Source organism: Microcaecilia unicolor, chromosome 6 (assembly GCF_901765095.1).
Source record: "Microcaecilia unicolor chromosome 6, aMicUni1.1, whole genome shotgun sequence".
Lineage (NCBI taxonomy): Eukaryota > Metazoa > Chordata > Amphibia > Gymnophiona > Siphonopidae > Microcaecilia > Microcaecilia unicolor.
In genome coordinates, this window is record NC_044036.1 from 333340051 (window position 1) to 333576607 (window position 236557).

The window sequence follows — 236557 nt, forward strand, 5'->3', positions numbered from 1 at the left end:
GTCCTTGACTGGTTATGTGCTTAATATCAGCATTTAACCGACCAAGCACTGACTTCATCCACGGACCACTCCCAAAATAGACGGTTTTGACATAGGTGCTAACTGGACATTTTCAGTCGTAGTAAGCAGTGATGTGTCGCTGTAAATGATCAGTTAGCCCTGAAGCAGTGATTTAACCAGCCGGGAGCTATATCTGGCCAGTAAAATCGCTTCGAGTATTGACCTGAAAGTTAAGAGCCATAAGAAAGTTGCAATGTGAGATTTCATGATGGAAAGCCCGGCAATGGAGTACAGGAAGAAAGTGCCTGAACGCAGAGGGTTTCGTTCAGGGATGGCGTCTTTCCATGGCCCTTATTTTAAGTGTTTACCGAGCAGCATCTGGTCGTCCTGAATTTACTCTGCTGCACAAACACTTCTCTTAATTTGACTGACTCCAGCTGTGATTAGTTTGGTCCTGGGCCTAAGTGGTGAGGTTTCCATGAAATATGTGACCCCTGCCTTTGTGGTTTGAGCAGCTGCAGAGCCAGTACAAAGGAAGCATCACCTTTTTCCTGAAACTCATTCCAATCTAATATAGATATCCATGTTATATAATTCCCCTGGTAAGTAAATATAAAAAGACAAGACAAAGAGCTTTTCTCATATGTTTTTAAATTTGGTTGCTTCCAAATTCTCTCTTTAATCCAGCGGTTGTGGTCAACCATTGAAAAAAAAAGTAGTATCCGTTTTCTCTACTTTTAATTTGTCTGTGTTTATTTTCATAGCTGTTTCACTTCCGTTATGGGCTGGTTTCTAATTAAATAGAGTTGTATATGTCTGTGGTGGTGGGGGATTACGGGCGAGTGTGCTTTGGGGGAGGGGTCACTCATTACCCTACATTGCAAAAGTATGGTCAATGTTCGTGGCTGTTAACGTGATTTGTACAGCGCATTCCAGATGTAAAAGAACCGCTCGTCAAAAGCACATATGGGCCAATTCTGTGACCTGGGCGCTCACATGTATGTGCACGGTACACATGTGTACGTTTAGAATCCTGGCATTTATGAACGTATCTGCCACATTCCCGAGCAGATTCTAGCACTGAGGATAGTGCAGCAGGTTGCGGACCTGGGGAACCGGGTTTGATTCCCGCTCCTGCCTGGCGGTCGGCAGTGAGTTGAGATCCTGGGGAACCAAGTTCAATTCTGTCTGCAGCTCCGTGTGACCCTGAGCAAATCACTTAGCCCTCCTTTGCCCCAGGTACAATATATAACTTAGACTGTGAGCCCATTAGGGACGGTGCAAAGTACCCGTAATAGAAATTGTAAACCGCGTGGAAGGGCATAATCGAACGCGAACGCCCATCTCCATGGGCATCTGTCTCCGAGAACGGGTATGTGAAGGGACGGGACAAACCGTATTTTCGATAAAAAATGGCCGCCCATCTTTTTTCCGATAATACGGGTTGTGCCAGCCAAATGCATCGGATTTGTGCGGATTTGAGCTGGGTGGTTTCGTTTTTCAGCGATAATGGAAAACGAAGGCGCCCAGCTCAAAAATGAACAACTCCAGGCATTGGGTCATGGGAGGGGCCAGGATTCGTAGTGCACTGGTCCCCCTCACATGCCAGGACACCAACCGGGGCAACTAGGGGGCACTTTTATAAATTAACAAAAAACAGTAAAAGAGCTCCCAGGTGTATAGCACCCTTCCCTTGTGTGCTGAGCCCCCCAAATCCCCCCAAAACCCACTGCCCACAAGTCTACACCATTACCATAGCCCTAAGGGGTGAAGGGGGGCACCTACATGTGGGTACAGTGGGTTTTGGGGGGGTTTGGAGGGCTCAGCATTAACCAGCACAAGTGTAACAGGTGGGGGGGGGGATGGGCCTGGGTCTGCCTGCCTGAAGTCCACTACACCCAGTAACAACTGCTCCAGGGACCTGCATACTGCTGTGATGGAGCTGGGTATGACATTTGAGGTTGGCATACAGGCTGGGAAAAAAGTTTTTAAAGTTGTTTTTTTTTGGTGGGAGGGGGTTAGTGACCACTGGGGGAGTCAGGGGAGGTCATCCCCAATTCCCTCTGGTGGTCATCTGGTCATTTAGGGCACTTTTTTGGGACTTGTTCGTGAAAAAAAAGGGTCCAAAAAAAAGTGACCTAAATTCTCGCTAAAAATGGCTATTTTTTTCCATTATCGGCGAAAGCCGCCCATTTCTGTTCGGCCGATAACCACTCCCCAGTCCCGCCTTCACCACGCCTCCGACATGCCCCCGTAAACTTTGGCCGTTTCCGCGACGGAGTGCAGTTGAAGACGCCCAAAATCAGCTTTCGATTATACCGATTTGGGCTCCCACGGGAGAAAGACGCCCATCTCCCGATTTGGGTCGAAATATGGGCGTTTTTCTCTTTCGAAAATAAGGCGGATTGTCATCTGAGGGATCACTTGAGGTGTATCAAGTGCTGAAAATAAATAATTGTGCCTAGCTGCTATTTTGCAAATATCTTATTTATTGCATTTGTATCCCACATTTTCCCACCTCTTTGCAGGCTCAATGTGGCTTACAATACATCATGAATAGTGGAATTATATAGGAAAATAGGCATTTAGTATTACAGAAGGATCCTGGGTAACATTATAGTGATAAAACACGTGTCCTGAAAATGGGGCTAGTTCTGGGCAAGACTTCTACGGTCTGTGTCCTGAAAATGGCAGATACAAATCAAGGTAAGGTATACACAAAAAGTAGCACATATGAGTTTATCTTGTTGGGCAGACTGGATGGACCGTGCAGGTCTTTTTCTGCCGTCATCTACTATGTTACTATGTATGATAGTAGTATAACAAGCGGTAAGGTTTCACGCGTTAACCGGGCAGTAATTGTCAGTGTGCGTACACTGCCGATTTCCGCCCGGTTAGCGCCATGCAGTAGAAAATAGAAATGATTTTCTGCTGCGCGTTTTGGTTGCGCGTGAAAATTAGAATTACTTCCCAGAGTACGTGGTAGCCAGGTGGTAGTTCTAATTTGATGCGCGTTTATGCGCGTAGGCCTTAGTAAAAGGGATCCTTAGGTACTCGTACTTACACCTGCTCTATGGCCGGCGTAAATGTGAGCACCTAAATGTTAGGAACGTTAATATCCAGTTACGCTAGTATTCTGTAAAGGAAAGTAGGCACCTACTTGAATGTCCCCTTAAAGGTAAGGCGTCTACCATATGCCCAGCGATAGAATTGCTCCCATAATGGAGTTCACAATCTAATAAGGACAGAGGGGCCCTTTTACTAAGCCCCGTAGGCGCGTACACGCATCCTACGTGCGCCGATTTTGAACTACTGCCCGGCTACCGTGCGGCCTGGGCGGTAATTTCATTTTTTTACCTACATCCGCTATGCACGCTGGAAAATTTTCCAGCTGCGCAGCACTAACCAGGCGGTAATCGGCATTGTACGCGCGCTGACAATTACCGCCCAGTTAACACGTGAAACCTTACCGCTAAGGCCCAAAATGGACGTGCGCTAATTGTCATTTTCAATTCAACGTGACCATTCTTTGTTCATTTTCACAGGAAACATCTCATCATCTTTTTTACTATATGAAGAAATAAATGTGTGAGGGAAGAAGAGCAGAGAAGGCCAGAGAAAGGGAAACATAAATCTCATGTGCGTTACGTGAGAGAGAGGCACTAGCATCAGTCCGCACCTGGAGAATATGCAGAAATATATAGTGGTTCCACAATCAGTCTCTAACTCACAATACTGTATATTAATTCTCATATATAAACATTCTTATCGTAGCAGACCTCAGAGGTATTGTTGATGTTGAGCTTTCACTTTGATGTTATCAAACATCTAGTGATCAAACTTGTATGCCTCTCATCATTGGTCAATATATTTATATATTTTTTCTTTTTATATCCAATCTTTCTCAATCATCGCAAAATAAAAAGGAAGAATCCCTTGTACTTAGCTTTGTATCAACTAAAGCTTCAAGTCTTTAAGACTTCTACCACTCGTCATCTAGGGCTCCACACCAACACGTGTCTCGCCAACTAGGCTTTGTCAAGGCTGTATGCCCCTAGAGAAATAACAATCATGATATTATCTCTATGATTATCTTAATAATATCGGTTTTAATAAATACATCTTAACCATTCAACAACAGGTCTATTACCTTACTGTCTCATATCTGAGTAGTTTTTCCTTGATCGCCAGCCTCCAATATGGCCGCGGCGTTTGTTTTGCTACTTAAAGACTATCAGGTGACTCAGCCAACCAATCACAGTTACTTTCAATGATATTACTATCACAATAATGTTTGCCATTCGATTTCCCTATTTAATCCGTAAGGCTCAATGGATTTTAATTTAAATATCCAATTCTGTTCTTTATAGTTTAAAATGGATTCGATGTTACCTCCTAATTCATTAGGGATAACTGCATCGATAATTCTCCATCGCAAATCCATACAAGTATGTTGTTTTTCCAACCAATGTTGGACGATATATAGTGGTACCAGCCTAAGAAGAGTAGGCTGGAGTTTAAAGTTGGAGAAATAGAGAGGATAAGGTTAGATAGAAAGTAATACGAGCAAAACAGCGCACGTTGAAACCTTCTGCTCAGTGTGCTGCTGCGGCTAAGAAAGCAAATAGAATGTTAGATATTATTAGGAAAGGAATGGAAAACAAAAAATGAGGACGTTATAATGCCTTTGTATTGCTCCGTGGTGCGACCGCACCTCGAATATTATGTTCAGTTCTGGTCGTCGCATCTCAAAAAAGATATAGTGGAATTAGAAAAGGTGCAGAGAAGGGCGACGAAAATGATAAAGGGGATGGGACAACTTCCCTATGAGGAAAGGCTAAAGCGGCTAGGGCTCTTCAGCTTGGAGAAAAGGCGGCTGAGGGGAGATATGATAGAGGTCTATAAAATAATGAGTGGAGTTGAACGGGTAGATGTGAAGCGTCTGTTCACGCTTTCCAAAAATACTAGCACTAGGGGGCATGCGATAAAGCTACAATGTAGTAAATTTAAAATGAATCGGAAAAATGTTTCTTCACTCAACGTGTAATTAAACTCTGGAATTCATTGCCAGAGAATGTGGTAAAGGCAGTTAGCTTAGCGGAGTTTAAAAAAGGTTTGGGCGGCTTCCTAAAGGAACAGTCCATAGACCGTTATTAAATGGACTTGGGGAAAATCCACTATTTCTGGGATAAGCAGTATAAATGTTTTATACTTTTTGGGATCTTGCCAGGTATTTGTGACCTGGATTTGCCACTGTTGGAAACAGGATGCTGGGCTTGATGGACCTTTGGTCTTTCCCAGTATGGCAATTCTTATGTACTTATGTACCACTAGGGAAAAAATGTGCCAAAATATACAACACTGGAAAGCAACACTACACAATGTTCTATATTCAGTGACATATTCCCCTCATCTCAAACCTTGCAGAGGATGTGGTTACAATGTATTAGTGTATCTGAGTTTAAAAAAGGTTTGGACAAGTTCCTAGAGGAAAGTCCATAATCTGCAATTAAGGTAGACATGGGAAAACCCATTACTTATCCTTGGGGTTGGTACTATGAAATCTTGCTCCTCTTTGGGATTCCAGAATCTTGCTCATCTTTGGGGTTCCAGAATCTTGTTCCTCTTTGGGGTTCCGGAATCTCGCTACTCTTTGGGGTTCCGGAATCTCGCTACTCTTTGGGGTTTCCGGAGTCTTGCTCCTCTTTGGGATTCTGCCAGGTACTTGTGACCTGCATTGGCCCCTTGGAAGCAGGATTCTGAGTAAGATAGACCTTTGGTCTGACTCAGTATGACAATTCTTACATCCTTAGGATGCAATATTCAGCCAGTGGCAGTCAGCATTTCTTTAAACACTGGCTGCCAATAGCTGAATCAGACCTGGATATTCATTGACAACCCTTTGGGGTCGGGAGTGGCAGCTGGGAGTTACCAGAGCATCATCAATATTCGGGTGGCAGATAGCTTCCTGGTTATCGGATAATTATCCCGGTACTGATCAATATGAGCAGTGCCCGAGTAACTCCTGGCACCACCCTGACTGTCCAGGGAGGTGCCACTGAATATATAGATTTGGCCCAGAGCGTGATTTAACCAGGCAGAAGCCTGATTAAATTGATGTTGAATATCAACCTCATAGTTCATAAAAATACAAAATACAAAAAAAAAATGCTCCATTGCACGTCTCCCATCCCTGAGGTTTTATTTAGATGCGCTCTCAATTGTTTCTTTGTGCATTTGACTATGGCTGGAAAATCCAACAAAAGCATTGATTCACGCTCTCCTCATTCTGTGCCAAAGTAATTAGAGAAAAGGCTGGTAACTTGTTACAGTACTCAGCTGGAGCAGATTCTAGATATGCAAATGAGACCTATCCACCACGTGAGGAAAGCTCTGTTCTAACAGAAAAGCCCTTGTACCCACTGCAAATCTTGAAATAGTTTCCTGGCTCCTTTAGAAAAAAAATAAACATTCTCAGATGGAATTATTTGGATCTGTTTACTTCTCCTTGCGGAACACAGGCCTCTTTTTTGCGTTCTGTTTGCCTCTAGACCACCTCTGTTCCTTCGAAAGCAGCACAATATCGCTTGGCTTTCCTTTACTTCTAGTGCCCGTTTCATTCTTACATCAACTACCAGCAAATTAATTGAGTTTCACTTATTTCTGGTAATCAATAGGTCTTAAGTACAAACTAACGCATGCGTCACCTTTTCCTACCTGAGCACACAATTCTGGAATGCGCTGCCGCGCAACTAAAAACGATCTATGAACTAGCTAACTTCCGAATTCTACTGAAGACCCATCTCTTTAACAAGGCATACAACAATGAGCAACAAATATGAACTCATGCACACATCCAGAACTGCCTCTACAATACTTACTTGCCAAACTAGTATCATGTTTTTGCGCTATCATGTTACCCAAGATCCTTCTGCTATTACTAAATGTATATTTTCTTATATAATTCTTAGATATTTCTTAAATATTTCTTACTATGTTTGCTTGTTAAAATACTATCATGTTTTATCATTATCATTTCACCCAAAATCCTTCTGCTATTACTACATATATATTTTCTCATGTATTTCCACTATTCATGATGTATTGTAAGCCACATTGCGCCTGCAAAGAGGTGGGAAAATGTGGTATACAAATGCAACAAATAAATAAATAAACAAAATAAAACTTGGAAAAGAAAATGATACCGTTTTTATTGGACATTCTGGGAATCCGTTTGTTTCTGGGCTCGCTCTATTGCCTGTTTCATGTTTGCGTGTCCTGGGTACAGCAGCCCATATCTTTATCGTGATCTTTATTTAAAATCCATGTGGAAGACAATTCTCTAAAGGGACAGTGTGGTAACCTGAACGAGGGCAGGCTCGGAGCCTCTCACAGCAGAGCCACACAGCGGGTTAAAGTGAACAGAAAATAATACCTTGTAAAAATGCTTAGGGTGGGGGGGGGGGGGGGGGGAGGAAGGGGGCAAAGGAAAGGAGGAAAATAACATAAACTAGCCCCTAGATATAAGAATATTCCTGCCTCTAGTTACTACTACTACTACTATTTAACATTTCTAGAGCGCTACTAGGGTTACGTAGCGCTGTACAGTTTAACAAAGAAGGACAGTCCCTGCTCAAAGGAGCTTACAATCTAAAGGACGAAATGTCAAGTTGGGGCAGTCAAGATTTCCTGAATAGAGGTGTAGTGGTTAGGTGCCGAAGGCGACATTGAAGAGGTGGGCTTTGAGCAAGGATTTGAAGATGGGCAGGGAGGGGCCTGACATGTGGGCTCAGGTAGGGAGTTTATTCCAAGCATGGGTGAGGCGAGGCGTTGGCGGTGGTGGAGAAGGGTACTGAAAGGAGGGATTTGTCTTGAGAGCGGAGCATTGCTAAGTAGTAGTAGTAGTAGTAGGTTACGAGTAGGAAGGTAAGGGGAGATGAGGGTAGAGAGGTAAGGAGGGGCTGCAGATCGAGTGCATTTGTAGGTTAATAGGAGAAGCTTGAACTGTATGCGGTACCTGATCGGAAGCTAGTGAAGTGACTTGAGGAGAGGGGTGATATATATATATTTTTTTGTTTATGTTACATTTGTACCCTGCGCTTTCCCACTCATGGCAGGCTCAATGCGGCTTACATGGGGCAATGGAGGGTTAAGTGACTTGCCCAGACTCACAAGGAGCTGCCTGTGCCTGAAGTGGGAATTGAACTCAGTTCCTCAGTTCTCCAGGACCAAAGTCCACCACCCTAACCACTAGGCCACTCCTCCACTGTTGCTACTATTGAGATTCTACATGGAATGTTGCTATTCCACTAGAAGTCGGCCCTTGCAGATCACCAATGTGGCCGTGTAGGCTTCTGCTTCTGTGAGTCTGACGTCCTGCACGTATGTGCAGGACGTCAGACTCACAGAAACAGAAGCCTGTGCAACCTTTTACATGGAATAGCAACATTCCATGTAGAATCTCCAATAGTAGCAACATTCCACGTAGACTCTCCAATAGTATCTATTTATTTTGTTACATTTGTACCCTGCGCTTTCCCACTCATGGCAGGCTCAATGCGGCTTACATGGGGCAATGGAGGGTTAAGTGACTTGGCCAGAGTCACAAGGAGCTGCCTGTGCCTGAAGTGGGAATCAAACTCAGTTCCTCAGTTCCCCAGGACCAAAGTCCACCACCCCTAACCACCCGGCCACTCCTCCACTGTTGCTACTATACTATTTGAGATTCTACATGGAATGTTGCTATTCCACTAGAAGTCGGCCCTTGCAGATCACCAATGTGGCCGCGCAGGCTTCTGCTTCTGTGAGTCTGACGTCCTGCACGTACGTGCAGGAAGTCAGACTCACAGAAACAGAAGCCTGCGCAGCCTTCTACATGGAATGTTGCTAGTGGAATAGCAACATTCCACGTAGAATCTCCAATAGTAGCAACATTCCATGTAGAATCTCCAATAGTAGCTATTTATATTTGTTACATTTGTACCCTGCGCTTTCCCACTCATGGCAGGCTCAATGCGGCTTACATGGGGCAATGGAGGTTTAAGTGACTTGCCCAAAGGAGCTGCCTGTGCCTGAAGTGGAATCGAACTCAGTTCCTCAGTTCCCCAGGACCAAAGTCCACCACCCTAACCACTAGGCCACTCCTCCACTCCATATGAGTATATCGTTCCAGGCGGAAGATAAGACGTGCAGCCGAGTTCTGAACGGACTGAAGGGGGGATAGATGGCTAAGTGGGAGGCCAGTGAGGAGTAGGTTGCAGTAGTCAAGGCGAGAGGTAATGAGAGAGTGGACGAGAGTTCGGGTGGTGTGCTCAGAGAGGAAAGATGCGAATTTTGCTAATGTTATAGAGGAAGAAGCAACATTCACCAGCCGGCCTCTGGCTGGGTCAAGAATTCAAGGTCCCAAGTTGAGCTTGGCCTACCTGTCGTGGTTACAGTTCACAGATACGGTGGAGACCTGCGCAGTTGGATGTGCTGATCCCCTCTGGGCCTTCTGAACCTGAGCTTTCATCTTCCTGCACCACAAACACCCTCTTGGCTCCTTCTCTCTCTCTCTCTCACTGTTTGCTGCCAGCTTAATTTCTGTTGGCAACATGTTCCAAATCTTTGCAGATTGGTAAGGGATGTTAGAAAATAGACACGTTTGTAGCTAATACTATCAACAGATGGGTCATTTAGCTTTAACTGACCATTTGAACAATGACTTTTCCCAAAATGACAGAATCGATGTGAATGGCGTGGAGGGGCCATAATGTTCACCGGGTTTGAGATCGCCGGTTTTGATTTTCAGCAATAATGGAAAAAAATGCCGGCCATCTCAAACCCGGCGAAATCCAAGGCATTTGGTCGTGGGAGGAGCCAGCATTTGTAGTGCACTGGTCTCCCTGACATGCCAGGACACCAACCGGGCACCCTAGGGGGCACTTCTAAAAATTAAAAAATATATATACAAATACCTCCCAGGTGCATAGCTCCTTACCTTGGGTGCTGAGCCCCCCAAATCCCCCCCAAAACCCACTCCCCACAACTCTACACAACTACCATAGTCCTTATGGGTGAAGGGGGACACTTACATGTGGGTAGAGTGGGTTTTGGGGGGGGGGGGGGTTTGGAGAGCTCAACACTTACCATCACAAGTGTAAGAGGTAGGGGGGGATGGGCCTGGGTCCGCCTGGTTGAAGTCCACTGCAACCAACAAAAACTGTTCCAGGGACCTGCATACTGCTGTTAGGGAGCTGGGTATGACATTTGAGGCTGGCATACAGGCTGGCAAAAATGTCCAGGGCTAAAAGTTTTGGTCTAGACCTATTTCAGTAGGTGACTAAGTAATAAAACGTGCCCTAAATGGCCAGATGACATAAGTACAGGGGCGTAGCCAGACCTCACAGTGGGAGGGGGCCAGAGCCCGAGGTTGGGAGCACATTTTGAGTGTTGCCCCACCCCCCACCGTCACGCCTCGCCTCCCTCGCCCCCACACCGCCTCGCTCCTCCTCACAAACAAATACCTTTGCTGGTGGGGGTCCCAAACCCCGCCAGCCGAAGCCTTCTTCAGCGTGGTCTCTGGCGCAGCCGCGTTCGCTGCCTGCCCCCTGCTCTTCTTTCTTCTTGCTCCTCAGTGCACAAGAGGAGCAAGAAGAAAGAAGAGCAGGGGGCAGGCAGCGAACGTGGGCTGCGCCGGAGACCACGCTGAAGAAGGCTTCGGTTAGCGGGGGTTGGGGACCCCCGCCAGCCAAACCAGGGGCTCGGACAAAATTTGCGGGGGCCCAGGCCCCGTGGCCCCTCGTAGCTATGCCCCTGAAGTACATAAGTATTGCCATACTGGGCCAGACCGAAGGTCCATCAAGCCCAGCATCCTGTTTCCAACAGTGGCCAATCCAGGTCACAAGTACCTGGCATAAACCCAAAGAGTAGCAACATTCCATGTAGAACCCCAAGAGTAGCAAGATTCTAGAATTCTAAGAATAACAAGATTCCAAGCAGAATTTCAAAGTGTAGCAACATTCCATGTAGATCCCCAAAGAGTAGCAAGATTCCATTCAGAATCCCAAGCACATAAGTACATAAGTGTTACCATACTGGGACAGACCGAAGGCCCATCAAGCCCTGCATCCTGATTCCAACAGTGGCCAATCCAGGTAACAATCACATGTACCTGGCAAGGGATCCAGCCAGACAGTTCCCACCCACCAATTCCCCTGGGACAGTTCTCAACTAGGGCGATTCCCTCCTGGATAATTCCCACTGTAGGGGGACAATTCCACAACCAAGACTTCCCACCCCAGACAGTTCCCACCCGCCGGTGACCCTCTCGCTTTTTTTTGTGACCCTCTCTGTGTTTTTTTTTTTTTTACCAGTGTTGTGGTGCTGCAGACCTGCTGTGAAGTCACAGTTGTGGCGCTGATGGTTGGTGAGGACCGGCGTGCTATATGAGGACCTGCGCTGCTGTGAAGTCCTGGTGTTGTGGTGCTGCCCAGCCGCAATACCAGCAGGCCAACAAGGGACGGGCACTGTTGCAGCCACCCATGCGGTGACATCGCTGGGGGCTTCAAGCTTTCTAAACCAAGCCCCTGCTGTGGAATGTGGCCCATGGGTACATGCCTGAAGGGGTGTGACCAAGGGGCTAGCCATTGCCCCTTTGGAACCTGAAGGAGCAAGGAGCAGGAGATATTTTCAACCAATATGGGAAAGAAAGGAAAGTTCAAGGCTCCGGTGGAGGAAAGTCAGTTGCGCCGTCTATATGCAATCCAATGGATCAGCACGTGAATGCACTCACTCTCTTCAACAGTAACATCTGGAACTGTGTGTACCTCATCCCCAAGTGCTGCTTCCTTTTCCTCCATTGAACGTACTCTGCCTCCTTAACCCGGTAAAACTTTCCTTAAAGGAGGTAGTACTCCGGCAGAAGGAACTTAAACCTCCTCTACAGATTTAAATATTGCAATGGGTGGAGCTCGGGACTTACAGATGAGGTTAAGGGAGGAGCTACCTATAAGATTATAAGACAGGAACCTGAAATATACTTCCCTATTTAATCCTTCCCTAAATTTCATCCCTCTTCCTACTACTACTACTTATCATTTCTATAGCGCTACCGGACGTACGCAGCGCTTCACAATTGAACATGGAGAGACAGTCCCTGCTCCATAGAGCTTACAATCTAATTATGACATACAGACAGGACAAGTAAGGGATAAGGGTTAGGACAGACAGGACATATCAGGGATAGGGGACAGTTGAAGGTTTAGGTTTAGGAGTTAAAAGCAGCATCGAAGAGGTGGGTTTTTAGCCTAGATTTGAAGATGGCCAGAGATGAGGCTTGGCGTACTGGCTCAGGAAGTTATTCCAGGCATACGGTTGCAGCAAGATAGAAGGAACGGAGTCAGGAGGTTAGCGGTGGAGGAGAAGGGTGCAGATAAGAGAGATTTACCAGTGAGCGGGAGTTCCCGGGGAGGAGTGTAGGGAGAGATGAGAGTGGAGAGGTACTGAGGAGCTGCAGAGTGAATGCATTTGTAAGTCAGTAAGAGGAGTTTGAACTGAATGCGGAAACGGATAGGAAGCCAATGAAGTGACTTGAGGAGAGGGCTAATATGAGCATAACGACACCGGCGGAATATTAGTCGTGCAGCAGAATTTGAACAGATTGAAGAGGAGAGAGATGGCTAAGTGGGAGACCTGTGAGAAGCAAGTTGCAACAGTCTAAGCGAGAGGTGATAAGAGCGTGGATGAGGGTTCTGGTGGTGTGCTCAGAAAGGAAAGGGCGAATTTTGCTGATATTATAGAGAAAGAAACGACAGGTTTTAGCAGTCCTGTTGAATATGTGAAGCGAAGGAGAGGGAGGAGTCGAAGATGACCCCAAGGTTACCTGCTGGTGAGACGGGAAACTATACAATTCTTCCTTAATTAACAACACACTATCCCAATACACACCCTCCTCCCACTTCCCTACCATCTACCACCCTCCTTGCCCATCTTACTTACCCACATCTAATTGTCCACCTCATTATACACTATATTACAGCTGTCATCCATTCTATGTTACACTCTGTAACCTGTTATACTATGTAAGTCGCATTGAACCTGCTAATAAGTGGGAAAGCGCGGGGTGTAAGTGTACAATAAATAAATACCCACTATGGTCCACATGGTTTCTGATTTGGCTAACGAAGAGGGAACTACTTCTAAAGATAAATCGATCTCCTTACAAGATATATGCTAGTAGTTAAAAGGACTGAGCATTCCGGGCGACTATTCCCCTATTACGCAATTCTCTCAAGAAGGGAGCTGCTCAGCTTTCTGAACATGAGAAAAGTCTTTCCGATATTGAAAAAAACGGTCACCCAAACCTGAAACAGCTTTTGCCACTATGCATTCAACAGCTGTTTCTGCGGTTTAAAGAGAGTTGCTTGGCGCAATTCTCAGTTGGAATGAAAGGAGAATCATTTTAGAATTAGAAACCTCAGATAACCGACTTTCCCAATGACTCATATTTGGCCTCTGCTTGAACTTGTGAAAGTTTTACAATATCCCCAGGCTGAGTTATTAACAATTGACAATGGGGGCTTCATTTTCCAAAGAGAGAAAAGTCCAAAAGTGTCATAAAGCACCATTTTGGAGGCTTTCGCAGATGTTTATCTGTGCAATTCATCTGCAGTGCATCTAAATTCGGAAGGGGGAGGGTTGGGAGCGTTTCAAAGGTGGGATTAGGACGTACCTAACACTTAGATGTTTTACAGCCATAATGGAACAAAATCAAAACATTTAGAGCTAAAACTTCATCGTTTTAGTCTAGACCTCCTGTTTTCAGAATGAATAAGGCACAAAAAGGTGCCATAATGACCAGATGACCACTGGAGGGGATCAGGGGTGACCCCTCCAATACCCTCCAGTGGTCACTGACCCCCTTCCACCCCCCCCCCCCCAAAAGTGAATATGACTTACCAGCCTTTATGACAGCCTCAGATGTTTAAAAGTCAGGTCGATGTTAAAGTCAGGTCTAATAGAGCAGCATGCAGGTCCCTGGAGTAGTGGAGTGGAGGACTCAGGCCCAGATCTCCCTCTACCTGTCACATAAGTTACATAAGTATTGCCATTACTGGGAAAGACCAAAGGTCCATTGAGCCCAGCATCCTGTTTCCAAAGTGGCCAATCCAGGTCACAAATACCCGGCAAGATCCCAAAAAAGTACAAAACATTTTATGCTGCTTATCCCAGAAATAGTGGATTTTCCTCAAGTCCATTAATAACAGTCTATGGACTTTTCCTTTAGGAAGCCGTCCAAACTTTTTTTAAAACTCCGCTAAGCTAACCGCCTTTACCACATACTCTGGCAACGAATTCCAGAGTTTAATACACGTTGAGTGAAGAAACATTTTCTCCGATTCGTTTTAAATTTCCTATATTGCAGCTTCATCGCATGCCCTCTAGTCCTAGTACTTTTTGGAAATCGTAAACAGATGCTTCACATCCACCCCATTCATTATTTTATAGACCTCTATCATATCTCCCCTCAGCCGCCTTTTCTCCAAGCTGAAGAGCCCTAGCCGCTTTAGTCTTTCCTCATAGGGAAGTCATCCCCCTTTATCATTTTCATCGCCCTTCTCTGCACCTTTTCTAATTCCACTATATCTTTTTTGAGATGCGGCGACCAGAATTGAACGCAATATTCGAGGTGCAGTCGCACTTGTGGTGGAAACAGTAACCCCTCCCAAAGTCACCAAAACCCTACTGTACCCAGATATAGGTTCCCCCTTCACCCATAAGGGCAATTGTAGTGGTGTACAGTGGGGGTCAGTGTGTTTGGGTGGGCGTTGGAGAGCTCAGGGACAAGATAAGGGAGCAAAGGTGAGATGTGTATAGGGGAGCATTTTATTAAGTGCATAGAAGTGCCCTCTAGGGTGTCCCATTGCTCTCCTGGGACGTCTGGGGGACCAATCTACTAAAAATGCTGGTTCCTCCTACATCCCAATGGTATGATTCTCTACGTTTTGCACTTTTTTTTTTCTTTTTGAAAATGGAGCAAAATCCCCCTCCCTCGATATTCAAAGGAAAATGGCTGCTAAAATCAGGGGCGTATCTGCGTGGGGCCACAGGGGCCTGGGCCCCCGCAGATTTCGCCCTGGCCCCCCTCCCCGCCGTCAACCCTCCCCCGCTGCTTACTTTTGCTGGCGGGGTCCGACCCGCAATCTCCATATTTCGGCTTCCTCCGTGGCCATGTGCTTCCAGGAAGTAACGCTGCAGCGCTGATTCATTGAATCCAGTTCGGCGTCTGACGTCCCAGCACGTCAGACGCCGAACTAGATTCAACGAATCAGCGCTGCAGCGTTACTTCCTGGAAGCACATGGCCACGGAGGAAGCCGAAATATGGAGATTGCGGGTCGGACCCCGCCAGCAAAAGTAAGCAGCGGGGGAGGGTTGACGGCGGGGAGGGGGTGGAGAGAGGCGGGTGGCGGCGGCGGCGGGGGGGGGGGAGGCAAAAATGTGCCCCCCTCTCTGGCTCTGGCCCCCCCTACCGCCGGATTCCAGATACGCCCCTGGCTAAAATGGACACTTAAGTGGCTGTCTAACAATGTTCAGTGCCACACAGCTGGCTCTCCGGCACTGAATATCGCCACCTAGTGGCTGAAAGATAGCTGGTTACATCGGGCGATATAACCGGCTATCTGTTGAATTTTAAAGTGAGAGCGGCCAAGTTTGGGTGGAACAACTTTGGACGGTCTCACTTTAAGCGTGCAGCGCTGAATTCAGCGTGGCCGGTAAAGTCGGACCGGCCAAAATTAAACCGGATACTCAGTGCTGGTCACCGGAAATGGACCAGCACTGAATATCTGGGTTTAGCGCCCACCGCAGGAGACAGCCTGGCTATATCCTGCGGTCTGAATATCGGGGCCAAAATGTCCAAAGCCATAGGCGCCCCGTATAAGAGGCTTAGCCCAATCGTGCACTTCCCTTGGCTGATGCAGCCCGCCCCCCCCCCCGCACATGCGTTTTAACCTTTTACTTCCCGTGGCTGCGACGTCAATGAAGAAAAAGGCACTACAGGCTCGCCTCCAGCTTCTCCCTTCTCTCTTCACACAATGTCCTGCCTTCTGCGATGATGCATTTCCTGTTTCCGTGAGGGCGGGACACTGTGCGAAGAGAGAAGGGAGAAGCTGGAGGCGAGCCTGTAGTGCCTTTTTCTTCATTGATGTCGCTGCCACAGAGAGTATGGAGGTAAGCTCCGCCCCCTTAGCCTCCCCAAACAGTTGGGCCACCGACCGCTTATGTCCAAAGCACAAAACCTTCTTCAAAATAGTAGTTTCGAAAAAAAAAAAAAAAAGACAAGACCGTTTTCCTTTTTCACAAATGACCTTCTTCCCTATTCGGATTTCGGACATTTTGTGCCAAAACTTCCAAAGTCGGACTTTGGCGTCATATCAAAAAATGCCCCTCCATATATTTTATATTAAAAGAAGCTCTAGTGTGTTCTAAGAAGAGGGTGGTTAGATCAGATAATCTCTGCTGATATTCTAGATCTATCCCGATTTTTGGAATCATTTTAGGACTTAATTACCAAATGTGCTACTTTATTTGTAGAATTTCATTCTGAAGTAGAGAAAAAATATATATTCATACATTTTTTAGTTCAATGAGTTTTATTAATTTTCATTAATATATACAAAACATTGAATAGTATAATACAATGTAATTAACATGTACAAAGAATATTATTTTGAAGTTCTATTTCCTTAAGAACATGTGATTCAGTAAGTACCTTTATATATTAAAAATAGCTTGAGTTGACATAATTTGTTTAAATTCAGGTTACACAGTTCGTCGTATTATGATAATTGCAACTGTTTCTGATAGATACTGGTGTTTAATAATTCTCAAATAGAGGACGTCCAGGTTTTAAATGTCTTCTTGCTGAAGCTGTTTCCAGTCAAATGTCGTATCCAAGCCAGGTCAAATCATCTCTCTCCTGTTCTTTTGTGAGTTCTAGGAAGGACCTGCCAGAGAAAAGGCGTAAGTCCATTAATAGGCCAAACGTTCACACTCAAGTACAGCTAAAATACGAGAAAATAATGTCTATCCAGTGACTACAGGGGAGAAAGTCCTTGGATTTATTCAGTGCTGAAGTAGGGATGCATTTCTGAAATTCTGAGTTAGATTTATTTATCAAAGTCAATCATCAAACATATAAATTGCAAGTGACTGTTATCCATGTTCAATAGGGGCCCTTTTACTAAGCTGCGGTAAATGGGGTCCTGCACTAGCGGAAATGGCCATTTTTGCCATGAACCAGGGCCCTTTTTACTGCAGTGGGTGAAATTAACCAAAAATAAAATGGCTGTGCGGTAAGTTTGCACACTGCCATTTTGGGGGAGGGGGTTGCACTTACAGTAAGGGCTCGCATGCTAACCCAGTGGTGACCTGGCAGCACACGACGCTGCCCGATAACCACTGGGTAACCCTCTACAGAAATATTTTTTTCAATATTTCCGCTAGTGCCCGAAATGGGCTGCGTGTTGGCCCAGTGGTAGTTCTGGATTGCCGCACTGTGACCCTTTACTAAAAACGGTCCCATAATTAGTTGCTCTTTCTTCCACATAAACGTTTCTGTACTTATACACTTGTGAAGTAACGCACTGTACCTGTTGCAGCGTGGACTGGGAAAAGCTGTATTCTTCTAGGTTAAACCTGCGTTTTGCTGTAAAGAATGAACAGATGATAAGGTGGCTCCCAGTCTTTCCTCACATCTTTTCTTCTTCCCTCTTCCCCAAACCTTTTCCTATGGTTGCAGCTCGTAAACTGAGATTGGCTGAAAGAAGGGAATGAAATCCTGTTCCTTCCAGCCACTGCTTCCCAGGCAGCTCAGGGCTGGTGATCTCTTCGGATCTTAAGGGCCTCATCATCGTGTCATACTAGAATCTGGGTCTCTGTGTGATTTCCAGAATGAGGAGCAACCTCAAAGCAGTGGCGTACCTAGGGTAGTTGACACCCGGGGCCGGTCATTTTTTAACACCCCCCCCCCCCCCCCCAAATCCAGTACTAGGCATACCGAGAATACAAAACATTCAGGACCTATAGAGTGATTCTACCATACCATAAGCAGTCATTTCTACGAGTCACACAAGGAAAAGGAAAGCATCTTAAACACTACAGTGAGCACTAGAACATCAATTCACCTATTGTAAACGAAACCAGACAGATTAGTACAGATCGTCGATCCTGCACAGTCAATGCCAACTGAAAGCCATGTCTTTTTCACAAACACAGATACACCCTAATCCACTATAGAATAAGTAATCATAAACTTTCTATTTAGACAAAAATTAAACTGAACCCCCAAGATGCCAGACTCTGCATACAATGCAACACCACAGAAACAGAAAATGTCCCCTAGTACTGTGCAAAATATAAAGACAGCAGATGTAAATTTGAAAAAACTAACAAATACCAATCACCACTTTACAAATTAACAAATAGAAATAAAACAAATAATATCATTTTATTGGACTAATACATTTAGCTTTCAGAGGCCAAATCTCCTTCCTCAGGTCAATACAGTATAGTGCTGTTACAGTATCCTATCCTGATCTGAGGAAGGGGGTTTTGTTCTCTGAAAGTTAAGTCAAAATATATTAAAATTAGTCCAATAAAAAGATTACCTTATTTACATGTTCTATTTATAAACATTTATTAACCACAGCTACAATACTATATCCTAAAGCAAAATAATTAAAATATATATTTACAGTTTGTTGTCTCTGGTTTCTGCTTTCCTCATCTTCTTTTCACTGTCTTCCTTCCATCCAGCATCTGTCTTCGCTCTCTCTCTGCCATCCAGTGTCTGCCCTCTCTATTGTCCCTTCCATCCAGTGTCTGCCCTCTCTCTCTGCCCCTTCCATCCACTGGCTGCCCTCTCTCTCCCTTCCATCCACATCTGCCCTCTATCTCTGCTCCTTCCATCCACCATTTACCCCAGTCTGCCCTCTTTCTCTCTCCCCCTTCCACCCACCATCTGCCTTTCTCTCTGTCCCTTCAATCCATCTGCCCTCCCTCTCCCATCCATCCAAGGTCTGCCCTCCCTCACGCTCCCCACTTCCATCCAGGGTCTGTCCCCCTCTCTCTCTGCCCCCTCTTTTCAGCCCCCTTATTCCACCTGCCCCTAGTTCCAGCCCCAGCCCACATCTCCCATCTGCCCCCCTTTTCAGCCCCACTATCCCACCAGTCCCCAGCCCTTTTCTCCCATCAGTCCCGAGCTTCAGCCCCAGCCAGTTCTCCCTGTCCCCTTTAAAGCCCCCCAGTTTCAGCCCCTGCCCCATTTCAGCCCCCAGTTCCAGTACTAGCCCCCTTATCCAAAATACCCTCCTTTTCAGCCCCCAGTTCCAGCCCCCTTCATCCACCACATGCCTTGCATCCCCCCTTTTCAGCCCCAGACCCATTCTCCCACCTGCCCCAGGCATGGACCCATTTTCCCTCCTGCCCCCTTGTCAGACCCCAGACCCCTTCTCCCATCTGAGCAGAACCCTCCCCAGTCCCCTTCTCCCCTCTGAGCTCCCCCACCCTCCCCAATCCCCTTCTCCCCTATGAGCACCCCCACCCTCCCCAGTCCCCTTCTCCCCTATGACTACCCCCACCCTCCCCAATCCCCTTCTTCCCTCTGAGCACCCTCACCCCTCCCCAATCCCCTTCTCCCCTCTAAGCACCCTCCCCAATCCCCTTCTCCCCTCTGAGCACCCTCCCCAATACCCTTCTCCCCTCTGAGCACCCTCACCCTCCCAATCCCCTTCTTCCCTCTGAGCACCCTCACCCTCCCCAATCCCCTTCTCCCCTCTAAGCACCCTCCCCAATCCCCTTCTCCCCTATGAGCACCCCCACCCTCCCCAATCCCCTTCTCCCCTCTGAGCACCCTCATCCTCCCCAATCCCCTTCTCCTCTATGAGCACCCCCACCTTCCCCAATCCCCTTCTTCCCTCTGAGCACCCTCACCCTCCCCAGTCCCCTTCTCCCCTCTAAGCACCCTCACCAATCCCCTTCTCCCCTCTGAGCCCCCCCCCCTCCCATCTGAGCCCACCCTCCATCGAGAGCCCTGAGCCCTCTTCACCCTAAAGTCACCACCCTGCTTTTTTTTTTTAAATCCGTGCAGCGATGCAGGCAGCGCCTTGCGTCTGCCCTGCATGAACTGAAAAGAGAAAATCGCTTTGCTGGCGTCGGGCCTTCCCTCGCTTGTTGTCCCGCCCTCTTTTGAGGTAACTTCCTATTTCCTCGAGGGCGGGACAACAAGCGAGGGAAGGCCCGACGCCAGCAAAGCGATTTTCTCTTTTCAGTTCATGCAGGGCAGACGCGAGGCGCTGCCTGCATCGGCGATCGCTGCAAGGATTAAAAAAAAAAGCTGTCGGCTCTCGCGGAGCACCCCCCACCCGCTGACACCTGGGGCGGACCGCCCCACCACCCCTCCTTGGTACGCCACTGCCTCAAAGGCAGGCTTTTACACGAAAAATGAATGCCCTCCCGCGGGAGGTGGTGGAGAGGAAAACGGTAACGGAATTCAAACATGCGTGGGATAAACATAAAGGAATCCTTCTCAGAAGGAAGGGATCTCCAGAAGCTTAGCCGGCGGTGGGAGGCAGGGCTGGTGGTTGGGAGGTGGGGATAGTGCTGGGCAGACTTATACGGTCTATGCCAGAGCCGGTGGTGGGTGGCGGGGCGGGTGGTTGGGAGGTGGGGATAGTGCTGGGCAGACTTATACAGTCTGTGCCCTGAAAAAGACAGGTACAAATCAAGGTAAGGTATACACAAAAAATGACACATGTGAGTTTATCTTGTTGGGCAGACTGGGTGGACCGTGCAGGTCTTTTTCTGCCGTCATCTACTATGTTACTATGTATCAAAACTTATATAAAAATGCAAGAAGGATTATAACGGAACAATGACTATAGAAACATTAATTCCATCTCTCTTAAAGGTTTGTTAGTCACTTATAATGAATGCAAACTCCGCATCTGAAGGAAATAGTGGAAAGCAAAATGAACAGAAAAATGAAGGCCTCCGCCGAGTATTTTATGGGGGAAAAATAGATAAGTGATCTTTGAAAACTGATCATTATTAGTGACGTTGTTATATATAGTTTTGCTACAGTAGAATGCACGGAAAGGGGGTTTTGAGGACTGGGGCCTATATATTCAACCAGAACGCTGTTGAGCTATAGGTCTGCATTTCTCAGGTCCTTTTCTCATTTTATTATTCTTCAGTGGAAAGTACTCTATGTTGGAAACAATTAACTCCCAATATACAGCCAGTGGCGGTCAGTGTTTTTTTTTAAACACATCGTCGCCGGCTAAATTATGCCCCAATATTCAGTGCCAGGCCATGTTTGGGCACCGGCACTGAATATCAGGGCAGAATTTTGGGCGGGAAGGCCGCTGGAGCTCATGCGGACCCGGCCGATATTCAGCCGAGCCCACGTAAGAAAGTTATACGAGCCCCAACTGAATACTGGGCCGGGAACCTCCAAATAAAAAAAAAGTGTATTTTCTCCCTCCCACGGTAGCACGGCCCAACAACATCGCCCTCACCCCCCCCCCCCCCCCGGGCAGCTCCGCTGTGTACCGCCTTCCCCGGGTAGCTCCAGTCCACCCCACCCCCACCTCCCGGTCAGGATAGCTAGGGCCGCCGAGAGAGGGGGCAGGGGGGACAAAATTCCTTGGCCCTGGGCCTCCAAGGGGGCCCGGCGCCCCAGTCCCACCCGCCCCCACCCTCCGTCGTCAACCGTCTGGGCCGGGCCCCCTGCATTGAAATCACAGGGCCTCTCATCTCCGTGTGAAAGCGATGCAGGCAGCAGATCGCCTCCCTTAAGGCCTCCTTCCCTCCCTATGTCCCGCTTTCATCTGATGTAACTTCCGTGAGGGTGGGACACAGGGAGGGAAGGAGGCCCAAAGGGAAGCGACCTCGGGGGGGGGGGGGGGGGGGCCCGGTGGCAGCCTTGCCCCGGGCCCGGCACAGTCTCTCGGCGGCCCTGAGGATAGCACCCTCCCCCTGGGGCTTATCTGACCTCTTTGGTGGTCCAGTGGGGTGTTGGGGGCAGGAGCAAAATTTTCTCGCTTCTGCCCCTAGCGGCAGCTTTCCGAAAATGGCTGCCGCAACCTCTCGCAAGGTACACTTTTTAAAATGCAGGTCCCAGCCTGATATTCAGCCAGGGCCCACATAAAATAAGCAGGTAAATTTAGGCCACCCCCTTGCAGTGGAGACGGGCGGGGATGGGTTAGATTCCCCAAGGGGACAGAAGAGAACAGGTTAGATTCCGGCAGGGATGAGTAATCAGGGGCGTAGCCAGACAACAGATTTTGGGTGGGCCTAGGCAAGAATTGGGTGGGCACCAAGTGTTCTTCCCCCCCCCCCCCACCACCAAAACAGCTGGCGGGAAAACGCTTCTTTCCACCTTGGCAATCTGCAGCACGAATACGCTGAAAACTGAGCATGCACAGGTGCCAGTACTGTGGACAGTAACGTTTTTGTTACCATCAGGGGGAAGTCTTCAGCTGGCAGAGCTTGGGATCCTCACCAGCTACTGCTAAATGTCTGCTACTGTTGGGTGGGCCTGAGCCCTAAGTGCGTGGGCCCTGGCCCACTCAGGCCCACCTGTGGATATGCCACTGGATGAGTTAGATTTATGTTCCCGTGCAACTCTCTAACACAGATTGCTTTGTAACATTCCATGTGCTGGACCTCAACCAAACTTCTGCTAAGTGTTTTCTGATATTTTATTCTTAATTTCTCAACTTTCTGGCTACAGGTTTAGGTACCTATTCTCTATTGTTATTGCTTAATTAATTTGTCCTGTGAATCTGTATTATGGTGTTATTTCTCTGTCTTCTAACTCAGACCCCCAAAAGACCAAAACAACAATAACAACAACAACAACAACAAAACCCTTTCCCTCCCTTTCTGCCTAGCTCTGATAGTAGAGAGGATAGGCTTTTCAAACTGTGTCTTGTCCTTCCCTACTACTACTACTACTACTTAGCATTTCTATAGCGCTGCCAGGGTTACGCAGCGCTGTACAAGTTTAACATGGGGAAGGATGGTCCCTGCTCAAGAGAGCTTACAATCTAAAGGTAACAAGCTATGTAGTCAGTGTAGGTATCATGAATGGGGAAGGTGGTTAGGCGCCAAAAGCAAGGGAGAAGAGATGGGCTTTGAGTAAGGACTTGAAGATAGGCAGGGAGGGCGCATGGCGTATGGGCTCGGGGAGTCTGTTCCAGGCATAAGGTGATGCGAGGCAGAAGGGGCGGAGTCTGGAGTTAGCGGTGGTAGAGAAGGCTACGGATAGGAGTGATTTGTCCTGAGAGCGGAGGTTACGGGTGGGAACATACGGGGAGAGGAGGGTAGAGAGGTAATGGGGGGCTGCAGATTGAGTGCACTTGAAGGTCAATAGGAGAAGCTTGAACTGTATACGGTAACGGATCGGGAGCCAGTGAACCGACTTGAGGAGAGGGGTGATATGAGAGTATCGGTTCACGCGGTAGATAAGACGTGCGGCGGAATTTTGGACAGATTGAAGGAGGGATAGGTGGCTAAGCGGGAGGCCAGCGAGGAGAAGGTTGCAATAGTCAAGACGAGAGGTAACGAGCGAGTGGACGAGGGTTCGGGTAGTCTGTTCAGAGAGGAATGGGCGAATTTTGCTAATATTATAGAGGAAGAAGCGACAGGTCTTAGCTGTCTGTTGGATATGGGCAGAGAAGGAGAGGGAGGAGTCGAAGATGACTCCGAGATTGCGGGCTGAGGAGATGGGGAGGATGAGGGCATTGCTAACTCTTGCTGTAGCACTCTAAGGGGTCCTTTTTACTAAGGTGCGATGAAAAATGGCCTGTGCTGGTGTAGACACGTGTATTGGACGCACGCAGGTCCATTTTTCAGTGCACCTGCAAAAAAAAGGCCCTTTTTTTGGCCCAAAATGGATGTGCGGCAAAATAAAAATTGGCACGTGTCCATTCTAGGCCTGAGACCTTACCGCCACCCATTGACTTAGCGGTAAGGTCCCACGCATTAACCGGGTGGTAATCATCAGCGCGCGTACACTGCTGATTACCGCCCGGTTAGCACCAGGTACCAGAACTTTTCCGACGCGTGTACTGGACGTGCGTAAAAAATGAAATTACTGTCCAGGTCATGCAGAGGCCGGGCGGTAATTCCAAATTGGTTGCGCGTTGGGTATGCGTAGGCGCCTACGTGACGTAGTAAAAGGGCCCCTAACTGTGGCCTGCTGTATTGTGGACATGTCTGCCAGGTTTATTTTCCATTGCCAGTCCTAGATAAAAAAAAGCAGCTTTAGTCTTACAACTGGTTTAATTGGCATTTACAATGATTAATCTGCTATAATTATTGGCTATACCTAGATTTAAAGGAGAAAAGTCAGTTTCTAGCTAAATTTGTTGTATCAAACTGAATTTGATAGTCTTATCAAACTGTAACCAGCACAATCTATTTTTGCTCAAGATAGTAACGACAGAGGATTTGCAAGCTTATTGATACAAATTAACAAACGAAACCTCAACTGCCAGGGAAGCCTATCAAGATGGTCTTCCGATACTCAAGCTTTTTATCATGGGTTTCCTAAGATGCTCCGAAAAAAGCCGCACTAGAAAACAACTCCCAATAGGGAGAGAAACGTATTGTAGCCAAAAGCAGAGCAATCCTACGATTATGAAAATATAGCTCAAGCAATATTCCATTCAGTTAATATCATCTAATCACTGAAAAATATGTAACTAAATACAGAGAACAATGAAAAATTGAAAAATAGACTTAACGTATCAAAACCCAAGTCCCAAATCAATCATGACGTTTGTCCGTTTAAATAATTGCCAAAAACAGCGAAGATGACACAATCCGTAATCCCCTGGGAATGTGTTGAATACGGAGGTATTGTAGGATGGTGAGATGATGTAAATCATTCTGTATTATATTCTTGTCGAGGTGAATAGTTTCCATCCATTTCTCCTCCAAACTCTGTAAATTTGATGTATCACCATTGTCTAAAAAATTTTCTTCTTGTAAAAGTCTCTGTAACCTTTCCTCATTAAAACTCAACACATTAGCCCATGGATCAAAGGACATGGTCGTTCTTCAATCAACACTGTCCACAACACAGAAGAAACCAGTCTTCGCAGAAGAACAACAATTGCCAAAAACAGAGAAGATCTTCGCTGTTTTTGGCAATTGTTGTTTTTCTGCGAAGACTGGTTTCTTCTGTGTTGTGGACAGTGTCCATTTAAATAAACATTTAGAGTATTCCCAGCTCACTGTAACACAGATCAGTCATCATTCCTCGACAAGGGACCCCCCCCTTATTTCATTGTCTGCATCAGGAGGAGTCCATCAAACATGTTTCTTATCAAACTGTGTCACTTCTGGCCCCTCCTAGAGAAATTTTTTTTTGCTAGAGGAATTGGCCGACTCATTGGGACTTATACTCCCACCCACCCTCCCCAGGGTGTTCTACTCATATATAGACACCCAAAAATCATTAACATTACTCCTCAGTCATAGATAGGCAATCATTCAGACTGTTGACCCAATCCTAGTATAACTGTTCATACCCGTTCCAACCAATCAAAATGACTTTTATTCTGTGTAATAATTGTGGTGCTTTAGTTCCAAAGCACACCATCTGGAAACTTAAGCCTTGTCTTATCTGTCTTCAGCTTGCTAGTGAAAAACAGGAGCTCAGCAAACTAAAGCAGGAATTGGATGCAATTAAAACAGCTAATATCACTGCACAGAATCATACCGATTTCTCACCACTGCACCAGTGATTTCACAGTAAGAATCCTGAAAGGTAACTTTAAAACAATACAGGAACGTAAGACCTTTGAAGTCAGAATAATTGAATATTTTGACACCCAACAGACAGGACTTAACAAGGATCTGGGTTTTCTAGCCCATTACAAACCATAAAGTTGAATTTCTCTGTTTATCACCTCTCAACTACCCAAACCCATCCTGTTAGACTATCAATGAAATGCTTTGATGTCCCCATGCATACCTCCACCCTCCCACTCTGTCAGACAGTCAAAGTAATGCTTTGATGTTTCTCTTATATATACTATCTGCTAACACATTTGCTTATTTCCGGTCTGAGGAAGAAGGGCAACCTTCGAAAGCTAATCAAGAAATGTATTAAGTTATGTCCAATAAAAAAGGTATCATCTTATTTTCTTTTCCATGTTTTATTTTATTTGATTTCTATAGATTCTACATGGAATGTTGCTATTCCACTAGCAACATTCCATGTAGAAGTCGGCCCTTGTAGATCACCAATGTAGCCGCGCAGGCTTCTGCTTCTGTGAGTCTGACGTCCTGCACGTACGTGCAGGACGTCAGACTCACAGAAACAGAAGCCTGCGCAGCCTTCTACATGGAATGTTGCTAGTGGAATAGCAACATTCCATGTAGAATCTCCAATGGTATCTATTTTACTGTCATAGTAATGCTTGAATGTTTTCACTTATATACACTGTCAGCTAGCACATTTGCTTATTTCCGATCTGAGGAAGAAGGGCAACCTTCGAAAGCTAATCAAGAAATGTATTAAGTTATGTCCAATAAAAAAAGGTATCAACTTATTTTCTTTTCCATGTTTTATTTTGTTTGATTTCTATTGATAACCTTTAAGTGGACTAACACGGCTACCACACCTCTCTACTCACCACTGCCTCAAAGAATAAAACCAACTAAGAATAAATGGCTCACTGTAGGCTCAGGTAGACTACGACATGTGACACAAAAGCATCCACCCTCACAATTGTTGCCCCTACAGAATTCTTTTGCTCCATTACAGCCCTGTGATGCTCCAGAAAATAGAACTGAGGTGGAACAAAAAGCAAAGAAGGCGTTCTAAGAGAAAAGACACCCTCAAAGCTCTAATAAAGAATCTCATACCAGAAAACTGTTGCTGCTAGGGGATTCCATTATCACTTTGGAACACAGTTCAAGGGGCCCAGCAAAGTGAAATGCCTTCCAGACTCCTCAGCTACCAGGAGTACCAGGCAAATACTGACTATAATCAGAGAAGAAACTAAGGAGTCACCACACTTGACGCAGAGGACATCATCTCGGCAGACATCAGATGTTCCGCCTCCCCTTTTTCTACAGGCTCTGTGGTTCACTCAGCACTTCAGCAATGGCCCCGGATGCCTTGGTCTCCTGCATGTTGGTTCGCTCCCTGAGGGACACTTCTTCTGCCTGCTACCTGACCTGACCCTTGCCTGGTATCTGACTTCTTCTGCCTGCTGCCTGACCTGACCCTCATCTGGTATCTGTCTTCCCCTGCTGCTCGTCGGCTGACTCTTGTGGCCTGCCTGCTTCTAACGCTGCCTTCTGACCGTCCCACCTACAGATCCCCTTCAGGACCCGTCCCGCCTACAGGACTTGGGCTGCCTGAACTTGAGTGCTCAACTATTGGGGAACGGCGGTTGGCCAGGTGAAGACCGGGGGTTACATCGGCTGCCAGTCACCAACTCCTGGCAACGGCACAAGGGCTCACCACTACTCCACTGACCCAAAGTTGCTACACCGTGTTAGCATGCACTATTTACTGAGACAGGTTTAGTAATTTAGAAATATAGTTACAGAATAATGCTTGCATGAGAATGACTGCAAGTACTAGGCAGTATATAATCTGTTATGCTGAAATGATTAATACCCCGAATGAGTACTACCAGTACATGCCTACAGTACAGTGAGGGAATGTGAACCCCAATTCTGCTACGCATCTTTGTCTTACCATCCTGTAACATTCGAAATGCCATGGCCAAGGAAGTCACATCTTCTACTGGTATCTTATAGACCAGCAACAGGGAGAACCTGAGGGAAAAAAATATTTTTTCTTACAGTTTGGTCCACTGTTACAACAAAGCACAATCAAAGAATTCTTGAAGTTAAAATGTGCAGGCTTATTCCAAATTTTCAACTCCCCCCCCCCCCCCCAAATTTTGTCATTGGAAGCCTAAGCTCAGACTTGGAGGCACTGAGGAGATATGGCTTGCCAGAGCCACATAGTTGGCAACTGTGGAGAGACTCAATCTTGAATGTCAAGACTTCTTGATTCATGTTTCTGTGACTGAACCAATAGGTCACTCTTTCTTTTGTAAGGGCTATGAATATGAACTGAAGTGAACCAGCGAGCAGTCACTTGGCAAAGTGGAGGCTTGACATTCTTTGTAAGAATAAATTATTATAAAAATGGGTTTCTTAGACTTCCACATTCAAATGTTCATAGAGATGCACAAACTACAACTTTTCAAACTAAAATGGCCTCGATGTACTATTTTCTTCCAACTTGCATGATTTTAGTAGGAAGACATCCAGCTGTTTCCCTTCGGCTACAGGTTGTCTTAGAAAGGCTAAGAGTTATTGCCCCAAAAGAATAAGCAAGATGAAAACCAGGTTCTTTCAGAGGGGCCAGTCCTTTTGAGGGGGCTGTAGAGGTAGAAGAAGGGGTAGCTGCTCCTGGCCAAGCCCTTGGGTCTCCTTGAGGATTTGGGGTCATGTTATTAAATGAGCTTTTGTAATTTTGTACCTTTCCTGTCGGGCAGCACCTGGGAAGATCCGCAGAATTTCTTGATGGATGGGATCCACTTTCTGGGATTCCTTTACTTTTATTTCCAGCAAATAACCTTTACCAAATTTTTTTTTCAGATGCTGAATGGACCCGATGCACCTGAAAGTTAACACCCAGCAGTTAGAATGAAGAAGAAAAAGCCTCAATGAGATAAAAACAGAAGTTATTTTCTTTGAATCTCAACGTTGCTAATCATCTCTGAGTAGTGATAGAGGGTCCTCAAAATTCCACTTAACCACTTTCTTTCTTCAAAAAGTTCTCTGACTTCAAGGAATTTCAGTGGGAAGTTGACATTGCCTCCTCCGCCTCTGCCTCTATCTACCACTTGAATTTCTGTTGGACATCTCAAGTGTAAATAAATGATGTCAGAAATAGTCGTCAAAGTTAAAAACAAAGAAATTACTTCACATCAGAGTAACCTACTGTGTCCCTTCAAGCCCCACAATATATAAAATGCCACGTGTCTATTACATTTTGGAGCTGTGGTCAGCAGAGGGCTTCTAAAGTTCAAACTGCTCCAACTACACCAGTCTTACCTGCATAGACGAGTTTCACAGAGCATCAGTGCTACATAATGTAAATTAACAATATCAAACTCGTCAACCAAATCTTTGCTGAGTGGAATCACTGGGACCTTCTGCTTTAGATTTATCATGTTTATGAAGCTGCCATGGACTATTTCAGACGTTAATTCTTATTCTACTCGTGTGGTGATCATTTCTTCCTAATGATCTGCTGTTCATCGAAAGAGGATGGACACAGGGCCAGCGAGAGGGAGGGGGCAGGGGGGACAAAATTCCCTGGGCCCAGGCCTCCAAGGGGGGCCTGGCGCCGCAGTCCCACCCGCCCTCCGTCGTCGACCGTCTGCCACCGGGCCGGGCCCCCTGCATTGAAATCACAGCGCCTCTCACCTCCTTGCGAAAGCGCTGCAGGCAGCAGGGCAGCAGATCGCCTCCCTTCGGGCCTTCTTCCCTCCCTGTGTCCCGCCCTCGTCTGACGTAACTTCCACGAGGGCGGGACACAAGGAGGGCTGAAGGGAGGCAATCTGCTGCCCTGCTGCCTGCAGTGCTTTCACACGGAGGTGAGAGGCGCTGTGATTTCAATGCAGGGGGCTCGGCCCAGTGGCGGACGGAGGGGGGAGCGGCGACCTCGAGGGGGGGTGGCGGCGGGGGCGGCCTTGCCCTGGGCCCGGCCCAGTCTCTCGGCGGCCCTGGATGGACATGTGACAATCATGTGCCGCAGCTTACCGGAGCTTTCCAGAGACCATAATGGCCACTCGGTCACACACCGCCTCAGCCTCCTCCATGTAATGGGTGGTGAGAATGGCTCCTCGCTCCTTGTTCTTAAACGCAGCCCGGATTGCTCTCCTGTAACCGAGAAATCACTGGAGGAAAAGCAGCAGGCTTCCTGTTGTTACCCTTTCAAGCACCATCTTTTCCCAAACACAGAAGCACTAAACAGAAGAAAAAGGTACGAGCAGGACTTCTTTCCCCCATCCCTAGGGCCGCTGATTGTTGCCTCTGCTGAATCCCCGACCCAGTGAACGGAAAAAAGGCAACATTTTCACAGTTAGAAGGGAACGTGTTGTACAGTAATTTCTTCTAAGAAAATAACATTTGTTGCCATAGCGATTCCTCCCCCCCCCCCCCAAAAAAACAAAAAAACAATGGGGACAATTCTATGAAGTGGCACCTAAATGTAGGTGCAACAAAGAAGACCAGTTCTATAAGGTTCGCTTAATGAGTTTTACAATTTATTTATTTATTTATTTGTTGCATTTGTATCCCCCATTTTCCCCACCTACTGTATTTGCAGGCTCAATGTGGCTTTGTTACATATCTGCCGAGTAGAGTGATAGACATACCTGAGCCCCGATTACTATTAAGTGAAAGTCATTTCTTACCACACTTGCTGTTGGCCTTTAGGGTCCAGTCCAGTTGACGGCTCATCTAGAAATACAACTGTTGGGTTCCCCAGCATGCTCAGTGCAAAACTTACCTACACGGAGGAGAAACCAGACTCACCGTATTTGATTTTAGGGTTAACATTGACATCAGAGAGGAGGCCGGGAACAATGGGTGCGATATTTAAAATGATTTAAATGGCCGGGAGAGGCTTCTGCCCTTTTAAATTGCCGGTCCAGGGGTTGGGTGAAGCTGCAACACCGAGTAGGGATTTCATCTTGGTGCCAACTTTACACCCAATGTGCAAGGCACAAGTTTTACAAATTGCCCCTATATTAGTGTAACTCTGTATTAAACCAGGGATATTCAAACTAATACAGTATAGTTCAATATCAAAAACAGTTTGAAAAATACGTTATGTAGATGTCTCTCTTTGTTATTAGAGAATTAAGTCAACAAATTCCTTACTTATAAATTAATCAACAAGGAACCCTATATTAGTGTATAAATTCTGAAGGAAAAGTATTTGCTTGGCCGCATAAGGTGAAGGGAAAACTCACTTTTCTAGTTATTCCCGCAGATAATTTTTTGGCTGGTTTGTCAAGGTGCTCCTTCAGGTCCAAAGCGTTCACTATGCTGGAAAAATGAAAAAAAGAAAGGCAGTGGGTTGTTCTTGTTTGCATCTTTCTTGAAACTTCCAGGTGCTCACGTTTAAACGCCCACTTTGCACATACATGTTTAGAATAATGGCATTTGCATGTTTACATGTGCACCTTCGTACATAAAAAATGGCTAAACTGAAAAATTGACGGATGAGCAAAGGGGAAGGAATGGAGCCAACTTACCTTGTTAATGGCCATAAGGGGGTGGGTGGGGGTGGGGGGGTTATGGGCTATGAAGAGGAAGAGTGAATGGGTGGGCTACAGGAGCCTGAAGAAACCACAGGCCCATTTCGGTAGGCAATGAAACGGGGGCTAGCAAGGTAATCCACCCTCCCTCCAGACCCCCCTCCCTCCCTCCCTTCCGAGTGCCAGACCCCCCTCCCTCTCTCCCGAGTTCCAGACCCCCCTCCCTCCGCTTCAAGTTCCAGACCCCCCTCCCCAGACCTCTCCCTCCCTTCCGTCTGAGTTCCAGACCCCCCTCCCTCCCTCTGTCCCAGTTCAAGGCCCCCTCATGCCCCTCCCACCGAGTTCCAGACTCCCCCTCCCTCCGATTTCAACCCCCCCCCTCCGCGTTACTGACCCCTGGACCCCCGTGCCGCGACCCTCTCGACCCCCACTTCCCGTAGAAAACCCTCCCCTGCCGGCGTCGCGTACCTGTGCTGAAGACAGCCAAAGTTCTCTTCTCGTCTGTGCCGGTGATGCTTGTTGAATGATCATCTGTTGAAGTTCCTGTGCGTGCATCTGACGTCAGACGCACGCACAGAAACTCGGCGTGAGGGGGCCTTGAAGGGGGTGGGACGTGTGTGTGGGGGGGGGGGGGGCCGGGGTGTTGATGTTCTTCGGGTGTGGGGGGTGCTTTGGTGATGCGCCGGGGAGGGGGTTCTGTGTTGCAGGAAGCGGCGCACTGACAGCTGATTCCCAGGCAGGGGGAGGAGTAGGGAAACACGCGGAGCGTGTTTCCCTACTCCTCCCCTTGCCTTGGAATCAGCTGTCAGTGATGTTACTGACGTCAGTGTGTTCTAAGCTGCCTAGCAGACCACCTCCGAGGGATCCACGGTCCCAGGCAGGTTAGAACGTTGGAGGTGAGTATTATTATATAGGATATTTGTGAGAAACACTACCTTCCTATAAATAAAGTAGAAAAAGTGTATTCAATGCTGGAATTTATTATTTTTTTAATAACAATAAAGCCTGTAATAATTATACAGATGAAAGCCTTTTAGGTGGAGGGGCTCAAAATCAGAAGGAGAGCTGCAATGCCCAAATGTGTCACTTCCCCTTTTTTCAAAAGCACGCAAGGTTAAAAAAAAAAAAACAACACGACAACACTCGAAAGTCAATCGTAAACACAGATACTTATCCGAAGAATGGGCCATGTAAACCCTCATGTATGATATTGTTCTTGCAGATAAGTGTCTGTGTTTAGGATTGACTTCGGACTGTGTTTATTTTTTTCAACCTTACTTACTTTCAAAAAAAAGTGATAGTGACAATATTTGCACTGTGATTAAATACGAGAAATGTAGTTTATTTATTTATTTGTAGCATTTACACCCCGCTCTTTCCCGCTCAGTAGCAGGTTCGGTGCGGCTTACAATGTACAGTACAAAGTTATCACAGAGATGATGGCTTGCAACGTATGGTATAAAATATTGCAAAGATAACACAATTGTATAGAGTGGGGCAAGAGGAAGAGATGTGGGGGGAAGGGATTACGGTAAAGGGTAGTGTTAGTGGTGTGCGTTGGTTCGTGAGTTATGTTGGGTGATTTGGATAGGCTTGTTTGAAGAGGTAAGTTTTCAGCAGCTTTCGGAAGGGTAGGTGTTCATTGGTTGTTTGGATGTGTCTTGGTATTGCGTTCCAGAGTTGACTGCCCGCAACGGAGAAGTTGGATGCGTAATAGGTTTTGTATTTAAGACCTGTGCAGTTGGGAAGGTGAAGGTTGAGGTATGTTCGAGAAGATTTTCCTTTGTCGATTTTAAGGCCAACCCCCTAAAATATATAAGGGTTTCAACATATAATTCTCACAGGCTTTATTATATATAAAACATTTTTCCAGCATTGACATTTTTTCCACTTTATATATGTTATTACTAGCCATTGAGCCCGTGAAAACGGGCTACGTTTGGAATGGGGGGGGGGAGGGGTTCCGAGCCCCCCCTCCCCCCCCGGAGTCGCTGCCGCCGCCCCTCCACCCGGCCCAAGCAGCACTGTAAACTTACATCAGCACGCAGCAGCAGGCACATCAGCAAAGCTGCCGTCGGGGCGGGCTTCCTTCTCTGCCTATGTCCCGCCCTTGTGTGACGTAACGTTGGCGAGGGCGGGACAAAGACAGAGAAGGAAGCCCGACGGCAGCTTTGCTGATGTGCCTGCTGCTGCGTGGTGATGTAAGTTCACAGTGCTCGGGCATGCCAGTAGAGACTTCCCTCTCTGTCCCGCCCCCATCATCACGTATTGAAGCGGAGGCGGGGCAGAGAGGGAAGTCTCTACTGCGCATTTGCGACTGAGTACGGTCACTCGCCGTTTGTGTGTTTGATTTGTGTGGGAAATACTAAAGAACCGTGCATAGCAATATTTGGACTTGTTTTGGCAGGAAAGCTTTGTACATTTTAAGACTGTCTAGAAACCTTTTGATAGCTCACAACACATATGCAACACTTGATGTCATTCTGTGGGGCCTCCTTGGTTCGTAAACATTTTATTTAGAGAACTTCAAGAAGTAGGTGGGTGGAGAACACAGACTACAGGTAAGTAACTTTTTCTCTGAGCACCAGCAAGACTGCAAGTCCTCACAAGTCAAACTCCCCAGCTATAGGTTGCCTTCAACGAAAAAAGAGAAAAAGTGAACGGCACTGCCAACAGACAGATACCATATACTGTTTTTGTTGGCAATAAGCCTTTTTAAGTGTTGCCGTTGTTCTTTTTTATTTTATTTTTTAGTGGAGATATCCTGGAAATCCAAGAAAATTGGCTCTAAATCTCAAGCAGATTCTGGAGAATAGACTGTTCAAACCTACTGTTGCATTATGAATCTCTTGCGAAACAATAGATAGATGGGAATGTATGAACTGAAGTCCATATCACAGCTCTGCAAATATCTATAGAAGTCAATTTCTGGCCCCAGTTCTTGGAGGCTGTTCACCCTTCTAACGTTGAGGAAGATGAATGATCCTTTGTCCAAGGATGCTTAGAAGGAATGGCAGCAGCCAGTACTTCAGAAACCTTGACACCATGCTCCAACAAGGGCCAATGTCATAAGTACATAAGTAATGCCACACTAGGAAAAGACCAATGGTCCATCGAGCCCAGCATCCTGTCCACGACAGCGGCCAATCCAGGCCAAGGGCACCTGGCAAGCTTCCCAAACGTACAAACATTCTATACATGTTATTCCTGGAATTGTGGATTTTTCCCAAGTCCATTTAGTAGCGGTCTATGGACTTGTCCTTTAGGAAACCGTCTAACCCCTTTTTAAACTCTGCCAAGCTAACCGCCTTCACCACGTTCTCCGGCAACGAATTCCAGAGTTTAATTACGCGTTGGGTGAAGAAAAAGTTTCTCCGATTTGTTTTTAATTTACTACACTGTAGTTTCATCACATGCCCCCTAGTCCTAGTATTTTTGGAAAGCGTGAACAGACGCTTCACATCCACCTGTTCCACTCCACTCATTATTTTATATACCTCTATCATGTCTCCCCTCAGCCGACTCTTCTCCAAGCTGAATAGCCCTAGCCTCCTTAGTCTTTCTTCATAGGGAAGTCGTCCCATCCCGGCTATCATTTTAGTCGCCCTTCGCTGCACCTTTTCCAATTCCACTATATCTTTCTTGAGATGCGGTGACCAGAATTGAACACAATACTCAGCATTAGTATTCTCTGAGGTTGATTAATGAACTAAATCAAAAAGACAATGATTGGCGCTCAGTGCTGAGAGAGGCTGAAGGCATGCTACTGGTGCAACTCCTGGATTGCTCTGGATTGATGTCTCCAATGCCAATGACACTGGGTTAGACTTAGAAGCACTGGAGATCTTTCCCCTTTATTCTTCACTTCTCTCAGTAATCTGCAAATACAGAGGGCACCGAGAAGGTTTGTTATTATCAGGCCTAAGGCACCACAAGCCTCAGGCATCAACTCCAAATATGGTCTCACCCAGTGGCGTAGCCAGACAGCCAATTTTGGGTGGGCCTGAGCACAAAGTGGGTGGGCACAAAATTTTCTCTCTCCCCCCTCTCCCCAAAATTGGCTGTCTGGCTACCCATTGCCCCAACCCCCCCCACGCCACCGCTGCAGGTTTCTCCGGCACCACCTACTGGCTCCCAATGGGCCTTCTTTCCCCTCCCTCCGTCGGGCAGTGCCAGCCTAACTATACAACAAAGCTACACAACACCGGGTCCGTCAGCATGCTGCCGCTAGCTCCTACCTTGTCATCTTTCGGCAGAGGTGTTAGTTCTGCTGCTAAATCTGCAGCGGATCCACACCGTGCCAGGGCTGTCTCTCTGTACGCTGCTGCGACTGCTTCCTCTGTGCTAGCCCCGCCTCACCTCCGATACTCTTTCTGAAGAGGCGGGCTAGCGCAGAGGAAGCAGTCGCAGCAGCGTACAGAGAGACAGCCCTGGCACCGCATGGATCCGCCGCAGATTTAGCAGCAGAACTAACACCTCTGCCAAAAGATGACAAGGTAGGAGCTAGCGGCAGCATGCTGACGGACCCGGTGCTGTGCAGCTTTGTTGTACAGTTAGGCTGGCGCTGCCTGACGGAGGGAGGGGAAAGAAGGCCCACTGGGTGCTCCGTTGCTGGGTGGGTCTGAGCCCAAACTGGGTGGGCCCAGGCCCACCCGTGGCTACGCCCCTGGTCTCACCACTTCATGCATTTCATAATGCATGCTGAGAGCTTTAATCTGGAAGGTGTTGCCAAAAAGTATAGCTGCAGAAAAATCAAATAACTCTCAAAACCAGAAGGTCCAGCTGGAATGGCAAGCGTCATAAAATGGTGACAAGATGTGAATTCAGAAAAGTGGAAAAAGAAGCGGTCAAAAATCTTAACTGAGGATAATAAAAGGGATGAAGGCTTCACATGTGACCTAGATAAAGTGAAACAAGTGGCGAGATATTACAATGAGAAGCGTAACTATCTAGCACTGTGGAAAAGTGAAGGCTGAAAAGGCCCCATCAATGACAAGTACTGCATATGTGTGGTGAGCTATCCAAAAGCTTCCAGAAGGTATCTCATGCTGTAGACAATTTTATTCCTGTCCGTACTCTGTCATAAGTACATAAGTAATGCCATACTGGGAAAAGACCAAAGGTTCATCGAGCCCAGCATCCTGTCCCCGACTGCAGCCAATCCAGGTCAAGCGCACCTGGCAAGCTACCTAAACGTACAAACATTTTATACATGTTATTCCCAAAATTGTGAAATTTCCCCAAGTCCATTTAGTAGTGGTCTATGGACTTGTCCTTTAGGAAACCGTCCAACCCCTTTTTAAACTCTGCCAAGCTAACCGCCTTCACCACGTTCTCCGGCAACGAACTCCAGAGTTTAATTATGCGTTGGGTGAAGAAAAAACTTTCTCCGATTTGTTTTAAATTTACTACACTGTAGTTTCATCGCATGCCCCCTAGTCCTAGTATTTTTGGAAAGTGTGAACAGACGCTTCGCATCCACCTGTTCCACTCCACTCATTATTTTATATACCTCTATCATGTCTCCCCTCAGCCGTCTCATCTCCAAGCTGATAAGCCCTAGCCTCCCTTAGTCTTTCTTCATAGAGAAGTCGTCCCATCCCCGCTATCATTTTCATTGCCCTTCGGTGCACCTTTTCCAGTTCTACTATATCTTTCTTGAGATGCGGCGACCAGAATTGAACACATTGACATCATCCATTTGTGAGGCAATTCTGCTTCTTCTTGGAGAACCATATTAATTAGTCACACCTTCTTCGTTACCTCAAAAAATGGGAGTGAAGGAAACCCCTAGACCAGTGCTTCTCAAACCTCTCCTGGAGGCATAACTAACCGGTCGGGTTTTCAGAATTTCTGCAATGAATTTCGTGAGATAGATTTGCACAAAATGGATTTCCATTATGTGCAAGTCTATCGCAAGCATATTCATTGCGGAGAGCCTGAAAAACCGACTGGCTAGGTGTGCCTCCAGGAGAAGGTTGAGAAGCACTGGTCTAGAACCTGATCCTGGAGGCACCCCAGCCAGTCAGGCTTTCAGGATAGCCACAATGAATATTCATGAGATAGATCTGCATGCAGTGGAAGCACTGAATGCAGATCTCTCTCATGGACATTCATTGTGGATATCCTGAAAACATAGTAACATAGTAGATGACGGCAGAAAAAGACCTGCACGGTCCATCCAGTCTGCCCAACAAGACAACTCAGGTGTGCTACTTTTTGTGTATACCCTACTTTGATTTGTACCTGTGCTCTTCAGGGCACAGACTGTATAAGTCTGCCCAGCACTATCCCCGCCTCCCAACCACCGGCCCCGCCTCCCAACCACCGGCTCTGGCACAGACCGTACAAGTCTGCCCAGCACTATCCCCGCCTCCCAACCACCAGTCCTGCTTCCCACCACCAGCTCTGGCACAGACCGTATAAGTCTGCCCAGCACTAACCCTGCCTCCCAACCTCCAGTCCCGCCTCCCACCACTGGCTCTGGCACAGACCGTATAAGTCTGCCCAGCACTAACCCTGCCTCCCAACCTCCAGTCCCGCCTCCCACCACTGGCTCTGGCACAGATCGTATAAGTCTGCCCAGCACTATCCCCGCCTCCCAACCACCAGCCCCGCCTCCCACCACTGGCTCTGGCACAGACCGTATAAGTCTGCCCAGCACTAACCCTGCCTCCCAACCTCCAGCCCCGCCTCCCACTACCGGCTCTGCTATCCAATCTCGGTTAAGCTCCTGAGGTTGGATAACCTGACTGGCTAGGGTGTCTCCAGGGGCAGGTTTGGGAACCACTGGTCTACATCATCAGCTATGCTTTACAGTCTTGATAAATCTGAATAGTCCATTGCTCGGTCACTTGTTCAACTTGGATCATTTATTTACCGTTTGATGACAACATCTGTATCCTCTTTCTTTATCCCTCTGACAGCGGCGTAAATCTCCAGATGTGCTTTCACAGTAATGTGGGGCCAGAGGCAGTTGTCCTGGGCACAGTATCCAAGGAACCCAGTTGAGCCTTCATCGGTGTCTTTCTTCCTGATAAACACCTGCAGAATCAGCCTATTAGTTGGGTTTTACAGAACAGGCACCAACAGAGACACATGGTTTTAACGCGCTTTTTTAGCCTGCTAATTTCCTATCGCTCCTTTGGGCTTCCAGATCAACTGGAAATTCCCACAGCTAGTTTTGGTGTCATGAGTCTTCATTTGCATCTCATTTTCCCTATTTTATATACCCCCTCCCCCATATTTTCAACACACTTAAAACTCTACCCACCAGTGGCGTAGCCAGAATGTAATTTTTGGGTGGGCCAGTGGGTAGGTTGGGTGGGCATGCATTTCTTCTTCCCTTCTCTACCCCCCCCCCATGAACTTTAAAAGTTAAATACTATAAATTTGAACCCCTCCCCACCCCGACAATCCATCCGAGCCCCCCTGCACGACCCAGTCCCCACCTGCCTACCAGCTCCACGATCGACGAGCAGACGACCCTCGTCTTCCATCCGGCATCGAGTCTTAAAAAAAAAAAAAAAAAAAGCCCGGAGAAACGCCTCGCGTCTGCTGTGCACTGCTGTAAAGCAAGCAGCAAATCGTCTCGTCGGTCCTTCCTTCACTGTGTCCCGCCCTCTGATGTAACTTCCTATTTCCGCAAGGGCGGGCACAGTGAAGGAAGGACCGACGAGACGATTTGCTGCTTGCTTTACAGCAGTGCACAGCAGACGCGAGGCGTTTCTCCGGGCTTTTTTTTTTTTTTAAGACTCGATGCCGGATGGAAGACGAGGGTCGTCTGCTCGTCGATCGTGGAGCTGGTAGGCAGGTGGGGACTGCAGCGCCAGCAGAGCACCCCCCTCCCCACCTGCTGACACCCGGGGCTGGGCGGGCCTGGAGGAAACTGGCTGGGCCTGGGCCCGTCCAGGCCCACCCGTGGCTACGCCCCTGCTACCCACAGATAAAATTGTTATACCCGAATGTTTCTTACTATTGTCCTATCGCCCAATGATATTTTGACTTTGTCTTCCCATAACCCTTCCCAATGTAACCCATAATCGAATTGTAACAAATTGTATTTCCATCATTCACAATGTATTGTAAGCCACACTGAGCCCGCAAATAGGTGGGAAAATGTGGGATACAAATGCAATAAATAAATAAACAAACAAACAAACAAACCCTCAGTTCAATCCCTGGAGTGACAGATGCAGTCAGTATAAGGGGATCATGCACCAGGGCTCCTTTCAGACATATGCCCTAAGTCTGGCCACTAGGTGTCACTGTTGTTCAACGACTGGGACTTATCTCACCCAGGGCTGTGAAATATACTCCCCATGATGTTACTAGACTGACTGTCTTCCGTCCTGGCACCCTGAGCACCAGAGGAAGATCTGATCCAGGAATAAAACACTGAACTACCGAGTTGGCCCTGGTTTTAGACCAAGTATGTTGTCAAGTTACAGGAGAAAGGAAAAAAATAACAGTGGTGAGTAAAATCGGGTACTCAAATCACACTGTCATGAAAGAAAATAAAAATCTATTTACTTATGTATTTATTGATAACAATTTTTATATACCATCTTCCTGAACAAGATCATTCAAGACGGTTTACAAAAGACACAAAAAAAAACCAGACTTAATAGAAAAAAACAATACTAAAATCACAGGCAATAATCAATTAAATGTATCATCTACAATAAATCAGAATAGGCAAAAGAAGAATCCTAACTAAAAGGAAAATGTAACATTTATCAATGCAATCATACTTGCAGTTCTGTCAGCTCGTGTAACATCACGAAAGATTCTAGTTCCTCATTCTTAGGAAGGGTTTACTTCTAAGCTGTGGTGTTTCTTGGTTGGCTGCCACCCAGGGCGGATTGCATTCCCCCCCTCTGGATGCAGCATCTCTCCCCCAGTGCATCACCTCCAAGCCCCCCCCCCCCCGGGGTGTATTCTTGTTACTTGCTGGGGTGCAGGGAGCAGCCGCTCAGCTGTCGGCTCCGCCGGTTCCCTGCTTCCTCTGCCCCCGGAACAGGAAGTAACAGCAGAGGGAGCAGAGAACTGGCGGAGCCGACAGCCGCGTGGCTGCTCCCTGCACCCCTCCTGCAGCGTGTACCCGGGGCGCACCGCCCCCCCACCGCTGCTTCTAAGTCCCTAGGAGGTTTATACTGTACACCAGTGATATCTCTCGCTACTTTTTGGGATTCTGTCAAAAATAAAGAAGGGATGGAAAACCACCGAGACCAAATACTATGACACAGTATCTAACGTAGCTTATACTCAGTGGCGTTCCTAGGGGGGGGGGGGGGCTGACACCCGGGGCGGATCGCCGATGCGCCCGCCCCCCGGATGCAGCACGACCCCCCCCCCCCGGCGAAAGGACACCCCCCGCAAAAGAACCCCCCCCGGGTGCACGCCGCTGGGGGGGGGGGTGCCGCACGCGCCTGTCCTTCGTTCGTTCCATGCTCCCTCTGCCCCGGAACAGGAAGTAACCTGTTCCGGGTCAGAGGGAGCATGGAACGGACAAAGGACAGGTGCGCGCGGCATCCCCCCCCCCCCAGCAGCGAGCATGGAACGGACAAAGGACAGGTGCGTGCGTGCGCGCGCGCGGCATCCCCCCCCCAGCAGCGTGCACCCGGGACGGACGGACCACACCCACCCCACCCCCCCCCCCCCCCAGGAACGCCACTGCTTATACTGAATGTAGTAGTAATCTTAAAAGGGTAACAGGGAGGCATTAGGCATAAATAGAGGCCATTGGACGTCTTACAGCCCCAGCTGTTTCAAGTCCCAGCCTATAAGTAATTAGTCAGTCATAGTAACATAGTAACATAGTAGATGACGGCAGAAAAAGACCTCCACGGTCCATCCAGTCTGCCCAACAAGATAAACTCATATGTGCTACTTTTTGTGTATACCTGACCTTGATTTGTACCCGTCCCCTTCAGGGCACAGACCGTACAAGTCTGCCCAGCACTATCTCCACCTCCCAACCACCAGTCCCGCCTCCCACCACCGGCTCTGGCACAGACCGTATAAAGTCTGCCCAGCACTATCCCCGCCTCCCAACCACCAGTCCCGCCTCCCACCACCGGCTCTGGCACAGACTGTATAAGTCTGTCTAGCACTTGCTTCCGCCGTGCCCAAACTAAAATAACATACATATTTTTATTTGGCAAAACCTTATTTTACAATTTTCAATGTAAAGCTAAATACTTAATCAAACAACTAAAATGTAAACATAAAGAAAATTTGCTTATCCTGCTTAAAAAAGAGCCAGCACTGAAATACCGAACACGCCCGACGCCCACACTGGAATCAAATGGCGTTTGAGTCAATCAGACCTGCTTCCGGGGTAGTTGGACGTTGCCGTCTTGTAAGGCTAGGCTCAGGGCCTTGAGATTAGCCTTACAAGATGGCGTAATGCCAGTCAATATAGTTTTGAGCAATGCCCAACTACCCCAGAAGGGGTGAAACGCTATTTGATTCCAGTGTGGGCGTCGGGCGTATTCAGTGTTTTTCTTCTATATTGTCTGTGCATTTTCTTTAGGAATGTACCGACCCAGAGCTAGTGGGTGAGGTGGAGGTGTTTGGGGGGGGGGGCATGCTGCACAGAGCGTGCTTCCAGCTTGCAACGTTCCTGGACCTACCTGTCCTGCAGATGGCGTTGTTTCTCCGGTCAGCATAAATACTGTCGTAGTTTTACCAGCTCCATTGGGCCCTAATAACCCCAAGACTTCCCCTAAAACAAACCAGATCTTTTTAGTCAATATTGTCCCACACAGCAGCAGCATCATCTCAAGAAGCACAGCAATCAGTCTAAAAACAGTTCGAATCAGTGGCGTTCCTAGGGGGGCTGACACCCGGGGCGAATCGCCGATGCGCCCCGCCCACTGGGTGCAGCGCCCCCTCCCCAGAACAGCGTGACACCCCTCCCCCCCCGGTGAAAGAACCCCCGATCCCCCGGCGAAAGAACCCCCCCCCCTGGGTGCACGTCACTGGGGGGGGGGGGGGGTGCCGCGCGCCTGCCGGCTCTTCGTTTTCATGCTCCCTCTGCCCCGGAACAGGAAGTAACCTGTTCCGGGGCAGAGGGAGCATGAAACGAAGAGCCGACAGGCACGCGGCACCCCCCCAGCGGCGGGCACCCGGGGCGGGCCGCCCTCACCGCCCCTCCCCTTGGTACGCCACTGGTTAGAATACTTGGGTTGTATTGGTAGTTAGGCCAAAGGCGACAGACATGGGAAACTTAACCATTTAAGAGTAGCTCTGTTGGTCTCAAAAGCAAAAAAACAACATTCATTGCATCCCCCTATGTATTTAATCCACATCCCCTGACTCTGGGCAAGTCACTTAACCCTCCATTGCCCCAGGTACAAATTAGTACCTGTATATAATCATTTATTAAAAGTTTACTATCCTCATCCAGCGTCTGTTTTGAACAGCCTGACTCCGTTCCCACGCCTTCTTTTTCTCGTATAATAAGCAAACCGCTTTGATTGTAACCACAGAAAGGCAGTACATCAAGCAGGGGCGTAGCTAGGTGAGGCCACGGGGGCATGGCCCCCTGCTTTCACCCCCCTGCCGCCGACCCTCCTCCGCCACATTCGAACCCCCCTCCCCCCGCTGCCAACCCTCCCCAGGTACCTTTGCTGGCGGGGGTCCCCAAACCCCACCAGTCGAAGTCCTCTTCAGCGCCGGTCTCGGCACGTTGCTGATCTGGATTCTGTTTCTGTGAGTCCTGACAGAATCCAGGTTGGCAAACGCACCGGACTTGGAGACTGGCACTGAAGGGGACTTCGGCTGGTGGGGGTTGGTGACCCCTGCCAGCAAAGGTACCTGGCAGTGGCGGGGGAGGGTTGGCGGCGGCAGGAGGGGGGGGGGGTCGAAAGGGATGGGCGGAGGGGCAGTGCCACGGGGGGGAGGGGGGGGTCAAAAGTGGCATGGTGGTTGGCGGCACCGGGGGGTGGGGGGGGGATAAAATGTGCCCCTTCACCTCAGGCTCTGGACTCCCCTCCCACCGGTCTGGCTACGCCCCTGATATCAAGTCCCATCCTCTTTCCCTTTTTGGACTTCATGCTTCAATAAACTAGTTAGTCTATAATGTGCCACCAGCCTCTTCGTTGTTTTAACTATTACATAGCAATTTAGTAGGTGACGGCAGAAAAAGACCTGTACGGTCCATCCAGTCTGCCCAACAAGATAAACTCATATGCGCTACTTTATATGTATACCTGACCTTGATTTGTATCTGCCATTTTCAGGGCACAGACCGTAGAAGTCTGCCCGGCACTAGCCCCGCCTCCCAACCACTAGCCCCGCCTCCCAACCACCGGTGCTGCCACCCAATCTCCGCTAAGCTTCTGAGGATCCCTTCCTATTGCTGTATCATATCTCTGGATCCCCACCAGGAAAGAGCTGAGATTCTACCAAGTACTGTCCACCTTCAGGGCAGGTTATTCTTTCCATCTGATTTTCTATGTTATTTCATAGGTAATAAAAATTGCTCGTGAGGGGTTCCCTAAACTTTTCTAGTGACAGATGGGAGCAATAAAAGGCGCACGTCCGACAAAAAATGAAAGTGCCTCGCACACATCTGTAACTATTGCTCTGCACATACCGTGTTTCCCCGAAAATAGGACCTACCGGGGTTTTCCTGCAAATTTAAAATGTAAGACATCCCCCCAAAAGTAAGACCTACCAAACTTTTTTTTTTAAGCAGGGCCGCCGAGAGCCACCTGAGGTCGCCCCCACCCCACCCGAGGTCGGTCGCCCCCCCCTCCGTCGCTCCCGGAACTAACCTGAAGCTCCTTTCACCTTCGCAAGTTCGGATTCGAAGCAGGGCAGACCTCTCCTTCCTTCCGTGTCCCGCTCTCGCCTGTCGTAACGTAACGTCAGGCGAGGGCGGGACATGGAAGGAAGGAGAGGTCTGCCCTGCTGCGCTGCTGCTTGCTGCTCCGAATCCGAACTTGTGAAGGTGAAAGGAGCTTCAGGTTAGTTCCGGGAGCGATGGAGGGGGGGCCCGGCGACCTCGGGTGGGGGGGGGCGACCGATGTTTCCCAGAAAATAAGACATCCCCCGAAAATAAGACCTAGCGCGTTTTGGGGAGGAAAAATAAATATAAGACAGTGTCTTATTTTCGGGGAAACACGGTAGATATCAGCTTGACAAAAGGCACTTTTGTTTTCTTTTGACATGTGCAAAAAAAAAGCCGCAGTTACCGCTGAACCAGCAGGCTCCTCCCCATTACCTCGTAAGTTCTGCATGCATGAAATTTGCATCTATTTAGCTCTCCACTTTAACTGTCAATGACCCACCTATGAGCAGAAAATTCTACTGTCCATCACTTTCCGATCACTCACAGTGAAAATGGAAGGAAAGAGTTAATTTTGGGCAGGACGTTTCGGGGAGGAAGTCCCAGAACAGGCCGCAGGCAGCCTATGAGCAGTGACGATCCTAGGTTGGCTGCCACCCGGGGCGGATCGCCGATGCGCACCCCCCCCAGCGCATCAACTCCCTCCCCCTCCCGGGTGCATTCTTAGCTGCTGGGAGCAGCCGCGCGGCTCTGGCTCCGCTGGCTCCCTCTGCCCCGAAAGTAACCTGTTCCAGGGCAGAGGGAGCAGGGAATCAGCGGAGCCGACAGGCACGCGGTTGCTCTCTGCGCCCCTCCAGCGGCGTGCACCTGGGGTGGACCGCCCCCACCGCCCCGCCCTTGGTACGCCGCTGCCTATGAGTGCCGCTGCCAGGTGAAGACGCTGAGAGGATTTTAAGGGGTGGCCGGGTCTGACGGGGGTGCATACACCACAACACACTTACCCTATACACGCCACCGACATAAGGGCCGACTCTGCCCCTAGACTGCCCACACATAGCTGGTTTTGGCTTAGGTGGTTGGAGGGTATATTCAGCACTGCTATCTGATTAACTGGCACTGGAGATCAGTGGATAGTCACGCACAGGTGATTTAACCAGGCAAGAGCCCAATCGCTTTTCTCCACCACCGCCAACTCCAGGCTCCGCCCTTTCTGCCTCGCCTCACCTCATGCTTGGAATAAACTCCCTGAGCCCAAACGCCAGGCCCCCTCCCTGCCCATCTTCAAATCATTGCTCAAAGCCCACCTCTTCAATGTCGCCTTCGGCACCTAATCACTACACCTCTACTCAGGAAATCTAGACTGCCCCAACTTGACATTTCGTCCTTTAGATTGTAAGCTCCTTTGAGCAGGGACCGTCCTTCTTTGTTAATTTGTACAGTGCTGCGTAACCCTAGTAGCGCTCTAGAAATGTTAAGTAGTAGTAGCTTTGAATGTCGACCCTAAAGAGATCAGGAAACAAATGCAATATTTACCTTTTTTGACGCAGAAAGAGACATTTTTGGTGGCTGCCTTCTTCTTCTTTTTGAAAATGGAACTGGCCCTTTGATCCTTGTACTCCTTTCGCAGGCTGCTGGCTACAATGACTGCGTTCTGAGAAGGTCAGAAACGAGAGACATTGAAAAGGAATGAGAGCTGCAGCTCACCACAGTGGCGTAGCGAGGGGGGCTGCCACCCGGGGGGGTTCGCCGTTGCACCCCCCTGGGTGACATACCCCCCCCCCCTTGGCGCATCAACACCCCCCCCCCCGACCCAGTGCCCACCCTCTTCCGTCCAACCAGCTCCCTATCTTTAAAAAAATATCGGAATGCTCGCGCCTGCATGTAAAAGAAATGTGCAGCGTCTCATTGGGCCTTCCCTCGCTCTGTCTGTCCCGCCCTCTGCTGACGCAACTTCCTATTTCTGCAAGGGCGGGACAGCCAGAGCGAGAGAAGGCCCAATGAGACGCTGCACATTTCTTTTACATGCAGGCGCGAGGATTCCAATATTTTTTTAAAGGTAGGGGGAGCTGGTTGGACGGAGGAGGGTGGGCACTGGGGGGGGGTGTCAATGCGCCAAGGGGGGGACAGCTGGCAGGGAGCACCCCCCCCCCGAGCTGACACCCGGGGTGGACCGCCCCTCCTGCCCCCCCCCCTTGCTATGCCACTGGCTCACCTGTCTTTGCTTGAATATTATTCAGTACAGCGACGCTAGTTTCATCCGTTACAATATCGGTGCTCCTGTTTCCTGGGTCTGTTTTTTTTTTTTTTTTAAGTTACAGTTCTCCAGAATAATAATAATAGGGAAATGACCTTCTCCTTATTTTGCTCGGCTAGAGGGTCAATGGAGCACAATGTTAGGGTTGGAGGCAGGGGCGTAGCCAGACTTCGGCAGGAGGGGGGTCCAGAGCCTGAGGTGAGGGGGCACATTTTAGCCCGCCCCCGGCGGCGCCGACTCCCCCCACCATTATCGACCCCCCCCCCGGCGCCTCCGACCCCCCCGCCGTCGCCAACTTTGTCGACCCCTGCCGCCAACCCTCTCGATCCCCCGCCGTCGCCTACCTTTGCTGGTGGGGGACCCCAATCCCCGCCAGCCGAGGAGGTCCTCTTCTTCCCGCGAAGGCTTCGTTCTGTTTCTGACGTCCTGCACGTTGTATGTGCAGGACGTCAGACTCACAGAAACAGAACGAAGTCTTGCGCCGGAAGAAGAGGACCTCGCTGGCTGATCTGCAAGGCTTCGCGATCCAGCCTCATTTTACCACAAAGGTCTTTTTTAAGACCATCACAATTGCATGTCGTTACTTCTGGCTTTTCATTTTTCAATTAAGTTTTAAAGACTCCTGATGTAGGCCATCTGGCCGAAACACAACGTTGTGTTGATTTACCACTCCTGCGGTCCTGTCTTTGGATAGCCTGGTTCTCACTCCCACTTCCCTTTAAATTGGGGAGTGAACAGAAGACTGAGTATAGACCTCCTCAATTAAGTTCCCATCATTCAGTGACAGGCCTTTCTGCTAATTAGGATTATAACCATGGCATGTCCAAGTCATTCCTAGCACTTATCTCTTCTTCGTCCTACTATATCTATATATCACACTTTTGCAAAAATACAATAAAAGGTATTCATTCTTTTATTACGCTCGCATAACCTATTATAAGATTTTCCTCCACTAAGGAGTGAAGTTATCAACATGGGCTACTGTTAAGATGGGTTATTTTGCCACTAACTGGTGCTATTTTAGCCCAGGCCTCGTTTTATGCAATAAGATCGGGGGGGCCGATACGCAAAAGTCCCCATAATGCACCGCTCGCTATTTCCACCTTGGTAAAAATGACTGAGGTGGACATAGTAAGCGAAGCGAAAAAGAAACTACATGCAAATGAGCTGCACGGTAAAAGTCTGTGCAATCCATTTGCATGTGATTTGTATTTTGAGCCAGGGCATGCACATAGCAGTCAATCGGTAAGCGTGGTTGCTATGCACATGTATCGAAGAGCTAAGCGTGACTCCATGGCGAGGACAGTAAAGCCACTGCTGGTGTGGGCTACCCAGATTCATCATTCTGCTTTCGCTGGGCAAGTCTGTGCCCACTCACCCTCTGGCCAGCTCCACAGCAAGCTGAGGTTGAAGGTGGTGTGTGGGGGACAGCAGACAATGGGGGATCCAACGCCGCTGGTGTGTGGGGGTGCTCTGAGTTCCTGCCAGAGGTCTTTGCTCTGCTGGCAGTGGAGGGTTTTCCTGCAGAGGATGTCGACGCTACTGGCCTGTGGAGGGGGGGGGGGGGGTGCTCTGATTTCCTGTGTGGGTCATAAGTGGGCTCAATCTTCCATCCCACCCCATTCCTCAGCCCCGCACACAAAGCTCTCGCAGCCGACAGCTCCAGGAACACATCAGAGGACCACTACCAACAGCTCCTGACCTCCCATTAAAATTTTCTCAGACAAGGTAGGCGTTCATTTCTCTGTATCGGTCAGAAATGAATATGATTCGCATGGAATGCACATTTGAATAGTAACGAGCTCATTATCATAGTTTTACATTCTGGTTGGCTGCCACCGCGAACGGAAAAAAGCCCGCAGGGCTCCTTTGTGCATGTCTCGCAGAATACCGTCCTTGCTAAACCAGCTTCAACCGGTCTAAATCACACGTGGCTGCCCTGGTAAGTTTTTTGTATCAGGACCCTAGTTACTGATAACCAGGGTTAACAGGAAAATAACACATCTTTATGGCGGGTCCATGTTGATAACCCTCCTTAGTATGCTCTTGAGTTGCAAACTCTGTACTTCTTTGTCTCTGTCATGAAAGAAAATCATTTGCATAAATAACTGATTAAGTAATTGGTTTACCTCTTCATTGGTTTCCGATGCCATGAGGCTACTAACCCGCTCCCTTTCAGCACGGACATCCTCATCTTCTCCTACTGGATCCTCAGGGTTCTGCAAGACTTTGTGTTTTCTGGGGAGAATCCTGACAAGAGGAAAAGGCTCCGGTCATTCACTGCCATTTTAGCGCTGATGGAACTTCAGGTTCTGCCAGGTACTTGTCACCATAGCCACCGAGAAGGGGGACAAGGGGGGGGGGCCCGGTGCAGGGGTCTCTCTCGCTCTCTCTCCTGCTCCTGACGGGACCCGGGTGATCGCGTCCCGACAGCAGCAGGAGAGAGAAAACTCCGGCGACAGGCCCCTCCCTTGCATTGCCTGCCTAGCAGCTGCTGGGCCCTCAGGCCGCGCATGCTCAGTTTTGAGACTGAGCGTGTGTGACCTGAGGAAAGCAGCCACAGGGGAAGGCAATGCTGGACAGAAGAAGGAGCCACGCTGCTTGCAGCTGGCGGGGCCAGCCAAGGTACTTCAGGCGGGTGAGCGGGTGGGGGGGGGGGGGGGGGGGCGGTGGCGATGATGATTTGGGGGGGGGGGGTGGTGGCAGTGGCGATGACGATTCTGCCCCAGGCCCAGCGGCGGTGGTTCTGCCCTGGGCCTGGCGGCCCTGCTTGTCACATGGATTGGCCCCTGTTGGAAGCAGGATACTGGGCTGGATGGACCATCGGTCTAACCCAGTATAAATACTTTGGCAAGACTAAGGGGCCGTGTACGGTACAGTAGGTTTTGCAATTAACTGCATATTAACAGCAAAGATTAACATGCAGTAAGTGCAAAGTCCATGCGGTAAATGTGATGGTGGGGTGGGGGGGGGGGGGGGGGCTGCCCTGCATTTACCGCAAAGGGCACTCATTTAGTGCAGGTTCAGGTTGCATTTATCCGCTATGGAAAACCAACATCATAGTGGTTTACAGTTATCAGGTATGGTTGAGCCAATGAGCGCTGACTACCGACTGCTACAGGAGAGGCCGCGGGATAGTGTACCGCGGTTGAGGAGGCTTTTTGATCATCAGTTGTTCTATTCTGCGCCCCTACGTCTTGCCCCATCCTTGGCCACCTTTAAATCTAGACTGAAAGCCCACCTCTTTAACATTGCTTTTGACTCGTAACCACTCGCCTCCACCTACCCTCCTCCTTCCTGTACACATTAATTGATTTGATTACTTTATTTTTTTGTCTATTAGATTGTAAGCTCTTTGAGCAGGGACTGTCTTTCTTCTATGTTTGTGCAGCGCTGCGTACGCCTTGTAGCGCTATAGAAATGCTAAATAGTAGTAGTAGTAGTAGTACTTGTGACCTGGATTGGCCACTGTTGGAAACAGGATGCTGGGCTTGATGGACCTTCGGTCTGTCCCAGTGTGGCAACACTTATATACTTATGTACTTGGGATTCTGAATGGAATCTTGCTAGTCTTTGGGATTCTATATAGAATGTTGCTACACTTTGAAATTCTGCATGGAATCTTGTTATTCTTTAGAATTCTAGAATCTTGCTACTCTTTGGGGTTCTACATGGAATGTTGCTACTATTTGGGTTTCTGCCAGGTACTTGCCCCATCCTTGGCCACCTTTAAATCTAGACTGAAAGCCCACCTCTTTAACATTGCTTTTGACTCGTAACCACTTGTACCCACTCGCCTCCACCTACCCTCCTCTCCTCCTTCCTGTACACATTAATTGATTTGATTTGCTTTATTTCTTGTCTATTAGATTGTAAGCTCTTTGAGCAGGGACTGTCTTTCTTCTATGTTTGTGCAGCGCTGCGTACGCTTTGTAGCGCTATAGAAATGCTAAATAGTAGTAGTAGTAGTAGATTTTCAACAGTAAGTGTCAGACCCCTGAAGCAGACGGATATTCCGTCGAAACACGGCCCTGTGTGCTGCTGAATAAAGTTTGTTTTATGTACCTCAGGCTGCGAAGATTTTTTGGTCCACCCCTACTCTTTGGATTTCTGTTTTGACTGCACGTAGGGTGTTTTATTTATTTTTTTTTTTTTACCTTAACCTCTGGGTTTTGTTTGGAGTGCAGTATCAGCATTAGGAGAGGCTTAAGGAAAGAGCTACAAATATTGATAGGAAAACAGGGAGCCTATTTTAATTTTTATAGATTTACATTGTCTAACTTACCATCACAGTTCATATGTGAAAATGTTTTTAGTACATAACTTCTCAGCAAAGCTTCAAGGTCTCCCCAACGTTGGCCACCGTTCTGCGGTATACAGGGGATAGCGACCGAACAACAATTCCAGTTGTGCTCACGGAGCAGTGGCGTACCAAGGGGAGGGGGGGGGGGGCGGTGGGGGCGGTCCGCCCCGGGTGCATGCCGCTGGGGGGTGCCGCGGCGCGTGCCTGCTCTGAGTTCGCTGACTTCGTGCGTTCGCTGCAGCTCCCTCTGCTCTGCCCTGGAACAGGTTACTTCCTGTTCCGGGTCAGAGGGAGCTGCAGCGAACGCGTGAAGTCAGGGAACTCTGAGCAGGCACGCGCTGCGGCACCCCCCCCCCAGCGGTGTGCACCCGGGGGGGTCCGCGCTGCATCGGGGGGGGGGTGCTGCACCCGGGGGGGGGGGTCCGCGCTGCATTGGGGGGGGGGTGCTGCACCCGGGGGGGGTCTGTGCTGCATCAGGGGGGGGGTGCTGCACCCGGGGGGGGGTCCGCGCTGCATTGGGGGGAGGGGGGGTGCTGCACCCGGGGGGGGGTCCGCGCTGCATCAGGGGGGGGTGCTGCACCCGGGGGGGGGGGGTCCGCGCTGCATCGGGGGGGGGGGTGCTGCACCCGGGGGGGAGGGGTTCGCGCTGCATTTGGGGGGGGGGTGGCTGCACCCGGTGGGGGGGGGGGTCCGCGCTGCATCGGGGGGGGGGTGCTGCACCCGGGGGGGGGTCCGCGCTGCATCGGGGGGGGGTGCTGCACCCGGGGGGGGGGGGGTCCGCGCTGCATTGGGGGGGGCGGGGCGCCGCCCCGGGTGTCTGCCCCCCTAGGAACGCCACTGTCACGGAGTCATCCTCTCTTGACTGAAAATATGGTTTCTCTGATGCAGCGGTTAGTACACTGCTAAATGGCGGCCAATGTCGGGAAGATCTTGAAGTTTTGCTAAGTACAAAAAAACATTTTTCATATGAACTGTGATTGAAAGTTATAAAATATAAACATATGGAAATTAAAATAGTCAATTTAATAAAGAGAGGATGGGAGGTTTTTATGCCAATGATTGATATTTAAATGGATATTGGAAATTAAAGGCTTTTCCTTCTTTTTTTAAAGATATACATGGACATGCTTTTGGAAACGAATGAACTGACCGTATTGATTTGAGTGAAGTCATTTCTAAATTAAGAACAGTAAAGTGGTTACCAGATGTCTTACGGAAGTATAATTGAAGACAGTAGCATTTCTAGGTTTGTATTATTCTTGGACAGACCTGAAGACAGGATCTTTGCTTATCATCATCTTTCCATATTTCATTTCCAGACAGCGCAGAAGGAAAAGGAAGATCACGAAGTGCACAGTGGACTGGAAAAGAAGAAAAATGAAGGCAGATAAAGAGCATATGGCCTCTCTAATCCACCCACCCTTCCCTCTCCCTATCAGGGCCGTGCTTAGGGTCTCCGGCATCCCCCTGCAGTTGGCCCCGCCCCCCCCCCCAAAACGATCGCTACACTAACCGCCCTCTTCTCCCCAGATCCTTTCCCTTTTTTTTTTGCTTAAATTTACCTCTGTCAGGCGGCAGCGTAGCGTTAGTGAGAAGGAGGCGGTGCTCCCCCGCCCCGACGTGTCAGTCTTCCCTTCGCTCAGTGTCCCGCCTTCTTCTGATGTCAGAAGAAGGCGGAACTGAGCGAAGGGAAGACTGACACGTCGGGGCGGGGGAGCGCCGCCTCCTCACTAACGCTACGCTGCCGCCGGACAGAGGTAAATTTAAACAAAAAAGGAAAAGGATCTGGGGAGAAGAGGGCGAGGTAAGCATGGTACGGCGGGGCGCCCCCCAGAGGATGGCGCCCTCCTGCCATGCTTACCTCGCTTACCGTGTTGGCATGGCCCTGCTCCCTATGTACTTGTCCCGAGCTTTCTTGAATTCAGATAGTCTTCATCCCCACCACCTCCACTGACAGGCCGCTCCACACATTCACCGACCTTGCCATGAACAAGTATTTCCTCAGGTTACTCCTGAGTCTGTCTCCTTTCACCTTCATCCTATGTTCCCTCATTCCAGAGCTTTCTTTCTGCTTCTCATGCATTTATACCATGGAGGTATTTAAATGCTCTAGGGTGGGGCAGTCTGCCCGAGGTGCCGGCAGCGACGGGGCGCATGCAGGAGGCACGCGCTGTTGGCTCTGCCGGTCCCCTGCCCCGGAACAGGAAGTTGACATCCAAGGGGGCAGGGGAGCGGCAGAGCCGACAGCGCGTGCCTGCTCCGCACACCCCCTTGCGTGGAGGAGGGGGATGGGTGTGCACGTGCTCCACCTCAGGTGCCATATAAGGCAGGTAAGCTGCTGTTTAAATGTCTCTATCATCTTTAAATCTGTCCCTATACTCTTTGAGAGGAAGACCACTGTCTATTTTAGTAGCTGAAAGGGTCTTTTACAAAGGATGTGCTCTTACTAGTATAAGACTACTCGGTGATAAATCTGAGGTCACAATTTGATGGGGTGGAGGGGGAGAGACGCCACAGACCGTGAGTTTCTGCGGAGCAAAGGTTTGCAATTCTGTCCTACTAGTCAGACATCTAATTGAGTTTTTGGGAATCCATAGCTAGTATGCATAAGATATATCAAAGATACACTGAAGATCCAATATATGGAAATACATCTCTTTGTACTTTTAAGGACGGGCTCGAGTATCAGCATTAATGCTCGTTATATATTCAAGCAGAATGCCGTGGCATCCGACTACGTACAACATTCAGAGTCTTGTTACAACTTTGGAGTGACTCAACGGATAGATACCGACAGCGACTCAATTGACAGATATATTGATTGTGGAGTTTCCTTTGCACTCGTAACGGTTGCGCCGCCGCGTCAGTTTGGTGCGGAGCAACATGAATTTCTCCTCATCAGCTGTTGGAGGACTGTCAAGATAAGTACATCGTTTCTTGTTAAGACTCTTACTTTTCGTTGAGTGGGAGGGTGCAGTCTGTTCTTCTTGTGAAGGGTTGTTGATGTTATATGTGTATTGATGTGTACTGATGACATGATAGAGGTCTATAAAATAATGAGTGGAGTGGAACAGGTGGATGTGAAGCGTCTGTTCACGCTTTCCAAAAATACTAGGACTAGGGGGCATGCGATGAAGCTACAGTGTAGTAAATTTAAAACAAATCGGAGAAAGATTTTCTTCACCCAACGCATAATTAAACTCTGGAATTTGTTGCTGGAGAACGTGGTGAAGGCGGTTAGCTTGGCAGAGTTTAAAAAGGGGTTAGACGGTTTCCTAAAGGACAAGTCCATAGACCGCTACTAAATGGACTTGGGAAAAATCCACAATTCCGGGAATAACATGTATAGAATGTTTGTACGTTTGGGAAGCTCGCCAGGTGCCCTTGGCCTGGATTGGCCACTGTCGTGGACAGGATGCTGGGCTCAATGGACCCTTGGTCTTTTCCCAGTGTGGCATTACTTATGTACTTATGTTTATGAAGTGTGGGTAACAGCACTATACACATGTGATTTTATATGTACATAAGATTTTAATGTAAAATTTGTGGTATGGAATGAAGATTGTGTAAGAAGTCATAGTTGTGGTAATAGATTGTTTCATTCTGTTTTATTCTGTCACTAGTAAAAAAGGCCAGTTTCTGACACAATTGAAATGGGCGCTAGCAAGGTTTTCCTCAGTGTGTGTATGTTTGAGAGAGTGTATGTGAGAGTGACTGTGTGTGAGAGAGAGAGAGTGAATGTGCGAGTATGTGTGTGTGAGAGAGAGAGAGAGAGTGAGTCTGGGTGCGAGTGTGTCTGTGAGAGAGAGTGTGAGTGTGTGAGAATGAGAGTGTCTGCAAGTGCGTATGTGAGACACAGTGTGTGAGAGAGAGTGTGTTTCACACAGATACAGTGTGTGCGAGAGAGAGTGTGAGACAGAATCTCTGTGAGACTGAGTGTATGAGACCAAGAGAGTGTGTGAGTGACTGTGTGACACATAGAGAGTGAATGTGACACAGTGTGAGACATAGAGTGTGTGAGAGACAGTGTGAGAGTGAGAAAGACATTGACTGTGTGAGAGAGTGTGTGTGTGACAGAGATACCTCCCCCCCCCCCCCCCCCATCTCTGGTGTCAGGCCCCCCCCCTCCTGCCCTCTCTCTGGTGTCAGCCCGCCACTCTCTCTCTCTCTCTCTGGTGTCTGAGCGTTACTGTGCAGGATGCTGAGCTCTGGCTGTGCTTCAAGGAACTGACCAATCCTATTTAATAGAATGCACCTCCAACATTCTGAAGCCGAGAAAGCTCGTGTGGTTGGTTACTTCTGCTTGTGACGAACCCGGAAGTACGTGATGTCAATTCAGGAGATGGATACAGAGAGCAGGAATGCCTCAGCCATGCAGTCAGCTTCAGAATGTTGGAGGTGCCTTTTATTATGTAGGATATGCACGACTGGAAAACAACAATGTAAATTCTCTGCACATCACACTTTTTATTAAGTGGGCCTTTTGCAAAGGTGCACTAGCGTTTTTAGCTTGCACTAAATGCTAGAGATGACCATCAAGCTTATTTTCGAAAGAGAGACGCCCATATTTTGACCCAAATCGGGAGATGGGCGCCTTTCTCCCGTGGGCGCCCAAATCGGTATAATCGAAAGCCGATCTTGGGCGCCTCCAACTGCAGTCTGTCGCGGGAATGAACAAAGTTGACGGGGGTGTGTTGGAGGCTTGGTGAAGGCGGGACTGGGGCGTGTTTATCGGCCGAGGAGAGATGGGCGCCCTCAGCTGATAATCAAAAAAAAGAAGGGCGCCAGAAGCGAGAATTTGGGTCACTTTTTCTGGACCCTTTTTTATCACGAACAAGTCCCCCAAAAGTGGCCCAAGTGCCCAGATGACCACCGGAGGGAATCGGGGATGACCTCCCCTGCCTCCCCAAGTGGTCACTAACCCTCTCCCACCAAAAAAAAAAAGAACTTTAAAAACTTTTTTTTCCAGCCTGTATGCCAGCTTCAAATGTCATACCCAGCTCCATCACAGCAGTATGCAGGTCCCTGGAGCAGTTGTTAGTGGGTGCAGTGGACTTCAGGCAGGTAGACCCAGGCCCATCCCCCCCCCCCCACCTGTTACACTTGTGCTGGTAAATGGGAGCCCTCCAAACCGCCCCCAAAACCCACTGTACCCACATCTAGGTGCCCCCCTTCAGCTATAAGTGCTATGATAATGGTGTAGAGTTGTGGGCAGTGGGTTTTGGGGGGGATTTGGGGGGCTCAGCACCCAAGGGAAAGGAGCTATGGACTTGGGAGGTATTTAAATTTTTTTTTTTTTAACTTTTTAGAAGTGCCCTCTAGGGTGCCCGGTTGGTGTCCTGACATATGAGGGGGACCAGTGCACTACGAATCCTGGCCCCTCCCAAGACCAAATGCCTTGGATGTGTTTGTTTTTGAGCTGGGCAGCTTCGGTTTCCATTATTGCTGAAAACCGATAGTGCTCAGCTCAAATCCGCACAAATCCGATGCATTTGCCCGGCACCAACCGTATTATCGAAACAAAAGATGGATGCCCATCTTTTTCGAAAATACGGTCTGTCCCGCTCCTTCGCGTACCCGTCCTCGGAGATAGTCGCCCATGGAGATGGGCGTTTGCGATCGATTATGCTCCTCCACGTATTCCTATGGGTGTCTCTAGCATTAAGTGCGCACTAAAAATGCTAGCGGGCCTTTGTAAAAGATCCCCTAAATTAGATGCTGGGAAAAATAATCCAAATTAACGACACATTTCTTCCCTTTGTCTGCACTGTATTTTATTTATTTGTTGCATTTGTACCCCACATTTTCCCACCTATTTGCAGGCTCAATGTGGCTTACATAGTACCGTCAGAGGCGTTTGCCCAGTCGGTGGATAACAAATACAAAGTTGTATAGTGATCGTATGAGGTATAAATAGAGGGTCGGAATGGATGAAGATTGCGTGTTGTCCTGTTCAATCATAGTCGTGCTGTGTTGGTACGTGAAGAGGGTTACGTGGGGTCGTTGGGGTTAGAATGGATGAAGATTGCGTGTTGTCCTGTTCAATCATAGTCGTGCTGTGTTGGTAGGTGAAGAGGGTTACGTGGGGTCGTTGGGATCAGAATGGATGAAGATTGCGTGTTGTCCTGTTCGATCATAGTCATGCTGTGTTGGTAGGTGAAGAGGGTTACGTGGGGTTGTTGGGGTAGGCCTTTTCGAAGAGGTAGGTTTTTAGTGATTTCCTGACGTTCAAGTGGTCGTGGATTGTTTTCACAGCTTTTGGGAGCCCATTCCATAGTTGTGCGCTTATGTAGGAGAAGCCGGCTGTGTAAGTTGTTTTGTATTTCAGTCCTTTGCAATTTGGGTAGTGTAGGTTTAGGTAGGATCTTGATGATCTGACTTTGTTTCTTATTGGTAAGTCTATAAGGTCTGTCATGTATCCTGGGACTACGCCGTACATGATTGTGTATATTCTGTACAACCTCTTAATTGATCTCACTGGAGACACAGCATAAAAAGTGAGTCTGTGCACGAACGGACATATTGCTGCTGTGGTGATAACCAGAATTCAACAGGCCCACCCAGATGCAGCACCACACTGCTCTCATCCCCCTTCTCCTCCACGGCGGCCCAGCATCTGCATTCTGGTCTCTGAACCCAGCGACTCATTCTCACTGCTTACGCTGGCCCCGCTGGTTTCCGTGTGCCGTGTTCCGCCAGACAGGAAACAGGCAATGATGTCAGTGAGGGCGGGACGTGGCAGATGGAAGCCTGTGGGGCCGGCGCAAGCAGAATGAATCGCTGCAGGTGCTGAGGACGCCTGTACCAACATCAGGGAGGGACGGAGTTCAGAGACAGGAACGCAGATGCAGGGACGCCGCAGAGGAGAGGGAGAAAATGTGGGCTAGGTGAAAAAAACCCCCTCATGTTCTTAAAATATTTGTCCGGGATGATATTTGTGGTGTGTGGTTGAGGAGGGGGGCATGTGCGCATGGAAGGGCCCATCCGATTTACCTCTGGGCCAGGGGCGTAGCAAGGTGGACTAAGTGGACACCATAAACCTACACAATTAAATGCTGAATATTGTACTTAATCACGTAAGAGAAAACCAGATGCACAAACCTGGATTTTCAATGCCAGGGCCCAGACATGAATACTGGAGCATACAGCTAGTGCTAGCTAAAAACACAATGCCCACCGGTTGAATATTTACCCCCTACGTTTCTAGATTTAGCCAGAGTGGCCCCAGGGGTGGTCTTTGACTAATGCAGACTTTCAGCACTAGCCGGCAAACACTGCAAGTGAAAGCCTAAATCTAGCCAGCCACGTCATAAAATTTTCAACTGCAAACCTAGCTGGCCACAATTTGGCCGTTTAATTGAGGTGTTTAGTTGTGACTAGGGGCTGCAAGTTAACTCTGGGATTAATGCATTAATTATTAATTGTGATTAAAAACAAAAACAAAAAAAGAATCATTTTTGCAGCAGGCATCTCCCGTCTCCTCCAAACATCTCGTCTGTTCTCTTTCACTCCCAATCTGTCCTTGGCGTGATACGGCATCCTTACCCCCCACCTGTGATTCAACATCATCCTTCCACGTGCCAGTCTACTTCAAAGGTGGTCTTCTCTTGGTCCATGGCAGCGGCACTGTTGCATATATGCTGTCTGTGGCCTGGTCTAAAGTTTTCCCTGTGACCCGTCCAGAAACAGGAAGTGATGTCAGAGGAAGTACAGCAGGACGGGCCAGAAGGAAATCTGAACAGGCTGAAGACAGCGTATGTGCAATGCCACCACTGCCAGTGACCAACAGAAGACCACTGTTAAGGCAGACTGGCAGACTGGCGAGGAGAGGGGATCGATAGGGGGGAAGATGCTGAACCTCGGATGGGGGGGGGGGGGAGGTGAGTGAGCTGCAGACATGCAAGCAGAACTGGAGGGGCCACCAGTGGAAGCTATGACTGAGGCAGTGAGCTCCGGCAGCCATAAGTAAAGCTTGGACCTGCTTATCACCAAGTTTGCGTCGCTGATCATGGGGGTGGAGAAGAGGGAGGGAGGGAGGGAGGGAGAGAGGGAGAGAGGGAGAGAGAGAGAGAGAGAGAGAGAGAGAGAGAGAGAGAGAGATAATGGACCCAAGGAAAGAAAGAGAGATAATGGACCTGGAGGAAGAAGGACAGGGAGGAAAGGCTGAAGGGAGTGATGCTGGATCTGGGAGTGGGAGGGAGGGAGATTATCAGCCCTTTAAGGAAGAAAATGGGGATAGATTTTGATAAACCGCCTTTCTGTGATTACAATCAAAGCACTTTATATATTATATAATACTTATTTTATACCTGGGGCAATGGACTGACTTGCCTAGAGTTACAAGGAGCTGCAGTGGAGGAGTGGCCTAGTGGTTAGGGTGGTGGTCCTGGGGAACTGAGGAACTGAGTTCGATTCCCACTTCAGGCACAGGCAGCTCCTTGTGACTCTGGGCAAGTCACTTAACCCTCCATTGCCCCATGTAAGCCGCATTGAGCCTGCCATGAGTGGGAAAGCGCGGGGTACAAATGTAACAAAAATAAAATAGATACTATTGGAGATTCTACATGGAATGTTGCTACTATTGGAGATTCTACATGGAATGTTGCTATTCCACTAGCAACATTCCATGTAGAAGGCTGCGCAGGCTTCTGTTTCTGTGAGTCTGACATCTTGCACGTAAGTGCAGGACGTCAGACTCACAGAAGCAGAAGCCTGCGCGGCCACATTGGTGATCTGCAAGGGCCGACTTCTACATGGAATGTTGCTAGTGGAATAGCAACATTCCATGTAGAATCTCAAATAGTAGCAACAGTGGAGGAGTGGCCTAGTGGTTAGGGTGGTGGACTTTGGTTCTGGGGAACTGAGGAACTGAGTTTGATTCCCACTTCAGGCACAGGCTTCTCCTTGTGACTCTGGGCAAGTCACTTAACCGTCCATTGCCCCATGTAAGCCGCATTGAACCTGCCATGAGTGGGAAAGCGCAGGGTACAAACGTAACAAATAAATGTATATATAAATTAAAAATAAGTAAAATACATTTAAGTGTGCGATTAACTGCAATTGACATTTTAAACTACACGATTAATCGCTATTCGAAATTTTAATCAAAAGGCAGCTGTAGTTGTGACCAAAGTTGTTAAATTTGTAACAAGCCATTACAACCACAGAACAAAACTTAAATTTTTAAATCTTTTCTTACCAAAAGAAGAATGATACTCATCAACAGGAAAGAGCCAAGCGAATGTAATAAAAGGCCAATAGAGTCCCTGACGTTCTGCGGAAGGGAAAAATGTAACATTAATAAAGAAACCTCTGCGTTGTGCAGTACGAGGGGTTCACTGTCCTGCTGAACTTTGGGGCTCTTTATCTACGTAGCGCTAAAAAGCAGCCTGCACTGTCCACAGCACAGGTCTTTCCTTCGCACTAAGGGGCCCTTTTACTAAGCCACGTATGCGCCTACGCGTGCCAAACGTGCGCCAAATTGGAGTTACCGCCTGGTTACCGCATGGCCCTTTTGGTATTTTCAATTTTGACGTGCGTCTGCTACGCGCACCGGAAAAATATTTTTGTATTTTCTGGCGTGCGTAACGGACGTGTGCCAAGTGGCATTTGATGCATGTCGGTCATTACCGCCCAGATTCTTTACCGCTAGGTCAATGGCTGGCTGGAAGGTCTCAGACCCAAAATGAACGGGCGGCAATTTTGATTTTGCCGCACGTCCATTTTCAGCAAAAAAAAGAGGCCTTTTTTAAAGGTGCATTAAAATGGATTGGCGCGCGCCCAAAACCCGTGCCTACACTACCGCAAGCCATTTTTCAGTGTGCCTTTGTAAAAGGACCCCCCCCCCTAAGGCTACATTTAGGGCTGCTGGTAAATGGCTGATTTTGACATTTCCGCAATACTGCATGACTGTTAGTGCGTGAGCAGTTACCGACACGTGGGGCCATGGGGGCACGGGCCCCGTAGATTTGGCCCTGCTCCCCCCCCCCGCTGCCAACCCCTTCGACCCCCCTCCTGCCGCCAACCACCCCCGGCGCCGTCGGGTACTTTTGCTGGCGGGGGTCCCCAACCCCCGCCAGCCGAAGTCCTCTTCTCCGGCGCGGCCACATTGCTGATGTGCAAGGGCAGGCTTCTGTTTCTGTGAGTCTGATGTCCTGCCCTAGCTTTAGAACCTCACTTAACCAGTTAGCAATCTGAATATGGCTGTTAATCAGTTAAGTCCTGACTCCTCCAAGGCTCCGTCCACAGACTAACTCGACGCTAATCGGACAGGTGCAGGGGTGGTCTGCAGTAATATTCAGCGGCACTCTCTGGTTAAGCGGTGCTGAAGATCACCACTTAAGCAGTCAAAAATGATTTAACTAGGCAGGAGCCTCTCCTGCTCAGCAGTGGCGTAGCTACGTGGGGCCACGGGGGCCTGGACCCCCCCCCCCCAAATTTCATACAGGCCCTGGGGGTCCCCAACCCCCACCAGCTGAAGCCTTGTTCAGCGCCGCCACGTTGCTTGCCCTGCTCTCTCTTCCTCCTTACGTCACGCACGCTTCTTTAAGTGAAACTGAGCATGCTGCTGTGGGGTGCGGCAGGGCGGAAGGGGGAGTGACAAGGCGGTGGAGGGGGGCAGCAGACTAAAATGTGCCCCCCCCCCACCTCGGGCTCTGGCCCCCTCCCACCGTGAGATCTGGCTACGCCCCTGCTGCCCGGTTAAATTGCTTTGAGTTTCAGCGTGCTTGTCTGACATTGCTGTCTGGATGTCTCAACGCCACCTGAAATTAAATATGACCAAAACCGAGCTTCTCATTTTCCCCCCCAAACCCACCTCCCCGCTCCCCCCGTTTTCTATTTCTGTTGATGGCTCTCTCATTCTCCCTGTCTCCTTAGCTCGAAACCTTGGGGTCATCTTTGACTCTTCTCTCTCCTTCTCTGCTCATATCCAGCAGATTGCCAAGACCTGTCGTTTCTTTCTTTACAACATCCGTAAAATTCGCCCCTTTCTTTCCGAGCACTCTACCAAAACCCTCATCCACACCCTTGTCACCTCTCGTTTAGACTACTGCAATCTGCTTCTTGCTGGCCTCCCACTTAGTCACCTCTCCCCTCTCCAGTCGGTTCAAAACTCTGCTGCCCGTCTCGTCTTCCGCCAGGGTCGCTTTACTCATACTACCCCTCTCCTCAAGACCCTTCACTGGCTCCCTATCCGTTTTCGCATCCTGTTCAAACTTCTTCTACTAACCTATAAATGTACTCACTCTGCTGCTCCCCAGTATCTCTCCACACTCGTCCTTCCCTACACCCCTTCCCGTGCACTCTGCTCCATGGATAAATCCTTATCATCTGTTCCCTTCTCCACTACTGCCAAATCCAGACTTCGCACCTTCTGTCTCGCTGCACCCTATGCCTGGAATAAACTTCCTGAGCCCCTACGTCTTGCCCCATCCTTGGCCACCTTTAAATCTAGACTGAAAGCCCACCTCTTTAACATTGCTTTTGACTCGTAACCACTTGAAACCACTCGCCTCCACCTACCCTCCTCTCTTCCTTCCCGTTCACATTAATTGATTTGATTTGTTTACTTTATTTATTTTTTGTCTATTAGATTGTAAGCTCCTTGAGCAGGGACTGTCTTTCTTCTATGTTTGTGCAGTGCTGCGTACACCTTGTAGCGCTATAGAAATGCTAAATAGTAGTAGTAGCAGAGTATCGGGCAGATATATAATAACATGCTCCTGTATCAATAAAATACAAATATAACGCCCTGTTTACAAAGGTTTGCTAGTGTTTTTAGTGCGCAGTAACCGTGTAGATGTCCATAGGAATATTATGGGCATCTACAAGGTTAGTGTGCTAATTTTTAGCATGCGCTAAAAACGCTAGCGTGCCATTGGGGTCCTTTTTACTAAGCTGCATAGGCACGTATGCCCATCCTACGCATGTCAGTTTTGAACTATCGCCTGGCTCCCGTGTGGCCTGGACAGCAATGTCAGTTCTTACGCGTGTCCACTAAGCGTGCTGGAAAATTTCCGGTGCGTGGCGCTAACCGGGCGGTAATCAGCATTGTACGCGCGTAGACCATTACCACCCGGTTAACGCACGAGAGCTTACCACTAGGTCAATAGGCGGCGGTAAGGTCTGAGACGAAAATGGATGCGCGCCAATTTTTATTTTGCCGCATGTCCATTTTCGGCCCCACCCCCCCAAAAAGACCTTTTTTGCAGGCGCGCTGAAAACTGGACTTGCGAGTGTCCGATACACGCGTCTACGCCAGCGCAGGCCATTTTTCGGCGCACCTTAGTAAAAGGACCCCTTTTTCTGCAACCAGAGCCCATAGTATCAAATCCAGTCATCATATCAGTGGCGTAGCTGCGTGGGGCCTGAGGGGGCCTGGGCCCCCCATAGATTTGGCCCTGGCCCCCCTGACGACCATCCCCTTGAACCCCCCTCCTGCCACCAACACTCCCCCACCGTCGCCGCCGCATCAGATACCTTGTTTGCTGGCGGGGGTCCCCGAAGCCCGCCAGCCGAAGAGAGTCTTCTTCAGCGCCGGAGTAGCGCCTTCGTTCAACGAAGTTCCTGGTGCGATCAGCTGTTTCTGACGTCTTACGTCCTGCACCGTACATGTAGCCCCGTGCAGGACGTAAGGCGTCAGAAACAGCTGATCGCACCAGGAACTTTGTTGAACGAAGGCGCTACTCCGGCGCTGAAGAAGACTCTCTTTGGCTGGCGGGGTTCGGGGACCCCTGCCAGCAAACAAGGTATCTGATGCAGCGGCGGGGCGGGCGGCGGCGACGCAAGGTTGGTGGCGGGAGGGGGGTTCAAGGGGGTCGTCGGCAGGAGGGTCCAATGTGGAGGCTGCGGCGGCTGGGGGGGGCGGCGAAACAGTGCCCCCCCACCTCGGGCTCTGGCCCCCCCCTTCCAGCGAGGTCTGGCTACGCCCCTGCATCATATACTCTTGCATTTACCGAAATGCAAGTGCAATACCAAAGCTACAGATGATCCTGTCTCTATGGAGAAAAAGATTAATAATTCAGGTGCTACAGAAATATCTTTGTATTCAAAGTATGAGCTACAAATAAAACTCTTTTTTTTTAATTTATATTTTTATTGCATTTAAATTACATTTAGTCAAACAACTTAAATGTCAAGAAAAGGAAACATAAATTTCAATCAATTATATAGAACAAAGGAAATAGTACAACACTTTTAGACCACAAATTCTAGGTTCTGGATGAGAAACAAGGAATAAAGTTAAAAAAAAAAAAAAAGGAAAAACTTTAAATCTAAAAGTGGATACTGTGCAAAACGCTCACAGCCGAATACAGTGGCTTTCCTAGGCTGGCTGACACCCGGGGCGGATCGCCGATGCGCCCCCCCCCCCCCCCGGCGAAATTACACCCCCCCCGGGTGCAGCGCGACCCCCCCGGTGCATTTTTACCTGCTGGGGGGGGGGGGGTGCTGCGCGCCTGTCGGTTCCGAGTCCGCTCGTTCCCTGCTGCTCCCTCTGCCCTGGAACAGCAAGTAACCTGTTCCGCGCAGAGGGAGCAGCAGGGAGGGAACGAGCGACTCGGCCAACAGGCGTGCACCCAGGGCGGACCGCCCCCACCGCCCCCCCCTCTTGGTACGCCACTGGCCGAATATCAGCGTTACCAACCTATTGAACTTTCTGGTTTTGAGTTCGACTACTTTCTCTAGCGCTAATAAAAGCTTTAATTTTTTTGAGGGTCAACAAACATATATGTAACAGAATCTAAAGATACAATGCATCGACATGGAAGTTTTAACACAAATAGACCCCCTAAAGCAAGGGTTCTAGGCCTAAGACTCATAAATTCTTGTCTCCGCACTTGAGCACCTTTGTTTAAATTGGGATAAATGCGAGCTTGTTCCCCTAGAAATTTTTCATTTAAATGTTTGAAATATAATTTGAAAACCTTATTTCTATCCAACTCTAACGCAAGCGATACCAAAAGGGTTGTCCTTTCTGTTACAGTGTCCAAAGAGTTCTCCCAAAAATCTGTTAAATTTAATTCAGGTTGATTCTGGGCATCCAGGGGGATAAAACTCTTTTTTTTTTTTTAAAGGCGATCCTGTTTATCAGAAAGTTTTACCACTGAAAATATTATACCCTGTACCTGCAATTTTGAAATAGTGGACTTCTACTTTATCTGGTCCATGGACATGTGTACAATATTGAAGTAAATATGAAACAGCTTACCATGACAACATTGTCCAGGAATGCAATTAATGCATAGACAGGGATGAAAGCCACAACGATAAGGACATATTTGTCCCACATGAAAATTGTTCGGCCAATTAAGTGGGGAATGAAGGATGCCTGGATTGATGGAATAAAAAGACAAAACCATTAAGAATAGGGACATTATAAAATGTGCATTCAAAAACGTTTGTTCAAGGCTTATTTCATCTCTGCATGAATAGAATCTCTATCTAATACAGTGCTTCTCAACCTAGTGGGGCAGACCGAAGGTCAGTATCCCGTTTCCAGCAGTGGCCACTCCAGGTCACAAGTACCTGGTAAGATCCCAAAACAGTACAATACATTTTATGCTGCTTATCCTAGAAATAAGCAGTGGATTTTCCCAAGTCCTTTTTAATAATGGCTCATGGACATTTCTCTTAAGAAGACAGCCAAACCTTTTTAAAACCCTGCTAAGCTAACTGCTTTTACCACATTTTCTGGCAATGAATTCCAGAATTACACGTTGAGTAAAGAAATATTTTCTCCGATTTCCTTTAAATTTACTACTTTGTAGCTTCACTGCATGCCCCCTAGTCCTTGTATTTTTGGAAAGCGTAAAAAAGCGATTCACGTCTACCCTTTCCACTCCACTCATTTTTTTTTATAGACCTTTATCGTATCTCCCCTCAGCCATATTTTCTTCAAGCTGTAGAGCTCAAGCCGCTTCAGCCTTTCCTCATAGGGAAGTCATTTTTGTCGCCCTTCTCTGTATCTTTTCTAATTCCACTAATTCCTCGGCACACACCTAGCCAGTCAGGATTTTAGGATATCCACAATGAATACACATGAGAGAGATTTGTACATAGTGAAGATAAGGCATGTAAATTTATGTCATGCATATTCATTACAGATATCCTGAAAACCTGACTGGCTGGGTGTGGCCCGAGGAGTGGGTTAAGAACAGAAATAGACCATTTTTCTGCAGCTTTTACAGATTTCCTACAATAGGTGCTCATTCAGAATTGAAAATGATTTTCACTAGCTGTGCATGACTTTGCTTATGTTCTTTCACAATCTAGGCAAGAACATTTACACCAGCATTCTATCAAGAAAGGTAGGGGGGTCTACGTTTTACACAAGGGGTTCTCAACTCAGTCCCTTGAAGCACATCTAGTCCTATCAGGTTTTCAGGATATCCACAATGAATATGCATGAGATAGATTTACATATCATAGAAGCAGTGCATGCAAATCTATCTCATGCATATTCATTGTGGATATCCTGAAAACCTGATGGGACTAGATGTGCCTCAAGGACCTGGTCGAGAAGCCCTGCTTTAAAGAATAGGCTCAAACTAGATGCGTTCCTGGTGCCTGCAATTAACATTACGCTCCACGCGGGGAATTTTAAAAAGCTATTTTTTTTTGCACGTAGGTGGCTGCATATACATGTAAATGGCGCCTTACAAACTTCTGACCAGTATAAAAATTGTAAGCTCATTGAGCGGGGACTGTCTCTCTATGTCAAATGTACAGCGCTGCGTGCGTCTGGTAGCGCTATATAAATGCTATTAGTAGTAGTAGTATAAAAATATATGCAATGAGAAGACGGAGCTTACTTTGCCGACAGGCGTGTGTACAAGCACTGTTCCCCCTAAGCTGAGTGGCAGTCCTCCCACTGCATTGCTGCCAGTAATGCCCCTCTGGTTTTGCTGGCGAGGGTCCCCAACCCCCACCACCTGAAGCCTTGTCCAGCGCCGGTCTCCGGTGCCCCCCCGTATTGCCTGCTCCGCTGTCTCTTCCCCTCACATCCAGCACGTTCCTTTTAGTGAAACTGAGCAGGCACAATTTCACTAAAAGGAGCGTGCAGGACGTGAGGGGAAGAGAGAGCAGGGCAGGCAACGCGGCGGCGCTGGAAACCGGCGCTGGACAAGGCTTCAGCTGGCAGGGGTCGGGGATCCCTGCCAGTCAAGTTATTTGCTGTGGCAGTGGGTGGGAAGCGGCAGGGCGGCATGACGGCGGGGCGGCAGACCAAAATGTGACGCCCCCCCCCCCCCACCTCAGGCTGTGGCTCCCTCCTACTGCAAGGCCTGGCTACACCCCTGGCGTGCGTTAATTTTTACCTTATTAAACAGAGCCCTTATTTTCTTACGTTCAAATACATTGATATCCTGAAAATTGCTCTCTGTCTCAACGCTGCTTAAAATTTGTGTGGTCTTTCATTGCATTCATACTTTTAGCCAGACTGGTGGGGGGGGGGGGGGGGGGGAATAAGATGTTTCAATTATATTTACAAATCTATGTATGCTTTTATTTCCTCGTTGAAATTTCATCTGTAGACAAAGCAGCTGCAAAGCCCGTGGCTGCTTCGGACACTTTTCAAAGATGCCTAAAGCAGGTTTGAGAACTGTCCCCTCTGTATGTGGGGAAATGGGACTGTTCACCATGAAAGAACTAGAAAATCCAAAATAGAGGGTTGTAGGGTTTACTCTTGTGAACGTACTTCAGAGATGTTGATATGGTCCCCTGCAGTGATCAGCCCTAGCTGTGCCTGAGTTCATCTCGTTTTCCAAGCGTGAGATCTCCTTCCCCTTCCACTTACCATCATGAAGAGAAATGACCAGCAGTCGGGACTTCTCACACACTTGCGAAATACGAAGGAAATTACATATGTCACTAGAACGCTAACTAGTCCATAAATGGCTAAAAAGACAATCTAGAAGGAAAACAAAAAGAGACAGCACTTAGCATCCCGAAGGGCTGAAATTAACAATACTGGTGGGGTCTTTGTCAGACACTTTCATATTGGTATTTCGTACTGGCTTTAATCCTATAGATATTTACATATGTGGCCTTGAAAATGATACAAATGGAACCCCCCCTAAAAATGCATAAATTCCTTCGTATTTTACTGACATTTATTTGCATATCTGTCATTTGATTTGTTTCGAAAACTGCCTAGGTTTGGAAGTGGAGTGGAGGAGTGGCCTAGTGGTTAGGGTGGTGGACTTTGGTCCTGGGGAACTGAGGAACTGAGTTCGAGTCCCACTTCAGGCACAGGCAGCTCCTTGTGACTCTGGGCAAGTCACTTAACCCTCCATTGCCCCATGTAAGCTGCATTGAGCCTGCCATGAGTGGGAAACGCAGGATACAAATGTAACAAAAATAAAATAGATACTATTGGAGATTCTACATGGAATGTTGCTACTATTGGAGATTCTACATGGAATGTTGCTATTCCACTAGCAACATTCCATGTAGAAGGCTGCGCAGGCTTCTGTTTCTGTGAGTCTGACGTCCTGCACGTACGTGCAGGACGTCAGACTCACAGAACCTGCGCGGCCACATTGGTGATCTGCAAGGGCCGACTTCTACATGGAATGTTGCTAGTGGAATAGCAACATTCCATGTAGAATCTCCAATAGTAGCAACAGTGGAGGAGTGGCCTAGTGGTTAGGGTGGTGGACTTTGGTCCTGAGGAACTGAGTTGGATTCCCACTTCAGGCACAGGCAGCTCCTTGTGACTCTGGGCAAGTCACTTAACCCTCCATTGCCCCATGTAAGCCGCATTGAGCCTGCCATGAGTGGGAAAGCGCAGGGTACAAATGTAACAAAAATAAATAAATAAAACATTAACACCACTGGTTCTCACCCTCTTCTGGAAGCAGACCTGGTCAGTCACGTTTCACGATATCCACAATGAACACATATGAGATACATTTGCATACACTGGCTCTCCAAAGCATGGAAATGTATCTCATGCATATTCGTTGTGTCAATCCTGAAAACTTGACCGGCAAGGTGTGTCTCTGGGACTGGCTTGGAAAACACTGAGTTAGTTAGTGACTTGTAAGTCCCAAACTCAAAAAAGGTTAAAGAGCAATTGGGTACTTGGGGTAGTGGAAGATAAAGGGGTCAATTTTTAAAGTGATTTAAATGGCCAGAAAAGACTCCTGGCCATTTAAATCGCTTGTCCAGGGAGAACTGGATATACTCAATGGCCCTATACCAGGGGCGTAGCCAGTCATCGGCAGGAGGGGTGTCCAAAGCCTGAGGTGAGGGGGCACATTTTAGCCCCCCCCCCGTGCCGCCGACACCCCCCTGCTGCCACCACCACCACCACCAACAACTTTGACCCCCCCTGCCGATGCCCCTCTCGACCCCCCCCCTCCCGCCACCAACCCTCCATCACCGTCGCCTACCTTTGCTGGCGGGGGGACCCCAACCCCTGCCAGCCGAGGTCCTCTTCTTCCTTCGTTCTGTTTCTGAGTCTGACGTCCTCAGAAACAGAACGAAGGAAGAAGAGGACCTCGGCTGGGATCCCCCGCCAGCAAAGGTAGCAGATGGCGACGGCAGATTGATGGGGGGTTGGCGGCGGGACAGTTGTCGAGAGAGTCGTCAGCAGGGGGGGGTCCAGGGCCAAATCCACAGGGGCCCAGGCCTCTGTGGCACCACGTAGCTACGCCCCTGCCCTATACTGGATAGTGCAACCAAAAATATCCGGGCTCCTTTTCCTAAGCGGCAGTAAGCCCAATGCGGGTTACTGCTCGCTATACAGAAGTACCACTGGGCTACCGCCGCAGCCCGGCAGTACTTCTTTCCCCTAGCGCGTCGTCATTTCCAGCGCTACAAAAATGTATTTAATTTTGTAGCACTGGAGCGTACCTGGCCATAATCGGGCAGCGGTTACTGCCGGGTTAACACGGGAGCCCTTACTGCCACCTCAATGGGTAGCGGTAAGCGTTCCCCCCTGAAATGGCCACACAGCAAGTGCTTGACTTGCTGCACAGCCATTTCCTGCAGGAAGGCGAGATTTCCTTTTTACCAGCTACGGTAAAGAGGGCCTCGATGCACATGTAAAACACGCGCTGACTCCAGTGCCAGGCCCCCTTTTGCTGCAGCTTGGTAAAAGGGGCCTTAAGTACATAAGTATTGCTATACTGGGAAAGACCAAAGGGCCATCGAGCCCAGCATCCTGTTTCCAACAGTGGCCAATCCAGATCACCAAATACCCGGCAAGATCCCCAAAAAGTACAAAACATTTTATACTGCTTATCCCAGAAATAGTGGATTTTCCCCAAGTCCATTTAATAACGGTCTATGGACTTTTCCTTTAGGAAGCTGTCCAAACCTTTTTTAAACTCCGCTAAGCTAACCGCCTTTACCACATTCTCTGGCAACGAATTCCAGAGTTTAATTACACGTTGAGTGAAGAAAAAGTTTCTCTGATTTGTTTTAAATTTACTACATGTAGCTTCATCGCATGCCCCCTAGTCCTAGTATTTTGGAAAGCGTGAACAGATGCTTCACATCTACCCGTTCAACTCCACTCATTATTTTATAGACCTCTATCATATCTCCCCTCAGCCGCCTTTTCTCCAAGCTGAAGAGCCCTAGCCGCTTTAGCCACTTAACTGGCTATGATTTTGTTTTTTAATCATTAAGGGGTATTTTTACAAAGCTGCGATAAAAAGTGGCCTGCCGTAAGTATGGGTGCGTGAAAATTGCCATGCGCTAATAAAAAATACTGGCGTGCAGCGATTTACTGCCTCAGCCCTTACCACCTCCTATTTAAGGGCTCGTGCGCTAACCCGGTGGTAATCGGACAGCGTGCGCCAATGACCGCCGGGCATGCCTACTCCCCGCCCTTCGCGCAAAAAAATAGAAAAATATTTTCTAGCGCAGGAAATGCTGCACAGCAAACACAGGAACTCCCGCAGGGTGCCACAGTGCGCCACGCGGTGGCGCTGTTTTGCCACGCGCTAACTGCACGGTAACCCTACCATGTCTTTGTAAAAAGGGTCCCAAAGTTTTTAGTGATATTTTGCAAACAAACAAATTTGTCATACAACAGAATCATGCCACTTTGTAATTCCTAACCACAACCTTATGGAGTACGTTTACTAAGGTGAGTTAGCTTTTCTAATGCACCTTTAAATTTAAGGCGTGTTAAACACTAATGTGCCTGTACATTTCTATGAGCACGCTAGTGTTCAATGCACATAAACCATAATGCACCTTAGTAAACATAGGAGATAGTTTCTAAGCTGCGTCAAACTTTTTATTTATCGATTGTGTTCCCCCCGACCCTATACAAAACCTTCCTCCTCCTTCCTCCTCGTAACGTATTCAGTAAGTAACATATGACCTGGGTTTGCTTGCTGGTGTTAACCGCCTATGTTTAATCGGCTGTGTATGCCTGGACATTCAATGTCGATGTCCAGACGGTTCTACTGTTTTTTGTTGAAAACTCCAACCGTTGTTCTTTTTGCCAGAATCAGTGGCGTTCCTACGGGGGCTGACACCTGGGGCGGATCGCCGATGCGCCCCGCCCCCAGGGTGCAGCGCCTCCCCCGGATGCAGCGCGGACCCCCCCGGCGAAAGGACACCCCCCCGCCAAGGAACCCCCCCGGGTGCACACCGCTGGAGGGTGCCGCGTGTGCCTGTCCTCCGTTGTTCCATGCTTCGTCTGTTTCCCACGAAGCATGGAACAACGGAGGACAGGCACGCACGGCCCCCCCCCCCCCCCCAAGCGGCGTGCACCCGGGGCGGACCGCACCCTACCGCCCCCCCCCCCCCCCCCCCAGGAATGCCACTGGCCAGAATTTCTTCTTAATATTTGCTCCAACTATAGCTACAGCGCTCTTGAAAGGAGCATTTATTCTGTTTAGAATTACCAGGCTTGGAAGCTTTGAGGTCTGTGGTTGATAAAGCATCTGTTTTATCACAAACTATGAGAGAAACATCCAAGTGTTATAAGGCTATTTCTATATGCGCCGTCAATGGCCTCATAATTAGTGCGTGGCCATTACTGCCAGAGTCCTTACCGCCACCTATTTAGAAGCTGGTAAGGGCTCTGTGCTACTTGTGCGGTAACCGGGCAGTGTGCGTCAATGTGCCCACGCTGCCCAATTACAGCTGGACCCGCCTACTCCCTGCACTTGCGCTAGAAAATAAAAATGATTTTCTAGGATGGGTAATGGTCCGCGGCAACAAAACTACCACAGGGCGCCTGGATGTGCCATGCACTACCCGCACGGTAATCTTACCTTGCCTTCATAAAAGGACGCCATAATTTCCTTTCCTCAAAGTGAGTTCTTTTTTAATCATTTATTTATAATTTTTCATTTTACAAGGGTCACTTGCAAACAGTAATACAGAGATGACTGTACATTAATACAATATTAGAGGAAAACAATCTCAACTTGATAAATGGATTATATACAATCTTTCTCTTTCTTAGACCACAAATAAATAGGGAGAGTGAAACAAGACAAGGAGATCAATTAAACAACAGTAAACCAAGAAAACATGGTATTAACCTGATTATCCCCAGTTATTATTTATCTGAATCATTATTCCACATTACATAAGTACATAAGTAATGCCACACTGGGAAAAGACCAAGGGTCCATCGAGCCCAGCATCCTGTCCACGACACAGCGACCCAACGTACAAAACATTCTATTACATGTTATTCCTGGAATTGTGGATTTTTCCCAAGTCCATTAGTAGCGGTTTATGGACTGTACTTTAGGAAAACCGTCTAACCCCTTTTAAACGTCTTCAAACCCAAGATGGTGTATAGTCAATTAATTTCGTTGGAACCATACTTATTGTCCAATATTAGTGGAAATAATACACCTGATTTCATTTTTTCCCCCTTTTAAAACCAGAAATTATTTAACAATACAAACACTTGAATCTCTAATCCAATTCCCACTGATTAAAGTAATCCCAGTTTCATAGGCTTCACTCCTTTTGAATTAACATACTAAGAGGAATCATTTCAGAGGAAAAACTTTAGGAGTCATACCCGGAACTCTGGGAAAAACAACAATCTCGATATTAATCATCTGTAATAATATTCATTTTGTTCAACATTTTCTGGTCTATTATCATTTTCAAAATCTTAACCGTTTCCTACTCCTGTAGAACTTCATTTGCTGTATCAATTTTTCATTCTCAAAGGATTCAATTTGATTATCCATGTGGCTCACTAATAAGATTATATCTGAAGCAAAATTATTTACTACCACTGTTAGGTCCTGGAGCGCCTTCCAGATGATATTCAATGTAACCTCCACGGGAGCCAAAAACTCAACCTGCTAGCTCTTACGGGTTTAGGAGTGGCATCGCCGACTCGGGTTCAACTGTAAACGACTTTCCGTTTCAGCATGGACTCCTAACTCACTCTCCACTCCTTTGGACATGGTGGTTAAATGATTAGAGAGTGATGAAGTTGTTTCCAGGTCCAAGAGCGTCGACGCTCCTTCACGGCGCTAATCAAAGGAACTCACCAACCCAGTCATCTGTGGGCAGCTCGTCGTGCAGCAGTCCCACACTTGCCTGCACAGAGGACAAAACTTTGGCCACCGGCGACTGACCCCAATTATCCCCTTCCTCTCAGTTAAGGTAACTGCAGTTGCAGAGAGGAATTCAAGTAAACAAAGACAAAAATTCAGAGGACAGCTGGGCCGTTGAGCGTACGAGCTTCAGGTCGCCTCTTTCCATTCTCCCTAGTTTGGGACATCTTTGTCTGGTTTCTCCTCAGAGGCCTGTCTGATATGAGTAAACCCTTCAGCATAGCCTCTGAGTCATCGAAACACAGAAGTCCCTCCACCACTGCAAGGTGGTGTCCCCTTCGGAGGGGCTCAAAGTGAGTTCTAAACGGAGCCAATATTACTTCTTGAGGGGCCCTTCTACTAAGCTGCGCCGGTATAGACGTGCGTATTGGACACGCGCAGGTCCATTTTTCAGCGCACCTGCAAAAAGGCCTTTATTTTTTGGGGGGCTGAAAATGGACGTGCGGCAAAATAAAAATTGGCGCGCGTCCATTTTTGGGGCCTGAGACATTACTGCACCCACTGACTAGCGGTTAAGGTCTCACCCATTAACTGGATGGTAATGGACAGGCGTTATAAAAAATGAAATTATCGCCCCGAACCCACACGGTAGTGGGCGGTCTGGTAGTCAAAATTGACCGTGTAGGACACACATAGGCACCTGCACAGTTTGGTAAAAGGGCTCCTTATTCTGTTACTAATGCCTTTACATACTTACCAGTAAGACGAGGGAAGAAGATTCTATAGAAACTGGTAACAGAAACACGCTGACAGCCACAATCATTAAATACAAAAGAGAGGCAGTTTAGGGCACAGTCTATCAAAGCCTGTCTCAAACCAATAAGCGGATGAGAAGAGACCTGAAAGCCTCAGCAGGGAGCGAGATTCGTAATCTGCAGAAGAAGCAGAATGTCGTTTTAACCTTTAAACGTTAGGAAATGCATTCATTTCAAATTATTTGTTTCATGTTATTTTCACCTGAATTCTCATTAGTTTTATTTTCTGTATCACCAATAAACACATGCTACTGTCAGTAATGTCCAATAGTTATCAACAGGGCTGCGAGAAGAGACTAGGCGGGCCGGGGCAAGGCCGCCCCCTCCGCCCCTCCCGCCCCCCCCCCCCCCCCCGCCGTGCTGCCTGCGCGCCCGTCGCTCCCCCGCCACTGCAGTCCCCCGGTCTCACCCTGCCTGCCTCCACGGCTCCGGGCCCCCTTAGTTCAACGCGGCAGTCACAGATCGCGTATCTTCTGGCTCTCCCTCCGTGTGTCCTGCCCTCGTCTGATGTAACTTCTGGTTTCCGCAAGGGCGGGACACAGGGAGGGAAGGCCAGAAGAGACGCGATCTGCGACTGCCGCTTTGAATGAAGGGGGCCCGGAGCCAAGGAGGCAGGCAGGTGAGACCAGGGACTGCAGCGCCGGCGGCCTGACCCCGGCACCGGGTCCCCCCTTGGAGGCCCGGGCCCGGGGAATATTGCCCCCCCCCCCTCTCGGCGGCCCCTGTTATCAAAAGACATCCTAGTTAAAAATAATGAGCTAGATTCTATATATGGCACCTGAAAAATCGACGCCAAAAAAATTACGCCTAGGTGTATTCTACAAGAATAAGCCTAAATTCTGTGCAGATTATAGAATACACCGAGTGCCCGTTCACATGACTAAATTTAGTCGCGGGCAGTTATGCCAAGTAAAACTTGGTGTCAGTGCCGACGCCTAAATTAGGCGCAACGACCGGGTGTATTCCAGAACAACGCGCATAGATTTTAGAAATGCCCATGACCTGCCCATTCCACACCCATGGCCACACCCTTTTTCAACAATGCGACTTCATATTACGTTTAAGAATACGCTTAGACAGCTGTGCATGTAATATTCTAATTAATGCAATTAGTTGTGAATAATTTATTTATTTGTTGCATTTGTATCCCTTCATTTTCCCACCTATTTGCAGGGGCTCAATGTGGCTTTCAAGGTTCAGTCATGACATTCGTCATTAAAGTAAAAGATACAATTGGTATTACATAAAGAACCTGGATAACATAATAGAATTAAGCAATCAGGTACAGAGGGGAAACATTCAGAATTAGGTAAGCAGTGATGCGTTGCAGTTCCTAATGCTTGTTAAGTGGCAATATCAGTGATGATTGGCTTGTTAACTAAATTGTGTGCGCAGATCTGAAATGCGCCCTGTTTTGCACACAGATCTTAAGTCACTGGTATATAGACTCGGGGAGGAAACGTGTGCTATTTTGAGCAAATAGGGTACCTTTATGGAAACAACAGTGGACGGTACTGACAACAAGGGGCTGAAACTGACTGATCGGGTCCTGGGGCAATAAGGGTCAATCTCCCATCTGAGAGAGATTACTTGTTCTGTCTCTCTTGTAATATTTCTAAAGATCACTCCTGTGTGATCAGAGTCAACGTTCAAAAAGTACAAAGACTAGGGGACACTCAATAAAATTACATGGAATACTTTAAAATAAATAGGAGGAAATATTTTTTCACTCAAAGAATAGTTAAGCTCTGGAACTCGTTGCCAGAGGATGTGGTAACGTGGTTAGCATATCTGGGTTTAAAAAGGTTTGGGCAAGTTCCTGAGGAAAAGTCAATAATCTGTTATTGAGATGGACATGGGGGAAGCCACTGTTTGCCTTGGGATTGGTAGCATGGAATGTTGCTACTCTTTGAGATTCTGAATGGAATCTTGCTACTCATTGGGATTCTGAATGGAATCTTGCTACTCTTTGGGGTTCTACATGGAATGTTGCTACTATTTGGGATTCTGAATGCAACCTTGTTACTCTTTGGGATTCTGCATGTAATGTTGCTACTAACTGGGTTTCTGTCAGGTACTTGTGACCTAGATTGGGCACTGTTGGAAGCAGCATACTGGGTTGGAAGGACCAGTGGTCTGACCCAGTATGGTTATTCATATGTCTTGTTAATCACTCTTCACAAGCTCAATCACAACTCACACCAGATTAATGCCCATTAAGGACACACTGTTAGATCAATCTGTTTATGGATCAGTACACATTCATTTAGTCGTTTTTGGACCTCCAAAACGTATTGTTTCAGTATGTTCTATTAAAATCAACAGGGGAAGCACCTTTTGGACTCTAAAAGTGGGGGATTCCATCCCTGTTTTATGAAACTTAATGGCAGAGGCAAGTGCAGCCCAAGGACACCATGAACATCCCCTGGCCCAGACACTCCGAAGTGTTCGTATCACTTGTAGTGTCCTGGAGTTCTGTTCCTTCTGCTGATGACGTCTGCCAGCAATTTCAAGCAAAAAAATGTTGAGTTGCCGTTGACTTCAATGGAAGTCAACAGCAAGTTAAAAAATCAGCATAGGATGTTCAGGTTGGAACCTGTGGAGATGAAATTCTCACCCTTGGATTCCAGCACAGGAGGGCCCGGGGATGCCCTGGGCCACAGGGCCACCAGGGCACAACTTACGGTTAGATAGGATGGGCCATGCTGGTCCTTATTGGCTTGTCACGTACTATGTTACCTCCTTCACTTTCCTAGAACATAAGAACATGACCATTGCCATACTGCGACAGACCGAAGGTCTATCAAGCCCACTATCCTCTTTCCAACAGTGGCCAATCCAGGTTACAAGTACCTGGCAAAGATCCCAGAACAGTAAAAACAGATTTTAAGCTGCTTATCCTAGAAAAATAACAGAGGATTTTCCCAAGTCTATCTTAATAATGGCTTTCTTTTAGGAGTCATCCAAACCTTTTAAACCCTGCTAAGCTAACTGCTTTTACCACATTTTCTGGCAATGAATTCCAGAGCTGAATTACACATTGTGTGAAGAAATATTTTCTCCGGTTTGTTTTCCATTCATTTCCTAATAATTCCTAACATTCTATTTGCTTTCTTAACCGCTGCTGCACACTGAGCAGAAAGTTTCAATGTATCATCAACGATAACCCCTAGATCAACGTATCATCAACGATAACTCCTAGATCCTTTTCATTGGCAGTGGAGTGGAGGAGTGGCCTAATGGTTTGTGCAGTGGGCTTTGATCCTGGCAACCTGGGTTCAGTTCAATTCCCACTGCAGCTCCTAGTGACATTGGGCAAGTCACTTAACCCTCTGTTGCCCCAGGTACTAAAACTTAGATTGTGAGCCCTCAAGGGACAGAGAAGGTACCTGCATGTAATGTGTACAGCACTGGATACATCTAGTAGAAATGATTAGTAGTAGTAGTAGTGATTCCTAATGTGGAACCTTGCATCACATAACTATGGTTTAAGTTCCTCTTTTCCACATGCATCACTTTGCACCTGCTCACGTTAAATGTCATCTGCTATTTGGATGCCCAGTGTGATAAAGTCACATCCAGGATAGTGGGGTAAGGCAGTGTCAGTTTGAAATAACAAGTCCCAAAGGCATTGCAGGCAAGGAGCCAGGGGGTGAGATGAGGACCCCGGACTGGACTCCTAGCTGCAATCGGGTAAGACATGGGTGTAAGCTGGCAGGATGTGTAGAGTGGCTGCCACTAGGGGGAAAGAGAGAAGGGAAACCCTGTATGCAGGAGCTCCTCATTAGTCTAATGCTTAACTCAGCTGGTATGGGTGTGGGGGAAGCTAGTGGAAGGAGAATGATTGGTTGTGAGAGCAGAAGCCAGGGATTGATTAGGCAGGTGGGAAGGAGTCCCAGAGGAGTTCAGTTCAGGAGGAGAGAAGAAGTGAGAGAGAAGCAGTTGCAGGGAAAATCCCTTGGGTGTAAGAAGTTCCCTAAAGTATTGAACCTCCTGAAGGTAAAGGCTGCTTTGTGATTTAACTGGGATGATGAACTGAATGAACTGTTTGTCTTGGGAATTGAACTAGTGTTTACTGTGCACTGGATAAGAGCCCAGACTGAAGCTGACTGTGAGCTTGTATTGATCCCTGGTAGGTGCTGGCAGCCTACTGCTTAAAGGGGACTATTTGCCACACACTTTCAGGTGGCTTTCATGTGTTTAAGATTGAAGGTGAATGCTGCGTTGGAACCATGTACCAGGTCTACTAGAGACCTGCATGGAATAAAAGCCTTAAGACTGAAGTTGCTGGTGGACATTTGTTTCTTGATTTGTACCGGGGTGACACCAGTCTCATAAGATCCTTTGCACTTTCATAATCCTCTTGCGATTTAACAACTTTGAATAACTTTGTATCATCTTTAAATTTAATTACCTCAATATTTATTCCCATGTCTAGATCATTTACAAATATGTTAAAGAGCAGCGGTCCCAGCACAGACCCCTGCGGAACCCCACTATCAACCCTTCTCCATTGAGAATACTGACCATTTAACCCTACTCTCTGTTTTCTATCTTTTAACCAGTTTTTAATCCACAATAGAACACTACCTCCTATCCCATGACTCTCCAATTTCCTCTGGGTCTTCACGAGGCCTGGACTTGTCAAACACCTTTTTGAAAATCCAGATACACCAATATCAACGGCTCACCTTTATCCAAGTTTGTTTACCCCTTCAAAGAAATGTAATAGATTGGTGAAGCAAGATTTCCCTTCACTAAATCCTAGTTGGGTTGTCTCATTAATCCATGCTTTTGAATATGCGCTATAATTTTGTTCTTTAAAATAGTCTCTACCATTTTGCCCGACACTGACATCTGGCGCACGGTCTATAATTTCCTGGATCACCTCTGGAACCCTTTTTAAAGATTGGCGTTCCATTGGCCACCCTCCAATCTTCCCGTACCATGCTTGATTTTAAAGATAATTACATATTACTAACAATAGCTCTGCAAATTCAATTTTTCAATTTATCAGTACTCTGGGATTATACCGTTGGTCCAGGCAATTTTCTACTCTTCAGTTTGTCAAATTGCCCTATTACATCTTCCAGATTTACAGAGATTTGTTTCTCTGGTACTACGTAAGCCGCACTGAGCCTACAAATAGGTGGGGGAATGTGGGATACAATGTAACAAATAAATAAATAAATTAAATTAAATACTCAACACTGAACACCATATCTGGCACTGGTATGGCTCCCATATCTTCCTCGGTGATGTACTAGGATATAACAGGTCCCCGTTTGGGGATTCCATTTTCAAGAGTCCCAACTTCAGGATTCCTTGCTGATTTTTTTTTAACTTCCAACTGACTTCAGTGTCTATATAATTTACACATAATTGTGAGCTACCCAGGAATTATGGATAGATGGATTATAATTCAGATGAAATTTTCGTTTTATACAGATCTGATGGAAATCGGTATATTCACCATGTTTTACCAGCTCTTTTAAAACGCATGCATGTTTCTAATACCTATCCTGCAATGCTAAATGAGTACCTTGTAATCCTTGATGTTGCTCATTGCAAAGTAAGGAGGGAGCCCAGTAGCAAGTACCATTAAGATAACATAAAAGAGGAAAATATATACCCAGGTATATACGGAATCTTCCTGAAATAGCACAAAAGAAAACAGAGTGTATTTCAGATCACATATGAAATAAGGAGAATGAAACCTGTATTAGATGTGAACAGAACGATCATAATTCATTTAACCCCCTAATTGTACAATTATTCAATTTCTCAGTTCCATTCTAATTGTTATTATATATGGATTACTATAAATTGTTACCTTTTTGCATCTAGTATTCGTTTCCATATTACATCCTATATAATAACTTGCACCTCCAACGTTCCATGTCTGGCTGCCTGGGTTCGTAACATCTCCTGATGTCAGCCAGCCTCCAACGTTCCATTCCCCCTCACTGTCCCGCCCTGGCGTCAAGACGTAATGACGTCAGAGGGCGGAACAGTGAGAGGGAAGGGAACACAGGAGGCGAGCTGACGTGTCAGGAGGGATGTTACGAACGGAACGGAAGCCAGCGCCAGCCGGCCAGAGAACGTTCAGATACAAATCGAGGGGAGGAGAGAATCGCGGGACATCGAGGGGAGGGAGGGAGGAGGGGAAGGCAGGGTAGAGGAGAATTGACGGGACATGGATGGGATGGGAGGACAGTAGAGGAGAGAATCATCAGACACTGCGATGGGAGGGCAGGGAAGAGGAGAATCGCTGGAACATGGAGGGGAGGGCAGGGGAGATGAGAAAAAAAAGCTTACATGACAGCCTTCCTAGGGCCCGTTTCATTGGTGAGGGAAACGGGTGTGGTTCCACTAGTATTGTAATAATCATTTACTTTACGACCCTTTCCACTAAGCTGCGTAGGCGCCTGCGCACACCCAACGTGCGCCACATTGGAGTTACCACCCAGTTACCGCGTGGCCCTTGCGGTAATTTCAATTTTGGCGCACGTCTGTGATGCGTATCCAAAAAATATTGTTTATTTTCTGGCGCACGGCAGCTACGCGCATAGACCATTACCGCCTGGTTACCATGTGACACTTACCGCTAGGTCAATGGCTTGCGGTAAGGTCTCAGACCCAAAATGGACGGGCGGCAATTTTCATTTTGCCGCATGCCCATTTTCGGCAAAAAAGTTTTTAAAAAGGCATTTTTTTTTGTAGGGTGCACTGAAAAATAATTCTGAGCGCGCCCCAAAACACGCGTCTACACTACCGCAGGCCATTTTTCAGCGCATCTTAGTAAAAGGGACCCCCTTTGTTATTACTGCTTAATGTAAGCTATCCTGCATCATTTTTTGTACTGTTAATCAAAATAAGTTGTTAGCCACATTGAACCTGATCTATTGGATAATGTGGGATATAAATGAAATAAAAATAAATATGTGATGACTAGAATGTACAGAGTTTTAGGTGTTCCAGGTGTAGCGTTGTTCTGGGGTGGGTTTTGGGTGGAGTCATAATTTATGTATGTACCGACTGGTATTCAAAGCGATTTAACCAGCCGGCAACCCAGCCAGTCAGGGTTTCAGGATATCCACAATAAATATTCATGAGAGAGATTTTGCACGCAGTGGGAAGCGGTGCGTGCACTCATGAATTATTCATTGTGGATATCCTGGAAAACCTGACTGGCTGGGGTGCCTCCAGGACCAGGTTGGGAACCACTGGGCTAACCACTAATTTTCAGTGGCCCATAACGCTTAGTGCCACTGAAAAAAAAGCCAGAGAGTGCCAACTGAAAACCAGCTATTTTGGGGACGTTCCAGGGTGGAATCAGCACTTGGCTGGTTACGTTTCGATATTCAGCGCTGAACTTGCCAGGTTAACCGCCGTAAAATCACATCGCACAAAAGTCAGTCCTGTCCTTTCTGTGGTAACCCATAGACAGTTAGGTGCTGAATATCAAAACTTAACTGCCTATGCGTTAGATAGCCAGTTCCCCAAACCTGGAATTCAATACCGGGTGCCTGGACATAGCCCGGCATTGAATGTCTGGGTTTAACACTGCTGGTCAGCACAACGCTGATCCAGGGGAGACTGAGAGTGGTCTGGGCCCCCCCCCCGGGCACTGAGAGTGGTCTGGGGCCTCCGCCCGGCCCCTGCCCTCCTACCGCAGCACTGCTGCCGCCCCTACGGTCACACCCGACACCCCCATCCTACCTGAAGGGCCATGGTGATCTAGTGGCCTCTGCGGGGGTGGGGTGGAGGGAGCATGTTCTTTTCTGCCCGTTGAGCTGCCACTATTCCCCCGCATGGCGGCTGAGAGTTCCACGGTACTCTCGCGGGTCTCGACAGACTTCCGCAGGGAATCTCGGTAGCCATTTTTAAAACACAGTGGTGAAGGGCAATGGGAATAGCAGCAGCACAGTGGGCAGGAAAGAACATGTCCCCCCCACGTCCTCAGAGGCCACTAGATCACCGGTGGCACGCCTTTCAAGGTAAGACCGGGGAAGGCTGTAGTGTGTGGCGGACATGCGGGCAGAGAGCCTCTGGACCCTCGGGCACTGATTGCTACCACATAAATATTGGATCCATATTTTATAAACTGTGCACAAACATTTACATCTGCTCTCGAGCCTTAATGTAGGTGTGATCTGTGCTAGTATTTTATAGACACTTACCGTGCACTTACCCTGTGTCAGGTGCAAAAGCTAATGCATGGTAACGTGCAGACTGTGCAGAAAATGCAAGGGTGTGTGCAGCAGGGGCGTAGCCAGGGGAGCCAACTTTTCAAAATTATTGGGGGTGCTAAACCGAATAGAAATGACCTCTCCTTGGACACAATCAAGGAATTTGCTCAATATTGGGGGTGCTCAAGCACCCACAGCACCCACAGAGCTGGCTCCAGTGGGCGTAGCCAGACCTCGATGGGGGAGGGCCAGAGCCCAAGGTGGAGGGGCACATTTTGGCCTGCCTCCCCATCACTGCTGTCACTCCCCCCCCCCCCCCCGCCCTCCTGCCGCCGCTTCTGCCCCCTGCTGCTGCTCCCACCCCTCCGCAACTGCAAAGGTACCTTGACTGGCGGGGGTTCCCAACCCCCACCAGCTAAAGCATTTGTCCTGCACTGGTCTCACATTGCCTAGCACCCTGGTCTGTTTTCAGTCGCTGTGCACACTCGTTTTAATGAAATTGAGCATGCACAAGCAATGTGAGACCAGCGCGGGACAAACACTTTAGCTAGTGGGGTTGGGGACCCCCACCAGCCAAACCGGGGGCCCCAGGCCCCTGTGCCCCCCCCCATAGCAATGCCACTGATGTCCAGCATTTGCCCCCCCCCCCCCCCCAATTTGCAGCACAGGGCAGGCAGTTACCACTCAGCACCATATTACATACAGATTACTGCCACATTTTATGTAGTAGTATAATGACAAGAAAGAGAAACCTACATTTTTAATGCCATTGAAGATTATTTATTTTATTTTATTTTATTTGTTTCATTTGCATCCCACACATTTTCCCACCTATTTGCAGGCTCAATGTGGCTTACATAATACCGGAGAGGCATTCGCTGACTCTGGTGTGAACAAATACAAAGTGTTGATGTGGTAAAATAAGATTCATGTGGAACGGTCACATTAAGGAATCGTAAAGCGTAAGAACTGCGGTATTTATTTATTTATTTATTACATTTGTATCCCACATTTTCCCACCTATTTGCGGGCTCAGTGTGGCTTACATTACATTGTGAGTGATGTAAATACAATTTGTTACAATACGATTATGGGTTACGTTGTGAAGAGTTATGGGAAGACAAAGTCAAAATATCATTTGGGGAATAGAACAATGGAGTGAAACAATGAGGCGATAGAACAATAGCAAGAGAACATTAGGGTATTACAATTTTATCTGAAGGTAGAGTTTTAATGTGGTGAAAGTACGGGGGAAGAGAATTCAGAAGTGAGCGTGTTGATGCGTAGATCGTCTTCAGGTTGCGTGGTAGTGTATTCCAGAGTTGCGTGCTCATATAAGAGAAGGTTGATGCATGCAGTACTTTGTATTTTATGCCTTTGCAATTAGGGAAGTGGAGATTGAGGAAAGTTCGGGATGATCTTTTAGCGTTTCTGGGTGGCAGGTCTATTAAATCAGACATGTATGCAAGAGCTACGTACTACTTTAGTTTTGCAGTGTTGCAGAGTTCAGGCATTTACGTTGGGTCAGTAGGATAAGCCTTTGGAAACAGGTTAGTTTTTAGTGATTTCCGTAAGTTTAAGTGTCCGTATGTTCTTTTCACAGCTTTTGGTAGTGCGTTCCACAGTTGTGTGCATATGTAGGAGAAGCTGGATGCGTAAGTTGATTTGTATTTAAGTCCTTTGCAGCTTGGGTAGTGGAGATTTAAATACGTTCGTGATGATTTGGATATATTTCTGGTTGGTAGGTCTATGAGGTCTGCCATGTATCCCGTGGCTTCGCCGAAAATGATTTTATGGAAATGGAATGGTTATGGAAATGAATGACATGTTTATGAAATTTATATCACCGAGGGGTCCTTTTACTAAAGCTGCGGTGAAAGGGGGCCTGCGCTAGCGTCAGCGCGTTTTTTTTTGACACGCGCCGAGGCTCCCTTTTACCACAGCGGGTAAAAGACTGTCTTTTTCTGGACAAGAAACGGTTGTGCGGTAAGTGAACCATTTGCCGTGTGGCCATTTCGGGGAGGGGGGGAGCACTTAAGGGCTCCCGTGCTAACCTGGCGGTAACCGGATTACCACCAAGTAGGCAACGACGCTACAAAAATAGAAACTTTTTTTGTAGCACCAGAAATGGCGCGCGCTGGGGTGGGAAGTACCCACACTGGAGTCAGTTCATTTCTTACGTTTAATTATCTTTAGTACTTATCTTTTACGATAGTCAGACTGGGGGTTTAGGCTTGTCCGACATGCACGTTTCGCCTAATCACTAGGTTGTATCAAGGACTTCCCCCTCAGCCGTCTTCAGCGCCAGCCTTGCTGTTGTTTTAGGGATCAACCCTCGCAAAGTACGAAAGATAATTAAACTTAAGAAATGAACTAAAACATATAAATGAAAAATAAGGCTTTAAGAGAAGCCGATGAGGAGGTAGGTGCTAATTCCATTGCCATTATAAATTATTGGTGATGAGCACCGCTGAGGCTATAAGTAAAGGAAAAACAATATAAATGTTCCAAAAAATTCTTGATAGGTTTGAAAGGAGCAAGAGGGAGAATTAAGTTGGATATCTAGAACCTGGTATATTGAAGAGTTGAGTATTCAGGGTTCTATTGAATTATACTTTAAGAAGATTGCCTTGAAGAACGTGGCTTTACTCTATAAACAGCGCCCCCCCCCCCCCCCCCCCCCCCCCCCCCCCATATTCAAAGCTATTTAACCGACCAGGAACGGTTCCTGGCCAGTTAAATAGTGTTTTAGCACTTAACTGTAACATTCAACAGGAGATAACCAGTTTTCTCCCTTTGAATATTGCTGGTTGGCGCCTAACTCATAACCAGCTATACTGTACATCTTATCCGGTTAGGTGCCGATATTCAGTGCCTAACTGGATAAGTTTGGCGGTCAAAGAGGACCGTATAATAGCAGTCCTATCCAGTGCGTTTTTTTTCTAGTGAAAAAGGTGCCGGTACTCAAATGCCAGGCCACCCTTCAGGGGTGGGGTGATCACTGAGGGAACCCACTCCACAATAGCTAGGTGTCAGACTTGTGAGTTCTTGTACCAAGTAGAGCGCTGCTGAGCCCGGTACTCGGACCAGATTCTGCTTGGCGGCTGGACAACCCCGGGTTTCACCTGCGCTGACCGCCGTTCCCCCAGTTGTAGAGCCCCTAATTGCAGGCGGCCTGCAGGACTTACAGGATGGAGCTGGAAGCGGGGTGATGAATGTATCGTCCGGGCAGACAGCAGGTCAAGAGAGTAATCCAGGTACAGGTGAAAATCAGTAGGCAGGCGGCAGGCAAGAGAGTAGTCCAGTACAGGCGAAAGTCAGTAGGCAGACAGAAGGGTAATCCAGGTACAGGCAAAGTCAGCAACGAGGGCCAGTAGATAAGAAGCAGACTACAGAGTTAGAAACACCTACCAAAGTAGAAGCTGAAGCATGGAGTCCAGGGAGAACTCAGCTGATAAAGTGCTGGTGTCTGACATCAGCAGGGAAAAGGGGCACAGCCATAGGACAAGAGCAGGGGAAGGAGGAACCGGAAGACCAATAGGAGAGAAGCCAGGGAAGCCAGGCAAAGGAAGAGCAGACCCAGGTGGGTGGAAGCAAAGCAATCAAGGAGCCTGGAAGCCAGGCAGAGAGAGAGAGCAGAAACAGGTGCATGGAAGCAAAGCAATTAAGGAGCCTGCAACCACCGCTCTCTGAACAAACCCAGAGAGGACTACATACACACGGCTCAGGCAGTGCCAGTCAAGTGTGCGTGTCGACGGGACCCCGCGCAGTCTGAGGATGCCGCTTGCGTTGAGGTAGGGGACATGACACCAGGCCCCCTGCAACCAGTCACAGAATCTATGACAAGGCAGAATTGGTGTGTAGAACCTGAGCTCTTTCAATTAAAACTTGGGGTCCATGGGTCAATTTTAGCAGACAATGGAAAAGGTGTCGGTACTCAGTATCCCCAAGTACCCCTCAAAAAAAGCACTGGTCCTATTTTTAACCGCTAAAACGTTAACAGCTTAGTGCTCAATATCAGTGAATTGGTGAACTTCGTAGTGCAAATTCCAGAAATGCCCGTGACCCACCCATGCCCCTCCCATGGCCACACCCCCTTTTGACATCTTTGCGTAACAGTGACCATAAAGATGCACATGTAAATATTTATTGCCAATTAGTGCCCATAATTGATTATTAGCACCCAATTATTGGCGCTAACTGGCATGCAAATTGGGCATCTGCCTAAATTTCCTTGTGCAATTTTGAGCACCATAAATAGAATTAGGGGGTTAATGCACAACTGTAAGGGGGTGTACATGTAGGTGGAGCATAGGCATGTCCACCATCTGCTGCGGGGCATTGCCGACACAGCCCATTCAAAGTGAATGGACTGTGTCGGCAGTACAGCACCACCAGCTGCTAGCGCGGCTTTGTAAACTTAGGAACATTCACTTACTCCAGCCATTGACCTGTTGTAAGTAAGTGCGTCTACCTTTTGGCACACCAATGCGCTTTGCACTAATATTCCATAATGGCTTAGTCATGCCCGTAAGTCATTTAGCGAATCAGTCCTTAAGTCTGCCCCACTGCAACACCCACTGCAACACCTAAATAGTCTTAGGAGCTTGTTACATAGTAACAAAGTAGATGCTTTTTGTGTATACCCTACTTTGATTTGTACCTGTGCTCTTCAGGGCACAGACCGTATAAGTCTGCCCAGCACTATCCCCGCCTCCCAACCACCAGTCTCTCCTCCCAACCACCGGCTCTGGCACAGACCGTATAAGTCTGCCCAGCACTATCCCCACCTCCCAACCACCAGCCCCGCTTCCCACCACCGGCTCTGGCACAGACCGTATAAGTCTGCCCAGCACTATCCCCACCTCCCAACCACCAGCCCCCGCCTACTGTGTTTGGAAAAAAGATACCCATTGGAGGATTTTTAAAACTGGAAATGAGCCACCAAGGTGCCTCAGTTAAACGAAGAGCAGAAATGTGATACGTACTCTTGCGAAGGGGTAGTTCCAGGTGCGAATCTTCTCAGTTGAATTGAAACTCTCAAGAAGTCCGTTGCTGATGATATTCACCAACACTGGGAAACCATTGATGGCCTTGAAGCTACTCACAATTGCAAATCTGTAACTCTGAGATAAAATAAAAAGGAAAGATGAGGAACATTCATGACAAAAAGGTTCGGTTTCTTTTCAAAACTTTTCCCCTGATCTGTGGCCGTTTTTTCAGGTTAGTGCATAAGTATTGCCATACTGGAAAGGTCCATCAAGCATAGGCGCCAACTCCGTGGGTGCTCAAGCACCCCAAATATTTTGACCCGCCGGAAGTTCCCTTCCCAGCCAGCCTGACATGCCCGGTGCCCGCCCTCTTCTCCCTCAACAGTCCTCCGCCCTCGCCTTCCTGCATGCCGCCCAGAATTTAAAACTTACCTTACCTCAGGGTCCCGGTGGCAGCAGTGAAAGGCAAGAAGGCTCGGCACTTCAGCCTTCCCTTCTCTCTCAGCTCTGGTCCCGCCCTTGCAGAAATAGGAAATGAGGGCGGGACCAGCGCTGAGAGAGAAGGGAAGGCTGAGCCTTTCACTGCTGCCGCCTGGACTCCGAGGTAAGATGAGTTTTAAATTCTGGGCAGCACGCAGGAAGGCGAGGGCAGAGGACTGTTGTGGGAGAAGAGGTCGGGCTGGGGTTGGGACTGGCACTCGAGTCGGAGGAGATGGGGGGCCTGGAACTTGGAGGAGAGGGAGGGGGCCTGGAACTCGGAGGAGAGGGAGGGGGGCCTGGAACGGAGGGGAGGGGGGCTGAAAAGGGGCAGGTGGTGTTTGGGGCGAGTTACTTGACATAGAGGGGAGGAGAGGGAGGAGAAATCGTTGGACATGAAAGAGCGGGCAGGGGAGAGATGAGACTTGTTGGACATGGATGGAGGGAGGGGAGGGCAGGGGAGAGAGGAGAATTCGCTGGACATGGTTGAGAGGGGGGGTAGGGAAGAGAGGAAAATTGCTGGATATGAACGGGAGGAGAGGGCAGGGGAGAGAGGAAAATTGCTGGATATGAACGGGAGGAGAGGGCAGGGGAGAGAGGAAAATTGCTGGATATGAGAGGAGGGGGGATGGGGAGAGGAGGGGAAGAGGAGGAGAGAGGAGGGGGAGAGGGGGAGGAGGAGGGGGGAATGCAACATCCTGTTAAAAAAAATTTTTCAGCACCCCCAATCATTTTGAAAAGTTGGCTCCTATGCCATCAAGCCCAGCATCCTGTTTCCAACAGTGGCCAATCCAGGTCACAAATACCTGGCAAGTTCCCCAAAAACAACAAAACATTTTATGCTGATTATCCCAGATATATAAGCAGTGGATTTTCCCCAAGTCCATTTAATAATGGTCTATGGACTTTTCCTTTAGGAAGCTGTCCAAACCTTTTTAAAACTCTGCTAAGCTAACCGCCTTTACCACATTCTCTGGTTATCAATAGAAATCAAACAAAATAAAACATGGAAAAGAAAATAAGATGATACCTTTTTTATTGGACATAACTTAATACATTTCTTGATTAGCTTTCGAAATGTATTAAGTTATGTCCAATGAAAAAGGTATCATCTTATTTTCTTTTCCATGTTTTATTTTGTTTGATTTCTATTGATAACCTTTACGAGTGGACTAACACGGCTACCACACCTCTCCACATTTTCTGGTAATGAATTCCAGAGTATAATTACACGCTGAGTGAAGAAACAATTTCTCCAATTCATTTTAAATTTACTACTTTGTAGCTTCATTGCATTCCCCCAAGACCTAGTATTTTTGGAAAGCGTAAACAGATGCTTCACATCTACCTGTTCCACTCCACTCATTATTTTATAGACCTCTATCATGTCTCCCCTCAGCCATATTTTCTCCTAATTCTGCTAATAAAAATATTAATGCATTAGACCTTCTTAATGTGTGTTAATTGACTTTATGTGCATTAATTCATAGGTTAAGGTGTGTTCAATTGATTTAGCAAGCGCTAGATTTAAGGAATTCCAACAAACTGCACCCTTACCTAGAAAATATGAACAGTCCAAACGCTATCTTAAGCTACAAGTGTCAAATCTATGATCCTGTTCTGTGGTATAGAATGGGACGCACAATAACACAAATTTAAAACCATTTTCAAATGGGCTTATATAAAGATTTATAGGTCAGAATTCAGCCCACAGGAGTTAGTGGTTTGAAAAGCTGCTGACAGCCATGGGCTGAACGTAATCCGGATATTCAATGCCAGGTTATGTCCAGTCACCAGCATTAAATATCGGGGTCACTGGCAGACCTGGAAGTTATTTGGGTACCGGTATCTGCATATCTAACCAAAGATATAGGACTGCTTTTGATATGATCCTATATGTCTAGTTAGGTACGTGAGCATCGGTACTGAATATTCCGAAAATCACTAAAGACCTACCTTTTAAACAAGACTAACCATAATAATCAATCGTGAGTAGAGTGGTGTGGTAGCCGTGTTAGTCCACTTTTAAAGGTAATCAATAGAAATCAAACAAAATAAAACATGGAAAAGAAAATAAGATGATACCTTTTTTATTGGACATAACTGAATACATTTCTTGATTAGCTTTCGAAGGTTGCCCTTCTTCGTCAGATCGGAAATACCTATCCACCCCAATCCTGTTAGACTGTCACTGGAATGCTTTGATGTTTCACTTATATATACTGTTATCTACCACATTTGCTTATTTCCGATCTGACGAAGAAGGGCAACCTTCGAAAGCTAATCAAGAAATGTATTAAGTTATGTCCAATAAAAAAGGTATCATCTTATTTTCTTTTCCATGTTTTATTTTGTTTGATTTCTATAGATTCTACATGGAATGTTGCTATTCCACTAGCAACATTCCATGTAGAAGTCGGCCCTTGTAGATCACCAATGTGGCCACGCAGGCTTCTGCTTCTGTGAGTCTGACGTCCAGCATGTACGTGCAGGACGTCAGACTCACAGAAACAGAAGCCTGCGCAGCCTTCTACATGGAATGTTGCTAGTGGAATAGCAACATTCCATGTAGAATCTCCAATAGTAGCAACATTCCATGTAGAATCTCCAATGGTATCTATTTTACTGTCATAGTAATGCTTGAATGTTTTCACTTATATACACTGTCAGCTAGCACATTTGCTTATTTCCGATCTGAGGAAGAAGGGCAACCTTCGAAAGCTAATCAAGAAATGTATTAAGTTATGTCCAATAAAAAAGGTATCATCTTATTTTCTTTTCCATGTTTTATTTTGTTTGATTTCTATAGATTCTACATGGAATGTTGCTATTCCACTAGCAACATTCCATGTAGAAGTCGGCCCTTGTAGATCACCAATGTGGCCACGCAGGCTTCTGCTTCTGTGAGTCTGACGTCCAGCATGTACGTGCAGGACGTCAGACTCACAGAAACAGAAGCCTGCGCAGCCTTCTACATGGAATGTTGCTAGTGGAATAGCAACATTCCATGTAGAATCTCCAAGAGTAGCAACATTCCATGTAGAATCTCCAATGGTATCTATTTTACTGTCATAGTAATGCTTGAATGTTTTCACTTATATACACTGTCAGCTAGCACATTTGCTTATTTCCGATCTGAGGAAGAAGGGCAACCTTCGAAAGCTAATCAAGAAATGTATTAAGTTATGTCCAATAAAAAAGGTATCATCTTATTTTCTTTTCCATGTTTTATTTTGTTTGATTTCTATTGATTACATAATAATCAATAACAGGAACTCCAACACATCATTACTTACTAGAGAATCCGTCTGTTTTTTGATTTATCGAATTGTTTAATGTCTGTTTTCTGATTTATTGAATTGATTTTATCCATTATGTTACACTTGTTCTTTATGTAACCAATGGTTTTATCTAATCTTGATTGACGATTTTTAGGATGTATTATTGTAAGCCACATTGAATCTGCAAATAGGTGGGGAAAATGTGGGATACAAATGCAACAAATAAATAAATAAATAAATATCACTGGTACCCACATAACTCTACCCATACACTGGCTCTGCTCTAACTGGATAATGCTGCGGTGAAAATGCCAGATTTTCAGCAAAACTGTGCAGTTAAGTCATGTTGAAAATCCAAGGACGGTCTGTTCAGCATAATTTAAGTGGGCAGGAGCCACCTGAAAATGCACTGGAATGCCCGTGGGAGGTGGTGGAAACGAAAACAGTAACGGAATTCAAACATGCGTGGGATAAACATAAAGGAATCCTGGTCAGAAGGAATGGATCCTAAGGAGCTTAGCCGAGATTGGGTGGCAGAGCCGGTGGCGGGAGGCGGGGATGGTGCTGGGCAGACTTATACGGTCTGTGCCAGAGCCTGTGGTGGGAGGCGGGACTGGTGGTTGGGAGGCGGGGATAGAGGTGGGCAGACTTATACGGTCTGTGCCGGAGACGGGACTGGTGGTTGGGAGGTGGGGATAGTGCTGGGCAGACTTATACGTTCTGTGCCAGAGCCGGTGGTTGGGAGGGGGGGATAGTGCTGGGCAGACTTATACGGTCTGTGCCAGAGCCGGTGGTGGGAGGTGGGGCTGGTGGTTGGGAGGCGGGGATAGTGCTGGGCAGACTTATACGGTCTGTGCCCTGAAAAGGACAGGTACAAATCAAGGTAAGGTACACACAAAAAGTAGCACATATGAATTTATCTTGTTGGGCAGACTGGATGGACCGTGCAGGTCTTTTTCTGCCGTCATCTACTATGTTAAATTGCATAAGCACGTTATTTACCAAGAACATCTTAAATGGAATGAGTGCACTAAACTGAGCTTGCTGTATCCTCTTCTTAACTCCTTCTGTTGGCTTCTAAGGGGTTTACAGTGAAGCCTTGTACATGGGGGAGAAGTTGGAGAGCTAACCAGCACAGTCCAGCTGACAAGGTCAAAGGGCCGCCGAGAATCCCAGATGAGCGGATAATGGATATGATGGCACGTTTAGAAACATTGCTCTTCTGGGTCAGTAACATCTTCAAACAGCGGTTGTCACGGTCGTCATCGCCCGTGCCTTGCTCGTCAGTGCCCTGTTCCATCTAGACCCGTTAGTTTTACCTGCAGTTCTAGCCAGTGACCTGTGGGGGTCACTGTAGAGTGGTGGAAGCCAAGCTGGTGATGCCATCAGGTGCTGAGCCCTTCTTAAGCTGGCTTTTCTGTGCACTCAGTGTTCTGGCAACACTTCCTGATTGAGCTCAGGCCTGCCTGAGGCACTGCCGGTTCCATCTGCTGTTTCCTTGTCAGGCTGTGGCCTGGAGCATTGCTGCAGCTTTCTTCTTCTTGCTTTTTTCCAGTGAAGCCTGCCTCCAAGCCTTGAAGTCCTGTGAGCTTCTTCTACTTTAGCTGAGACCCCGGTCGTCCGCAGTAATTCCTTGGTCGCTGGTTGCAGTGAGTAGGCTCTGTGCTGAGTTTTGGACTGTGTGTGCTGGGACGACGTGGAATGCTGTAGGTACTGAGGCCGTGGCCACATCTAGAAGTATCCCTGGACGAGGTGGCTGTGCTTGGAGTGCGGAGGGATCCGTGTGGGCTGTTCCTGGTTCCTGTTTGCTGTGCTGTGCCTGTGTGTCGTTTGCCCTGGGAGCACTGGCTCAGGCATTGCTTTGATAAATCTTTTGCCCTGGGAGCACTGGCTCGGGCGCCTCTGTGTTTTTCTTCTTTGCCTTCAGCGAGCGGAGTGGACCGCTCAAGTTCCATACCCGCGGTGCAGGTCTACAAGAGACTATTTTAGTTCCTTTGCTCTGCTGCTGCTCATCTCTCTTGCTTCTGAGAGAGCTTGCTGCTGAGGTCCCGCCAGGGGCGTATCTGGACTCCGGCGGTAGGGGGGGCCAGAGCCAGAGGGAGGGGGCACATTTTAGCCCCCCCACTGCTACCGTCACTGCCCCCCTGCTATTGCCAGACCCCTCCTGCTGCTGCCAGACCCCCCCGCCACCAACGACTCTCTCCACCCCCCCGCTGCCAACCCTCCCCCGCTGCTGTTGCTTACCTTTGCTGGCGGGGGACCCCAACCCCCGCCGGCCCGAGGTTCCGCTTCCACCTGCCAGTGCCGCTGCCTTTAAAATATTTCTTCAGCTGGCGGGGGACCCCAACCCCCGCCAGCCGACCGAGGTCTGTAAAGTTCTTCGTCCTCCGTGGCCAGCCCATGCTGTATAACTGTTGAATCCGGGCTGGCCACGGAGGACGAAGAACTTTACAGACCTCGAGTCGGCTGGCGGGGGTTGGGGTCCCCCGCCAGCTGAAGAATATTTTTAAAGGCAGCGGCACTGGCAGGTGACCTGGCCGTGTAGGGGTTGGGGTCCCCCGCCAGCAAAAGTAAGCAACGGCAGCGGGGGAGGGTTGATGGTGGTAGGGGGGGGTCCAGGGCAAAATCTGCGGGGGACCAGGCCCCTGTGGCCCCACGCAGATATGCCCCTAGGTCCCGCGGCGTACATGAGGGTACTGACCGCCAGCGGTCTTATCGCTTCCAGTTAAGTGCCCTTTGCTTTTCGTTGTCCCGCCGGGGCGGGCCTTTGCCTAGTCTCTTGTGCTCTTGACTGTCTTACTATTTGCCATTATTGTATGCTTTGTTTTGCTTTAGCTAGTGTTAGGATGTGCAGCTTGGCTGGTTATTGTCCTTTCTCCTCTTACATTATTGCTGAGCCGTTTGTTTGCCTTTTGCCTTGTGTATCTTTTGGTGCCATTAAAGCTACCTTAGTTCACCCTCCACTTGTAATCCAGTCAAGTTCTTTGGGATACTCTTGTCTCCTTAGGACTCCATCTACCCAGAGGTGGTTGAGTGATCCTCATGCAGCCACCTCCGGGCCAAGGGCTCACAAACATTGCAGCAGTAGGGTCAGAAGGGCATGCAAGCGGGACACCCAGAAAGGAATATGGCTACCGTGTTATAGAAGGGCAATGACCATTTTCCGATCTATGACCATCCTGTAATCAGTGGCGTTCCTAGGGGGGCTGACACCCGGGGCGGATCGCCGATGCGCCCCGCCCCCCGGGTGCAGCACCCCCCCCCTGGCGAAAGAACCCCCGATCCCCCCAGCGAAAGACCCCCCCCCCCCACCGGGTGCACGCCGCTGGGGGGGGGGGGGCGTGCGCCTGCCGGCTCTTCGTTTTCATGCTCCCTCTGCCCAAGAACAGGAAGTAACCTGTTCCGGGGCAGAGGGAGCATGAAAACGAAGGAGCCGACAGTGCGCGCGGCACCCCCCCCCCCCCTTCAGCGTGCACCCGGGGCGGACTGCCCCCACTGCCCCCCCCCCCCTTGGTATGCCACTGCCTGTAATGTAGGCTCTGCCCTAAACAATATTCTATTGCTGAATCACTCACAGAACTGAGCTCAGCTTGCATAACAATTGGTTAACTGAAAACGATTTTAGGCCTCACATTTCTTTTTAGCCTCTGAATGACTGCAGTAGTCTTTACCCTTAGTGATAGTGTAAGGAATAGTAAAGCTCTTTGTTCTCTGGAAATACATAAAACCTCTCTGTGCTAGTCTCTTCCTCCCCTTCACAGCTCCTCTGTTCTGTGTATGGCCTGTGAAAGCCTTCTTTATATATTTGGAAGGAGAAGGGACTGGGGGGCCTACTAGCTAGTCAAGTACATCTGATGAAGCTCTCCTGGAAGTAGGCCCCCTCTCTTGCTTTTGTGTTTAACCAGGAATTGGGACTAGGCCCCCAACAAAAAGGGGGGCATAGTGGAGGAGTGGCCTAGTGTTTAGGGTGGTGGACTTTGGTCCTGGGGAACTGAGGAACTGAGTTCGATTCCCACTTCAGGCACAGGCAGCTCCTTGTGACTCTGGGCAAGTCACTTAACCCTCCATTGCCCCATGTAAGCCGCATTGAGCCTGCCATGAGTGGGAAAGCGCAGGGTACAAATGTAACAAAAATAAAATAGATACTATTGGAGATTCTACATGGAATGTTGCTATTCCACTAGCAACATTCCATGTAGAAGCCTGCGTGGCAGCCACATTGGTGATCTGCAAGCGCCAACTTCTACATGGAATATTGCTAGTGGAATAGCAACATTCCATGTAGAACCTCAAACAGTAGCAACAGTGGAGGAGTGGCCTAGTGGTTAGGGTGGTGGACTTTGGTCCTGAGGAACTGAGTTCGATTCCCACTTCAGGCACAGGCACCTCCTTGTGACTCTGGGCAAGTCACTTAACCCTCCATTGCCCCATGTAAGCCGCATTGAGCCTGCCATGAGTGGGAAAGCGCAGGGTACAAATGTAACAAAAATAAAATAGATACTATTGGAGATTCTACATGGAATGTTGCTACTACTGGAGATTCTACATGGAATGTTGCTATTCCACTAGCAACATTCCATATAGAAGCCTGCGCGGCCACATTAGTGATGTGCAAGGGCCGACTTCTACGTGGAATGTTGCTAGTGGAATAGCAACATTCCATGTAGAATCTCAAATAGTAGCAACAGTGGAGGAGTGGCCTAGTGGTTAGGGTGGTGGACTTGGTCCTGAGGAACTGAGTTTGATTCCCAGCACAGGCAGCTCCTTGTGACTCTGGGCAAGTCACTTAACCCTCCATTGCCCCATGTAAGCCGCATTGAGCCTGCCATGAGTGGGAAAGTGCAGGGTACAAATGTAACAAAAATAAAATAGATACTATTGGAGATTCTACATGGAATGTTGCTACTATTGGAGATTCTACATGGAATGTTGCTATTCCAGTAGCAACATTCCACGTAGAAGGCTGCGCAGGCTTCTGTTTCTGTGAGTCTGACGTCCTGCACGTACGTGCAGGGCGTCAGACTCACAGAAGCAGAAGCCTGCGCGGCCACATTGGTGATGTGCAAGGGCCGACTTCTACGTGGAATGTTGCTAGTGGAATAGCAACATTCCATGTAGAATCTCAAATAGTAGCAACAGTGGAGGAGTGGCCTAGTGGTTAGGGTGGTGGACTTTGGTCCTGAGGAACTGAGTTTGATTCCCAGCACAGGCAGCTCCTTGTGACTCTGGGCAAGTCACTTAACCCTCCATTGCCCCATGTAAGCCGCATTGAGCCTGCCATGAGTGGGAAAGTGCAGGGTACAAATGTAACAAAAATAAAATAGATACTATTGGAGATTCTACGTGGAATGTTGCTACTATTGGAGATTCTACATGGAATGTTGCTATTCCACTAGCAACATTCCATGTAGAAGCCTGCGCGGCCACATTGGTGATCTGCAAGGGCCGACTTCTACATGGAATGTTGCTAGTGGAATAGCAACATTCCATGTAGAATCTCAAATAGTAGCAACAGTGGAGGAGTGGCCTAGTGGTTAGGGTGGTGGACTTTGGTCCTGAGGAACTGAGTTCAATTCCCACTTCAGGCACAGGCAGCCCCTTGTGACTCTGGGCAAGTCATTTAAACCCTCCATTGCCCCATGTAAGCCGCATTGAGCCTGCCATGAGTGGGAAAGCGCAGGGTACAAATGTAACAAAAAAAAATGCAGCTGGTGTTCTTAGAAGCAGGAACAGTCAGAGGGTTCATCCTATAAGCATGCGCCTATACTTAAGCAGCAAGATGACGCCTATTTGATGAAGAAAAGTGTGAGTCTGCTTTCTTTTAAAACACTAAATTGTTGAAATACATAAGTAAATTATAGGTGTCGATATTGAAAGGAGGTAACCAGTAAAGGCTCTTATTCGGTTAACTCCTGCTGACCAGGCCCTGATGGTAGCAGTTACTCAGATAGGGCTGGTGAATATCCACTCCAACTACTAAAACCAAAACCAGCTATTGTGTGGGTGGTCCGGGACAGAGTTGGCACTTGACCGAATAAGTGTCGATATTCAGCCCTTAACTGGTTAAGGGCTCCTTTTACTAAGTGGCAGTAACCCCAACGCTTACCGCTCGCTATACAGGAAGTACTGCCAGGCTACTGCAGCAGCCCGGTGGTACTTCCCACCCTTAGCACGGCGTCGTTTTTGTAGTGCCGGAGTGTACCCAGCGGTAATCGGGCAGTGCCGCGCGCTGCCTGGTTACTGTCAGGTTAATGCGGGAGCCTGTACCGCCACCTCAATGGGTGGCAGTAAGGGCACCCCCTGAAATGGCGGCGCTGCCATTTCCTGCAGGAAGGCGAGACTTCCCTTTTACCAGCTGTGGAAAAAGGGGGCCTCGGCGCACATGTAAAACACACGCCGAAACCAGCGCTAGCCCCCTTTTGCCGCAGCCTGGTAAAACAGACCCTCAGTTAACCTGGCAAACAGGACCACAAAAATAGAAGTCATCTTTGTCCGGTTTAACTTATCCGGTTAAGGGCCATCCATCCGCACATACCCAGATTTTCAATGCCGGCACCCGGCCCAGCATTGAATATCTGGGCAAAATTTCAGCATTTAAAAATCACCGGACCACCTCTGGCTGAATGGTTTTACCAAAGGTAAATCGTGCCAAACGGATCTCATTGAATTCTTTTACTGGGTGACCGGAGAATTGAATCAGGGACGTGCTATAGACGTAATCTACTTAGATTTCAGCAAAACGTTTGACACGGTTCCCCACAGGAGGCTCTTGAATAAACTTGACAGGCTGAAGATAGGACCCGACGTGGTGAACTGGATTAGGAACTGGGTGACGGACAGACGCCAGAGGGTGGTGGTTAATGGAATTCACTCTGATGAGGGAAAGGTGAGTAGTGGAGTGCCTCAGGGATTGGTGCTGGGGCCGATTCTGTTCAATATATTTGTGAGTGACATTGCCGAAGGGTTAGAAGGTAAAGTTTGCCTTTTTGTGGATGATACCAAGATTTGTAACCGAGTGGACACCCCGGAGAGAGTGGAAAACATGAAAAAGGATCTGCAGAAGCTAGAAGAATGGTCTAAGGTTTGGCAATTACAAATTTTTTTTTTTGTTACAGTTGTACCCTGCGCTTTCCCACTCATGGCAGGCTCAATGTGGCTTACATGGGGCAATGGAAGGTTAAGTGACTTGCCCAGAGTCACAAGGAGCTGCCTGTGCCTGAGGTGGGAATCAAACTCAGTTCCTCAGGACCAAAGTCCACCACCCTAACCACTAGGCCACTCCTCCACTGTTGCTACTATTTGAGATTCTACATGGAATGTTGCTATTCCACTAGAAGTCGGCCCTTGCAGATCACCAATGTGGCTGCGCAGGCTTCTGCTTCTGTGAGTCTGACGTCCTGCAGACTCACAGAAACAGAAGCCTGCGCAGCCTTCTACATGGAATGTTGCTAGTGGAATAGCAACATTCCATGTAGAATCTCCAATAGTAGCAACATTCCATGTAGAATCTCCAATAGTATCTATTTTATTTTTGTTACATTTGTACCCTGCGCTTTCCCACTCATGGCAGGCTCAATGTGGCTTACATGGGGCAATGGAGGGTTAAGTGACTTGGCCAGAGTCACAAGGAGCTGCCTGTGCCTGAAGTGGGAATTGAACTCAGTTCCCCAGGACCAAAGTCCACCACCCTAACCACTAGGCCACTCCTCCACTCTTTTCTGGGTAGCTGAGTACCGTCCGGTTTCCACCCATTTATTTCTAAGTCCTAAATTGGGAAACCATTACCTTACTGTTTAAAACCTGCCAATATCTATTCCCCATGCTCCTGTGCAAAACTGATTTTTTTATCCTATATAATAAAACTCACCCTCAACGTTCTGAGGACAGTGACGTCACTGTCACTTCCTTCCAGAACGGTTCGTAAGACCATGGTGGTGAAGCCACCGAAATCGCCCAGCTAGGGGCCCCACCCTCGCGTCAAATGTCATGACGTCGAGGGCAGAGCAATGGCGTTCGGTGCGTCCAAGAGGCAGGTGCGGAATGCGGAGCAATGCCGTCAGAACGACGAAGGGGTCCGTAGGTAGGTAGGGAGAAGGGGGCGACGAAGGGGCCAGGAGGGAGGGAGGGAGGGAGAAGGGGGGCTTGGGGAGGAAAACCTTGCTAGTGCCCGTTTCATTTGCTCCTGAAACGGGCCTGTTTTCCTAGTTTTTAAATATGCTGTGCTCAGTGGATGGGGTATCGTCCACAGGACTCACGTACAGTAATTTACTGCTTAAGCCCCTTAATAAACATCATTGCACACCTCCTTCCTTCCTATCTGTTTGTAGTTAATAGTCAATAATATTCTGAATGTTGCTACTTAGCTTGGTTCCAGAGTCTGTGCTGCTCGATTTTATTGATGTTGATGTAAATTATATTGATGATGGGACTATGTGCGGTAAAGAATAAAATTTTAAAAAATGAAAATGAATTGAATTAAAATTAAAAAATATGAACTTATGCACCTCTTCTGCTGGGAGACTGTTTGATTTGTATAAAAACCACTGAAAACAAAAATGTAAAAAATATGTATGTGAACACCCTAAGTAAAAAAGAGCATGTCAGTGAGCCATATATATAGAGCATGCACAACAATAAAAATATAAGAACAAATTAAAAAACAAATATATATATACATATATATTGTGAATAAAAAATAAAAAAAAAGAACAATATTATTTCACAGGAATACTGATAGGTCAGTCTCCATGTTCAGACCCTGAGGATGTAATGTTTGTAACTCAAAAATGAATTGTTGTTCCTTTCTTAGGAGGAGGGTGTCTACTGGTCCACCTCTCCAGTTCTTTTTGTGCACAAATAAAATGCAAAAACGCAGTTCTTCAAAAAGATGTCCTAAGGTTTTTGAATGTTCCACCAGTGGTTTCTCAAGTGCATTCCTTTTTATAGCAATTTTATGCTCGATTATTCTAGTGTTAAATTGTCTCTTGGTTTTACCTATATAGGCTAAACCATACGGACAGATAACCACATAAATAACGTTTTTAGTCTTGCAATTAGAGAATCCTTTCAGATGGATCTTTTTATTGGAAGATGGAATATGGATGACTGTGGTTCTCATGTTCACATTACAAACAGAGCATGATCCACATGGGTAATGTCCAACTGGTAAATTCCTCAATGTTTTGGATTCAATGTGTAATGCTGATGGCACTAATAGATCTTTTAGGGTTTTTTCACGTTTATATGCTACTAGTAGCTCTTTGTTATCAAAAGCAGGGATGCCTTGTATTAGATGCCAGTGTACATGTATATATATATATATTATTTATATTGGACAGTGCGTATCGATACGTTTATTCATGTAATTATTCTAGTATACTCTCTATGTATACCTAGTAATATTCCATATTTTATTAATTGTTTTTTGTCAATTTATATATTTGATATATTATGTTCGTATGTGTGTTATATTTTATTTATTATGATCTATGATAATTATTATATATTTGTTCATTGTAGCCCCTGACGCAGCCCTAGGTGGGCGAAACACGGCCTGTGTCGGGCGATTTGTTCATACACGGTATCTTCAATAAAATCTTTTTGTTGTGACATTGATCTGCTGGCTTTCTTTCCCAAGGTGGTGGCCGTAGCCAGAAGGTTGCTAGGCTGTATAGAGAGAGGTGTAACCAGCAAAAGAAAGGAGATGTTGATGCCCCCTGTACAAGTCGTTGGTGATAAAGGTTGAACTAATATATTTTCAAAGGTCATATTAAATGTTAAAATAATTGAAAGTATTCTGAAACTATGTAAGGGGTCCCATTTCTTTCTGGACACCGTGTAGTTTAGGATGAAGCTTTTGAAACCTAAAGAATTCAGTTGCAAGATGTCTCTTCACTATCATTATATCATTTTTGGTAATCTAGGGGGTAATTCTATAAAGTTGCATGCATATGGAGAATCGATTCTATAACAGGACTTTGGCACCACGATTCCTTTATAGAATACTCATGCAAGCCACCATTGACACACCAAAAATGTATTGTGCCATTATTTACGCCTGCCATAGACATAGTATAACTGTTGGCATATTAGTGTGGTAAAGGCACAAATAACTTGCAGAATTCTGTAAGGTATGTGCATCAATTAGTACCCCACCGCTGCTCCGCCCACTGCCATGCCCCCTAGCAATTATGCATCAAACCAGTTACATAGATCTTTATGGAATGGTGCTTAGTCACTTACAAGCCTAACTTTGCAAATCTATGTCATAACAAAACTCTGTAAGCCACATTGAGCCTGCAAATGGGTGGGAAAATGTGGGATACAAATGCAATAAATAAATAAATAAATAAAAACTGCCAATTGTCTTGGCAATGACACATAAATTAGGACATAAGAATAGCCATAGTGGGTCAGGTCAGACCAATGGTCCATCTAACCCAGTATCCTGCTTCCAGCAGTGGCCAATCCAGGTCACAAGTACCTAGCAGAAACCCAAATAGCAGCAACATTCCATGTAGAACCCCAAATAGCAGCAACATTCCATGCAGAATCTCAAAGAGTAGCAAGATTCCATGTAGAATCTCAGAGTAGCAAGATTCCATGTAGAATCTCAGAGTAGCAAGATTCCATTCAGAATCCCAAAGAGTAACAACATTCCATGTAGAACCCCAAAGAGTAGCAACATTCCATGCAGAATCTCAAAGAGTAGCAAGATTCCATTCAGAATCTCAAAGAGTAACATTCCATGTAGAACCCCAAAGAGTAGCAACATTCCATGTAGAATCTCAGAGTAGCAAGATTCCATTCAGAATCTCAAAGAGTAACATTCCATGTAGAACCCCAAAGAGTAGCAACATTCCATGCAGAATCTCAAAGAGTAGCAAGATTCCATGTAGAATCTCAGAGTAGCAAGATTCCATGTAGAATCTGAGTAGCAAGATTCCATTCAGAATCCCAAAGAGTAACAACATTCCATGTAGAACCCCAAAGAGTAGCAACATTCCATGCAGAATCTCAAAGAGTAGCAAGATTCCATTCAGAATCTCAAAGAGTAACATTCCATGTAGAACCCCAAAGAGTAGCAACATTCCATGTAGAATCTCAGAGTAGCAAGATTCCATTCAGAATCTCAAAGAATAGCAACATTCTGCTGCCAATCCCATCTCAATAACAGACTATGGACTTTTCCTCGTCCAAATCATTTTTAAGCCCAGATATGCTAACCGCCATTACCACATCACATAGGTGACGTCTAACTGTAGGCACCAGTCTAAAGAATTGCCTCCCTAATGTACTATACTGTAGAAGAATCTTTCCAATACCAGGAGACCAAAATCAGTGATAAAAAGTTACCTTTTTTTCCAGAGAGATTTTCAAAGCCCCGTTGTACAAATGGTCATTTGCAAAGTTGTTCCCACTGGTAACATCGGCCTTTATACCCTGACTCTTTAGAGATTGAATAAAGTTGCCAATGTTTGTGCCTGACGTGGAAGAAAACCGAAACAAAAAGGTCAGATCATTTTGTATCACACATTTTTGTATTCTCTTTACAATAAAGCATAACAGCTAATAAACGAAATCTTACATGCAAATCGATAAACTTAGATGTACAGATTTACAGATGTACTCCTAATACATTCCGTTTAATTGTTCAAACAAAGGTACTGGCCATTGATTATTGTAACTTCATAAATGATCTGGGATGTAACGAGACTGTTCTAAAGAATCTTCAGATGATATTAAATAAAGCAGCACAAATGATATTCAAAGTTTGAAAGGGTCACACCTGTTCTAAAATACATGTGCGATGGACGTCCATGAGCTGGAATCGTTCAGCATGAACATTGTGATTTATAGGGTGCCCTCCTGGTCTCCCTGTTGTCATTTTCATACCCGATTGCCACTGTGAATACTATTTGAGAGGAGAAGAATTTACCTTGGTAGCAGAGTCTGCATCCCTTGAATGGTTGCAGTAGGAGAAGGGAATCATAATTGCCGAGAGGGTGTTTTCCCAAGGTTCTAAACCCTTCCCAGTAATGCTTAGTGCTGTCCTTCCCCGGGATAGGCAAAGAACCCCTGGAAGGGAGAAAACCTGGCATGGCCTCAGGAAGGGAGGTGCTCCATACCTGTTGTGCTATCCTGGAGGGAAAGGAGTCAATCCTTAGGGACGAGCCAGGATTTAGATCAATTCCAATTCCCCTGGCTCACAAAGCAGTATACCCTGCAATCCCAAAGTGAGGCTGGGAAACGGGTGGGGCCAGTTCTCCCAGGGAAAACACCAAGGTAAAAAAAATCTGTTGTTGCCTGAAGGGAACCACCCTGATCTACCTATATCCCTCCCATTATTATGTCTGCAGAGAAACACTTAGGCGCTATTCCGTAAATGGATGCACAAGTGTGTTTTCATGTGGATTTGCCATTTCTGCCCCATTTTGGCGCCTTGCATCCATTACAATGTTTTCTGCACCAGGAGTAGCACGCCGACATAGAATTCCCCCGTTAGTGTAAGCTAAATCTATTTAATATGTTTAATGCGCATTAACCTCGGGATTACCATGCGTTCAGTACATTAACACGTTAAACAATTCTACTGCCTGTTTTTACAAGTTTTTTTTTAATTTAAATATATTTATTGACAACATCAATGGTAAACAACTCGACATGCTCTATTTACCCAACATACAAGCAATAAGATAACATGCTGAAACCATATAACGTGCATATGTCCCTTCACTCCCCCTACCATCCAACCCAATCCACCTCCCCCCCCCCCCTACTTCTAAACCCAATAACTCAGTATGCCTGGGTTGCTCACATTCTACAAAACTTGGAAATGTATCCAGGGACTAGACTAAGAGTACAAGCCTGGCCCCTCCCTCTCCCTACTCCTCATCCATAAACATGTACTTTTTCCCATCCATACCATCCTTAACATGCGTTGATAAGCAAACTTCGTCCCCTTGGGCTAAGAATTTGAATATATGGCATCCATATCCCGAGGAATGTCTTCCTATGCTTAGGCGATGATTTCGTACAAGTTTTATTAAAATGAATGTGTAAAACAAACTGAAAAAAACCCCCATCTGATAATTGGAGAGAAAAAAACCAAAACTGAAAATCTTTGCCTTGTGCACATCCCTAATAAATATGCTAATTAGGTGTACAGTCAACATTGGCTGTAGACAATTGTTCCTGCACTTCTCTTTACGCTCATTGGCTACTGCTAGAAAACAGATTCTAATTAAAGCCTTGTTGGCAAGTAGTTTCTCTTACCTGTATCATTGTGGACCAGCAAGCTTGTGTAATGCCTGTAGGGATTTTCACCAGGGCGAAGGAAATACAGTGAAGGTGTAAGTTCCCAGTTCATTATAAGATGCATGGCACTTGAAATGGAACCAATGAGGGCCATTGGAATTATAAGATGAACAGCAGTACAGCTCTGGGTGGTAGAACACATTGTGTATGAGTGCATGCAGACAGCATCTGGACTCGATTGCTTTATTTTGTTGCATTCAGGCTCATTTTCAAAGCACTTAGCCTCCCAAAGTTCCATAGAAACCTATGGAACTTAGCCTCCCAAAGTGCTTTGAAAATATGCCTCCAAGTCTCTTAAAGAAGAATCCCCATGCTTCTCTCAGCTTAGAGACAGTGAACCTTTAGAACCTGCTTTATTTTGTTGCATTGTCTCTTAAAGAAGAATCCCCATGCTTCTCTCAGCTTAGAGACAGTGAACCCTTAGAACCAGCACAAGAGTCTGCAGGTCACTGCAAAGAGACAGCTGTTGTTTCTCCTTAAAGTCTAAGACCTGAGTGCCAAAGATTCCACCGAAGGATCTTTGAACCGCCAAATGTTGAGATAGTCATGGGGAAGCCACTCTTGCCCTAGGATTGGTACCATGGAATCTTGCTACACTCTGGGATTCTGCATGGAATGTTGCGCCTATCTGGATTTCTGCAAGGTACTTGTGAGCTGGATTGGCCACTGTTGGAAACAGGATACTGGGCTAGATGGACCACTGGTCTGACCCAGTATGGCTATTCTTATGATTTGGAAAGTAAGACATGATACCTAAACTGCATTAGAGAAAGAATTGAAAATGTACCAGTCAGTATTCAGTCGGCAATGGTGAGCGCTTTTTTAAATGCTTACCGCTGCTGGCTAAGACCCGAATATTCAGTGCCCAGGCCATATGTGGGTACCAGCATTGAATATTTGGGCCTGAACGCCGGTACTTATATGGGCCAGGACCCTCATAAGGGTATTTGGCCAGGTCCAACCCCCCCTTCCTAACTCCAATACCCCCTCCTTCAAGAATATCAGCCCACCCAAACTCAGATTCCCCCTTCCTCCCCCCATGAACAGTATTGGCCCGCCATCTCATAACCCCCCTCTTTACCTCCATTCCCTGCAAGAATATTAATTCCTCCTCCCTCCTCACCAACACCATAGCTCCTCCCAACAAGGATTCCTCCTGTAGTTACCCCCTCCCCCAGGCCTACGATCCCTAGTGGTCTAGTAAAGGAAGGGCAGGAGCACTACCCACTCACTTCTGCCTACTGCACTTCCTACATCAAAATGGCTGTTGTGACTTCTAGAGGCCAGGGGCGTAGCTATCATGGGGCCACGGGGGCATGGGCCCCCGTAGATTTGGCCCTGGACCCCCCTGCCGCGACCCTCTCTACCCTCCCCCTTTCCCGCCGCCAACCCTTCCCCGCCGCCGTCACATACCTTTGCTGGCGGGGGACCCCAACCCCCGCCAGCCAAAGTCCTCTTTTTGGCCACGCGGCGTTGCTTGCTGAATGATCTGATCAAGTTTCTGTGCGTGCATCTGACGTCCTGCACGTTGTACTTGCAGGACGTCAGACGCACGCACAGAAACAGATTCAAACTTGCTCAGATCATTCGGCAATGCCGCGCGGCCGAGAAGAGGACTTCGGCTGGTGGGGGTTGGGGTCCCCCGCCAGCAAAGATTCGCGGCGGGAGAGGGTTTGGCGGCGGGAAGGAGGGGGCAAGAGGGTTGCAGCGGCGGGGGGGGGGGGTGAAAGTTGGCATCAGGCGGGGGGTCGGCACCACAGGGAGGGGTCGGCGCCACCGGGGGGGGGGGCTAAAATGTGCCCCCTCTCGTCGAAGTCTGGCTACGCCCCTGCTAGAGGCAGTCTCACGGTACTTCAGCAGCCATTTTGAAGCAGCTGCAATAGGCAGGATCAACAGGCATAACTGATATATACGTGCTTAATTTAGATTTGAGCGCTTATGCCAGACATACAGTCGGTGTAAGTGCTTCACCCAAGTATTCACTTCCTTTAAAATACGCACTATGTAGGTGAAGTAGGTATTTACAGAATAGTGTTTAGACGGAATGTTGGCATTTATGAGTGTATGTGCATATTTTTCAAAGCACTTAGACTTACAAAGTTACACTGTAACCTATGGAACTTTGTAAGGCTAAGGGGCCAAAATTCAGACTGTGGGAGGTAAACCACACTGCCTCCCGCGGTCAGTGTTGAGCCTAGATATTCAAACCAGGTCATTTCCAGTGACCGGCATTGAGGGTCTGGTTTATTTTTGGCTGGTTTGAACTTAACTGGCCAAGCCGATACCCAGCGCTGGCTGGTTAAGTTTGAACCGGCCCACGATATTCCAGGTATTGATGCAGCCATATCTGGCAGCCAAACTTAGGTGGCAACACACTGAAAATCGGCAGATGGCTGGTTATATCGAATGATATAACTGGTTATCCACTAGACACTAACTTGGAGAAAATATGGCTGAGGGGAGATATGATAGAGGTCTATAACATAACAAGTGGAGTGGGACAGGTAGATGTGAATCGCTTGTTTACTCTTTTCAATAACACTAGGACTAGGGGGCATGCAATGAAGTTACAAAGTAGTAAATTTAAAACGAACTGGAGAAAATATTTCCTCACTCAATGTGTAATTAAACTCTGGAATTCGTTGCCAGAGAATGTGGTAAAAGCAGTTAGCTTAGCGGGGTTTAAAAAAAAGGTTTGGATAGCTTCCTAAAAGAAAAGTCCATAAGCCATTATTAAAATGGACTTGGGGAAAATCCACTGCTTAGTTCTGGGATAAGCAGCATAAAATGTATTGCACTGTTTTGGGATCTTGCCAGGTACTTGTGACTTCGATTGGCCACTGTTGGAAACAGAATGCTGGGCTTGGTGGACCTTCGGTCTGTTCCAGTATGGCAACACTTACGCACCGGCAATATTCAGCGGGAGACAGCCGGCTATCTCCTGCTCAATACCGCCGGAGAGCCCGGCTAAGTGCTACTTAACCAGCCTGGTGCCATTTCTGGCCAGTTAAAAGTTTTTGAATATCCGAGGGGTAAATGAGCCCCATATTCTCATAAATGCCATTAATCTAAACATTTACACACATAGGACCTACATCCAGCATCTGGTGCACAAGTTTGGGGGGGGGGGGGGGCGAAAAAATCAGCATATATCACAATTTTATAAACGGTGCTCTGACTTGTGCAACATTTATAGAACAGTGCTTAGAGCTGATTTCCGTGCCAAACTTTGGGCGCAAGGATTTACACTGAAACCTGGTGTAAATCCTGGCACGAAAGCTAGGCACGGGTCCCCAGTATTCAAGTAATACTGCGCGCATCTTTCGTAAATGCCCTTTTATTTATTTATTTATTGCATTTGTATCCCACATTTTCCCATCTTTTTGCGGGTTCAGTGTGGCTTACAATATGAGTTAAATGTTGGAAATACAATTTGTTACAGATTGGTTATGGATTACATTGTGTAGATTTAAGCGAGACAGTCAAGTAACGTTAAGGAATATAACAATGGAACACAGACATTGAAACATTGGAAGGAGACAATGGGAGCTTAGAGGGCGATAAAAAGGCATGAAGACATATGGTATATATCGTTCTGTGAGTAAAGGTATGAATGATGTGATAATACGGGAATGAGAGTTCAGAGGTGAATGTATGATGCATTAGTGAACAGCAAGTGTAGACTTTATGTGTTTTGGTTCTTTCCGTAAATCTTTTCGAAAAGATGGGTCTTCAGTAATCTGCGGAAGGAAGCTTGCTCGTTGATTGTTCTTGATTGACTTGCCCATGCAACATGTGAAACTCCCCAAATATATCCAGAATGTTTAATAATGCCTTCTGTTATATTACTATCATGTATTCCATTACCATGCAACCCAAAATCCTTCTGTAATACCAAATGTCTATTCTTTTCTTATTTCCACTATCCATGATGTATTGTAAGCCACATTGAGCCTGCAAAGAGGTGGGAAAATGTGGGATACAAATGCAATAAATAAATAAATAAAATGCCTCTCAAATGGCCACCCCCCCCCCCTTTTCAGTTGCAAGCTAAAAGATCTGCGTACGGATTTTTAATAAAATGGCGCTTAGGAAGATGCGCACACAAACCCAAATTGTTGCCAATTAATGCCAATAATTGATTGCTAGCACCCAATTATGGGTACTCATTGGCTCATTAGCCAATTTAGTTGTGAGCGCATAGCGCACAATTTTGCGTGTGTAAATTTGCATGCCATTTATAGAATCTGGGGGATAACGGACACCTAAATGTTAGTGCTTGTGCTAAAGAACTGTCTCCAAAGTCCCTACAACACACAGTCTAGAGCAGCCATTCCCAACCCAGTCCTCTGGGCACACCTTGTCCCACTGGGTTTTCAGGATAGCCACAATGAATATGCATGAGGTAGATTTGCATACACTGCCTCAACTATGTCATGGATTCAGGGATAGTGAGCCCTTGGGCCGCTGCTGGCAAACGGCAGCAGCAGGCGAACCACCCAAACAAGGATGGAAGCTGAAAACAGGCAGGACTGGAACTATAGCTGAAGACAGGCAGAACTGGAACAAGCAAGGCTGGAAGTGAAGCTGAAGACAGGCAGGCCTGGAATAAGCAGGACTGGAACTGAAGCTGAAGACAGGCAGGACTGGACAAGCAGGAAGCTGAGGAGAGGCAGGACTGGACAAGCGGGAAAAGGAGTCAGGAACAGGGCTGTAGCAGGAACAGGAGTCAGGAACACACTTTGCTTAGCAGGAACAAGAGTCAGGAACAGACTTGGCTTGGCAGGAACAGGAGTCAGGAACAGACTTGGCTGTAACAGGAACAGGAGTCAGGAACAGGACTTGGCTGTAGCAGGAAAAGAAGTCAGGAACAGAATTGGCTTGGCAGGAAGCAAGAACAGGGTTTAACTGTAGTAAGGAAAAGACCTATGGCTATAACAGGAGTCAGGAATGGAAATTAACTTTAGCAGAAAGCAGAACAAGGTTTGGCAATAGCAGAAAGCAAGATTACAGACCAGAGACAAAGCAGGAGCAGGCTGGAAGTGCAACAAACACACACTGAAGACCTCTGTTGCAAAAGCAAAGCATGAAAGTTCCAAGGTGCTTTATAAAGGACTTTACTGATGATGTCACAACTAAGAATGAGGCTTGGCTGCAGGAACACCAGAGCGAGGCTTAGCTACAGGAACATCAGGGTAGGACGAATGATCTCTAGAATGCGATTGAGAAACAGGAAAAAAGCAGTCCACAGCAGCCATAATGCCTGGTTACTGGGAAGAGAGGTGAATATAAACACGGGGCACGGCCACAACTGTGACAAACTGCATGCAAATCTAACTCATGAATATTCATTGTGGATATCCTGAAATGCCAATGGGACTAAGTGTGCCCTGAGGACTGGGTTGGGAATGGGTGATCTAGATCCTCCACTGTTCTGGTAGAATCTTGGATGTTTCCCATGAATCCCCCAATCCAGTTCATACCAGCGCTCTGACAATTAAGTCTTTCTCCCATTTACAGAATTCAGACATGACTCACATGGACGTGAAGGTTTTCCTTTCATGTTTCAGTTTTAAGAAGCGGACCCGTGCGATGGCACAAACTTGCCGTTTCCAGAGAGCTGTGCCACTGAGGGTGGCTTTTCCCGTTTCGGAGAGCGAAAGGAGGCTTTCTTTGATTTCATTGGGAAAGTTCTCATCTTTTTCCTCATCTGCTTGCTCTGGGCTGAAGACACCATAGTCTGTCGGAATATTTTCAAGGGGAGCTGAATTTGTTAGACTGGAGTAGATGGAAGCCAGCGTCTTAATAAAGCAGAAACTATTTTTCTAATCTTACAGGTGAAATATTGTACTACCCTATCGAGTGACAAAAGCATCCTAATTTTCATTTCATTTATTTATATACTAGTAAAAAAGGCCCGTTTCTGACACAAATGAAACGGGCGCTAGCAAGGTTTTCCTCGGAGTGTGTATGTTTGAGAGAGTGTATGTGAGAGTGACTGTGTGTGAGAGAGAGAGAGTGAATGTGCGAGTGTGAGTGTGTGTGTGTGAGAGAGAGTGAGTCTGGGTGCGAGTGTGTCTGTGAGAGAGAGAGTATGTGTGTGAGAATGAGAGTGTGTACAAGTGCATATGTGAGACACAGTGTGAGAGAGAAAGAGTGTGCTTCACACAGATACAGTGTGTGCGCGAGAGAGAGTGTGTGTGTGTGAGACACAGACTCTCTGTGAGACTGAGTGTATGAGACCAAGAGAGTGTGTGAGTGACTGTGTGACACATAGAGAGTGAATGTGATACAGTGTGAGACATAGAGTGTGTGAGAGTGAGAGAGAGAAAGACATTGACTGTGAGAGAGAGTGTGTGTGTGTGACAAAGATACCTCCCCCCCCTCTCTGTTGTCAGGACTCCCTCTCTCTGGTGTCAGGCCCCCCATCTCTCTCTGGTGTCTGAGCGTTACTGTGCAGGACGCTGAGCTCTGGCTGTGCTTCAAGGAACTGACCAATCCTATTTAATAGAATGCACCTCCAACATTCCGAAGCCGAGAAACCTCGTGTGGTTGGTCACTTCTGCTTGTGACGAACCCGGAAGTACGTGATGTCAATTCAGGAGATGGATACAGAGAGCAGGAATGCCTCAGCCATGCAGTCAGCTTCAGAATGTTGGAGGTGCCTTTTATTATATAGGAAAGGAACTGACCAATCCTATTTAATAGAATGCACCTCCAACACTCTGAAGCCGAGAAACCTCGTGTGGTTGGTCACTTCTGCTTGTGACGAACCCGGAAGTACGTGATGCCAATTCAGGAGATGGATACAGAGAGCAGGAATGCCTCAGCCATGCAGTCAGCTTCAGAATGTTGGAGGTGCCTTTTATTATATAGGAAAGGAACTGACCAATCCTATTTAATAGAATGCACCTCCAACATTCTGAAGCTGAGAAACCTCGTGTGGTTGGTCACTTCTGCTTGTGACGAACCCGGAAGTACGTGATGTCAATTCAGGAGATGGATACAGAGAGCAGGAATGCCTCAGCCATGCAGTCAGCTTCAGAATGTTGGAGGTGCCTTTTATTATATAGGAAAGGAACTGACCAATCCTATTTAATAGAATGCAACTCCAACATTCCGAAGCCGAGAAACCTCGTGTGGTTGGTCACTTCTGCTTGTGACGAACCCGGAAGTACGTGATGCCAATTCAGGAGATGGATACAGAGAGCAGGAATGCCTCAGCCATGCAGTCAGCTTCAGAATGTTGGAGGTGCCTTTTATTATATAGGATATATATCTTCAATTTATTTCTACCCCTCTATTAGTACCGCTTTAGAAATGATAAGTAGTAGAAGTAGTACATTGGCACTGGGCAGTTATACACATAATTCCAAGCAACTGCACAAACATCCTGAAACCAAATACACAATACAAACACCCCGTTGCATCAAAATTCCAATCTTCTTCTCATCATTTGGGAAGCGACCTGACCAAAAAAAACAAGCCTTAAACTGCTTAAGAAACCTTAAATACCTCTCCAGTGCCTTTTATTATATAAGTAGTTAAAATGTTTATCTCTTGCTAATACAGATGTACCGAATAGCATATTTATTATTCGGCTGAATATGAATAACGAAAAACATTATTTGGCCGACTATGAATACCGAAAACGAATAATGGACACTGAACTTTAACGTAATCAATATATATAAATGGCGAGTGTCGTACTCACTCGCAAATGCGCAATAGAGACCCTCTCTGCCCCGCCCCCGCGTCAATACGTGATGACGAGGGCGGAACAGAGAGGGTCTCTACTGCGCATTTGCGAGGGACACCGCTGTCGCTAACGCTCCCCCCACCCGGAGCTGCCGCCGCCACCCACCTTCCACCCGGTCGGGCCCTCGCTCCGCTATTGAAACAGCGAGGGCACGCAGCACACAGCTCTGCTGAGCTGCCGTCGGCCTTCCTTCTTCTTCTCTGCCTGTGTCCCGCCCTCAACGACGTTACGTCACACGAGGGCGGGACACAGGCAGAGAAGAAGGACGTCCACGGCAGCTCAGCAGTAGAGCTGCGTGCTGCGTGCTCTCGCTGTTTCAATAGCGGAGCGAGGGCCCGACCGGGTGGAAGGTGGGTGGCGACGGCTCCGGGGGGGGGGGGGGACGAACTCGGAGAGGGAGCGGCAGCGGCGAACTCGGCGGCGGGGTGGGGGGCCTTTCAACCCCCCCTCCTATACTAGCCCGTTTTTACGGGCTGAACAGCTAGTAAATAATAAAAGAAGCAGGGGCCTTTTCCCCGCGCGCCAGGGGCCTTTTTACCGCAGCGAGTAAAAAAAAAGCTTCCCGCACACATGGCCACGTGGTAAGAGAACTCTTATCGCATGGCCTTACAGCAGGGAGCCCTTACCGCCACCTACTGAGGTGGCGATAAGGGCTTCCACGCTAATCCGGCGGTAACCGGGCAGCACGAGGCGATGCCAGATTACTACCGGGTTATCACCGTGCAAGCCATTTCCGTGGGTTTTCTTTTTCCACCGGAAATGATGTGCGCTCAGGGTGGGACCACTGCCGGCGGCCGCGTTGGGCCGGCGGTAGTCCTGGAAGAGCGAGCGGTAAGCCCGTGTTGGGCTTACCGCCGCTCTGTAAAAAGGTCCCTAAGCATTCACTTCAGTAGGATTTAGCCCAGTAAAGCCCCAGATTATTCATCTTCGAATTGAAATCCTGTCTCATCTGCTCATAACCTTGGGGTCATCTTCGACTCCTCCCTCTCCTTCTCTGCCAGTAGCGTAGCCAGAGTTTCATTTTTAGATGGGCCTGGAGGTGGGCACAGGCCTCGCATTTCCTCTCCACCCGCTACCACCCCCACCCCCCCGCCCGCCGCCGCATTTTCTCTCCATCTGCCTGCTGCCGCCGCATTTCCTCTCCACCCCCCTCCCCCCACGACAGCCCCCTGCACATGGTCAATTCTGGTCATTTTTACTGACCTGAAGCACCGTTCTCCCTCCAGCACCGGCGATTCCCATAGCCAGCCTTCTGCCAGCGCGCGTCATCAGAGCCTCTTCTCAGGCGCATCCCGCCTACTCTGCAACTTCCTGTTTTCCGCAAACGTGGGACGCAGAAAGTTGCAGAGTAGGTGGGATGTGCCTGAGAAGAGGCCACGATGACGCGCGCTGGCAGAAGGCTGGCTATGGGAATCGCCGGTGCTGGAGGAAGAAAGGCGCTTCAGGGCAGTAAAAGTGAGCAGACCACGTGGACGGGGAGAGCGGGCAGAAGAGGCTGGGTGGGCCTGCAGCAAAAGTGGCTGGGCCTGGGCCCGTCCAGGCCCACCCGTGGCTACGCCACTGTTCTCTGCAGATATTCAACAGATTGCTAAAACCTGTCGTTTCTTCCTCTATAATATCGCCAAAATTCGCTCTCTCCTTTCTGAGCACGCTACCAGAACCCTCATCCACACTCTCATCACCTCTCGCTTCGACTTCTGCAACTTGCTTCTCACAGGTCTTCCACTCAGCCATCTCCCTCCTCTTCAATCTGTTCAAAATTCTGCTGCACGATTAATATTTCGCCAAAGTCGCTATGCCCATATCAGCCCTCTTCTGAAGTCACTTCACTGGCTCCCTATCCGTTTCCGTATACAGTTCAAGCTCCTCTAAGTGCATTCACTCTGCTGCCCCTCACTACCTCTCCACCCTCATCTCCCCCTACACTCCTTCCCAGGAACTCCGTTCACTAGGCAAATCTCTCCTAATTGCACCCTTCTCCTCCATCGCTAATTCCAGACTCCGTTCCTTTTATCTCGCCGCACCTTATGCCTGGAATAGACTTCCTGAGCCATTACGCCAAGCTCCATCCCTGGCCGCTTTCAAATCCGGGCTAAAGGCCTACCTGTTTGATGCTGCTTTTGACTCCTAACTTGTCACTTGCTCGTAATTTTTATCTTGTCTTCCTCTCTTCAATAGTCCCTTCCCTATGTGTCCTTCTGTCTGTCCTACCGTTATCCTTATTGGTCCTGTCTGTCTGTCCTGATTTAGATTGTAAGCTCTTTTGAGCAGGGACTGTCTTTTCTTCATGTTCAACTGTGAAGCGCTGCGTACGACTGGTAGCGCTATAGAAATGATTTATAGTAGTAGTAGAAGCCTGCCCTTGCAGATCAGCAACGCGGCCGCGCAGGCTTCTGTTTCTGTGAGTCTGACGTCCTGCACGTACGTGCAGGACGTCAGACTCACAGAAACAGAAGCCTGCGCGGCCGCATTGCTGATCTGCAAGGGCAGGCTTCTACATGGAATGTTGCTAGTGGAATAGCAACATTAAGATTCCATGTAGAATCTCAAACAGTAGCAACAGAATCTCCAATAGTAGCAACATTCCATTTAGAATCATTCCTATGTGTCCTATCTGTCTGTCCTACCCTTATCCCTTATTTGTCCTGTCTGTCCTGATTTAGATTGTAAGCTCTTTTGAGCAGGGACTGTCTTTTCTTCATGTTCAATTGTGAAGCGCTGCGTACATCTGGTAGCGCTGTAGAAATGATTTGTAGTAGTAGTAGTAGTAGTTTTGAGCAGGGACTGTCTCTTTGTATCAGGTGTTCAACGCTGCGTGCCTCTGGTAGCGCTATACAAATGCTAATAAGTGCATTCACTCTGCTGCCCCTCACTACCTCTTTACCCTCATCTCTCCCTACACTCCTTCCCAGGAACTCCGTTCACTAGGCAAATCTCTCCTAATTGCACCCTTCTCCTCCATCGCTAACTCCAGACTCCATTCCTTTTATCTCGCCGCACCTTATGCCTGGAATAGGCTTCCTGAGCCATTACGTCAAGCTCCATCCCTGGCCGCCTTCAAATCCGGGCTAAAGACCTACCTGTTTGATGCTGCTTTTGACTCCTAACTTGTCACCTGCTCGTAACCTTTATCTTGTCTTCCTCTCTTCAATAGTCCCTTTTCCCTGTGTGTCCTATCTGTCTGTCCTGCCCTTATCCCTTATTTGTCCTGTCTGTCTGTCCTTATTTAGATTGTAAGCTCTTTTGGGCAGGGACTGTCTTTTCTTCATGTTCAACTGTGAAGCGCTGCGTACGACTGGTAGCGCTATAGAAATGATTTATAGTAGTAGTAGAAGCCTGCCCTTGCAGATCAGCAACGCGGCCGCGCAGGCTTCTGTTTCTGTGAGTCTGACGTCCTGCACATACGTGCAGGACGTCAGACTCACAGAAACAGAAGCCTGCGCGGCCGCATTGCTGATCTGCAAGGGCAGGCTTCTACATGGAATGTTGCTAGTGGAATAGCAACATTAAGATTCCATGTAGAATCTCAAACAGTAGCAACAGAATCTCCAATAGTAGCAACATTCCATTTAGAATCATTCCTATGTGTCCTATCTGTCTGTCCTACCCTTATCCCTTATTTGTCCTGTCTGTCTGTCCTGATTTAGATTGTAAGCTCTTTTGAGCAGGGACTGTCTTTTCTTCATGTTCAATTGTGAAGCGCTGCGTACATCTGGTAGCGCTGTAGAAATGATTTGTAGTAGTAGTAGTAGTAGTTTTGAGCAGGGACTGTCTCTTTGTATCAGGTGTTCAACGCTGCGTGCCTCTGGTAGCGCTATACAAATGCTAATAAGTGCATTCACTCTGCTGCCCCTCACTACCTCTTTACCCTCATCTCTCCCTACACTCCTTCCCAGGAACTCCGTTCACTAGGCAAATCTCTCCTAATTGCACCCTTCTCCTCCATCGCTAACTCCAGACTCCATTCCTTTTATCTCGCCGCACCTTATGCCTGGAATAGGCTTCCTGAGCCATTACGTCAAGCTCCATCCCTGGCCGCCTTCAAATCCGGGCTAAAGACCTACCTGTTTGATGCTGCTTTTGACTCCTAACTTGTCACCTGCTCGTAACCTTTATCTTGTCTTCCTCTCTTCAATAGTCCCTTTTCCCTGTGTGTCCTATCTGTCTGTCCTGCCCTTATCCCTTATTTGTCCTGTCTGTCTGTCCTTATTTAGATTGTAAGCTCTTTGGGCAGGGACTGTCTTTTCTTCATGTTCAACTGTGAAGCGCTGCGTACGACTGGTAGCGCTATAGAAATGATTTATAGTAGTAGTAGAAGCCTGCCCTTGCAGATCAGCAACGCGGCCGCGCAGGCTTCTGTTTCTGTGAGTCTGACGTCCTGCACGTACGTGCAGGACGTCAGACTCACAGAAACAGAAGCCTGCGCGGCCGCATTGCTGATCTGCAAGGGCAGGCTTCTACATGGAATGTTGCTAGTGGAATAGCAACATTAAGATTCCATGTAGAATCTCAAACAGTAGCAACAGAATCTCCAATAGTAGCAACATTCCATTTAGAATCATTCCTATGTGTCCTATCTGTCTGTCCTACCCTTATCCCTTATTTGTCCTGTCTGTCTGTCCTGATTTAGATTGTAAGCTCTTTTGGGCAGGGACTGTCTTTTCTTCATGTTCAACTGTGAAGCGCTGCGTACGACTGGTAGCGCTATAGAAATGATTTATAGTAGTAGTAGTAGTAAATCACTATTTGACCGAATGCAAATAATGTATTCAGGGCACTATTTGGGGTCGAATCAAATTGAATACAAATATTTGGTACAGCCCTACTTGCTAAACACCTTCCTTATCACAATGGTGGTACACAACATCCATACACAACAACATCACAAATGAGACATCAATCATTCAAATACAACAATGGGCACAGTGAAATAACTGCCCCAAATATTAAACTTCAAATGTTACTGAAATTTGAGTCTAAAAGCAAATGTACTGAATCCCTAGTTCCAAAACTGAAATGAGACAAATGTTACAACTATGCATGTGCATTCTGTTTGAAAAAAAAACAACTGGAAAACAATCAGTAAAAATAACGCCCCCCCCCCCCCCCCCCGTATTTACTAAGCTATACTAGCATGGATAGCACGTGAGTCCCAGGGCTTTTTTTTTGAGGGGGTACTTGGGGGTACTGAGTACTGGCACCTTTTCCGTTGTCTGCTAAAATTGACCCATGGACCCCATGTTTTAATGAAAGAGCTCAGGCTCTACACACCAATTCTGCCTTGTCATAGATTCTGTGACTGGTTGCAGGGGGCCTGGCTATTGTGGGGTGGGTCCCTCAGTGATCACCCCACCCCTGAAGGGTGGCCTAGCATTTGAGTACCGGCACCTCATTTGCTAGAACAAATGCACTGGATAAAGGGACCCACGTGTGGGTGATCAGGCCTTTGTGACATCACTGATGAGGTTGGCTGTTAGCCATTGGTGGAATGAGGCATTATGACATCACATTATCAAAAGTGAGCCAAGTATAGAACAATCAAGCTAATTACAAGTTAACAGTAAAATAACATGTCTTTAACAATAGCTCATGTTGATAAGCCCCCTAAATGAAAAAGAAATGCCAGTAGAAATCAAAATCACTGCTACATGTGATAAAAGCAGGGCTTTTTTTGAGGGGGTACTCGGGGGGTACTGAGTACCGGCACCTTTTCCATGGTCTGCTAAAATTGGCCCATGGTCCTCAAGTTGTAATGAAAGCGCTCAGGCTCTACACACCAATTCTGCCTTGTCGTAGATTCTGTAACTGGTTGCAGGGGGCCTGGCTATTGTGGGGTGGGTCCCTCAGTGATCACTCCACCCCTGAAGGGTGGCCTAGCATTTGAGTACTGACACCTCATTTGCTAGAACAAACGCACTGGATAAAGGGACCCACGTGTGGGTGATCAGGCCTTTGTGACATCACTGATGAGGTTGGCTGTTAGCCATTGGTGGAATGAGGCATTATGACATCACATTATCAAAAGTGAGCCAAGTATAGAACAATCAAGCTAATTACAAGTTATCAGTAAAATAACATGTCTTAACAATAGCTCATGTTGATAAGCCCCCTAAATGAAAAAGAAATGCCTGTAGAAATCAAAATCACTGCTACATGTGATAAAAGCAGGGCTTTTTTTGAGGGGGTACTTGGGGGTACTGAGTACTGGCACCTTTTCCACTGTCTGCTAAAATTGACCCATGGACCCCAAGTTTTAATGAACGAGCTCAGGCTCTACACACCGATTCTGCATTGTCATATATTCTGTGACAGGTTGTAGGGGGCCTGGCCATTGTGGGGTGGGCCCGTCAGTGATCAACCCACCCCTGAAAGGCGACCTAGCATTTGAGTACCAGCACCTTTTTTGCTAGACAAAAATGCACTGGTGAGTCCTTACCACTAAGTCAATGGGTGACGGTAAGGTCTCAGGCCGAAAATGGACGCGCTCTGGTTTTTATTTTGCCGCACATCTATTTTCTGGCCCCTTAATAAAAGGCTCCTTTTCCAGGACGCGGTAAAAAGTGGGCCAGCGCGCGCCCAAAAGATGTGCTCGCACTGCCACAGGCCACTTTTTGCCACAGCTTTGTAAAAGCGCCCCATAGCATATAACTGTGAGGGAGGCTTGTATGTGGGCGGAGCACAGGTGGGCTATGGGCGTGTCTCCAACTCACTTCTGCCCATTGCCTTTCCTACTTCAAAATGGCCGTTGTGGCGTCTAGCAGCAGGTCTTACTTCAGATGCTTAGAATACCATAGGGGATGAGTTCAGGGGCGACCCAAGACAAGATGCCACTTGAGACAGGGCCGAGATGGAATGACAACATGCTCAGGGCTAGGGATGATGTTTCACATGAATCTCTGGAAACCTGGCCAGTTCCTGGGGGATGCGTTAAGAAACTGTCACTCTCCTTAGCTACACATAAGCCTTATTCAATTGAATGAGATAATGTTTATTGGTCAGTATAAAAGCTGGAAGCTAAGAGCAGAGAGGCGGAGGTTTTCAGAACGGGAGCAGATGTGTTACTCAGGCTCTTTGTGCCCGCTGAGACTCTCTGCCTGGCTGCAATCCAAGCCCTGAAACAAACCAGAGAGAAACTTTGATTCTTCATTACAGGGTCCTTTTACTAAGTTGCGCTAAAAAGGAGGCCTGTGCTAAGATGTGTGTTTTTGTCATACGCTGAGGCCTCCTTTTACCGCAGCGGGTAAAATGCTGTCTTTTTTGCTGGAAAAGAAATGGCCATGCGGTAAGTGAATCACTTGCCTTGCGGCCATTTCGGGGGGAGGGGACGACCCCTTACCGCCACCCACTGACCCTGCCTGATTACCGCCGGGTAAGCACCGGTGCTACAAAAATAGAAAGTATTTTTGTAGTGCCAGAAATGGAATGCACTGGGGGGTAGGAACTACCGCCTGGATCCTGCGGTAGCCCGGCGGTACTTCCTGACTGGCGCATGACAAGCCTGTTGCTGCATGCCAACCCTTTAGTAAAGGGCACCTCAGTGAAATTTGACATTCTTGGGTTTTTTTCATTATTACCTTCTTGATCAGTTTCAGCCTCTCCCTCTAACTTCAGGAACACTTGGTCTAAAGTTCCCATGGAGACTCCATAATGAACAATATCCTGACCCATTGTGTCCAAAACACAGAAAAGATCTGCAGAGAAAGAGGAAACATCTATTAATCTTATATGCTCATCTACCCGGGACAACAAACAGTGAAGAAAACAATGAAAACCAACTTGGATTAGGGGTAAAATTTCACAACTTCTACAGTTGGCCAATGGGGTATATCCTTAGCAGCGTAGATGGAAGTGGGCAAACTGGAAGGTCCACCCCGTCTTTTTTTTTTGTTGTCCTCTGCAATGTGCTGTGAGACCAGTTTTAAGATTCTGCCAGGCAGGGTGGTCCACAAGAAAAAAGTGGTCACGACAGCGTGTTGGAGCTAGTCTCAGTCATAAGTATTGCCACACTGGGACAGACCAAAGGTCCATCAAGCCCAGCATCCTGTTTCCAACAGTGGCCAATCCAGGTCACAAATACCTGGCAAGATCCCAAAAAAGCTCACTACATTTTATGCTGCTTATCCCAGAAATAAGCAGTGGATTTTCCCCAAGTCAATTTAATAATGGTCTATGGACTTTTCCTTTAGGAAGCCATCCAGACCTTTTTTAAACCCTGCTAAGCTAACTGCCTTTACCACATTCTCTGGCAACGAATTCCAGAGTTTAATTACACATTGAGTGAAGAAACATTTTCTCCGATTCATTTTAAATTTACTACATTGTAGCTTCATCACATGCCCCCCAGTCCTAGTATTTTTGGAAAGCGTAAACAGACGCTTCACATCTACCCGTTCAACTCCACTCATTATTTCATAGACTTCTATCATATCTCCCCCTCAGCCGCCTTTTCTCCAAGCTGAAGAGCCCTAGCCGCTTTAGCCTTTCCTCATAGGAAACTCGTCCCATCCCCTTTATCATTTTCGTTGCCCTTCTCTGTACCTTTTCTCGTGGCACCTTATGCCTTGAATAAACTTCCCGAGCCTATACGTCTAGCTCCATCTCTACTTGTTTTCAAATCTATGCTGAAAACCCACCTTTTCACTGCTGCTTTTGACTCCTAGCCACTACTCATTTGCCTCCCCCCTTGCTCCTTCTCACCCAGTACTTCCCTCGCCCTTAACTGTCTTGTCTGTCTGTATTATTTTAGATTGTAAGCTCTATTGAGCAGGGACTGTGTCTCTCTATGTCAGGTGTTCAGCGCTGCGTGCGTCTGGTAGCACTATACAAATAATAATAATAATAATAATAATAATAATAATAGTCTAAAATCTGACAGGTCAACTCAATCAAGAAAGCCTCCAAGGTAGTGAAATTAGTCCTCCTTCGTCACTAGAATTGAGAAAGTGTAACCTCTGGCATCAGGGACTTCAGCCCCCACTTCCAAACTGAGGGGTCTTTTTGCCAAGCCGTGGTATGTTTTTGCCGTGCGCCAGGGCCCTTTTTACCGCAGCGTGTAAAAAGCCCCTAAAAAAGACATGACCATGCGGTAAGATTATTCTTCCCATGTGGCCCATGCGGGGAGGGGAGCCCATACCGCCACCCACTGAGGTGGCGGTAAGGGCTCTCGGGCTAGAAAATGCGGAATTATTTTACATTGCGCCAGAAATGGCACACGCTCGAGGCAGAACTATCGCCGGCGGCCGTTCCGAGTTGCTGCACAGTAAACCTTTAGTAAAAGGGCCCCTGAGCTAGACAAGAAAGAAGGAAATTCGGAAGAGATATCCCTCCCCTCTCCAAAAACATTCCCCCCCCCCCCCCGACAGTAATAGTCACCTGGAAAGGCGTCCACGTTCTCAAAGGGTAGAGCATAAATCAGCTCTTCTTTATTTTGTCCTGATAACTTGGCATCTGGGATGTACTGCTGGACCAGAGATGTCATTCTATCGGAATCACACGTTTCGCCGATTTGCATGCTTAAGTGTTTAGAAAAGGAACAAAAGAATTAGTGCAGAATACCAGTCTGGGTCGCCACTGAAAAACACCTACGCAATTGGTAATGGTGCAGGCCACAAAGTACATTTGTAGTAAATTGCTACTAAATATACACTTAACTTTAGGTGTATAAGTCACTATAACGCCAAAATTATGCAGATTAAATTTGGGCTGGATTTGGGGTTGGCCAAAAGTTTACATGGCAACGACTATCTCTAAAACTTAAATGCATAAGTGCTGCTCTGTAAATAGCAGGAATAACTTTGCATAAATAAATTCTCAATTTTATGAAGCTTTCTCTACGTGAAAAGCATCCTCCATGTGTACAGCCTGTTTTGCACAAGGCAAAAGGCTTGATAAAACACCCAAATCGTTATCCAGTTCAAATAAGGTTACCATATGTCCGGATTTACCTGGACATGTCCTCTTTTTGAGGGCATGTCTGGGCGTCCGGATGGATTTTGGCAGTCCGCCCGTTTGTCTGGATTTCTGGACAAACGGACGGGCGGACGGCGGGCCTATCCTAGCCTCCCCTTCCCTTACTTACTATCTACTGCCCTGGTGGTCTAGTGACCTCTTTCCTGCCCGGAGCGCTGCCCTTGCCCTGCATCCTGTTGCTGTGACGGTCTCGGGATTCAAAATGACTGCCGAGAGTTGAAGTGGCCTCGTGAGGGCAGCGCTCCGGGCAGGAAAGAGGGGGGCTCTTTCCTGCCCCGAAGAGGTCACTAGACCACCAGGGCAGTAGATAGTAAGTAAGGGGAGGGGAATAAGTGACCCGGGGGGGCGGGGTGAGGATGCAAAAGGGGCGGGGCATGTGTCCTCTTTTTCAGAGGACAAAATATGGTAACCCTGAGTTTAAACAAAAAGCAGTGCTATTACCTCAAGTGATAACCAACGTTCCATTTTCTCTTCAAATACAGAGAAGAACCAATACATTTTAACCTTCCGTGGGAGATCACCGCTTTTCGATCTACAAGGAAAGAGTGTAAGAAAGGGTTTTACAACCGACTATTTTGCTAGTGTAAAAACTGGGTCAGTTTTCAAAAGGAGTTATAATTGACCCCAGATATTTAATTCTGGGCCATGTGCAGGCACTGGCACTACGTATCCAGGGCTAATTACGGAAACAGTGACCGCCGGAGCTTATGCGGGTCCCGGCTGATATCCATTAGGGTCCACATAACACAGTTATGCAGGCCACAGCTGAAGGTTGGCCTGGACCCGCATAACATTTAAAAATGCCCTTAGTCCTTTTGATCACCCCCTTCTCTAATTCTGGTGCTGATCCCCCCCCCCCTTCCAGTGCCGATAACCCCTCCCCAGCAGCACCAAGCCTCTCTCCCACCTCCTCCCCCTGATCAAGCTAACCCCCCCCTCCTCCTACAAGGGGCGTAGCCAGACAGCAGATTTTGGGTGGGCCTAGGCAAGAAGTGGGTGGGCACCAAGTGTTCTCCACCCCACCAAAAAAAATATCTCAGCTGGTGGAAAAGCAGTCTGCAGCAGGCAGGCGCTGAAAACTGAGATTGTGCAGGTGCCGGTATCATGGAGAGTAGCGTTTTCGTTACCATCAGGGGGAAGTCTTCAGCTGGCAGAGATTGGGATCCCCACCAGCTACTGTTAAATGTGTATTACTGTTGGGTGGGCCTGAGCCCTATGTGGGTAGGCCCTGGTCCACCCCAGCCCACCTGTGGCTACGCCACTGCCTCCTACAGGATAGGCCTCCCGGGCCTACCTGCAGGGTTGGTGCTAGACATGATGGGGCCCAGGGCAGATGCTAGGGAAGGGGCACCCCAAAGCTTGCTTGCATACTGTCCCTCTTTCAACTTCAAGCAGGTTTGGGGCCCCCCAGTGACATGGAGGCCCAGGACAATTGCCCTGTTTGTAAACTAATTGGCTAATTAGAGGTTAAGTATCAAGAACCGGTGTTAACAGGAACTTAATTAGCAGTAATTGGGAGTTACATGCGGATCCATCTTAAGCCCTTTTCTATAACATGAGCACCTAAATTTCATAGTGCGCAACTTGGGGGGTGTGGCCAAGGAAGGGGCATGGGCGGGTCAGGGACGTTCCCAGAATTTAAGTGCAAAATTACAGAATAATATCATTTACACGCCTAACTGCCATTAATTGGACGCCAGCATTTACACCAGTCTTTGATGGGCGTAAGTGCTTGCGTCCAGAGTTAAATGTGAAACGCACACTACACTAGTACAGTAATACCTCGGTTTTCGTTGACTTCGGTTATCGTCGGTTTCAGATTTCGCCGATTGTTTTCGCAAAAATTTGTCTCGGATTTCGTCGACGTGCCTACGTGACCTCGCTGCTAATTTTGCGAAAACAAAGGGCGACCCATGCGTTCTCCTGCTCAGTGTGGGGTTGGTTTTGCCCAGGATGTGTGCATGAGAGAGATTTTGAAGGGTTTAAGCCTTCCCCTGATGATTGCCTCGGTTTTCGTCGGTTTCGGAATTCGCCGATTGTTTTCGGACGGATTATCGACGAAAACCGAGGTATCACTATATTCTGTAAAGGTAGTTCCATGCAGAGCACCCTTAGCTCAGATCCTCCTGGCGCCTAACTTTGGGCGACAAATTACTGAATTGCACCCTAATGCTCAGTAGACAGACTCCCTTAGGTTATCCAAATTCTAAGGGGCCCTTTTACTAAGACACGTAGGTGCCTACGTGCGTAGAATGCGTGTCAAATTGGAACTACCGCCTGGCTACCACGTGCCTTGGGTGGTAATTCCATTTTTGACGCGCGTCCAAACCACGCGGTAGAAATTTTCTACCGTGTGGCGCTTACCTGATGGCAATCGGCAGTGTACGTGCGCTGACAATTACTGCCCGGTTAACGCAGGACACCTTACCGCTAAATCAACGGGTGGCGGTAAGGTCTCATGCCGAAAATGGATGCCCGCTGGTTTTAATTCTGCCACACGTCCATTTTCGGACACAAAGCAAAAGGCCTTTTGTGCAAGCGCACTGAGGAATGGACTTGCGCGTGGCCAAAGCACGCACTTGCACCAGCATAGGCCATTTTTCGCTGCGCCTTAGTAATTTTCAGGTTTATAAGAAGGGACAACATTCACCAGCCAATATGTCAGCTTCATCCATGAACTGGGTGCTCAGCAAAGTGGCCCGTCCCGCTTTACGCTCTTTCAGTAGAGTCCATAAGAAGTATCTGGAGTTGGGATCCAGCCCTGAGGTCGGCTCATCTAAGAGCAATACCTGCCAAAAGAAAAGGAGTATGAGCTCCATCACCAGAGAGACGAAAGGATCCTACAAACTGGAGTTCTGTGTTTCTAAAATAATATTTATCAAGAACATACTTTACTGCCCCAACAGGTGTTTTAAGGGAGGAACAGAAGTTGATCATACATCAGCTTAATGGCGCCACATCGATTGCTTGTATGTTATCGGTGGACCTCTAAGACAGCATTTTTCTGGTTGGCACCATGTTATCGGAATGAGCTGCCTAAGGAGGTTCGGGAAGAGGAAGATGCTAAAACATTCAAGGCTTTGGCAACAACTTTCCTCCCGACACTCAAAACTATTTAACCGGCCAGGAATGGCACCTGACCGGTTAAATGGTACATTCAGCAGGGGATAGCCAGCTACCTACTGCTCAATATTAGGTATTAGGAAATGACGTTAGAAGAAGGTGGGACATTGAGCGAAGGGAAGACTAGTAGAGACATCGGGAGCGCCACCTCCTTCACTGACGCTGCGCCTTCGCTGCCGGACGGAGGTAAATTTAAAAGGGATCTTGTGGGGGGAGAAGAGGGTGGGCAGTTGGGACATGGGAGCGGGAGGGCAGGGGAGAGAGGAGCATGGATGGGAGGGCAGCAATCATTTTCACGGGGGGGGGGGGGAGGGGGCACGCGCACGCCAACTGTTCGTCTGCGGGGGGCGCTGGGGGCGCCAACTGATCTTCTGCAGGGGGGTGCCACAGACTCTTGGCAGGGCCCTGCGTGTAGGCCCCTAGGCGGCTTAGTAAAAAGGCCCTTCTAAGCCTCCTTTTCACCTGTACGCCATTTTCCAGAAAACAGCAAGGCAGCCGATCCGCAAACTCCAAGATGGAAACCCACAAAGCGGATCAGTGGAAAGAACAAACTTTATTAATAGAATATCGTCTAAAAAATGCTATGATATTCTATTAATAAAATGCAGTGGGGGGAGCGATGGGGGGGCCACAGCAGCGAGGGGGCCTTGCCCCGGGCCCGGCCTAGTCTCTCGGCGGCCCTGCTTATACCCAGAAATTCAGTTCCAGAGTTCAGATATGACCCAGCGCTGAATTTCCAGGGATAATCCTGGCAGTGGTCAGCAAAACGCTGATGGCCGCTGGCTGAACAGGGGGCCTGTTATTTTATCACAGATCCCATTTTATGCAATGAGACCTGGTTACTATTAACTGAGATTAACAGTAGCTCACGTTGATAATTTCCCCCTGAACCAGCTTTAAGCATGCGTGAAACTATTCATTAATATATTTTTTATGAACTATATACAGGTTTCATCACCAAAAATTAACCAGGCGAGCTCTCGGGCAGAAGGGTATAACCTAGCTGCTGTGTTATTCCCCCCTTTCCCCCTGGCTGTGTCACTATTCAAAAAGTGACTAGGATTTATCCCATCATTGAGCAACCTCGGACTCATCCTCGACTCCTCCCTCTCCTTTTCTACGCATATCCAACAAACAGCCAAGACCTGTCGCTTCTTTCTCTATATTAGCAAAATTCGCCCGTTTCTTTCTAAATAGACCACCCGAACCCTCGTCCACTCTCTCGTTACCTCTCGCCTTGACTATTGCAACCTACTACTCACTGGCCTCCCACTCAACCATCTCTATCCCCCCTTCAATCCATCCAGAACTCTGCCGCGCGTCTTATCTTCCGCATAGACCGATATGCTCACATCACCCCTCTCCTCAAGTCACTTCACTGGCTCCCAATCAGATACCGTATACAGTTCAAGCTTCTCCTACTAACCTACAAATGCACTCAATCTGCAGCCCCTCATTACCTCTCTTCCCTCATCTCCCCGTACGCGTTCCTACCCGTAACCTCCGCTCACAGGACAAATCCCTCCTCTCAGTACCTTTCTCCACCACTGCCAACTCCAGGCTCTGCCCTTTCTGCCTTGCCTCACCCCATGCTTGGAATAAACTTCCTGAGCCCATACGCCAAGCCCCCTCCCTGCCCATCTTCAAATCCTTACTTCAAGCCCACCTCTTCAAAGTACCTTTCGGCACATAACCCTTTACCTAATCCTCATATATACGATGTTGTCCTGTTCTTATTGGACCTAGGGTTTAAAAGGTGTTGATTTTCTTGTTCCTGGGTGGGAAGTCCAATTGGTACCTTAGGATCCTAAGGACATGATTTTCTTTTGATCTCTCTTCGTGCATAGTTTTTCTCAGATGTCTGGATGTCTCAACGCCACCTGAAATTAAACATGACCAAAACCGAGCTTCTCATTTTCCCCCCAAACCCACCTCCCCACTCCCCCCATTTTCTATTTCTGTTGATGGCTCTATCATTCTCCCTGTCTCCTCAGTTTGAAACCTTGGAGTCATCTTTGACTCTTCTCTCTCCTTCTCTGCTCATATCCAGCAGATCGCCAAGACCTGTCGTTTCTTTCTTTACAACATCCGTAAAATCCGCCCCTTTCTTTCCGAACACTCTACCAAAACCCTCATCCACACCCTTGTCACCTCTCATTTAGACTACTGCAATCTGCTTCTTGCTGGCCTTCCACTTAGTCACCTCTCCCCTCTCCAATCGGTTCAAAACTCTGCTGCCCGTCTCGTCTTCCGCCAGGGTCGCTTTACTCATACTACCCCTCTCCTCAGGTCGCTTCACTGGCTCCCTATCCGTTTTCGCATCCTGTTTAAACTTCTACTAACCTATAAATGTATTCACTCTGCTGCTCCCCAGTATCTCTCCACACTCGGCCTTCCCTACTCCCCTTCTCGTGCGCTCCAATCCATGGATAAATCCTTCTTATCTGTTCCCTTCTCCACTACTGCCCACTCCAGACTTCGCTCCTTCTGACTCGCTGCACCCTACGCCTGGAATAAACTTCCTGAGCCCCTACTCCTTGCCCCATCCTTGGCCACCTTTAAATCTAGACTGAAAGCCCACCTCTTTAACATTGCTTTTGACTTGTAACCACTTGTACCTCTCGCTTCTACCTACCCTCCTCTCCTCTTTCCTCTACACATTAATTGATTTGCTTACTTTATTATTTTTGTCTATTAGATTGTAAGCTTTGAGCAGGGACTGTCTTTCTTCTATGTTTGTGCAGCGCTGCGTACGCTTTGTAGCGCTATAGAAATGCTAAATAGTAGTAGTAGTAGATGATGGAAAGCCATCCTACTCACAAACTGGAGAGACATTCTTATTTTGCTGAATGTTCTGCAACGTGCCCTGGTCCTAAGGTCACAGAACAATAATTATGCAAGCTGGTTGGCTCAAATCAACTCTTACCTGTGGGTCTCCCAGAACAGCAACAGCAAAGGTCAACTTCCTCTTCTGGCCACCACTTAAGGACTTGGCTTGTGTATCTTGAATATTATTTATTTCCAACATAGTCATAATGTGTTTTATCTACAAAAAAGGCATACCAAAGTCTGAAATATCATGGAAACAGTCCAAACAGTCTTTCCAGTCTGCCCATCTACACCAACTACTAAGCCCTCCAGTCCCTTCCTCTCCTTAAGAGATTCTGGGGTCCTTTTACTAAGGTGCGCTGAAAAATGGCCTGCGGTAGTGTAGGCGTGGGTTTTGGGTGCGCGCAGGCCCATTTTTCAGTGCGCCTGTAAAAAAAGGCCTTTTTAAAGTTTTTGCTGAAAATGGACGTGCGGCAAAATGAAAATCGGCGCGCGTCCATTTTGGGTCTGAGACCTTACCGCCAGCCATTGACCTAGCAGTAAAGCCTCATGCGGTAACTGTGCGGTAATGACCTATGCGTGCCAAATGCCACTTGGCACGTGTCCAATACACGCGTCTGAAAATAAAAATTATTTTTCGGATGCGACTATCACACACATGCAAAAAAATTGAAATTAACAGAAGAGCCACGCGGTAGCCAGGTGGTAACTCCATTTTGGCATGCATTGGGCGCACGTAGACGCTTACGCGGCTTAGTAAATGGACCTGCTTGCACACAAAACCCATGCCGCCGAGAGGGGGGGGGGGTGCAAAATTCCCTGGGCCAAGACCTCCGGGGGGGGGGGGGGGTCCGGCGCAGGGGTCTCTCTCTCTCTCCTGCTCCTGACAGGACTCGAGTGATCGTGTCCCAACAGCAGCAGGAGAGAGAAAACTCCGGCGCCGGGCTCCCCTTGCATTGCCTGCCTAGCAGCCGCTGGGCCCTCAGGCCACGCATGCTCAGTTTTGAGACTGAGCATGTGTGACCTGAGGAAAGTAGCCGCAGGGGCAGGCAGTGCTGGGCAGAAGAAGAAGCCGTACTGCCTGCAGCTGGCAGGGCCAGCCAAGGTACCTCGGGTGGGCGGGAGGGGGTGGCGGCGTTGATGATGATTTGGGGGGGGGGGGGGGCGGCGGCAATGAGCAACATGCCAGGAATTCTCATGCATACATGCGCAAGAAGTCCTGGCATGCTGCTTTGAACCAGAAACAAGCAGCGGGGAGCAGCGGCAGTCCATTTATTTGGATGGCGGGGCTCGGTATCCCTGCCAGCAAAGGTAAAGAAGTCCAGATACATCAAGGGTGGTCCATCTCAAAGCTAGAGATTTACCACTGCTACTCTGGAGATTGAAGGCCAATGAGTGAGGATTTTTTTTTGTGGGTTCCAGCCATGTCTAAAACCAGTTCTGGCAGACGCACATTCAAAACCTGACGCATACATAATACATCCAAAACTTAATTATCTTCTCATTTCCATCTTCCAAAATTCCAGACAGCAGCTGTTCAGATTAGCAGGACCCAAAGCAGTCCAAAATAAGTAAAGTCAGAAACACAGTTCACACCTAATTATTCAACCACCCTTAGGATTCACCTTTGGGTTTAAAAAGCAAAACCATGTGCATGTAAGGATTGGATAAATGAATTAAAACAAAGTTTAAAGCAAATTCCCTTAATATGTAATTACTAGTAGGAAACGGGCCTTAGGCAGACAATTCCCCACCCCCCCGTGCTATGGCCCCCTCGAACCCACCCCCTCCCGCGAACCTGTCGATCCCCCCCCCCGGAACGCCGAAAACTGCCGCCACCGCCGCCGCCGTTGTGCTACCTTCCCTTCCCGTAGGTTGTTCAATCATCTTCTTAGAAAGTTTAACTCTGTGCGTCTGACGTCTGACGCACGGAGTTAAACTTTCTAAGAAGATGATTGAATAACCTACGGGAAGGGAAGGGAAGGTAGCACAACAACGGCGGCGGCAGTTTTCGGCGTTCCGGGGGGGGGGGTCGACAGGTTCGCGGGAGGGGGTGGGTTTCGAGGGGGCCATAGCGCGGGGGGGGGGGGTGACAGCTGATTCCAAGGCAGTAGGAGGAGTAGGGAAACACGCGTGACGTCCGTGCGTGTCTGCCTCGCAGACCACTTGCAGCCAGGGAGCCACGGTCCCAAGCATAGAACGTTGGATGTGAGAATTATTATATAGGATTGGTAGCAATAATGAAACAGTGATGGAATATTCACACAGCAAGCAGTCTGAGTCAACAGATTTATTTTCCATTGAACATAATTAACTTTGTATGAACTTGGCTAATAGTGTGCTGAACTGGACAATGTTGCCACATTTAGACTGACTCTGGACAGAACTTCTGCATGAGAGAAGCCCTTCACTCATTATTCAATACCTGTCTTTGAAATAGTAGTAATAAAAAAGGCAAGTGCATGTTTATAATATACCACTGCAATGCACAAAACAAAAGCGACTACACAGTAACATAGTAACATAGTAGATGACGGCAGAAAAAGACCTGCACGGTCCATCCAGTCTGCCCAACAAGATAAACTCACATGTGCCATTTTTGTGTATACCTTACCTTGATTTGTACCTGTCTTTTTCAGGGCACAGACCATATAAGTCTGCCCAGCACTATCCCTGCCTCCCAACCACCAGCCCCGCCTCCCACCACCAGCTCTGGCACAGACCGTATAAGTCTGCCCAGCACTATCCCCGCCTCCCAACCACCAGCTCCGCCTCCCACCACCGGCTCTGGCACAGACCGTATAAGTCTGCCCAGCACTATCCCCGCCCCCCAACCACCCGCCCCGCCTCCCACCACCGGCTCTGGCACAGACCGTATAAGTCTGCCCAGCACTATCCCCACCTCCCAACCACCAGCCCCGCCTCCCACCACCTGCTTTGGCACAGACTGTATAAGTCTGCCCAGCACTATCCCCGCCTCCCACCACTGGCTCTGGCACAGACCGTATAAGTCTGCCCAGCACTATCCCCACCTCCCAACCACCCACCCCGCCTCCCACCACCGGCTCTGGCACAGACCGTATAAGTCTGCCCAGCACTATCCCCACCTCCCAACCACCAGCCCCTAGTTCCTACATGCTATCTTTTTCTTTTGATGCAGGCATAGGAAAAAAAGATGTTAAATGCTCCCAGGTTTCAACCTAATTTTTTTTTTTTAATTGTACTTAAAAATAGTAAATCTGATTCTCATAATGTTATGTCTGTTAACATCTCTGCAGGAATACAGGAAGTCCCTATAACCAGCTTCTCCCAATGACACACTGATTAAAAAAATTAAGACACTCTAACCGATCAAAGCAATTCTTCCTCTGTGTACATCCCTATGCTGCACAAGCCAGCATGTTTAAAATGTTTGTGTGAGATCAAATAAAAATGCTACCGACAATAAAGAACGGCCATGTGAATACAGCAACTCATTCACACCTCTGCTCCTTGCCTCTTCTTGTTCTGCTGTGCTTAATTTTTTTTTTAAGCAGTGCTGGCACACTTTGGCAAGAGCAGGCTGCTTCAGCCAATCCCAGGGGCCATCCTTCAGCCTGTACTGCCCCCAAGCCCCCGGGATTGGCTGAAGCAGCCTGATCTTGCCAAAGTGTGCCAGCACTGCTTAAAAAAAAGTTAAACCGCGGCAAAAAGAAGAGGCAAGGACTGGTGCGAGGGGAGGAAAAAGCGAGGCGAGCCAGAGAGGTGCTGTATGGGGGGGGGAGGGGGGGGAGGGTCGGGCAGTGGGGAGAAAAGATGCACAAACAAGCCACAGAGGAGGAGGAGGACAACGATGCTGAGAGGGGACCCGAGCAGTGGCGTACCAAGGGGGGGGGGGGGCGGTCCGCCCCGGGTGCACGCCGCTGGGGGAGGGGGTGCCGCGCGCCTGTCGGCTCTTCGTTTTCATGCTCCCTTTGCCCCGGAACAGGGTACTTCCTGTTCCGGGGCAGAGGGAGCATGAAAACGAAGAGCCGGCAGGCGCGTGGCACCCCCCCCCCCCCAGCGGCGTGCACCCGGGGGGGGGGGGGTTCTTTCACTGGGAGATCGGGGTTCTATTGCCGGGGGGGCGTCGCGCTGTTCCAGGGGGGCGGGGCGCATCGGCGATCCGCCCCGGGTGTCAGCCCCCCTAGGAACGCCACTGGACCAGAGACCAAATTTTGGGAGACAGTTGTTAAAGTAGCTACTTCAACAACAGGCTGCAAAAATTCTTTAAAAAATTAACAAACGGCTCTTGTGAACTGGTGCAAGCTGGCTCCAGCACATCACTGCAGCCACCAAAACCAATTAGGCCTCTGTCTAGTCCAAATTTCCAGACTTCCTATGCTCCCTTAATCTGAGCTCCAACCATGAATACTACCACCTAGATCTTTTAAAATCCTGGTGAAACACATTTCTTTGAGACTGTGAAGGAAATACATACTGGGCTTCTTCTCTAGCAGTTACACTTACTACTGTATACAGTACCTGATTTTCCACCTCTTTTGAAGGAATCCCTTTGATTTTCGCAAAAAGCCTTAAATTTTCTTTCACGGTAAGAACATCAAACTTGACATCAAACTGCGGACAAACACCGATTTTTTTCCTGAGTTCTGCCAGGTCCTCTGTATTGTTTAACTTGTATCCATAAATCGATGCGGAGCCTACGAAATTTGAAACAGGCACAGGAGAAATATGACAATGTCTTTCTAGGGGATTGTTCTCATAAATCTTGCTCTGTAGGTACATTAGAAACTGGTTTCCAAGTTGGCTAACGACAGTTCATTTGACAATGTTAAATTGTGCTGAAATTGCCCTGAATCCCTTTCCATGACATTGACCTCTGTAGGAAAGTTACCCGAGTTGGATGGGATTTGGTGCTCTGGCTTTAGCTACCATGTACACCCAATAAATTGCTGGCAAATCCTAAAACAACACAATATAGCCAGAAACACTGTTGTGAAAGGAGAGAAAAAAACCAGCTTGGTGCCTCAAAACAATTTGCAGGTCATTCCTGAGCGCTAGAGCTCAGCTGAATCAATCATACATCTAAAAAATACTCTTTGCTTTTTCTATTTTACCAGTCTTTTACTCCAAGTAAAGTATTCTTAGCTTAAGAATGCTGTTCAGGATCCCCGACAAGGCCCTTGTCTTGGTATTCCTGCTTCAAGTGGGACTTTATGCATCTTGCTGCTTTTCACAAAGTAACATTTTAAACCTCTACTGGCACGTGCTGACAAACTCACGTTCAATAATTAAACTAGCGAGAATTACTCTCTATAATTTTTCTACGGAGGAAAAAGACTTCAGATGCTCAACGATCTTTGCTCCTAGGAACAATAGACCATTGCATACATCTATCCACTACATAGTAACATAGTAGATGACGGCAGAAAAAGACCTGCACGGTCCATCCAGTCTGCCCAACAAGATAAACTCATATGTGCTACTTTTTGTGTATACCTTACCTTGATTTGTAACTGTCATTTTCAGGGCACAGACCGTACAAGTCTGCCCAGCACTATCCCCGCCTCCGAACCACCAGCCCCGCCTCCCACCACCAGTTCTGGCACAGACCATATAAGTCTGCCCAGCACTATCCCCGCCTCCCAACCACCAGTCCCGCCTCCCACCACCGGCTCTGGCACAGACGGTATAAGTCTGCCCAGCACTATCCCTGCCTCCCAACCACCAGTCCCGCCTCCCACCACCGGCTCTGGCACAGACCGTATAAGTCTGCCCAGCACTATCCCCGCCTCCCACCACCGGCTCTGCCACCCAATCTCGGCTAAGCTCCTTAGGATCCATTCCCTCTGAACAGGATTCCTTTATGTTTATCCCACGCATGTTTGAATTCCGTTACCGTTTTCTTTTCCACCACCTCCTGCGGGAGGGCATTCCAAGCATCCACTACTCTCTCAGTGAAAAAATACTTCCTGACATTTTTCTTGAGTTTGCCCCCTTTCAATCTCATTTCATGTCCTCTCGTTCTACCGCCTTCGCATCTCCGGAAAAGGTTCGTTTGCGGATTAATACCTTTCAAATATTTGAATGTCTGTATCATATCACCCCTGTTCCTCCTTTCCTCCAGGGTATGCATGTTCAGGTCAGCAAGTCTCTCTTCATACGTCTTGTAACGCAAATCCCTTACCATTCTCGTAGCTTTTCTATCCACTATACATCTATCCACTATTGGGGAATATTCCCTTGTGGATAAAAGTGGCGGCCATTTTAGTATCACTATCCTTAGAAAGGAGGGCAAGAGATCATACGGTAAGTGGGATCCCTTATGCTTTAATCTCCAGTATCAGCAACCTTTTTTTCCTCTCTAAAATGATGTTATATGCATTATTGATTTTAGGGCTGTATTATGGGCAGGGAACTCGCTCCTTAAGAAGCCTGAAGTGAAACGGAAATTTTCTGTAGAGCGTGCCCGGCCGCAGTGGTCTTTAAGAGCCCAGATAAGTAACGTTTAAATTTACAGTCCACGTATAAGGAGGTTTTTTAAAGACTTATGAGGAGCTCAAACTATTATCCACAAGGGAATATTCCCCAATAGCGGATAGATGTATGCAATGGTCTATTGTTCCTAGGAGCAAAGATCGTTGAACATCTGAAGTCTTTTTCCTCCGTAGAAAAATGATAGAGAGTTATACTTGCTAGTTTAATTATTGAACGTGCTTTTCACAAAGGCAAGCTGTTTCTTCAAACAGCAGCATCCCACAGAGACTGTTTGAACAAACACCATTCAAATTGAAGAGTAGCAAATCGCCTGGGCTGGATGGTATACATCTCAGAGTGAAATGCAGCGAGGTTCAGAAAGACACCCTCAAAGCAGGAATAGCAAAACAAGGACCTGGTGTAACACGGACCACAACAAGAGCTGGTGTGAAACACAACGTGAAACAGCAAACGAACAAGTGAGCATGCTCCGCAAGGAGAAAGAGCAAGCAATAACACAGCAGAGTAGACAAAAGAGGTTGGAGATTTTATTACGTTTCTTCAAAAAGAGTCGTTTTGAAGAACTGCAATAAAATCTCCAACCTCTTTCATCCACTCTGCTGTGAAACACAATGTGGACCTTTTTCCCTACAAACATCTATGCCCTTTGTTAATTGGGAATGACTGGCACACTGAAACTACACCCAAATCTTTGCGTGGTGTAGATCTCCGCATGTAAGGAACGGCTTTCTGAAATCAATAATTATACACATGTATGTGATATAGACATGTGGATGCCATTACTTCCTTGTGGCTAATATTTTATCCCAGTCATTGACTACAATGATTTAGGAGAAACAGCGACAACAGTACAACTATAAATTGAAATGCTATGTCCTGCAATACCATAAATATGAAGTATTGTTTCTGAAGTGTACAAGTGTTTCTTGTTTCATCTTTTGCTTCCAAATCATAAGTACATAAGTAATGCCATACTGGGAATAGACCAAGGGTCCATCGAGCCCAGCATCCTGTCCACGACAGCTGCCAATCCAGGCCAAGGGCACCTGGCGAGCTTCCCAAACGTACAAACATTCTATACATGTTATTCCTGGAACTGTGGATTTTTCCCAAGTCCATTTAGTAGTGGTTTATGGACTTGTCCTTTAGGAAACCGTCTAACCCCTTTTTAAACTCTGCCAAGGTAACCACTTCACCACGTTCTCTGGCAACGAATTCCAGAGTTTAATTATGCGTTGGGTGAAGAAACATTTTCTCCGATTTGTTTTAAATTTACTACACTGTAGTTTAATCACATGCCCCCTAGTCCTAGTATTTTTGGAAAGTGTGAACAGACGCTTCACATCCACCTGTTCCACTCCACTCATTATTTTATATATCTCTATCATGTCTCCCCTCAGCCGTCTCTTCTCCAAGCTGGAAAGCCCTAGCCTCCTTAGTCTTTCTTCATAGGGAAGTCGTCCCATCCCCGCTATCATTTTAGTCGCCCTTCGCTGCAACTTTTCCAATTCTGCTATATCTTTCTTAAGATGCGGCGACCAAGGTGCGGTCGCACCATGGAGTGATATAAGTGTTTGGTTTGGTTTTCACCAAGGAAGATGTGGGAGAGATAACAGTACCAGAAATGGTATTCAATGCTGACAAGTCAGAGAAACTGAATCAATTCTCTGTAAGCCTGGAAGATGTTAATAGGGCAATTTGACAAATTGAAGAGTAGCAAATCAACTGGACTGGATGGTATACATCCCAGAGTATTAATACAATTGAAAAATGAACTTGCAGAGCTATTGTTACTAATATGTGATTTATCTTTAAAATCAAGCATGGTACCGGAAGACTGGATGGTGGCCAAAAGAACAACAATTTTTAAAAAGGTTTCCACAGGTGATCAGGGAAATAAAAGACTGGAGAGCCTGATGTCAATGCCAGGCAAAATGGTAGAGACTACTATAAAGAACAGAGCATATTCAAAAGCATGGATTAATGAGACAAAGCCAACACGAATTTAGTGAAGGGAAATCTTGCCTCACCAATCTACTACATTTCTTTGAAGGGTGAACAAACAAGTGGATAAAGGTGAGCTGGTCGATACTGTGTATATGGATTTTCAAAAAGCATTTGACAAAGGAGGCGGGGATAGTGCTGGGCAGACTTATACGGTCTGTGCCAGAGGCGGTGGTTGGGAGGCGGGGCTGGTGGTTGGGAGGCGGGGATAGTGCTGGGCAGACTTATACGGTCTGTGCCCTGAAGAGCACAGGTACAAATCAAAGTAGGGTAGACACAAAAGTAGCACATATGAGTTGTCTTGTTGGGCAGACTGGATGGACCGTGCAGGTCTTTTTTCTGTTATCTCATGAAAGACTCCAGAGACAAATTGGAGAGTCATGGGATAGGAGGTAGTGTTCTATTGTGGATTAAAAACTGGTTAAAAGATAGAAAACAGAGAGTAGGGTTAAATGGTCAGTATTCTCAACGGAGAAAGGTAGATAGTGGGGTTCCGAAGCGGTCTGTGCTGGCACCACCACTTTTTAACATATTTATAAATGATCTAGATTTGGGAATAACCAGTGAGGTAATTAAATTTGATGATGGCACAAAATTATCCAAAGGTGTTAAATTGCAAGAGGACCTTACGGGACTGGGAGACTGGGCGTCCAAATGGCAGATGACGTTTAATGTGAGCAATTGCAAGGTGATACATGTGGGAAAGAGGAACCCAAACTATAGCTATGTGATACAAGGTTCCACATTAGGAGTCACTGACCAAGAAAGGGATCTAGGTGTCGTCGTTGATGATACGTTGAAACCTTCTGCTCAGTGTGCTGCTGCGGCTAAGAAAGCAAATAGAATGTTAGGTATTATTAGGAAAGGAATGGAAAACAAAAATGAGGATGTTATAATGCCTTTCTATCGCTCCATGGTGCGACCTCACCTTGAATACAGTGTGCAATTCTGGTCACCACATCTCAAAAAAAGATATAGTGTAATTAGAATAGGTACAAAGAAGGGGGACGAAAATGATAAAGGGGGTGGAATGACTTCCCTATGAGGAAAGGCTAAAGCGGCTGGGGCTGTTCAGCTTGGAGAAAAGACGGCCGAGGGGAGATATACAATAATGAATGGAGTGGAACGGGTAGACGTGAATCGCTTGTTTACCCTTTCCAAAAATACTAGGACTAGGGGGCACGCAATGAAGCTACAAAGTAGTAAATTTAAAACAAATCAGAGAAAATATTTCTTCACTCAACGTGTAATTAAAATGGAATTCATTGCCAGAGAATGTGGTTAAAACAGTTAACTTAGTGGGGGGGGGGGGGGGGGGGGGGGGGAAGGGTTAAAAATGTTTTGGCTATTTTCCTAAAAGTCCATAAGTCCGTAAGCCATTATTAAGATGGACTTGGGAAAATCCACTGCTTATTTCTAGGATAAGCAGCATAAAATGTATTGTACTGTTTTAGGATGTTGCCAGATACTTGTGACCTGCATTGGTCACTGGTGGAAACGGGATACTGGGCTTCATGAACCTTCGGTCTGTCCCAGTATTGCAACCCTTATGTTCTTAACAAGCTTGTTTCTAATTTACAATTTCCTGCAGAACAACAGGAACATTGTACAGATCCGTTTTAAGCACACACAGATTTGTCTTATTTCTGTGACACTGGGATGGAAATCCTCCTTCCTTTCTCCTCACATCTGGACGTCTTAGTCTCCCCAGCTATTTGTTCAACCTTTAGGAATACAGATGGTTTACAGCTTGATCCCACACACAGGAAACAGCAGCAAAAGCTATCAAACAGCAAACAAATGGAAGAAAAATGCAAGAAAACACTTAGGGTGAAATTCAGTAAACGGCAGTCAAAGTTAACCACCGGGAAGATCCACACTAACATAGTATTCTGTAAAGGGTGTTCTGCAGCGGTGTACCAAGGGCGGGGCGGTGGGGGCGGTCCGCCCCGGGTGCACGCTGCACCGGTAAAAATGCACCGGGGGGGGGGGGGGGGGGCCTCATTGCACCAGGGGGGGGGGGTATATCGGCGATCCGCCCCGGGTGGCAGCCGACCTGGGATCGTCACTGGTGTTCTGCACAGATTACCCTTTTCAAAATGCTACCTTAATGTGGATCTCTCATCTAACTTTTGTCATGACAGTTATGCCCGCTATAACCAGTGTAAATGCTGGCTTGCAAATAATGGCACTTGGGTGCATAGATTACCCTCTTCTATAATATGGGAATGTAACCCACTGTGATAATGCATGAACCGAGATGGGCTGGAGGTAGGGTTACCATATGTCCAGATTTACCCAGACATGTCCTCTTTTTGAGGGCATGTCCGGGCAAACGGGCGGGCTTTGCCAATCTGCCCGTTTGTCCGGATTTCTGGGCAAACGGCCAGATTGCTAGCCTCCCCTCCCCTTACTTACTAGTGCCCTGGTGGTCTAGTGACCTCTGCCGCCTTCCGCCCCCTCTTTCCTGCTCGGAGCGCTGCCTTGCATGCATCCTTCCTGTTGGTGATCCTCGGCGCCGATTCAAAATGGCCGCCGAGAGTTGAAGTGACCTCGCGAGAGACTTCAACTCTCGGCGGCCATTTTGAATCGGCGCCGAGATCACCAACAGGAAGAATGCATGCAGGGCAGCGCTCTGGGCAGGAAAGAGGGGGCTCTTTCCTGCCCCGAAGAAGTCACTAGACCACCAGGGCAGTAGTAAGGTAAGGGGAAGGGGGTGACGGGGAGGGAGGGCGACGGGGTATGTGACAGGGGGAGGGGAAAATGTGACAGGGGCGGAGCGAGGGTGTGAAAGTGGCAGGGTGGGTGTGTGGTGGGGCGGGGCATGTGTCCTCCTTTTTGGGGGACAAAATATGGTAACCCTAGCTGGAGGCCCTTATAAACGTACAGCCAGACCAAGGGGAAGTGAAACAAAACTCTTATTAAACCGTTACTGCAGCCTGTTATTCCATAGGTACATGAACAACAAGTATAGGCTCTTTTAATCTAGAGCCAGCTGTGCAGGCTTGTAAACTACTGGCTTTAACATATACACCTTTCATTGCCAGGCTTTACCACAGGGGTCTGACTCCCACCAGATCTCAACGGTATCCTTATACAGCTTAAAAGTCAAGTTTAGCCTACCTTGTATCAGGTTCTGGTAGCTTACTTACATGCTATGGAGACCCTTACTCCAGGACGGCTTCTCTCCTCTCAGGGTCTCCCTGGTGGAAACCTCTGTATCGGGGCCTCTCTGAACTGTTCTGGCTCAGGGAATTTAACACCCTCCTGGCCTGAGCCCCGCCCCTCTGGTTCAGGCTCAGCCTCAGCAGACTAGCACCTCCTACTGCAAGGTGGCTGAACTGTATCAACAGTCAGGGAGTACTGTTCCCTATACCCAGTGGCGTACCAAGGGGGGGGCGGTCCGCCCCGGGTGCACGCCTCTGGGGGGGTGCCGCGGCGCGCGCCTGCTCAGAGTTCCCTGACTTCGTGTGTTCGCTGCAGCTCCCTCTGCCCTGGAACAGGTTACTTCCTGTTCCGGGTCAGAGCAAGGGAGCTGCAGCGAACGCGGGAAGTCAGGGAACTCTGAGCAGGCGCGCGCTGCGGCACCCCCCCCAGCGGCGTGCACCCGGGGGGGGGGGTCCACGCTGCATCGGGGGGGGGGGGGTGCTGCACCCGGGGGGGGGGGTCTGCGCTGCATCGGCGGGGGGGGGGGGGGGGGTGCTGCACCCGTGGGGGCGTGGTGGGGCGCCGCCCCGGGTGTCCGCCCCCCTAGGAACGCCACTGCCTATACCATCTACTCCCTCACACCCACCTTAAGCTACTACCGAAAAAGGTGTTAGCTAAATCCGAAGAAGCAACCGCGCCATTTGTGTGCACATTAAGGGGCTTATTTTCAAAACAGGGAAAACCTCTCAAAAATGGCATAAAGTGGCAACTGGACATTTTTCTAAATTAAAAAAAAAAAAAAAGTCCAAATCGCGATTTTAGAAACTCAGATTTGATGTTTTCCAATTGTGAACGTACCATCACCTTATTCTTCTCCCGGGACTACCATATGACAAAAACCAGAAAAAAGAATCCATTCATATCCTATCTGTTTATCAGGCCACACTGTGTGATCTTACCATCTGTACAAGGGGAGAGTCCACTGAGTATATTTAACAGTGTTGTTTTCCCAGCGCCGCTGTGACCGAGAATTGCAGTGATCTGGTCTTCGTAGATGTCAAATGTCAAACCTGATTCAACAGAAGAAACCAACAATGATGTGTAGCAAAGCAAAAGTCTAGGAAGGAAAAACTAATTAACGGACTTACCTCTCAAAGCTTCCACCGTTTTGCCGTCTTTGAAGGTTTTTTTAATATGGTTGAGTCTGATGGAAAAATAAATGAGTTAGTTTATGGAATAGATATGCCTAGGGCCTGGTTCACTCTGGCTTCCCCCAGTCAGTGCCTACGGCAGATTGTACCTTACCTTGGTGTGTTAAGTAAAAACTGAGTTATCAAATATGAGAAAATATCTTGATGAATCAGGTCATTTGTGCTTAAATTATATAGGGGTCCTTTTGCAAAGGAGCACCAACAGATTTAGCAGATTTAACAATTAATGCAAGCTAAATGCCATGCGGTCCATTATGTTCCTATAGGCTGCATGGCATTTAGTGCATGCTAATCATTAGCATGCGCTAAATCCATTAGCATGCCTTACTACTACCACTACTTATAATTTCTATAGCGCTACTAGACGTACACAGCGCTGTACACTGGACATAAAGAGATAGTCCCTGCTCAACAGAGCTTACAATCTAATTAGGACAAACAGGACAAATAAGGGATAAGGACAAAGAGTAGCAAGATTCCGGAATCCCAAAGAGTAGCAACATTCCATGCAGAATCCCAAAGAGTAACAAGATTCCGGAATCCCAAAGAGTAGCAACATACCATGCAGAATCCCAAAGAGTAACAAGACTCCGGAATCCCAAAGACTACTAGCCCCTGACACACCCCCTTGGGATTTGAATGCACTGCTGATGGACTTCATAGAAAAACGTCTAAAAAGTGGTTTTGAAAATACCAATTTGGAAGTTTTTGTGAGAAAAATGTCCAAATGCAGATTTATGCCACTTTTTGGAAGTTTTTCTCTTTTAATCCCAAATTCTACTACTACTTATCATTTCTATAATGCTATTAGATGTATGCACTGCTGTATACTGGACACAAAGAGACAGTCCCTGCTCGACAGAGCTTACAATCTAATCAGGACAGACAAACAGGACAAATAAGAGATAAGGGAATTACTAAGGTGGGAATGATAAAACATGGGTACTGAACAAGTGAGTAAGGGTTAGGAGTTAAAAGCAGGCCTTAGTAGGACTCTATAATTAATGATAAAGCAAGCTATAATTAATTTAGGGCCTCATTCACTAATGCTTAGACCATGCTACCAGAACTATATTGAGATACACTTTTGCCCTCTGCAACTGCTCACTGGTGTCCCCCACCCCACCCATTTCACCACTGCCAATGAGAGGAGATGGTGGGCTGGAAGCAATATTGCACTCCCCTTTATCTGTGCCCTGTGCAGCCTCACTGCTCGCACGCCCTTGGTACAGTGCCTGCGGTACCTGCTTTAGGGCCCATGAGAATAAAATGGGGCCCTGAGGAACAAGGTACTGCTAACTTATAATAAATGACCTCTTAATATGTTTACTTTTGGACAGATTTAGAAGTTCAGTTGAATGTGTCTTTTATTTCTCAGACTCGGGGTAATATCTTCCAACGGGTTAGTTTTGCACAGGAATGAACTTCCCTCATAAACCAGGGTATGTTGGATATGGTCAGAATCTCTTAAATTTATTGCAACTGATCATCATGATAATTGCACTGTGCCAAAGAGAGCTGCACAGGCAACGCATCAAGGTGTGCTTGGAAATTCTTTTAATTAGGTTAGTGATTACTACTACTACTACTACTATTTAACATTTCTATAGCGCTACAAGGCATACGCAGCACTGCACAAACATAGAAGAAAGACAGTCCCTGCTCAAAGAGCTTACAATCTAATAGACAAAAAAATAAATAAAATAAGCAAATCAAATCAATTAATGTGAACGGGAAGGAAGAGAGGAGGGTAGGTGGAGGCGAGTGGTTACAAGTGGTTACGAGTCAAAAGCAATGTTAAAGAGGTGGGCTTTCAGTCTAGATTTAAAGGTGGCCAAGGATGGGGCAAGACGTAGGGGCTCAGGAAGTTTATTCCAGGCGTAGGGTGCAGCGAGACAGAAGGCGCGAAGTCTGGAGTTGGCAGTAGTGGAGAAGGGAACAGATTACTACTACTATTTAGCATTTCTATAGCGCTACAAGGCGTACGCAGCGCTGCACAAACATGGAAGAAAGACAGTCCCTGCTCAAAGAGCTATGTAATAAAAGTGAGCCAAGTATAGGACAATCAAGCCATTGTGACATCACTGATGAGGTTGGCTCTTATTGGTGGCCTGAGGCATTATGACATCACAATATCACCTCTGATTACAAGAGACTATTACTACTACTACTACTATTTAGCATTTCTATAGCGCTACAAGGCGTACGCAGCGCTGCACAAACATAGAAGAAAGACAGTCCCTGCTCAAAGAGCTATGTAATAAAAGTGAGCCAAGTATAGGACAATCAAGCCATTGTGACATCACTGATGAGGTTGGCTCTTATTGGTGGACTGAGGCATTATGACATCACAATATTAGCTCTGGTTACAAGAGACTACTACTACTACTATTTATCACTTCTATAGCGCTACAAGGCATACGCAGCGCTGCACAAACATAGAAGAAAGACAGTCCCTGCTCAAAGAGCTTACAATCTAATAGACAAAAAATAAATAAAGTAAGCAAATCAAATCAATTAATGTGAACGGGAAGGAAGAGAGGAGGGTAGGTGGAGGCGAGTGGTTACAAGTGGTTACGAGTCAAAAGCAATGTTAAAGAGGTGGGTTTTCAGTCTAGATTTAAAGGTGGCCAAGGATGGGGCAAGGAGCAGGGGCTCAGGAAGTTTATTTCAGGCGTAGGGTGCAGCGAGACAGAAGGCGCGAAGTCTGGAGTTGGCAGTAGTGGAGAAGGGAACAGATAAGAAGGATTTATCCATGGAGCGGAGTGCACAGGAAGGGGTGTAGGGAAGGACGAGTGTGGAGAGATACTGGGGAGCAGCAGAGTGAGTACATTTATAGGTTAGTAGAAGAAGTGATGCGCAATTTCTTTCTTTCCACTGCACCTTCTTAATCTCCGATTGGGTACCTGGTCAAAATGGCCCCGACAAAATAGCCCTGACAAAAAAGCTGCAAACAAAAAAATCTCCCGATATAATAGTCCCTGACATAACAGCCACTGTCAAAACGACCTTTCTCACAATATAATCCTTGACAAGTTAGCTCCCCGACAAAAGGGCCCGATCAGGCTGCCCAGAATATGGGACTGCATTTTTTTCCTAATAATCATACCTTGGCAAACAGGATAAGGTTGGTAAGACTATGAAAATGATGACAATATTGGGTTTTTTTTTAATTAGCATGTTGATGGAAGAATCGTTTCTTTAAATAGCAGAACAGATCATGAATACCAGTTTGTAGCTATAGAATTTTATTTATATAAGCTTTATGCAATTGAATGCTGGTAGGAGTCTTTATCAGTGAAGATTTCACTTGAAGTTTATTATATTTTTTTGTGATGTGTTTTTTTCTTAGGGGGCTGTTTTGTGTAGGGGCTATTTTGTCAAGGGTTGTTTTGTGGGAGGGGCCATTTTGTCAAGGGCTATTTTGTTAGGGTGTGAAACAGGGGCGCAGCCAGACTTCAGTGGTAGGGGGGTCCAGAGCCGAGGTGAGGGGGCACATTTTAGACCCCCCCACCGCCGCCGCCGACCCCCCACGCCATTGCCGACACCTCCAACAAATTTGACCCCCCCCCCCGCCAACGACCCTCTCAACCCCCCTGCCGTTGCCTACCTTTGCTGGCGGGGGACCCCAACCCCCGCCAGCCGAAGTCTTCTTCCTTCGTTTGGTTTCTCAGTCTGACGTCGACGTCAGACTCACAGAAACAGAATGAAGCCCTGCACGTTGTACATTCAGGACGTCAGACTGAGAAACCAAATGAAGGAAGAAGATTTCGGCTGGCGGGGGTTGGGGTCCCCCGCCAGCAAAGGTAGCAGGCGGTGGGTTGGCGGTGGGAGGGGGGGTTGAGAGGGTTGCCGGCAGGGGGGTCCAGGGGCAAATCTACGGGGGCCCAGGCCCCCGTGGCCCCATAGCAACTACGCCCCTGGTGTGAAATGTCAAGGGTTATTTTGTTACAAGGCTGTTTTGTCAGGGCTTTTTTGTTGGGGCTATTTTGTCAGGGCTATTATGACTAGGCGCCCTCAGATTGTACTATTTGGTACTTAAGGATCGCCTCTTTCTTCATGTTTTATGGATTTGCCCCAACATTTCTAATACAACTGTGAAGTGACTTCAAGCCTCAAAAGACACAAGACCAATCCCTAAACTCCAGAAAAAGTCACAGCGAACAAAGAGGCTGCACCTGCTACCAAGAAGCTTAAATTGAGAACAGGAGACAGTATGAGGCTATCTAGCCCATTATATGGGTTGAAGCCAGTAGGCCTAGCTTGCTGGCAGTAGGCGGAGTCAAAAGCACACCCAATACAATAGCAAATGCTATTGAAAGCAATAATAAAAAATTACTAGAAACAATGCACTGCCTATGAGTGGTCCATCTGTAAAAAGTCAAAAGCTGTTCCAGTTGGATAGGCAGTGCCTTCAAAGATGGAGGACAAAAGTTTTGGTTTTTTTTACTTCTTTGACAGCTTTTTAATTTATTTGAAAGTGTTCCCATAAGTTGATATAAATATCATGAAATCAAAACTGAATATCACTAAAACAGCTTCAAATATTGTTGTAGCTGGTAGAAACAGCACTAATAAAGGCTGTATTTTGTGCTCATTTTTCTACACTGTTCTATACAATACAATAATACATGGCCAAATTTCAGTGAGGATATCCTGTTTACTGATGGGTTCATCTTAACTGCTGTTGTAATCTGCCTTGGGAAGCAAGGTGTATTTTCAAAGCAGTTAGACTTACAAAGTTCCGTGTAGTAACCTATGGAACTTTGTAAGTCTAAGTGCTTTGAAAATGAGCCCCGTGCACGTGACGTCACTGGTGTTATAAAGATTGGAAGTAAAATTAAACTCTCCTTTCATTGGGGCACAAGGAATCACATTTTCACCTCAACTCTTTTGTGCAAATGGATTATTCTGTTTTGAGCATGTTTCAGGGACAAGTGGTTTTCATATGTCAAAATAATAAAAATAAATATTTTCTTTCATTTAGATCTCCGATTTGTTTAAACATAACTAAATGGGCTATAAGCCCCTAATGCAGTCCATTGGTTTTCTTATATTTTGTCCTTGTGATGACTTATATTGTGCCAAAACTGAAAATACAGTGAGACAGAATAATAGAATTCAGTAACATCCAAAACTTATTAACATTATAATTGTGTTCGCATTTGGGTAATAACTGAAAAAATGCTGTTGAAAATTGACTTGAAGAAGAAATTAATATATATCACAGAACTGAAAAAATGTTGACACATTTAGACTGACTCTGGACTTCTGCATGAAGGTAGCTCTGCCCTCATTATTTAATATCTTTCTTTTAAATAGTAGTAATAATCAAATATCAAGTGCATTTTTATAATATAGCACTGCATTCCACAAAACAAAAGGAGCAAGTTCCCACAAACCATCTTTCTCTTTTGATGTAGACACAGGCAAAGAAAAAGTTTTCATGCTCCCAGGTTTCAACCTAATTCATGTTTATTGTGGGATATAACTGCCATAAATAAATAAATAAATAGATAGGTAAAAACTCTGAATATTGAGCACCTGATTCTCATTAGTGACCCTTTACCAGGAGAAAAAAATCTCATCACAAATATAACACATGCTAGTGTGTCCCTATAACCACCCCCTCCAAATGACACACTGATTACGATTTTTAACTACTACTTAACTACTACTACTTAACATTTCTAAAGCGCTACTAGGGTTACGCAGCGCTGTACAGTTTAACAAAGAAGGACAGTCCCTGCTCAAAGGAGCTTACAATCTAAAGGACAACATGTGCGGACAGTCAAATTGGGAGTCTAGATTTCCTGGATAGAGGTGAAATGGTTAGGTGACGAAGGTGACATTGAAGAGATGGGCTTTGAGCAAGGATTTAAAGATGGGCAGGGAGGGGGCTTGGCATATGGGATCAGGAAGTTTGTTCCAAGCATAGGGAGAGGCAAGGCAGAAAGGGCAGAGCCTGGAGTTGGCGATGGTGGAAAAGGGAACAGAGAGGAGGGATTTGTCCTGTGAGCGGAGGTTTCGGGTAGGAGCGTACGGGGAGATAAGGGTAGAGAGGTAGTGAGGGACTGCAGATTGAGTGCATTTGTAGGTTAGTAGGAGAAGCTTGAACTGTATGCGGTACCTTATCGGAAGCCAGTGAAGTGACTTGAGAAGAGGGGTGATATGAGCATATCGGTCTAGGTGGAAGATAAGACGTGCAGCAGAGTTCGGAATGGATTGAAGGGGGGATAGATGGCTAAGTGGGAGGCCAGTGAGGAGTAGGTTGCAATAGTCAAGGCGAGAGGTAATGAGAGAGTGGACGAGAGTTCGGGTGGTGTGCTTAGAGAGGAAAGGGCGAATTTAGCTGATGTTAAAGAGAAAGAAGCGACAGGTCTTGGCTGTCTGCTGGATATGGGCAGAGAAGGAGAGGGAGGAGTCGAAGATGACTCCGAGGTTGCGGGCAGATGAGACGGGGAGGATGAGGGTGTTATCAACTGAAATAGAGAGTGGAGGGAGAGGAGAAGTGGGTTTGGGTGGAAAGACAATGAGCTCGGTCTTGGCCATGTTCCGTTTCAGGTAGCGGTTGGACATCCAGGCAGCAATGTCGGATAAGCAGGCCGATACTTTGGCCTGGGTTTCCGCAGTGATGTCTGGTGTGGAGAGATAAAGCTGGGTGTCGTCGGCATAGAGATGATATTGGAAACCATGAGATGAAATCAGGGAGCCCAGGGAAGAGGTGTAGATTGAAAAAAGAAGGGGGTCCAAGGACAGATCCCTGAGGAAAGAAATTACTAGTCTACCTATGAAAAGTTATTCCGTTATTTTACTTCCTCTGTGTACATCCATATACTGCACAAGCTGGGCATGTTTGAAAATATAAGTGAGATTAAGTAAAAATGCCACCAACAATAAAGAACGACAATGTGGATGCAGCAGCTCATAGGTCTGCTTGCTTTGTTTTGAGTGTAAGCAGAACGACGGCTGTGTGTGGGGAAGGGGAAATAGAGACTAACCTATGTGGATTCAACTTTTTGAGGTCATGCCGCCTCCTATTCTCAATCAAACCTCCTTGACCTGCTATCACTGTGATGGAAGAACAACTCGCTCTCAAAGTGATGATGCAACAGCAAGCTGAAGCCTCTTCTAACATCAAAAAAGAATTAGAGAGTCTGTCATCGCAATTACAATTGTTACAGCTGCACATTAATGAACTGGAAAATAGAGCATTCCTGAGGCATGAGACACTCAAAGGTTCTAAGAAACCATGGAAAAAGTAACCTGCACTGTGCGGCAAATATTGCCCTGACAATCGCACTGGGCAGACTGGATGGACCGTATCGGTCTTTATCTGCCGTCATCTACTGTGTTACTATGATATTATTTTTATCTCCACCACCTCCACTCGGAGTCTGTTCCATATATCCAGCACTCTTTCTGTAGAAAAATATTTTCCTTCGCCAGTTCTCCTTGTTCCAGACCTTCCTCTCCACTAAAAAGTGTTCACCTCTTGCGCATGATTTATACCCTTTCACTAAGTTGTACTTTATAGAGATGTGCCCAGGACTTGTTTAAGTTGGACTCAAATAAGGTCTCCCCTGTGTTCTAAAAAAAACAAATCAGTGTCTCTTTTTTGAAATATAAATTACGTGAATAATCTATAAACAGTGATGATATATAATGGGATCTTGCCAGGTATTTGTGACCTGGATTGGCCACTGTTGGAAACAGGATGCTGGGCTTGATGGACCTTTGGTCTGTCCCAGTGTGGCAACAATTATATACTTATGTGCTTGGGATTCTGAATGGAATCTTGCTACTCTTTGGGGTTCTACATGGAACGTTGCTACACTTTGACATTCTGCATGGAATCTTGTTATTCTTTAGAATTCTAGAATCTTGCTACTCTTTGGGGTTCTACATGGAACGTTGCTACACTTTGAAATTCTGCATGGAATCTTGTTATTCTTTAGAATTCTAGAATCTTGCTACTCTTTGGGGTTCTACATGGAATGTTGCTACTCTTTGGGTTTCTGCCAGGTACTTGTGACCTGGATTGGCCACTGTTGGAAACAGGATGCTGGGCTTGGTGGACCTTTGGTCTGTCCCAGTATGGCAACACTTATGTACTTGGAATTCTGAATGGAATCTTGCTACTCTTTGGGGTTCTACATGGAATGTTGCTACACTTTGACATTCTGCATGGAATCTTGTTGTTCTTTAGAATTCTAGAATCTTGCTACTCTTTGGGGTTCTACATGGAATGTTGCTACTCTTTGGGTTTCTGCCAGGTACTTGTGACCTGGATTGGCCACTGTTGGAAACAGGATGCTGGGCTTGGTGGACCTTTGGTCTGTCCCAGTATGGCAACACTTATGTACTTGGGATTCTGAATGGAATCTTGCTACTCTTTGGGGTTCTACATGGAATGTTGCTACACTTTGAAATTCTGCATGGAATCTTATTATTCTTTAGAATTCTAGAATCTTGCTACTCTTTGGGGTTCTACATGGAATGTTGCTACTCTTTGGGTTTCTGCCAGGTACTTGTGACCTGGATTGGCCACTGTTGGAAACAGGATGCTGGGCTTGATGGACCTTTGGTCTGTCCCAGTATGGTAATACTTATGTACTAATAAACTGGGCCAACTCAATGGGTCTTAAGGCCCTTATCTGCTGTCACATTCTAGGTTTCTATGTTTCTGTTACCTGACTGCTTCCTTGCCTTGAAACTCTGATGGCACTGGCTCAACACAGTCACTGAAAGCAGCGTGGTCGCTTTCTTCCTGCTTTGTGATGGCATCGTGAGGTCGTCTTCTACTGCCGCGCCAATATGAGGCCTTCAGGAAGAAGAAGTAGGGAAGACGTGTGCCATATTTATCTGAGAAAGCAAGAAAGAAAATGTGATTATGAACTTTATTTGTAAGGTTACCAACATAAAGGATCCCTTTTATCATGCTACGGGAAAAGGGGGCCGGCGCTACTGTCAGCGCGTGTTTCACAAGCGCGCCGAGGTCACCTCTTACTGCAGCTAGTAAAAGGGAAGTCTCGCTGTCCTACAGGAAATGGCCAGGCGGCAAGTAAAGCACTTACCGAGCGGCCATTTCTGGGGGAAGCCCTGACGGCGGTAAGGGCTCCTGCATTAACCCGGTGGTAACCGCTAGGTAAACTCCAGCGCTATAAAAATAAAGAAATTTTTGTAGCACTGGAAATGACAGCACACTAGGGGTGGGAAGTACCACCGGGCTGCTGTGGTAGCACAGCAATACTTCCTGTATAGCGAGCGGTAAGCCCGCGTTGGGCATACCACCACTTAGTAAAAGAAGCCCAACGTGTATTATTGTGCTGATACTCTAAGATATATGCTATGTTAGTCAGGGCCGCCGAGAACAGGGGGGCAGGGGGGACAAAATTCCCCAGGCCCGGCCTCCAAGGGGGGGGGGGCCCGGCGCTGCAGTCCCCGATCTCGCCCGCCCTCGGTTCTGTCGACCGTCCGCCAGCAGGCCGGGCCCCCAGCATTGAAATCATCACATCGCTTCACCTCCGTGACTGAAAGTGCAGCAGCGGAAGATCGGATTCGCCTCCCTTCGGGCCTTCCCTCCCTGTGTCCCACCCTCATCTGATGTAACTTCCGCGAGGACGGGACACAGGGAGGGAAGGCCCGAAGGGAGGCGAATCCGATCTGCCACTGCTGCGCTTTCAGTCACGGAGCGTGGTGACAGGTGAGGCGCTGTGATGATTTCAAAGCAGGGAGCCCGGCCCAGTGGCGGACGGAGGGGGGGGTGTCGGGCAGCAGCAGGGTGGAGGGCCCAGACCACCCCCCAGTGCCCAGGGATCCAGACCATTCCCAGTCCGTCCCGACAGAGAAATTCTGAAAATTTGAATAACGTGGTTTAACACACGGTAACAGGCAAACTACCGCAAAACCCCTTAACGCAGTAGCATGGTGGCCTGTTTCCATGTGTTAACCATGTGCTCAGAATTTAACACACTTTACTAAAGGGGCCTAGAGTTGGCCTTGTTGAGAGAACAAATATAAGCCGTTCTCAATTTAAGGAAAAGCATGAACAGAAAAATTTAATACGAAATGGTTTATCTGTGCTAATACTGACCTGGCAAGACTTTATCAAAATAAACAGCCAACAGCATGTAAAGAATGGCATCCAGAATCAAAATGATGTAAGTCGTAAACACTGGGTATGCATCTTCCATGAGATCGGAAAACAAGGCGCCTGTTATACTTATCTCTAGATCAAAAACCTAGAAGAACAGAAAATCATACACAATTTATGCTACAGAAATAATAGTCTGTATCTGAACAGTATGAAACATCAAAAAAGTGTAAGTCACCTGAAATTTGCAATAGTACTCAATATCAAACATATAAACGGCGAGTGACCGTACTCACTCGCAAATGCGCAGTAGAGACTTCCCTGTCTGTCCCGCCCCGCATCAATACGTGATGACGGAGGGGCGGGACAGAGAGGGAAACTGTGCGAAGGGGAGGGAACCGCCGAGGTCGCCACCCCCCCCCCCCCGAGGTCGCTGCCACTGGTACTCCCCCCCCCCCCGGAGTCGCCGCTGCCGCCACCCCTCCACCCGGCCGTCTCTTTGCTATTCAACTTACATCTCTGCAGCAGGCAGATCAGCTGAGCTGCCGTCGGCCTTCCTTCCCTGCCCGTGTCCCGCCCTCACTGAGGTTACGTCACACGAGGGGGGGAACAGTAGCGGTGACCTCGCGGGGGGGGGGGGGAAGCCAGCGTTGACCTCCGAAAACCCCAATACCAGCCCGTTTTTACGGGCTCAACGGCTAGTATGAGTAATAAATGAAGCATGTTCAAATATTTATTAGGATTTATTCACTGCCTTTTTGAAGGAATTCACTCAAGTCATTTGGCAGTAAAGGTAAATATATTTCTAATGTACAATGTTTTATCATTCAATCAAGTTGAACATTTGCAGTGAATAAGTTCCACTAACATTACATACCAATTTGTGAAACAACCAAGTAACTTTTCTTATAACAGTGAATATATTTGGATGTTTCCCCTTCAATCTGTTCAAAATTTTGCTGCATGACTTCTATTCCGCCAGTATCACTACGCTCATATTAGCCCTCTCCTCAAGTCCTTCATTGGCTCCCTGTCCTTTTCCGCATACAGTTAAAACTCCTCTTATTGACTTACAAGTGCATTCACTCTGCAGCTCCTCAGTACCTCTCCACTCTTATCTCTCCCTACACTCCTCCCTCGGAACTCCGTTCATCTGGTAAATGTCTCTTATCTGTACCCTTCTCCTCCACTGCCAGTTCCAGACTCCGTTCCTTTTATTTTACTTCACCATATGCCTGGAATAGACTTCCTGAATCAGTACATCAAGTTCCAGCTCAGGTTGTCTTCAAATCTAGGCTAAAAGCCCACCTTGTTGACGCTGCTTTTAACTCCTAATCCCACTCACTTGTTCAGTACCCATGTTTTATCATTCCCACCTTAGTAATTCCCTTATACCTTATTTGTCCTGTTTGTCTGTCCTAATTAGATTGTAAGCTCTGTCGAACAAGGACTGTCTCTTCATGTCCAATGTACAGCGCTACATACGTCTAGGAGAGCTATAGAAACGATAAGTAGTAGTAGTCTTTGGGATCCTGGAATCTTGCTACTCTTTGGGATTCTGCACGGAATCTTGCTAGTCTTTGGGATTCTGCACGGAATCTTGCTACTCTTTGGGATTTCAGAATCTTGTGACTCTTTGGGATTCTGAAATCTTGCTACTCTTTGGGATTCCAGAATCTTGCTATTCTTTTTCCTTATCCCTGATTTGTCTTGTCTGTCCTAATTAGATTGTAAGCTCTGTCGAGCAAGGACTGTCTCTTCATGTCCAATGTACAGCGCTACATACGTCTAGAAGTGCTATAGAAATGATAAGTAGTAGTAGTCTTTGGGATTCTGGAAACTTGCTACTCTTTGGGATTCTGCACGGAATCTTGCTACTCTTTGGGATTTCAGAATCTTGCTATTATTTGTTCTTATCCTTGATTTGTCCTGTTTGTCTGTCCTGATTAGATTGTAAGCTCTGTCGAGCAAGGACTGTCTCTTCATGTCCAGTGTACAGCGCTACATATTTATTTATTTATAACATTTATATCCCACAATATTCCCGCCCATGGGAACATATTTGAACATGCTTCATTTATTATTCATATGTTTGTCTTTAACCGAACCGAATTGTTCTACATATGTCAAGCTTATGCTATTGCTGTAGCAGAATATTTTCACTGCATCGGAATTTTCTGCTGACTTCAATTAACACAATGAAAGAATCCCACCAAGGACCATTCTGTAGACAAAAACCTTATGGATCACATACATCTAGAAGCGCTATAGAAATAAGCAGTAGTAGGATGTTTTGACAGGGTACAAATATTTTCACCCACACTTATGTGCAAAATATTTGAACATTTTCACTAATTTGAATGAGTCTATGGATGTCCCTAAGGAAAGTGGTTTTCAAAAGCTATTTCCCCAGGGGAATAGTTATTTACCCAGATAAAATGAGCTGCCGGAGAAGTGTCCACCCTTTCCATGGATAAAGGGTGGAACTTTATGCACACAAAGATCAACAATACATGTGGTTTTACCAGAGGAAAAACTGGGATTTGGTTAGGGAGTCAACAATGTGTGTAGGTTTGCAGAAAAATTGCTTTGGGTATTTTTCCTGTAGACCACTTTTAAAGAAAGCATTTACCTGTACTTTTCCTGGTGGAAAGTTCACTGTAAAAAGTATATGTGGACTTTCCAAGTACCTGCATGGTTTTAAAAATTGCCCCCCAGAAGGTGGAACCAACCCATCCCCAACATATTCTGGCAACCATCAAAATTACCTCCGTTTTTGGTTGTGCCTTGAATAAGAATATCCCAGGGTAACTATATAAACATTGATGTCATCGATAGTTTTTGCTTGTAAAAATCTATTTTTGTAGACCAATAAACATGCAACATGGAATTCAAAAGGACAATTTCTACAAAAAAGAAAGCTGTATTACAATGTCCATAAGCTTCGCCATACAGTTAATTTTTCACCCATTTTACATACATAGTAACATAGTAGATGACGGCAGAAAAAGACCTGCACGGTCCATCCAGTCTGCCCAACAAGACAAACTCATATGTGTAAACCTTACCTTGATTTGTACCTGCCTTATTCAGGGCACAGACCATACAAGTCTGCCCAGCAGTACTCCCCGCCTCCCAACTACCAGTCCCGCCTCCCAACCACCAGTCCCGCCTCCCATCACCGGCTCTGGCACAGACCGTATAAGTCTGCTCTCCACTATCCTCGCCTCCCAACCACCAACCCCTCTTCCCCCCACCTGCTCTGCCACCCAATTTCGGCTAAGCTTCTGAGGATCCATTCCTTCTGCACAGGATTCCTTTATGCATATCCCACGCATGTTTGAATTCTGTTACCGTTTTCATCTCCCCCACCTCCCGCGGGAGGGCATTCCAAGCATCCACTACCCTCTCAGTGAAAAAATACTTCCTGACATCTTTCCTGAGTCTGCCCCCCTTCAATCTCATTCCATGTCCTCTCGTTCTACCGCCTTCCCATCTCAGGAAAAGATTTGTTTGCGGATTAATACCTTTCAAATATTTGAACGTCTGTATCATATCACCCCTGTTCCTCCTTTCCTCCAGGGTATACATGTTCAGGTCAGCAAGTCTATCTTCATACGTCTTGGAACGCAAATCCTGTACCATTCTCGTAGCTTTTCTATGCACCGCTTCCATTTTTTAAACATCCTTCACAAGGTACGGCCTCCAAAACTGAACACAATACTCCAGGTGGGGCCTCACCAACGACTTGTACAGGGGCATCAACACTTCCTTTCTTCTGCTGATCACACCTCTCTCTATACAGCCTAGCAACCTTCTCGCTACGGTCACCGCCTTGTCACACTGTTTCGTCGCCTTCAGATCCTCGGATACTATCACACCAAGATCCCTCTCCCCCTCAGTACCTATCAGACTCTCACCGCCTAACACATAAGTCTCTCTTGGGTTTCTACTCCCTAAGTGCATCACTTTGCATTTCTTCGCATTGAATTTTAATTGCCAAACCTTAGACCATTCTTCTAGCTTCCTCAGATCCTTTTTCATGCTTTCCACTCCCTCCCGGGTATCCACTCTGTTGCAAATCTTAGTATCATCCGCAAATAGGCAAACTTCACCTTCTAACCCTTCGGCAAATTTTGCTTGTACATGTTGCATTTTTTTGGTTCTTTAATTTGCTCGTGCCTTGGTCAACTTCTACAAGGCCCAGTGACTGCTATTCCATTCCCCATTCTATCACACAAAGCCATTACTCGTACCTGTGTTAATCCAAGGAAGAAGGCAAAAGGGCAGAAAATACTCAAAATCGATTGCAAAGGTGCAGGAAAGTGAAAGAAGACAAAGATTATGCACAGAATTCCCAGCAGGATAATTAGGAAAATTCCAATTATGGCAGTGACTCTGGGTTTCTTCAACAATGAGCTCAGCATAAACGAGAAACACATCTGGGAGAGAAAAGAAATATATTCAGTCAACCATAAGAACATTATAACATGGGTACAGAATACAGGATTTGCACACACCAGAGTCAATTTTAGAACCAGGCCCCACTGGTCGATGAGGTTGATGTACGTCTAAAAAGCGGTGATTTTAGAATGTGACTGTACATTTGTACTTTCCCTTCTTAACTTGTCGCTTATGGGTGCAACCAGCAGTGGCAGGGGACCTCAGAGCTGGGTTATAGGTGTATATTTGGTATTTCACAAAACATGCACTTACCAAACACAGCGAAGGTGACTCCAAAAATGAACAGACAAAGTGCCAAGTAACTAAACTCTTCATTCAACATCCAGGATGCGACACTTGCCACGTTTCGGCCTATCCAGCCTGCCTCAGGAGTCTGCTGAAGGATGTATCCACAATAGAATGAGTTTCAGCCTTAAGCACAGAATGTAGTACTGGACACAACCTTCTCTCGCCAAAATACAAGTAGTGAAATGAACCCAGCCAAAGAGCTCCTCTAGATGCTTTGTAAACTGCTCGCACTCACTGAGTTTATTTCACTACTTTTATTTTGGTGAGAGATGGTTGTGTCCAGTACTACATTCTGTGCTTAAGTCATTCCATCGTGGACACATCCTTTAGAAGACTCCTGAAGTAGGCTGGATAGGCCAAAACACGGCCCATGTCGAGTCTTGGATGTTGAAAAAAGATTTTAGTTACTTGGCACTTCATCTGTTCATTTTTTGAGCAACCTTCACTGTATTTGGTGTATCATGTTTTGTGAAATATAAAATAAACACCTATAACCCAGTTCTGGTGTCCTTGCCACTGCTGGCTGCAGTGCACCCATAAGTGACAAGTTAAGAAGGCTTCTGTATTCATGTCAGCTTTCACAAAACATCCCCATAAACCCCAAACTGTACAACTCTGCACCCAAGAATGCCTACTTTATACCCATAGAAAAGTGTACAAGTGATTGCTTCCTATATATATTTATACAGTGGTGGAAATAAGTATTTGATCCCTTGCTGATTTTGTAAGTTTGCCCACTGACAAAGACATGAGCAGCCCATAATTGAAGGGTAGGTTATTGGTAACAGTGAGAGATAGCACATCACAAATTAAATCCGGAAAATCACATTGTGGAAAGTATATGAATTTATTTGCATTCTGCAGAGGGAAATAAGTATTTGATCCCCCACCAACCAGTAAGAGATCTGGCCCCTACAGACCAGGTAGATGCTCCAAATCAACTCGTTACCTGCATGACAGACAGCTGTCGGCAATGGTCACCTGTATGAAAGACACCTGTCCACAGACTCAGTGAATCAGTCAGACTCTAACCTCTACAAAATGGCCAAGAGCAAGGAGCTGTCTAAGGATGTCAGGGACAAGATCATACACCTGCACAAGGCTGGAATGGGCTACAAAACCATCAGTAAGACGCTGGGCGAGAAGGAGACAACTGTTGGTGCCATAGTAAGAAAATGGAAGAAGTACAAAATGACTGTCAATCGACAAAGATCTGGGGCTCCACGCAAAATCTCACCTCGTGGGGTATCCTTGATCATGAGGAAGGTTAGAAATCAGCCTACAACTACAAGGGGGGAACTTGTCAATGATCTCAAGGCAGCTGGGACCACTGTCACCACGAAAACCATTGGTAACACATTACGACATAACGGATTGCAATCCTGCAGTGCCCGCAAGGTCCCCCTGCTCCGGAAGGCACATGTGACGGCCCGTCTGAAGTTTGCCAGTGAACACCTGGATGATGCCGAGAGTGATTGGGAGAAGGTGCTGTGGTCAGATGAGACAAAAATTGAGCTCTTTGGCATGAACTCAACTCGCCGTGTTTGGAGGAAGAGAAATGCTGCCTATGACCCAAAGAACACCGTCCCCACTGTCAAGCATGGAGGTGGAAATGTTATGTTTTGGGGGTGTTTCTCTGCTAAGGGCACAGGACTACTTCACCGCATCAATGGGAGAATGGATGGGGCCCTGTACCGTACAATTCTGAGTGACAACCTCCTTCCCTCCGCCAGGGCCTTAAAAATGGGTCGTGGCTGGGTCTTCCAGCACGACAATGACCCAAAACATACAGCCAGGCAACAAAGGAGTGGCTCAGGAAGAAGCACATTAGGGTCATGGAGTGGCCTAGCCAGTCACCAGACCTTAATCCCATTGAAAACTTATGGAGGGAGCTGAAGCTGCGAGTTGCCAAGCGACAGCCCAGAACTCTTAATGATTTAGAGATGATCTGCAAAGAGGAGTGGACCAAAATTCCTCCTGACATGTGTGCAAACCTCATCATCAACTACAGAAGACGTCTGACCGCTGTGCTTGCCAACAAGGGTTTTGCCACCAAGTATTAGGTCTTGTTTGCCAGAGGGATTAAATACTTATTTCCCTCTGCAGAATGCAAATAAATTCATATACTTTCCACAATGTGATTTTCCGGATTTAATTTGTGATGTGCTATCTCTCACTGTTACCAATAACCTACCCTTCAATTATGGGCTGCTCATGTCTTTGTCAGTGGGCAAACTTACAAAATCAGCAAGGGATCAAATACTTATTTCCACCACTGTATATGTGTATAAGGAGGTTGAGAAGCACAAATATATTTAAGAAATTGCAACCATTAAAGGTTTACATCAAGGAGGTTTGATTAATAAGAGACAGCGTGATGTCACAAGGCTAAAGCCGCTCCACCCAAGGAGATTTTCATTCTCCCCAATGCGGCCGCCATCTTGGTACACCCAAAACAATGTAATTGATACGGCGACAAGCTCCGCCTACTGGCTTCAGGCCAGATAATGGGCCAAGCATGCTCCTGCCATTTTCCGTTAAACAAACCTCCCTGGTTTACATAAACAAGTTCTGAAAAAATATAGATGTGCATTAATTACAGCCTCCATCTGGAATTAACAGCTAGTACTAGGAAATCCTACAACGATTCTGTGGTGGCTGGAGGGTTTGGGATAGCGAGTCTTCTTCTCTGCACTATGTTGGAAGAGATAGTTCCAGTCACCACAGAGTCATCGTAGGACTTCCTGGCACTAGCGGTTGAAGAAAAATAAGCAACTGCGGTGAAGTGAATCCAACGTGGAACGACGCTGTTAGGAAGCACTGTGGGACATTTATGCTCTTCCTTCAAACATAAGTGTTTATTGGCAAGCTTGATTTTTTGTACATTTTTATAGATATTTACATTTTGTGGAATCCTCTCATTGTATATGCTTATACTGATTCACTTGGGATGTTTTTTGATTTTGAGTAGAGACAACGGATTATTTTGAATCAGTTGTTTTTCTCCTGTTTTGGAGGGTTTTTTTTTCTTTTTTACACTGATTCTTTTTTTCCTAGTCTCTGACACCACTGATAGGAAGTGGACTCCCTGTATGATAGAGGGTTTATACTGTATATATGGTCCCCTATAAGGAGATCTGAAGTGTCAATTGTTTAATCATTTAAATAATTGAAGTCCTTTAAGTGAATTGAGTATATGGTGTACTTGTCACAAACCTAGTTCTTTTTTTATAGTTTCACCCATTAGCGTGTGGCAACTGCCGGGAACCCTTATCGCCACCTATTTAGGAGGTGGTATGGGATCCTGCGCTACTCAAGTAGCACATGGTAATGTAACCACATGACCCAAGTATCACAGGCACGCCTACTCTCCACCCTCAGACACACCTTTTCAGAGGCAGCGCAGCACACTGCTGGCCAAACTACCCAGGGATGCTTCAGTGTATCCCGTGGTAGTGTCCTGTTATCACGTGGTAGGCCCAGGTTAGTCCTACCGTGCCTTAGTAAAAGGGCCACTATCTGAATAGTGCCATGTTTGTCTACAATGATGTTTTGTGGTACCGCTGAAAATTAATGGACAGTGCCGGCTAAGGTAATTATCTGGAAAATGGATGCCATTTTTCAGATAACTGCCTTTAAATATTGGGGACTACATTTCAGTGGTGTAGCTATGGGTGGACCTGGGTGGGCACAGGCCAATCCAATCTTGGCTCAGGCCCACCCAGCTGCAGCGCCACACTGCTCTCTTCCCCCTTCTCTGCAGCGTCCCGGCTTCTGCACTTCAGTCTCTGAACCCAGCGATTCATTCTCACTGCTTGCACCGGCCCCGCAGGCTTCCATGTGCCGCGTTCCACCAGACAGGAAACAGGCAATGACGTCAGCGAGTGTGGTACATGGTAGATGAAAGCCTGCGGGCCTGGCGCAAGCAGCGAGAATGAATTGCTGCAGGTGCTGAGGACGCTTGTACCGACATCGGGGAGGGATGGAGTTCAGAGACAGGAATGCAGATGCCGGGACGCCGCAGAGGAAAAGTAGAAGATGTGGGGTAGGTGAAAAAAAACCCCCTCATGTTCTTAAAAAATTTGTCCGGGAAGATATTTGTGGTGTGTGGTTGGGGAGGGGGCAAGTGCGCATGGAAGGGCCCAACCGATTTACCTCTGGGCCAGGGGTGTAGCTAGGTGGGGACACGGGGGCATGGGTCCCTGCAGATTTAGCCCTGGCCCCCCTGCTTTCACCCCCCCTGCCGCCGCCACCGCCGCCCCTCCCCCACCACATTTGACCCCCCCCTCCCACCGCCGCCAACCCTCCCCCGCCACCACCATCAGGTACCTTTGCTGGTGGAGGTCCCCAACCCCCGCCAGCCAGAGTCCTCTTCAGCGCCGGTCTCCGGCGCGTTGCTGATCTGGATTCTGTTTCTGTGAGTCCTGACGTCTTGCATGTAGGAACGTGCAGGACGTCAGGACTCACAGAAACAGAATCCAGATCAGCGAATGTGCCGGACTCGGAGACCGGCGCTGAAGGGGACTTCAGCTGGTGAGGGTTGGGGACCCCTGCCAGCAAAGGTACCTGGCGGGGGAGGGTTGGCGGCGGGAGGGGGGGTCAAAAGGGACAGGGAGGGGTGGTGGCACAAGGGGGATCAAAGGTGGCTGCGGCACCAGGTGGGGGGGGGGGGGGCGAAAATGTGCCCCCTCACCTTGGACTCTGGACCCCCCTCCCGCCGAAGTCTGCCTACGCCCCTGCTCTGGGCCCATACAAAATACCAAGTCTGGCTACGTCTCTGCTACATTTTTAACTCTGTGCACGCTGAAAGTGATTAGAATGAGCTTTGGTGGATAGTTCCCCACATCTCTGGATCAGACTGAACACCACAAGCTATAAAACAGAGTTCAGCACACAGTAGAAGAAATGGAGGCAAATGATGTGAGACTTACTAATGAGATTCCATAGAAGAAAAACAGAAGAAAAATCACAAAATAGTCACTGTTGATGAACAGCTCAGTAAACATGACAGTCGCTGCCAGCAAACTGGCTATAATGAGGATGAAGACCGTGTACAGCAAGCCCCAGGACAACCTAAAAAATAAACGGAAGACGTTACAAGGAAACACAAACAACGCTTCATAGAAAACCTGGTTGTTAGTGGAGGAGTGGCCTAGTGGTTAGGGTGGTGGACTTTGGTCCTGAAGAACTGAGTTCGATTCCCACTTCAGGCACAGGCATCTCCTTGTGACTCTGGGCAAGTCACTTAACCCTCCATTGCCCCATGTAAGCCGCATTGAGCCTGCCATGAGTGGGAAAGCGCGGGGTACAAATGTAACAAAAATAAAATAGATACTATTGGAGATTCTACATGGAATGTTGCTACTATTGGAGATTCTACATGGAATGTTGCTATTCCACTAGCAACATTCTACATGGAATGTTGCTATTCCACTAGCAACATTCCATGTAGAAGGCTGCGCAGGCTTCTGCTTCTGTGAGTCTGAGGTCCTGCACGTACGTGCAGGACGTCAGACTCACAGAAGCAGAAGCCTGCGCGGCCACATTGGTGATCTGCAAGGGCCGACTTCTACATGGAATGTTGCTAGTGGAATCTCAATAGTAGCAACATTCCATGTAGAATGTCAAATAGTAGCAACAGTGGAGGAGTGGCCTAGTGGTTAGGGTGGTGGACTTTGGTCCTGAGGAACTGAGTTCGATTCCAGGCACAGGCAGCTCCGACTCTGGGCAAGTCACTTAACCCTCCATTGCCCCATGTAAGCCGCATTGAGCCTGCCATGAGTGGGAAAGCGCGGGGTACAAATGTAACAAAAATAAAATAGATACTATTGGAGATTCTACATGGAATGTTGCTACTATTGGAGGTTCTACATGGAATGTTGCTATTCCACTAGCAACATTCCACGTAGAAGCCTGCGCAGGCTTCTGTTTCTGTGAGTCTGACGTCCTGCACGTATGTGCAGGACGTCAGACTCACAGAAGCAGAAGCCTGCGCGGCCACATTGGTGATCTGCAAGGGCCGACTTCTACATGGAATGTTGCTAGTGGAATCTCAATAGTAGCAACATTCCATGTAGAATGTCAAATAGTAGCAACAGTGGAGGAGTGGCCTAGTGGTTAGGGTGGTGGACTTTGGTCCTGGGGAACTGAGGAACTGAGTTCAATTCCCACTTCAGGCACAGGCAGCTCCTTGTGATTCTGAGCAAGTCACTTAACCCTCCATTGCCTGCCGCATTGAGTCTGCCATGAGTGGGAAAGTGCGGGGTACAAATGTAACAAAAATAAATAAAAATATACACTAATACGGGCTTGATTTTATAACAGACCCTCTGGGTGTGAAATCCGAAAAATAAAAATAAACTCCCAGAAGCAGCCCCGACAGTGCACAAATTCTGATGCATGCTTTTACATCTGCTCCACGGAGGTATAAATTTAAGTTTCACTGAAGTTCCTTGCAAACTACGGGGCCTTTTTACTAAAGCTTAGCGTACGCTAACCGACATTAGCGTGTGCTTTTTTTTTTCCTTTATTTTTTATGTTCTCAATACACAAAGGTAAACAGTGTATGCCACAAAGACAAACCTTCAATATACAACCCGAACATACAAAGTTTATAGCTAGCTTCAAAGCAGAGTTAATATTTTCTGCACTGAGTTTTGTCTTACCCTTCCCCTCCCTACCTCTCACTCGTACAACCTCCCACTTATAATACACCAATACTCAACTCTCACGCTCCATCCCATCCCTCCCACCATCCACCCCTCCCTCTCCTCCCCCTCTCCAGTCGCTTGAGGTAACCTCATTAGGTAAGTATACCTATACACGCAGGGCCGGTCTTAGGCAGAGGCGACAGAGGCGGCTGCATAGGGCCCCGCGGCGCGCCTCAACTCTGCCTCACTCCGACCAACCCCCGCTCGGACAACCGCATCATGATCCCGCTCGGCCGCCGCCGCTCCGCTCCTGCCACGTTGCAGCATGGTGCCCACCCCCCGCTGAGTCCGCCGTGTATGTGAGGGGTGGGGACAGGGGCAAGTGGAGAGGGCTAGTAGTGTCAGACTTTACTGTTAATTTGCCCAAAGTTATTGAAAACCTAAAGAATCCCAAGTGGGCAGACTAAAAAATTGTCCATCTAAAGGTACTTATCTTGCTAAGCTGGCCAGATCATGTGTATTTAGGAGAATTTGAGTTTCCAAAGCAAATAGCATTGTAGCCTCAAGAAAGAGGGGCATTTCTCTAAGCATGTTCAGCTTAGGAGACGAAAAGAGCACATATAAAATCCATTTGCAAAAAATGGGGGAATTTGAAAGTACTGGATCTTTTCTTAGTTTTTTTCCCTTTATTCTCCTTTGTTATGAGAATTGGAACTACTAATTTTAGTGGACTTGAAGTGAATTTCTGGGGAGGGGGGGTTCATGATAGCATTGTGCTTATTATTTCAATCAGTTTTTTTGTACAAGTTGTACAAGTTTAGCTTCATTTGTCTTTATTTGAAATTTCATAAATAAAAAATTTTCTAAAAATGGAATAATCTTATCAATGGGGTGGAGCTATGGTGGGGCGGAGCTATGGTGGGGCGGGGCTATGGTGGGGAGGGGCTAGAATGGGGCCCCACCAAATTGGGGCCCCACCAATATTGGAAACCGAGGATGCCCATCTCAGAAACGACCACATCCAAACCATTTGGTCATGGGAGAAGCCAGCCTTTGTAGTGCACTGGTCCCCCTGACATGCCAAGAAACCAACCGGGCACCCTAGGGGGCACTGCAGTGGACTTCACAAAAGCTCCCAGGTGCATAGCTCCCTTACCTTGTGTGCTGGGCCCCCCAAAACCCACTCCCCACAACTGTACACCACTACCACAGCCCTTAGGGATAAAGGGGGGCACCTAGATGCGGGTACAGTGGGTTTCGGGTGGGTTTTGGAGGGCTCCCATTTATCAGCACAAGTGTAACAGGTGGGGGGATGGGCCTGGGTCTGCCTGCCTGAAGTGCACTGCACCCACCAAAACTGCTCCAGGGACCTGCATACTGCTGTGATGGAGCTGGGTATGACATTTGAGGCTGGCATAGAGGCTGGCAAAAAAATGTTATTTAATTTTTTTGATTTTGGGTGGGAGGGGGTTGGTGACCACTGGGGGAGTAAGGGGAGGTCATCCCCGATTCCCTCCAGTGGTCATTTAGGGCACATTTTTGTGGCTTGGTCGTAAAAAAAACACAAAAGGACCAATTAAAGTCATCCAAGTGTTCGTCAGGGACGCCCTTCTTTTTTCCATTATCAGCCGAGGACGCCCATGTGTTAAGCACGCCCCAGTCCTGCCTTCGCTATGCTTCCGACACGCCCCCATGAACTTTGGTCTTCCCCACGACGGAAAGCAGTTGAGGACGCCCAAAATCGGCTTTCGATTATGCCGATTTGGGCGACCCTGTGAGGAGGACGCTAATCTTGCAATTTGTGTCAAAAGATGGGCACCCTTCTCTTTCGAAAATAAACCTGATAGTTGAAAAGGGGGAGTGGCCATGGGCATGCAACGGGTGGGTCGTGCAGGGGCGGCCCAAGACAATCTGCCACCTGAGGCGAGGGGATGGTCTGCCGCCCACCCCACCCCACTCTGATATCTCCCCCTCTTCCTTCCTTCCCCGAATTTACCTTCTTTTCTGGCTTTCCAATGGTCAGGGAGGAAACCAGTTCCCATGCACTGCCCTACCGCTGGCCTGGCCCCTTCTCCGAGGAAACAGGAAGTACATCAGAGAGGCAGGGCTATAAAACTACTACTACTTAACATTTCTAAAGCGCTACTAGGGTTACGCAGCGCTGTACAATTTAACATGGAAGGACAGTCCCTGCTCGAAGAGCTTACAATCTAAAAAGACAAATGTACAGTTAATCAGATAGGTCAGACAGATTGGGGCAACCTATATGTTCGAAAGGTTAGGTTCCGAATGCAGCATTGAAGAGGTGAGCTTTAAGCAAGGATTTGAAGATGGGTAGGGAGGGGGCTTGTCGTAGGGATTGGGGAAGGTTGTTCCAGGCATAGGGTGAGGCAAGGCAAAATGAGCGGAGCCTGGAGTTGGCAATGGTGGAGAAGGGTACTGAGAGGAGGGATTTGTCATGTGAGCGGAGGTTACGGGCAGGAACGTAGGGGGAGATGAGGGTAGAGAGGTAGGGTGGAGCAGCAGAGTGAGTGCATTTGTAAGTAAGGAGGAGAAGCTTGAATTGAATTGGATCGGCGACAGGGCAGTGTATGGGAAATGCTGCCACCCTGACTTTTGGAAAGCAAGAAAAGAAGACAAATTAAGGGAAGGAAGGGCGGGGAGTGATGCCAGAACGCAGCGGGCATGGGGGTGGATGCCGCTCCAAAGAGGTGGCCTAATGGTAGGGCCACCACTGGGGTCGTGGGCACTTCTAAAATCAATGTACGTTGTTATAGAATACACCTGGTCCTTGCCTAATTTAGGCGTCAGGATTTACACCAGGTTTTACTTGGCGTAACTGCCCGTGACTAAATTTAGTCGTGCAGACCGGCGCTCGGTGTATTCTATAAACTGCGTGGAAATTTAGGCTTATTCTATAAAGTATGCCTAATTTAAGGTGTACTTTATAGAATACGCTTAAGTGAATTTCATTTCGGCGCCAAATTTTTAGCTGACATATAGAATCTGGTCCTATATACAGTGGGGGAAATAAGTATTTGATCCCTTGCTGATTTTGTAAGTTTGCCCACTGACAAAGACATGCGCAGCCCATAATTGAAGGGTAGGTTATTGGTAACAGTGAGAGATAGCACATCACAAATTAAATCCGGAAAATCACATTTTGGAAAGTATATGAATTTATTTGCATTCTGCAGAGGGAAATAAGTATTTGATCCCTCTGGCAAACAAGACCTAATACTTGGTGGCAAAACCCTTGTTGGCAAGCACAGCGGTCAGACGTCTTCTGTAGTTGATGATGAGGTTTGCACACATGTCAGGAGGAATTTTGGTCCACTCCTCTTTGCAGATCATCTCTAAATCATTAAGAGTTCTGGGCTGTCGCTTGGCAACTCGCAGCTTCAGCTCCCTCCATAAGTTTTCAATGGGATTAAGGTCTGGTGACTGGCTAGGCCACTCCATGACCCTAATGTGCTTCTTCCTGAGCCACTCCTTTGTTGCCTTGGCTGTATGTTTTGGGTCATTGTCGTGCTGGAAGACCCAGCCACGACCCATTTTTAAGGCCCTGGCGGAGGGAAGGAGGTTGTCACTCAGAATTGTACGGTACATGGCCCCATCCATTCTCCCATTGATGCGGTGAAGTAGTCCTGTGCCCTTAGCAGAGAAACACCCCCAAAACATAACATTTCCACCTCCATGCTTGACAGTGGGGACGGTGTTCTTTGGGTCATAGGCAGCATTTCTCTTCCTCCAAACACGGCGAGTTGAGTTCATGCCAAAGAGCTCAATTTTTGTCTCATCTGACCACAGCACCTTCTCCCAATCACTCTCGGCATCATCCAGGTGTTCACTGGCAAACTTCAGACGGGCCGTCACATGTGCCTTCCGGAGCAGGGGGACCTTGCGGGCACTGCAGGATTGCAATCCGTTATGTCGTAATGTGTTACCAATGGTTTTCGTGGTGACAGTGGTCCCAGCTGCCTTGAGATCATTGACAAGTTCCCCCCTTGTAGTTGTAGGCTGATTTCTAACCTTCCTCATGATCAAGGATACCCCACGAGGTGAGATTTTGCGTGGAGCCCCAGATCTTTGTCGATTGACAGTCATTTTGTACTTCTTCCATTTTCTTACTATGGCACCAACAGTTGTCTCCTTCTCGCCCAGCGTCTTACTGATGGTTTTGTAGCCCATTCCAGCCTTGTGCAGGTGTATGATCTTGTCCCTGACATCCTTAGACAGCTCCTTGCTCTTGGCCATTTTGTAGAGGTTAGAGTCTGACTGATTCACTGAGTCTGTGGACAGGTGTCTTTCATACAGGTGACCATTGCCGACAGCTGTCTGTCATGCAGGTAACGAGTTGATTTGGAGCATCTACCTGGTCTGTAGGGGCCAGATCTCTTACTGGTTGGTGGGGGATCAAATACTTATTTCCCTCTGCAGAATGCAAATAAATTCATATACTTTCCACAATGTGATTTTCCGGATTTAATTTGTGATGTGCTATCTCTCACTGTTACCAATAACCTACCCTTCAATTATGGGCTGCTCATGTCTTTGTCAGTGGGCAAACTTACAAAATCAGCAAGGGATCAAATACTTATTTCCCCCACTGTACCTATGGACTTCTTAGAATTTAGCACATGCTATTTCTTCTAGCATGCAATAACCTTTAGTAAAAGAACCCCCCCTACGTCTCCAGAATCGCTTACATACAGATCTCATAAAAGCAGGTCCACCTTTTCCCCTGGGCATAAGTTTATGAAATCCCTTTCCTGCATGTAAAAACACGTTTCACATGTGAAAAAAAAAAAGCTTCATAAAATGATCCCTGATGTATCTGGAAAGATCGAATTAAACATTTGCATAATTGTGCACTGTCTGTGCAGCAGGGGCGTATCTGGAATCCGGCGGTAGGGGGGGGCCAGAGCCAGAGAGGGGGGACTCCGAACTGGATTCAACGAATTAGCACTGCAGCGTTACTTCCTTGCAGCATGGCCACGGAGGAAGACGAAATATGAAGACTTCGGGTCGGACCTCGGCTGGCGGGGGTTGGGGCCCCCCCGCCAGCAAAAGTAAGCAGCGGGGGAGGGTTGACGGCGGGGAGGGGGGCCAGGGCGAAATCTGCGGGGGCCCAGGCCCCTGTGGCCCCACGCAGATACGCCCCTGCTGTGCAGCAATATTCAGAGACATTCCCTGATCTGTGGAACTTCAATAGTCTGATAACAGACAAACAAGTGTTTGGGAAAACAGGGGTAAAAATGCAGGCCTAAATAAGTGGCTCCGTTGGTGGACAGAGACCAGTTTAACTAACTGGGAAAAGGTGCAGGAAATGAAGCATCAAACCAACAAAAAAAGGGTCCAAGTCTCCCGCAAAACACACAGACAACAACAAAAAGAGGGGAAGAAAAACCAAAACAGACCAGATAAAAACCATAGGGAGTAAGGGCACCAAAGCAGGGGCGTAGCCAGACAACAGATTTTGGGTGGGCCTAGGCAAGAAGTGGGTGGGCACCAAGTGTTCTCCCTCACCACCAAACAAAAATCTCTCAGTTGGTGGGATAAGGTAAAATTATGTATAATCATACCTGATAATTTTCTTTCCATTAATCATAGCTGATCAATCCATAGACTGGTGGGTTGTGTCCATCTACCAGCAGGTGGAGATAGAGAGCAAACTTTTGCCTCCCTATATGTGGTCATGTGCTGCCGGAAACTCCTCAGTATGTCGATATCAAAGCTCCATCCGCAGGACTCAGCACTTAGAGAATTACACCCACGAAGGGACACTCTGCCCAGCTCACCACCGCCGAAACGGGGGAGGGGAATTAACCCAGCTCACCCCCACACAAGTGGGGGAGGGGAATCCGTCCAGCTCATCCCCGCGGAGCGGGGGAGGGACACCACACCCGCCGATGCGGGGGGGATCTGGCTTATCCTGCAACCGCAACCGCGGGAGGAGCTGACTGACCCTAACACCGCCGAAGCGGGAGGGGTACAAAGCTGCCCTACAGCCGCACGAAGCGGGAGGGAGTGCCGGCAGAATTTATGTCTCAATCCAGCCCCGTAAAACGGAGGGGAGAGGAATGCAGCAGCTCACTGTAACACAAACTCGTCTCAACTCTTGAAGAATCCAAGTGAAAGAAGAACTTGAACACGAAGTCCTCCTGAAGTAACTGAAGGCTAAACTTGAACCTAAAATTCAACCAGAATATAAACAGTACAGATATCTGGGAGGGGCTATGGATTGATCAGCTATGATTAATGGAAAGAAAATTATCAGGTATGATTATACATAATTTTACCTTCCATATCATCAAGCTGATCAATCCATAGACTGGTGGGATGTACCGAAGCAGTACTCACCCAGGGCGGGACATAGAAATCCCTGACCTCAACACTGAAGCTCCAAACCGGGCCTCCGCCCGTGCAGCCACAGTCAAACGGTAATGCTTGGAGAATGTATGAGCCGAAGCCCCCGTTGCCGCCTTGCATATCTCTTCCAAGGAGACGGATCCGGCCTCTGCCATCGAGGCCGCCTGAGCTCTCGTGGAGTGAGCCTTCAGCTGGATAGGCGGCACCTTCCCCGCGGCCACATAAGCCGCTGCAATGGCTTCCTTGACCCATCTTGCCACTGTAGGCTTAGCAGCCTGCAGACCCTTACGAGGACCTGCAAACAGGACAAACAGATGATCCGATTTCCGGAAATCATTGGTCACTTCCAAGTATCTGATGATGACTCGTCTCACATCCAGATATTCAAGAGCGGAGTACTCCTCTGGGTAGTCCTCCCTACGAAAGGAAGGGAGACAGAGCTGCTGATTCACATGGAAGCGAGAAACAATCTTGGGCAGGAAGGAAGGCACTGTGCGAATAGTCACTCCTGCCTCAGTGAACTGCAGAAAAGGCTCTCGACATGAGAGCGCCTGGAGCTCGGAAACTCTTCTGGCTGAAGTGATAGCCACCAAAAAGACTGCTTTCAACGTCAGGTCTTTCAGAGATGCCCTCGACAAGGGTTCAAAAGGCGGCTTCTGCAATGCTCTTAGCACCAGGTTGAGATTCCACGCAGGCACCACTGAGTGCAGAGGAGGGCGCAGGTGATTAACTCCCTTGAGAAAGCGCACCACATCTGGCTGCGAAGCCAGGGAAGCACCCTTCAGGCGGCCCCTGAAGCAAGCCAGAGCCGCTACCTGGACTTTAAGGGAACTGAGCGACAGGCCTTTCTCCAGACCTTCTTGCAGGAACGCCAACACTGAAGAAATTGGAGCAGTGAAGGGAGAAAGTGAGCCTGCTTCACACCATGCTGCAAAGATACGCCAAACCCTGGCGTAAGCAGTAGAAGTAGAGCGCTTCCTCGCTCTCAGCATAGTGGCGATGACCTTGTCTGAGAAGCCCTTCTTCCTCAGACGCTGCCGCTCAATAGCCAGGCCGTAAGACCAAAGGGAGAGGGATCCTCCATCACCACGGGACCCTGATGTAACAGGCCCTGCTCCACTGACAGCCGCAGAGGATCGTCGACTGAGAGCCTGATCAAGTCCGCATACCAGGGACGTCTGGGCCAATCCGGACCCACCAGGATTACCCCGCCGGGATGCTTTGCCACCCGGTCTAGCACCCTGCCCAACATGGGCCAGGGCGGGAACACAGAGGAGCTCTTGTGTTGGCCACTGTTGGAGAAGAGCATCTACTCCCAGGGATCGAGGGTCCCGTCCTCTGCTGAAAAAGCGCGGCACTTGGCAATTGGCCGATGACGCCATCAGATCTAGGCTCGGCTGGCCCCAGCGCTTCGTGATGTCCAAGAACGCCTGAGCAGATAGTTGCCACTCTCCGGGCTCCAAGGTATGGCGACTGAGAAAGTCCGCCTTGACATTCATGACTCCGGCAATGCGGGCCGCTGAAAGCTGCTCCAGGTTCGCTTCCGCCCCCTGGCAAAGACTCATAGCCTCCTTGGCTAGAGGGGCGCTCTTGGTACCTCCCTGGCGGTTGATATAGGCCACAGCCGTGGCATTGTCCGACAGGACCCGTACAGGCTACAACACCAGTACCGGGATGAACTCCAATAACACCAACCGAATGGCTCTGAGTTCCAGGAGGTTGATAGACCACTTGCCTCTGCAGGAGACTAGAGCCCCTGCGCTGTCCTTCCCAAGCAGTGGGCTCCCCAGCCCATCAAAGAGGCGTCTGTCGTGACGACAATCCACTCCGGGGTCACCAGAGGCAATCCTGCAGACAACTTGTCTGTCTGCGTCCACCAGCTCAGCGCCTTGCGCACTGCTGGGTCCACGGGAAGGCGCACAGCATAATCCTCCGACATCGGAGTCCAGCGCAGCAGCAGAGATAGCTGTAGTGGTCTCATATGAGCCCTGGCCCAGGGCACTACTTCCATCGTGGCCGTCATAGAGCCCAACAGCTGCACGTAGTCCCAAGCCCGAATAGGAGAGGCTACTAGGAACTAGTCCACCTGAGCCTGAAGCTTGACAATCCGATTGTCTGGCAGGAACACTCTGCCCACTTGGGTGTCGAATCGAACTCCCAGATACTCCAGGGACTGAGTCGGGCGCAGCTGGCTCTTCTTCCAGTTGATGATCCATCCCCGGGAGCTCACAAGAGCAACTACCCGGTCCATAGCTTTGCCGCACTCTGCATAAGAGGGGGCTCGGATCAACCAGTCGTCCAGATAAGGATGGACTTGTACTCCTTCCTTTAGCAGGAAGGCCGCTATGACCCCCATTACTTTGGAAAAGGTCCGCGGAGCAGTAGCCAACCCGAAAGGGAGGGCTCTGAACTGGAAGTGTCGTCTCAGGACTGTAAAACGCAGAAAGCGTTGGAGAGGAGGCCAGATGGGAATATGCAGGTACGCTTCCTTGATGTCCAAGGAAGCCAAGAACTCTCCTGCCTTCACTGCCGCTATAACAGAGCGGAGAGTCTCCATGCGAAAGTGCCTCACTTTCCAGGCCCGATTGACCCCTTTGAGGTCGAGGATAGGCCGGACAGAACCTCCTTTCTTTGGAACCACAAAGAAAATGGAGTAACGTCCCTTGCCAATCTGATTTTTTGGCACCGGAACGACCGCACCCAGGCGGATCAGGTTGTCCAAGGTCTGCTGCACTGCCACAGCTTGACCGGAGACTTGCAGGGAGAGAGTACAAACCCGTCTCTTAAGGGTTGGCAGAACTCTAGCTTGTAGCCGTCTCTGATGACTTCCAGCACCCACGCGTCTGAAGTTATAGTGGTCCACTCGCCCAGAAACGAGGACAGCCGTCCTCCAATCTGCACTGGGGCGTGGACCAAGGCCCCGTCATTGGGTACGAGACCCTGGGGGAGGACCGGAGGGAGCACCTCCGGGACGGCGGTCTCTGCGAAAGGAATGCTGCTTGGGGGAGAAATTCCTCTTGAAGGAAGAGGGGGCAGAGGAACCCGACTTGCCCGGGCGGTACCGACGGGCTTCCAGCAACCGTCCTCTGGAGGTACCGGGACGAGTACTAGCCCGAGCCCTGACCTCTGGTAATTTCTTGCCCTTAGACGTGCCGAGAGGTCACGATTTTGTCCAGCTCGACCCCAAAGAGCAGCTTGCCTTTAAAAGGCAATCTAGCCAGGCGGGATTTAGAGGCGTGGTCAGCAGACCAATGTTTCAGCCAAAGCCACCGCCGCGCAGAGACTGTCTGAGCCATGCCTTTAGCTGAGGCTCTCAAGACATCATACAGCAAGTCTGCCAAATGGGCTAAGCCCGATTCCAGGGCCGGCCAATCAGCCCTCAAGGAAAGATCCGAGGGGGAAGCCCGCTGCACCATAGTCAGGCACGCCCTGGCCACATAGGAGCCGCAAACTGAGGCCTGCAAACTTAAAGCAGCTGCCTCAAAGGACGACCTTAAGGCCGCCTCCAATCTTCTGTCTTGGGCGTCCTTTAGGGCCGTGCCACCTTCCACCGGCAACGCCGTTTTCTTAGTCACCGCAGTGATTAAAGAATCCACGGTAGGCCACAGATAGGCCTCACGTTCACTCACAGCCAAAGGATAGAGGCGGGACATAGCCCTAGCCACTTTAAGGCTCGTTTCCGGGACATCCCATTGAGCCGCAATTAAGGTGTGCATGGCATCATGCACGTGGAAGGATCTAGGCGGGCGCTTCGTCCCCAGCATAATGGCAGAGCCAACAGGGGCTGAGGGAGAGACGTCCTCCGGAGAGGAAATCTTCAAAGTGTCCATGGCCTGTAACAACAGGTTGGGCAAATCCTCTGGGCTAAAAAGCCGCGCTGCAGAGGGGTCATCCGCTCCATCCGAGCGGGGATCTATCTCCTCCAAGGAATCCGCAAAGGACCGTTGGGAGACCTCAGACACGCTGCCCTCATCTACATCGGAGGAGACAAAGTCCTCCAAGGCCTGGAAATCAACCCGAGGGCGTTTACCTCTGGGAACCTCAACCTCTTTATCAGAAGAGGGAGCAGGGGCAGCGTTTTGCATGAGGAAAGCCTGATGCAGCAGCAAAACAAACTCGGGGGAGAAACCCCCCAGACTGTGCACTTCCGCAGCCTGGGCAACAGCCCTAGACGCACTCTCAACCGGCGCTCGCAATAGCGGGGGAGAGCATGCTGCGCATCCAAAATGGCGTCCGGCGCGAAACTCCGCGAAGGAGCCGCGCGGGAAGAACGGCGCTTAACTTTAGCCGCTTTGTGCCGTCGCCCAAATTAAGGGCGTTCATGGCATTAATGTCTCCAACCTCAAGGGCGGCCCACGAAGAAGCCGTCCGAGCCGCGTGGCCGGCCAAGATGGCGGAGGCGAGGAGCGGGGGATGGGCGTTTATGGCGGGAAAAAAACCGCCACGCCGGAGGAACGACCGGGACATTCATCGGTCACTAAACTGTCACCCATCAAGGGCGAATCAGGTTGTAAAACCCCCGCATCCCCTCTAGAAGCGCTCCAGCGATCCGGGGAGCGACCCTTTGCGCCCTCGCCCTCCGACGCCATATGCCACGAGGAGAAGAATCGGGGAACCCCCTGCCCGCTATAAAAAGGTAAAATTACCTGCTTGCCGCTCCGAGCTGTAACGAACTGGTGTCCCAGTGAGTAGCTGCAATGAACGTTTAAAGAAACGTCGAATTAAACGCCTTTAAAGACGTTTAAAAATTTTTTTTTTTTTTTTTTTTTTTTAAACGGAGCCAGCGGGAGGGGGGAGAAAAGGAGGGACCTGGCACCACCAGGTTTGCACTTGCTCAAAAGAGCCCTCAACCCCAGGCCTCAACAAAACCTAAGGATTAGGCTTGGAGGCCTAGCCAGAGCTGCTGCTGTGTGTGACCACCACCTGCTGAGATAGAGAACATACTGAGGAGTTTCCGGCAGCACATGACCACATATAGGGAGGCAAAAGTTTGCTCTCTATCTCCACCTGCTGGTAGATGGACACAACCCACCAGTCTATGGATTGATCAGCTTGATGATATGGAACACTTCTTTCCACCTCGGCAGTGGCGCTAAAAACTGAGAATGTGCAGGTGCCATTATCCTGGAGAGTAGCGTTTTCGTTACCATCAGCTGGCAGAGATTGGGATCCCCACCAGCTACCACTAAACATGTATTACTGTTGGGTGGGCCTGAGCCCTAAGTCACTGCACCAAAGAAGTTTATTAGGACCCAGGAAATGAAGCCACTGCCCCCCCTAACAATTTTTAAAAGAGAAACAGCAAAGTGGGGTAGGTGGGGGAGGTGGGGGGGAGGTGCATGATTGAGGGGCAGAGAAGAAGGGATCAAAATCAATCTAATTCTTCCTAGTACTGGGCTGTAATCATAGGAGCCAACTTTTTAAAATTATTGGGGTTGCTAAGCCCATGGAAATAACCCCTCCCTGGACATATACAAGGAATTTTCTCAACCTTGGGGGTGCTCAAACACCCACAGCACCCACAGAGTCAGCCCCTTGGCTGGTCCCACACCAGAAAGAGATGACCTTTCATTAAGGTGTCTTCCGCTACTGGAGGGAGGAGCAGTTTGTTGATGCTGGGGACTGCTGAATTGAGGTGTGTCAGGGGGTGGATCCAGGAGGTTGAGCGGGTGGGGCTGGAATGTGGCTGGGCAGAGTGGGGTGGGGTTGTGGCTGGGCAGAGTGACAGGATAGGACAGGGAGGGGTTGAGGGTGTGCCTTAAAATCTCCCTTCTGAAAGTTCGGGTCTTCCTGGCAGCTCTAAGATCACTTCCAATTAGAATTCAGTTGATCGAAGAAGACCCCCCCCCCCCCCCCCGCAATGGAAACTGTTATGGAGGGTATTTCAAACTCACCAGAATGCAGAATCACAGAGGCCCATCATCTTCATCACCTCCTTAAAGTGCCGTTTTTCTCGTGTTACATCAATTGACAGATAGTACATAAGTGGGGAGAAAGGAGTCAGCATGACAATTAGACTGACGACTTTTGAAATCTTGTTTATCTCTCTGAAAGAACTTGTCTCCATTTGTTCGACCACAATAGACTTCATTTCCTCCCACACGGAATGACTTGTTGTGACCTGAAAAAGAAAGAGGGCTAAGATCACTCTGGCAATTTTCTGGAGCCCCCCCCCCCCCCATTCCCCAAATCCAAAAGTGAATGGCAGATCCAGCGCCTAACTCTCAGTACCCTCTATTTATTTATTAGGATTTATTTACCGCCTTTTTGAAGGAATTCACTCAAGGCGGTGTACAGTAAGAATAAATCAAACATGAACAAAAGACAATTACAGCAGTAAGAATTTCAAATAACAATACAAAGTATGGCATAGTTACTACTTACGATGTCAACACAATACGAAATAGAACATTTTAATTGATAGTGAAGGGTAAAGCAAAGACGGAACATATAGACAGGTAAGACAGTAAGAGGATTTACTGATTTAAAGAAAGGTGCACATGAGGTCAGAGAGATGGTTAAATATCATCTCAGCTAGGGTAGGAGTGGATAAACATGTCCCGCTGCAGTATGTGCAGCCCAAGTCCCTCCTCGTGTGTGTGAGTGAGACTAACAAGTTAGTTACTTCTACCATTAAAGGCTTGGTTGAAGAACCAAGCTTTCACCTGCTTCCTGAAGTAGAGATAGTCTTGTGTTAAGCGGAGCCTTTCAGGCAGTGCATTCCAGAGTGTGGGGGCTACTCCGGAGAAGGCTCCCTTGCGAGTAGAGTATCACATCGTGTAATGTCTTTTGGAGAGGGTGTGGTTAGTGATTCTCCTTGAGAGGAGCTTAATGTCCTTGGAGGTGTGCAGTGGATCATCCTATTCTTCAAGTACTGAGGGCCATTTCCTTTAAGGGCCTTGAAGATCAGACATAGAGTTTTAAATTGAGCCCTGTATTGTACTGGTAGACAGTGAAGATTTTGCTGGTACCTAGATAGGAGCTACCACTGACTATCCAAGTCTAATTCAGCCGACAGCAACCAGCGTTTAAAAAAAAAACAGCCGAATATTCACCCCAGAAAAATGCAATCACCTCTCTGTTTAGCTAATCTAATACCTGTATATCATCTTTTTAGTCGACTCAGAGCGACATACAGCAAAAGAACCTAAGAGTAGCCATACTGGGTCTGACCAATGGTCCATCTAGCCCAGTATCCTGCTTCCAACAGTGGCCGATCCAGCTCACAAGCACCTGGCAGAAACCCAAAGAGTAGCAACATTCCATGTAGAACCCCAAAGAATAGCAAGATTCTGGAATCCTAAAGAGTAGCAACATTCCATGTAGAACCCCAAAGAATAGCAAGATTCTGGAATCCTAAAGAGTAACAACATTCCATGCCCCCATGTCCATCTCAATAACAGACGATGGATTTTTCCTCTAGGAACTTGTCCAAACCTTTTTTAATCCCAGATACACTAACTCAGTGGTTCCCAAAATTTTTCAGTTCGCGGCACCTTTCGTGTGCAAAGAATTTTTCGTGGCATACCCTCCCCCTGCCACACTGATCTCCGCCCCACCGGCCACACAGGTCTCTTTTTCCCTGTACAAATATAACCGTGCTAGGCAGGTGTCCCTATAACCAGCCTCTCCAAATGACACAGTGATTACAATTTATAACAAGTTACTACTCTACCTATGAAAAGTTATTCTGTTATTATACCTCCTCGGTGTACATCCGTATGCTGCACAATCCGGCATGTTTGAAAATATGTGAGATTAAATAAAAAAAATGCTACCAACAGAAAAGAATGACAACGTGGATAAGAAGACCTACTTCGATCCTTCTTGGCCGCCCTGACGGTGTAGTGGCCGCTGCGGTGGCAGGAAAGAATCCTACTCTTTCCTGCCCTCTGCCGCTCCTCTGTCTCCCTTTCCTCTTCTGTGCTGCTCTGTTCGCTGCCGGCTGGGTTTTCAAAATGGCCGCCAAAGTCTTGGCAGCTATTTTGAAAAACCGGCAGCAGCAATGCAGCACAGAAGAGAAAAGGGAGGCAGAGGAGCGGCAGAGGCCCCCCGCAGCGGCCACTACACTGCCCCGCCGCTGGCCCTGTCGGCCCCTCCCTCGGTACGCAACTGTCTGCCGCGGCGCACAGTTTGGGAAACGCTGCACTAACTGCTGTTACCAAATCCTCTAGCAGCGAGTTCCAGAGATTAACTATCCTCAGGGAAGGCTGAATTGCAGGGCTGCCGAGAGCCAGAGCCGGGCCCGGGACAAGGCCGCCCCTGGCCCCCCCCCCCCCCCCCCGTCACCCGAGGTCATTGTCGTTGGGCCCCCCCACCCGAGGTCGCCGGCCCCCCCCCTCCACCCGCTACCGGGCCGGGCCCTGCATTAACCTTAAACGCCTCCTTTCAGCACGTTCGCAGCAAGCGGCAGCAGGGCAGACCTCTCCTTCCTTCCGTGCCCCGCCCTCGCGGACGTTACGTCAGGCGAGGGCGGGACACGGAAGGAAGGAGTGGCCTGCCCTGCTGCTGCTTGCTGCGAACGTGGTGAAAGGAGGCGTTTAAGGTTAGTGCTGGGAGCGACGGAGGGAGAGCGGGTCGGACTGCGGTGCCGCCGGGGACTTTTGTCCCCCCTGTCCCTCCCTCTCAGCGGCTCTGCTGAATTGTTCTTACTTGAATGATGGCAGCATCGATGCTTGCTTGCAGTGAAATGAAGCCCGACAACCAGTAGTTTGAGGAAGCACAGTATGTAGTAATATTTTCACAACTGCCTGTAGAAAACATAAATTATCACAAGTCCCCTGTTACTGGATTTAGTGGCAGACTTAAAAACCCCAATCCACAATACCTAAATGTACAGCAGTCAATTTTCACCCGGCGGTAGAAATGTGTTTTTAAATGCTGTCCACGCTGGCTAAGTTAGAGTCAGGCATGTTATATCCGAGTCTGACCAGACTGAGGGTCAAGGCTGATATTCAACCAGGACCCACATAAGATACTGGACTGAATATTGGCTGGGACCCATGTAAGTCCTCTGTCAGTTTCTCTCTCCACCTGCCCACCCACCAATTCTGAAGCTCCCTTCCCGACTCCCCCTCCCCGCCAATTCCCAACATCCTCTCAAATCCTCTCCTCAGGAGGCTGACCTCTAGTGGTAGTACCATGAGACAGACATTTTAATATATGCAGGCCACTAGGGGCAGCAGCGAGCGGGGATCATTGCTGCCCAGAAGACCCCCACCAGGGATAAAGGTAGACCATGAAGAGGGGAAGGCCTGATTTTGGGGGGGGGGGGGGGGGGTGGCGGCAGGTCGATCTTGGCTACTGTGCCTGGGGCCGGCGTGTTTTCAAAATGGCTGCTGAAACTTCCCGTGGCAGTCTCGCGGGTCTCAGCAGTCTCAGCAGCCATTTTTAAAACATAGCAGCACCGGCCCCGTGCACACTAGTGGCAGCCAGGCAGGAAACAGTGGGATTCTTTCTTGCCCCCGAAGAAGCCACTAAACCACCAGGGCCCTTTGAGGTAGAATCGCCAGTGGCAGCGGGCAACCAGGCAGAGCCTCCTGGCCACCCCCTCCCCCCCCCAGAGCCTCTGGGCCTTTGGGCACTGCCCAGTTGCCCGAATGGTCAGTCCACCCCTTCCTTGTTCCACGTTACCTCTCCAGCTTTCTCTTCATGCAAAACAACAATGCCCGTACGGCCTTTCAACAAAAGTAAAAGCTCAATTGCTTAACAGATTAATTTTTTTTGTTTGTTTTCTTCAACTCCTTAAAATCTGTTGATTTGTTTTCTGCTTTTGGAGTCACTTGGGATCCAGAATTCTTTTTTATCTTGTTTTGGCTTTTTTTATGAGATCATGTAAGCTGAAGGTGCAAGGTGAACTCTGACTCTTGGGATGCATTGTGTGGGGTACCTCAAGAGTTCCCCCTCTCACCCTCACTTTTTAATATTTTAATGCAACTTTTAGCAGTACATCTAGACCTTTTACGGGTACAGTTTTATATTTGTGCTGGTGACATCTCAGTATTAATCCCTTTTTCACTAGGAAACCCACCTCATGAAGCTAATGCATTGAGCTGTTTGCAGGCAGTTGATATGTGGGTACCAGTGGCGTTGCCACAGGTGGGCTTGGGTGGGCCAGGGCCCACCCATTTATGGTTCAGGCCCACCCAACAGTAGCACATGTTTAGTGGTAACTGGTGGGAATCCCAAGCTCCACCAGCTGAAGATTTTCCCCTGATGGTAATGAAAACGCTACTCTCCATGACACTGGCACCTGCGCACGCTCAGTTTTCAGTGCATGCCTGCTGCCAAGGTGGAAAGAAGCGTTTTCCCACCAGCTGAGATAATGTTTTTTTTTTTTTGGGGGGGGGGGGGGGGTTAGAACACTTGGTGCCCACCCAATTCTTGCCTAGGCCCACCCAAAATCTGTTGTCTGGCTACGCCCCTGGCTGGGTACTTACATTTAGGTTAAAACTGAATAAAGGTAAGACCAAGTTTCTCTGAATAGGTCCCTTAGGTAACTTAGATTTGATTCTTGATACAGTTTCAAAAATTCTAGGAGCAGAATTAGCAGTCAGCTTTCTCTAACCACTCAGGTAAATAAGGTGGTTAGTGAATATTTTCATTTACTTAAAAAGCTTCGGATTATTCGTAAATATTTTGAGTCATTTGTTTTCATTTAGTAGTGCAGTCATTGATTCTACCCTTATTAGATTACTGCAATTCTGTTTATGTCACTTGTTCAAAATCTTTAATTACAACATTGCAGAGAGTACAGAATGTCGCAGTTAGGGTCATTAAACAAATATGATGCTATCTCTCCTTGTATGCAACAGCTACACTTGATCCCAGTGGAGGCCAGATTACAACTTAAGGGTCCCTTTTACTAAGTCGTGTAAGCATCTACGTGTACCCAATGCGTGCCAAAATGGAGTTACTGCCTGGTTACCACCAGGGGCGTAGCCAGACACCCAATTTTGGGTGGGCCTGGACCCAAGATGGGTGGGCAGAAGAACCCCACCCCATCCCATAGGTGATTTGGTCTCTCCTCTCGCCTGCATGCCATATGGTCTCTCAAATATCCCCCCTCTCCTGCACACCTTTTAAATTTCAGATTTTCACTGGCAGTTAGGAGCAACTAATACACACTACTTATGTAGGCCCCACATCCTTCCCACTGATGCAGCTTCCTGTTTCCGCATAGGTGGGAATACGTCAGAGGGAAGGCTGTGGAACCGGTGTAAGCAGTATGTATCAGTCGCTGCTTCCTGCAGGCGAAGATCTGCTATTTATAAGATATGCAGGAGGAACAGTTGTTGGGAATTTTCAGCTTGAGAATCTCTGCCGGCCACATCATAGGTGTGCTGCTACTGGTGGGCCTGAGCTCAAAGTGGGTGGGCCTGGGCCCACTCAAGCCCACCCTTGGCTACGCCACTGGTTACCACGTGGCTCTTGCGGTAATTTCATTTTTGGTGCGCGTCCGCCACTTGCAGCTGAAAAATAATTTTTATTTACAGACTTGCATATCGGACATGTGCCAAGTGGCATTGGATGCGCGTAGGTCATTAATGCCTGGTTACCACATGAGACTTTACTGCTAGGTCAATGGCTGGCAGTAAGGTCGCACACCCAAAATAGACGTGCGGCAATTTTGATTTTGCTGCATGTCCATTTTCGGCAAAAAATTTAAAAAGGCCTTTTTTACAGGCTCGCTGAAAAATGGATCGGCGTGCTCCCAAAACCTGCGCCTACACTACCGCAAGTAGAAATCCGCCAAGAGACGGAGAACTCAGCCCCACGGTAAATACAACAGTACAACAAAAAAAGTGGGCGAGCGACCAAGGATACCAAAGACTGGAAGATGTATGTAGATAAAGGAGTTTATTGAAGCATGGAGACTCCGTGCTTCAATAAACTCCTTTATCTACATACATCTTCCAGTCTTTGGTATCCTTGGTCGCTCTCCAACTTTTTTTGTGTTGTACTCTTACAGTACCGCAAGCCATTTTATTTATTTATTTATTTGTTGCATTTGTATCCCACATTTTCCCACCTATTTGCAGGCTCAATGTAGCTTACAATTTCCGTCATGACATATGCCATTTCAGAATACAGATACAATTGATAATATATATAGAAACATGGATGATATAATGAACAATTACGTACAGAAGGTATATGGAATACATAATAAATTAGGCAGTACTATTTAGGGAGAAAATAATCTAATTGTTAAGTACATGGTGGAGAATTACAGCTCCAATTATCAATAGACATCAAACAAAATAAAACATGGAAAAGAAAATAAGATGATACCTTTTTTATTGGACATAACTTAATACATTTCTTGATTAGCTTTCGAAGGTTGCCCTTCTTCCTCAGATCGGAAATAAGCAAGTGTGGTAGATGACAGTATATATAAAAGAAATTTGACAGTCTGACAGAGTGGGAGGGTGGGGGTATGCATGGGGTCATCAAAGCATTTCATTGATATTCTAACAGGATGGTGTGGGAAGGTGAAAGGAGTTATAAACCATAAAGTAGTATTTCTCTGTTTATTTCTCTGTTTATCACCCTCCTCTCACGTTCCCACACCATCCTGTTAGAATATCAATGAAATGCTTTGATGTCCCCCATGCATACCCCCACCCTCCCACTCTGTCAGACTGTCAAAGTAATGCTTTGATGTTTCTCTTATATATACTGTCATCTACCACATTTGCTTATTTCCGATCTGACGAAGAAGGACAACCTTCGAAAGCTGGCGGAAATCTCGGGCCCTTGCTGATTTCTTACACTTTAAGTTCATGCTGACCTCCTTCCAATCTGCTCTTTCACGTGCCAAACAGGATTATTATATCCAACTGACCAACTCTCTTGGCTCTAATCCTCGACTTCTCTTCACCACATTGAACTCTCTCCTCAAGGTGCCCCCTCCCCCAACTCCCCCTTCATTATCTCCTCAGACCCTTGCTGAATTCTTTCACAACAAGGTTCAAAAGATAAACCTTGCTTTCTCTACCTCACCACCTCTCCCTCCACTAGTCCGTTCCCCTCTCTCGCCTTCCCCTCATTCCCTTTCCTCCTTTCCTGAAGTTACTATTGAGGAAACTACACTTCTCCTTTCTTCCTCAAAATGTACCACCTGTTCCTCTGATCCCATTCCCACCCACCTTCTTAATGCCATCTCTCCTGCTCTTATTCCTTTTATCTGTCACATTCTCAACCTCTCACTTTCCACTGCGACTGTCCCTGCTGCCTTTAAACATGCTGTGGTCACACCTCTCCTTAAGAAACCTTCACTCGACCCTACTTGTCCCTCTAATTACTGACCCATCTCCCTCCTTCCTTTTCTCTCCAAATTACTTGAGCGTGCTGTTCACCGCCGCTGCCTGGATTTTCTCTCCTCACATGCTATTCTTGACCCACTACAATCTGGTTTTCGCCCTCTCCACTCAACCGAAACTGCGCTTACTAAAGTCTCCAATGACTTATTACTGGCTAAATCCAGAGGTCAATATTCCATCCTCATTCTTCTTGATCTTTCCTCTGCTTTTGACACTGTCGATCACAGCATACTTCTCGATACCCTTTCCTCACTTGGATTCCAGGGCTCTGTCCTTTCCTGGTTCTCTTCCTACCTCTCCCTCCGCACCTTTACTGTTCACTCTGGTGGATCCTCTTCTACTTCTATCCCTCTGCCTATCGGCGTACCTCAGGGTTCTGTTCTTGGTCCCCTCCTCTTTTCTATCTACACTTCTTCCCTTGGTTCATTAATCTCATCCCATGGCTTTTCCTACCATCTCTATGCTGATGACTCCCAAATCTACCTTTCTACCCCTGATATCTCACCTTGCATCCAAACCAAAGTTTCAGCGTGCTTGTCTGACATTGCTGTCTTGATGTCTCAACGTCACCTGAAATTAAATATGACCAAAACCGAGCTTCTCATTTTCCCCCCCAAACCCACCTCCCCGCTCCCCCCGTTTTCTATTTCTGTTGATGGCGCTCTCATTCTCCCTGTCTCCTCAGCTCGAAACCTTGGGGTCATCTTTGACTCTTCTCTCTCCTTCTCTGCTCATATCCAGCAGATCGCCAATACCTGTCGTTTCTTTCTTTACAACATCCGTAAAATCTGCCCCTTTCTTTCCGAGCACTCTACCAAAACCCTCATCCACACCCTTGTCACCTCTCGTTTAGACTACTGCAATCTGCTTTTTGCTGGCCTCCCACTTAGTCACCTCTCCCCTCTCCAGTCGGTTCAAAACTCTGCTGCCCGTCTCATCTTCCGCCAGGGTCGCTTTACTCATACTACCCCTCTCCTCAAGACCCTTCACTGGCTCCCTATCCGTTTTCGCATCCTGTTCAAACTTCTTCTACTAACCTATAAATGTACTCACTCTGCTGCTCCCCAGTATCTCTCCACACTCGTCCTTCCCTATACCCCTTCCTGTGCACTCCGCTCCATGGATAAATCCTTCTTATCTGTTCCCTTCTCCACTACTGCCAACTCCAGACTTCGCGCCTTCTGTCTCGCTGCACCTTACGCCTGGAATAAACTTCCTGAGCCCCTACGTCTTGCCCCATCCTTGGCCACCTTTAAATCTAGACTGAAAGCCCACCTCTTTAACATTGCTTTTGACTCGTAACCACTTGTAACCACTCGCCTCCACCTACCCTCCTCTCTTCCTTCCCGTTCACATTAATTGATTTGATTTGCTTACTTTATTTTTTTGTCTATTAGATTGTAAGCTCTTTGAGCAGGGACTGTCTTTCTTCTATGTTTGTGCAGCGCTGCGTACGCCTTGTAGCGCTATAGAAATGCTAAATAGTAGTAGTAGTAGTATTAAGTTATGTCCAATAAAAAAGGTATCATCTTATTTTCTTTTCCATGTTTTATTTTGTTTGATTTCTATTGATAACCTTTAAGAGTGGACTAACACGGCTACCACACCTCTCTACTTAAGTTCCAATTATGAATCATCATTCAGTGCACCTTAGTAAAAGGATCCCTAAGATCTTGCTGTTGACTTTTAAGGCTTTTCATGGGGACTCTCCTGGTTATTTGATCAGTAATTATATATTTTTCAATAGGAATCATGGCAGAGCTACTAGAAATTTCTTTATTTTAGATTTTCCTTCTGCTTGTAAATGAAAGGCTCTGCGTCCTCATCAATCGTCATTATCGTATCAGGCTGCCTCTAATTGGAACTCCCTTCCTCCTTTTTTGAGGAACCCAGAACAATATTCTGAGTTTAAGAAATTATTGAAAACTTTACTGTTTAGAAAGTATATCTCTAATTTATAGATGTTTATTTTAATTTAAATTTGGATTATTTTGTGTAATTGTCGAGAGTATGCTCTTTTTCTTCATGTTATCCACTTAGAAATTGTTGGTCGTAGCGGCTGATAAGACTTTGATATAATGTAATGTAAATATTCCTGCTAAGAGATGGTCAGCTCCTAAGCCATCTTCCTCAACTTGAAAGAGATGAGCCATCTGAACAACTGACCTGCCTCAGCGAGAGACTTTAAGACCAGAGAAAAGCTCCTGATGCAAGGCTGAGGGGTGATATGGTAGAAGTCTACAAAATAATGAGTTGGGTGGAGCGGACAGATGTGAAGCATTTGTTTACACTTTCTAGCAACACTAGAACCAGGGGACACAAGATGAAGCTAGAATGTGGTAGATTTAAAACAAATCGGAGAAAGTTTTTCTTTACTCAGCGCGTAGTTGGACTCTGGAACTCATTGCCAGAGAATGTAGTGACAGCAGCTGGCCTTGCCGAGTTTAAAGGAGGTTTGGACAGATTCCTGAAGGAAAAGTCCATTGATCATTATTAAATTTACATTTTTGGGGGGTTTTGCCGGGTTCTTGAGGCCTGGATTGGCCGCTGTCGGAGACAAGATGCTGGGCTTGATGGACCCTTGGTCTTTTCCCAGCATGGCGGTGCTTATGTGGCTTCTTTCATAAGTAGTGGAATGAGATAAGCCAACTAGGGCCATGGTGTAACCAATGTTTTGCCCCATGCAACAACAGCAACTAGGAAAGCTGGGGGTGGGACCGGAGGTTGGTTTGCTTTTGTCCCATCGATCAAAAAGGTGTTCCATTGCTCCCAGTTTTTTTTTTTTTTTTGCTTTGGAGATAGAGATTGCTACCTAACGTGCAAGACTAAGACTGACAGAATGACATTTTGCAGTCTTTTTTTTTTTTTAAGAACTCACCTATTAAAACAAATTACCTTACCGAATTAAGGGGTCCTTTTACTAAGGTGCGCTGAAAAATGACCTGCATTAGTGTAAGCACGTGTTTTGGATGCGCGCAGATCCATTTTCAGCGCCCCTGTAAAAATGCCATTTTTTTAAAAAATTTTGACCGAAAACGGACGTGCGGCAAAATGAAAATTGACGCACATCCATTTTGGGTCTGAGACCTTATCGCCACCCATTGACTTAGCGTTAAGGTCTCACACGTTAACCGGGCGGTAATGGTTTACATGCATCAAATGCCTTTTACCGCCTGGTAGCGCCGCATGCCAGAAAATAAAAATTATTTTCTGGCGCACCTAGTGAACGCACGTCAAAAATGAAATTACTGCCCGGGCCATGCAGTAGCCGAGCAGTAACTCGGAACTGGTGCGCATCTTTCAAAATATGCACCTTAGTCCATAAGATTATCTATGGAGTAGTCCCAGATTACATGATTGACCTAATCAATCTCCCAATCAGAAATAGTACCAGTTCATCACGGTCTTACCTGAATCTCCATTACCCAAATTGCAAAGGACTAAAATAGAAGACAACCCATGCGTCCAACTTCTCTTACATAGGCACGCGCCTGTGGAACGCATTGCCACAAGTGGTGAAAACAACTTATGATTACCTAAAATTCAGAAAGTCATTAAAGACTCACCTATTCAGAAGGGCATATCCAAATGACCCAACTCAACCCTGCAACACTTCACTATTAAAGATCGTACTGGACATTAATGAACTCTTTTACCTCAACCCAACTTGATTGAATCTTATCTTCCCTATCCCAATACAACATTTTGTACCTATCCCGTACCGGATTTGGCGAATGCCTTCACGGTATTATGTAAGCTACATTGAGCCTGCAAATATGTGGGAAAATGTTGGATACAAATGTAACAAATAGTAATAATAATAATAATTGGGGACACGTAGGCACTTACACGACTTAGTAAAAAGGCCCCCTAAGATAAGTGGCCTTGTATAATCAAGTCCTAGATTAAAGTGAAAAGTTAAATTTAATATTGAAAAGAAAAAAGCAAAAATATAAAGTAATTATCTAACTCTAGGAGGTTTTTAAGACTAATGAGGAAGCTCGCCCAGCGTCCATATTGGTAATTGTATCACTGAGAGCCGAGCATCTGAAGTCTTTTCCTCTGTTAAGTCAAAATATCAACAGCAAATAGTATACTGCTGTACTTTTATCAGCAAGTTGAAACTGTTGAGTTGATTCTAATAAAACAAAGGACTCGCCTTAATGCCATAATCCCTCCAGTGGTCATTTGGGGCACGTTTTTGTGATAGTTGTTATTAAAACAGACCTAGCCCAAAGTGTCTACTTTTCAGCCCTGGACGTTTCTGCTTTCTTCCATTATGGCAGAAAAATGTCCGAGTGTTAGGAACGCCCAAATCCCACCTCCAACATGCCCCCAACAAGCCCCCATGTGATTTGAACGCACAGCAGATGAACTGCATAGAAAAACGTCTAAAAAATGTGTTTTGAAAATAGCGATTTGGACGTTGTTGCAAGACAAATGTCCATCTGCTGCTTTGTGCCATTTTCCGGACGTTTTTCCATTTCGAAAATGAGACTCGTAATGAGTTTACAACAATAAGGTGCAGGTTTAGTATAAACAGATAAAAATACTCTTTGCTTTAAAGATTGAATAGGATTTCATTCTATTACCTATTGATGAGAGGTGTTCGTTTGGATATGTGGTAGCGAACTCGTGATACCGAATCAAATACGAAAATGAATCTTTAAAGACAACTCCCACTAATGTTTGGTTAGAAACCCAAGTCCGGTACAGCTGTGCTTCATCTTCAAAAGCCTCCATTCTTATGCCTGTTTTAAATAAGAAAATTATGTTTACCAAAAGGCAATCTTCAAAAGCAATATCTTCTACAGGAAAACTTCAAGGGGATATGATTTCACACCAAATGAGGGCAGGCGAATGACATCTTGATGTTACCCTCAGGGCCGCCGAGAGGGGGGGACAGGAGGGACAAAATTCCCGTGGCCCGGGCCTCCAAGGAGGGCCCGGCGCCGCAGTCCCACCCGCCACCGGGCCCCTTCGACTGTGAGCGGAGCCTGCGAGTAGAATCACCGTCAGGAACACTGCTGCTGGGCGGGCCTGCAAGGAGGGTGAGATGCTGCAGCTGCACGGTGGGGGGGGGGAGGGATGATGGGGGAAAGATGTCGCATGGGGGAGGGAAGACAGGGGACACAGCAGCTGATGGAAAGAAAGATGTTGCACAGGGGGGAGGGAAGATGGAAAGATGAGGCTTGGTTGGTGGGTGAGGGAGATGCACGGGGGGGAAAAGGGAGAGATGCAGCAAGGTGGAGAGGTGAGGTGGAGGGGTGAGGAAGGGAGAAGTCTTGGCTGTGTATGAGGTGGAGGGGAGAGACACATGCTGCATACAGAGGGGATAGGTGGGGAGGGGGAGAAATAGTAGGCATAGGGGTGGAGAGGAGGGAGAAATGGTGGGTTTAGTGGTGGAGGGAGGGCGGAGCAGAGAAAAATTTGTGCCCACCCACTTTGGGCTCAGGCCCACCCAAAACTGGCTGTCTGGCTACGCCACTGGCTAACAGGTTTTCACTGGGATGATTTCCAACCTTCCCTCACTTGAGAGAGAGCTATTAGAGGAAAAAAAAGTGAGGCCAGTGGCATACAAAGGGGGGGGGGGGGGCGGTCCGCCCCAGGTGCACGCCGCTGGGGGGGGGGGGGGGGTGCCGCGTGCCTGTTGGCTCTTCGTTTTCATGCTCCCTCTGCCCCGGAACAGGTTACTTCCTGTTCCGGGGCAGAGGGAGCATGAAAACGAAGAGCCGGCAGGTGCGCGGCACCCCCCCCCCCCCCCCCCAGCGGCGTGCACCTGGGGGGGGTTCCTTCGCCAGGGGACTGGGGGTTCTTTCGCCGGGGGGGTGCCACGCTGTTCCGGGGGGGCGCTGCACCCGGGGGGCGGGGCACATCGGCGATCCGCCCCGGGTGTCAGCCCCCCTAGGAACGCCACTGAGTGAGGCACACATGCCCAGCTCAGCACCTTCATTTTACTACCAGCCCACACTTACAGGGATGTCTCAGAAACCAAGGGGTCCTTTTACAAAGGTGTGGTAAAAGGTGGCCTGTGGTAGTGCAGGCACAGGTTTTGGACGCACACAGAATTATTTTTTAGCGCACATACAAAAAAAAAGCCTTTTTAAATTTTTTGCCAAAAATGGATGTGCGGCAAAATCAAAATTGCCACACGTCCATTTTGGTTCTGAGACCTTACCGCCAGCCATAGACCTAGCGGTAAAGAGTTTGGGTGATAATGACCTAAGCGTGTCAGATGCCACTTGGCGCGCGTCCAAAAATAAAAAGTATTTTTCAGATGCGCGTAGCAGACATGCACCAAAAATGAAATTACCGCAAGAGGCACGCGGTAGTCAGGTGGTAAGGCCATTGTGGTACGCATTGGGCACGCATAGAGCCTTACACGGCTTAGTCAAAGGGGCTCCAAATTATTTATGGGAACCAGTTGCTAAGAAATGTACTGAATGGATGTCTTCCACCATCACATTAGCAAAATTCACCCCTTCCTTTCTGAATACGCTACCATAGTAACATAGTAGATGACGGCAGAAAAAGACCTGCACGGTCCATCCAGTCTGCCCAACAAGATAACTCATATTTGCTACTTTTTGTGTATATCCTACTTTGATTTGTACCTGTGCTCTTCAGGGCACAGACCGTATAAGTCTGCCCAGCACTATCCCCGCCTCCCAACCACCAGCCCCGCCTCCCAACCACCAGCCCCGCCTTCCAACCACCGGCTCTGGCACAGACCGTGTAAGTCTGCCCAGCACTATCCCCGCCTCCCAACCACCAGCCCCGCCTCCCACCACCGGCTCTGGCACAGACTGTATAAGTCTGCCCAGCACTATCCCCGCCTCCCAACCACCAGCCCCGCCTCCCAACCACCAGCCCCGCCTCCCACCACCGGCTCTGGCACAGACCGTATAAGTCTGCCCAGCACTATCCCTGCCTCCCACCACCGTCTCTGGCACAGACTGTATAAGTCTGCCCAGCACTATCCCCGCCTCCCAATCACCAGCCCCGCCTCCCAACCACCGGCTCTGGCACAGACCATACAAGTCTGCCCAGCACTATCCCTGCCTCCCAACCACCAGTCCCGCTTCCCACCACTGGCTCTGGCACAGACCGTATAAGTCTGCCCAGCACTATCCCCGCCTGCCAACCACCAGCCCCGCCTCCCGATCTTGACTAAGCTCCTGAGAATCCATTCCTTCGGCACAGGATTCCTTTATGCTTATCCCACGCATGTTTGAATTCCGTTACCGTTTTCATTTCCACCACCTCCCGCGGGAGGGCATTCCAAGCATCCACTACTCTCTCTGTGAAAAAATACCAGAACCCTTATCAAACTCTTGTCACCTCTCGCTTGGAATATTGCAATTTACTTCTCACTGGTCTTCCACTGAGCCATCTCTCTCCTCTCCAGTCTGTCCAAAATTCTGCAGCACGACTTATGTTCCGCCAAAATCGTTATACCCACACTAGCCCACTCCTCGAGTTCTTCTCTTACTGACCTTTAAATGCATCCATTCTGCAGCCCCCCCATTACCTCTCCACTCTCACCTCTCCCTACATTCCTCCCCGTGAACTCCGCTCACTGGACAAATCTCTCTTGTCGTCCCCCTTCTCCTCCACTGCTAACTCCAGACTTCGTTCCTTTTCCCTTGCGGTACCTTATGCCTGGAATAGACTTCCTGAGCCTGTACGTCTAGCTCCATCTCTACCTGTTTTCAAATCTATGCTGAAAACCCACCTTTTCACCACTGCTTTTGGCTCCTAACCACTACTCAATTGCCCTCCCCTTGTTCCTTCTCACCCAGTACTTTCCTCACCCTTAATTGTTTTGTCTGTCTGTATTTTTAGATTGTAAGCTCTTTTGAGCAGGGACTGTCTCTCTGTGTCAGTTGATCAGCGCTGCGTGCCTCTGGTAGCGCTATATAAATGCTAATAATAATAATAATAATCACATAATATCTTGTTAACTGTTCCCTCTCTAAAAAATATTCAAGATTGTAGGACAGGCATTACCCTGCTCTACAGTGGTATCATGGTCTATATGGTAAATTACTGTAACATTTTAGCCATCTACTCTGCAGGGGGACGACGACCCTTTATTAAATTATTCCAGGTAAATATTGAGTGTACATGAGTCTCTTGATAAAACAACTGTTATTGCTCAGATGTGCAACCGTTTCAAAGGTGTGCATGACCTTGGTTAAGTCACGCTATCTACCAGTGACTATCCAAATAAGTTGGCCTGATTTCAGCAAAATTCCTGAGCTATGTAGGTGGACAAAGATTAACTGACATTTGTCTTCTTATGTTGCAAGAAAGATATTGGGGTTCTACTGACTTTGTCTGGACAAAATTTACTTCTCAGAATAATACAGAGGCAGACCTCTGAATTTTATAAAACAGACAGCATCTTGAACACAATTTTGTAATCTTAACAAGCACCAATGGATTGAATTTAAGAAGAGGAGGCAAAATGGACTTCAGTTTGCCAAATCTGGACGGTGTACATGAAAGAAAATTACTGGGTGAGGTTAAGGGACTGGAATTGTTTTTCATTTTCTAACCCTCACCGCCTCAAAAAAAGCAAAATTTGGCAGTGTTATTAATGACTAGTAACGAAGGGCCGTTTCAAATCGGAATGAAACGGGCGCTAGCAAGGCTCCCCTCCGTCCCTTTGTGTCTCCGTGTGTCGCCGCCCCCCCTGCAGCCTCCGTGCGAATGTGCTGTGACCCTGGCCCTTTTTGCACACCCCCCCCCAGCGTCCGTGACTGTTCCGTTCCCCCCGATGTATGTGTTGCCAGTGCACCCCTTTCCACCCCCACTGATGTCGTCGCTGCCGGCGCTCCCCCCTCTCTGAAGGCTCCCCCACCCCACTGACCTGCCGAAACAGAAGATTTCTGCGTCATGTGAATGCCCCTGCAGTAGGAACCGATAGAGTTTTGACGCGAGGGCGGAGCAGAGCTACAGTGCAGTACATTGGAGCTGAGAACGTGCTCCGCCCTCAACGTCATAACGTTTGATGTGAGGGCGGGGCCCACAGACTGTGATTTTGTGTGGCCAGAGCTTCGAACTTACGAACCTGGCTTCAGTGACGTCAGTGCAAACAGAACGTTGAGGGTGAGTTTTATATATATAGATATTGGTGCAGTACTAAATCTTAGTTCCTGTTGATGGCAGTCATGCTTGCTGTTCATATCGCCAGGAGCACCTTTGGTATCTCTAATCTTTTTCCTCTTTAATCTCCTCTTCTTCCCTGCTCCTCCATATTCCCCTTCCCTTGTTCTACCGCTGCCCCACTCTCTATATCTTGTATGAATTGCTGTCCTCCAATATTACCTGTAGAATGTTTTTATATTGGTATAGTCTCTTCTATGGTTCATTTAAAAAAATATGTAATTTATTTAAAAAGTCCACATGGGTCAGATTCTGGACCACAAATATCAACCTTGAAGCAAAACCTATAGCCTTGTCAAGAGTATAAGCAGAAGCACGGTGATTTTTTTTTTTTTTGCATTTTATAATAATTGAAAATGTTCTCTTGTTTTTTTTTGTTTAATTTTGCACTGGATTGTTCAGTAATGGCTCTGGGCTTCTCATGTTGTCTTACAGCCCAGAAGTTACTTTCGCAGCTGAACTAATAGGATTGCTCCTGCAGCCAGAGAAACCAACACACAAAACTTTTAAAATTGTGCCAAGAGTTTGTGGGCACTGCTGGGTGGAAAAAATGAATTAATATACATTAATTATCCTTAGTAAACTGTATACTTCTATACTTTATAGAACCCCTCCCCCCCCTAAAACAACAATCAAATTTTAAGGTGGAAGTATCAACATGTTATTTTAACTCCAGTTATTCGTAACCTGGTCTTATTGCATAGAGAACTGTGCTAAAATAGCACAAGTTAGTGGTAAAGTAGCACATCTTAACGGCAGCTGACATCAATAACTTTCCCCCTGTAACCAGATATTGTGATGTCATAATGCCTCATTCCATCATTGCCTACCTCATCAGTGATGTCACAATGGCTTGACTATCCTATAATTGGCTTTTATTACGTATAGCAGGTATGGATAGTGTACCTTGCAGAAAGGACTCCTGTTTCACTTTCTCCATTATGTGCCTTGTAGTTGGGCTCACTGGAGTATATCCGACCACTAACTCAGTGGCGTTGAAGTCATCCATGCGCCCAAGGACGACTGGTGGGATGTCATAATGTTCCCGAATGAGTTGTTCAGAAAACACTATAAGATAGAGTACTAAGAAAAGCAGCGATAGCAAGAATTCCTACACGGAAAGAAAAATGTTACAGAAACATTTTTTTTTAAAACATGGCAACATAGAATTTAAGAAATATTAATAAGAAATCAAGATAATGTCAAGTTTTACTCATTTAAAGCAGTATGGCATAGCAAAAACTGAATTTTAACAACATTTTCATCATCATAAAATTGCACAAGCTGCTGCCTAAATTTACATTAATGTAGCACAAATATGTTGCAGATACATCTAGTGCTTATATACGTCATTGCCACCAATCATTGGAATATATATGCCTGAATGCTAGGCACTATTCTGTAACCAGGGCACACAAGTTGCTTTCTGCACAACTGCCAGGGAGGTGTAAATGTGGGCAGGGTATGGGCACGTCATGGCATGTCACTAAACGAGTCCAAAGAGAACAGCAGAGGTGGTCAAGGAAAGAAGGAAACAACCGGAAAGTCACAACCAGACTTCTATTGAAGAACTAGTAAAAAAGGTCCGTTTCTGACACAAATGAAACAGGTGCTAGCAAGCTTTTCATCGGAGTGTGTATGTTTGAGAGAGTGTGTGTGAGAGTGACTGTGTGAGAGAGAGAGAGTGAATGTGCGAGTGTGTGTGTGCGACAGAGAGAGAGAGTGAGTTTGGGTGCGAGTGTTCCAGGGTCCCCCCTAGTTCCAGGGTCCTCTCTCCCTCCTTCCCTCCCTCCCTCCCTCCTCCCTCCCAGTTCCAGGGTCCCTCCCTCCCAGTTCCAGGGGCATCATCCCTCTCTTCCTCCCTCCCTCCCTTCCAGTTCCAGGCCCCCTCCCTCCGATTTTTAAGAGTCATCTTCACTTACCAAGTCAGGGTTATGGCAGCAGCCAGCAGTGGTAAAACACATGCAGGCTCAGCCCTTCTCTCTCTTTCTCAGCTGTGGTCCTGCCCTTGCGGAAACAGGAAATGAGGGCGGGACCACAGCTGAGAGAGAGAATGGCTACGGTGATGTCAGTGGTGATGTCAGCCTGCGCTACGGAGCCTAGCAAACCAACTCCAAAGAAGTCACGAACACAGGCAGCCAGATCCATAGAACGTTGGAGATGAGAATTATTATATAGGATGAGCCTACTTGGCCAAGTTTTGGGGCTAGCCTTTATTAGGGGTCGTCACAATCTTTAATGTTAGCCCAATCGAGTGCAAATCCATAAAAGAATCTCCTTCTGGCATGGACAATCTATCATGCTACAGCAGTGTGTGTGTGTGTGTGTGTGTGATGTTACTTTTCATATCACACTACCAAAATCCATCTCTTCCATTATGAATTCACTCTATCATCTCCTGCATAGACTACCGCAGCCTGCTCCTCACCGATTCCCTACTCAACTATCTTTCTCTCTTACACGTTTTTCAATGTTCACTGCATGACTTTATCTTCCTCAAATGCCAGCATGAGCATATAGCCTTAATTCTCAGGTCCCTACATTGGTTTCCTGTTTGCTCTTACTTCTTGTACTTGCCTACAACTTGGGGTCTTTACTGCATCTTCTGATGATCTTCCCTTTCTAATCTCTCATAATATCTCTTCTCATCAACTCCATTTCTCAAGTCAGCTACTCTTATCTGTGCTCTTCCCTTCCATTGCCAACTCATAGTAACATAGTAGATGACGGCAGAAAAAGACCTGCACGGTCCATCCAGTCTGCCCAACAAGACAACTCATGTGTGCTACTTTTGTGTATACCCTACTTTGATTTGTACCTGTGCTCTTCAGGGCACAGACCGTATAAGTCTGCCCAGCACTAGCCCCGCCTCCCAACCACCGGCTCTGGCACAGACCGTATAAGTCTGCCCAGCACTATCCCCGCCTCCCACCACCGGCTCTGGCACAGACCGTATAAGTCTGCCAAGCACTATCCCCGCCTCCCAACCACCAGCCCCGCCTCCCACCACCGGCTCTGGCACAGACCGTATAAGTCTGCTCAGCGCTATCTCTGCCTCCCAACCTCTAGTCCCGCCTCCCACCACTGGCTCTGGCACAGACCGTATAAGTCTGCCCCGCACTATCCCCGCCTTCCAACCTCCAGCCCCGCCTCCCACTACCGGCTCTACTATCCAATCTCGGTTAAGCTCCTGAGGATCCTTTCCTTCTGAACAGGATTCCTTTATGTTTATCCCACGCATGTTTGAATTCCGTTACCGTTTTCCTCTCCACCACCTCCCGCGGGAGGGCATTCCAAGCATCCACCACTCTCTCCGTGAAGAAATACTTCCTGACATTTTTCTTGAGTCTGCCCCCCTTCAATCTCATTTCATGTCCTCTCGTTCTACCGCCTTCGTATCTCCGGAAAAGGTTCGTTTGCGGATTAATACCTTTCAAATATTTGAACGTCTGTATCATATCCTGACTGTACTTTCCACCTTGATGCATCCTATGCTTAGAACAGCCTGAGCTGGTGTATCCTGCTCTCTCTAGTCACATTCAAGCCCTACCTAAGGTCTCATGATGTAATGGCTGGTTAGGAAGTCGTGTGCATGCTGGGGAAACCCTTCCTCTGCAAGTGCTGATGTCACCTACTTACATCTTACTAATTCTGTGATATAAGGTGTATCTCTGTTGCTATTTCCCCGGATATATGGCTTTTGAGAATTGCCCTCTAAATAAAAATGTTAATATGTCTATCATTAAATGCTTACAGTTCGCCTTTCCACTGAATAAAAATTGGCAATATATGGTATTTATATGGTATTAAACAATGGTCCAGTGGTTTCTTCCACAGTTCACACTCTTCATATCATTAAAGCAAGGCTAATTCATTTTTTGATATAGCCAAAAGTAGATCTTTCATCTTCTTGGCTTGGAATTTGGCCAGCTAGCATTGAGCATCGAGATATTTATTCTGTATTCTGCAAAACGTTAAGTCCATTGTTTCACATAACGATAATTATTCCCTATAAATAACGCATACTGTATCCCAGCTAAAATGTGCAGAAAATTCATTATGACAAGATCCTTCAGTTTCGGAGAATGACGTAACAAAGCCGGATTGATTCTTTGCTAATCAAATGATAAGTACATAAGTACATAAGTAGTGCCATACTGGGAAAGACCAAAGGTCCATCTAGCCCAGCATCCTGTCACCGACAGTGGCCAATCCAGGTCAAGGGCACCTGGCACGCTCCCCAAACGTAAAAACATTCCAGACAAGTTATACCTAAAAATGCGGAATTTTTCCAAGTCCATTTAATAGCGGTCTATGGACTTGTCCTTTAGGAATCTATCTAACCCCTTTTTAAACTCCGTCAAGCTAACCGCCCGTACCACGTTCTCCGGCAACGAATTCCAGAGTCTAATTACACGTTGGGTGAAGAAAAATTTTCTCCGATTCGTTTTAAATTTACCACACTGTAGCTTCAACTCATGCCCTCTAGTCCTAGTATTTTTGGATAGCGTGAACAGTCGCTTCACATCCACCCGATCCATTCCACTCATTATTCTAAACCAATTCTTATCACTGAAAGAGCAAAGCAGTAATCAGGCAGTACTACAAACCTGCTCCATGGGGGACATTTTTCTTTCTTTTTTTTTTAACATCAAACTTCCTTCTTTCACACTCTGCATTGTAAGCTGTGCATTACTCACCTGTAAAGTTTGAATTGTAAGGGAAAGAGGGGGGGGGGGGAAGGGAATGGGACGATATACTTCCTTTCTGTGGGGTTTTTTTTGCAACTACATTCAAAGTGGTTTATATAGTATACTAGTAAACAAAGGCCCGTTTCTGAGAGCAATGAAACGGGCGCTAGCAAGGGTTTCATGGCTGCATGGGTCGTCGCGGTTTTACCTGGTTCGTGGCGTGCACCGCTGTTGTTTCCGTTGTAGCTCTGTGTGGGTGGCGGTTTTCGTGCGCGAGGGCGGAGCAGAGCTACAGTGTGGAAATCCGGAGTTTGTGGCCTGAGTAGAACGTTGGCGGTGAGAATCGGCTCCGCCCTCAACGTCATAGCGTTTGACGCGAGGGCGGGGCCCAGAGACTGTGATCTTCGAGGCTTCAGAGCTTCGAACATACGAACCTTGGCTTCAGTGACGTCAGCAGACAATAGAACGTTGAGGGTGAGTTTTATATATATAGGTACTTATTTGTACGTGGAGCAATGGAGGGTTAAGTGACTTGCCCAGGATCACAAGGAGCTGCACTGTAAGCTGTGCATTACTCATCTGTAAACTGTGCATTACTACCTGTAAACATTGCACTGTAAGCTGTACATTACTCACCTGTAAACTTTGCATTGTAAACTGTGCATTACTCACCTGTAAACTTTGCATTACTACCTGTAAACATTGCATTGTAAGCTGTACATTACTCACCTGTAAACTTTGCATTGTAAGCTGTACATTACTCACCTGTAAACTTTGCATTGTAAACTGTGCATTACTCACATGTAAACTCCGCAGTTTCATCCGCCATTTTACCAGGAGATTCTTCCAGAGCAGAGCTGCAGTCTGCTGGCACACGCTCGGCTTTCGGTGGTGTTCTTGAACCATTCCTAGAATCAAGAGAATAACAATATGCGAGAAGGGGTCACGGAAAGGAACCAAGAATGATTAGTTTCAGCGTGCTTGTCTGACATTGCTGCCTGGATGTCTCAACGCCACCTGAAATTAAATATGACCAAAACCGAGCTTCTCATTTTCCCCCCCAAACCCACCTCCCCGCTCCCCCCGTTTTCTATTTCTGTTGATGGTTCTCTCATTCTCCTTGTCTCCTCAGCTCGAAACCTTGGGGTCATCTTTGACTCTTCTCTCTCCTTCTCTGCTCATATCCAGCAGACCGCCAAGACCTGTCGTTTCTTCCTTTACAACATCCGTAAAATCCGCCCCTTTCTTTCCGAGCACTCTACCAAAACCCTCATCCACACCCTTGTCACCTCTCGTTTAGACTACTGCAATCTGCTTCTTGCTGGCCTCCCACTTAGTCACCTCTCCCCTCTCCAGTCGGTTCAAAACTCTGCTGCCCGTCTCATCTTCCGCCAGGGTCGCTTTACTCATAACTACCCCTCTCCTCAAGACCCTTCACTGGCTCCCTATCCGTTTTCGCATCCTGTTCAAACTTCTTCTACTAACCTATAAATGTATTCACTCTGCTGCTCCCCAGTATCTCTCCACACTCGTCCTTCCCTACACCCCTTCCCGTGCACTCCGCTCCATGGATAAATCCTTTTTATCTGTTCCCTTCTCCACTACTGCCAACTCCAGACTTCGCGCCTTCTGTCTCGCTGCACCCTACGCCTGGAATAAACTTCCTGAGCCCCTACGTCTTGCCCCATCCTTGGCCACCTTTAAATCTAGACTGAAAGCCCACCTCTTTAACATTGCTTTTGACTCATAACCACTCGCCTCCACCTACCCTCCTCTCTTCCTTCCCGTTCACATTAATTGATTTGATTTGCTTACTTTATTTATTTTTTGTCTATTAGATTGTAAGCTCTTTGAGCAGGGACTGTCTTTCTTCTATGTTTGTGCAGCGCTGCGTATGCCTTGTAGCGCTATAGAAATGCTAAATAGTAGTAGTAAGGGGTCACGGAAAGGAACCAAGAATGATTAGCAAAATAAGTACATTTAAAACAAGGTTCATGCCAGGTTTTTCAAAAGGGAGTTTCTAGTAGATTTCCCCTGTTTCTGAACCAGCTTCAGTATGCTTCACAGGGCTCTGCCAAAGTATGTCACCCAGGCCTTTTACTGCTCTGGTTTGACTTAAGTTAGGCCTCCAAATTTCAATAGGGACAGTTAAAGCTGCTTGTGAGAAGGCAAAGTTGAACGCCTGCAGGGACCTGAGGAAGTAGAAAAAGGAAACCGGGGGTGGATTTTAGCTCCAGATGTTCAAGAGCTGGAAAAAAGTAAGAAAGAAGAAGACGAGAAGAATAAGAAAGAATCCATAGACAACAAACAGGAGAATTTTTCTTGTCAAAACAGAATCAGATTGAGAGCTGAAAAGTACTTATTTGGATAAAGTATTAATTTGAGAGTTCAATGCCTCCCAGTCTCTCTTGGTTTCCCATTCCATTCTGCTCTGCCTAAATGAACTGGGGTGAAAGTCCTGCGTAAACAATAGAAGCACTTTGATGTAACGGCTTGACTGAAAGCAAATAGATTTGGAACGAACAGTCCTTTGACCTTAGCTATCGATCCATGGTTACACAGAAATTGACAGCACATAAAGACCAAAACAGCCCGTCCAATCTGTCCACCAACAATTTCAGTAATTTGGGTAGATACATATCTTCCCCTTTCCTTTATATTCTCCACCTAACCTTGTCATGTAGTTTATTCATTTTATTTATTGGGATTTATGTACCACCTTTATGAAGAATTTCACCCAGTTTAACATAAAACTTACAATTTTGTTAACAGCATAACAAGAGTAAAATAACCAAGAATAAACATAAATAGAATAAATGAGGTAAACTTGAAAACAGTAAATTGAAACCTAATAATAGAACTACCCTGGAATTCAAATACCAGAGATATAATACAATGTTAGCATAATATTAATGATGCAGCTAATAATCAGTAGAACATTCAACTAGCATAGATATGATGCTAAGATTTTCTACAATACAACTTAACAATATCAAAGGGAAACTGGTTCCATTCATTCACTGTACTTATAAATACAGAACACAGCAATCAGTGTGCAAGTCAGAGTTCTTCAGTTAAAGGAGGAAAACGCCTCAAAAACAAGCCCCTCCCACAGATATAAATGGGGTGAAGGCTACCAATTCATCATCACAGGCGTTTCTACAAACCCCCTTATTTTAAAACATTTTTTTTTAAGTTCTTTTTCTTAATGCTCAATAACAAAGCCGCTCTGCCGAGTAAGCTGTACAAAACTTATTTTTACTTAGCTTCGGCTAACTGCAGGCTTTCTCCTCCCAGGCCGTGATTCAACTGTGGTCAACGGGTCCCGTTTCACATTCCGCTGCTTCAGGACCACAGCTGTTCAATCACCCAGCTCATCGGTCATAAATCAATCCGTTCAAAAATGCCGATGGTAGCATGAAGGCCCTCATCTAGGATGAGTCTAAGGTATTTGAAGGAAGTGACAGGTGTAATCAGTCTATCAGTGGATTTACTTTGGGAATAAGGGAGCAACCAGTGATCCAACTTGAAACCGTCTTATTAGGATTTAGAACAAGATGGTGCTATGCCAACCAGTTAGCGACTTCCCCTAGGCAGTCTTGTAAAAGTACATAAGTAATGCCATACTGGGACAAGACCAAAGGTCCATCGAGCCCAGCATCCTGTCCCCGACAGCAGCCAATCCAGGTCAAGGGCACCTGGCAAGGTATCCAAACGTACAAACATTTTATACAAGTTATTCCCGAAATTGAGGATTTTTCCCAAGTCCATTTAGTAGCGGTCTATGGACGTCCTTTAGGAAACCATCCAACCCCTTTTAAACTCTGCCAAGCTAACTGCCTTCACCACGTTCTCCGGCAACGAATTCCAGAGTTTAATTATGCGTTGGGTGAAGAAAAAATTCTCCTATTTGTTTTAAATTTACTACACTGTAGTTTCATCGCATGCCCCCTAGTCTTAGTATTTTTGGAAAGCGTGAACAGACGCTTCACATCCACCTGTTCCACTCCACTCATTATTTTATATACCTCTACTGTCTCTTCTCCAAGCTGAAAAGCCCTAGCCTCCTTAGTCTTTCCTCATAGGAAAGTCATCCCATCCCCGCTGTCATTTTTGTCGCCCTTCGCTGCACCTTTTCCAGTTCTACTATATCGTTCTTGAGATGCGGCGACCAGAATTGATAAATTAATGGCCTGTGGGTCAGTGTAGTGTCTTAGTAGGAAATCGTCCATATAAGAGTACGAGCCGATTACAAGGGATTGAATGAGTAACGCTAATGAGCTAACAAATTAAAGAGACAGGGTGACAGAACTGAGCCCTGAGGAACCCCACAGGTGAGCGAGTGTGAGGCAGAAGTGGAAGTGCCTTGGACGACTGCAAAAGCATGGTGGCCCAGAAAGGAAGTAAACCACTTACGAACTGTACCCGAAATGCCTAAAGAGGTCAGATGCTGTAATAGAAGAGTATGGTGAATGAGATCAAACGCAGTTGAAAGATCTACAAACACCACCAGTGCAATCTTACATCATTCTAAATTACTACAGAGTTCACTTAGCAAAGCAATGATTGCGGTCTTTGTACTATACCCTTGTCTAAAGCCTGATTGGCAAGAATGTAAGGCATTAAATGATTCGGTGTATGACTGCAGTTGTAGAACTAATAAGTTGGAGATGGGACGGTAATTATTAAGTTGTAATGAATCTGAGTTTACAGAGTGGTTTAATTAAGGCATGTTTTAGTGGCGATGGCACTAAACGTAGAGAAAGACCGTTGGAAACCATGAAGAAAGGAAGTAACCCAAGTGATGGTTGAGTTAACCAACCAGTTGGTAATGGATCTAAGTAACAAATATTTATGCGTAATCAGGATAATAACCTGTTTAAAGAATCAAGCGATGGAGTCTCAAACGTAGACCAAGACACGGAGTTAACTTGCGGTGAAGAAGCAAGCGATGGGGAAACAGGGGATGAAGGAAGGTTCTGCAGAGGTGGAAAGATATCTTGTAACTTCTGAATCTTATTTGAAAAACGTGTGGCCAAATTTTCAGAAGTGAGATGAATAGTAGGAGAGTTTTTAAGAGGCAGAGAAACCAGATGGGTAAATGTCGCAAAAAGTTGTTTAGTGGAGTTAGACACTAGTTGGATTTATGTAGAATAATAACGTCTTTTTTTTGTTAGCAACTCAGATTTGGGCATTGTAGTATTGTTGAGTTTGCATAGGTTGAGGGCATCAGTTGACTTATTCTTGTTTTTATGCCAAAGGTGTTCAGCTTACATAAAGACACGTGTATGATACCAAGGCTGAGATTTCTTGTTCCTCCCCTATACATAGGTTAAAGGACCATCTGATCAAAGACTCCTAACAGAGCAGAATTCCAGATTGAGGCTTTTCTTCCACTGCACCCTAAATGATCACACCAGCCACACAAATCTTGCTACAGCCCTGGACATCAGTGAATTTTGGCTGTAACTCAGCATGATCTGTGAAGCGTCTTTAAGAAGACGCATAGGTGCCCTATATCTGTTTCTAAACTAGCCAACTACGTAGACTTCCAACCTAGGTGACCCATTATAAAATTATCTTTTACAAGTCTACCTGAGGGAATGGTCAGATTTGTATGCATTTCAGATAAGCAATAAAAGTTTGGAATGAGGGGATATTCTATAAACCAAACTGCATTTTCTTTCTTTCTAAGGTGACCCTTTCCCCTGACTCAGCTTACGTAACCAAACTGCATGTCATAAATTTGCTATAACACAAATGAACCTCTTAACTGTACCATAATTTCATCTTCCTATTTTTTTTTTCAGATTCATAACCTCTAGATTCTACTGTTTCTCAACTTCCTTTATAAATATTCTACAGAAACTGAATATCAACAATGATGTGTAAAAATGTCTTCTCCCTAGATTATCACCCCCACCCCCAATCCCAGTACTCACTGGCTCATTCCTGTAGTCTAATTCAGCACTCATTGCTCTCTCCTCAACTCCACCCCTGGCAGCCTGGGGTGGGTTGACACTTTACAAGTGCCCATCCAGGAGGAAAACAGCTTATCACTCCCCAAACTCCTGGGGCCCACAATTAACATAGTAACATAGTAACATAGTAGATGACGGCAGAAAAAGACCTGCACGGTTCATCCAGTCTGCCGAGGTGGAAGGAGGTGTTTCAGAGAGCTCTGCAGACTTCCAGTGGGAGGAGAGTGAGGCCTAACTCCCTCCCCAAGGATGTGGAGGGCCTCTGGGGAGCGTTCCCCAGGACAGGCCCAGGCCATGGGGCCTCTTGGGCTCAGGGACCAGAGGGTCAGGAAAAGCGGTCCCCTCCCTTGCAGTGCCGCAGGGAGGAGGGAAAGGAGCCCTGTGGATAGAAGAGGGCCAGACTCCAAGGGAGGAAGCCGGACTGGTACCCCCCTCGCGGCCGCACGACGTCCAGCAGGTGAGGGGGGGAGAGAGCTGGCGGAGGCCCTAGAGAAGAGCTGGTCTGAGAAGGAAAGAGTGGTAATGGAGATCTGTCAAGAGGCCCTGCCGGAGGTGGAGGAGGAAGGCAGTGAGGATAGTGACGATTTAGAGGAGGAAGAGCTTGTGGACTACTGCCAGGATCCAGAGGACCCGGCCAGTGGCATAATTAAAATGGTGAAGAGAATTAAAAGTACGGAGAAGGAGGTGGTGGACCTGGGGAAGCGAGTCAAAATGGCAAAAGCCCTGAGCAGGCTGGCCCCAGCAGAGCATCGCAAGACCTATATGAAAGAGGAAACCAGGCTGCTTAGGCTTCTCCAGAAAAAAGAACAGCTGCTGAGGGCCCTGAGGAAAGGCCCTGGAAATCCTCTGAGACAACTCTATATCAACAGAGACAGGATGGCCTCGGGGGGACAGGCCCCGTCAGCCTCGGTACAGTGGAAGCAACAAACAGAGCAGGAAGGAATCAGCCCAGGCTTTGGACCCCAGAACATTGAAGCATCAGGGGAGCTGCCAGGAACTAGCACCCAAAATACATTGAAATTCATGCAATACCTTGCTAGTCAGTCGGGGCCTCTGCAGGCAGCTTCTGGAGTAAGCAGGACTGAAGGTGGGGCTGTGGAAGCCTCATTGAGAACACCTGAGTGCGGGAGAGCAGAACAGGAAAAAAACTTTAACACTAAGACTTTTCACATTGTTGAAACAGAGGCTGGAATTTCAGGAGAGAAACCTTTTTCCACAGAAGTGGTGGTGGAAGTTGAAACAGAGGCTGGAATTTCAGGAGAGAAACCTTTTTCCACAGAAGTGGTGGTGGAAGTTGAAACAGAGAACTTACCTGGAGAAGAGGAGGTTGTCCTGTTCCCATTCACTGTAGTAGGAGCAGACGGCAAGGAAAAAATGCCTGCCCCAGCACAGCCTGGGAGGCCTCACCCACAAAGCTCTGAGGAGCAGGATGTTCCAGCTAATCAGCCTGCAGCAGGGCTGAAAGTGGAGATGTTCCAGCAGGGAGCTGCCTCTTAAAGGAGAATGCAGGAAGAAAGGCAGGTGAAGACAAGGAGTGGTTTTCGATAGAGAAAGCACAGGAGGCCACACAGTGTTCCCCACAAAAAGGTTCAGAATGGCAAGGAACTGCGCTGCCGGGTGGCAGGATGCCACGCCCGCCCAGCAAATTGGAGCAGGAGGCGCCAGCCAATCGGGCTGGAGGAGCAGGGATGGCCGCAGAGGAGAATGCTACAGCGCAGGAGGATTCCCCACGTTTGGGAGAGCGAGTGGTGCTGGAGTGCAGGAAGCCACTCTTACTTGGCAAAATGGCAGAGCAGGAAGTCCCAACGAAGCAGGACACCAGAGGGGAGACCAGTTCCCAGGAAAACAGCGGGCCCGCACAGGGAAAGCTGGAGCAGCACATTGCAAGGAGGGACCCAGCACAGAGAGCAGGTTCCGGGGGGGAAGGAGGGGGGGAGGAGCGGGCGGTGTTTGCCTTGCAGTGTGCGCCAGAAGGAAACTTGACTGGTACCTTTGACTTTGCAGTTGTGGCCAGGCTGCGGGGGTGCGAGCCAGGGGGGAGTGTTCGGGCCGGGAGGGGAGGGTTGGCTCGGTGGGCGGGGGAGGGGGTCAGGGGCATTGGGAGGGGAACAAGTATTTAGGGGAACCTGCTCTCACTGTCTCTAGCGAACGTGTTGAAGGGGACAATGGCAGGTTTTTTGCTGCAGGGGAAATGGTACAGAAGGACACTGTGAAGGCAGGGGATGTGCAAAGTCTGCTGATAGAAGGGAGAGAAGGGAGGGAGGCTGAGAGGGGAGGCAAGAGAGAGAGGGGGGGTACGGCGCAGCAGGAGCAGGGGGGTCTCAGTGCCGGAGATGGAGGAGGGGGACGGTGGGGGAGTGCTCCATCCTTTGCGGCGGTAGTAGGTGGGAGGGGTGGGCGCAGGGGGAATGGGGGGGGCAGGAAGCATTGGGGAAGGATGGGGGGGAGGGTGGGGGGGCCAGGTTCCCAAAAGGAGGAATGTGATTCAGTTAAGGTGGGTGGGGGAGGGGGGATGCCAAGTAGGGATGAGGCCCTGAAGTTGGTCCTGGGTTTAGGATTTCTCCCAGAGGACCTCTATGCCTGTATCCACCCGGTGAATATCCCAGAATATGATGTTAGTTGTCTGACCCAGCGAGGCATGGAGGTCTTCTGGGAGAAATACGAGGGGGTAAGGGGGAAAGGGGATTGGAGAAACTTTAGGGCCGTACCGATCAGCAGACCTGACCTGGTGCAGGTAACCCTGCTGGTCCGAAATGAATCCATCTCAGGGGCGGACCTGGCCTTCTGGCTACAGCGGTACGCAGAATTGCGTACCCCCTTGTCCAAACTCCCTGACCCCAGTAGGGTGTGGGCGGGAGGATGGTGTGCGCAGGTTAGGCTGAAGCAGGCAGGGCACGTGACCTAGCACATTCCCTCCGCGGCGTTCGTTGGCAGGGATCAGATCCTCTGCTTTTACAAGGGGCAGCCGCGGCAATGTCACAAGTGCGGGTCATTCAGACATTTTAGTATGTCGTGCCCAGTACGGCAGTGTGGGAAGTGCGGGTCTAAGGAGCATCCTACGGAGTCTTGTGCATCTATCCGGTGTAATTTGTGTGGGGGTCTGGGGCATGCATTCAGAGCTTGCCCTTGGGCCTCCCATAACGGGGGAGAGGAGGACATGGGAGGGGGCAGTCCAGTTCAGAGGGAGAGGGGGGGAGTGAATGTAGGGCAAGATCAGGTTCCCGGGGTGGGGGGGGGAAAGGAGCTGCGGAGGGACAGGGAGTGGGAGGTGGGGAAGGGTTGGGGGAAGGGCGGAAGCGGCAGGACGGGGCAGATGAGGGTTGGACGTGGGTGTCAAAAAAACAACGGAAGGTGACGGGGGTAAGGGAGGAAGGGGGAGGGGAGGCAGGAATGGGGATAGAAGTAGAGAACAGATTTAGGGGATTGGAAGATGAGGGAGGGGGTGACGAACTGGCAGGAGAGGATGGGGTGAGCTGGCAGGATGGGTTGGAAAGCATGGCAGATGCTGGAAAGGGAACAGCGGGTAAAAGGAAGAAGAAGAAGAGGGAGAAGGTTTTGAGGGACGAAGAGGAGGAAATGGTAGTGGAGGAGGTCGGGGAGGTGGGGGGCAGATTGGGGGGGGCTGAAGGGAGGGTGGGGGAGAAAAGGAGGGTAGGACAGGAGGCAGGGATGAAGGCAAGAGAGGAGAGGGAGGATGGGCTGGAGGCAGGATTGATGGAGGGGGTCGAAGAAGGGGCAGGAGAGGAGGCAGGGGAGGGAGGGTCAGTGGACGACTCCCAAGGAGGGAGGGAGGTGGGCGAAGAAAAGAGGAAGAAGGGGAGGAAGAAAGTAAGGAAAAGGGGGGGGGCTTTTTGAGCTAGGGGTCCGGGACTGGGCGGACGAGGAAGGGGAGGGTGAAGGGGAAGGGATCCCTGGAGGTAGTATGGAGCAGAGGGAAGGTAGCCAGGAGGGCGGGGGGTATGGAACGGCACAATGATGGCGGGACTGCTGTTAACATTCGCCACACTTAATGTGGCTAGTGTCGCCTCCCAGAGGGCGAGATGCTTGGTGTTCGATGGCCTCTCTGCCGTGGCGGCGGACTGTTTTCTTCTGCAAGAGACCAGGCTGCAAACGCTGGAGGAGGTTCGGCGGGCAAAGCAGGCCTGGAGATGGGGGCCCTCTATTTGGGGTCTGGCAGGGGAACGGTATGGGGGGATAGGCATCCTCTTCAAAACATTTAAAGTAGAGATCCAGAGGGTGGTGGAGCTGGGAATTGGGAGGTGTCTGGTGTTAGATGTGAGATTGCGGGGGGTGGCTTTGCGGGTGATTAACATCTATGGGCCGCAAAGCAAACGGGGAAGGGCAGCACTGTTTGGGAAAATTTGGCCGTACCTTTACACCTCACGGCAGCTAGTTTGGGGGGGGGGGATTTTAACACAGTCCTGAGGAAGGAGGATAGGGGGGGGAGGGTGGCGCAAGTAGGTTACGATGGGGTACGGCTAGCAGGGATCATGAAGGGAGCGGGATTGGTGGACGCGCACATAGAGTTTGGTGGTGGGACGCAGGGTTTCACTTTTGCCCGGGGCACTTGTAGAAGTAGAATCGACCGGTTTTTAGTTCGGGGAGGGGCGTGTGGGAAGGCACCAAGGGTGGTAGAGGTTGATTTCTCAGACCACAAGATGGTGCTGGTCGAGCTGGGGGGAGGGGGGATTCACGGATTGGGGAAAGGATTGTGGCGTTTAAATCAGAAATTATTGAGGGAGGGGATGTTGTACCAGGAGTATCTGGAGTTTCTGGCAGACCAGGTATCCATTCAGGGTGTCTTCCCTTCCCTAGGGGACTGGTGGGAAGTTTTGAAACACCGCACCAGGGGGTTCTTTCTCCGTCAGGCGAGGAGGCAGGGGAGGGAGGTCACCCGGCTAGGAACTGCTCTGAGGAAGCGAAGGGACAATTTGATTTCCAGGGGAGGGAAGAGGGAGGACATTGAGGCCTTGCAGCAGGAGGTGGAACGGGTACAATACAATCGATACTCCTCCCTCGTCTATGAGCGGGACTTCGGAAAGCTGCTCAGCCCGAACCCTTATGACTGCTGTAAGGAAAGAAGGGAGAGGAGGGTGGTAGAGGGGTTAAGGGATGAGGGGGGGACGCTCCAGCAGTCTAGGGCAGGTATCTTGCAGGTGGTGGGGACCCACTTTGGGCGGGTCTTTTTGGACCAACGGTTGGGGGAGGAGGCCATGGCAAGGTACATTGAGGAAACCCCAGGGGTGGGTAAGGGGGGGCCTCATCTTCGGGCCTTGCTGCGGCCGTGGACACTGCGGGAGGTACAGGAGGCCATTGGGGCCTTGCGGCGCAGGACGGCGCCGGGGCCAGATGGACTCCCGGCAGAGTTCTACCAGCGGTTTAGGGATCAGTTGGCGCCGGTCTTGTTGGCAATCTGGGAGGCGGCATGAACAGGGGGATCCTTGCCTGAGTCGATGGGGGCATCAGCTTTGGTCCTCCTTAGCAAAGGCAAGGACCTCCAGGATGTGGCAAATTGGCGGCCGATTGCACTTCTGAACACCGACCAGAAGATCTTCGCTCACATGCTCCTTGCCCGCATGAGGAAGATCTCCGGGGAAGTGCTGGCAGCCCCGCAGGGGTGTGGGGTCCCGGGAAGGGGGGTGCTGGAGGCAGTGGCCTGGGTGAGGGAGGGCCTGGAACGTAGTCGGGTGGGAGAGGGCAGGCTGGTCGTGGCCTTGGACCAGGACAAGGCTTTCGACCGAGTGCAGTGGGGTTTTTTATGGAAGGTCCTAGACCACTATGGATTCCCGGGGGAATGGATCGCGCAACTTCAGTTATTGTATGCGGGGGCGCGATTCTTTCCCCTGGTGAATGGATGGAGGGGGGAGGAGGTGGGGATCTCGGCGGGGGTGCGGCAGGGGTGCCCGTTGAGCCCCCTGCTGTACACTTTCGCCATTGATCCCCTGGTGAGGAGGCTGGAAGGGGGGGGAGGACGGGCTCAGAGGAGTGGAGGTAGGCAAAGGGAATGTGTTGCGAGTCATCGCCTATGCGGACGATGTCACCGTCTGGGTGGTGGACCGCAGGGAGGGGAGGAGGCTGCAGGAGACCCTTGCAGCATACTCCCAGGCTTCGGGGTCTCGGGTAAACCTGGGCAAGAGCACTAGCTTGTGGGTGGGGCCGGAGGGACGGCGGTTTAATTTAGGTGGAGGGTTCCCGGATGGGATAGAGAAAATGAGGGTTTTGGGAGTGTATTTTGGGGGAGGGGATTACGGGCGGGAAAATTGGGAACAAAGGATAGCGGAGGCGAGGGAGAAGGTGGACCGCTGGAAGGGGTGGCGGATGCCCATGGAGAACCGGGTCTGGTTGCTGAAGAGCCAGGTGGTCCCCATGTTCCTGTTCCTGAGCTACATCTGTCTCCTGCCGGAACGCTGTTTCACGGCAATTTACAGCGTGTTCTTTCAACTCCTGTGGGGGAACAGGATGAACCCAGTTCGACGTAATTTTACTTACCGGTCGCGGGAGGAAGGGGGGGGGGTGGGAATGGTAAACCCAGTCTTGCTATTCTCCTCCCTCTTCATCCAGTTTAACCTGGGGCGGGCGGGGGGTCTGGATGCCCCAGGATGGGTACACAGTGTTGTCCAGTGGTGGGAGGGATTTTGGGGTCCTTGGTTGGGGGGAGGTAGGGTGGGACGGTTGTGGAAAGGGTTCCCGGAGGGGGTAGGCTACTTTAAATCCTTGGTAAAGCTGGTTCGGCTGTGGGACATTACATGGGAGGAAGTTAGGGCAGGGCAGAGGGAGATCTGGGTGGAGCGGGTTCGCTCCCAACGCTTCTCCTCTCCCCTGGCTCTTAGGGATGCTCCGGAGTCCGTGCTGAGACAGGGCCTGCGTTTTATTTCATCCAAACGCATCCCACACAAGTACAGGGACATTGCTTGGCTGTCCCTACATGGCAGGTTGTATGTTAGGGCACACCTTCGGTGTAGGAACCAGCAGGACCGAGACTGCCCGAGGGGGGAGTGTGCTGGCCGGCTGGAGACCATGGACCACTTCCTGAAGGAGTGTCCATTCTCTGTAGCGGTTTGCCGGAGAGTGGCTGCCTTGCTGGCCATCCCCAGCTTCACGCCCTACACCTATGCGGACTGGGTGTATGGGAGGCAGGGGGAGACGGGGCGGCTAGAGCCAGGTACCGCCTTTCTAATCTCAGTTATCATCAGATACTGCCTATGGATGGCTCGCTGCGGGGTGTCCCTGGGCCAGGAGTGCAGGTCTGCTGAGCAGGTCTCCTGGGACGTTGTCCGAGCTGTCCAGGAAGTGGCCCGATGGGAACGGGTGGAGGTGGGGGTAAAGACCTTTGGGGTTTGGTGGAAGCATGTACGCTTGAAGTTGAGTTGAATGTTTGGGGGGGGTTGGGGGGACGGTTTTTTGTGTAAAATTTGCATTTTTGTATAAAAGTATAGAGGGGCTGGCTTTATAACTGCACAGTGTAATGTATTGAAATTTGATTTTTCGCTTTCATTTAATAAAGGAATTCTCCAGTCTGCCCAACAAGATAACTCATATTTGCTGCTTTTTGTGTATACTCTACTTTGGATTTGTACCTGTGCTCTTCAGGGCACAGACCCTATAAGTCTGCCCAGCACTATCCCCGCCTCCCAACCACCAGCCCCTCCTCCCAACCACCGGCTCTGGCACAGACTGTATAAGTCTGCCCAGCACTATCCTCACCTCCCAACCACCAGCCCTGCCTCCCAACCACCGGCTCTAGCACAGACCGTACAAGTCTGTCCAGCACTATCCCCGCCTCCCAAACACCAGTCCCGCTGCCCACCACCAGCTCTGGCACAGACCGTACAAGTCTGTCCAGCACTATCCCTGCCTCCCAACCACCAGTCCCGCTTCCCACCACCGGCTCTGGCACAGCCCGTATAAGTCTGCCCAGCACTATCCCCGCCTCCCAACCACCAGCCCCGCCTCCCGATCTTGACTAAGCTCCTGAGGATCCATTCCTTCGGCACAGGATTCCTTTATGCTTATCCCATGCACGTTTGAATTCCGTTACCATTTTCATTTCCACCACCTCCCGCGGGAGGGCATTCCAAGCATCCACTACTCTCTCCGTGAAAAAATACTTCCTGACATTTTTCTTGAGTCTGCCCCCCTTCAATCTCATTTCATGTCCTCTCGTTCTACCGCCTTCCCATCTCCGGAAAAGGTTCGTTTGCGGATTAATACCTTTCAAATATTTGAACGTCTGTATCATATCACCCCTGTTTCTCCTTTCCTCCAGAGTATACATGTTTAGTTCAGCAAGTCTGTGCGAGACTCTGGGCTTTTCTTCTGCACTGCTATCAGTTATTTTCTCAGGGAGGGGAGTATCGTGTAATCTCCCCAGCAAGAACCTCCGGACGCTGGAGTCATCAAATGGTGGAGGGAACTGTGGGGGGAACGAGGGAGGCAGTGGGGCCTCAGTTTAATTTCAGCTGCATGTGCATCGTAAAGGGAGAGACCTGTGGGAAAGGAGACAATGCGGAGAGACATGGAAGAAGTGTGTGAGGGGGAGGGGCTGCAAAACGCAGTAGACCTTGGACCGAAAGAAAGTCAAGTTTAGCATAAGGTGATGTGAAGGAAGAAAGAGGAGTGAGCAGAAATTGACAGAATGTGGCCAAAAAATTGAGGTTTTCTTTAGCATGACAAACAGAGAAACCCTGCCAAATCCTGTATGAAGATCCTAATTAACCAGAAACACCCCTTCCCGTGCACTCCGATCCATGGATAAATCCTTCTTATCTGTTCCCTTCTCCACTACTGCCAACTCCAGACTTCGCGCCTTCTGTCTCGCTGCACCCTACGCCTGGAATAAACTTCCTGAGCCCCTACGTCTTGCCCAATCCTTGGCCACCTTTAAATCTAGACTGAAAGCCCACCTCTTTAACATTGCTTTTGACTCATAACCACTCGCCTCCACCTACCCTCCTCTCTTCCTTCCCGTTCACATTAATTGATTTGATTTGCTTACTTTATTTATTTTTTGTCTATTAGATTGTAAGCTCTTTGAGCAGGGACTGTCTTTCTTCTATGTTTGTGCAGGGCTGCGTACGCCTTGTAGCGCTATAGAAATGCTAAATAGTAGTAGTAGTAGTCTCTTGTAACCAGAGCTAATATTGTGATGTCATAATGCCTCAGGCCACCAATAAGAGCCAACCTCATCAGTGATGTCACAATGGCTTGATTGTCCTATACTTGGCTCACTTTTATTACATAGCTCTTTGAGCAGGGACTGTCTTTCTTCTATGTTTGTGCAGCGCTGCGTACGCCTTGTAGCGCTATAGAAATGCTAAATAGTAGTAGTAGTAGTGCTTTGGATAGGTTGTGTGTATGGGTAAACGGCCATCTTATTATTTATTTATTATGTGTTACATTTGTAGCCCACATTTTCCCACCTATTTGTAGGCTCAATGTGGCTTACATAGTACCGGAGAGGTGTTTGCTGGCTCCGGTGTAAACAAATACAGATTGATGTTGCGGTAAGAATGTTCCACTCAATGTGGAAACTTAAAAGAGTGAAACCGTTCTTCCCGAGGGCAATATTTTGCAATCTGGTAAAATCAATGGTCCTTAGCCATGCCGACTACTCTAACGGAATTTATGCCGGATGCAAAGAAAATCTTATAAAGAAGCTTCGGACTGCTCAAAATACGGGCAGCCAGGCTTGTATTTGGACGAACCGCGATTTGATAGGGCCAAACCCCCTTCGTGAGAAATTAGATTGGCTACCAATCAGAGAACGTATTACTTTTAAAAATGTACCCTGGTCCATAAAATTATATACGGCGATGCCCCAGGATATATGTCTGGCCTTATAGACCTACCAACCAGAAACTCAATCAGATCATCACGCTCTTATTTAAATTTCCGCCACCCTGGTTGCAAAGGACTCAAATACAAATCAGTTCATGGATCCAGTACACAACTCTGGAATGCACTCCCAAAGGCCATGAAAACTACTTATGACCACCTCAACTTCCCGGAAATCACTAAAACCCTATCTGTTCGAAAAGGCATATCCTAATGATCCAACTTAATCACCTGAATCCAGCGACTCAAGTAAACCCAGACTTGTTTTGAACGTAGTGAACTTTATATAACTTCCCTCTCTATGTTTCCTATTGTGTCTGTACATATCTATTTCATTTGTAATACATTGCTCTATATTTGTTTATTGACCAGAGGAGGATTTCGCCCCACGGCGCTATACAGTGGGGGAAATAAGTATTTGATCCCTTGCTGATTTTGTAAGTTTGCCTACTGACAAAGACATGAGCAGCCCATAATTGAAGGGTAGGTTATTGGTAACAGTGAGAGATAGCACATCACAAATTAAATCCGGAAAATCACATTGTGGAAAGTATATGAATTTATTTGCATTCTGCAGAGGGAAATAAGTATTTGATCCCCCACCAACCAGTAAGAGATCTGGCCCCTACAGACCAGGTAGATGCTCCAAATCAACTCGTTACCTGCATGACAGACAGCTGTTGGCAATGGTCACCTGTATGAAAGACACCTGTCCACAGACTCAGTGAATCAGTCAGACTCTAACCTCTACAAAATGGCCAAGAGCAAGGAGCTGTCTAAGGATGTCAGGGACAAGATCATACACCTGCACAAGGCTGGAATGGGCTACAAAACCATCAGTAAGACGCTGGGCGAGAAGGAGACAACTGTTGGTGCCATAGTAAGAAAATGGAAGAAGTACAAAATGACTGTCAATCGACAAAGATCTGGGGCTCCACGCAAAATCTCACCTCGTGGGGTATCCTTGATCATGAGGAAGGTTAGAAATCAGCCTACAACTACAAGGGGGGAACTTGTCAATGATCTCAAGGCAGCTGGGACCACTGTCACCATGAAAACCATTGGTAACACATTACGACATAACGGATTGCAATCCTGCAGTGCCCGCAAGGTCCCCCTGCTCCGGAAGGCACATGTGACGGCCCGTCTGAAGTTTGCCAGTGAACACCTGGATGATGCCGAGAGTGATTGGGAGAAGGTGCTGTGGTCAGATGAGACAAAAATTGAGCTCTTTGGCATGAACTCAACTCGCCGTGTTTGGAGGAAGAGAAATGCTGCCTATGACCCAAAGAACACCGTCCCCACTGTCAAGCATGGAGGTGGAAATGTTATGTTTTGGGGGTGTTTCTCTGCTAAGGGCACAGGACTACTTCACCGCATCAATGGGAGAATGGATGGGGCCATGTACCGTACAATTCTGAGTGACAACCTCCTTCCCTCCGCCAGGGCCTTAAAAATGGGTCGTGGCTGGGTCTTCCAGCACGACAATGACCCAAAACATACAGCCAAGGCAACAAAGGAGTGGCTCAGGAAGAAGCACATTAGGGTCATGGAGTGGCCTAGCCAGTCACCAGACCTTAATCCCATTGAAAACTTATGGAGGGAGCTGAAGCTGTGAGTTGCCAAGCGACAGCCCAGAACTCTTAATGATTTAGAGATGATCTGCAAAGAGGAGTGGACCAAAATTCCTCCTGACATGTGTGCAAACCTCATCATCAACTACAGAAGACGTCTGACCGCTGTGCTTGCCAACAAGGGTTTTGCCACCAAGTATTAGGTCTTGTTTGCCAGAGGGATTAAATACTTATTTCCCTCTGCAGAATGCAAATAAATTCATATACTTTCCACAATGTGATTTTCCGGATTTAATTTGTGATGTGCTATCTCTCACTGTTACCAATAACCTACCCTTCAATTATGGGCTGCTCATGTCTTTGTCAGTGGGCAAACTTACAAAATCAGCAAGGGATCAAATACTTATTTCCCCCACTGTATAAGCCACACTGAGCCTGCAAATAGGTGAGAAAATGTGGGGTACAACTGTAACAAATAAATAAATAAATAAATAAAGGTCATGTGGTACAGCCACATAAGGGAATCATGCAACGAAAGGGGTGCGTTATGTCCATTACGTATTTTAGTTTTGTTGAGTAGCAGAGATCAGGCATTTATGTTGGATTGGTAGGGTATGCCTTTTTCAGCAGGTAAGTTTTTAGTGTTCTCCGGAAGTGTAGACGGTCGTATGTGGTTTTTGAGGCTTTTGGTAGTGCGTTCCACAATTGTGTGCTTATGTAGGAAAAACTGGATCTAAGTCTGACCACTCAAAACTATTTACCATGTGAGTCTTTATCTGCCATCATATACTAAGTTACCACGTTATTTTATAAAAGACTCGTAGAGTGCTGAGCCTTTTATAAATACTTTCATGGCAGAAGATATAACCATATTTACTACAAGACTCAAAAGATGGAACATTTTATAAACACAGACAGACAAAAAGCATCATCAGAGTGGAAACATACAAGACTAAGTGACACTATACTCTGTTTTGTAACCGGCATGCAAAGGTGCCTAGCGGGATATTTTTAATTGGCTAATTTTGTAAACATGCCTGCAAGAAGTTAAGGAGCCTTTCTCTAAAATTGTCCTAGGGGTAGTGGATTTTCCTATCATAGTGGGGCACAAATCCCCTCCCTTCTACACTGCAGACCTCAGATCTGGAAACAAATTATGATTTTGCATAAATGCTGGTGGATAAAACTGCTGAAGTATATGCGTATTGCAGTTGTAAAACGTTTGCTTTGAAGACCCACCTCATCGCTCTACTTAAAATTCTTATCAATAGAAATCAAACAAAATAAAACATGGAAAAGAAAATAAGATGATACCTTTTTTATTGGACACAACTTAGTACATTTCTTGATTAGCTTTCGAAGGTTGCCCTTCTTCGTCAGATCGGAAATAAGCAAATGTGGTAGCAGATAGTATATATGAGAGAAACATCAAAGCATCACTTTGACAGTCTGACAGTCTGACCTATCCTGTTAGAATATCAATGAAATGCTTTGATGTCCCCATGCATATCCCCACCCTCCCACTCTGTCAGACTGTCAATGTAATGCTTTGATGTTTCTCTCATATATACTATCTGCTACCACATTTGCTTATTTCCGATCTGACGAAGAAGGGCAACCTTCGAAAGCTAATCAAGAAATGTACTAAGTTGTGTCCAATAAAAAAGGTATCATCTTATTTTCTTTTCCATGTTTTATTTTGTTTGATTTCTATAGATTCTACATGGAATGTTGCTATTCCACTATAGCAACATTCCATGTAGAAGTCGGCCCTTGTAGATCACCAATGTGGCCGCGCAGGCTTCTGCTTCTGTGAGTCTGACGTCCTGCACGTACGTGCAGGACGTCAGACTCACAGAAGCAGAAGCCTGCGCAGCCTTCTACATGGAATGTTGCTAGTGGAATAGCAACATTCCATGTAGAATCTCCAATAGTAGCAACATTCCATGTAGAATCTCCAATGGTATCTATTTTACTGTCATAGTAATGCTTGAATGTTTTCACTTATATACACTATCTGCTACCACATTTGCTTATTTCCGATCTGACGAAGAAGGGCAACCTTCGAAAGCTAATCAAGAAATGTACTAAGTTGTGTCCAATAAAAAAGGTATCATCTTATTTTCTTTTCCATGTTTTATTTTGTTTGATTTCTATTGATAACCTTTAAGAGTGGACTAACACGGCTACCACACCTCTCTACTTAAAATCCTTGATATCCTTAAAATCCATGAATAAAACCTTTCTTCCCAAGGGACATTTTTCGCAGCCTGGTACAGTCAATGGTGCTGAGCCACTTAGACTACTGTAATGCACTATTCGCTGGCTGTAAAGAGCAAATCATCAAGAAACTTCAAACAGTCCCGAACACCGCAGCCGGACTCATATTCGGGAAAACAAAATACGAACGTGCAAAACCCCTAAGAGAAAAGCTACACTGGCTGCCACTTAAAGAATGAATCGCGTTCAAGGTCTGCACCCTAGTTCATAGGATCATTCACGGAGACGCCCCAGCCTACATGCTAGACCTTGTTGACTTGCCACCTAGAAATGCTAAAAGATCAGCCCGCACATTCCTCAATCTACACTTCCCCAGCTGCAAAGGACTAAAACATAAACTAACACATGCTACCAGCTTTTCTTACATGAGCACACAGTTGTGGAATGCATTATCACTTAACTTAAAAACAATCTATGAACTCACTAACTTTCGTAAATCTCTGAAGACCTACCTCTTCAGCAAAGGCATACCATAATGATCAATAGTTTAATCACAACACAGCACCACTTTACCTATATTCTGACTGTTTACTCTCTATATCTGATTGCGTAATTCTATTTTGTCATCCTTACCCTCTATGTAACTACTACTACTACTACTTAGCATTTCTATAGCGCTACAAGGCGTACGCAGCACTGCACAAACATAGAAGAAAGACAGTCCCTGCTCAAAGAGCTTACAATCTAATAGACAAAAAATAAAGTAAGCAAATCAAATCAATTAATGTGTACAGGAAGGAGGAGAGGAGGGTAGGTGGTTACAAGTGGTTACGAGTCAAAAGCAATGTTAAAGAGGTGGGCTTTCAGTCTAGATTTAAAGGTGGCCAAGGATGGGGCAAGACGTAGGGGCAAGTACCTGGCAGAAACCCAAACAGTAGCAACATTCCACGTAGAACCCCAAAGAGTAGCAAGATTCTAGAATTCTAAAGAATAACAAGATTCCATGCAGAATTTCAAAGTGTAGCAACATTCTATATAGAATCCCAAAGACTAGCAAGATTCCATTCAGAATCCTAAGTACATAAGTACTGCCATACTGGGACAGACCGAAGGTCCATCAAGCCCAGCATCCTGTTTCCAACAGTGGCCAATGCAGGTCACAAGTACTACTACTACTACTACTACTATTTAGCATTTCTATAGCGCTACAAGGCGTACGCAGCGCTGCACAAACATAGAAGAAAGACAGTCCCTGCTCAAAGAGCTTACAATCTAATAGACAAAAAATAAATAAAGTAAGCAAATCAAATCAATGAATGTGAACGTGAAGGAAGAGAGGAGGGTAGGTGGAGGCGAGTATTTACAAGTGGTTACGAGTCAAAAGCAATGTTAAAGAGGTGGGCTTTCAGTCTAGATTTAAAGGTGGCCAAGGATGGGGCAAGACGTAGGGGCAAGTACCTGGCAGAAACCCAAATAGTAGCAACATTCCACGTAGAACCCCAAAGAGTAGCAAGATTCTAGAATTCTAAAGAATAACAAGATTCCATGCAGAATTTCAAAGTGTAGCAACATTCTATATAGAATCCCAAAGACTAGCAAGATTCCATTCAGAATCCTAAGTACATAAGTATTGCCATACTGGGACAGACCGAAGGTCCATCAAGCCCAGCATCCTGTTTCCAACAGTGGCCAATCCAGGTCACAAGTACTACTACTACTACTATTTAGCATTTCTATAGCGCTACAAGGCGTACGCAGCGCTGCACAAACATAGAAGAAAGACAGTCCCTGCTCAAAGAGCTTACAATCTAATGTAACACCAACTGTATCTTCTACTCTGGAACATAACGGAACATTGTAAGCCACACTGAGCCTGCAAATAGGTGGGAAAATGCGGGATACAAATACAATAAATAAGAAATAAAAATAAATAAATAAACGTACGGGTTGAAGCCCCACTTTTGATATGTGTAAATGGCCCTCAAGTTTCTAAGTCCAAAGGCCAGTCCAAAGTCGCTCCCACCCCACCCTCTTTTCTTGCTTTCTCTATTTTAAGCCATCCGTTTCTGTCTTTTCAAAACAACTCCCTGTCTACACATTTTGTTATACCATCTATATCGCCAGAGGACATTATGGTTGTTCGCGAGGTAAAAAAAAAAAAAAAATTCAGCTGAGAGAGCAAAACGGGCAGCGAACAGAACGAATTCCAAACCAGAGCGCAGGGCAAAAGGGAAATTCAGGTCTTAAGTATGCATTTATTTTTTTTTTACCTTTGTTGGGGAAGTTAAAAGGCTCTGGGAAGTGCCTGGTACCTCTCTCTTCTTGCAGCTCCGAAGGGCTTCAGCTTTCTGGCTATTTTGCAGCTGAAGCGTCCCCGCTTTGTCTTTCACAGCAAACTGTCCGAGAGCCAAAACTCTTCCCCCCTCTGCACGTCCTCTTGGGCAAACGTTTCCTCGTATTTCTTTTTTTTTTAATTATTTTTCTAATTTCCCTTGCAGGTACTTTTTCTAGATTCTGCCTTTTGCAATACTTTCTCTTCTGCTTGAGGGTTGTCTTTACTTGGGTTTTCTGTTCTTGTGTGTTGGGCTGTTTCTAATTGCACAAAGTGCTCCAGGGGGGGTTCTCGGTGCTCATGCGATAGAAATCAATACACCCCGTCTTCTTTCCTTTGCTCTCCTCCTCAAATACTAGTAATGCGACCTCGAAGGTGCCATTTTTCCTGCGGGATGAGATACACTGTGACCCGGGCTGCAGCTCCTTGCCTGCTTTATGGACAGTCGCGCCTCTAGACTGAAATATTTGGGGGTGGCGCGGGGGTGGGGGCAAGAGAGGTATGGGAGGGGGCGTCGCAATAACATTTTTGCACATCATACTCCTCTCCCCCCCCACGCACACATTTTTAAAATTAGCATTATAAAAATTGATAGTGTTATTCAACAAATTCTTCTGTATGCGAGTGGTCTGGATTCTCTACAGGACTGGGACAGAATTTCTACATAACCCTGAAGGTCCCGGTTCTATATTAAAAACTTCATCTTCCCCAGCAATGGAGTTATCCCTCTTAAAACTTATCAGACAAAAAAAAATATTCAATTGGTGATTATATCCTATACAGGAGCATAGCCAGAGCTGACATTTTCGGGTGGGCTCCAAGTTAATTTCGGCTAGGTCCTTTCCATTTTAAGCCTTTCTCACCACCCAGGCAGCTACCTGTCCCTCTCTCTGAACCTCCTGAACCCATCCCCCCATGTACCTTTGAGCTGTCACTGACAGTAAGTCCTGTAGACAACATGCGTGGGCCCTGCATGCTTCCCTCTATCATGTTCCCACCAGTGGAAGAAGCAACATAATCGAGGGTGGAATGCAAAGGGAAGCCTGCAGGACCAGAGGTAGACGGGGGGAGGGGGGTGGGCAGGGCCGTGCCCAACACGGTAAGCGCGTAGGCACCAAGCAGGGGGCGCCTGCTTCAGGGCGCCAGCTGCGCCGGTGCCTGCTCCGCCTCCCACCTACCCTTTAAAAAAAAATGTTTGTGAAGCCGAGTTGCAGGCACGCCTCGCGTCTGCCCTGCTGCTTGTAAAACAAGTAATCTCTTCTCCTTGTCATTGTCGGGCCTCACTGTGTCCCGCCCTCCTTTGAGGTCACTTCCTATTTTCCCCGCGAGGGCGGGGGACACAGTGAGACCCACGATGATGAGAATACGAGATTCTCCAAAGACAAGCGGCCAATATTCTCAACTGATAGGGTGACGTCACGTCGGCCCGGAGGACTTTCCAGCAAAGTCCATGACAAAGTCTAAAATGTCCCCCGTCGCGCGTGCGGATGCAGTGCGCATGCGCGCGTCCACTTTCCCACCCGCCGCGCGGGGCACATTCCTCAGTTTTTCTCCTTCTCCCGCGTCTGAGGTGACACGGAGCTCGACGTTCTCGCTTCGTGTTCCTCCTGTGCCCGGAGGTGAAGAAAGAAGAAAAAAGCGAAGTAATCCTTTTTTGTTATCTTAGATTGTTTTCGTTTATTAAGTTTCCTTTATTTTAGTCTGCGATTTTATTTAAATCGCTCGGGTCGGGTATTTTTCCCGTCTTGTTTCTTTTGTTTTTCTGTGTCATCTTTTTCTAGACACAATCGCGTCTTTTGATTTGGCAGGGACAATTTTTCCCGAGATTCACGAAGACGCCCAGCGGCATTCAAGCCTTGTGGCCCGCTGCCATCGGGCCATCTCTGGCACTGATACACACTCGTGGTGTATTCAGTGCCTTGGGCCGGACCACCGCTCGGAGAGTTGTAAGTTGTGTCCTCGCCATGAAGAAGCGGACACTGCTCTCTCGAGATGCCCAGAGAGAAAAGATTTTTGGGCCCGGTGCTTCGGCGTCGGCGACTGTCGACGTCGTCTAAGTCGGCGCCCTCCAAATCGTCGCCGGGCAAGTCGGTGCCGAGGAAGTCGGTGGCCGTCGAGGATGATGTCTTCGAGGCCGGCGTCGTCGAGGTCGACGTCGAAGGAGGCGTCGGCACCGGGAGACAGGGGACAGGCTGCCAGTAGACCCATGCACGCTGGGAGCAGTGATGCATCGAGTGGGTCTCCACCCGCCTCGGCGCCTCCTGCTGTGCAGGCCCCCGGGACCGTCCTGCGTCGGACCCGGCCCCGAGGAGAACGTGTGGATTCCACGTCCTCCTCTCCGGTACAGGAGGAGTCTCGATGACATGCTCGGGCGAAGGCCAGAAGCATCTCGTCGTCGATCTCCTTCGAGACACGCACCGGGGAGCTTCCGGGTCATCGATACACTCGATACCCGAGAAGCGTCGGTGCCGAGAGGATCGCTCTCCCTCTATTACTGAGGTTCCGACGCGTGGGGTCCTGCAGCCGAGTCCCCACTCCCCAACCTCAGCAGACTTTGCCTCCGACACCTCAACCGACCCCGCAGCACTTTTCCGACAACCAGCTTGTGGATGAGAGTATGCAGGCCATGTTCCCATTTTTCATGATCATGATGCAGCAGTGGCAGTCGGCATCGAGGTTGTCGGTGCCGTCGGCGTCGACGGGGCCGGTGTCGATGCTTTCAGAGGCACCGGTGCCGACGGCGTCGAGGGTGTCGACATTGCCGATGCCGGATGTTCCTGCATCAGGCCTTCAGCCTGTGGTGAGGTCTGTCTCACCGGTGCCGCCTCCGGTGCCGGTGTCTTTGACTTCCCAGTTGACTCTCCCGAGGCATCGGAGCAGGAAGCTTCCCCGGAGCCTCAGGGACCATCAACTTCTCGGCACCATCATAGAGGCCATCAAGCCTCTTCGTCGAGACGGGCTCAGATTCGGGCGGCTCTGTCTGAGCTTTTAGCCCCATCTGATGGTACCTCATCCGAGGATGATGAAGGAATGCATGGGGAGTTCTCTGGCGAGGATTCTCAAGGCATTCCATCTGACTCCACTCCCTCGCCACATCTTTTTCTAGACACAATCGCGTCTTTTGATTTGGCAGGGACAATTTTTCCCGAGATGTCAACGAAGACGCCCAGCGGCTTCAAGCCTTGTGCCCGCTGCCATCGGGCCATCTCTGGCACTGATACACACTCGTGGTGTATTCAGTGCCTTGGGCCGGACCACCCGCTCTGAGAGTTGTAAGTTGTGTCCTCGCCATGAAGAAGCGGACACTGCTCTCTCGAGATGCCCAGAGAGATGCCCGAGAGCTTGTCTTTTTCATCTTTTGTTCGGGAGATGTCTGAGGCCATCCCCTTCCCCGTGGAAATTGTGGACGAGCCCAGAGCCAAAATTGCTTGAGGTTCTGGACTATCCATCTCCACCTTCATCTTCTGCCACAGTTCCTTTTCATGAGACTCTTAAGGAACTTATGCTGAGGAACTGGGAGAAGCCTTTTTCAAGTCCAACCGTCCCTAAAAAAGCTGAAGTCCCAATATAGGATCCATGGGGAACCCCAGTCTCATAGCAGGACCCAATTGCCTCATGATTCAGGCGGTGGTGGATTCTGCCCTCAGAAGAGCCAAGAGTTCCAGAAATTTCTCCTCGGCGCCCCCGGGGCGAGAATTGCAACTCTGGACTCTTTTGGGAGGAAGGCGTATCAGGCTGGTCTGCTCGCTTCCAAAATCCAGTCTTACCAACTCTTCACGAGTGTGCAATTTACGGAACTCTGTGAGGCAACTTGAGAGTTTTAGTAGATACACACCCTGAGGAGAAAGCTGAACCCTTTCGCCAAGTGATCAGGCAGCAAGAAGGCGTGTCGCAAGTTCCTGTCCAGGGCATTTTGAACACTTGCGATGTGACATCTCGCTTTTTCCGCTCAAGGTATAGCGATGCGCAGGCTCTCATGGCTGCGTGCCTCTAACCTGGAGGAAAGAACTCAGCGGAAAATAGCAGATATCCCATGCCGGGGGGATCACCTTTTTGGAGAGAAGGTTGAAGAGATGATTGATCATCTCTACCAGCTGACAACGCTATTGGATTCTCTCTCCCGCCCGGGCGCCTTCTGCAACCACTTCCACTGCTAGGAAGTTTTTTAAGGGAAAAGAGAAGTGCTCCCTACGCTTCTAGAAATCGCAGGTACACTCCTTATTCCCGTCAGCCGGTTCAGGCTCGACCCCAGCCCGCTCGCTCTCGTCAGCAGCGGGCACCGAAGCAGCCCCCTGCAGCTCCCCAGCAAAAACCAGGGACGGGTTTTTTGACTGGCTCCAGCAGAGCATAGCCGAAGTCAAAGTACCTGTGCCGAACGATCTGCCGGTCGGGGGAGGTTAAAATTTTTTCACCAAGGTGGCCTCTCGTAACCTCCGACCAGTGGGTTCTTCAAATAGTCCGGTGCGGGTACACCCTCAATTTGATTTCCAAACCTCCAAATTGCCCACCAGGAGCTCAGTCTTTCAGCTCCTACCACAAGCAGATACTTGCAGAGGAAACTCTCCGCCCTTCTCAGCGCCAATGCGGTCGAGCCCGTACCACCAGGGCAGGAAGGGCTGGGATTCTATTCCAGGTATTTCCTTGTGGAAAAGAAAACAGGGGGGATGCGTCCCATCCTAGACCTAAGGGCCCTGAACAAATATCTGGTCAAAGAAAAGTTCAGGATGCTTTCCCTGGGCACTCTTCTTCCCATGATTCAGAAAAAACGATTGGCTATGCTCTCTGGACTTGAAGGATGCTTACACTCACATACCGATACTTCCATCCCACAGGAAGTATCTTCGGTTTCGGCTGGGAACACAGCACTTTCAGTACTGTGTTTTGCCTTTGGCTTGGCGTCTGCACCCAGGGTTTTTACAAAGTGCCTGGCAGTTGTGGCAGCGCGCTACGCAGACTGGGAGTGCATGTGTTCCCTTATCTGGACGATTGGCTGGTGAAGAACACCTCCCCGCAAGAAACTTTGCAGTCTATGCGGATGACTATTCAGGTGCTAGAGATGCTGGGCTTTGTCATCAATTACCCCAAGTCCCATCTCGTCCCTGTGTCAAAAATTGGAATTCATAGGAGCTCTGTTGTGCACACAGACAGCTTGTGCTTATCTCCCAGGACCCAGGGCAGACAGACTTCTGTCTCTGGTTTCCAAAGTGCAAGCATCTCAGCAGGTCACAGCTCGGCAGATGTTGAGATTGCTTGGCCACATGGCCTCCACAGTTCATGTGACACCCATGGCACGTCTACACATGAGATCGGCTCAATGGACCCTAGCTTCTCAGTGGTTTCAAGCCACAGGGAATCTAGAGGATGTTGTCCGGCTGTCCACCAATTTTCGAAATTCCCTCAGTTGGTGGACCATTCGATTCAATCTGGTCTTGGGACGCCCATTCCCAAATTCCTCAGCCCTCAAAAAGTGCTGACGACGGATGCATCCCTCCTCGGGTGGGGAGCGCATGTAGATGGGCTTCACACTCAAGGAGCTTGGTCTCTTCAGGAGAAGCATCTCCAGATCAACCTCCTGGAATTGCGAGCGATCTGGAACGCTCTGAAGGCATTCAGAGATCGGCTAGCCAACAAAATTGTTCTCATTCAGACAGACAATCAAGTGGGCGATGTATTACACCAACAAGCAAGGGTGTACCGGATCCCGTCCTCTGTGCCAGAGGCCGTGCAGATGTGGCTATGGGCCTATCAAACGGAATGTTTCTCCAAGCCACTTATCTAGCCGGTGTAAACATGGGTCTGGCCGACAGGCTGAGCAGGAGTTATGCGGCCTCACGAGTGGTCCTTGAACATGACTATTGCCAAAAAGATCTTTCGAGTTTGGGGAACTCCATCGATAGATCTTTTTGCTTCCCAGGACACTCACAAGGTTCCTCAATTCTGTTCCAGACTCCAGGCCCACGCAGACTAGCGTCGGATGCCTTCCTCCTTTTTGGGGGACAGGACTCCTGTACGCTTATCCTCCCATCCTTTAGTGGGGAAGACTCTCCTGAAACTCAAGCAGGACCAGGGAACCATGATTCTGATAGCGCCTTTTGGCCCCGCCAGATATGGTTTCCCCTTCTTCTGGAACTTTCGTCAGAAGAGCCATGGAGATTGGATTGTTTTCCGACCCTCATTACTCAGAACGAGGGGGGCGCTTCTACATCCCAACCTCCGGTCTCTAGCTCTCACGGCCTGGATGTTGCGAGCATAGAGGTTGCCTCCTTTGGTCTCTCTGAGGGTGTCTCCAGAGTTCTGTTTGCTTCCAGGAAAGATTCCACACATAAGTGTTACTCTTTTAAATGGAGGAGGTTTGCCGTCTGGTGTGACAGTAACGGTCTAGATCCTTTCTCTTGTCCTGCACAGACCTTGCTTGAGTACCTTCTGCATTTATCCGAGTCTGGTCTTAAGACTAACTCGGTCAAGGTTCACCTTAGCGCTATCAGTGCTTATCATTCACATGTTGATGGCTTGCCGATTTCTGGACAGCCTTTAGTCATGCGTTTCATGAGAGGTTGGTTTTTGTCAAAGCCCCCTATCAAACCTCCTCCAGTGCCATGGGATCTCAATGTCGTTCTCACCCAGCTGATGACAACTCCTTTCGAGCCACTGGATTCCTGCCATCTGAAGTACTTGACCTTGAAGGTCATTTTCTTGGTGGCTGTTACTTCAGCTCGTAGGGTCAGTGAGCTTCAAGCCCTGGTAGTTCATGCACCATTCCTTGTCTTTCATCATGACAGAGTAGTCCTCCGCACCCACCCAAAGTTTCTACCGAAGGTGGTGTCGGAGTTCCATCTGAACCAGTCAATTGTCTTGCCAACATTCTTTCCCCCTCCTCGCTTGAGCCCGGGCGAAGCAAGTTGCACACTTTGGACTGTAAAAGAGCACTGGCCTGTTACGTGGAGCGGACGCGCCCCTTCAGAAAGTCCGCCCATCTGTTTGTTTCTTTTAATCCCAACAAGAGGGGAGTTGCTGTCGGAAAACGCACCATCTCTAATTGGCTAGCAGATTGCATTCCTTCTCTTACGCCCAAGCCGGGCTGACTTTGGACGGTCATGTCACGGCTCATAATGTTAGAGCCATGGCTGCGTCGGTGGCTCATCTAAAGTCAGCCACCATAGAAGAGATTTGCAAGGCTGCGACGTGGGCTTCGATCCACACATTCACATCACATTACTGCCTTCAGCAGCATAGCCGACGCGACAGTCGGTTTGGGCAGTCGGTGCTGCAGAGTCTGTTTGGGGTTTAGAATCCAACTCCACCCCCCTAGGCCCATGTTTATTCTGTTCCAGGCTGCACTCTCAATAGTTGAATTTGGTTTTAGGTCAATTTTGTTTTTTGTCCTCGCCGTTGCAGGACCCAATTGACCATTCTTTGTTGTGTTGAGTGAGCCTGGGGGCTAGGGATACCCCATCAGTGAGAATATTGGCCTGCTTGTCTTTGGAGAAAGAGTAGTTACTCACCTGTAACAGGTGTTCTCCGAAGACAGCAGGCAATATATCTCACAACCCTCCCACCTCCCCTTTGGAGTTGTATTCCTCTAATTCTTGTAATTAACTGAGGAATGTGCCCGGCAGCGGCGGGCGGGAAAGTGGGACGCGCGCATGCGCACTGCATCCGCCCGCGCGACGGGGGACATTTTAGACTTTGTCATGGACTTTTGCTGGAAAGTCCTCCGGGCCGACGTGACGTCACCCTATCAGTGAGAATATATTGCCTGCTGTCTTCGGGAGAACACCTGTTACAGGTGAGGTAACTACTCTTTACTTGTTTTACAAGCAGGGCAGACGCGAGGCGCTGCCTGCAACTCGGCTTCACGACATTTTTTTTAAAGGTAGGTGTCACACTGTACTCCTCCTCTTCCTTTTCTGAGCGGCCCAGACCTATTGCTGCCGCTTAGTACTCAATGGGCTCCCGAGGAGGGCTAACTCTCGGCATCCCCTAACTCTCCTCGTTAAAGTAGATTTAGCTGCAATTTGCTCCACATTTCCCGAAGATTTCAGCTGTTGTCTTTTCCTCTCTCTCATTTTGTTTCTCTTCTTGACTGATTTGGGAAATAGCCCTAGGCGGTTGCTTTTTGTTTGTGTGTGAGCTCAATCACTTATTGCTTTATCTAAACAGGAAGCTTTCTCTACAGAGCTGTAGGGCCAGAGATCATTGCGGAGATAAGCACCTCAGATTTATCCCGGGCAAGGCAAATAGTGTTGGTAGAGTCTGATTTTTTTTTTTTTTTTTTTTTAATTAGAACAGGAATACATTACACAAATTAAGTGAAATGAAAGCAAATAACTTTTTATGCTGAGGTTTCGTGATGGGCTGCAATTACCCTTGTCCGCTGCAAATCTGAGCTGGGGAGTTTGCAGAGCTGAGGCCCACAGTGGCTTTATCACTGAAGGAAAGCTCTCTGACCCCATACTGAAACCTTCCGAGCTTTCTAGTAGTGAATAATAACAAAGCCTGCTGTGGGTACAGGAAAGCCAACAGAAGAAAGCCATTGGGTAGAGTAGAGATCAAATCATCATTGAAAAGGCTGGAACTGTACATAGGGACAGAGCACTGTTGAGACTGTTGTACCTGTCAGCACCAGTTAACATTCTTCTGTGGGGGAGAGGGCAGGGACTTCTGGAAAGGTCTGGCACCACCCAGGGACCTTAGAGCTAGGTTAGTGTGCAACATCTGGAGACTTACAGCCCATGATTGCCTATTCTAAGCAGGGATGTCTGTGTTACTTACTCTCAATCTCCTATAAAGGGGGTGCCTGATAGGGCTGTTTATTTATTTACTAGTAAAACAGGCCCGTTCTGACCAAATGAAACAGGCGCAAGCAAGGTTTTCCTCGGAGTGTGTATGTTTGAGAGAGTGTGTGTGAGAGTGCCTGTGTGTGAGAGAGTGAATGTGCGAGTGTGTGTTTTGACAGAGGAGGAGAGTGAGACCGCTGGGTGCGAGAAGAAAGAAAGGAGATGCCACGGGGGGAGTGGGGGGGGCGCCAACTGATAGTCTGCAGGGGGGCACCAGAGACCCTAGCACAGCCCTGGGGGGGGGGGGGGTTCAGAAAGTGATGGGCAACTGCAGAGAGAGAGAGAGAAGAGAGGGGCACCACCAAAACCTTGGCAAAAAGACACTCAAAATCTATACAGGAAAAACCTACCAAACCATAACAGCCCTGACCCACCTATGAAAAGACAGTGTTATAATATTAGACTGGGCCCTAGAGCACCAATATACCTGCTACTGAGAAACTGGAACAAGCTGGACCTGTTACAGATTCCTACACAGATACTACACGCTAGCAGAATCCTTTCACCTCAGTCGCACATGCAGAACATGGACAGACCCTCAACTAATACAAAATAGGAGACCACAAAAACCATGCACATAAACTGAAATGGAGACCCCCCCCCCCCCCCCAAGAACGCCAGACTCTATAAGCAATGACAATACTGGTAAAAAGAATACATTTTCTCCTGTACTCTGCTAAATACAAAAATAGAAAATATATACATTTCCCAAAGCAGACACATACCAATCCGTAAAAAGTACTAAATATTTTTTCTTTTCTTTTCCACCTCCATTGTCTAGGCACTTTTCTAATTGGATTGGTCCCAATCTGATCCACTTTTGTGCTGGTCTTCTAAATTCTTTTCCAGGTTGCCATTCCATTTCTTTTCTCTTCTGCTCCTTCCTTCTATATAACTGCCTGGTACTGATCTTTTGTAAATGTTTCTTTTTTTCACTTTTCTCTTCTCTACTTCTATATCCACCTGTATTTGATTTTTAAGCCTCATTCTCCCTTTCTTTTGCCCTCTACTACTTAATTGCCTCTCATCTACCTACCTCCTTTTCATTCCATCTCCAGCAATCCCATTTCTCCCTCTGTCTTTCTCCTAATCACCCCTCTATCTTTCACCCACTCTCCCTTTCCATCTTCTGAACTTACTCTCTCAGCCCTCATCTAACCTCCACTGCTTCTCATCCCCTCATCAGCCCCGGCTCCATCCCTGTAGTACTACTAATTGTTTCTATAGCACTACTCACAGTGCTGTACACATTAGATGCAGATAATTTATCTGTCCCTAGAGGGCTCACAATCTAAGATTTTGTACCTGGGGGCAATGGAGGGATAAGTGACTTGCCCATGATCATAAGGAGCTACAGTGAGAATTGAACCCAGGTTGCCAGGATCAAAGCCCGCTGCACTAACCACTCCTCCACTAGCAACAGTCCATGTAGAATCTCCATCTAGAATCTCAGATGGCAGCAACATTCCCTGTAGTCTATAAGTAGAAGTAACAAAGTAGATGACGGCAGAAAAAGACTTGCACGGTCCATCTAGTCTGCCCAACAAGATAAACTCATATGTGCTACTTTTTGTGTATACCTTACCTTGATTTGTACCTGTCCTTTCCAGGGCACAGACCGTATAAGTCTGCCCAGCACTATCCCCGCCTCCCTCCACCGGCTCTGGCACAGACCGTATAAGTCTGCCCAGCACTATCCCCGCCTCCCAACCACCAGTCCCGCCTCCCACCACCCGCTCTGGCACAGACCGTATAAGTCTGCCCAGCACTATCCCCGCCTCCCAACCACCAGTCCCGCCTCCCACCTCCTCCAGCCCCGCCTCACAACCACCAGCCCAGCCTCCCACCACCGGCTCTGCCCACCAATCTCGGCTAAGCTCCTGAGGATCCATTCCTTCTGAACAGGATTCCTTTATGGTTTATCCCACGCATGTTTGAATTCCGTTACCGTTTTCTTTTCCACCACCTCCCACGGGAGGGCATTCCAAGCATCCACTACTCTCTACGTGAAAAAAATACTTCCTGACATTTTTCTTGAGTCTGACTTGATACACTACCTGTCTGTGGCTTTTGCAACTACATTTCAGCATTTCCCCCTTCCATCCACAGGCAGTATATGTTCCCTCTCTCTTCCTTTCTATGCATGGGCACAGTGGCGGCCCTAGCCACTGAGGCAGGGGGCTCAAGCAGCACTCTTCTGCGGTGGCATCACCCCCACCCTTCCTTCCCAACCCCCTTCCCCGAATGTACCTTTTTTCTTGTTTTCTAAAAGGCGGTGGTGGCAGCGATTCCCAAAGGCTGCTCTGCCACCGGTCCCAGCCCTTTCTCTCTACCCGCCCGCCTCTGAGGAAACAGGAAGTTATATCAGAGAGGCGGGCCACAGTAGAAAGATGGGGCCGGGACCAGCAGTAGGGTAGCCTTTGGGAATTGCTGCCCCTGCTGCCGCAGCCCTTTGAAAACCAAGAAAAGGTAAATTCAGGGAAGGGGATTGGGGAAGGAAGGAGGCGATGTCAGATCATGGCTGAGGGAGGTGACGGAGGAGCTGGGGTGGCAGTTTATTCCTCAACTCAGGTGGAATGGCATTGGCAGCATGTTCCCCCCTCTCCTCTCCCTTCCTTTCTATCCATGTGCCTGTCCCCCTCTCCCTTCCCTTCTATCCATGTGTGGCAGGTTCCCCCTCACCTCGCCCTTCCCTTCCATATATGTAAGTGCAGCTTCTCCTCTCTCCCTCCCTCCACCTTCCCCTGTGGGACCGGCGTCACCTCCTTAACTCCCCATCCTCTCTCCCTTCCCACGGGCCCTACAAACTTAAAAAGTTTGCCAGCACTGCTTACAACAGACTCTCTCCAGCGCCTCCACGAATTTCCCTCTGTCACAAGCAGTTGCAACAGAGGGAAGGACCCTAGATCTGGCTGGAGAGAGCTTGTTGTAATTGTTGCCGTCAGTGCTGGTGAACTCTGTAAGTCTGTAGGGCCCGCAGAGAGGGAGGGAGGTAAGGTTGGATTCGCAGGAGGTGTACAGATTTTGGGATGACAAGGCATATTTTTGGGGTGGTACTTGCCACCCTGTAGCAACACCTATAATGACATCATGATATCTAGCTACCAAAGACTGAAACTTTTCACACTAAGGGGGGGGGGGGGGGGGGGGGGGGATGACACTATCACTGTGGGCTACAGTTAGCATGGGTTATTTTACCACTAACTGATGCTATTTTAGTCCAGGTCTCTTTACGCAATAAGATCTAATTATTAATATTTTTAATTTATTTATATTTTGCTCACACCTTTTTCAGTAGTAGCTCAGGATGGTACACTGGATATTTCTCTGTCCCAGGAGGGCTCACAATCTAAGTTTATACCTTAGGCAACGGAGGGTTAAGTGACTTACCCAAGATCACAAGGAGTAGCAGTGGGATTTGAACCGGCCACCTCTGGATTGCAAGACCGTGCTCTAACCATTTGGCCACTCCTCCACTCCGCTAATAACACATCTTAACAGCAGCCCACATGGATAACTTCCCCCCTTAATTAAATAAAAAAGAAATGTCTCGAGAAATGGAAATCACTGCTGTATGAAATAAAAGTGAGCCAAGTACAGGACAATCAAGCCATTGTGACATCACTGATGGGGTTGGCTCTTAGGCGTTGGTGAAATAAGGCATTATGACATCACAATATCAGTTCTGGTTAAATCACTGCTATATGTAATAAAAGTGACATTGTGACATCATTAGGTTGGCTTTTAGGCACTGGTGGAATGAGGCATTATGACATCACAATATCAGCTCTGGTTAAATCACTGCTATACGTAATAGGGCAATCAAGCCATTGTGACATCACTGATGAGATTGGCTCTTACTGGTGGAATGAGGCATTATGACATCACAATATCAACTCTGGTTACCAGAGACAAACTCTTCTCACTAAGACGGGACCTTCTCAACATGAGATACTGCTAAGATGGGTTATTTTACCACTAACTCATGCTATCTCAGCACAGGTCCACTATAAACTATTTTATGCAATGAGACCCAGTTACTAATAACCAGGGTTAACAGTAAAATAACCCATCTTAACAGTAGCCCCCAATGATAATTTCCCCACTATGAGCATGTTTATCAATGTGGGCTACTATTAAGACATATTATTTTACCTTTAACTCATTGTTTTAGCGCAGGTCCCATTTTATATAATTTATTTATTGGGATTTATTAACCGCCTTTATGAAGAGATTCACCCAAGGCGGTACTGAGACCTAGTTACTAATAACAAGGATTAACAGTAGAGTAACCCGTTTTAACAGTAGCCCACATTGATAACTTGCTCCCTAAATGCTTCTCCTGACTTCTGCATAAAGACTCGATTGTGAATTCATTTCCTAGGCCTGCAATTATCCCCACACCCAACAATGCTTTAGCTTGTTGCTGTCGGAAACATATTTTATAGCTCATTCTGACCTCGGCAAGTTATTTGTCTCCTGACCTCAGCGTGGACAGCTTATTTAGTTCAAAATGTTGCTTGAGAAAGACCCTCTTAAGTTGATTCTTGTTTTCAATGGGGCCCAGGGAATCCTTGTGAATGGAACACATTCGAACAAGCAAATTGCGCAAATCATTCCAGGAATGCTCTTTCCCTTGAGCTCTGGCAAAAACAAATTTATCTTTGAAGAAAATGTTTTAAACAGGCACTTGGAATAGGCAGTTAATACTGAATATTAATTTCCAAGGTACATTTTATTAAGCCAGGGTTAGTGGTTAGTCAGTTTGTCTTTATTTTGCAAGTTTCGTTACAGTTTATGAGATTAATGGGTTAGAGATCTTCGGAATACATAACTCGTGAAATCCTTCTCTCTCTTGAGTTCTTTAGGATTCTGGCAAGAGATGTAAATGCATTCTGAAATTCTACAGAGTACAATAGCTTAGAAGAGCCAAGATTTTCCCACAATTCATTCTCTTTCTTCGAGTTTCTGTTATTTCTTTTATGTAGATAACAGGAATCATTTTGTTAATTATTTAATCTGATTTGTATGTCACCTATCAAACAAATTTTAGGTGGATTAAAAGCCCAACATATAAAATACAGTTTTTCAAATACACAAGACACCATTAATAATAATAAAACAAATTCAACATTAACAGTATTTGGATACAGTTAACATCATGGTTTAATTAAAAGACTACAGAAAACAAGCTTTGCAAGTTCCATGTTCTAGTTCCATTTATTATTTGATATACAGCAAATCATAACAAAAAAGTCTATGCGGGTTACAAAATCCATAAAATTAAGGGAGCGGGGAGGATAGAAACATTACCAAGACAGACAGATTTGTGTTAGGAAAACACATGAAGGCAAAATTACATTAGCAATAATAATAAGGGAAGAGGGGAAGGAACAAAATGAATAGCCAAAGTAAAAAAATAAAAAAATTACATAAAAATAAAATAAATAAAATCATGTAAAGTAAAATGAGGCTGCAACCACTAGAGAAGAAATTCAGCTCCCGTCTATTTCTGTTGATGGCTCTCTCATTCTCCCTGTCTCCTCAGCTCAAAACCTTGGGATCATCTTTGACTCTTCGCTCTCCTTCTCTGCTCATATCCAGCAGATCGCCAAGACCTGTCGTTTCTTTCTTTACAACATCCATAAAATCCGCCCCTTTCTTTCCGAGCACGCTACCTGGGTGACACCCAGGTCCACTCCGATCCACTCAGGGCCTCCGCTCTAGGTGCCATTTTTCTCTTTATATCTAATCTTTTTCCAGTTGCTAAAGTACCTCATTCGTTTATGGCCCCTATTCACATTCTCTGCCTAGCCCTGTCCCTTCATAATCTTTTCCCTCACCCCCTACCTCTCTCCGCTACAGGAACTCACTGCCCATCCATTGACTTCATCACCTCACCTTCTCTCCTACCCTCTTCCTCCCTCTTGGCTTTTAATCTCCGTCTCTTTCTTCCCTCCATTTTGCCTTCCCCATTCCACCTAAATACCTCTCGCCTTCGATGCCTTCGTGGCCACACCTCTCCTACTCTCCTCCACTCTCTTTTACTCCTTCTCTTACTCTCAGCCAGTGACATCAATCCCAATCCTGGCCCTCCTCACCAACTATTATCCCAACTCTACAGATCTCACCGTGACCTCTCTAACCTCATCTCTATTCCTCTACTCCCCTCCTCTTCTCTGCCCTTCTCTTGCGCCCTATGGAATGCCCGCTCTATCTGTAACAAACTCCCCTATATCCATGACCTCTTTATCTCGCGTCACCTCCATCTGCTCGCCATAACAGAAACCTGGCTCTGCTCTGATGACTCTGCTTCAGTCGCAGCCCTCTGCCATGGCAGTTATCTTTTTTCACATACTCCTCGCCCTGCTGGTCGCGGGGGCGGTGTTGGACTACTTCTCTCTCCCTCCTCCAGATTTCAACCCCTTCTTCCACCTCAATCTCACTGTTTTCCTCCTTTGAAGTCCACTCTATCCACCTTTCTCTCCTCTGCCTCTTCGAATAGCGGTCATTTATCGTCCCCCTGATAAGTCCCTTTCATCCTTTCTCAGTGACTTTGATGCCTGGCTTGCCTTCTTCCATGATCCTTCCTCCCCCTCTCTCATCCTTGGTGACTTTAATATTCCTGCTAATGATCCTTCCAACTCTTATATTTCCAAGTTACTCGCTTTTACATCCTCCTTTAATCTCCAACTATGCTCCACCTCCCCCACTCATCAAAATGGTCACTGTCTTGATTTCATCTTCTCCTCCAACTGTTCACCCTCTAGTTTCCTTGCCTCTGATCTTCTCCTCTCTGATCACCATCTTATAACTTTCACACAAATCTCCTCCCTCCCAGTCCCGTCCTATCTTATCTAATTTATCTAGGAATCTTCATGATATTGACCCTTCATCTCTATCCTCCCATGTTTCAAACCTCCTCTCTACTGTGGCACCATCCACGTCTGTCAACGAGGCTGTTTCTTCTTACAACAATACTCTGTCCTCTTCTGCCTTAGACACTCTTGCATCTTTGATGACCCGCCCTAAAAGGCATACAAAACCCCAGCCTTGGCTGACTTCTAATATCCGCTACCTACGTTCCTGTACCCGCTCCGCAGAACGCCTCTGGCGGAAATCTCGGGCCCTTGCTGATTTCTTACACTTTAAGTTCATGCTGACCTCCTTCCAATCTGCTCTTTTACGTGCCAAACAGGATTATTATATCCAACTGACCAACTCTCTTGGCTCTAACCCTCGACTTCTGTTCACCACATTGAACTCTCTCCTCAAGGTGCCCCCTCCCCCAACTCCCCCTTCATTTTCTCCTCAGACCCTTGCTGAATTCTTTCATGACAAGGTTCAAAAGATAAACCTTGCATTCTCTACCTTGCCACCTCTCCCTCCACTAGTCCGTTCCCCTCTCTCTCCTCCCCCTCATTCCCTTTCCTCCTTTCCTGAAGTTACTATTGAGGAAACTACACTTCTCCTTTCTTCCTCAAAATGTACCACCTGTTCCTCTGATCCCATTCCCACCCACCTTCTTAATGCCATCTCTCCTGCTCTTATTCCTTTTATCTGTCACATTCTCAACCTCTACTGCGACTGTCCCTGCTGCCTTTAAACATGCTGTGGTCACACCTCTCCTTAAGAAGCCTTCACTCGACCCTACTTGTCCCTCTAATTACCGACCCATTTCCCTCCTTCCCCTTCTCTCCAAATTACTTGAGCGTGCTGTTCACCGCCGCTGCCTTGATTTTCTGTCCTCACATGCTATTCTTGACCCACTACAATCTGGTTTTCGCCCTCTCCACTCAACCAAAACTGCGCTTACTAAAGTCTCCAATGACCTATTACTGGCTAAATCCAGAGGTCTCTATTCCATCCTCATTCTTCTTGATCTTTCCGCTGCTTTTGACACTGTCGATCACAGCATACGCCTCGATACCCTGTCCTCACTTGGATTCCAGGGCTCTGTCCTTTCCTGGTTCTCTTCCTACCTCTCCCTCCGCACCTTCAGTGTTCACTCTGGTGGATCCTCTTCTACTTCTATCCCTCTGCCTGTCGGCGTACCTGTTCTTGGTCCCCTCCTCTTTTCTATCTACACTTCTTCCCTTGGTTCATTAACCTCATCCCATGGCTTTTCCTACCATCTCTATGCTGATGACTCCCAAATCTACCTTTCTACCCCTGATATCTCACCTTGCATCCAAACCAAAGTTTCAGCGTGCTTGTCTGACATTGCTGTCTGGATGTCTCAACGCCACCTGAAATTAAACATGACCAAAACCGAGCTTCTCATTTTTTCCCCCCAAACCCACCTCCCCACTCCCCCCCGTTTTCTATTTCTGTTAATGGTTCTCTCATTCTCCCTGTCTCCTCAGCTCGAAACCTTGGGGGTCATCTTTGACTCTTCTCTCTCCTTCTCTGCTCATATCCAGCAGATCGCCAAGACCTGTCGTTTCTTTCTTTACAACATCCGTAAAATCCGCCTCTTTCTTTCCGAGCACTCTACCAAAACCCTCATCCAAACCCTTGTCACCTCTCGTTTAGAGTACTGCAATCTGCTTCTTGCTGGCCTCCCACTTAGTCACCTCTCCCCTCTCCAGTCGGTTCACAACTCTGCTGCCCGTCTCATCTTCCGCCAGGGTCACTTTACTCATACTACCCCTCTCCTCAAGACCCTTCACTGGCTCCCTATCCGTTTTTGCATCCTGTTCAAACTTCTTCTACTGACCTATAAATGTACTCACTCTGCTGCTCCCCAGTATCTCTCCACACTCGTCCTTCCCTACACCCCTTCCCGTGCACTCCGCTCCATGGATAAATCCTTCTTATCTATTCCCTTCTCTACTACTGCCAACTCCAGACTTCGCGCCTTCTGTCTCGCTGCACCCTACGCCTGGAATAAACTTTCTGAGCCCTTACGTCTTGCCCCATCCTTGGCCATCTTTAAATCTAGACTGAAAGCCCACCTCTTTAACATTGCTTTTGACTCGTAACCACTTGTAACCACTCGCCTCCACCTACCCTCCTCTCCTCCTTCCTATACACATTAATTGATTTGATTGCTTACTTTTTTTTTTGTCTATTAGATTGTAAGCTCTTTGAGCAGGGACTGTCTTTCTTCTATGTTTGTGCAGCGCTGCGTATGCCTTGTAGCGCTATAGAAATGCTAAATAGTAGTAGTAGTAGTCTCTTGTAACCAGAGCTAATATTGTGATGTCATAATGCCTCAGGCCACCAGTAAGAGCCAACCTCATCAGTGATGTCACAATGGCTTGATTATCCTATACTTGGCTCACTTTTATTACATAGCTCTTTGAGCAGGGACTGTCTTTCTTCTATGTTTGTGCAGCGCTGCGTACGCCTTGTAGCGCTATAGAAATGCTAAATAGTAGTAGTAGTAGTAGCTAGAAATGGTTGAAAGGAAGGCTTGGGAGAAAAGGGCACATTTAAATTTCTGAAAAGAGGGTTCAAGTCTAATAGTGACGGGAGATTATTCCATGTTGATAGCATTATAAGCATGTTCTGTTGAGATGAATGAAGACTCCTTGGTGGATAGTAATGAATAAGAAGATTAGCAAGGAATAAAGGAAACCCACATGAAAAACCTGATATACAGTAAAGAGATGTTTAAAGGGACTATGATAAGCCACTGGAAGCCAGTGTTCAGACAGAAAAAAAGCTGTTATTTGGCTGTATCTCCTTTTTCCTAGTATTAACTTGATCGCTGTATTATGGACCAGTTGTAGTTTCCGGATTTGTGTGTGTGGAAGGCAATGATATAGAGAATTTGATAATTGATTTATGTGATCACGATTGCCAGTACAAGAATTCTATGGGAAGGGAGATCAAGAACAGATCGAAGAGATCTAAGCTGACGTACTGTAAAGTTAAAAAAAAACCTTTTACTGACTAAAGCGGAGATTTGTTT

General features: G+C 47.6%; 1 protein-coding gene across 1 annotated transcript; it reads right to left on the bottom strand.

The window, feature by feature from the left end:
* Window positions 1-17481: 17481 nt before the first annotated feature.
* On the bottom strand, window positions 17482-217933 carry LOC115472576 (ATP-binding cassette sub-family A member 9-like). The gene is made up of 37 exons (XM_030206869.1): window positions 217740-217933; window positions 196662-196768; window positions 192076-192280; window positions 186591-186749; window positions 177326-177423; window positions 174568-174794; window positions 160583-160724; window positions 155156-155341; window positions 150900-151047; window positions 149497-149668; window positions 140741-140796; window positions 140552-140662; window positions 132468-132643; window positions 128062-128181; window positions 124663-124801; window positions 122454-122544; window positions 121416-121555; window positions 119618-119734; window positions 109823-110024; window positions 104243-104406; window positions 102323-102450; window positions 87207-87344; window positions 79569-79679; window positions 67508-67621; window positions 64922-65041; window positions 59912-59986; window positions 51982-52073; window positions 48539-48659; window positions 45689-45806; window positions 41994-42085; window positions 38237-38400; window positions 31069-31144; window positions 30508-30602; window positions 29852-29971; window positions 28563-28703; window positions 27768-27847; window positions 17482-17687 (listed from the first exon to the last, which is right to left on the bottom strand). Exons 2-37 carry the CDS (start codon window positions 196764-196766, stop codon window positions 17482-17484), a joined length of 4749 nt encoding a protein of 1582 aa, XP_030062729.1. The 5' UTR covers window positions 196767-196768; window positions 217740-217933.
* Window positions 217934-236557: the final 18624 nt, after the last annotated feature.

What these genes read in the sequence shown, in the direction of transcription:
- LOC115472576 (XM_030206869.1), bottom strand. Translation starts at nt 196,766, where the DNA reads ATGGTTCAAGAACACCACCGAAAGCCGAGCGTGTGCCAGCAGACTGCA. An exon ending in GCTGGTCCACAATGATACAG is followed by an intron (nt 102,451 to 104,242) that starts GTAAGAGAAACT and finishes CTTCCACGTCAG; the next exon opens with GCACAAACATTGGCAACTTT. An exon ending in CTGCGGGAATAACTAGAAAA is followed by an intron (nt 30,603 to 31,068) that starts GTGAGTTTTCCC and finishes TCCTCCGTGTAG; the next exon opens with GTAAGTTTTGCACTGAGCAT.